The following is a 288,358-nucleotide window of genomic DNA, read 5'->3' as shown; positions in this document are numbered from 1 at the left end:
GGAACACTTGGTAACCTCCCGTCTCACTCTGCAGCCCACTATGTGACTTGTGTGTGTGTGTTGTGTGCATGCCTGTGTGCATATGTGTGTGTGGGCACGCACGTGTGAGTACCTTCTACGTGACTAGACCTCCTTAGAGAGACAATTTCTGTTCAAGGTCGGACAAGGTCTCAGGCGGTTCTACCCCCCCCCCCCCCCCCCACCCCCGTGAGCTCTCTCACACGCACACACACTTGCCCAGACCTTGACCTGTCGGACACTGTGTACTGTATGTGTGTAACCTGACCACAGTCACTCGGTGGAGGAGTAGAAGGAGGGAGGGAGTGGAGAAGGCTGTGAGAACAGAAGAAGAGAGTGGTTTAGAGTCTGACCTGTTAACCAGAGGCTCGTGAGAGGCAGTAAGTACCCAGTAAACATGTCCACATTGGCAAAATGTGGGGACATTGCAGGCTAAAATATTGGACCCATGTAGGCTGCCCACATTGGGCCGATACGCCTTTGCTATTTAATAGGAATGTATTTATTTATAATTTATTTAATTCAATGCATGAATTCCATAATTTTCAAGCCTGAAAGGTATTTATTGAAAGAGATACAGTGTATCAGAAATACAACCAACAAGTTGTTACTATCATACATATAATTTCTACAAGAGAAACTGTGTGGGCTACCCTGTATTGGGTTTGGTGTGGGCTAGCCCGTGTCGGTCTGGTGTGGGCTTGATGTGGGCTAGCCCGTGTCGGTCTGGTGTGGGCTTGATGTGGGCTCGCCCGTGTCGGTCTGGTGTGGGTTTGGTGTGGGCTAGCCCGTGTCGGTCTGGTGTGGGCTTGATGTGGGCTCACCCATGCCCACCTTTCCCACCAAATACCAACATTGGGCCAATGGGGTCAAGTTTTCTGGGTAAAGCCTGAGTTGGGAGGACTACGCAGACAGTGTGAGTAGAGGAAGAGAGGTGGTAAGTAGTTTCTGAGTGAGTGTGGTTGTTATTGGTTTGTGAAAGTGGATGTTGCTCTGTGTCAGAGCATCTCAATGCTCTACTTGTCTCTGCTTATCACCACTAATTAAAACATCTAAATTCCTCTGGTCAAAGCTCTGGGCTGAGGGAGTGTGTGTTAGAGAGAGAGAGAGTGTGTGGGAGCGGTCGGAGGCGATGTAGCAGGTTGGAGGATATCATCCACTTAGCTGGCCTTCTATGGACAGGAGGCTTTACAAATATTCACCCTGGCTTGGCCTGGCCTGCCCTGCCAAAAGGCAGCTGGCTAAATATCCAAATCCACTCATTTGAAGGTGTGTCCACATACTTTTGTATATATAGTATACGAAAGAACACACACACTCCCCTGAGTCATAGTGTGAGCCTCTGTTTTGGGAACCCAAGTTTCGGGTCAGTGTCATTCACAGCTCACACCTGTGGAGGGGGCCGGTGACACACACACACACACACACACACAAACACACACCGCCCCCCGGACACACGTTCCTTGAAAAGCTACTCCTGATCCTGAACCCCCCCACACACACACACACACACACACACACACACACATAGCATGTCCAAGACAAGGGAACATACTGTAGATGTTTCTGTGAAAGTATCTCTCCTGAAGGACATGGGTTTGATAAGTGTAGCCATGAGTTTCTTTTTAAGTTGAGTTGAGAAATATTTATTTGTATGTCCAAGCAAAGTGCCATATTTACACATGTTGCCCCTGTTTTTACCATACATATACAACACATAGTGTAAGTAAACAAATAAGTATATAATATTAGAAATATTAGATAACGTAGATGTGAGGGCGGGAGGAAGGTCCAGGTTGAAGCTTGGTTTTAGAGGTTTCTACTTTGATAAAATACCACTGGGTTTTGAACCAAGATCAACTGCACAACTCGGGCTCTTTTAGATCTGCGACAAGGGGTTGTTGTTAGCGTTGTTATCAGACTCGGGAAAGTTTGTCTGTCCAAAATAGTGCATCTTGTCGAGTGTCTATCTAGCTGAAGAAACTTACTTCCTCATAATCTAATGGACTCCACTCAAACACTATAGTCCTTCTAGTGATCATAAAAAACCCTGATTTCTCCTTCCCCTGGGTGGTCTCATCTATCAGACTGCCTTTACTAATCCTCACTATGACCCCTCCCAATGCTTTAGAACACACACACACACAGAGAGAGAGAGAGAGAGAGAAAGAGAGAGAGGGGGGGGGGAGAGGGGAAAATTTTTGAATTTCAGAATGACATGAAATCAAAACAAGTTAATTTAAGAGGGACTGCAAACATTTCAGAAAGGTCAAGGGAGAATTCAATCAAAGCCGTATTTAGGGAAATGTTCCTGGGTCAAAAAGTTATTTCTGTATGAAGTACAGTCAATTTTCCTGGGTAAAATCTAAAAGATTATTATTGTTACCTAACAGCATATAATAAAATCCCACAGCTGACACCAATGTAATATAAGAGGAAATCATGTATCATGAGTAATCATTCAATGAACCATCCATTTTTATATGAAATATGAGAGAAAACCCTCGTCTTTGGGGGAAAATGTGGTTGTCTGTGATGGATACAACACACCCAGAGGGGAGGAGATCTCTTATGGTTTTACTGTAAATGTTTACATTCCTACATGCTCTGATGCTATCAGCTAATAGTTTCTGGAACACAGCAGAGCAGTCCTCTGAGTGGGAATATTGGCCGTGTGTGTGTGTGTGTGTGTGTGTCTGTGTGTGCGTGTGTCTATGTGTGCATTTGTGTGTGGAGCACTAATGCGGCTGGGGAGACAGGGTCCGGGGAAGCAGCTCTGTCTTTTAAACAGAGGTATTAACCATGACCCATCTACTTCCTGAGTCCTGACCCAAGTCTGCCCTGGGACAACACATTAACGCCTGCACACACACTTACACACACTCCCCCCACCCCACCCTTTCACCTTTAAACACCCCCCCCCCCACCCTTTTCACCTTTAAACACACACACTTCCCCCCACCCATTTCACCTTTAAATACACAAACACATTCCCCCCTCCACCATTTTCACCAATAAACACACACACCTCCCCCCACCCCACCCCTTTCACCTTTAAACACACACACACACACACACACTCCCCCCACACCACCCTTTTCACCTTTTAACACACACACTCCACCTTCAGTAGGCCTAGTTAAATATCTTTGGATAGATTGATGTTGTTCCATCCTCACCCAGCATCTGTGGGAGGTTTGTAATGGAAATATCCTTTGACAGTCAGTGCTTACAGTTGTTGTATAGTTGTTTTTTTATTTCACCTTTATTTAACCAGGTAGGCCAGTTGAAAACAAGTTCTCATTTACAACTGCAACCTGGCCAAGATAAAGCAAAGCAGTGTAGCACAAACAACACAGAGTTGCACATGGAATAAACAAACGTACAATCAATAACACAATAGAAAAATCTGCAAATGTAGTCAGATTAGGGCAGTAAGGCAATAAATTGGCCATAGTGGTGAAATAATGACAATTTAGCAATTGAACACTGGAGTGATAGATGTGCAGATGATGAATGTGCAAGTAGAGATACCAGGGTGCAAAGGAGCAAAAAATAAAAAATAACAATATGGGGATGAGGTAGTTGAGTGGGCTGTTTTCAGATGGGTTGTGTACAGGTGCAATGATTGTTAAGCTACTCAGACAGCTGATGCTTAAAGTTAGTGAGGGAGATATAAGACAGATTGTGAACAGTGTGCGATCTCTGAGCCCAGCTCTTGCAAAGCGTTGTAGTGTAGCAGAGACTGCAGACGGTGTGTGTGTCTGTGTGTTTGTGTCTGCACACATGTCCATACATGTGTGTTTGTGTATGTGCAGTGGCACCATACACTCCAAAAACCTAAGGGAGCACAAAGTACGTGAGGATGGCTGGGAGGTTGTAAATTGAAAAAATTCAAACATCTGAAACAGATTTTTCCTGCCATCTAGAGCCATAATCATTATTCTTAATTCTATATAAAACATGAATATTTTTCTGCATATCTAAGCATACCTCTTGAGCTGACTGTATCCTCCTGACTGGTGGTTCTTTTTTTAAAGAAACTAAATATGCTTCTATGCATCTCTGCTAAAATCTGGGTAAAAGATTGAAAGGACTTTTATTCAGTATATTTAGTGATTGCTTGTGTTTCTAAAGTCTACCAACCTTGCCAGCAGGCTTGTCAGCTAAGATATACTAAACAAAAATATAAATGCAACATGCAACAATTTCAAATATTTTACTGAGTAACAGTTCATGTAAGGAAATCAGTCAATTAAAATACATTCATTAGGCCCTATTCTATGGATTTCACATGACTGGGTAGGGGTGCAGCCATGGGTGGGCCTGGGAGGGCATAGCCAGGCCCAACCAATCAGAATTAGTTTTTATCCACAAAAGGGTTTTATTACAGACAGAAATCCTCCTCAGCATCCCCCCAACCCCCTCAGATGATCCCACAGTTGAAGAAGACAGATGTGGAGGTCCTGGGCTGGCGTGGTTAAACGTGGTCTGAGGTTGTGAGGCCGGTTGGATGTATTGCCAAATTTTCTAAAATTATGTTGGAGGCAGCTTATGGTAGACAAATTAACATTAAAATTAACATTAAATTATCATGCAACAGCTCTTGTGGGCATTCTTGCAGTCAGCATGCTAAAACTGCACATTTTAAAATGGCCTTTTATTGTCCCCAGCACAAGGTGCACCTGTGTAATAATCATGCTGTTAAATCAGCTTCTTGATATGCCAACATTTCTGTGATTTCTTTTATTTCAGCTCATGAAATATGGGACCAACACTTTACATGTTGTGTTTCTATTCTTGTTCAGTGTAGTTAGACAAGCTTGCTAACTTGATTGAGAGTAGGGATGTCACAAATTGAAAAAAAATCTTACTGTTTAAACAGCCATTTCCATAGTGAGCTAGCAAGGGATGGAGAGAGAGGGGAGGGGCACAGTATAGGCAGGTCGGATGCCACGCAGACCGTCAGAACTGTGCACTAGGCCTATCTATTGGCAATCAAAAGCTGTATCTCGCAATTTCTTGGCTGGCAATGTCTCGCAATTTTGGTAATGCAGGGCCTATCATCAATCAATAGGCTAGGATAATCTACACACACAACAGACCGAAGACTGAACACACACTCTCATCATTAACGAAGAGAAAGAGTAGGCAAGCCAGCACGAGAGAGATCAAGGAGGGTGCAGGCAGATTGAAACATACCCCTCTGTCTTAATAATCTGTATCTAGCAATTTTTTTGTCTTGCATGCCTTGCCAATTTTCCAAAATAGCCTAAAATGTGTCTTCCTCTCTGGATGAGACTGGGAAACTATCCAGGCAAGCTGAAGCCAATCTTCCTAAAATTGCTAGGTGGCCAGTAGTATTACAGAGAGACAACAACAACAACCACAAAAAAATGTAATACATTTCCTATGTGCATGACACCTCTGTGTGTGTGCGCGTACGTGTATGCATGTGTATGTGCTGACTGGGTGAGTGTTTCATTGTATCTATGTCTCACCCTCAGTACATTCCACCCTGCTGAGAGCTGAGCTACTGTAGCAAACTCCTAAGACAACAAATGATGTGTTTCCAATACAGATGAGAAATCTAGCAATTCATTCATTAATTCTGTTAAGTACAGGTACATTGCCTGTCCCGACGTGGTGTTAAAACAGGTAGAAATCTCTCCCCAACATTGACTTTGTTTTTAGTCCCATTTTCTTCACACCAAAACAAATCCAGTCTATTCTCCAAACACGCTTTCTTCACACTGAGTTTTTTCCCCCTCTGTCAGTCTGTCTCTGCCCTCCCTCTCGCTACACCCCCCATCCTCTCTATTTCTCTACTCACCCTTCTCCCACTCATCTCTATCACTCCACTGGGCACAGACATCCAATCAACGTCTATTCCACGTTGGTTCAACTTAATTTAATTTAAATGAAGTGGAAACAAAGTTGATTCAACCACTGTGTGCATAGTGGGTCCTCTCTTTCTCTCTCTCGCTCACTCGCTCTCTATCTGTTTTACGAGCCTCTTCACGTCAAACAGCAGGGAAGCGTGAAGGCGATACTTGGCTCTCGCTCTCAAACTGAATGTTTACATACTTGTGCATTATATATGTATAGATAAACACAAACGTTAGCTTGCTGACCCAGGCCTTCTCTCACCTAACCACTACCAAAAGAGGCTGAAGGGTCTAGATATGCAGGCTTTTGATCCAATGTCCAACCAGCACTAACACACCTGTTTCAGTAATAAACTAATCATGGTCTTCAGTTGGGATTTGGGACCATGACCATGCTGTCAATTATGTAATGATGTAATGATAACTCTAATCACCCAAGTGTTCTGTTGTCACATGAATGTAACCACCCTGTAAATGTCAATAGATGTCACTTGATGATGGTCCATTAATCACAAGGTGTCTCTCCTCCCCAGAACCATGTATGTACAATACCAGCTACACGTGATGGTAAATCTGTTCTGAAAGAGATGAATGAGGCTTGGGCAGCTGCCAGTGTCATGCCCAAGGTGAGAGTGACTCTGTCTTACAAACAGGTTGGAGGCCTAGTGGGTGTGTAGCATATAGGTAGGAAGACAGGGTGATGGAGATTTTCACTACAGCTGCAATACAACTACTACCGATAATGCATTGGAATACTTCAAGTAATGATGAATACTTGATTTGTGTTGTTAGGGAGAAGAACTCACCTTATCCAAAAGTACTGAGGTTTCACCTACCTAAGGGATGCCACGGCAGCCATTTTCTGCCCAAACTCTCCCGACGCATCAGTTAAGAGAGAAGTGAATCATTTTTCATGTCAATTAGCAGACATAGCATGAGGCGTGAGAAGCACTCTACAACCTGACTTACCTGGGTAACTGCCAACTCAGGAAATCGCATCTGTGCTTTTTTTTTTAAAGCAGACCTCTAGATGTGCATTGAAACCACAATAATTTAGCCTACAGAGAATGCACTCATTATTATTTGACTATGTAGAATGCACACAACATTACTAAGTTCCCATCTTAAAGTAGGCCTAATGTTGCTTTGAGCATTCCTCATTCCATGTTCTATATCCCATTTGCCACTTAACTCCATCCAATATACATATTTATATTTAGTTAAACTGCAGTAGCTAACCCCTCGACACAGCCTGGTCTCATAGACTAGACATAGCATAGAAAATGTAAATCCGGGACACTCAAATTAGTGATGTGTTACGTTTAGTATGGTTGCGTAAGACCAGGAACAGAAACGGAACTTGGAAAGAAAGTGATCCATACTGTACTAAATCTTTGCCTGTGTGTGCTACCTTCCCCTCCCCATCCGAAGCATAGGCTACTGTACTAACATTACAAGCTTGATTCAGAAGAAAGGGAGAAAGATGTTTAATTAGCTAGAGAATGGATTAGCGTGTTCAATGCTAGTTAAGGATACTATAGGCCTAGTTATCACGTTATCACGTTCCATGTAAGACGTGTGTAAAGTTCTGGTGCCGCTCTGCACACACAAGCTTGTTAGCTAGCTAGCTCAAAGGACATTCAAATTTCCTCCATAGAAGCCACTCCTCCTTAGTATAATTCTGTGGACCTAATTCATATAATGCATGTCATAACAAGATGCCCAGTGCTTCAAGCCTCCTTCACAACATCCCCCCCCCCCACCCGCACAATTTCAGTTGATTTCACAGGTTGAAAATTGAACAGAAAGGAACAATATAAACCAGTACTTTAGGCATATAACACAAACATCTAGCAACCCAGAGGTTGGGTATCTTTGAATCTCATCATGGGCAACCTTTGCATTTTAGCTAATTAGCAATTTTGCAACTAATTACTACTTTTTTGCTACTTTCAACTACTTAAGATATTAGCTAACCCTTCCCCTAACCCTAACCCTAACCTTAACCCTTTAACCTAACTCCTAATCCCAGCCTTAACCCAAACCTTAACCCCTAACTCTAACCCCAAGCCTATCTAACATTAGCCAACTTTAGTCACAATTATTTGGAATTCATAGCATATGTTATGCAAATTTGTAACATATTGTATGAATTGCAATTTGTAATTTATCATATGAATTGTAATTTGTAACATATTATATTAAATGGATGATGGACATCCACAAACGAACACATACCATACGAAAGGTAACATATCCTACTAATTGCAGCGTCCTGGATCGACCTTTACTATGTCACGTCTACCACTGAGTCCAGGTTGCTCAGCAGGGCCTATTACAGTGAGATGAGGGTTTAGTCTGTACAGTCTTTTCAGCAAAGCATGATTAATGTGGATCTCTCCTGAGCAGCAGGGCTGTGTGGTGCAACACCGACACGCTCTATTGAAGCTATCTGACTCATGCAGCTGGGCCTAGAGCAGGGAATTTACAACAGCAGTAAACACACATTCATACCTGTAATACACTGAGTGTACAAAACATTAAGGACTCCTGCTCTTTCCATGACATAGACTGACCAGGTGAATCCAGGTGAAAGCTATGAATCTATTATTGAAGTCACTTGTTAAATCCACTTCAATCAGTGTAGATGAAGGGGAGGAGACAGGTTGAAGAAAGATTTTCAAGTCTTGATACAATTTAGACAATGATTGTTTATGTGTGCCATTCAGAGGGTGAATGGGAAAGACAAAATATTTAAGTGCCTTTGAACGAGCGGTTTGGTAGTAGGTGCCAAGCACACCAGTTTGTGTCAAGGTGTTCTTAATGTTTTGTAAGCTCAGTGTATGTAAGAGTATATGGTATGGGGTGCCATTTGTAACATTTAACAGCACCCCATAATATAGCCCCAACTTCCAAAATGATCAAGTATCAACACAAGTCAGTGAAGTCTACACTTTCGGATCATTTTTTGTTATTCTTTTTACCTCAACTCATGCATCTGAAGAGACAGCGGATTCAGAACAAGAGTTAACAAGCTAGGCTACAAACACAGCAGACAAAACTCCACAGAGTAAGATATACATTTTATGATAATTTAGTGGAATAGATACAGTGCCACCAGAAAGTATTTACACCCCTAGACTTTTACTGACTTTTAATAGATTTTGTTGTGTTTTAGCCTGAATTTAAAATGGATGAAATTGAGATGTTGTGTCAATAGCCTACACACAATACTCAGTAACATATACACGGAATTATGCTTTTAGACATTTTGAATTAAAACATTTATAAAAAAATGTCCATCTGAAATGTTAGCAAGTCACATAATAATAAATCCTGTTTGCAATAAGGCACTAAAGTAATACTGAAAAAGATGTGGCAAAGAAATTAACTTTATGTCCTGAAAACAAAGCATTAATTTTGGAGCAAATCCAACACAACACATCACTGAATATCACTCTTCATTTTTTCAAGCATGCTGGTGGCTGCATCATGTTACGGATATGCTTGTCATCGGCAAGGACTTTTTCAAGATAAATAGAAACGGAATAGAGCTAGGCATAGGCAAAATCCTATAGGAAACCCTGATTCAGTCTGATTTCTAACAGACACTGGGAGACAAATGGACCTTTCAGCAGGACAATAACCTAGTTACAGTTTTGACTTAAATCGGCTTGAAAATCTATGGCATGACTTGAAAATGGCCGTCTAGCAATGATCAACAAACAACTTGACAGAGCTTGAAGAATTGTAATAATAATGTGCAAACATTGTACAATCCAGGTGTGGAAAGCTCAGAGACACCCAGAAAGATGCAAAGGTGTAATCGCTGCCAAAGTTGATTCTAAAGTGTTGACTCAGGGGGTTGAATACTTACATAATGAAGTTATATTAGTGTTTTATTTGTAAAAAAATTGTTTTACAAATGTTAGAATTTTTCTTCCACTTTGACATTACAGAGTATTTTGTGTAGATCTTGACAAAAAAAAGGACAAATCCATTTAAATTCCACCTACAAAATGTGAAAAAAGTCAAGGGTTGTGAATACTTTCTGAAAGCACTGTACACGTTTTAGGTATAAGTTCATGTAGTGCACGTTTTAATTCGTGGGGAACACACTTTTTAAAATTTTGTGTACATCATGTGTTTTTATTATATGTGTAGGCAGCACTACACTACACATTTGCAAGTCGTGTACACATGTTTGTATTTTGTGAACATTACACGTTTTTGATTATACACTTTCATCCAGGTTTCAGGTCAGGATTAAAGTTTAAATGAGTAACTTAAATTATACTTTTTAATATGTATTTTAATTCAAATGATTATGATTGTATTACGATTTGTTTGTTATACATGTATTATCAATAGGGAAATGTATGATTAGCCTATATGAATTACAGGTCTACTATTAATATGATATTGATTTAGGCCTACCATTCAACCACGGTCACTATTTATGGTCCTTAATGACAATACTATCCGAGATCTGTTTGGAAAATCACTTAAAACCCTGTGGAGAAGGTAGGCGACATTTGCACACTTTAATAACCACAAAACAAATCAGGGTCGTGTCAGCAGCACGTATTTAGTTAGATTCATTGTGATTTTTGGCTCAACATTATGAAAGCGTGAAAGTGTCTAGAATGCAAATATAATAAATATAAACTGGCCAAACTAGCCTATCCTCCTCTATGATAACACACTACATACGCCGAAACACACATAATGCATACACATGCATACTCCCTCTACTCCCTATATCAAGGCTAGTCATGTTATTTTCTACTCCCTATATCAAGGCTAGTCATGTTATTTTCTACTCCCTATATCAAGGCTAGTCATGTTATTTTCTACTCCCTATATCAAGGCTAGTCATGTTATTTTCTACTCCCTATATCAAGGCTAGTCACGTTATTTTCTACTCCCTATATCAAGGCTAGTCATGTTATTTTCTACTCCCTATATCAAGGCTAGTCATGTTATTTTCTACTCCCTATATCAAGGCTAGTCATGTTATTTTCTACTCCCTATATCAAGGCTAGTCATGTTATTTTCTACTCCCTATATCAAGGCTAGTCATGTCATTTTTACTCGTTATTCACTGTGTATTTATCCCTCGTGTCACTATTTCAATTTTGTATTTTATTTTTTATATTATCTTTAACTGGGGGCGGCAGGGTAGCTTAGTGGTTAGAGCGTGTGCACGTTCAAACCCCCGAGCTGACAAGGTACAAATCTGTCGTTCTGCCCCTGAACAGGCAGTACACCCACTGTTCCTAGGCCGTCATTGAAAATAAGAATTTGTCCTTATTTTAGTAAAATAAAGGTAAAATATATAAACAACTTTGGATTCGAAGTAAGCATTTCACTCTTAGTCCGTGCACAAAAACTCAAAACTGGACAGTTTTATCTCAATCTCTTCATTCAAAGACTCAATAATGGACACTTACTGACAGTTGGGGCTGCGTTGCGTGATGTAGCGGACTAGTAACCAAAAGGTTGCAAAATCGAGCTGACAAGGTATAAATCTGTCGTTCTTCCCCTGAACAAGATTCAGGAACACCGTTCCTAGGCCGTCATTGAAAAGAAGAATTTGTTCTTAACTGACTTGCCTAGTTAAATAAAGGTAAAATGTATTGTTGTCTGTGCCCAATAATGTTAGTACCATGTTTTGTGCTGCTACCATGTTGTTGTCGTGTTGTGTTGTTACCATGCTGTTGTCATGTGTTGCTGCCTTGCTATGTTGTTGTCTTATAGGTCTCTCTTTATGTTGTGTTGTCTCTCTTGTCGTGATGTGTGTTTTGTCCTATATATATTTTTTGATCCCAGCCCTCAGCCCCGCAGGAGGCCTTTTGCCTTTTGGTAGGCCATCATTGTAAATAAGAAGTTGTTCTTAATAACTGACTTGCCTAGTTAAATAAAGGTTAAATAATAAAAATACAAATAGTCTACACCTGTTGTCTACGAAACATGTGACAAATAACATGTGATTTGATTTTATACCTTTGCATTCTAAGCCTCATATTCAATTTTAAAATTGGGTTGTTTTTAAACCTATAATTTTTAGATTTTAGAATGTCGGTGATTCAATTTAGTTACTTGTAGTCTTCAAGAGCTCGACCATGGGCGAATAATAACGATGTTCAAACGCATTACGTCCTCATTGGTGCAACGTCTTTTCATCGTCATGTTGTGTAAGTTTTCTGTCCACATATTGTGGGTTCAACTTCTAACTGGCAGCTAAATGCAGAAACAATGCAGATATTATTGGTACTTATATTGTGTCTGTCATGATGAAATTCGTTATCAATCCTTAAGAATGTTTGGAAAAAATCCCACAATATGAAATCCATATATTTGTTTTTTCCTCTTACGAATTTAATAATTTAATGAAGATGGATGTTGGCTTAATTTGGAGAATAACAATCCTTAGTTTACCTAGTATTTCAATTCTATTTGTGTTGTATCAATGTTTTAACGAATCTATTGCATATATGCGATCGACTAATGTGAAAAGTTATTAGACCTATTAAGTTCAAGGCTTAGATCGAGAAGTCTATCAAAGGTTTATGAAAATGTTAGAAATTTAAATTTAGTTTATTTCGATTTAGCACTTGATATTAGCCTACATTGTTTCATGATCATAAGTTAACCTATATTCCTCATGTAGCCTCGTGGTTATATCGTTGGGCCAGTAACGAAATGTTGCTTGATCAAATCCCTGAGCTGACAAGGTAAAAATCTGTCCTTCTACCTCTGAGCAAGGCAGTTAACCTACAGTGTGTCGTAGATGTCGATTATGGCAGCCCCCGCACCTCTCTGATTTAGAGGGGTTCGGTTAAATGCGGAAGACACAGTTGAATGTACCCCTTCCCTGTTTTATAATGAGTTATCAACTTTGTGTGTGTGTTAACAATGTCATTAGGATAATGATGACTCCCAACTAGTTTTTAAGCTTTATTTAGTTATTAGTTGGCTATACAATTAAACTCGATGCACATTCCTGCGTAATAATTCCAATATTGTTATCTAGGCTACTACATCTTGCTGTGTCCATCAATGTTGTCAGTGTAATGTCTATAGGCCCATTTGCCTTGCAGGTATACAGTATCAAAAAGCTCCCTGTGCTTTGAAATGACCTCACTCTCCAATAGAGAATAAAGAAAGTATTTAGCTACACATAGAAGCATGTAGAAATGTCGTCTGGTTATCCAGTGTCTTTTTCATCTTTTAGTAAGTCCATAAAGTTAATGAATGCCTTAAGGAATTGTAGCAACACCATTGTGTCAATGCATCCCCCCACAAAGCGCATTGCTAGAGATTCCTGTCTGGAAGCAGTACATGTAGGGGTTGTATCCATATTGGTAGGCCGGATATAGTGGCAGAGCAGGCGGACGATGCAGCTCGTCCCCTCGGTACTGTCTCTGATCGTCTCGAACCAGGATCTTCACCGCCACTTTCTTAGCCAGTGTGGCTGGTGTAGAGGAACTACAAGCGGCAATTTCGGCCGCCATCTGCCGCCGTTTGGTCTTATATCTCCGGTTCTGGAACCAGATTTTCACCTGGGTTTCCGTGAGCTTCAGGGCGCCCGCTAAGTTCGCCCGTTCGGGACCGGACAGGTAGCGCTGCAAGTTAAACCGACGCTCTAGCTCGTAGACCTGCGCGTGGGTGAAGGCCGCACGGGAGCGCTTCTTGTTACCAGATATGGATGGGCCCACGGTGCTGTAACTACTCTCCCTCTCATTCTCCTCTTCCATCCTCTGTTTGTCCTGATAGATACTGGGTTGTTTGTTGTTTATGTCTGTATTGGAAGAAAGAGAAAAGTAAAAGCTCTTGTGGTTACTTGGCAAACAGGCGACCTCTTCATTTTTCAAATAGCAACAACGTAGGCTAGCCAGTCTTTATCTCTCCAGGACACCGCGTTTCCACAAAATGTCTTTCAAGTGAAGGTGATTGCAAGTACTTACATATATGTTTATTACTCAATAAATTAGGCTACAAGTTCAAAGCCAGTAAGTAGGGTTATAATTGTACTCTTAGGCCTATATATATATTGGCCATATACCACAAACCCCCGAGGTGACTTATTGCTATTATAAACTGCTTACCAACACAATTGGAACAGTACAAAGTCATGTTTTGTCACACCCGTGGAATACGGCTTTCAGCCAATCCGCATTAAGGGCTCGAACCACACAGTTTATAATTGCATTTAGATTCATGGTCGATATAAATAATATTCTAGAGAGTCAGAGGGCGAAGTACCTTTTTTGCATGCCATGTGTTCCGCCTCCTCCCCAGTGGACTCTTCACTACCGAACTCGAACGTAGGATTCCTGGTGTCTCCCAAACCAGGAGAGGAACTAATACTTCCTTGGTGGATGTGTTTCATCTCCATCTCATCCCCTTTGTGCTCGTCACTGCAATCCGAAGTGGATGAACCGGGGCCCCTCAAGCTCCCATCCCTGCTCTCGGTTTGCCGGTGCTGGCTGATGGAGGCCAGCTTTAACGTGCATAGTTCTGTCAGATTCCGTGAAGTTGGAATGTTGTCTCGCGCGTCACGTCCGCGGGTGAGGATGTCCTTGATGGAGAAAGAGGAGCAGTCCAGCGCCATGATAACATTTACGCAAAACCAATGTTTTATCACAACCGAAGTTTTGTTAGGCTACTCTCTTCCCGCTCTCTAAAGTCGTGCGACCCCCATCCAAGAGACCCCTCAAAAGTCTAAAATGTACTGGTATTGATTGGGTTGTCAGTTGCTCTTCTCTCTCGATCTTCTCCGGAGATTATTTAATTGCGGTGAAACAGCCTCTGGTCTAATCAACAGCCGAGGTGTCATTGGATGTAATGTCTGCTCTACAACTCTCACTACTGCCATTGAAGCCTGCGCTGATTGGCTGTCTGGCCTAGTTATCCCCGCCCCAGACCGTCTTGCCCTGTTCGTCTATCCCTCCAGCGCGTGACTTTATTTGAGGACGGAGAGATACATTTGATAAACTTGCGTCATTTGAAGACAAGGAGGAAAAGCCTGCAGTGATTGTATAAGTGTTATGGGCTATGAGGGATGGAGGTAGCACAAATTCAGACCTTTTAAACGTATGTTTCAGTTTGACATCAGTTGTTATATGAATGAGGACAAAGTAGTGACCGTCAACAGTTATGGGAAAGGTCTGCAGTTGGGGTGATTTTGTTGAGGGCAATTTGTGATGGGCTATTGGCTCTGCAAGATCTAAGAATATTGTACTTGTGTAGCCTACTCTTATCTGGTTTTAATGTGTTATGAAGGATCAATAACAATGGATTTGGAGACCGTCGTGCGCTATAGCCTCACCGCCTCAGGCCTAATAAGCTATCCACACTATAGGAATTGTATAGGCCTATGCATTTCAATATTAGCCTACATTAAATTTAGTAAAGAGGGTGACATTAAAACAGGGAGCTGGCATATAGTATTTTGTTTATAATTTTTGTACACAAATGTGTACTGCGCCCCTCTGTCCATTTGGTTGTAACTAGTATCAAATAGTTACTTTCATGTGTTTTTTATTTTTCTCATGATTACATTTTTTTATAGTCTTAATCACCTTTCCTGTGCTTTTGCCTTGATAAGGATTTGAAGCTAAAATAATGCCTAAAATGGCCTAAAGAGTAGCCTATGCATGTCCCATGGATCAAATGCTGCAAAACTTTCAGCGAAATGACTGTTCAATCAAAGTACTATTTAAAGATTACTTGTGTACAAAACGGATCATATGTCGGGTAAATGTAATTGACCTATATATTTTTTATTTAACTAGGCAAGTCAGTTCAGAACAAATTCTTATTTTCAATGACGGCCTAGGAACAGTGGGTTAACTGCCTGTTCAGGGGCAGAACGACGCTCTAACTCGTCCAACGCTCTAACCACGAGGCTACCCTGCCGCCTCAGGGTAGGTCAGTGTTTGTAAAGTGAGTGAAGCCTGATTACCCTCGTGATTTTCGCAGGTGTGGCATTTCCTGTATTTGTAGAAAGGATGGGCAGAACATTTAGGCCTTAGTAACGTTTGTTATCAGAGGATCTTGCGATATATAACTGTATTAAGAAGACTTTTGTCTGCAGATTGTTTACAGATAGTAGACCTAACAACAACATAGCTTAGTTATGGTCAAGTGAAGAAAGGAATTGAGAAACCAATGAGCACCTCAATTAGCTTGCGATTTTAGAAAAATGTGAAGGTGAATTGTAAAGTGACTGCCATTGATTTTGAACAGGGGTGTCAAACTCATTCCAAGAAGGGCCGAGTTTCAAATCAAATCAAATCAAAACACATTTTATTTGTCACATGCGCAGAATACAACAGGTTCTGTGAAATGCTTACTTACAAGCCCTTACTTAACCAACAATGCTGTTTTAAGAAAATAAAATGTTAAGAAAGTATTTACTAAAATAAACTGAAGTAAAAAAATATATAAAAATAACAAATACTTAACCCCTTCTACCCCCAAACCATAAGACTCCTGAACAGCTAATCAAATGGCTACCCAGACTATTTAGATTGTCCCATTTTTACGCTGCTACTACTCTCTGTTTATTATCTATGCATAGTCACTTTACCTCTACCTACATGTACATATTACTTGTGTCCTCGCACATTGACTCTGTATCGGAATCCCCTCGCTACTGTTATTTTATTGTTGCTCTTTGAGAAGCCTTTCGGAATTAAACTTGGCACACGGACTTAAACTTTGACCTCCTCCCTATTGGCTGTCTCATCGTTGTCGGTGATCAGGCCTACCACTGTTGTGTCATCTGTAAACTCAATGATGGTGTTGGAGTTGTGCTTGGCCATATAGTCATGAGTGAACAGGGAGTACAGGAGGGGATTGAGCACGCACCCCGAGGGGCCCCTGTGTTGAGGATCAGTGTGGTAGATGTGTTGTTCCCTACCCTTATCGCCTGGGGGCAGCCCATCAGGAAGTCCAGGATCCAATTGCAGAGGGAGGTGTTTAGTACCAGGGTTCTTAGCTTAGTGATGAGCTTTGAGGGCACTATGGTGTTGAACGCTGAGCTGTAGTCAATGAAAAGCACACAGGTGTTCCTTTTGTCCAGGTGGGAAAGGGCAGTGTGGAGTGCAATAGAGATTGCATCATCTGTGGCTCTGTTGCGGCGGTATGCAAATTGGAGTTGGTCAAGGGTTTCTGTGATAATGGTGTTGATGTGAGCCATGACCACCCATTCAAAGCACTTCATGGCTACAGTCATGAGGGCCACAGGTCTGTAGTCATTTAGGCAGTTTACCTTGGTGTTCTTGGGCACAGGGACTATGTTGGTCTGCTTGAAACATGTTGGTATTACAGACTCAGACAGGGAGAGGTTTAAAATGTCAGTGAAGACACTTGCCAGTTGGTCAGCGCATGCTTTGAGTACACATCCTGGTAATCCATCTGGCCCTGCGGCCTTGTGAATGTTGACCTGTCTAAAGCTCTTACTCACATCGGCTACAGAGAGCGTGATCACACAGTCGTCCTGAACAGTTGATGATCTCATACATGCTTCAATATTGCTTGCATCGAAGCGAGCATAGAAGTGATTTAGCTAGTCTGGTAGGCTCGTGTCACTGGGCAGCTCTCGGTTGTGCTTCCCTTTGTAGTCTGTAATAGTTTGCAAGCCCTGACACATCCGACAAGTGTCGGAGCCAGTGTAGTACAATTCAATCTTAGTCCTGTATTGACGCATTGCCTGTTTGATGGTTCGTCGGGGGGCATAGCGGGATTTCTTATAATCATATCAAATCAAATTTTATTAGTCACCTGTGCCAAATACAACAGTTTTAGACCTTACAGTGAAATGCTTACTTACGAGCCCCTAACCAACAGTGCAGTTAAATATATATATATGGATAAGAATAAGAGATAAAAGTATCAAGTAATTAAAGAGCAGCAGTAAAAAATAACAATATATACAGAGGGGTGCCGGTACAGAGTCAATGTGCGGGGGCACCGGTTAGTTGAGGTAGTGTGTACATGTAGGCTGAGTTAACTAAAGTAACTATCTATAGAGGACAACAGAGAGTGGCAGTGGTGTGGAGAGGGGGGGAGGCAATGCAAATAGTCTGGGTAGCCATATGACTAGATGTTCAGGAGTCTTATGGCTTGTGGGTAGAAGCTGTTTGCAATGTTGTAGCAGAGAGAACAGTCTATGACTAAGGTGGCTGGAGTCTTTAGGGCCTTCCTCTGACACCGCCTGGTGTAGAGATCCTGGATGGCAGGCAGCTTAGCCCCAGTGATGTACTAGGCTTTACGCACTACCCTCTGTAGTGCCTTGAGGTCGGAGGCCAAGCAATTGCCATACCAGGCAGTGATGCAACCAGTCAGGATGCTCTCGATGGTGCAGCTGTAGAACCTTTTGGGGATCTGAGGACCCATGCCAAATATTTTCAGTCTCCTGAGGGGGAATGAGTATTGTTGTGTCCTCTTCACAACATTCATGGTGTGCTTGAACCATGTCAGTTTGTTGGTGATGTGGATACCAAGGAACTCAAAGCTCTCAACCTGTAGTCCACAATCATCTCCTTTGTCTTGATCACATTGATGGAGAGGTTGTTGTCCTGGCACCACACGGCCAGGTTTCTGACCTCCTCCCTATAAGCTTTCTCGTTGTTGTCGGTGATCAGGCCTACCACTGTTGTGTCATCGGCAAATTTAATGATGGTGTTGGAGTCGTGCCTGGCCGTGCAGTCATGAGTGAACAGGGAGTACAGTCGTCTGGGATTAGAGTCCCGCTCCTTGAAAGCGGCAGCTCTACCCTTTAGCTCAGTGCAGATGTTGCCTGTAATCCATGGTTTCTGGTTGGGGTATGTACGTACGGTCACTCTGGGGATGACGTCATCGATGCACTTATTGATGAAGCCAGTGACTGATGTGGTGTACTCCTCAATGCCATCTGCGGGTTTTTGTTTTTTCCTTCCAATTAAGACCTAGACAATCAGGCAAGGGATGTTCCTTACTAATTGGTGACCTTAATTAATCGATCAAGTACAAGGGTGGAGTTAAAACCCGCAGACACTCGGCCCTCCTTGAAATGAGTTTGACAGGTGATTTAGAAGCTAGAACATTTCAGCAACAGAAAGAACATCATCATCCATCTTACAGCAGCTCTTCTGGCAACCACGGCAAACTGATTTGGAAAAGGGAAGACTCAGAGGATCTTTGCCCTGGAATATAATAGCCTACATTCTTGAAGTAATCCGCTCACCTTCATTTAACTTGCTGTCAATGTTAGTTAGTTAATGAGTAAGTAGCGCCGCCCTGTGGTAGTAATGATTACCAACTCAGTAAAATGGCTCAGTCATAACATGGGTTTGAGAGAGTATGGAAATACAGCCCTGCGCCTTGAAGAGTGGTTCCAACACCACAATAGAACAATAGAGCAATATAACAATAGAACACCTTCACAATAGAACAATAATAATCTGAATATGATCGAGCCAACCCTGCAATCAGGATCTTAAATGAAAAGGTGTCCTGGTGACATAATTAGGGTTACCTATATATCCTCTAAATACAATCATTGTTGGAAACTGTTTACATAAGACGTCACTACACATTATTTTAATAATGTTTCATGTTTGATAATGCGTTCATTGAGACATTCCATTGTTTGTACTTTCTTGGAATTTTTTTGGTCCTACATTTTCAGTTGTATATATTTTTTTGTGATTGGATTTTTCTGTCATTAGCCTAGTCTCGAGTGCCCTTTTACGCAATAGAGCTTTTAAAAAAAGCTCAATAACCTACTTTAAAATAGTCTACCTAAATACACACATTAACTTTATGCGCAGCAACTCGCAGTCCCCCTCCGCACGCACACACACCTCCCTTTCACACCTAACTTTCTGTCTCTCTGTCCATATTGGGCAACTTTCGAGCCTACCTTTCATTTATGAGATGATGTGACGATGTGATGACAGGTGAGTGTTCTTGCTCCTTGGTTGCGTTTTGTTTTCGTCCCCTGACTAAACAGATAGGTCTCTCTTTCTCTCTGCTCTGACGACAGAGAACACACAGCCCTAAGGTGTCAAAACATGTCTGGAGAAGAAGTCATGGAAATTCTGTTAAGCAAACCTACAGGTGTTCATGGTAGCCTATATTACAGGATCTTTGTAGGCTAGTTATTGTAGGCTTATATGCATAACGACGAATTACTTTTTTCAGCATCATCACAATCTCCTAAAATACTGTATGATTCACATTTACACAGAAGCATAGATATTGCAAACATATAGCATACATAGGACTATATAACAGCCTAGACATGTTTATATATGCCTCTCCTCTTTCCATCCGGGGATCCGGAGCACATCTCTGTCATTCCCCAACCGCTCTGACAGCTGCTGCTGCTCGGGTGGACCAGGATGAGAGAGTAATGTGGGCTATCAATATTTAAGTTCCTCCGCTAGGCCTATAGCTGTCTATAGGTCTACTCTATATTTGACCTTTGTTCTCTGTAACACTGGGACACTGTTATAGGAAACTCTGTTAACGCCGTGCGCCATTTGGATGAGCAGTCTTTGACAGCAATAGATAGCAATCACGGCTGTGGCACTTACTCTCTCCACACACACACACGTGCACGCACACACACGGTGACACACACACACATACACACACCGCGTCCTCAGGCATCGCCTTCCTGTCGCCATCTCTATTTACTCTTGCGTCTCTCTGCCACTTACCCTGACACAGGTATCCTCTACCGGCAGTGCACTAGCCAGGGGAAGCGGCCTATCACTGGAGACAAACACTGTTTACCTTTCTATTAATCTCCATTAATGGCGTCTTCGTATCGGATCAGTCCTGTTTAGGCCTATATAGAGAGGCAGGCCGTTTGTTTAAAACGGTTAGCTGTCTCTAATGAGCGGCAGTGATATGGATACCTAGAGATCAAAGTTATATGAATTCCTCCTTTGTAAACCTAAACTATGCCACTCTCTCGTCCCATTGAACATCATCCTTTATTTGGAGACTGTGAGGAAGACCATCCCACTGGGCACAGACATCAATTTAATGTCTTATCCACATTGGTTCAACGTAATTTCGTTGAAATAACATTGATTCAACCAGTGTGTGCCCAGTTGGATGTTTCCCATGTTATAGGTGGGAAGTTGGATGGAAGTTACCATGAGAACACAGTGACATTTCCTCAAAGGCAAGAGTAGTGGAAAAACCCAACTATGCAATCAGTGTTTCTGATTGGTTTAGGCCTTCATCCAATGACAAATCGAATTAAGGCAAATCAGTCGAATTTCAGTTTCACAGGTTAAAGGCCTGGTGCAGTCATATATTTCCACACTATGAGGTTGGAATAATACTGTGAAATTGTGAAAAATATCATAATGCCCTTTTTAGTGTAAGAGTGGCAGGTTAGCCTAGTGGTTAGAGTGTTGGACTAGTAACCGAAAGGTTGCAAGTTCAAATCCCCTAGCTAACATGGTACAAATCTGTCGTTCTGCCCCTGAACAGGAAGTTAACCCACTGTTCCTAGGTCGTCATTGAAAATAAGAATTTGTTCTTAACTGATTTGCCTAGTAAAATAAAGGTTAAAAAAAAAAGACCGCCTGAAATGTCAGCTTGTTTTGGGTGGGAGGGAGTTTTGGCAGTCGGTAAATTCATTAATAGACCAATAACAATGAGAGTTCCAAACCTTTTTGCTAATAACAGGTAGCTTTCAGTTTTCCTCTCCCCACTCATACCATTCCTAGACCATCAAGATTGTTCAAGACTGACATCGAAATTCGACATCTATGATGTCCTGAGGGAAATGCCTTCAAAACCGGACAATAGAGGCAACAGCCCATGAGTCATCCCATGTGTGGCTCCATGACTCTGGATCAGAATGTTGTGTGTTCGATCCCAGTCGTGGACACTATTTTTTTTAAACCTATCCCAAACCTTAACCCTTACCTTAACCATTTGCATTGAGTGAGTTCCTTAACTTAACCTTGGACTTCGAAACTTGACATTTGGAGAAATTGAATAATATTGAGCAGTAGGGAAAACAAAAGGACATCGACATTTTACGTTTGGAGCAACTTCGACATTTTACGTTTGTAGAATGTGGATGAACGTCTTATTCTGCAGTGAAACTGTGAGAGCTTGTCTCCACATGGTTTAAATTATGAATTAGATTTCACCTCCTTCCTATAAGCCACATTTAGACTGTTATAAAAGAACACCCACCATATCAGACTTTGCATATTGTTTATTAGCTGGCCCCACAAATTTATGAATGAATGTGCTTGATGTCCTTTGTTGTGGGATATCTAATGAATTGATATGAGGTATTCAGGTGAGCGGACACCTGGGATGGTTGATTCGTGAGTTGCCTTTGGTGCCCGCTCCCATACCATATAATTATGTATTTCTTTGTGACTCATTTGTGTACAGGTAGACCAGAAAAGCCACATCCCTGATTTGCAGATGAGTGACAACCCTAATTAGAAGCACCCCCCACCCCCCAAATGAAATGCTAATTAGCTGCTAATGTGGCTATCATACAGAACTACAAATGCCACGATGATCTGGAGGAGACTGCCGAATCGAGGCAAAGTTAAGAATCTCTGGATTAACTATCTAATGTTAGCTAAATGTAGTAATGAATAAATTGGCTAAATGTCTTTAGATGTACAATTCTGTGAACTGTCTTGATCAAGTTTTAAATTGACACAATACCTGTTAGCAAAGATGTCCGCTAGAAATAATGTGCAGGAACTTTCAGGGATTTGTAGTTTTACATAGTTTCTAATTTAATACTAACTACTATTTTCAAATCTGAGCGTAAATAGAACCGACTATGTTGATAAAAGTCACGAGAGAGATTTACTTGGTTAACAAATCGTCATGACAGGGTAAGCCTACAAGAAACACTGCCCTTGTTAGAAGTGATTCTTAAAACCCCTATGGGAAAAATGAATGTTGGATAAACGACAGGAACCATTTCCCTGTTTTACCGCGAGGTTTTATGGGTATTAAGATACCTCCACTGTGGGGCTCTATACTAGGCCATTAATAAGAGATCAGTTCAGCATAGTATGCTAGCCTAGAGTGTCTTTGTGGGCCCTCCGTGGGTGCGCGATCAGACCATTATAGCGCATTGTCTGGATAACGTCTCTAGCCTAAATTCTCAATTTTCCATTCTGTCTGAGTTCTGGCTCTTGTCTGTGTCTGTCTGTGTTTCTGGCCTACTCTGCTATATTTGCCTCTCTCTTCAGCTCTTCCAAAGCGACGGCTGGAAAACGGCCTTCCATGGCGAACAGTATGCTGGAACCATATCTCAAACATTTATTTTTGGAATAGCCTAACATAGCATAACATGAAGACAATCAATTTGCTTTAATCGTTATGTATTTTTGGTGATATTTTCTTACGTTTAGTTGTATCTTTAGATTACAAATAATCAGCATAAGCGTCGTTCTGGAAAATAAATGTGAAACTGAATGCAAAACAGAGACCAAAAGCCCTTGATGTGCGGGGCGCTTCTGGAGAACGTGTACAAAACCAAACCAATGGCCAATAATGAGAACATATAGTATCAGGAAGTAGGCTAGGCCTAGCCTACGGTTTCAACCACTGTCAGTCAAAGCATTTTAAAAACGCCATGAATAAATCCGAAATTTGTAGAAACACAACACACCTTTTCTAAATGGGATTGAAGGAACTTGACCAGACACCTAAAGTTTCATAAGGTGTAAAATCACATTCTCTCTCTCTCTCTCTCTCTCTCTCTCTCTCTCTCTCTCTCTCTCTCACACACACACACAAACACATTTCCGCCGCATTCGAAACTATTTTCGAAACTACGATGGAGAGTGCAAAAGATACCACAGTTGCATTTTCCCTCTGAATATATAATCAACATATGCCTTCATTTTGATACCAAAATGTTTCACTTTATTTCTCAATAAATGCTTATTTTCCTCAGCAACAAAACATAATCAGCAGGATAAGGATACATCTCAAATTAACAAAACAAAAAAAGTCTTCAGAAAACAAAATCCTCATTGATTTTGTATCTTTTATTTGGGGATGTCCTGGTATGATGTAGAATGTTTTCACTGGTAACGCCCCCTTTGCCATTTGTAGTAGGCTACATGTAAAGTCATATTTTTTTAAGTAAAGCGCTCAGATATAATCGTTGCTAATGTTTGCCAGCATAGGCCAATCCCAAATTGCGCTTGGGGATTTAAGCAGTATACAATGCTGTCACAGTATATATATATATCCAACAGTGACTTTGGAATAGTCCAACTTTTAAAAACACGTTTTTGCCGTTGATGATGAAACATCTAATCTCTTTGTACAAAATGTGTCTCAATATGACGACTTTCAACGATAAATCCTTATTGTGCTGCAAGGGACACATAAAGGTTTTTACTTATCCCAAAATACTGTAAGTTAGTTATCAACTTCATCAACGCTTGATCAACAAAGCAAATGTTATTCAACTGGAGATCAACACATTCAGCTACCAGGCCCGAATGCCCTGCAGAGTTCCTTGGCAGGCTGTTCCCTGTGGTGTTTGGGCCTGAGATTGCGACACGCCCAGGTTCCCAAGACCCATATTCATAAAGGCGTTAGCAGTAGTGTTGGGCGCTAGAGCAGGCAGGCTAGAGTACGTGCATGAGTAAGTGTTAGTATACACCGGGTTATTGTAAACCGGGTAGCCATTATAACTATAGGGGCTGGCCGCTCCAACAGTGTAGGACGTATTATAGTTCTGAGATCCAGCCAGGCAGGGCTTCCCATCACGCACCAGCACCGGGACTGCCACTCTCCTAGGCGGGGGATTATGGTGTGGGTGTCCGGCCATCTCTAGGGTCTTGTCCTGCCGCTGCCGTTTACACTTATACCTCCTGTTCTGGAACCAGATTTTGACCTGTGTGGAGGTCAGTTTCAGAGTGTTGGCCAGGTGTTCCCTCTCCGGGGCGGATAGGTAACGCTGCTGCTTGAAACGCCGCTCGAGCTCGAACACCTGCGCCTGGGAAAAGAGTACCCGTGGTTTCCGCCGGGCCCTTTGCTGTTTTGGGGGTTTCTCCAAGTCCGAGTGCACCTGTGTGGACTCCTCGCAGTCCCTCACTCCTATTAGGCCACAAGATTCTCCAGAAAGAGAGGGGAGAGAGATTTTAGTCATATTTGACGACATATTTATAAATTATTTCATTCTATACAAAATAGCTATTCTAATCCTGGAGGTCCATAGTTAGGCTACTGATGTTTTTCAAAAGTAATCTCGAGTCTTTACTAATCAATGACACAAATATAAATTTAGCCTATCAGAGAAAATTAAATCAGATAGTCCTTCCTGTGATTTGTTGTTCAAATGTTGTTGTTTTAGTGTAGTCCCTAGCTTGAAACCAGTTTTACTTCAAATATATGTATTCATTTTAATGGGAACTTTGATGGGGGTGGGGGCCACAAGAAATCTGAACTCATCATAAATAGCGGCAGTGGCTCGCGGGTCTGCATACTCACATCCATACCCGCCACACATGTAGTCAGAGCCGGCCCTAGCCTTTTGGGGGCCCTAAGTTAAATGTAGTTAGGATGGAGATAAATGTTTTCAGTTTATAATATGATATCTGAGTGAGAGTAGCTAACAAAATCAATGGGGGCCCCGGGTTGGTAATTCAACCATGATAGCTGGCTACACTAAAAAAAAAATGGGGGGGGGGGGGTCTGCGGGTCTACAAAACAGCCTCGTGCCATCACTTTCCCACCCCTGGTCTAAATAGGGTGATATATGCAGAAGTCGCTTTTTGGTAGATCACTATGTAGACAATCAAAATCAGTCTACCCATACTCAGGTGATGTTTATTTTAATGAATTAAGGTCTTATCTACAATTTTATGATGAAACAACTTGATCATTTATTATTCAGGGGTTGCTAAAATCCCCCCAAAACAACCTCAGACCCCTACTTTTGCTAAAGCTTGGCTTTCAGTGTTGGTGGGACACTTTAGAAAAATATGAACTGGGATACTATTTTCTCATTAGAAATACATTAATGATCCACTTCACCTCACACTTGTTATGAACTCACCAATAAGCCTTTGTACAGGCTTGTAGATAACATACTCTCTGTTTTTATACAATAACATTTTATTGAACCCTTTCCATGCCCCTAGAACATTGATTTTGGGACATTCCAAGCTCTTCGTGAAAATCTAACTAAAGACGTCGGAACAGCTCTTACCGGATCCTGAAACACCTCAACTATCCCCAAATTCTGTCCCCTTTCATAAAGTGAGCCTCTTTTCTATCCTCCCTTTCGTACAGAATTGTGTTTCCTTTCTTTTATTTCCCTCTAATGCCTTCCACTGTCATCCAATGCTGTTTTCTCAGGGGGTGCTGCACCCGCAGCACTCCTACTTCCTGCAACTCTGTTTACATGAATGGTTATTAAAAAGCTAGATCGTTGAATTATAATTGACAGAACGACAGCCTTATCATTCTAGCTCAAGGTTTCATATGTATGGGATTTTTTCATGCGTTTCAACGGGTCACACTGTCTAAGAAACCTGACCACACACACTGCAATGAAATCACACTTAACAAAACCATTTAGCAAAAAAACAATGACATTTGTTGTGATTGGGTTGCAAAATTACCATAGTACAGTTCCCTCAAACACAAATGTCCCAATACACTTGAAGTCCCACTAATATTCTTTATCCCCTTACACTTGTGTGTATAAGGTAGTAGTTTTGGAATTGTTAGTTAGATTACTTGTTGGTTATTACTGCATTGTCGGAACTTAGAGGCACAAGCATTTCGCTAAACTCGCATTAACATCTGCTAACCATGTGTATGTGACAACTAAATTTGATTTGATTTGATTTAATGCTGACATCAACCGAAAGAGTAAATGCATTAAATAATTAGGGTATATGCAAAGTATAGGCCTAAATAAAGCATTTGGCCCAATATTACCTGTAATTTCTAAAAAAGGAAATAAATTGCGTGGAACAACATTTCTATCTTATCTAAAGGTTAATTTCAGTGCAGTAGGTACATTTATCTGAAAAACAACATGGCTCTTGAAATTATTTCTGAAAACGAAGGATGTTGGATTGCTCATATTTTTTATATGGCGATTCAGCCATGCACAATTTGTCAAAATGCTGTCGTTTGGAGCGTTTTCTTCTCCAAACCTATTTATTTACAGGTGAACCCTCTATGTAGATGACAAATAAAATAAAGCTATCGCTTTCTATAAAAGGCGCTAATATTGTAATCGTTTAACTGAAGTAGTCTCTTGTTAAATGGAAGAAGAAAATATATATATAAGTATGGGTGTATTATCATATAATTGGATTTAATTAATGAGCTTGATAATCTAGAATACTGAAATCATAATAGAGTTAGAATAATATAATATAATACTTTCTTTTAAAATCAAATGGTTAGGATACTATGTATGCTGGTAAACAATCGCTGACTTACTGGTGTCTATGTCCTCCTGCTCAACTTCCAGGCTGGTGTCGGCTGAGTGTCCCTGTAGCCCCGGGGAAGTGAATATCTCTCCGGCAAGACCCGTCTCCATCAGCCGCTCCTGCACGGTCAGACTACCCAGGTAGGACATCCCCGCCTCTCTCTCCAAGAGCCCGGGGCTGGGACTGTCCCTGTTTCTGCCAGCCAGCATACAAGACGGGGGCGACTGGAGGGCGAAGTGGTGCTGCTGCGACACCGGGTGAGAGCAGTCAGGCGGCGGCCCAAGGTGTGAGGCGAGCCGCTGCTGCTGGGACTGCTGCTGAAGCTCCAGCTTCAGTATGTCTTTGACTGAGAACGGCGTGGTGGAGGCAGAAATAACAGGGCTAGGAAGCATTATTATCATCGGCACCTATTCGTTCACATGAAGTAGGAATTATAGTCCCTTGGTGAAGTGGCTCATCCGAGCATAAAGAACTCCTCAAGCAGGTGTTTGGATAGACGGTTTTTAAGAGTAAACGGATCCAAAAGGGGGTCTATTCGTCTCTTTGAAGAAGAATAAAGAAACCCTCTACAGTAGCCTGAATGATTGCTGAGCCTTGCTTGTTGTTTGTTCATGGAGCTATGCAAAAGAGGACTGGTTTATTTCGTGAGGTGACAGCTCCCGTCTCTTTGCCCTGCGCTCTCTGCCTCGCCTACGGTGTCTGTTTAGCTTGTTGGGGAATTTGGTGAGATGCAGTTTCTGTTTTGTTGGAGGACTCAAGGCGGGCGCTTCTTTTCCTCCCTGTGACGTCACGAGATAATGGGATGGGTGACTGCAAGGAGCGAGGGCGCAAGCTCTTCTATGTATTTAGAGTTTAGAGAAGATTATCAAGTAACAACTATTGAAATGTTGTATTATGTTACATTAAATGAATACATCTTTATTTCAATTGGAAATGTAAAAAGAAGTAGGCCTAGGCTAGAATAATTTGAATGTGGTATCAGCCCTCAGAGCGTCTGCATGCAGTTTCTGTACAGGTAGGAGACCGGTTTTCATCATATATCCGTTCATGATTTGCATATAGCTTAGTTCACATTGAATAGTGTAAAAATGGAGTAGCAACCGACTGAAACTATAATGAACTCAACATAGTTGTAGCTTTCCTCATTATACAAATGGAAGAAGAAAAAGCATGTGTCTTTCATGTAGAGGGGGAGATTGAGTCAGTGTGTGTGGAGGCCTGCACGGATGAGACTGTTTCTTTTTGGCTGGTTTAATAGGCTAAGAAAACATGCTGATAAGCAGCATAGAGAGGAATACTGATGTTAATGACACATTATCTGTTGCTATCAGTGTAGTTTCCGATTTAAGCACACTCTCTCTCTCTCTCGATCTCTCTAGGCTACTCTCCCTATCATCACACACACTTAGATAACCCAAATCTTATTTTCCTGTTTCCACAAACCGCGGATAAGATAATGGGGGGGGGGGGGGGGGGGGTTATAACAGAATTATAGGCTACCGATTGCTTTACTGTATTACTAATTGATAGGCTACACTATACAGTGTACATTTGTAACCTAATCACTTACTTCTACAGACATTTCAAGTGCATTTGTATATTTACAGTGTGTGAAATATATTTTTTTTACCGGTCAATAACTAAATACAATGAATATAGGCGTACCTAGTATTTGGTAAGAGTATAAAATAACAACAACACGTTTAAAAAAAAACACCAAAACGAATACATTTCCCCCATACATTTATTAAACGAACGAACAAAAACTTACAAGGGAATCCTTGAAAAACATAAAATACAACATTATCATATTCATTCACACACATTTTCGTTGACATTGCATATCGATATTTCTGTCTTAGAATTGTGTTGAAAATATGATAAATCATAGCACATAGCTTTTATTTATATTAGACTACATTGAAACAATATCCAAACTATAATAATTGGCATAGGTCTAATGATTTATACTAATATTAGGACTACAATTATAGGCATTTACTTAAGCTATTATTTGTTAGTCTGTCCTCGCATGCTTGTGTGAATAATTCATTTATCGTTCGAATTGATGAAGTCAAACATATAGTAAAGCTCCGAAAGACTTATTGGCTAATCTAATAATCACTTACACATTTTGATGTAGCTATCCTATATAATGTGACCAGGTACAAGTGGTCTACAGCCAACGAATAACTCTAAATAGCTAGATATGTTCTGAATACATGGCTTAAATATTTGTTTTGAATACATATTTTTTGCCTAGTTGATTGGTTTACAGCTAAAAGTTAAACACGCCACGCATTATGTAGCTGCAGACTCATTTAACTGATGTTTTCACAAAGCAAAGAGAAATAGGGTGAGAATAACGTGTATGTGGACAGGATCCAGACCTGCCAGTTTCTCACTCTAGTACTATCCACTGTGTCTACTGGCTCCTCTCGCCGAGGACAGACAGGAAACAGAGCACACATCGGGTCTTGCACTGCGACTATTTGTGTTGAGATGTTTTATAACTTTGCAATATTATTTACTTTTCTGAATGCCTTGCCCCTCTCCTTTAGTCCATATATGTTTTAGTCCTAGGAAGACAGATGCATGAAAGGGGTCTAAACTATACAACACTCATCAACATTTCAAAATGAGAACCAAGCATGGACGATGATTCAATAGTGGAACGAACACACACACACACACACACACACACACACACACACACACACACACACACACACACACACACACACACACACACACACACACACACACACACACACACACACACACACACACACACACACACACACACACACACACACACACACACCACAGCTAAGGGACATCCTTTTGTATTAAATATATTTATTTTCAGATATATGGACCATCGTCTGCAAGCAAACGTTATCTCAAATCCAGAGGGATAATCAGAGATGTTGTAATGTTACACCTCTACTCTCCTCAAGTCGCCTGTCTACAGTGGCCCAGGACAGGCGCCAGGGACAAAAGCCTCGGTAGCGCCTAAACCGTGCAGAGAGAATGAAAGGGGGAGAGAAAGACAATACATAATCTCATCCGCTCGCCATCAGCAGAGTGCTGTTTAGATTGGAGGAGCGTCTACCCCGGCTTCTCAAGATGGATGTCTTTAAAACGGCCAATTTGAGAGATGGAGAGCGGGAAGAGGGGAAGAGAGGACGAGGAGGGAGAGGGGGAGTAGTGTGAGAGAGGGAGTGTAGGGAGAGGGCTATAAACACAATTCGTGCACTTGTGTTTTCCAAAACAAAGTCATCCATTACGGTTTGCGTTGCTTGTATTGGTTTAAGATGTGGTTACACCGCTATGAAAATGTGGAGCAATCTGAAACAGACTTTGTTTATGGCTATTTTATCCTAGGGACACAGATAATTTACACATGTATTTAGGTGGAATTTATTGACTAGACCGGGTGAGCCAAAGGTTTACTCCCGTTGGTTTATTTACAATAGTAATGGGCTACACTCTTAGAAAAAAAGGTTCCAAAAGGGTTCTTCTTTTTGGGTTCCAGGTACACTTTTGGGTTCCATGTAGGATCCTCTGTTGAAAAGGTTCTATATGGAACCCAAAATAGTTCTTCAAAGAGTTCTCCTATTTAGCCAAATAACAATTTAAGATTCTACTGAACAAAAATAAAAATGCAACATGTGAAGTGTCTGCTTTGCCAAGATAATCCGTCCACTTGACAGGTGTGGCATATCAAGAATCAAACTAAACAGCATGATCATTACACGTGTGCCTTGTACTGGGGACAATAAAAAGCCACTCTAAAATGTGCAGTTTTGTCACACAACTCAATGCCACAGATGTCTCAAGGTTTGAGGGAGCGTGCAATTGTCATGCTGACTGCAGGAATATCCACTTCCACCTCCAGTGTCGTATTAGAGAATTTGGCGGTACGTCCAACCGGCCTCACAACCGCATGTAACCACGCCAGCCCAGGACCTCCACATCCAACTACTTTACCTGTGTGGTCATCTGAGACCAGACACCCGGTCAGCTAATGAAACTGAGGAGTATTTCTGTCTGTAATAAAGCCTTTTTGTGGGGGAAAACTCATTCTGATTGGCTGGTCCTTGCTCCCCAGTGAGTGGGCCAGTCTCCCAATTGGGTGGTCTATGCCCTCCCAGGCCCATTCATGGCTGCACCCCTGCCCAGTCATATGAAATCCATAGATTAGGGCCTAATGAATGTATTTGAATTCACTGATTGCCTTATATGAACTGTAACTCAGTAAAATCGTGGAAATTGTTGCATGTTGCGTTTATATATTTTTTGCTAAGTACCTTATATTCTACGAATGTGCTTGATTTTTACAAGCCCCGGTTAAATAATGTTTGAAATAATATTTGTGAATTGTTATGGCAGAGTTAATGTCGAGGCTTTGCCTTTCCCCAGGCATAAATGCAGGCAGGTCACCCACGAAATATGACATTTGAATTAATAATGTCTAATTCTGCTGTGAAACTGAATTGAGACCGTGAGCGCTTGTTGCCTAAATGAGCGCTGACTGACGGCATGTGTTCCATAGTAGACATGGTTGCTATAGATAGGCCAATTTCTAATCCATCATGAGATTATCTCACCACCACTGACATCAGGATCCGAGGGGACATGCTTTTTGACTGTAAAGGAGGTGACTTTCTGATAAATGGTTTTAGGTTGATGTCTCTATATGCTACCAATCCATATTATTATTTGAATAATCAAATAGACCTAGCATAATAGTGACACAAATATTAATTTTCATAGGTCAGGGCAAAAACTAGTCCTCCTTTCTATATTGTTATTTTTAAAAATATATGTTTTTTTTACCCCCCTTTTTCTCCCCAATTTCGTGGTATCCAATAGTTAGTAGTTTCTGTCTTATCTCATCACTACAACTCCCATACGGGCTCGGGAAAGACGAAGGTCGAGAGCCATGCGTCCCCTGAAACACAACCCAACCAAGCCGCACTGCTTCTTAACACAGCGTGCATCCAACCTGGAAGCCAGCCGCACCAATGTGTCAGAGGAAACACCATACACCTAGCAACCTGGTCAGCGAGCACTGCGCCCGGCCCGCCACAGGAGTCGCTAGTTGCCGAAGAGACAAGGATATCCCTACCGGCCAAACCCTCCCTAACCCAGACGACGCTAGGCCAATTGTGTGTCGCCCCATGGACCTCCCGGTCGCGGCCGGCTGTGACAGAGCCTAGGCTCGTTCCTTTCTATATTGTGCTATTTTTTTGGCTAGCATAATTATACTATTTTCGATGTCCTTCTATCAAGTTTTGTCGAGTTGTTGTTTATGTCTGTTAACCCTCATACTACCGACTGGTGTATTTTGACCCCAGAGGCATATTTTTGTAACATAACCCAAAGGTGGGTAATACAATTCTTCAAATTGTTAATGACTTTGTCAGTCAACTTGTTCTTAACAAAAATAAACCATTGTTTAGTGTTTTTGCATCAATATTGATTTATCGTAATTTTGACCCCAAATGATCCGTACCACCAGAGGGTGGAGGACCTGCATAAGAGATTTTGACCAGATAGACAGTTTGCCAAAATATAGCACCCCATGTACTCGCCTAAGATTGTACCTTACTTTTCAATACCACAAATCATATGACTGTAGTTTTGTGCATAAAAAAATCTGTCAATAGTATAAAAACTCTGCCAATGGTGTGTATACTTCATAGAACTGCAACACAGAATTCAGCCCACACTCTGAATCTACATAGAGAGAAGTATCGGTGTTTATACCATGGCATTGTTGAATACTTCTTTCTGATTGGCTTGAAGGGCATTCTAGGCCGTACATTATTTCCCTTTATGAACTATGTGGTTGGAACCCTGAATGCTGATTGATTGGCTGACAGCTGTGGTATATTTAAGCAATAAGGCTCGAAGGGCTGTGGTATATGGCCAATATAACACGGCTAAGGGCTGTTCATTGCACAACGCAACGCGGAGTGCCTGGATACAGCCCTTAGCCGTGGTATATTAGCCATATACCACAAAGCCCTGAGGTGCCTTATTGCTATTATAAACTGGTTACCAACCTAATTAGAGCAATACAAAAACATGCTTTGTCATACCCATGGTATAAGGTCTGATACACCACAGCTGTCAGCCAATCAGCATTCAGGGCTTGAATTACCCAATTTATAATTAAGCAATAAGGCACCTTGCTAATGGTGTTACGAACACTGCAGATTGCAGTCGCACAGTACCACACGATAAAGTGAATAAAAATCCTCCGGGGTTTGTGGTATATGGCCAATATACCATGGCTAAGGGCTGTAATACAGGCACTCAGACACAATGCAGAGTGCCTGGACACAGCCCTTAGCCATAGTATATTGGCCATATATCACAAACCCTGAGGATCCTTATTGCTATTATAAACTGGTTACCAAGTAATTAGAGCAGTAAATCTAAACATTTTGTTATACCCATGGTATAGGTCTAATATATCATGGCTTTCAGCCAATCAGAATTCAGGGCTCAAACCACTGTTTATAACAGATCTTATACCACACGTATGACAAAACATGCCTTATTTATTGCTTAAATAATGCATGGTTTATCAGAATGGTAGAATTCAATTGCTATAGTTCATTCTTACATGCTCTATGTTTGAGCTGCTTTTGAAAGCCAAAGTCGAATTGAAAACATTATTGGCAATGTTAAATTGGATTATCATAATAGCAAGCTAGGACTGATGTTTTGGTTAGCTTAGCTAGCAAGTCTATTTGTTTGGTTACCAAGGCAACTACTGTAGCTATCTAGTAAACTTGCTAGCTACTCAGTGGATGTTGGACACATTTCTATCTGAAGATTGACACATTTCGAGTGCCAAATGTGTTCAATTATAGCCATAGTATAAAGGGATAATCAACTCGGGGCTCTATGCGTTTTCTGGAAAATAATGCAGCTCTGTGGAAGTTTAGTGCAAATCTAAAAAGAAATATTTATTTGATTCCAGGTTTCTCTGGAGACATAATATTAAATTACACTTATAAGCAGTTGTATAGGAAAGGAAAGGGTGAGTATGCCTACATAAGTTGCTCCATCACTGCAGATGATCTGCTTATCTGGTCAAAATTCCTGATTGAGCCCCCTCAACCCATAGCACAATAAAAAAAGACCTTACATGCTTAGTTGCAGTCAAAACAGCTCATAAAAGTATGTAAGTGGTATGAATACTAAAAAAAAAAAAAGTAGCTACACTCTAAACGTAGGCCTACACATATTGGTGTGTATTCTCAGAAAAATAGGTAGGCTACACTACAGGAAATGTTATATAGCCTAAATACCAGTATTCCTATATATCCTCCAATAGTATATATATGTGCAACTAGTTATGTTATTTGGGTGGCTATAACATTTGGTTTGAAGTCATTTTGAGGATTTGAGAATGCTTTTTAAAGCATCCTGCCAGCTAGGCCCTACCACTCCCATTGTTTCACTAGCAGCAATGCTAATCCTGGCAATAGGGTAAGTAAAATAAAACGAACTAAGGCGTATTCTTGGTCATTGTCTCTCGGGATCAATGTGGATGAATCACTTTTTGTCAATACAATTAAGTACGCTATATTTCAAATGTTGGTGTACCGCCCATTAAATTACAGTAGTTTTTATCACCTACATAGGGGGATAGTCTAGTGGTTAGAGCATTGGACTAGTAAGCGAAAGGTTGCAAGTTCAAATCCCCGAGCTGACAAGGGACAAATCTGTCATTCTGCCCCTGAACCGACAGTTAACCCACTGTGCCTAGGCTGTCATTGAAAATAAGAATTTGTTCTTAACTGACTTGACTAGTTAAAAAAAAAAATATATATAAATAAATTAGGCCTATTTACTTAATAACAAAAAAATATATATTATTCTATAATTAAATTATGGTGAATCAGTAGGCCTACTTTTAGTACTTATGTCGATTGTACTTTGTAAAAAAGCTGCAGATTAATCATGGGACAAATGTATATTTTAATTTGACAGAATATGCAAATTACTGAAAAAAAATAATACTTGTGCAAATATTTTATTTCAGATAACCTTATTTACAAGCCTAGTGATGTTTGATAAGAATGAAGTTGCTATTTTGCTATGATTGTTGCTTTTCCCAATAGTTTCTGATTGGTGTCAAAACTACCCCGTTGGTAATGCATGTATGTAAAATATGTTGATAGTATGAGGGTTAAAAGCAATTATCGTGTCAATCAGAGCAGGCTCGCGGCGGTTGTTCTCTCTGGTCAGCGAAGCGTCAAGGATCACTGATGCACCTTGCTAATGGTGTTACGAGCACTGTAGTTGCAGTCGCACAGTCCACACACACACACGCGCGCTGCATGACGAGACACCGCAAGATAAAGAAAGAAAATATATATCAAAATAGGTTTACAGCATTAGAGAAAACCACAAATAATTACGCTGACGTAATTACATTAATAAAATATAGAGTTACATGTAGACCAATTGAAGGTTAAATGAAGCGCAAGTCATCCCGCATGGCCATATTCGAAATCTTAGCTCCTGTTCTCTCTGACATGAGAAGGCTAACACGTACACATACGCCGCATGGCGAGATACTGGAGGATAAAATAAAAACAAAAATACAGCAACATAGGCCTAAAGCATTAGAGAAAGCACCACAGCTAATGCAACGTTTCATCAATATTTAATCCAATAAACACGCCCTTCCATTGTAATTATCTAGACTACTTTTCAGCTTACAGCTGCCCTGTGAAAACAACCACGGGGATGAATAGGGTTTTAACAACAGCATTCAGCATGATAACATACTTAATACAAATCTATATTTCGACACAGGCTATGGGCTATCATTGGCACAATGACTCCACAACATACATCGACATTTTTTTTTTTTTTTTGTATTCTTATTTTTTTATGCCAGTATGACTCGGTTCACCGTGTGCTTAATCGTAACGCCTCAACGGTCATCATGATTTTTGGACATCGCCTAAATCTGTCAAAGAAAACAGATGAAAACATGTATAAACTATGAACTAAGACTTTTACACACTGGCCACTTAGGGGCCGTTTTCACCCCTCTGCTTAGTTCTTCGCCTACCCAGAGATAATGGAATGGCTGTTAACGTTATCAATGGTATTCGCGTGCCACTGTCAGCTCTGCTGCAACCCCGAGCTCTTGTTTACCCTGTTTCTGATCTCTAACAAACCCCAGGACCACCATAGTGTCCAGGAGGCGCGGCTTGCGGTGGATGTGACACTGACACACCGATACAACATCTCCGTCATGATTAGGACAGGTGTCATGCTAGGAGGTCAGGGCGAGACACAGCTGAGAGATAAAGACATAGGTAGGGATGGACCTCAAACCCAAGGCTTCGAATTTCTCAATCTTCAACCCAAGACCCACTTCAAGGACATGCATTCTTCTTCGATGTTTATCCAAATTAAGCACAGGGGCTGTAAACAGTGCAAATACATTTATTTATAGTGTAGCTAGTGGGCCTAGTTCACATCTACTCACATGTGACTCAAATAGGTGTGTCTCACTCCAGTCGCCATAAGATAATTACGCTGAGATAATTACATTGATAAAATATAGAGTTAATATGTAGCACAATTGAAGGTATGATGAAGCGCTATCACGCCTGGCCATATTCGACATCTTAGCTCCTGGTACAACACAACACCTGGTCTCTCTGACATGAGAAGGCTAACACATACACACAAGCAGCACTGCATGGCGCAATACTGGAGGATAAAGTTATTTGAACAAATCCAGCAACATAGGTCTAAATCATTAGAGAAAGCACCGCAGCTAATGCAACGTTTCATCTATATTTAATCCAATAAACACGCCCTTCCATTGTAATTATCTCGGCTACTTTTCAGCTTTCAGCTGCCCTGTGAAAACAACCACGGGGATGAATAGGATTTTAACAACAGCATTCAGCCTGATAACATACTTAATAAAAATCTATATTTATGCAGAGTCTATCATTGGCATAATGACTCCATAATATAAATGGAAATAAAACACACAAAAAAATAGTATTATGATTTTTTTTACAGACAGGCTATAATTGACAGTAATGACTCGGTTCATCACGTGCTAATGGTAGCGCCTCAATGGTCATCATGATTTTAGGACAGCCTAAATCTGTCAAGGAAAACAGACTAAGACATTTATAAACTATAAACGTATACATTTACACATTGGCCACATAGGGGGCATTTTCACACCCCTGCTTAGTTCTTAGGCTACACAGAGATAATGGAATGTATGTTAACGTTATCAGTAGTCCTCGCGTGCCACAGTCAGCCCTGCCGCATTACCAAGCTTAGCACTGTGTTTATGGGGCGGAAGAGCCTGTTTCCGGTCTCTAACAAAACCCAGGACCCGCCATAGTAGTCTAGTAGGCCCGGCCTGCGGTGGATGTGACACTGACATGCTGATACAACATCTCCATCCTGATTAGGACAGGTAAGGTCATGCTGGGAGATAAGGGCAAGACAGAGCTGAGATATAAAGGCATAGGCCTTTAGGGATGGACCTAAAGCCCAAGCCTTCAAAGACAGACAGGATCATCAGCAGAATAATTCATCTTAGATGTTAATCCAAATTAAGCACAGGAGCTGTAAAAAAAATAAAACAAAGTCTAAATGAACATATCACATTGGGGAGCAGCAAACAGTGCAAAGACATTTATTTAATTTTAGTGTAGCTAGTGGGCCTAGTTCACATCAACTCACAGATGACTCAAGTAGGTGTGGCTCACTCTCCATAAGATAATTACACTGACATAATTACCTTAATAAAATATAGAGTTACATGTAGCCAAACTGAAGGTATGATGAAATGCCCGTCATCCCACCTGGCCATATTCAACATCTTAGCTCCAGTTCTCTTTGACATGAGAAGGCTACTACGGGCACACACACACACACACAAAACACACGTACGAACATACTATCCTGTAGAGACAGTCTTTCTGTCTGACAGGGCCGTAGGTAGCCTAGCAGTTCAGTGCATTGAACCAGTAACAGAAAGGTCACTGGTTTGAATCCCTGAGCCGACTAGTTGAAAAACCTGTTGATGTGCCCTTGAGCAAGGCACTAACCATAATTGCTCTTGTAAATTGCTCTGGGTGAGAGTGTCTGCCAAATACCTGTAATGTAAAATGTAGGCCTGTAGTGTAGATCTCTCTCTGCGCTAAGGGTTTGAGAGTACAGTACTGGAGAGTTGATAGTTACTTCATTAAGATAATAGATCATCTAAAGAGGATGTCCATGGGAAAGTGTTCCACAATCTCTTACAGAGAGAGTATCAGCTGTGATGTTTAAGATGGAATTCACCCAATAAATGACTGGGAGTTTATATATATATAAACATATACATATATATATATATATATATATGTGTATTTATTTATTTTGATAGCTTACAGTTTAATTTGCTGTCAGTCAGCACCTCTATACTAAATAATTATCTCTGGGTGTGCGCCAGCTCATACTTTTTATTAGATGGAAGTAGTGCCATAAGTGTGATTTGTTTTCCCAGCAGAAGGTGTTAAGAGCTTTAGAGGGATGGATTGTGGGATTGATGAGGGTGGAGAGTTGTCTGGGATGGAGGTCTTAACAGGTCTGTAAAATGCATTACACCTCTGGAAAGTAGCTATCAAATATCAAATTAATTGGTAAATGTTCCCAAAATGTCCCTCAAAATATGTTTCTTATTAAAGCACAATAATCCAATTGTATGTAGTGCAAATGTGGGCATTGATAATTGGACATATATCAGAAAATGTATCTTCTCCTTATCCCTGACCGACCTTGTAGGGAGTTCCTAAGCAATTTGCCTTGGCATCAGCACATTGAATAAGCAGGCCAGAAACCAGACTGTATATCTGTCAGGGGCGAGACCCTTCCAGTCCCCTTCCAAGGTCCCGGAAGCTGTGTGTTATCAGCAGGGTGTGTGAGAGGGGCTGAACACTGGGTAAAAGGCCCATGCCATTGTGCCTCTGCCTGGGCCAGCATGACGGATGGCCTCCTCCTCTCTGGAGGAAAGGACAAGGCCGGAGGGTAGCTTAGGCCCAGAGTTGCAGTGCAACCCAGCGCTCGTCCACACTGCTGGGTCACGCTAATGAGTGGTTCAACCGTTCTCTAATGGTGGGTATAGTGTGGACCCACTGGTAGATTGGGAATTAGTGGCTATATGTTGTAGATTGGTGGCAATACACTAGAAATACAGGTAGAAATAACGCTGTCATTATTTGGTGTGTAAGAAGAAAGGTCATGTCATAGGTGAAGTTTACAAACCACAGCAGGAACAGCAACAGGGGTATTGGGGGCAGAGGTCGGTCTGTGAACCAGAGAAGGATGTAAGGTCAGGCTAGTCTGTGTCTCCAGACACACCACCACCCCCGGATCCATACCCAGACCCCTGCCCCCCTGCCCCCTGCCCCTGTGGGACTCATAACTCAGGCAGCTGTATTCTCCAGGCAGCCTTGGTCCGGGCAGGTGTGTGTTTGTATATATGACCCACTACCAGGGGATGTAAGGCCTGTACGGCTGTGATCTACAACACTGGTAATGAGTCATGTTCAGAGTCTCTGTGTGGGGTTAGGGTGGGATGTGGAAAGCAGCAGTATAGGAAGAAACATGCAACTTAAATATGCTTATCCTCTCCACTACCTCCCACGCTAGGAAATAGACATATAGAAACTGTAGTGGAAAAACTCAGTAGAATGGGGTTGTCTTCCCTGGGTACCTTAAGATAAATGCACTAACTGTAAGTCGCTCTGGATAAGAGTATCTGCTAAATCAAGGATTCCCAAACTAAATCAAGGCCCCCCCCACCCCCCACACACAGCTGATTCGGATAATCAAAGCTTGCTGATGAGTTGGTTATTTGAATCAGCTGTGTAGTAATTGGGCAAAAAGCAAAACGTGCACCTGGGGGCCCAGTACCGAGTTTGGAAAACCCTGTTAAATGACTAAAATGTAAATGTAAAATCTTGTGCATAGGATGTGCGGGCAGAGGTTACCAGTCTTTGGCCTGCTGCTGCTATGTTTCTGTCTCAATAAAACATCTGTCTGGACAGCCATGTTGGAACAAAAACAAAAGGTTGAGTTGAGTTCATCTGGCCACAGGCATGTAGGACAGTTTACAGAATTGGTTACATACAAACACAGTTGTCATGAACCACACGTTTTGTTCTTCTATCCTTGTGGGGACCTAAAATTAATTTCCATTCAAAATCCAATTTTTCCTAGCCCTTAACCCTAATCTTAACCCTAACCCTAACCTTTACCCTTACCCTTACCCTAACCCTTACCCACTCTAACCCTAACCCCAACCATAACCAAAACCCAAAACCTAACTGCTAACCCTAACCACGTACCTCACCCTAAATCTAACCCTAAATTTAACCCCTAAGCCTAAAATAGCCGTTTTACACTTCTCATAATTTTAGTTGGGTTACTATTCTTGTGAGGACTTTTGGTACTCACAAGTATGTAAACGTGTCCACACACACACACACACACACACACACACACACACACACACACACACACACACACACACACACACACACACACACACACACACACACACACACACACACACACACACACACACACACACACACACACACACACACACACACTAAAAATCTTCTTGAACTGGAAGAGAAGCACGCTCTTCTCTCTGACTCTGCTTTTACATTTCCTCTGTGCATTTCCTTAGAGCAACGTAGTGGCGTTGACATCATTGTTCATTGTTTAAAATTGATCCAGTTGAATTATGAGCCGTTTGGAGCGAAAGGATTAATTGAAGACCATGGTTAAGGGTCCAATATTAACGGGTGTTTGTTTTTTCTTTTCATAGAGACGTACAACCAAAGGGTGGACGTAGAAACGCAGACGTGAGCCTACCACTTCCTCCTATTGTGTTACAGAGCTACATATTTATACTGAGCTCTGGTCTGGTCAGTCAGAGTCGGGTAAACACTGCATCAATCAATTGCTGTAGAACTGAATTTAGTAGGAATGTATGTTCACGCCTTCTGCTTTCTCACTTGTGGAGGTCTGGGCTAGTGTGACCGACTGGGTTCAAACCCAGGTCTCCTGCATTCCACGAGACTATGTTCACTTGTTGAGCTAAAGTCTAGGCATTAGATCAGAGTGCTATATGTCTTCAGGTCTCATACAAGGGTCTTTGTTGGAGAGAGAAAAAAAGAGAAAGAAAAAGAGAGACAGGGAGAGGAGTGAGGGAGAGAAAGAGAGGCTTGCGGCCAACATTACTGTATGTGACATTGAATATCCCTCTCAAAGCCATTCCCACCACTCAAGTATTAACGTACATGTAAACTTATGTAAATCACTGTCATCTGTGGTTTGAAAGTATAGCAACAATGTGGTAGGCTTGCCAGTATCACGTCCATATATTCCAATACACAAGCATCCCCTGGTTTATATTTGCATTGCAAATAACATTAAATGGACTGTTGGAAATGTTTGAGGTGATGTCTGTGATATCTCAGGTGTGGAAGGTGTGGTTTCTCAGTTTGCATGCCAAGCCTGCATATACCTTTGATCAATTGCCTTGGAAGAGAAAACACGTCTGGCTACTGCATGCACGCAACATGTCACTAAACAAACACACACACACACACACACACACACACACACACACACACACACACACACACACACACACACACACACACACACACACACACACACACACACACACACACACACACACACACACACACACACACACACACACACACACTCACACCACTGAGGCATGTCTGGCTACTGCATACACGCACCATCAGTCGGGGTCGCTGCATACAGGGAAGCAGGGAGGTCCGTGTGCCTCTGTTGTTGGTGTGTCTGGTCCCTTGTTACAGAATTGATGACACTGTCTCAGGAAAACAAACAGCGCGGGGAGCTGAAAGACTGTCACTCAACACAAATCACTGACCCACAGACACACAGGGCAACACAACATGTGAGCTACGCCAGAAGGTCTTCTCTGGAATGCAGCCGTGTGTGTGTGTGTGTTTGTGTGTGTGTGTGTGTGTGTGTGTGTGTGTACATTCTCGTGTTTGTATTTGATACCCATGTGGACTGTGGCTGTGTGTGTTTGTGCACACACACACTCACACACACATACACTGTCAGTCCTTCTCCCTGGCCCTCTCAGTCATCTCTAGGCCCCAGGCATGAGGCCTGCTCTACTCTGCTCTGCTCAGGGTGCTTAAATCCTATAATTGCTGGCCTGACAGTGACAGGTAATACACACACTGATACCTGGTCTCACCTGGTCGGAAGTAATGAAAACATCTACTGCCTGAGCGAGGGAGAGGTGGGGAGAGAGGAGAGGGGGTGACCCTGGCCTTCAAAAAGCCCGACCCTCTTCTGGCAGGCCCACTGGGGTTACCCTGCACCTGGCCCGGGTAGTAAGGGGAAAATCATAGAGGTCCCATACCCTAGAAACGTTTTTGAGTTAGATTTTGCCTTTCATTAGTGCTCCAACCAACTGCATTGAGATAATCTAGTGTGCTAAGTAAACTGAAGTACATTTCCTTATACAATGAGTTGGTTGGTATGCAGTCAGACCAGCCTCTCAGATACCTTTAACAAAACGACAGTACACTGGAAATAAAATGTTACTTTAGGACAACCACTACCAGCGGACACAGAGTGTTGAAGTGTTGAAGAATGACACATGGTGGATATTCTATTGAGGACTGAGAAATGTTCAATTTTAATCCAGGAGACGAGAGGGATGAAAGAGCAGAAGTGGCCTTCATTTATCAACCACTTCACCTCAGGGAGACGGACAGACAGCTGAGGGAGAGAGTACACAAACACGTACATAGGTACGTAAGCACATACACAGACCCACACACAGAGTCACAAACAAACATATCCATGCATGCATGCACACATGCACACACACACACACACACACACACGCACACGCACACGCACACGCACACGCGCACACACATAAAATATTGCTTTGAAAAGACAGGTATGTTATTGTTATCATCGATAAACCCTGTTTGGTTAGGATTAAAATCTGCATTCACATGTCTGCATTCAAACAGAGTTGACACAGGGATTATAAGCCTGTCAGTGGGGCCATGCCAGAAAGGTGTCATCACTATTAAGGTCTACTACAGTAGCTTACCTGGACTTGATGCTAGTAGTTCAGTCTAAACATGGTAGGTAGCCTACTTGGTCGAATGAGGAATATATTTTTTCTCGTCAGTTGAAGAAGTTGCCCTTAATCTCCCTGAGGAGGATGAGTTGGCCAGTCAGCGGTCTAGAGGAGGATGAGCTGGCCAATCAGCGGTCTGCGAGCGTTCATATTTTTAATGACAGGTATATGTTCACATCGTTCTATTGTTGGGGTACGCCCACACCATTCCAACACACAAAAGCTGCTTTTTAACATACTTAATTAGCATTTGGAATTTCATATTCTAAGTAATTATAGGTCATATTTCATAAAAATCTGGAGACACTGGGAAGTTTCTTTAACACTGATCTATGGTCAGTTTAGGGTTCCCTAATGTATGATGTCCCTGGGACAATATATAGGATGAGGGGAGGGTGATCTCTGGTCAAGTTCTATACAGGGCAGAAATTATGGTGGATCACGAATAACAAGCTTAGGGTGCCACCTTGTGGTTAGATAGAAAAGTGACTTCAAAAAAATTGGGGTGTCAATATAAAACATGTATAGATCGTAACAGTGAATCTCTTTGATTGAAATACAAATGATGACATTTATTCAGTTGCCTGTTAAGAGAATAGACAATCAGGTAACTAAAGTGTAGAGATGTGGAGATTTTAACAAGAGGGTAGGCATAGTTTTAGATCCATAGTAAAGTTGTTTCAGTGTTATAGGCAGAATGCTTAACTATGGATGTTATGAGGCTTTGGAAACACTGCAAAACTATTGGTATGTAATAACATTTAGGCTATTTATTTTTGCAGGGAAATCCCAATGCCTCACAACAACGCCGCTCTTTTTTTATTTTTTATTTTACCTTTATTTAACCAGGCAAGTCAGTTAAGAACACATTCTTATTTTCAATAACGGCCTGGGAACAGTGGGTTAACTGCCTGTTCAGGGGCAGAACGACAGATTTGTACCTTGTCAGCTCGGGGGTTTGAACTCACAACCTTCCGGTTACTAGTCCAACACTCTAACCACTAGGCTACCCTGCCGCCCCCTTTCATATTCAGCGACCGAGATTTGCATAGTAATTTGTCAATCTCCAATGGAGGCTAGTCATTGGCGCCAGCTGTCAACTACGTCACAATATTGCACCCCTTGACCCCGTTCAATCGTTGCTAGGATTGGCTAATTTTTGGGTCAACTGCTTGCTTTCGATTTCTATTGGTGAAATCTTTCACACCCATTCTCCATTCATTCTCCATTGGCCAAATCCACGTTTTCCACTAGATGGCAAAGCTACAAAGTCAAAATTGGCAATGTCGTAAAAATTATAACAAAAATTATATATTTGGATATCATTTAGGGTTAGGGTTAGGCAATTGTTATCAGTGTGGTTAGGGTTAATGTTAGGTTTAGGTTTCAAATCAAATTGTATTGAGAAGAGAAATTGTAGAAATAGGCGGGGTTTATGACTTTGTAGCTGTGCTAACGAGGGACGACCTCAAATCCATCCAAATTGAAGGTGAAAGTATTTTCCTATCTCGTCCTGTAGCACTTTACACAGCGGTTTGTGCCCGGTTGTTTAACGCTTTGTCTAACACCCCTCCTTGGTAATAGTCATCATTATGTCGTTATTCGGAGAGGTTCCCCAAGCCACCCCAGTGGCTGTATTCAAGCTGTCGAATGATTTTAAAGAGGACGCGAACCCCAAGAAGGTGAACCTCGGAGTTGGAGGTAAGAGATGATGATGATGCGTCAATCGCTGGGATGAAGTAAGCAAAGCTAGCTAACATTTGGATCACAGAGTTCCACTGCGATAACAATGCACCTGCTGCCTGTCCGATTTCCTGCACCATTAATAATCGCATAGTTCATTTACTAGCGAACCGTTCAACCGTGGCTAACTAGCCAGCTAACGTTAGCAGCTAACTTAGTGTTTATTTTTAAATTTAATTTAATCTTTATTTAACTAGGCAAGTCAATTAAGAATAAATTATTATTTACAATGATGGTTTAGTATACCATAGCTAATCCCCTTATAACTAGTCCATCATCTGAAATGTTGTGTTGCAGGGCCCTGTTTGAAAACTGGGTAACACTTTACTTGACACCCAGTGTCATAAGACGGTCATAACTATGTCGTAACAGCTGACATAACTTGTCATAACATGTCACAATATGCTCATAACACTGTCATTGCATATATATATATATATATATATATATATATATATATATATATATATATATATATATATATATTAAGCAACACCTGGTGTGACCTATTGCGTTATTTTATGGCTGGTTATGACACCTACATCAGAGTGTCAAAACCTACATTTATTCAAATGAGTGTTTTCCCTGCCAAGAAGTTTCCTTTCATTTGAACATCTGTCACTTAGATCCTTTGTTTTTGTTGTAATAAATTCTTTACAGTCATGTTTTTTTCATCGTATTTTAATTAACTTGTAGAAAATACATTTAATGACACTGCCATGAAGCATTATGACCATCCTGTGTCACTTTACTTGGACTAAGAAAATACACTTTATAAAACGGTCAAGAAGCATTATGACCATCAGAATCATATAAGCCAGGTAGGCCTATAATGTACATGCCCTTAAGTCAGTCATCAGTCAAAAAGGGTCATCAGTCAAAAAGAGGATGTCTTGTCCTGCTCCTGAAATCTGCTCCTGGATTCATCCCAGTCGTCATCAGCAGAGCATTGAGGTAGGCGCATGTCTGACATCAATGTTTGCGCAATTGCAATGATACTTTAACATGGTCATTTTTTATTTTTTTTTACATAACAGAATCATACTGTTGACACAAGCTGGGGTCTAATGGAATGCTTTGCCTTGCGTGGTAGGTTTTAGGTTTGGACACTTATGTAGGTGTCATAACCAGCCATAAAAGTATGCAATATATGTCACAACAAGTCTAAATCTATGTCATGACAGTGTTATGACCATATTATAACAGGTTATGGCAAGTTATGTCAGCTTTTATGACATATTATGACATGTTTGACATGTTTCCCTCAATGTTGTGACAGACTGGATCTGTTCTATGTGTTGAAACCTTTTCACCTAACCAATCAATCAGGATAGCATGATGTCCTTGGCTTTCCGTGCTGATTGTTCAGGATCCGTAGATAGCCTAGCAAGGCCTATATAACCTGTCGTTGGCAGTCATCCAAAGAAGTGGCTCTGTCACTGCAGTAAGGAGGACTGGAACAGACTGGAACATGCCGGTAGTTGTAGCTGGAGATCAATGAGTCATGGTCATATCACTGTAAGTTAAGATAAATTGACTGTAATCATGAAGTAATTCACTCCCATTCACTCTCTCTACGATCCTCCTATGAGAGACTGTAGACAGAATAGACCCTGTCCCTCCCCTTTCTTATTGTCACACAACCCAAATGTCCATGTAGTCACACAGTGCAGTGCACTCACACATTACCATTCTTCTGACTGGATCTTTGTATGGAGTGTTGTTATTATTATTTAACACTGCAGCGCAAAGGCTGAAATCTCCATGTGTAATCTGTGACTGCTTGCTTGGCCTCTCAGGACTAAAGGATTTGCATTGCGCTACATTTGAGCAGAGTTACGCCAGAGAACTGGCCAAAGCTCTGTTGTTGTCACATGGTGTTAAACCCTCTATTAACAATTCATAAGAGATGGAAAAACGGTGGTGGATTAGGGTCCTTTTGGAACACTTTACAGTTATTTCAGAAAGTATTCATACCCCTTGACTTTTTCCACATTTAGTTGTGTTACAGCCTGAATTTAAAATGGCTTACATTTACATTGTTTTGTTACTGGCTTATACACAATGCCCTGTAACGGTTGTCGATGGTGGAAGAAGGTGAGGACCAAGGTGCAGCGTGGTATGTGTCCATATCTTTTAACAAAGAACTTGAACACTGAACAAAAACAATAAACCAACAACCGAAAACAGTTCTGGGTGGTGCAGACACACAACAGAAAACAGAAAACATTCACCCAACAAAACACAATAGAAAACAGGCTACCTAAATATGGTTCTCAATCAGGGACAATGATTGACAGCTGCCTCTGATTGAGAACCATACCAGGCCAAACACAGAAATAGCAAATCATAGAAATAGGAACATAGACAACCCACCCAACTCACGCCCTGACCATACTAAAACAAAGACATAATAAAAGAACTAAGGTCAGAACGTGACATGCCCCATAATGTCAAAGTAGAATCATCTTTTTAGAGATTAATTAAAAATGAAAAGCTGAAATGTCTTGAGTCAATAAGTATTCAACCCCTTTGTTATGGCATTCCTAAATACGTTCAGAAGTAAAAGGTTGCTTAACAAGTCAAATAATAGTTTGCATGGACTCACTCTGTGTGCAATAACAGTGTTTACCTCATCTCGGTACCACGCACATATAATTATCTGTACGGTCTCTCAGTCGAGCAGTGAATTTCAAGCACAGATTCAACCACAAAGACCAGGGAGTTTTTCCAATGCCTCGCAAAGAAGAGCACCTATTGATAGATGGATAAAAACAAACAAAAAAACAGACATTGAATATCCCTTTGAGCATGGTGAAGTTATTAATTACTCTTTGGATGGTGTATCAATACACCCAGTCACTACAAAGATACAGGCTTCATCCTAACTCAGTTGCCAGAGGGGAATAAACCGCTTCGGTAATTTCACCATGAGGCCAATGGGGACTTTAAAAACAGTTAGAGTTTAATGGCTGTGATAGGAGAATACGGAGGATGGATCAACAACATTGTAGTTACTCAACAATACTAAGCTAATTGACAGAGTGAAAAGAAGGAAGCCTATACAGAATATAAATATTCCAAAACATGCATCCTTTTTGCAACAAGGCACTAAAGTAATACTGCAAAAAATGTGGCAAGGCAATTCATCTTTTGTACTGAATACAAAGTGTTTTGTGGTTTCGATTCCCGCTGTGGCCACACATATGTAAAATGTATGCACTCATGAGTGTAGGACACTTAAAAAGTGTCTGCTAAATGGCATATACTATTATTATTATTATTATTATTATTATTATTATTATTATTATTATTATTATTATTATTATTATGTATGGGGGAAATCCAATAGAACACATTACTTAGTACCACTCTCCATATTTTCAAGCATAGTGGTGGCTGCATCATGTTATGGGTATGCTTGTAATCATTAAGGACTGGGCTTTTCAGCATAAAAAATAAAGGAAATGTGTAAGGTTCTGTATTTATTTTCTTAGTCAACCTTGTGTTCTGTTTCATTATGTTATTGAACGTAGCCCTGTTTCTTTGTGTTCTTGAACGTAGCTCTGTCTTTCATTTTTGTTCATTGATTTCACCTGTGTTAGTTACTCACCTGGTCTCATCAGCTCCTTATTTAGTTCAGTTCATTCTGTTTGTGCCTTTGTGAGGTATTGTTCGTTTTTACTCTACTAAGCCTTTTCCTAGCTTGTTTGTGAGAACCAGTTATAGCCTTCAGTCTTAGTTTTGATTCACTTGCGTGTTTGCCTACCTGTGTATGACCATTGCCTGCCTGTGACCACGATTCCTGCCTTCTGTGAAGGTGAATTAAACACCTGCTGCGTGTGAATCTACACCTTTTTCTCCCTGAGTATTCATTACAAAATGGAGCTAAGCACGGTCAAAATCCTATAGGAAAATCTGTTTCAGTCTGCTTTCCACCAGACACTGGGAGATGAATTCAGCTTTCAGCAGGACAATAACCTTAAACACAAGTACTGTATACACTGGAGTTGCTTACCAAAAAGACAGTGAATGTTGTTGAGTGGTCGATTTAACAGTTTTGACTTGAATCTGCTTGAAAATAAATCTATGGCAAGACCTGAAAATGGTTGTCCAGCAATAATCAACAACCATTTGAAGAATTTAGAAAATAATGATAGGCAAATGTTGCACGATCCAGGTGTGGAAAGCTCTTAGAGACTTACCCAGAAAGACTCACAGCTGTAATCACTGCCAAATGTGACTTTAACATGTATTGACTCAGGGTGTTGAATCTAATCAAGATATATTAGTGTTTTATTTTTCATACATTTTTTTTATGTTAGAATTATTCTTCCACTTTGACATTACATAGTGTTTTGGCTAGATCATTGACAAAAAAATAACAATTAAAACATTTTTAATCCCACTTTGTAACACAACAAAATGTGGAAAAAGTCCAGGGGTGTGAATACTTTCTGAAGGCCCTGTAAATGTATGCCTCAATGCCTTACCTGAAGTAATCGCTAACATGATTGGATGGGTGTAAGCAAGCATTCCACTACATGTAATGTTTTATATATATTTAACTAGGCAAGTCAGTTAAAAACTAATTCTTATTTACAATGACAGCCATAGCTTTGACCAATCCAATCATATCAATGAGGAATACTTGAAAGGAGGAAAGGATGGATGTTGTTGGATCAGTGCCTAAACTAGCTCTTGAGAACCCAAGGGGGTATACCCATTTACAAACAGAAATGGTATCAGAATGTGAATTTTGAACTTTTGTTGCATACATATCCAGATGATGCTGCATACTATTTTGTGCAACGACGCTGTCAGAATGCTCAAAGTGTAAACCTGCTGTATGGTGACACTGCGTTTGCTCTTTCCCCTCCCCCTGCTCTCTCTGCAGTGCAGGTCAGAACCGTTTGAATTTCCCTGATTAGCACAGGTCAGGCCTACTGCCCAGTAATTCCTTCCTGTAGTAGACTAACATTAGACTGGTACTGTGGTCAGCTGGCTGAAAATAACTGACATATGTACATATGCTACACCATGTGTTTACATGCTCATAGAGCAGATAGACCCATGTCCCTTCTTTTGAACTTCAGTCACAAATTCTACAGTTAGTCGGGCTCTTTTAGAAAGTGGATGTGGAAGTATGTTTTCAGACAGTTTACAGACTATAATAGTTGAGTAGGTAAGAGTCTGTAGACAGGAGTGCCCTCTCCCCTTTAGCTCAACAACACTGTTTACTCTGATTCAGTAACTTACTAGTTTGGCTTTCTTATCAGTGATGTCTGACTGGAATTTAGACAGCAGAGAAAAGTGCACAGCCGCAGTCCTTGACATTCATCAGGTTCTAGCCTGATCCGTTAAAACTATAAAAAAACAAACCTTAGCAGAGTTCACCACCACCCACTTAAAAAGAAATACTTCAGTGTACTATAGAATACTAAAGTACTTACTATAGAATTCTGTTGTAAACTGTAGGTATAACACGTCTATTTCTATTGGCACAAGCACTGTTCATGAAACAAACTGTTCACACCCCTCTGGTTGGTAGAGAGAAAATTTAACAGTTTTAAAGCTTATTTCCTGCAATTCCGTACATTTTGCCATGGGATGGAGGCTTTATTTTGCCATTTTAACCCAATGAGTCCTACCATCGTGCCGTTGTGATTTAGGACCTCTAACCCCTTTTAAACATTGTGTGTTTATCTATTTATTTTGCATCCGTTGGGTACCAACCATTAGTCGGTGTGGTTAACAGGGGCTGAGCTAGAGCAATGTTTGTGAGACAAGGCTCTCGAAGGGGCCCAGGGCTGGGTCTTTTTACAAAATCATCTGTAGAGTCAGAATGGTTTGAGCTACAAAGCGATCTATGAAAATCTAAGACTCTCACAAACTTGCACATGTAACATGTTTTGCTCTACAACACTCACAAGCTATACAAGAGTCGTTAAAATGTAAGGGGTTCTTGTACTTAGCATAATAATACTGTAATAAGCTCACAGTTGCTGTCACAAACTCCAAACTCCACACAATTGTCACAGACTAGTTGGACATACATTTCCCACTGACCAAACAATTTCTGTACTTACTGCATTTATATAGATACATTTCTATCAGGTTGTTGCTTTGCAGGATCATATTTTGTTGTTGTTGACGTTTGTCAATAAAACTCATGAATCTAACTGTTTATGTGAAATTATTTTGTGTTCTACTTGTAGCCCTGGTTGTCCGGAAAAGAACATGGCTGGACATGCAGATAAATGAACGTTTGTCATGGGGTGCAGAGAAAGTGTTGCAGTTTTAAAGCTAATTCCTTATGTGTTCATGTGATATTTGAGTGACTAAAAAAACGTTAGCTGACATGGGTTAGTTGTTCTGGACATTTCTGACAAATTATAAATACAGTTGAAGTCGGACGTTTACGTACACTTAGGTTGGAGTCATTAAAACTTGTTTTTCAACCACTCCACAAATTTCTTGTTAACAAACTATAGTTTAGGCAAGTCAGTTAGGACATCTACTTTGTGCATGACACAAGTAATGTTTCCAGCAATTGTTTACAGACAGATTATTTCACTTATCATTCACTGTATCACAATTCCAGTGGGTCAGAATACATACACTAAGTTGACTGTGCCTTGAAACAGCTTGGAAAATTTCAGAAAATAATACCATGGCGTTACAAGCTTCTGATAGGCGAATTGACATAATTGGAGTCAATTGAAGGTGTACCTTTGGATGTATTTCAAGGCCTACCTTCAAACTCAGTGCCTCTTCGCTTGACATCATGGGAATTGAAAAGAAATCAGCCAAGACCTCAGAAAAACAATTGTAGACCTCCACAAGTCTGGTTCATCCTTGGGAGCAATTTCCAAATGCCTGAAGGTACCATGTTCATCTGTACAAACAATAGTACGCAAGTATAAACACCTTGGGACCACGCAGCCGTCATATCGCTCAGGAAGGAGACACATTCTGTCTCCTAGAGATTAACTTACTTTAGTGCAAAAAGTGGAAAACAATCCAATAACAACAGCAAAGGACCTTGTGAAGGTGCTGGAGGAAACAGGTACACAAGTATCTATATCCACAGTAAAACGAATCCTATAGCGACATAACCTGAATGGCCGCTCAGCAAGGAAGAAGCCACTGCTCCAAAACTGCCATGAAAAATCCAGACTACGGTTTGCAACTGCACATGGGGACAAGTATCATACTTTTTGGAGAAATGTCCTCCGGGTCTGATGAAATAAAAATAGAACTGTTTGGCCATAATGACCATCGTTATGTTTGGAGGAAAAGGGGGAGGCTTGCAAGCTGAAGAACACCATCCCAATTGTGAAGCACTGGGGTAGCAGCATCATGTTGTGGGGGTGCTTTGCTGCAGGAGGGACTGGTGCACTTCACAAAATAGATGGCATCATGAGGATGGAAAATTATAAGGACATATTGAAGCAACATCTCAATACATCAGTCAGGAAGTTACAGCTTGGTTGCAAATGGGTCTTCCAAATGGACAATGACCCCAAGCATACTTCCAAAGTTGTGGCAATATGGCTTAAGGACAACAAAGTCAAAGTATGGGAGTGGCCATCACAAAGCCCTGACCTCAATCGTATAGAACATTTGTGGGCAGATCTGAAAAAGCGTGTGTGAGCAAGGAGGCCTACAAACCTGACTTAGTTACATCAGCTCTGTCAGGAGGAATGGGCCAAAATTCACCCAACTTATTGTGGGAAGCTTGTGGAAGGCTACCCGAAGTGTTTGACCCAAGTTAAACAATTTAAATGCAATGCTACTGTCACGCCTTGGTCTTAGTATTTTGTGTTTTAGTTAATTAGTTGGTCAGGCCAGGGTGTGACATGGGTTTATGTTTGTTGTATTTCTTAGTGGGGTTTTTTAGTTATTGGGATTGTGGCTGATTAGGGGTGTGTGTTGCATAGGTTTGGCTGCCTGAGGCGGTTCTCAATCAGAGTCAGGTGATTCTCGTTGTCTCTGATTGGGAACCGTATTTAGGTAGCCTGGGTTTCACTTTGTATTTCGTGGGTGACTGTTCCTGTCTCTGTGTTAGTGTTCACCAGACAGGCTGTATAGGTTTTTTCACGTTCCGTTTGTTGTTTTTTGTATTTATAAGTTATTTCGTGTATCGTCATTTGTTCCATTAAAAACACGAGTAACCAACACGCTGCATTTCGGTCCGACTCTCTTTCGACAAACGAAGAACGTCGTTACAGCTACCAAATAATAATTGAGTGTATGTGAACTTCTGACCCACTGGGAATGTGATGAAAGAAATAAAAGCTGAAATAAATCATTCTCTCTACTATTATTCTGACATTTCACATTCTTAAAATAAAGTGATGACCCTAACTGACCTAAAACAGGGAATTTTTACTAGTATTAAATGTCAGGATTTGCGAAAAACTGAGTTTTTAAATGTACTTGGCTGAGGTGTATGTAAACTTCCGACTTCCGACTCTCTAAGGTCTGCAATGACTGACATGACTTGAGGAAAACTGCTGATGCACTACCCAATGAAATTGCACCTTGAGCATTCTACTATTGCAACTTTCAGTAGTAAGTTGAAAGCCAGACTGAGTTCCGACCCTTTGCACCCCCACAGTTTGGGAATTACTGCTGTAGGATACTATAAAGTGCATTCAGAAAGTATACTGTGCACTCAGACCCCTTTACTTTTTTCACATTTTGTTACGTTACAGTGGCTTGCGAAAGTATTCACCCCCCATGGCATTTTTCCTAATTTGTTGCCTTACAACCTGGAATTGAAATTTATTTTGGGGGGGTTTGTATCATTTGATTTACACAACATGCCTAACACTTTGAAGATGCAAACCATTTTTTATTGTGAAACAAACAAGAAATAAGACAAAAAAATGGAAAACTTGAGCGTGCATAATTATTCACCCCCCAAAATCAATACTTTGTAGAGCCACCTTTTGCAGCAATTACAGTTGCAAGTCTCTTGGGGTATGTCTATAAGCTTGACACATCTAGTGATAGGTGAGAATTGTCTGTTAATTGAATGATTAGAATATTCCGCCCTGAAACATATAATTGTATGGAATTGATTAGAATGTATAAAGTCATAATCAATAAACGTGTATCAATAAATGTGTAGTCCTAGTCAGAATTAGGGTAAAGACAATATGTCTATGGTATTTTAAACACAGACTGTCTGAGCTTGGTGCCGACCTGACTAGAGATTTGGGAGAGAACGGGGAGTACGTCTCAAGGACAAAATCACCATCTCTGTCGGCTGGGGAGTGAGACAGACAGTGTGTGCGGAGCAGGACATGTGTGTGAGTCTGTTTGTGTGTGTGCGTATGGCTGTGTGAATGTGTGGGCGTGAGAAGTCAGTATAAAATTAATTGTTTTGTATTCTTGACTTCAGAACGTTCCGTGAATAAACCTTTTTGACTATTTAGCTGGGCCTCCGTCTGTTTCATTCGACCAGGATCATACAAATTCTGGTTTACAGACAGAGTAATATAATTAAATTGGGTGATGTACCTGGAGAACATAATTCTGTTTCATCTAGCCACTGGGATTTTTGTCCATTTTTCAAGGCAAAACTGCTCCAGCTCCTTCAAATGGGGTGGGTTCCGCTGGTGTATAGCAATCTTTAAGTCATACCACAGATTCTCAATTGCATTGAGGTCTGGGCTTTGACTAGGCCATTACAAGACATTTTAATGTTTCCCCTTAAATCAAATCAAATCAAATCAAATCAAATTTATTTATATAGCCCTTCGTACATCAGCTGATATCTCAAAGTGCTGTACAGAAACCCAGCCTAAAACCCCAAACAGCAAGCAATGCAGGTGTAGAAGCACGGTGGCTAGGAAAAACTCCCTAGAAAAGCCAAAACCTAGGAAGAAACCTAGAGAGGAACCAGGCTATGTGGGGTGGCCAGTCCTCTTCTGGCTGTGCCGGGTAGAGATTATAACAGAACATGGCCAAGATGTTCAAATGTTCATAAATGACCAGCATGGTCGAATAATAATAAGGCAGAACAGTTGAAACTGGAGCAGCAGCACGGCCAGGTGGACTGGGGACAGCAAGGAGTCATCATGTCAAGTAGTCCTGGGGCATGGTCCTAGGGCTCAGGTCAGTTGAAACTGGAGCAGCAGCACGGCCAGGTGGACTGGGGACAGCAAGGAGTCATCATGTCAGGTAGTCCTGGGGCATGGTCCTAGGGCTCAGGTCCTCCGAGAGAGAGAAGGAGAGAATTAGAGAACGCACACTTAGATTCACACAGGACACCGAATTGGACAGGAGAAGTACTCCAGATATAACAAACTAACCCCAGCCCCCCGACACATAAACTACTGCAGCATAAATACTGGAGGCTGAGACAGGAGGGGTCAGGAGACACTGTGGCCCCACCCGAGGACACTCCCGGACAGGGCCAAACAGGAAGGATATAACCCCACCCACTTTGCCAAAGCACAGCCCCCACACCACTGGAGGGATATCTTCAACCACCAACTTACCATCCTGAGACAAAGCTGAGTATAGCCCGCAAAGATCTCCGCCACGGCACAACCCAAGGGGGGGCGCCAACCCAGACAGGATGACCACATCAGTGAATCAACCCACTCAGGTGACGCACCCCCTCCAGGGACGGCATGAGAGAGCCCCAGCAAGCCAGTGACTCAGCCCCTGTAATAGGGTTAGAGGCAGAGAATCCCAGTGGAAAGAGGGGAACCGGCCAGGCAGAGACAGCAAGGGTGGTTCGTTGCTCCAGAGCCTTTCCGTTCACCTTCCCACTCCTGGGCCAGACTACACTCAATCATATGACCCACTGAAGAGATGAGTCTTCAGTAAAGACTTAAAGGTTGAGACCGAGTTTGCGTCTCTGACATGGGTAGGCAGACCGTTCCATAAAAATGGAGCTCTATAGGAGAAAGCCCTGCCTCCAGCTGTTTGCTTAGAAATTCTAGGGACAATTAGGAGGCCTGCGTCTTGTGACCGTAGCGTACGTGTAGGTATGTACGGCAGGACCAAATCAGAGAGATAGGTAGGAGCAAGCCCATGCAATGCTTTGTAGGTTAGCAGTAAAACCTTGAAATCAGCCCTTGCTTTGACAGGAAGCCAGTGTAGGGAGGCTAGCACTGGAGTAATATGATCAAATTTTTTGGTTCTAGTCAGGATTCTAGCAGCCGTATTTAGCACTAACTCGAGTGTTAAACCACTCGAGTGTTGCTTTAGCAGTATGCTTAGGGTCATTGTGCTGCTGGAATGTGAACCTCTGTCCCAGTCTCAAATCTCTGGAAGACTGAAACCAGTTTACCTCAAGAATTTCCCTATATTTAGCGCCATCCATCATTCCTTCAATTCTGACCAGTTTCCCAGTGCCTGCCGATGAAAAACATCCCCACAGCATGATGCTGCTGTCACGAACCGGCTCAAAGCCCGTAACAAAAGGGAGACAACTTGGAGATAAGGAGTAACAAAACATATTTATTAAATAAAGTAAACTAAGTACAATATACAATGGTGTGTAATCAGTAATCAGTAGTGTAATTGAGTGTTTTGCATGCATGAATGTGATAATGCAGGGTGGTGAAAGGTGCCAAAGCAAACAACCAAAAGGCCACCAAGATACACAACCAAATCTGTAAAGGTGTCTGCATGGAGAGAGTCTCCTCCATGAATGGGGAAGTCGTGTATTTATCCTGGGACACACTGGGCCCAGGTGTTTCCCATGTTGCTGACGACCCTCACAACTCCACCCACCGGCATCCTAATAAGGAAACAAGAACAAAGAGAGAATACGGCAGACAGCGTGGGAGGGTCGTCACACTGCCACCACCATGCTTCACTGTGGGGGATGGTGTTCTTGGGGTGATGAGAGGTGTTGGGTGTGCACCAGACATAGTGTTTTCCTTGATGGTCAAAAAGCTCAATTTTAGTCTCATCTGACCAGAGTACCTTCTCCAATATGTTTGGGTAGTCTCCCACATACCTTTTGGCAAACACCAAATGTGTTTGCCTATTTTCTTCTTTAAGCAATGGCTTTTTTCTGGCCACTCTTCCTGTCACGATCGTCGTATTGAGGAGACCAAAGCGCAGCGTGATGTGAATACATCTTTTTAATGAAAGACGATAAACACGAAGTACACTAACCAAACAAACAAACTAACAAGGCGAACGTGACTGCTAAAGAAACACTGTGCTAACAAGCAACATAACATTGACAATAACCTACGAAATACCCAAAGAAGATGGATGCCTAAATATGGTTCCCAATCGACTACAACGATAACCAGCTGCCTCTAATTGAGAACCAATCTAGGCAACCATAGACATACATATACACCTAGATGGTAAACAACCCCATAAACCTACAAAAAACCCTAGACAATACAAAAACACATACATCACCCATGTCACACCCTGACCTAACCAAAATATATAAAGAAAACAAAGAATACTCAGGTCAGGGCGTGACACGTCCTTAAAGCCCAGCTCTCTGGAGTGTATGGCTTAAAGGGGTCCTATGGACAGATACTCCAATCTCCACCGTGGAGCTTTGCAGCTCCTTCAGGGTCATCTTTGGTCTCTTTGTTGCCTCTGATTAATGCCCTCATTGAGTTTGAGTTTATTTATTTTTATTTTTACAGGGACAGTGCACATTAATCAACGTTTCAGTAAAAGTGCCGGTTTTAGCCAGCCGGCTAATTTTCAACCGCAGTCCCTGGGCAGGTTATTAAAAACAATTACAATATAGACAATAGCAACATAGAACAAGCAAGACATAGCAACATAGGACAAGCAAGACGTAGCATACAGACAGAGCAACATAGAGCAAAAAGCAGCAAGACAAGAACCATTGCCTGGTTCTTGAGTGTTGGTGGGCGGCCCTCTCTTGGAAGGTTTGTTGTGGTGCCGTATTCTTTCCATTTTTTAATAATGGATTTAATGGTGTTCCTTGGAATGTTCAAAGTTTCGGGTATTTCTTTATAACCCAACCCTGATCTGTACTTCCACAATTTTGTCCCTGACCTGTTTGAAGAGCTCCTTGGTCTTCATGGTGCCGCTTGTTTGGTGGTGCCCCTTGTTTAGTGGGGTTGCAGACTCTGGGGCCTTTCAGAGCAGGTGTATATATACTGAGATCATGTGACAGATCATGTGACACGTAAATTGCACACAGGTGGACATTATTTGACTAATTATGTGACTTCTGAGGGTAACTGGTTGCACCAGATCTTATTTAGGGGCTTCGTAGCAAGTTATTTGTTTCATTTCACTTCACCAATTTGGACTATTTTGTGTATGTCCATTACATAAATCTAAATAAAAATACATTTAAATTACAGGTTGTAATGCAACAAAATAGGAAAAACGCCAATGGGGATGAATACTTTTGCGAAGCACTGTACAGCCTTATTCTAAAATGTATTAAATAAGCAATGTTCATCATCAATCTACACACAATACCCAATAATGACAAAGCAAAAACAGATTTCTAGGACTTTTTTGCAAATGTATTAAAAATAACTAAAACAGATATACCTTATTTACACAGGTATTTCTCCAGTAGGTTTCCTCAAGGACAAAGCCTGCACTTTGATGTCAAAGATAATAAAATAAAAAAGCTATAGTAAATACTACAGTAATGTCTGCAAAAACAACAGTATACTACAGTCTGTTAAAACACTATATGAAATACCATAGTATACCGTCTAAATACTGTGGTAAACTGAAAATACTACAGTAAAGACTGCGAAAACACTACAGTGAACACTATAATATTTATACCATAGTATACTATAGTATTTTTTCATGTGGATGAGACATACGGTACGCCTAATTACATATTAGTCTACTTGGATCTTGCAGAGCAGTAAAGCTTCTAGTGTAGTAGAGCGCAGGTGAGAGTGTTTGTGACATTTCCATCTGAGTTTGATCTCTCCTCAGGTTGTCAGTGTTCATTGTTCATTGGCACCTTCCCCTCTTGAGTGGGTTGCTCACCAAGGTAGTAATGCCAGCTGGAGAGAGAGCCATAGGGCCAGAATTGGGCTACTGCAACATTTGCACCGTAAAACAAACTTAACCTGTAAAACTGTCTCTTCCCTCCAGCCTACAGGACAGATGAGGGCCAGCCCTGGGTGCTGCCCGTGGTTAAGAAGGTGGAGAAGATCATCGTAGCGGACAACAGTCTGAACCATGAGTACCTGGCCATTCTGGGTCTGCCTGAGTTTAGGTCCTCTGCATCCAAGATCGCCCTGGGAGAAGACAGCCCTGCCATCCAGGAGAACAGGGTAGGGTAGTTTTTGAAGTGTGATTGTGTTAGGGGAGTTGTGTTGCGTGCATGATTATGCAGATATTGAGCTGAATTTAAAGGAATGTATTTAAATTTGTACTGGTGCGCTACATTGCTCCGAAGTAGTTATCAAGTCACTTATTTAGTGTGTATCAGCCACCACCTTCTCTCTCCCTCTGTCTATCTCTCCCTCTCTCTCTCTACTGTCTCTCTCTCTCGGTCACCCTCTCTCGCTCTCCCTCACCCCCTATCTCTCTCTCATGCTCGCTTCCTGTCTCTCTCTGTCAGGTGGGAGCGGTGCAGTGTCTGGGGGGTACAGGTGCTCTGAAGATGGGGGCAGAGTTTCTCAGGCGCTGGTACAACGGGAATGACAACACAAAAACACCTGTCTATGTCTCAGCGCCTACCTGGGGTACACACACACACACACACACGCACACGCACACATGCACACATGCACACAGGAACGACAACACTTAAACACCTGTTTACATCTCTGCTCGTACGGCTGATTCAGGGCTGTATGAATGTCCTCAAATAAGATATAAACTTTTCATTGTTATTGTTATCTTATACTATACCTTATACTGCTAAATTGTCCTCTTAATAGTTCATTAATAGGTGACTATATACATTGCCTTGGGAAAGTATTCAGACCCCTTGACCTTTTTCCACATTTTGTACCGTTACTGCCTTATTCTAAAATTGATATATATTTTTTCCTCTCATCAATCTGCACACAATACCCCATAATGACAAAGCAAAAACAGTTTAAAATTATTATTTTTTGCTAATTTATTAAAAATACTAGACTGAAATATCACATTTACATAAGTATTCAGACCCTTTACTCTGTACTTTTTGAAGTACCTTTGGCAGCGATTACAGCATCAAGCTTGGCACACCTGTATTTGGGGAGTTTCTCCCATTCTTCTCTGCATATCCTCTCAAGCTCTGTCAGGTTGAATGGGGACTCTTTTTTTTTTATAACATTTTTATTTAATCTTTAACTAGGCAAGTCAGTTAAGAACAAATTCTTATTTACAATGCTGGTCTACCCCGGCCAAACCCGGACGACACTGGGCCAATTGTGCGTCGCCCTATGGGATTCCCAATCACAGCCGGTTGTGATACAGCCTGGAATCAAACCAGAGTCTGTAGTGATGCCTCTAGCACTGAGATGTAGTGCCTCAGACCGTTGCGCCACTCGGGAGACCCTGCCATTCGGGAGCATTGCTGCACAGCTATTTTCAGGTCTCTCCAGAGATGTTCGATCGGGTTCAAGTCCGGGCTCTGGCTGGGCCACTCAAGGACATTTAGAGACTTGTCCCGAGGCCACTCCTGCATCATTGTCTTGGCTGTGTGATTAGGGTTGTTGTCCTGTTGGAAGTTCAACCTTTACCCCAGTCTGAGGTCTTGAGCGCTCTGGAGCAGGTTTTCATCAAGGATCTATCTGTACTTTGCTCTGTTCATCAGCCCCTGCTGCTTAAAAACATCGCCACAGCATGATGCTGCCACCACCATGCTTCACCCTTAGTGATGGTGCCAGGTTTCCTCCAGGCGTGACACTTGTTATTCAGGCCAAATAGTTCAATCTTGGTTTCATCAGACCAGAGCATCTTGTTTCTCATGGTCTAAGAGTCTTTAGGTGCCTTTTGGCAAACTCCAAGTGGCCTGTCATATGCCTTTTACTGAGGAGTGGCTTCCATCTGGCCACTCTACCATAAAGGCCTGATTGATGGAGTGCTGCAGAGATGGTTGTTCTTTTGGAAGGTTCTCCCATCTCCACAGAGGAACTCTAGAGCTCTGTCAGAGTGACCATCGGGTTCTTGGTCACCTCCCTGACCAAGGCCCTTCTCCCCCAGATTACTCAATTTGGCCGGGCGGCCAGCTCTAGGAAGAGTCTTGTTGGTTCCAAACTTCTCCCATTTAAGAATGACGGAGGCCACTGTGTTCTTGTGGACCTTCAATGCGGGACATTATATAGACTGGTGTGTGCCTTTCCAAATCATATCCAATCAGTTGAATTTACCACGGGTGGACCCCAATCAAGTTGTAGAAACATGTCAAGGAGGATCAATGGAACAGGATCCACCTGAGCTCAATTTCGAGTCTCATAACAAAGGTTCAGAATACTTATGTAAATAAGGTATTTCTGTTTTTTATTTTTCAATAAACCTGTTTTGCTTTGTCATTATGGGGTATTGTGTGTAGATTACTGAGAAGTTTTGTTATTTAATCAATTTTACAATAAGGCTGTAACGTAACAAAATGTGGAAAAAGTCAAGGGGTCTGAATACTTTCCAAAGGCACTGTAGGTGATTAAGTCCAGCATGTTACTTTTTAACATGCTGGACTTAGTTACAAAGATTATGTCAGCTAATGTTGTCAGCTAATGTTGTCAGCTAATGTTAGGCCTCAAAAGACACATGAAGCATTCAAAGAAAGACTCCTCTTTCGAGAAAAGTGTTGTGAAACCTCTACTGTTTGTTTCTAGAGAACCACAACGCTGTGTTTGCCAACGCCGGGTTCGAGGACATCCGTCCCTATAAGTACTGGGACGCAGAGAAGCGGGGTCTGGATCTGGACGGTTTCCTAGGCGACCTGGAGGTGAGACGCTGACCTCTGAACTGGTGGTGTTGACATGGAGACCAGACCGCCTCCCGAACTCTGAGTTTACCTCACAATAGTGAATATTGAATATCTTAACTGGTCATGTCAACGTAGATAGTAAATTAGCTTTTTCCACATGGTTGAAAAGAGGATAGGTTTGGCTTTCTAACGATACCAACTTGGTGCATCAACTCCCAGTACACAATATGTTATTTGTCTGTCCTGTAGTCTAACATTGACCTTTGACCCCTGTCCCAGAGTGCACCAAAGCACTCCATCTTTGTTTTGCACGCGTGCGCCCACAATCCCACCGGCACAGACCCTACACACGTAGAGTGGATGCAGGTGGCTGAGGTCATGAAGGTAAGACTGTGTGTGTGTGTGTGTGTGTGTGTGTGTGTGTGTGTGTGTGTGTGTGTGTGTGTGTGTGTGTGTGTGCGTGCGTGCGTGTGTGTGTGTGTGTGTGTGTACCCACGTTTTACTATAATTGTGAGTACCAGAAGTCCTCACAGGAATAGCAAACCACCTTAAAAGGCTATTAGTAAAAATACTGTTTTATGGGTTAGGGTTAGGTTTAGTGTTAGAGGTTAATGAAAATAGGATTTTGAATGGAATCAATTGTTGGTCCCCCCCAAAAAATAGTAAGACATAGCTGTGTGTGTGTGTACATGCCCAGCGTTATGTAACAAAAAAAAATATTATACATTTTAAAATATATATATATATATTTTTTCTGTAGGTTTTAATATTTCTCCTTTTTTGTTTTCTCTCTCCCCAGAGGAGGAAGCTGTTTGTGTTCTTTGACTCAGCGTACCAGGGCTTTGCATCAGGCTGTCTGGATAAGGATGCCTGGGCCGTGCGCTACTTTGTAACGCAGGGTTTCGAGATGTTCTGTGCCCAGTCCTTCTCCAAGAACTTTGGCCTCTACAGTGAGACACACACTCACACACACACACACACCAGTGTTGATTTCGTCAACAATAACTATGAAGAAAAATACTCGTCAACTACTTATTTTTCCTGACTTCAAAAATGACGACAACGAGACGAGATGCCCTGGAAAAAACTAAAACTTACAAATTACTTTTAATTTTAGTCAATGGAAGTGTGACGAGATGAGAATTCCACGAGACTAATGGACATAAAATTTGCCATAAAGCTCCTTTTCATCTGTTTTGTTCAACCCTAAGCGTGCAGAATGAACTCTCAGGCAGTCACTTCAGTCACTCGTCAGTCTTCTGAACTGATGCGAAGCCAGGACACTTCACTTAACTAGGCTAATATCAGCTAGAAACAATCAAGTTTACTCTCTCCTACTTTCATGTAGACTGTTTTCCCATGTGCACTGTTATTTATTCATTCGTGTTGCTGCTCTCTCGCCACAGTACTCAAATGCGAGTTGCGGTTGCTATTTTCCTATGGGGAAAACAAATGCTATTTGTTGAATATTAGGATTGCAGTAATACTTCTGGCATTTTTGGAAAGCTCAAATTCTCCCCCTTTCAAGAAAACCATTGTTATTTAACCCTCTTGACGGTTACGATGGGGATAAAATCTAAAAGCTGTTGAGAAGCCTTTTGGTCCTAGACTTGGCGCTCCGGTACAGCTTGCCATGTGGTAGTAGAGAGAACACTATATGACTGGGTTGGCTGGAGTCTTTGACAATTTTTAGGGCCTTCCTTTGACACCGCCTGGTGTAGAGATCCTGGATGGCAGGCAGCTTAGCCCCAGTGATGTACTGTGCCGTACGCACTACCCTCTGTAGTGCCTTGCTGTCGGAGGCTGAGCAGTTGCCATACCAGGCAGTGATGCAACCAGTCAGGATGCTCTCGATGTTGCAGCTGTAGAACCTTTTGAGGATCTGAGGACCTATGACAAATCTTTTTAGTTTCCTGAGGGGGAATAGGCTTTGTCGTGCCCTCTTCACGACTGTCTTGATGTGTTTGGACCATTCTAGTTTGTTGGTGATGTGGACACCAAGGAACTTTAAACTCTCAACCTGCTCCCCTGCAGCCCGTCAATGAGAATGGGGGCGTGCTTGTTTCTCCATTTGCTGTAGTACACAATCATCTCCTTGGTCTTACATTTACATTTACATTTAAGTCATTTAGCAGACGCTCTTATCCAGAGCGACTTACAAATTGGTGAATTCACCTTCTGACATCAGTGGAACAGCCACTTTACAATAGTGCATCTATATTAGGATTGCAGTAGAGGGATAGGTTGTTATTCTGGCACCACCCGGCCAGGTCTCTGACCTCCTCCCTATAGGTTGTCTCGTCGTTGATCAGGCCTACCACTGTTGTGTTGTCTGCAAAATTAATGATGGTGTTGGAGTTGTGCCTGGCCACGCAGTCATGGGTGAACAGGAAGCACAGGAGGGGACTGAGCACGCACCCCTGAGGGGCTCCAGGGTTGAAGATCAGCGTGGCAGATGTGTTGCTACCTACCCTCACCACCTGTGGGCGGCCCGTCAGGAAGTCCAGGTGTTTAGTCCCAGGATCCTTAGCTTAGTGATGAGCTTTGAGGGTACTATGGTGTTGAACGCTGAGCTGTAGTCAATGAACAGCATTCTCACGTAGGTGTTCCTTTTGTCCAGGTGGGAAAGGGCGGTGTGGAGTGCAATACAGATTGCATCATCTAGGGATCTGTTTGGGCGGTATGCAAATTGGAGTGGGTTTTGGGTTTCTGGGATAATGGTGTTGATGTGAGCCATTACCAGCCTTTCAAAGCACTTCATGGCTACGGACGTGAGTTCTATGGGTCTGTAGTCATTTAGGCAGGTTGCCTTAGTGTTCTTGGGCACAGGGACTATGGTGGTCTGCTTGAAACAGGTTGGTATTACCGACTCAATCAGGGACATTGAAAATGTCAGTGAAGACACCTGCCATTTGGTCAGCACATGCCCGGAGCACACATCCTGGTAATCTGTCTGGCCCTGCGGCCTTGTGAATGTTGACCTGTTTAAAGTTCTTACTCACCTCGGCTACGGAGAGCGTGATCACACAGTCGTCCGGAACAGCTGATGCTCTCATGCATGCCTCAGTTTGCTTGCCTCGAAGCGAGCATAGAAGTGATTTAGCTAGTCTGGTAGGCTTGTGTCACTGGGCAGCTCTCGGCTTTGCTTCCCTTTGTAGACTGTAATAGTTTGCAAGCCCTGACACAAGACGAGTGTTGGAGCCGATGTAGTACAATCTTAGTTCTGTATTGGCGCTTTGCCTGTTTGATGGTTCGATTGTTCTTAACTGACTGAGTTAAATAAAGGTTAAGTACAAAATAAATAAAAAATATGTGACTAAAATGGCTGTGACTAAAATAGTCCCGACTTTTAGTCGACTGATAATAACTAAAACTAACGGATGAAAGGACAAAAATTTGACTTCGACTAAAAAGGTATTTTAAGACTAAAACTACATCTAAAATTGCTGCCAAGATTAACACACATGCACTCACACACACACTGTAAGATGCATTGAAACATATGAAACCAATCTATGTATTCTTACTCCCACCTTTCACACATAACACGCACACACACATTTCAAATGTAATATATGTACATAATGCAATCTGTAAACTGCAGGGAACCCTAAAAAAAGTTTCTGTGTGCTGGCAGATGAGCGTGTGGGGAACCTGACTATTGTAGCTCGTGATTCTGACAACCTGAAGAGAGTTCTATCTCAGATGGAGAAAATTGTCAGGGTAACCTGGTCCAACCCTCCCTCCCAGGGTGCAAGGCTGGTCGCCATCACACTCAACACACCTGAACTCTTCGCTGAATGGTGGGTACACACACACACAGACATTACAAAAGTAGTGTATGCACGTCCAACAATTAAACATGAGTGGTCAAAACGTAGATCTATATCCTCCCTTCCTCCCCCTCTCTGTCTGTCTAACCCTATTTCTCTGTCTAACCCTGTCTCTCCATCTAACACTGTCTCTCCATCTAACCCTGTCTCTCCGTCTAACCCTGTCTCTCCATCTAACCCTGTCTCTCCATCTAACCCTGTCTCTCCATCTAACCCTGTCTCTCTGTCTAACCCTGTCTCTCTGTCTAACCCTGTTTCTCTGTCTAACCCTGTGTCTCCGTCTAACCCTGTCTCTCTGTCTAACCCTGTTTCTCTGTCTAACCCTGTGTCTCCGTCTAACCCTGTCTCTCTGTCTAACCCTGTTTCTCTGTCTAACCCTGTCTCTCCATCTAACACTGTCTCTCCGTCTAACCCTGTTTCTCTGTCTAACCCTGTCTCTCCATCTAACACTGTCTCTCCATCTAACCCTGTCTCTCCGTCTAACCCTGTCTCTCCATCTAACCCTGTCTCTCCATCTAACCCTGTCTCTCCATCTAACCCTGTCTCTCCATCTAACCCTGTCTCTCCATCTAACCCTGTCTTTCTGTCTAACCCTGTCTCTCTGTCTAACCCTGTTTCTCTGTCTAACCCTGTGTCTCCGTCTAACCCTGTCTCTCCGTCTAACTCTGTCTCTCCGTCTAACCCTGTCTCTCCATCTAACCCTGTCTCTCCGTCTAACTCTGTCTCTCCGTCTAACTCTGTCTCTCCGTCTAACTCTGTCTCTCCGTCTAACCCTGTCTCTCCATCTAACCCTGTCTCTCCATCTAACCCTGTCTCTCCATCTAACCCTGTCTCTCCATCTAACACTGTCTCTCCGTCTAACCATGTCCCTCCGTCTAACCCTGTCTCTGTTTAACCCTGTCTCTCTGTCTAACCCTGTCTCTCTGTCTAACCCTGTCTCTCTCTCTCTCTCGGTCTCCCTGTCTCTCTGTTGTAGGAAGGATAATGTGAAGACCATGGCAGACCGTGTGTTGTTGATGAGGGCTTCACTCCAGGCTAAACTGCAGGCTCTGGAAACCCCAGGAACTTGGGACCACATCACACAGCAGATCGGCATGTTCAGCTTCACTGGCCTCAACCGTAAGCACACAGACATACACACACAAATGAATGCAAACAAATGCATACCTCTCTTTTCCTCTCTAGTCTTAAACACACACATACACTACCCACCCAGTTATTTTTTGCTTCACCAGTCCGCTGAGCACATCCTCATTACTGTTTGTGTGAAGTAACTTCCTGGATAAACATTAAACTCCCCTGTGCTGTGCTGTCTTCCGTAGAGCTTCAAAAAGCTGTTAGAACCAGGAAACAGCTTCCCAGCATAGAGAGCACTGACGCTAAGGCTCAATGATGCCTTAACTGAATGGGGGGGGGGGGGGGGGGGGTAGTTCTACTCAGTTTACACATGTACACAGCTCACTGGCACAGAAATATCCTCTCTTCTTTAACTCTCCTTTCACACCGATAGTATATTGTACGTTCTGAAAATATAATATTTGTGATGTCATACCTTTTAATATTTTCTCTCCCTCTCTCTGTTCAGCTAAACAAGTGGAGTACATGATCAAGGAGAGGAGTATCTACCTAATGGCCAGTGGTCGTATCAACATGTGTGGTCTGACCACTAAGAACATCGACTATGTGGCTGAGTCTATCCACGAGACTGTTGTCAACGTCCAGTAGAAGACTACACTACCCACAACCACCAGCACTCCCTCCTGCCCCCCACCAGCTGTGTTTGTGTGTGTGTGTGTATAATGTATTGGACCAAACATACATAATAAGCCCCATTCCCAACTCCCAGCACACTAGCTTATGCTGGGCCTATAATGTCACTTGTTGTCTATAGATACATTGTATTTGAACACTTAAATGAATGCACAGGCAGCGTAAAGGCTAAAGAGAAGTGTTCATGATTTGTCTGTGTGTCTCTGTGTGGGTATCATCCCTGTGTGTCATCACTGCTGCTTGCAGTAGAGTGTGGAGTGATTTCATTTGTTCTGTTTTTGTTCAGTAGTGTTGAAGTCCTGTTTACTGATTAAGCACTGTGTGTCAGGGCATTTTAGCTGCTGTGTGGTTCCACACTAAGCACTAGCTGGCTGTGTCTTAATACTCTGAAATGGCTTCCTTTCCTCATCTCCTTCATTACAACTGATGTTCCTTCAACCTATCGTGTCCAGCCAGATCAGTGATCATGGAGGGAAGGACACAAGGAAAGGAGATATGGAAAATAAGCTATATTGTTTAAACTATTGAGACACAGCCCAAGTTTTCTGGATGTATTAGGACTAGCTCCCGCAGTGCTGGTGATGGTGATCTTCCATTGCTTATTAATATTATTAACATTACCTTATGATTAGTATTGTTTGGGTCATTGAATTGCGGTGGGATGTGGGACTGGCATTTTGAAACAAATGTACCTCATTTGTATTTATTTTGTATTTTTTGCAATAGTAACGTTTTGGGCGACCTGACCAAATTCACGTTGAATTGTGAGTTATAGATTTGGAATTCTCATTGAAAGCAAGTCTAAGAAGCGGTAGATCTGTTCTATGTGCACTATTTCTATGCTTCCCATTCTTAAGTTTCGTTTTTGCATCTTTTACTTTGGGTTTTGTACACCAGCTTCAAACAGCTGAACATAAAATATATTTGGTTATGAAAAAAATATTTCAAAGCGGTTTAGATGGTACAATGATTCTCTACACTACACTATACCTGCTTGTTTTGTCACAAAACTGAAATTAGGCAAACTATTAGAACGCTAGCAAACAGGAAATGACGGAACGATTTCTGCAAATTGCACCTTTAAATGTATTTGGGTACTATAAGGCACATTCCCTTGTCTGTTTGACCTCATAGGAGTTGTTTGTGTCCACTTGAAGGAGAACCGAAATATGAACTGTGACCAAGTAATCAGTACTTGACTTGAAAGCATACAACAAGTACTGGAGTGAAAAACAATTAATTGACCAAATCAGTCATGCACTAAATGTACGTCGAAGAGATGTAGCTATGTAATAAGGATGCTAATATTGAACTTGAACTATGGACGTTATATTTACAATCATGTTTATTTTGGCCCAAGATGACGAAGTGAAAATGATGTATCAGTATCAGTACTTAAACTGTGTAGCTCTCTGTTGAATTTCACGTTCGAAGTCCTGGCTTGCATTCAATAGGGACAAACAGGACTGTTCTCCATCAGAGAGCAACAATCCCTGTTATTTTTGTTTCAACATTTGAATGAAGGATCTGCTCAATGTGAATGTCCAATCAGTCTATTCCGAAGCGGTCGCTGTCTGTAGTTATTATCATTATCAGTGTCTGACATCTCAGTGGTATACGTGTATTGTTCAAAATTGCACAAATCAAATGCACTAACAGATGCTGTGAATACCTATGTATCTCAAGGGGGTATGACTCAAATCCTTTAATAAATGTCTGCACACCACAATATAATGCCAGTTCTTTCCATCGGAGTGCCAGGATGCAAAATATATTTTGTTTGTGCAAGCTGTCTCTTTGGTGTATGTTTCTCATGACATTGGGGATCAGTGCAGAAAGCCAAGAACACTATCAATACACAAATGGAATTCAGAACAACAAGTCAGATATGAATCTGTTAGAATCTTTTTATTGAGGATTTCATTGTTTTTAATACATTGGGAGGTCTGATATCCTGAAAACCATAATATTCAGAAGATCATGTTTTAAACTGTTAAAACATTACTAAATTCGCACATTCCGGGAAAAAAATTAAGAAAATGTCCCCTTACATATCCTCCTGTCCCTTATAATCTATATAAAAGCTATCACTATCCACTGTATCTCTGTCACCCTCACCAAATGTGTTCTCTGAGAGCATGAGGCTGAGAGAGTGCTTGGTTTCTTAGTTCTTTGATTTCAACAGCTCAGCTACTGTATTTGTCAGGTCATAAGGGATCCTGTGTGTGTGTGTGTGTGTGTGTGTGTGTGTGTGTGTGTGTGTGTGTGTGTGTGTGTGTGTGTGTGTGTGTGTGTGTGTGTGTGTGTGTGTGTGTGTGTGTGTGTGTGTGTGTGTGTGTGTGTGTGTGTGCGGGGGTCCTTCTGTAAAGCAGTTCAGTACTGAATGCGTGTGCTTTTGCATGCGTCAAGGAAGGCAGTGGCTTGACGTCAGACTGCGTCACGTCTCCTCCCACTTTCCCTTCTGTCCCTCTCCTTTCCTCTCTACTGCTCTCTTTCACTACCTTTCATCTTCCCTCCCACTCACCCTCTCTATGCTCTCAGTAAATCAGTTATCTGTCAGTATTGTGCAATATAGAGCAACTCAATCGAAGTCCAGTCTAATAGCAGTAGGGAATAGTGATGGTCTCAGGCAGGTTCTAGGGAATTATTATTGCTACAGATGAATAGGACAGAGCCCATTGTCTGACCACCTATATAATAAAGGGCACTATAAAATGTAATCTCTCTCTGTACATCTCTAATTCTAACGATGAACCCCTGTGTACATTGGTATACATTCCTATAAAACAGTATATATCTTTTAATCGGTGCCTGGCTGACTTTACAGGGGTGTCTGTCCTTGAGCATGTTACACTGTCCTGATACTCTGTGCAGATGTCACCTAATATTACACTCAGGTATCTCATGCTTATGTATTGCTTATCAGTTTTCTATACACTACAACCAACCTCCCATCAAACTACATCTCCACGTCAGCCTGGTCTTTCATAATCACAGGTTTGCGTCATGCTCCTGTCTACATCAAGCTGAGTACCTAGCCCAAGGCATTGTCCTTAAATAGGAATATATTCTACTGGGAAAGCAGTAAGCAGTGCCCTCCATACACCCATCTCCTGTGTCTCTGTATAAACCAAACACCCCTAGCCTCCAGGCTCCTGTATCTGCAGCCTCTCATCCCAGAAGCTTAGCCACCAGCCCCCTGTGTTCCTATGCCCTTGCGTGTCCCTGGAGGGGTCTCTTCAAAGAGAATAGTTAACCTGTTGTGTTTGCATCTGTAGTAATAGCATGCATGTGGGAGTAACACTTTATTTCATCATGGGGCTATACACAGATAGGGTGTTACAACTGTTACCTACTGCAATGTCACACTTATGGTGACTGCTTTATGTCATGGTGATATGGAGATGGCACATTTAGTGTGTGTGTGTGTGTGTGTGTATCTATAATATGATGATAAAGGAAATTATATGGCAGGCAGGAGTTGTTCTAGGTACATGCTGTTAAAACAACCTATTCATTACAGATGACCAATTAATCACCATATTATTATACATCATTTTGTTTGTGCATCTTTTACATTGGGTTTTGTACACCAGCTTCAAACAGCTGAACATGAAATATATTTGGTTATGGAAAAAATATCTCAAAGCGGTTTCGATGGTACAATGATTCTCTACAGTATACCTGCTTGTTTTGTCACAAACTGAAATTACTCAAACTATTAGAACGTTAGCAACCAAGAAATGGCTGAACAATTGCTGTTAAAACAACCTATTCATTACAGGTTACCAATTAATCACCATATTACAAATCAAATGATCAAATATTATCCAATCATCATAAATATGTCAAATCATCATATTATCTAATCATAATAAAATACCTGTTCAAATCTAGGTAACATGCAACCTACATTTTTGGGATTGTGAATATTGCATATCCCTTCTTTATGCTGGCAGGTATGTTAGTTATTATATGGCTTTTTAAAATCTGGTAAAAAGTCAATTGACTTCAATGTGTGTGTGTGTGTGTGGTGTGTGCGTGCGCGTGCGTGTGTGTGTGTGTGTGTGTGTGTGTGTGTGGTGTTTTTGCTTGAGACAAGACTGTTTGTGCATTAAAAAAATCCTCCGGTTGCCACATGGGTCAAAGAAATGACAGACTCCTTTAAATCAGCATAAAGTCCCTGTGGTTGTAGACATTGTGCTTGTTCTCATGGCTGGTGTGTGTTGGCTGTTTCTTCCTTATGTGTCATCAGAACACTGGCAGTGTGGATGGCATTTATATGGCAGGACTCCTATCAACAACAGTTGATTGACTGATATAAGTACTCTATTCTATGATAAGGACAGTTCCCTGTGCAGAAAGCACTTGGTAATAAGAAATTATCATCTGATGGTAGAAGACAGAAATTGTTGTCTTCTTGGTTGAGCAATAAAAACGATTTAGAAGATGGCTCAGATCTAGACTTGCTATTTCCCTCTTATTTTTCTCTTCATTTAGTTTATTCTTCTTCTTCCTCTTCAGACTCCACTAGCACAGTGTAGATGGGTGGCTGAAAGGTAACTCAACAGAAACATACAGTAAAGTTCATTAAAGTCATAATATTTCCGTAGTCTGTTACCCAGCCAGCCTGGAAACACAACGTTGAATTTCATTGAATTCTACATCGGGCATAAATGAGCGTTTGGTTCGGGAAGGTTTCCTCTCACGACCTCTTCAAGCCAGAATGTTGAATAAAATTATATTTTAACTTTACGCTTGTCAATGTCGTCGGTCCTTTTGCAGGTGGGAATGTGAGTCAATATATCTTCAGAAAAGTATAATTACATAAACTTTGTGTTGCTAGTGCGTTCAGATTTCTTACGGTTGGGTCTGGGGAGTGGACAGAGGGTATCCAGGGGGGGGGGGGGTTGGGTCTGGGGAGTGGACAGAGGGTATACAGGGGTAGGGTTGGGTCTGGGGAGTGGACAGAGGGTATCTAGGGGTAGGGTTGGGTCTGGGGAGTGGACAGAGGGTATCTAGGGTTAGGGTTGGGTCTGGGGAGTGGACAGAGGGTATCTAGGGTTAGGGTTGGGTCTGGGGAGTGGACAGAGGGTATATAAGGTTAGGGTTGGGTCTGGGGAGGGGACAGAGGGTATCTAGGGTTAGGGTTGGGTCTGGGGAGTGGACAGAGGGTATATAAGGTTATGGTTGGGTCTGGGGAGTGGACAGAGGGTATATAGGGTTAGGGTTGGGTCTTGGGAGTGGACAGAGGGTATATAGGGTTAGGGTTGGGTCTGGGGAGTGGACAGAGGGTATACAGGGTTAGGGTTGGGTCTGGGGAGTGGACAGAGGGTATACAGGGGTAGGGTTGGGTCTGGGGAGTGGACAGAGGGTATATAGGGTTAGGGTTGGGTCTGGGGAGTGGACAGAGGGTATCTAGGGTTAGGGTTGGGTCTGGGGAGGGGACAGAGGGTATATAGGGTTAGGGTTGGGTCTGGGGAGTGGACAGAGGGTATACAGGGGTAGGGTTGGGTCTTGGGAGTGGACAGAGGGTATCTAGGGTTAGGGTTGGGTCTGGGGAGGGGACAGAGGGTATCTAGGGTTAGGGTTGGGTCTGGGGAGTGGACAGAGGGTATCTAGGGTTAGGATTGGGCCTGGGGAGGGGACAGAGGGTATCTAGGGTTAGGGTTGGGTCTGGGGAGGGGACAGAGGGTATCCAGGGGGGGGGGGGGTTGGGTCTGGGGAGTGGACAGAGGGTATCTAGGGTTAGGGTTGGGTCTGGGGAGTGGACAGAGGGTATATAGGGTTAGGGTTGGGTCTGGGGAGGGGACAGAGGGTATCCAGGGGGGTTGGGTCTGGGGAGTGGACAGAGGGTATCTAGGGTTAGGGTTGGGTCTTGGGAGTGGACAGAGGGTATATAGGGTTAGGGTTGGGTCTGGGGAGGGGACAGAGGGTATCTAGGGTTAGGGTTGGGTCTGGGGAGTGGACAGAGGGTATCTAGGGTTAGGATTGGGCCTGGGGAGGGGACAGAGGGTATCCAGGGGGGGGTTGGGTCTGGGGAGTGGACAGAGGGTATCCGGGGGGGGGGGGTTGGGTCTGGGGAGTGGACAGAGGGTATCTAGGGTTAGGGTTGGGTCTGGGGAGTGGACAGAGGGTATATAGGGTTAGGGTTGGGTCTGGGGAGTGGGGGAGTGGACAGAGGGTATCTAGGGTTAGGGTTGGGTCTGGGGAGGGGACAGAGGGTATATAGGGTTAGGGTTGGGTCTGGGGAGTGGACAGAGGGTATCTAGGGTTAGGGTTGGGTCTGGGGAGTGGGGGAGTGGACAGAGGGTATCTAGGGTTAGGGTTGGGTCTGGGGAGGGGACAGAGGGTATATAGGGTTAGGGTTGGGTCTGGGGAGTGGACAGAGGGTATCTAGGGTTAGGGTTGGGTCTGGGGAGTGGACAGAGGGTATCTAGGGTTAGGGTTGGGTCTGGGGAGGGGACAGAGGGTATCTAGGGTTAGGATTGGGTCTGGGGAGTGGACAGAGGGTATCTAGGGTTAGGGTTGGGTCTGGGGAGTGGACAGAGGGTATATAGGGTTAGGGTTGGGTCTGGGGAGTGGGGGAGTGGACAGAGGGTATCTAGGGTTAGGGTTGGGTCTGGGGGGTGGGGACAGAGGGTATATAGGGTTAGGGTTGGGTCTGGGGAGTGGACAGAGGGTATCTAGGGTTAGGGTTGGGTCTGGGGAGGGGACAGAGGGTATCTAGGGTTAGGATTGGGTCTGGGGAGTGGACAGAGGGTATCTAGGGTTAGGGTTGGGTCTGGGGAGGGGACAGAGGGTATCTAGGGGGGTTGGGTCTGGGGAGTGGACAGAGGGTATCTAGGGTTAGGGTTGGGTCTGGGGAGTGGACAGAGGGTATCCAGGGGGGGGGGGGGTTGGGTCTGGGGAGTGGACAGAGGGTATCCGGGGGGGGGGGGGGTTTGGGTCTGGGGAGTGGACAGAGGGTATCTAGGGTTAGGGTTGGGTCTGGGGAGTGGACAGAGGGTATCCAGGGGGGGGTTGGGTCTGGGGAGTGGACAGAGGGTATCCAGGGGGGTTGGGTCTGGGGAGTGGACAGAGGGTATCCAGGGGGGTTGGGTCTGGGGAGTGGACAGAGGGTATCCGGGGGGGGGGGGGGGTTGGGTCTGGGGAGTGGACCGTTCAGAGAGAGATCTTGAGGTTCTCGACATCTATTGACAAGTACTAGAGTCTGGTCCATACCAAAACTCTAACCCAGTTCCCAGTGGGAAGTGAGAGAGAAACAGAGCCAGTCTATTCCCTATCTTTCTCTATGTTAGGTCTTCCCTGCTGTCTCTACCTGGCATTGTGCTAGGTGGTCACCGATGGCTGTTCCAAACCTTCCTCCACACTCTTCTCCCCATCCCGGGACTTTTTCCTCTTCTTGTTACCTGGAAGGATAGGAAACCGTGTCAAGTTCAAGTTTCAACTTCAAGTTTTACGATTAGTCGTATGTACAGGATACATACGGTGTACACCGTCCAATCAAATGCTTACTTGCAGGTTCCTTCTCAACAATGCAACAACAATAATAAATAATACAAGATAAGAACACAAACATATACAAACAATCTCTGCATATGACAAATAACCTTTTAATTTACAATTTAAACATAGAATAGCAGTTGGGCAGAATTAGAAGAAGAATGAATACTGATCTATGGTCAAATGTAGAATGTGGGGAGGAAAAGCTGATCTTAGATCAATCACTCACTCAGTTTACGTAGCAGCTTCTTCCCCAGTGTCTCCTCTGAACCAGATAGAGAACAGATGATATCTAACTCCACAGGAACAGCATCTAGGTGGGAGAGTGAGAGGATGAGACTGAATGAGAGCGAAAGTGGGCAAGGGATTAAAAGAGTTGGCAAGAGAGAGTGTGAGGGTGAGAGAGAGCGAGAGAGCGGGAGGGGTAGTAGAGAAATGAGAAGAGCTGCAACCTGCAAGACTATAAATAAATACTATTAATTATGCAAACCATGGCCAAGGCACTGTTCTTGGCAATGTTTCCATGGGAGGATTTTTTTACTTCACTAGACTTGTGAGGACTAAATGATGTTACCACTCATGAATATACCAGCTATAACAGCTCACAACTCTCTCCTTTCTCCCCTCACCGATCCCTTCTTGGCTTTCCAGCTGGTCTTCCGGAATTTCTACCAGCTGGTCTTCTGGGCGTTCAATTAACCGGTTTTCCGGACAGTCTTCCAGCCTGTCTTTCATACGGCCTTCGGGCCTGTCTTCCAGACGGTCTTCTGGGTGGTCTTCCTTTCTATCTTCCGGGAGGTCTTCCTTTCTATCTTCCGAGAGGTCTTCCGGTCTCTCCTCTAGTGGCTCCTCTGGGTGGCCTTCCTGACGGTGTTTTTGTAGGTCCTCTTGGATGTAGGGTATGTCATCCATCCGTAGAAACACTGAATCACTGGGACTCCTCTGTCCGTCTGACTTACTGCCTGTAGAGGGAGACAGAGTACCATGGTGACAATCGGGACAGAGGCTGCACCTCAATGAGGTGGTAGCCCCTTTTCAGTCTCAAAATCTCCCTTCTGTACATAAAAGTGTGGATCCGAAAGAACCAGATCCATGTCCCATTATCTGCAAAGTGAGGTATTGAGAACCAGGGAGGGGCTAGTCAGCACATGTCTGCATCATGATCAATTCCACCCCTTGGTTTAACTCAACAACCATGAGGACAGACCACTGATTTAAAGACAGAGACCATAGGCTTAGGAGAGCAGGTTAGAGGTTCATACATGCATACTCACAAGCATTATGAGATAAACCAAACCTGATTGGTTTCAGGGCTTACATGATTTTTCAGATACCATCTGGCCTGTACTGTCTGGCATGTCACTCTATGGTGTGTGTGTTCAACTGAAGCAAGAGTCTATTTCAGATGAATATCCCTTTGGAAGTAAATACTGACAAATGATCAACAAAATGTAGCTATTTATGCCTCAAACTCTGTCTATTTTAGCCTTCTAATCACATCTATTCTGTGTGTCTGACAGAATGAAGATGGGGAAAAAACATATCAAAGACTCTTCAACACCGTCTGTTTGCCACGGTGGTTATGTAACACAAGCACTCCACTTACGGACGATGCGGTTTCTCTCATTGAGCTGGGAGGTGAGTGGTCCATTGTTGTCCTCTGTGTGTGTGTGTTGTTCCAGGACGGGTCGGAGGTATGTGTATGTGTGTGTCAGGGGCAGGGCGATGCTGTGAGAGCGGGTCTCAGGGATGGTGGGTCTCCCGTCGGGATCAGGGGTCTGGGGTACACTGTCCATAAGACTGGCTGTTAGAGCATTCTGGTAGTGGTTCCTTGAGATCTAGCAAAGAATAACACACACACGCAAATACTGTATCAACACAAAGTCATCAACACACACCGCAAATACTGTATCAACACAGAATCATCAACACACACCGCAAATACAGTATCAACACAGAATCTCTCTCAGAATGACATTCTTGATCCAAATCAGTCAGGTTTCAAGACTAGTCATTCAACTGAGACTGCTCTTCTCTGTATCACGGAGGCGCTCCACACTGCTAAAGTTAACTCTCTCTCCTCTGCTCTCATCCTTCTAGACCTATCGGCTGCCTTCGAAACTGTGAACCATCAGATCCTCCTCTCCACCCTCTCCGAGTTGGGCATCTCCGGCGCGGCCCATGCTTGGATTGCGTCCTACCTGACAGGTCGCTCCTACTAGGTGGCGTGGCGAGAATCTGTCTCCTCACCACGCGCTCTCACCACTGGTGTCCCCCAGGGCTTTGTTCTAGGCCCTCTCCTATTCTCGCTATACACCAAGTCACTTGGCTCTGTCATAACCTCACATGGTCTCTCCTATCATTGCTATGCAGACGACACACAATTAATCTTCTCCTTTCCCCCTTCTGATGACCAGGTGGCGAATCGCATCTCTGCATGTCTGGCAGACATATCAGTGTGGATGACGGATCACCACCTCAAGCTGAACCTCGGCAAGACGGAGCTGCTCTTCCTCCCGGGGAAGGACTGCCCGTTCCATGATCTCGCCATCACGGTTGACAACTCCATTGTGTCCTCCTCCCAGAGCGCTAAGAACCTTGGCGTGATCCTGGACAACACCCTGTCGTTCTCAACTAACATCAAGGCGGTGGCCCGTTCCTGTAGGTTCATGCTCTACAACATCCGCAGAGTACGACCCTGCCTCACACAGGAAGCGGCGCAGGTCCTAATCCAGGCACTTGTCATCTCCCGTCTGGATTACTGCAACTCGCTGTTGGCTGGGCTCCCTGCCTGTGCCATTAAACCCCTACAACTCATCCAGAACGCCGCAGCCCGTCTGGTGTTCAACCTTCCCAAGTTCTCTCACGTCACCCCGCTCCTCCGCTCTCTCCACTGGCTTCCAGTTGAAGCTCGCATCCGCTACAAGACCAAGGTGGTTGCCTACGGAGCTGTGAGGGGAACGGCACCGCAGTACCTCCAGGCTCTGATCAGGCCCTACACCCAAACAAGGGCACTGCGTTCATCCACCTCTGGCCTGCTCGCCTCCCTACCACTGAGGAAGTACAGTTCCCGCTCAGCCCAGTCAAAACTGTTCGCTGCTCTGGCCCCCCAATGGTGGAACAAACTCCCTCACGACGCCAGGACAGCGGAGTCAATCACCACCTTCCGGAGACACCTGAAACCCCACCTCTTTAAGGAATACCAAGGATAGGATAAAGTAATCCTTCTCATCCCCCCCCCTTAAATGATTTAGATGCACTATTGTAAAGTGGCTGTTCCACTGGATGTCATAAGGTGAATTCACCAATTGTAAGTCGCTCTGGATAAGAGCGTCTGCCAAATGACTTAAATGTAAATGTAAATGTAAATGAATCATCAACACACACAGAAAATACAGTATCAACACGAAATCATCAACACACACAGAAAATACAGTATCGACACAAATTCATCAACACACACCGCTAATATAGTATCAACACAAAATCATCAACACACACAGAAAATACAATATCAACACAAAATCATCAACACACACCGCTAATACAGTATCAACACAAACTCATCAACACACACAGAAAATACAGTATCAACACAGAATCATCAACACACAAAGAAAATACAGTATCAACACAAAATCATCAACACACACCGCTAATACAGTATCAACACAAAATCATCAACACACACAGAAAATACAGTATCAACACAGAATCATCAACACACAAAGAAAATACAGTATCAACACAAAATCATCAACAAACACGGCAAATACACATGCACGCCACACGCACACACATGCATGCCACACGCACACACATGCACCGATGCACACACACCACCAAGCTGTTTCTCTATGTAAACGTAAAAGTTACAGAGTGTGTGTGCTAGCAACCTTCTTCCTGGAACTATATTAATGACCTTGGGGGATATGAGAGAGTGTGTATTTAGGATGTACATCCATCACTTTAAGTCTAAATTATTCATACTGAAAATGGAGCTCATTTATCACCAATGATTAAAGCTAAGACAGACAGATGAAAAGGAAAAAGAGGGAGGGAGGGAAGGAAGGAGAGAGAGAGAAGGATGGAGGGAGAGGGAGAGAGGATGTGTCTGTGTTCAGTCAAAATAAGTGGGATTAAGACATTTCAAAGGGAAATGGAAATTAGTAGCGGTATGGGATCTGGGTAGTTAGGAGTTTAGGGGTATTTTAAATGTGTGTGTATGTGTGTGTGGGTGTATACCTTTATAATCTGTAGGTCAGTGAGTTGTCTGACAGAGAAGTCAGGTAGGTAGACTCCTCCCCCTCCTATACTCAGCTGACTCACACTGCCTCCTGATAGGACAGACTCTGACTGGTTCAACCCACTGCTACCAGAACCAAACCTGTTGACTGGAGATGAGTTTGATTAGATTCTGTCTCTGTTTCTGATTATTATTTTGGATAAAAAAAATGCTCCAGACCACACTTGAGTCTCTAAAACTCTAAAACTAAATTATAAATAACTGCCCTTTTTCTGGCCCACCCATAGATTTTTACTTGGGTTGGGTAGATTACTTTCTAAATGTAATCTGTTACAGTTACTAGTTACCTATACAACATTTTTATCAGTAACGTAACTTTTGGATTACCCAAACTCAGTAACGTAATCTGACTATTTTCCCCTTAAAATGCATTACAACAAGACAAAAATTATCTATCAAACACATTTGTTGTGTCATCATAGTGGTCTCTGACTTGTGGTCAGACTCGCTTAGGTGGATACTTGAACTTGCCATTTTTCAATGCTTAATTGAATGTCATTGAGAAAAACAGAAAGGTGTCATAATTATTTTTTCTTCTTGCAAATATCCTTTCAGAAGTAATCCAGGAAGTAATCATCTAGTTTTTCAGAAGTATCTGTAACCTCATTACAGTATTGTTTCTGGTAACATACGGAACTGATTACAGCTACATTTTTTTGTAGTCAGATAACATGTAACTGATTCCATGTAAACAGTTATTCCCCAACCCTGATTTTGACAAATAAATCAGTCCCCCAAAAATTTCAAAATCCCGATATGACCCAATAACCAAAAAATGCTGCCCACCCCTGACATACACACACACACACACAAACGCTCGCTCACGTGCACGTCACTGGGCTGGTCCTCTTGTGCCTGCTTATCAGTGTGTTATATCACACAGGTCAGGACATGTCTTTCCACTAAACAATTTTCTTTAAACAGCTTTAATTGCTGGAGTTACATAGTTTCCACTGCAGCTTCTCCCACAGATTCAAAAGAAAATGAATAGTGGATTTTGCACACACATACAGTGCCTTTAGAAAGTATTCACAGCCCTTTACTTTTTCCACACTAATATATTTTGATTAGATAAATATTCAACCCTCTGAGTCAATACATGTTAGAATCACCTTTGGCAGTGATTACAGCTGTGAGTCTCTTCTGGGTAAATCTCTAAGAGCTTTGCACTGGATTGTACAATATTTGCACCTTATTTTTTTTTAATTCCTCAAGTATGGTGGTGGCTGCATCATGTCATGAGTATGCTTGTCATCGGCAAGGACTAGGGAGTTTTTTTTAGGATAAAAATAAACATAATGTCTAGACAGCCATTTTCAAGTCTTGCCATAGATTTGCCACTCAGGAACATACAATGTTGTCTTGGTAAGCAACTTCAGTGTATATTTGGCTTTGTGTTAGGTTATTGTCCTGCTGAAAGGTGGATTTGTCTCCCCGTGTCTGTTGGAGAGCAGACTGAACCAGATTTTCCTCTAAGAAAGACGCCTGTATCTTTGTAGTGACTGGGTGTATTGATGCAAATTCTTACTCCTTTAGGCTTGCCATAACAAAGAGGCTGAATACTTATTGACTGTTCCCTCAATTGTTTTTGTAGGTTACTGTGGCTATTTGATCGTAATGTACAGTGCATTCGGGAAGTATTCAGACATCTTCATTTTTTCTACATTTTGTTACGTTACAGCCTAATTGACAAAGCAAAAATAGGTTTTTAGACATTTTTACAATTTTTCTTTTTTTAAACTTCTGAAATATAACATTTACATTTACATTTTCAGACCCTTTACTCTTTGTTGAAGCACCTTTGGCAGTGATTACAGCCTCGAGTCTTCTTGGGTATGACGCTACAAGCTTGGCACGCATGTATTTGGGGAGTTCCTCCCATTCTGCTCTGCATATCCTCTCAAGATCTGTCAGGTTGGATGGGGAGCATCACTGCACTGTTATTTTCAGAGATGTTCGATCGGGTTAAAATCCGGGCTCTGGCCACTCAAGGACATTCAGAAACGTGTCCCGAAGCCAGGCCTGCATTGCCACTCCTCTGTTGTCTTGGCTGTGTGCTTAGGGTTATTCTCCTATTGGAGGGTGAATCTTCGCCCCCAGTCTGAGGTCCTGAGTGCTCTGGAGCAGGTTCACATCAAGGATCTCTCTGTACTTTGCTTCGTTCATCTTTCACCCGATCCTGACTAGTCTCCCAGTCCCTGCCACTGAAAAACCTCTCGCTGCATGATGCTGCCACCACCATGCTTCACCGTAGGGATGGTTTTGGCCAGGTGATGAGTGGTGCCTGGTTTACTCCAGATGTGACACTTGGCATTCAGGCCAAAGAGTTCAAACTTGGTTTCATCAGACCAGAGAATCTTGTTTCTCATGGTCTGGGAGTCCTTTAGATGCCTTATGGCAAACTCCAAGTGGGCTGTCATGTCACTTTTACTGAGGAGTGGCTTCCGTCTGGCCGCTCAACCATAAAGACCTGAGTGGTGGAGTGCTGCAGAGATGGTTGTCCTTCTGGAAGGTTCTCCCATCTCCAACAGAGGAACTCTGGAGCTCTGTCTGAGTGACCATCGGGTTCTTGGTCACCTCCCTGACCAAGGCCCTTCTCCCCTGATTGCTCAGTCTGGTCGGATGTCCAGCTCTAGGAAGAGTGTTGGTAGTTTCAAACTTCTTCCATTTAAGAATGATGGAGGCCACTGTGTTCTTGGGGGACCTTCAATGCTGCAGAAATGTTTTGATACACTTCCCCAGATCAAACAATTCCTTCAACCTCATGGCTTGGTTTTTGCTCTGGCATGCACTGTCAACTGTGGGACCTTATATAGACAGATGTGTGCCTTTCCAAATCATGTCCATTTAGTTGAATTTACCACAGCTGGAATCCAATCAAGTTGTAGAAACATATCAATGGATGATCAATGGAAACAGGATGCACCTGAGCTGAATTTCGAGTCTCATAGTAAAGGTCTGAATACTTATATGAATAAGGTATTTTTAATAAATTTGCTAACATTTCTGGAAAACTGTTTTTGCTTCGTCATTTTGGGATATTGTGTGTAGATTGATAAGGAAAAAATGTAATTGAATCAATTTGAATCAAAGGCTGTAACGTAACAAAATGTGGAAAAAGTGAACGGGTCTGAAAACTTTCCGAATGCACTGTAGGCCTACCAGAGTGGCCTACCATCAACAGAAATGGAGAAAATGCATCCCATAACATTTTAACAAGGAACTAGCTGTTCTATCATCCAGCCTACAGTAGTAGCCAATGTGTCGTGTTCAATGTAGGCCTACATTCCATGAGACTTTGAAAAAAAAACATGTAGTGCTTGACATTAACCTGTTTATCCACTTGTCCTTCAGACAAGGAGGTGACTGAAAATCTTGTTGTGTTGTTTGATGCAAGAAACCACTTTACTTTGATCTCAAAACAAGGGCATCTATTCACGACCGCTCATGCTGTAAACACAGTCCAGTTCGAAGTAAATGGGGCGGCAGGGTAGCCTAGTGGTTAGAGCATTGGACTAGTAATCGCAAGTTCAAACCCCGAGCTGATAAGGTACAAATCTGTCGTTCTGCCCCTGAACAGGCAGTTAACCCACTGTTCCTAGGCCGTCATTGCAAATAAGAATTTGTTCTTAACTGACTTGCCTAGTAAAATAAAGGTTAAAAAAATAAAATAAAAAATGGTGCATATCCATATATGGCAATGGTCTATTTGCATATCGGCCTACTGCAGGTCTGATTATTTTTGCCGCACCGGTCTGTGTAGAATATGGGCTGAGTAGTGCGTGTCAATGTGTTCTGCCTACAATAAAATATTTTACATAGTTCGTTTTGTTTCGGTATGCTGCATTGAAAGTGGCTAATATTGCGTTGATTCAATCACAATTGCCACAGTAAAGGGAAATATTGACAGTGTTAACAGGGAAAACTCTAGAACAGTGGTCACCAACCTTTTCTGAATCAAGATCAATGCAAGCCGAGATCTACCGCTCAGATGTTTTTTTAACATGACTTAAAAAACATAAGCCTATGCAACAATTAAAAACAGTATTGTAGCAATGAGGTTTGTGCAGTAAGCTATAGGCCCAATACATTACCACCGCATATCGGCTTTGCTTGAACTGCACTGCCAATACATTGTTGTTCGGGACATTTAAAAAATATATATATTTAGGTAGGCTATATGATCACACTGGTAATAGATCTGTTGTTGTATTACCAGTGAAGCACAACTGAGTGGGCATACATTTAAATAATTTGCTTTTTATTTTACTGGGCTGATAATGCCTGCATCTGATGGTCAGTCTCAGCGAAGGGGAGAGCAGCAGACTGAGGGTCTGTCTCTCAACATCCCTCCGCTCTCCCTTTCCTCCACTGACACTGACCAAAAAGGACCTCATCTCCCAGCTGATGACGAAACTCGATTTGCACCACATTATTTCTGCCTCATGCACAAATTCATGTTGTTACTCCTATGAACAGAGAAAGTGAAATATTCCTTGATAATAATAACAACAACGCAAGCCTATAGATACACTTTCCTACTCATACATTACTGCTGCAGTGCTTGTTGTAGCGCTGAGTGGAAATAGGAAGAAAACACATTTTATGGCTTATAAAAGTGTTGAACACAGTGTTGACAGTGCTGAGTAAGAACGTATCTTTGCTGTATTCGTTGACAGTCTCTCTCTCTAGTCATGGTTTTAAACGTTTTGAAATCTCACAGTATCTACTTCACTGTAGCTTTCTTGTATGCCTGCTACCTTACTGCAGACACGTTAATCTGAGCTGTCCGATTGGCCAGCGGTAGGCCTATAGTGCACTTGATTTGCTCTTTGGGCCTGCTGGGAAGGCAGAGTTTGTACCTTCAGACACATGAAATGTTTCAAAATGGCAACAGTTCACCCAAGACTTTATCGTTGTTTTTTTAACAGAAATATTTGGCGATTGACTAGAAATTCCTTGGAGATCGACGAGTCATTCGCGATTGACAGGTTGGTGGCCTCTGGTCTAGAAAGTTGAGTGAAGTTCAATCTCGTCTTTCTCTCTGTGGGCTGATGTTTCTGCGCGGCAGTCCCACCGCAGGCACACAGTTCAATCTCGTCTTTCTCTCTGTGGGCTGATGTTTCTGCGTGGCAGTCCCACCGCACGCACACAGTTCAATCTCGTCTTTCTCTCTGTGGGCTGATGTTTCTGCGCGGCAGTCCCACCGCAGGCACACAGTTCAATCTCGTCTTTCTCTCTGTGGGCTGATGTTTCTGCGCGGCAGTCCCACCGCACGCACACAGTTCAATCTCGTCTTTCTCTCTGTGGGCTGATGTTTCTGCGCGGCAGTCCCACCGCACGCACGCAGTTCAATCTCGTCTTTCTCTCTGTGGGCTGATGTTTCTGCGTGGCAGTCCCACCGCACGCACGCAGTTCAATCTCGTCTTTCTCTCTGTGGGCTGATGTTTCCTCGTGGCAGTCCCACCGCACGCACGCAGTTCAATCTCGTCTTTCTCTCTGTGGGCTGATGTTTCTGCGCGGCAGTCCCACCGCAGGCACACAGTTCAATCTCGTCTTTCTCTCTGTGGGCTGATGTTTCTGCGTGGCAGTCCCACCGCACGCACACAGTTCAATCTCGTCTTTCTCTCTGTGGGCTGATGTTTCTGCGCGGCAGTCCCACCGCACGCACGCAGTTCAATCTCGTCTTTCTCTCTGTGGGCTGATGTTTCTGCGCGGCAGTCCCACCGCAGGCACGCAGTTCAATCTCGTCTTTCTCTCTGTGGGCTGATGTTTCTGCGCGGCAGTCCCACCGCACGCACACAGTTCAATCTCGTCTTTCTCTCTGTGGGCTGATGTTTCTGCGCAGCAGTCCCACCGCACGCACACAGTTCAATCTCGTCTTTCTCTCTGTGGGCTGATGTTTCTGCGCAGCAGTCCCACCGCAGGCACACAGTTCAATCTCGTCTTTCTCTCTGTGGGCTGATGTTTCTGCGCGGCAGTCCCACCGCACGCACACAGTTCAATCTCGTCTTTCTCTCTGTGGGCTGATGTTTCTGCGCGGCAGTCCCACCGCACGCACACAGTTCAATCTCGTCTTTCTCTCTGTGGGCTGATGTTTCTGCGCGGCAGTCCCACCGCACGCACACAGTTCAATCTCGTCTTTCTCTCTGTGGGCTGATGTTTCTGCGCAGCAGTCCCACCGCAGGCACACAGTTCAATCTCGTCTTTCTCTCTGTGGGCTGATGTTTCTGCGCGGCAGTCCCACCGCACGCACACAGTTCAATCTCGTCTTTCTCTCTGTGGGCTGATGTTTCTGCGCGGCAGTCCCACCGCAGGCACACAGTTCAATCTCGTCTTTCTCTCTGTGGGCTGATGTTTCCTCGTGGCAGTCCCACCGCACGCACACAGTTCAATCTCGTCTTTCTCTCTGTGGGCTGATGTTTCCTCGTGGCAGTCCCACCGCATGCACACAGTTCAATCTCGTCTTTCTCTCTGTGAGCTGATGTTTCTGCGCGGCAGTCCCACCGCATGCACACAGTTCAATCTCGTCTTTCTCTCTGTGGGCTGATGTTTCTGCGCGGCAGTCCCACCGCAGGCACACAGTTCAATCTCGTCTTTCTCTCTGTGGGCTGATGTTTCTGCGCGGCAGTCCCACCGCACGCACACAGTTCAATCTCGTCTTTCTCTCTGTGGGCTGATGTTTCTGCGCGGCAGTCCCACCGCAGGCACACAGTTCAATCTCGTCTTTCTCTCTGTGGGCTGATGTTTCTGCGCGGCAGTCCCACCGCACGCACACAGTTCAATCTCGTCTTTCTCTCTGTGGGCTGATGTTTCTGCGTGGCAGTCCCACCGCAGGCACACAGTTCAATCTCGTCTTTCTCTCTGTGGGCTGATGTTTCTGCGCGGCAGTCCCACCGCAGGCACACAGTTCAATCTCGTCTTTCTCTCTGTGGGCTGATGTTTCTGCGCAGCAGTCCCACCGCAGGCACACAGTTCAATCTCGTCTTTCTCTCTGTGGGCTGATGTTTCTGCGCGGCAGTCCCACCGCACGCACACAGTTCAATCTCGTCTTTCTCTCTGTGGGCTGATGTTTCTGCGCGGCAGTCCCACCGCAGGCACACAGTTCAATCTCGTCTTTCTCTCTGTGGGCTGATGTTTCTGCGCGGCAGTCCCACCGCATGCACACAGTTCAATCTCGTCTTTCTCTCTGTGGGCTGATGTTTCTGCGTGGCAGTCCCACCGCATGCACACAGTTCAGAGGGAACATTGCCAAGACATTTCAACTTTTCATATTTCATTAATTTGTAAAAAGGTCTAAAAGCATAATTCCTCTTTGACATTATCGGGTATTGTGTGTAGGCCAGTGACAGAAAATCTCAATCGAATCCATTTTAAATTCAGGCTGTGTGGAATGTGGAAAAGGGTGAAGACTTTCTGAATGCACTGTAACATAGAAAAGCAGTGTAGCATTTAGAACAGGGAAAGCTGGGGTAAGAATGTATTTTTTTGAGTACAATACATCCTCTTCATCACCATCATCATCATCATTATCATCAACAACATCATAATCACTAACACCCGTTAATATCCCATTGTGTGTTGTTGGGGCCTTGGGTTATTTACCTATAGGTAGTGGTGGTATGAGGGCTGGCATGCCATAATAGGAGAAAGCTCCGTTGTCAAAACGAAGAGCCTCCTTACCAATCTCCACCTCCACTTTACCCTGCAATGACATAACACACAGACTACTAAACACCAAAGTTTCCATAACTTTTAAAAATAACCAGTCATTTTCCAACCCTAGCTGTGTATCTGTAGAACCAGGACAGTGTAGTGTCAATGTCTATGGTGTGTATATGTAGATCCAGAACAGTGTAGTATCAGTGTCTATGGTGTGTATCTGTAGATCCAGAACAGTGTAGTATCAGTGTCTATGGTGTGTATCTGTAGATCCAGAACAGTGTAGTATCAGTGTCTATGGTGTGTATATGTAGATCCAGAACAGTGTAGTATCAGTGTCTATGGTGTGTATCTGTAAAACCAGGACAGTGTAGTATCAGTGTCTATGGTGTGTATCTGTAGAACCAGGACAGTGTAGTATCAGTGTCTATGGTGTGTATCTGTAGATCCAGAACAGTGTAGTGTCAGTGTCTATAGTATGTATCTGTAGATCCAGAACAGTGTAGTATCAGTGTCTATGGTGTGTATATGTAGATCCAGAACAGTGTAGTATCAGTGTCTATGGTGTGCAGTCCTGGGTTCAAATACTATTTCAAATATCTCAATTACTTTCACATACATTCAAAGTAAGTATTCAGATATCTATTTGAGAATGGTATTTGAAATACACTACCGTTCAAAAGTTTGGGGTCACTTAGAAATGTCCTTGTTCTTGACAGAAAAGGTCATTCTTTGCCCAATAAAATAACATCAAAATGATCAGAAATACATTGTTAATGTTGTAAAATACTCTTGTAGCTGGAAACGGCAGATTTTTTATGGAATATCTACATTGGCGTACAGAGGCCCATTGTCAGCAACCATCACTCCTGTGTTCCAATGACACGTTGTGTTAGCTAATCCAAGTTTATCATTTCAAAAGGCTAATTGATCATTAGAAAACCCTTTTTGCAATTATGTTAGCACAGCTGAAAACTGTTGCCCTGATTAAAGAAGCAATAAAACTGGCCTCCTTTTTGATGTTTTTCTTCTTTTTGATGATTTTGTTCTTTTCTGGCCTTCAATTTGATGTTATTTTAATGGACTAAAAATGTGCTTTTCTTTCCAAAACAAGGACATTTCTAAGTGACCCCAAACTTTTGAACAGTAGTGTAAATATTAGAAAATATGCTCAAATACTCCAGTTAACTATTTGTATTTAATTTTATGTAATTTTAATAACAATTAAATACTCATAAAAGTACTTGTTTTGGGCTGTGTATTTGATCATACTAGAACCAGGACAGTGTAGTATTAGTGTGTATGGCATGTACCTGTACAACAAGGACAGTGTAATATCAGTGTCTATGGTGTGTACCTGTAGAACCAGGACAAAATAGTCGACAGGTTTGTTCCTCATATACAGGAAGTGCTGTGGTGCTTGTTTGTTCTTTCTGTCAAACTTTAGTTCCTGAACGACACTGGGGTGTTTGATCAGACGAAGGAGAATCTTCTCTGAGAGATGACATGGACTGAAGGGCTCCACTTCTAGAAAGAGAGAAAGAAAGAAAGAAAAAGAAAGAAAAGAAAGAAAGAAAGAGTGGGTGAATAGAAAAAATGGTAACACGTGAGTGCACGCACAGATGCACGTACACACACACAAACACATCCCTCCACACAGAGGTCCTACCTGTGGCCAGGAAGCGGTGTGTAGCAAGCAGCAGTTGAGGAGACATCTTCACCTTCATTTCGTTCTCTGTCAGGTTAAAGATGGAGAAGTCGTGTTGCTTCCTCTCATGGTGTGACACGCGTCTCTTAGTCCTCTTATCAACTAGGGAACCATTAAGCAATTAACCAATTAACCATCCATCAATCAATTACATTTTTTATTTGTTACTTACACAGTTATTTATCACAGGACACAAACATATTTTTTAGTGTTCCAGAAACATCTGATGAAAACATATACACCCCCAACTCACTAATCTGACTAATCCCTCATCTGGGGAGTTTGATGAATAGCCTTAGATTGGACTGGTAATATGATGTTCAGATTGTGTTAAATAGTAAGGCTTCAGTATGAACAGCTGGTGTTATACTGAGGCCTGCGGTGCAGTCCCTGAGATTAGCTGCACTGTGCTATGTTTAACATACACACACGCACAAGCACACACACACACACACACAGCATTGTGATGATTGGTCTAATGTACGAATGAAGTCCGGTGTCCGATACACACAGTGTTGTGATGACTGGTCTAATGTACGAATGAAGTCCGGTGTCCGTTACACACAGTGTTGTGATGACTGGTCTAATGTACGAATGAAGTCCGGTGTCCGATACACACAGCGTTGTGATGACTGGTCTAATGTACGAATGAAGTCCGGTGTCCGATACACACAGTGTTGTGATGACTGGTCTAATGTACGAATGAAGTCCGGTGTCCGACACACACAGTGTTGTGATGACTGGTCTAATGTACGAATGAAGTCCGGTGTCCGATACACACAGTGTTGTGATGACTGGTCTAATGTACGAATGAAGTCCGGTGTCCGTTACACACAGTGTTGTGATGACTGGTCTAATGTACGAATGAAGTCCGGTGTCCGTTACACACAGTGTTGTGATGACTGGTCTAATGTACGAATGAAGTCCGGTGTCCGTTACACACAGTGTTGTGATGACTGGTCTAATGTACGAATGAAGTCCGGTGTCCGTTACACACAGTGTTGTGATGACTGGTCTAATGTACGAATGAAGTCCGGTGTCCAATTTACGCAGCTATTAGCATGTGCATATTTTATATTTTTGCATTGGTAATCTGCCCAAGGGTTTTTTTCCAACAGGCCCCTCCGTCGTGACGTCCCCTGAAGGCCCATCTGCTAGCCTGCTAGCTGCGGCCCGCTAGCTGTCTAGAGCATATTGGACTGTTAGCTGAATAGATCAATCGGCCAATTTCTTGGGCCACTATACCCATTTTGCCAATTGGACTTGGTCCCCTACATTTACATTTACATTTAAGTCATTTAGCGACTTACAAATTGGTGAATTCACCTTCTGACATCAGTGGAACAGCCACTTTACAATAGTGCATCTAAATCATTTAAGGGGGGGGTGAGAAGGATTGCTTTATCCTATCCTAGGTATTCCTTGAAGAGGTGGGGTTTCAGGTGTCTCCGGAAGGTGGTGATTGTCCCCTCTGATACTCGGAACCCTACTAATCCATCACGACTGGTCTATCGACGTCACCGCACACGGAGGCTAAAACATACTTTCCTCTGTCGTGACGTCCCTCTAAGGCCCTTCTGCTAGCTTGCTAGCTGTCTGAATCGCCATGTCTCCAGCCAGCCCAACCACGCACTGGACTCCTATGATCACTCGGCTACGCACGCTTCTCCCTAATATCAATATGCCTTGTCCATTACTGTCCTGGTTAGTGATTATTGTCTAATTTCACTGTCGAGCCTCTAGCCCTGCGTGCCTCAAGCGACCCGTCTCGACAACATCCGGGGAAATTGCAGGAGGGCAGAAATCGTAATATTAAACATTCATGAAAATACAAGTGTCATACATCACTTAAAAGATAAACTTCTTGTTAATCCAGCCGCATTGTCAGATCTAAAAAAGGCTTTACTGTGAAAGCACACCATGCGATTATCTGAGGACAGCGACACGCATACAAAAGCATTAAAAACATTTTCCAACCAAGCAGATGCATCGCGAAAGTCAGAAATAGCGATAAAATAAATCCCTTACCTTTGAAGATCTTCATCTGGTTGCAATCACAGGGGTCCCCTGTTACATATCAAATGGTCCTTTTGTTCGATAAAGTCCTTCTTTATATCCCCAAAAAAGTATGTTTATTTGGCGAGCTTCATTCAATAGTCCACCAGTTTCCCCTCGTTCAAAATGCATACAAAATTAATCCCAAACGTTACCAATAAACTTGGTCCAAACATGTCAAGCAGCATTCCTGATCAATCCTCAGGTACCCCAATATGTAAATAAATTATAACATTTAAGACAGAAAATAGTATATTCAATACCAGAGATAAATAACCAAGTGCGCGCCCTCACCGGAGCGCGTCACAATCATTTTCTAACCAAGCAGATGCATCACGAAAGTCAGAAATAGTGATACAATAAAATGCTTACCTTTGAAGATCTTCATCTTTTTGCAATCCCAAATGTCCCAGTTACACAATGAATGGTCGTTTTGTTCGATAAAGTCCTTCTTTATATCCCAAAAAGGTTTGTTTATTTGGTGCGTTTGATTCAGAAATACACCAGTTCCAACTCGCCCAACATGCCTACAAAGGAAGGTAAACAGTAACCTGTAAACTTTGTTCAAACATTTCAAACAACATTTCTAATCCAACCTCAGGTACCCTAATATGTCAATAATCAATAACATTTTAGACAGAATAACCAGTTTCCAATACCGGAGAAAAACAACGAGGAGCGCGCAGTAATTCACATGCACCAAAAGACTAGAGTCCATCTGAGTGACACTTAGAAAGAATACGACTACTTCTTCATGTTTAAAAAAAAAACATTGAACAATTTCTAAAGTCCGTTGATGTCTAGTGGAACCATAGGAACTGCAATCTGGGTCCTAATAATTCAGCTTTCCCATAGCAATGCATTGGAAATTCGAATGACCTCAAAAAATAATTTTCCTGGATGGATTGTCCTCGGGGTTTCGCCTGCCAAATTAGTTCTGTTATACTCACATACATTATTTTAACAGTTTTAGAAACCTTAGTGTTTTCTATCCAATACTACCATGCATACACATATCCTAGCTTCTGTGCCTGAGTAACAGGCAGTTTACTTTGGGCACCTCAGTCATCCAAACTTCCAAATACTGCCCCATCCCTAAAAAGTTAACCAACCATTTAATTCCACCTCCCACATATGCGGTGACATCACCTGGTTTAAACGTCTCTAGAGACAATATCTCTCCCATCATTACTCAATACCTAGGTTTACCTACAATGTATTCACATCCTACCATACCTTTGTCTGTACATTATGCCTTGAATCTACTCTATTGCGCCCAGAAACCTGCTCCTTTTACTCTCTGTTCTGAACGTACTCGACGACCAGTTCTTATAGTCTATAGCCGTACCCTTATCCTACTCCTCCTCTGTTCCTCTAGCGGTGTAGAGGTTAATCCAGGCCCTGCAGTGCCTAGCTCCACTCCTATTCCCCAGGTGCTCTCATTTGTTGACTTCTGTAACCGTAAAGCCTTGGTGTCATGCATGTTAAAATTAGAAGCCATCCTCCCTAAGTTTGTTTTATTCACTGCTTTAGCACACTCTGCCCACCCATATGTCTTAGCCTTGTCTGAATCCTGGCTTCGGAAGACCACCAAAACACCTGAAGTTTCCATCCCTAACTATAACATTTCCCGACAAGATAAAACTGCCAAAGGGGGCGATGTTGCAATCTACTGCAGAAATAGCCTGCAGAGTTCTGTCTTACTATCCAGGTCTGTACCCAAACAATTCGAGCTTCTACTTTTAAAATCCACCTTTCCAGAAACAAGTCTCTCACCATTGCCGCTTGCTATAGACCACCCTCTGCCCTCAGCTGTGCCCTGGACACCATATCTGATTGATTGCCCCCCATCTATCTTCAGAGCTTGTGGTGCTAGGTGACCTAAACTGGGACATGCTTAACATCCCGGCCATCCTACAGTCTAAGTTTGATGCCCTCAATCACACACAAATGATCAATGAACCCACCAGATACAACCCCAAATCCGTAAACAAGGGCACCCTCATAGATATCATCCTAACCAACTTGCCCTCCAAATACACCTCTTGCTGTTTTCAACCCAGATCCCAGCGATCACTGCCTCATTACCTACATCCGTAATGGGTCAGCGGTCAAATGACCACCCCTCATCACTGTCAAACGCTCCCTAAAACACTTCAGTGAGCAGGCCTTTCTTATCGACCTGGCCCGGGTATCCAGGAAGGATATTGACCTCATCCCGTCAGTAGAGGATGCCTAGATATTCTTTAAAAGTGCCTTTCTCACCATCTTAAATAAGCATGCCCCATTCAAAAAAATTAGAACCAGGAACAGATATAGCCCTTGGTTTTCTCCAGACCTGACTGCCCTAGAGCAGCACAAAAACATCCTGTGGCGTTCTGCATTAGTATCGAAAGCCCCCATGATATGCAACTTTTCAGGGAAGTTAGGAACCAATATGCACAGGCAGTTAGGAAAGCTAAGGCTAGCTTTTTAAAGCAGAAATTTGCATCCTGTAGCACAAACTCAAAAATGTTCTGGGACACTGTAAAGTCCATGGAGAATAAGAGCACCTCCTCCCAGCTGACCACTGCACTGAGGCTAGGAAACACTGTCACCACCGATAAATCCACTATAATTGATAATTTCAATAAGCATTTTTCTACAGCTGGCCATGCCTTCCACCTGGCTACCCCTACCCCGGTCAACAGCCCTGCAACCTCCTACAGCAACTCGCCCAAGCCTCCCCCATTTCTCCTTCACCCAAATCCAAATAGCTGATGTTCTGAAATTGCTGTAAAATCTGGACCCCTACAAATCAGCCGGGCTAGACAATCTGGACTCTCTCTTCCTAAAATGATCTGCCTAAATTGTTGCAACCCCAATTACTAGCCTGTTCAACCTCTCTTCCGTATTGTCTGAGATTTCCAAAGATTGGAAAGCTTTCGTGGTCATCCCCCTCTTCAAAGGGGAAGACACTCTAGACCCAAACTGCTATATCTATCCTACCCTGCCTTTCTAAGGCATTTGAAAGCCAAGTTAACAAACAGATTACCAACCATTTCGAATCCCACCGTCCCTTCTCTGCTATGCAATCTAGTTTCAGAGCTGGTTATGGGTGCACCTCAGCCACGCTCAAGGTCATAAAGGACATCATAACTGCCATCGATAAGAGACATTACTGTGCAGACGTATTCATCGACCTGGCCAATGCTTTCGACTCTGTCAATCACCACACTCATATCGGCAGACTCAGCAGCCTTGGCTTCTCAAATGATTGCCTTGCCTGGTTCACCAACTACTTCTCTGATAGAGTTCAGTGTGTCAAATCGGAGGGCCTGTTGTCCGCACCCCTGGCAGTCTCTATGGGGGTGCCACAGGGTTCAATTCTCGGGCCGACTCTCTTCTCTGTATACATCAATGATGTCGCTCTTTCTGCTGATGATTCTCTGATCCACCTCTACGCAGACGACACCATTCTGTATACCTCTGGCCCTTCTTTGGACACTGTGTTATTAACTAACCTCCAGATGAGCTTCAATGCCATACAACTCTCCTTCCGTAGCCTCCAACTGCTCTTAAATGCAAGTAAAACTAAATGCATGCTCTTCAACCGATCGCTGCCCGCACCTGCCCTCCCGTCCAGCATCACTACTCTGGACAGTTCTGACTTAGAATATGTGGACAACTACACATACCTAGGTTTCTGCTTAGACTTTAAACTCTCCTTCCAGGCTCACATTAAGCATCTCCAATCCAAAATTAAATCTAGAATAGGCTTCCTATTTCGTAACAAAGCATCCTTCACTCATGCTGCCAAACATACCCTCGTAAAACTAACCATCCTACCGATCCTCAACTTCGGCGATGTCATTTACAAAATAGCCTCCAACACTCTACTCAACAAATTGGATGTAGTCTATCACAGTGCCATCCGTTTTGTCACCAAAGCCCCATATACTACCCAGCACTGAGAGCTGTATCCTCTCGTTGACTAGCCCTTGATTCATACTCGTTGCAAACCCACTGGCTCCAGGTCATCTACAAGTCTCTGCTAGGTAAAGCCCCGCCTTATCTCAGCTCACTGGTCATCATAGCAGCACCCACCCGTAGCACGCGCTCCAGCAGATATATCTCATTGGTCACCCCCAAAGCCAACACTTCCTTTGGCCGCCTTCCCTTCCAGTTCTCTGCTGCCAATGACTGGAACGAACTGCAAAAATCACTAGAGACTCATATCTCCCTCACTAACTTTAAGCACCAGCCGTCAGAGCAGCTCACAGATCGCTGCACCTGTACATAGCCCATCTGTAAATAGCCCATCCAACTACCTCATCCCCATACTGTATTTATTTATTTATCTTGCTCCTTTGCACCCCAGTATCTCTATTTGCATATTCATATTCTGCACATCTACCATTCCAATGTTTAATTGCTATATTGTAATGACTTTGCCACCATGGCCTATTTATTGCCTTACCTCTCTTATCCTACCTCATTTGCACTCACTGTATATAGACTTTTGTGCTGTATTGTTGATTGTATGTTTGTTTATTCTGTGTAACTCTGTGTTGTTGTATGTGTCTAACTGCTTTGCTTTATCTTGACCAGGTCGCAGTTGTAAATGAGAACTTGTTCTCTACTATCCTACATGGTTAAATAAAGGTGAAATAAACAAATGTGAAACAAATTGGTGTGACATAACATTTTGATTTTATTGGTCCAAGTGACCCATCATTATTTTCTCAGGAAATGGGGAGGAGCTTGGTCAGGAAGTCCGGATACAGGTCACAGATACTCAACCCTAACACACACACACACACACACACACACACACACACACACACACACACACACACACACACACACACACACACACACACACACACACACACACACACACTCTCTCTCTACTCTTTTTACCCCTCTCTTCCTCTCTCTCTTACCATGGGAGCCTACTTTATACAGTTAACAGTCTCCTTGCAATTAAACATGTAACAGGTTTGAAACGTCAATGATGTTCCCAAAAAGGGTTAGGGAAGTCTGTTATTATGCACACAGTGTTTACCCCATTGGTGCTTGTATCTTACATGGAAGAAATGTGCAATATTTGATAATACAGCATAATGAAAAATAAACAATGTACAGTGCAAGGACAATGAGCAACACAATTCACCATGAAATGCATTTGCCAGTCCAATACTGTAGCCGGTAAAACAATAGGCTCTTTTGATGAGGTCACTAGGTATAAATACAGTATCTCGCTTTCTCTCGCTTTCTCTCCCCGCTCCCTCTCTCGCTCTCTCTTTCTTTGTCTCGCTCTCATTGTCTCTCTCACTCACACACACACTGGAGAGAGAGCATTAAGCCCCAATTAACCCAGTGGTAATTATCTATAGGATAAGTTCATTACTTCTGATTAATTATGCATCAGATCAGGTGATGGGAGCAGCAGGAAGGGATATCAGTGGGATAAATAGCATAGATGGAGACAGGAACAGGGAAACCGAGAGAGAGTTTTTAAATTGTACATACTGAAGAGGTCTGTCTCGTCCACAATCTCAGACTTGATGATTTCTTCGATAACATCCTCCAAAGTAACGATTCCCAGGACCTCGTAGAATGGATCTCCCTCCCCTTCACTATTCACCCTGTGGACTATAGCCAGATGGGATTTACCTAGGAGAGAGAGGAGAAGGAGAGAGAGAGAGGAAGGCAAAGGAGGGGAAGGGGGAAAGGATGGTGGAGGGAGGGAGAAAGAAAGAAAGAAAGAAAGAAAGGGAGGGAGGGAGGGAGGGAGGGAGGGAGGGAGGGAGGGAGGGAGGGAGGGAGGGAGGGAGGGAGGGAGGGAGGGAGGGAGGGAGAGAGAGAGAGAGAGAGGGAGGGAGGGAGGGAGGGAGGGAGGGAGGGAGGGAGGGAGGGAGGGAGGGAAAGAGAGAGAGAGAGGGAGAGAGAGAGAGCGAGAGAGGTTAAAGAAACGGATAGTAGGATCTATTTGTGGTGAGTCTGGAAATCCTTCTGTCATTAAAGCAGATAAAAAATCAACACAACGCCAATCAGGAGACTCTTACAGTAGCCGTTAAGCCAGAGATTGATGCCCTCCCCTGCTGATATGAGTCAGTCATACAGTACATACTGTAGATAAGTCATATATTTATGTTATTATTACTGAGAACTGGCCAGATCCCAAATGAAATTACCCTCAGCGGTGTGTGTGCGTGTGTGTGCGCGCGCGCGTGTGTGTGTGTGTGTGTGTGTGTGTGTGTGTGTGTGTGTGTTTCTGTGTGTGTGTGTGTCAGTGGGCAGGGGTGATTAATAGAGACATTTTGACAGTCAGGAAAACTTGGTGGTTACATAAACACATCCTGAGATTACGTAACCAGTCTGAGGAAGCCTGGTTCTGACGAGTAGACTCACTAGCCATACTGCTGCTTGGCAACTCCAGGCACACACATGCCCACACACCTACACTCACACACACACCCACAAACATAAACACACAAAGATGCATGTTTTTAAACTCTCATACATATGCATGAATGAACTGCATGCACACAGACATAGCATGAACGCATGCCCACACAGCATCATGAAGCCTCCTACTGCATATCAAACCTTTTGAGATTGGAACTCTACTCCATATTGAGTCTAACTCTTGTTCAACTATCAAATCCTCTTAGTTTGAGGATTTAAAAAAAACTGTCCACTATGAAAGGCACTGACTTTGCTAGCATCTTACATAACAATTTACAAGTACACTGCCTTGTGTGTCAGTCCAATACAACAACAGAGACGCTGTGGTTTATTTCCATGGCTTGTGAACGATTTAGTCACTGTGGCATTTCATGTAAGACTTCCCACCTCCCTCCTAACCCTATTGCCTTCCCGAAACAGCCTCCATCACAGCTGCAGAGAGGGGAGGAGATGAAGAGCAAAGGAAAGGAGGGGAAGAGCAAAGGAAAGGAGGGGAAGAGGTAAAGGTTGGAACTGAATTTTTTATGGTGCCACAGCCAGGTTACCAATAGCACATACACACACACACACACACACACACACACACACACACACACACACACACACACACACTTCCTGACCGCTACACACTTCTGCCTCTCCCCAGTGATGGCCTGCTGACATGAGGATTAGAAGTGAAGGTCGGATTCAGCAGGGTTCTCTCATTACTCTCATCCTCTCCCCCTCACATGGATATGTAATTTAACATTTGATAGTCAGTTAGCTCCTATAAAATGTCATGATTCTGCAGGACCAACTGCTTTGAATGGTTCTATTGTTCAATCAAAACTTGTGTCTGTTTTTTGAGGGGTATGAGAAACATAACAATATACCATTACTAACAATATATATGAACAATATATGCTCTCCTCAGACATTCCTACCGACAAAAGGACATCCCTGTCAGTGAACTGATTCTCTGGCAACCACAGCATGAATCCACCCGAAGGGGCAACCCAGATATCATGCATGTGGACCAGTTTAAATGTGACACCGGACTGAGGGAGGAGGAGGAGACTGTGTCTGCGATGGAATCCCAACTTTTCCTTCTGGTGCCACTAGATAACCAGATGATGTTAAATGTGAGTTGAAAATGTGAATGTTACTTTTAATCACACCACAAAACAAATGTTGATTGAATAAGGCCCTCTCATCCAACTCATTTCCCCAAGTCATCCTTCTCATCATTAAACCCTTCATTCTGAATAAATCAGATTACCATCTCTGAGCCCTCATGGACAAACCAACCCTGACAATCTGAATAGCATCTGAGTGAAGCCCTAGTCCTGTTACATAATCTCTCAGCCTAGTGGACACTGCCGTCTCTGTCCCAAAGCCTCCAGTTTGATTCCTGCCAACAGTCAGAGCACATCAAATCTATTCTACTTCTGTGTATTATGCAACACACACGAGAAACATTATGTCTGTTCATTTCACCCACTCAAAAATCCACTTTTTTGCCTAACGAAGTACTGAGTGTGCACCCACACAAACACAGTTTTGTATTGTTATTCTTGTGGGGACCAAATAATTTATTCCCATCCAAAATCCTATTTTCCCTAATCTTTTTTTATTGACCTTTATTTAACTAGGCAAGTCAGTTAAGAACAAATTCTTAATTTCAATGACGGCCTAGGAACAGTGGGTTAACTGCCTTGTTCAGGGGCAGAAGGATAGATCTTCACCTTGTCAGCTTGGGGATTTGATCTTGCAACCTTTCAGGTTACTAGTCCAACGCTCTAACCACTAGGCTACATGCCACTACCTGCCGCCAACCTTAACCCCAAACCCCTGACCCTAAAACTATACCTAACCCTAAACCCTAAACCTAACCATAACCCTAATTGTAACCATAACCCTTACCCCTAAGCCAGAAATAGCATTTTTCCTCGAGGGGACCGGAAAAATGTCCCTACTTGTCTGAATTTTACTTTTTTTACTAAAAGACACACACCTACCTAGCCTCCTGGCTGACGGCTGAATGATTTATACTCTGGTTGTCATGGGAATCAGAAAAGCCTCCAGCTCCCTTTGACATTCTTACATGGATGGAAACACAAAGGACCGTTTACTGTCAATTTGTCACTTCTCTTCAGACTGCAGCACTTCATTCCTGTTCTACTCTGGGATGTAGCGCTTCACTGGGCTGTTTCATTCCTGTTCTACTCTGGGATGTAGCGCTTCACTGGGCTGTTTCATTCCTGTTCTACTCTGGGATGTAGCGCTTCACTGGGCTGTTTCATTCCTGTTCTACTCTGGGATGTAGCGCTTCACTGGGCTGTTTCATTCCTGTTCTACTCTGGGATGTAGCGCTTCACTGGGCTGTTTCATTCCTGTTCTACTCTGGGATGTAGCGCTTCACTGGGCTGTTTCATTCCTGTTCTACTCTGGGATGTAGCGCTTCACTGGGCTGTTTCATTCCTGTTCTACTCTGGGATGTAGCGCTTCACTGGGCTCTTTCATTCCTGTTCTACTCTGGGATGTAGCGCTTCACTGGGCTGTTTCATTCCTGTTCTACTCTGGGATGTAGCGCTTCACTGGGCTGTTTCATTCCTGTTCTACTCTGGGATGTAGCGCTTCACTGGGCTGTTTCATTCCTGTTCTACTCTGGGATGTAGCGCTTCACTGGGCTCTTTCAACTCAATGCCATTCTACGGATTCCTGAGACGGGAGATAAACACAGGTTACCATAAGGAAAACAGGACATTTGTATCATAATCATTGGCATAATCATTGTATAATCTAGAACCAAATCAGCTAAAGCAATCACAAGACTATAATTAGCATAATCTGTAAAACATATAGATAACCTTGCTCCTCTCTCTAAGCTGTCCCAGTTCATTCCTGGGTAGCTTCAAGGAAGTTGTTGCTTTTATGGATTATAGATACGGCTTAAAACTCTTCCCTGACATACAGTAGCCCAGCGTTTCCCAAACTTGGGCCTGGGGACCCCAACGGGTGCACATTTTGTTTTTTGCCCTAACACTACACAGCTGATTCAAATCATTAACTCATCATCAAGCTCTGATTATTTGAATCAGCTGTGTGGTGTTAGGGCAAAAAAACAAAATGTGCCCCCGTTGGGGTCCCCAGGACTGAGTTGAGAAGACCTTGCAGTAGCCTATACCAATTACCTCCACTTGAACCTGCTGAGCACTTATCATCTTATATGACGGACTCTTCAAAGCATCCATGGATTTAAATACACCCTGGATCCTCTGGTTTTCAGGAAGAGGGAAGTGGTGTGATGGAATGTGTAAGGGTTAACTTGAACACTCTCATGGCACTTAGCTACAGTATACACAACTTCTTGTCAAACGAGCACAGCACCTGCTGAACAATATAATATTTGTTTTATCATAGATCATGTGCAACATGGTAGAGGTTCCTGAATTGCAGTAATCATGTGATTTGAACTTGTGAGCTCGTTGGTTCATGTGCTCTGATGGTTGCAGGTATATCTCTGGAGATTGCACCTCCATCTCTTTCCAAAAATGGTGGTGCATTTCCTATAATATTTAACTCTTTATATGTTACCTTATTCTGCATACATTTTGTTTTTCATCTCTACAACAGTGTACACCTAACTCTATTACCTCTCTTGAACTCCTCCAGCATCACATCCAGTTTGGTATCGCTGAACACACAGTGCATGGGGTGTTTGTAGAACTGGGTGATGGTCTTCAGCGGGGTGCAGTCATCAGGGTCCACAAACGCCAGGTCTTTGACGAACAGGATGTCAACGATGTTGGACCTGTCGTTCTCATAGACCGGGATCCGGGTGAACCCGCTCTGCATGATGTCAGACATCGTACAGAAGTCTAGAACAGCATCCGAGGAGAGCATGTAACAGTCCGCCAGCGGAGTGTGAACAACTTCTACGTTCTTGGTGCGCAACTCCAGAGCGCCCTGGATGATGTTGAGTTCTTCTTTGACCAGATCGTGGTAGGGGTCTGTGACGCGCAGCATGGCAACCAGTTTCTCTCTGGTGTAGAAGTTACTGATCTCCTGGTGGAGCATGATGTCTAGGAGTTTGGAGACGGGGTAGGAGATGGGGAAGGAGACCAGCATTAGAAGCCGGGTGGCCCAGATGGTTTTGGAGGCGATGGCGAGGCTGTGTCTGGACGCCACAGAGTGAGGCAGGATCTCTCCTATAAAGAATATACCGAAAGTGCAGGTAGCAAGGGAGGTGGGAGTCATCCCTATAATCTGGCACATCCACACTACAAAACAGGTGTTGGTCAGCACATTGCCCAGCACCACAGTACACAGGATGTAGTTGCCATGTTTACGCACAGATTCGATCTTGTGCGCATATTTTTGTTCCTTCTCGGTGCCGCTGTTTTGGAGGACCCGGAGCTCAACGGGATCCAGGGCGAGCATGCTGATGTTCAGCCCACTGCAGAGCGCAGAGAGCCCCAGTAGCATCACCGACACCCCCAACTGGAGCCACACGTCCGCTTGCGGGGGTCGCTCCACCACGGCTAGCCAGAAGTCTCTGGTGGTGAAATGTTCCCACTTCACCCCATCAAACGCGCAAATGGAGTAGTATTTTATCCGCTCATCTTTGCGCAGGTCTTTGGCGAGCAGCTCCACTATGGAATCAGAATCAAATAACACAAAGGTCCTCATCAGAGAAAATAAAAACGCACAATAACACAAGACACTTTTTTTAAAACGTTCGACGATTTAACAACGATAAAAACATGTGACTATAAACGAACCTAGAACAGAGTTGTGGCTGGATGCAGACCTGAAGGAACCCAGGAGTTCGATGTCAGAACTCCGCGCATGCTCGTCCACGCACGGGTTCCGTTTGGAATGGACCTAAACACAAATTAACATTTTAACACGATATATACGAATTTAATTTAAACATATGTCATATATAGCGTTATGGGTAAATGGTCAATACACTAAATAAACTGACCATGTTCTCCCCCTCTCCTCTCTCTCGCTCTCCTCCTGGCTCCTCTATGAAGGCGATCCATGGTGCGGCAGCTGCACCCTCTGGTCTCCCGCTCCCAGAGCGGTTCTGGGCTCTCTGTGTAACCGGGGATGCTGCATAGTAAACCCGCAGCATGAACCGCGTCCCCTCGGTCGCCTGGAGCAGCCCGTCTTGCACAGACAGTTCACCGGCTTTAGTGTTCTCTGGGCGTACACCAAGCAATCCCTTCGCCGGAGCTGGGAGAAAGAATATGATGATGAGAAGGATAGAGAAGTTAAACAACAGCAGGCTGCAGGAATGAAGTGCGGTGCGGTGTGTTGAGGATGAAGCTGCTGCAGCATCAGCAGCCATCATGCTGAATGAGCTGCAGAGGGACGTCGGCGATGGTTGGGTCACGTGGTTAGGGTTTTTACGCTGGCTCTTGGAATCGGCATAGCATCTGGAGAGCCACACTTGGAGCAGAGAGAAGAGAGAGGGGGCCGAGAGAGAGAACGGGCATGTGTGCAGCACAATGACGTAATGTCATGTTGAGTGCCACTACCGTCTAAAAATAGCAGGCAGGATATGCCCTATCATCAGCCACTTCCCTGCAGGGAGCGACTGTCTGTCTGTCGCTCTCTGCAGAGATCGCAATCGTTGCCTACTGACAGACCCTTTCATGCTGTGTGTGTGTGTGTGTGTGTGTGTGTGTGTGTGTGTGTGTGTGTGTGTGTGTGTGTGTGTGTGTGTGTGTGTGTGTGTGTGTGTGTGTGTGTGTGTGTGTTCATTTTGTAGGCCTACTCAAAGGCCTTCATCACAGTTTTTCTCTCTCAAGCTATTTTTTCACAATCAGCATCATCATAATCATCAAAATCATCCTCATCATTGTCACCGTCATAATTATCATCATAATCTTTGTAAACAGCAGCATCGTCATCATCACATTGGGTTAAACTGCAGTCGATTTTTCTAGAACGTGTTATACAGTATTCCACCAGATGGCAGTGCTGACTCCCCTTTCCCATTTCAGCACCAGCTCTGGAGTCAAGTTTTACTAGAGCCTCTTCAACTCAACAAGTTGTTCGTTTACCCTCCTAGTGTGAGTAATTTGATTTAATTTCACATGATATGGTCATTAAACGGATTTAATTAGCACAGTAATAACAGCAGGGTTGTATTTTAAAGCCAATAATATGTTATTACAACGAGTCAATGTTTTGGGCCTGAGTCAGCAATGATTTATAATTTGCAAATGATTTATAATTAATAGCCTAACAATTATTATTTCGAAATTATTTAGAATTTTCAATCACATTTGGCATACGAACAATTAGCCTACAAACGACAATGTCTTACTTGTAGCGACTAATTCAATTTAAAATATCATGTTTTTACATTTTGGAATCGGAGCCTACATGTTAGTGTAAGCCATAAAACGAGAAATGTAAACAGATAAGACAGTTTAGCAAAGCACACCATTACATTGGTTTAATAATCAGATAAATAAAGAGGAAACGATAATACACAGCGACTTGGCTGCTCCTTTGTCTAGTGGTAGGCTGACTTCTCTGCCTCTGCAACTTTCACACGTCGTCAATATTCGGAAGAGCGATCGTGAACCCTGCGTCGTAAAACCGTGACCCTTTCATCGCCTGTTCAAGACAGTTACAATCCTGGTAGTGGTGTGTCAATAAATAGCTTTATCCACCCCCATTCGCCCACGCTGTCTCTCTCTACACCTATGCTCCAAATCACATGTATGTGCCTGTCAAGGCAAAGTTTTTTTAAATATATTTGATTTTGAAAGTATAATCGAAGTCAGATCCCACTGGACACAGACGTCAATTCAACTTATATTCCACGTTGGTTCAACGTAATTTCGTTGATTTAAATAGAAAATAACAAACCATATAGCCACAAAGCTGAAAATAAATCATGTTATTGTAGGGTATGTGACTAAATTATGTAGGCCTAGTATTATTGATATTTTAAATCATGTTCAACTGATAAAGCTCAATACATTTCAAGAAAATGTGTTTCCAATGTAATGCATTTGCCCTCGGCTATTATTGCTTCACTAACGAAATTGCTGTTACATTTTCGACCCTGTTGATTTGTTGCATTTTCCAATAGGCTACCATAGAGGCCTGTTTTATTGCGTTGTAGTTCAGGGGTCTCGTGTGAAAACTTGGGACAAAGATAGAATGTGTTTTTGAAAAAAAGAGAGTTTAAATCTGATTGTTATCGTTATAATCCTGAGAAGTTAAAAGCTAACTAACGTGTAGGTTATGCAAATCTGGACATATTTAGATCAAATATAGAGATAGACATGTATTTCAACCAGATGTAGGCCTATCTTTAAACGCTATGCCATACAGGCTATATCCACCACCCCGTTATATAAAGCCATATAACCACACCTAAAGGAATAATAGGAAAAAGCTATTGTTTTGTTTAGCTCCGGAGATAAGATGTGTTCGTTAGTCTGCCTTAGAGGTAGGCCTATCTGTTGCACGTTTCTCTTTTTTTCCCCAAGTAAATGACTATTATTCGTTTATATTACAAAATGATTTGTCTATTAGGCCATGTTTTTTTTGTTTTTATAATTGTCATTATTATTAGTCTATTATAGTACTATTATGGTTGTGTTCAGTTTGACTTTATTTTTCAGAGTTGATACAATATGTCTACCCTTTTCTTCGATAAACGGGGTCGAAAAGTTATAGTCATAATATTTAACATTTAAGTTATTATTTTGTCAACACCTTCCGAAAGTACTTATTCAGTCAACGATACCCACACACACTTTCGATAGTTTATGCCAGTGGCAAAAATAGCTTAAATTAACACGATAAAAGGTGACATGAGAAAACATTCGACATTGCGGAATGTGCTGAAAGAACCAAACGAGTGTTGGCTAGCCTACATTATTTTCCAAGTCGGAAGGAATTTCATAATCGGCTAATTTTCTTTGCAATGATTGGAAATACGATAAAGTCAAGCTCAACTTGAGAAATGCAAGCCAATCTGTACTATTTTGGTGGCGGGTTCCCTAATTTCACTCACAGAGTTCACATGGACAACATTCACGCACAAACATCTTCTACGAATTTTCTATCCTATGAACACAACTTTAATGTTATTGAATTGTGATAATGTGCTAACCTATTTGTTCTCAACACCAATTGTTTGATTTTACAATTTAGTAATTTAGCAGACGCTATTATCCAGAGCGAATTCCATCAGCAAACAGGGTTGTGCCGAGCTCAAATGCACATCGACAGATTTTTCACCAATTCGGCTCGGGCATTCGAACCAGCGACCTTTCAGTTACTGGCCCACTGCTCTTAATAACCGCTCGGCTACCTAGTGTAGCCTATAACACAGTTGTAGTTATCTAATGTAAAGTATGTATATTATATTTAATTTAGTTGGAATTCCTGGAAATCTCACAGACTGTAGCTTTACTCTTCCATCTCTCTGAGCATCGAGTATCAGAACAATGTTGTTTTTTAACTAAATGCATTCAGTCTCCATATCGTTCAAAGAGTGGGCACTAAATTACTGTAATTTTTCTCTTAATGTTCTATTTAACATTTTGGTAACATTTCATAGGGAAAATCTAACCTTTATGGAAATCACATGCTATGTATTCCCATCAATCCCAAACACTTCACACAATATGTCTTCGACATCTCAAAACTGACATCAAAAGACTCCAAATGACGTGTACAGTATATCTGCCATAAACATGCAGTAAAAGAGCGTAACTTGATGAGGGATGTTGGTCCGTTGCCATAGGACTGCTACAGCCGCAGCGGGACATATCAAAGACTCATCTCTTCTCCTGGCGGAGTGAGGGGTCAACCGAAGATCCCACTGTGATATGGAGAGAGTTATATAGGAGTTAGAGAAGGTTGGAGAGATTAATATATAGAGAGGTATGAGGTTGGAGAGGGTGAAAAGGAGTCAGAGGTTTGCTCCCCGCTATTAGACGTGAATATTAGGAATAGATAGACAGTGTTCTGCCTTAGGACCATGAGGGGTGCGTGTCTGATTCTTCCTCACATAGCAATGGACAGTTGATAAAGCTTTCTCATGAGAGATGAATAACAATAACTGGCTCGTTTATTTGCAATGTCCTGTCAGCCGCAGGCTGTGTCAGGCATGTCCTGTCCATGTTTGCGTCTTCATATTTCCTTTGTTCCTTTCATCCAGGCCTCACGCACTTTCCAGAATGAATATCGAGCTTTCCAAAAGTTGTTTGAATGGTTTAACTAACGTTGGAGCGTAAAACATGAAGTTGGTTGCAGCGGTCACTAATTCAAATAGATAATAGAACCTCTAAACATTTTCAAACGTGTATTGATTTTGACTGTAACAGGAGGGATTACACAAATGTTTTGGGATATCTTCCCACTCCCAGTGCATCATGCACTTTCTGCACGGTAGATCAAGGGTAGTATATTGTCAGCGACCTCAGACGACCAGAGTTATCAAACAGTAAGGCGGTGTGCTCATGAGGCTGAGACGAGCCACGCCGAGGTGAGGTGAAGTTGTTGGGATAACCACCATAACAACGACCCACCCCGTCGGTCAATGCCTTTCTCTACTTGCAAGTGGGACCACGCTGTGTGTAGGCCCTCTGATCAAAGAACATCTGGAGAGAGACTTTATATAAAGCTTTTATAGGTATGTTAAATATGTTGGCTGTAGAATTCTAAATTCGTTTTGAATATGTTTTTGGTAGCTGAGCTAGGCTGTGATTGGCAAAGTTGGCAAAGTTTGATGCAGTCACTGGTTAAACTGTAGAAAACATATTAGCACAGATCAAACTGTGAGAAAACATTAGCCTTGTGATCGCATGTGTTCTTAAATAGCCTAGTTAAATAGGCTACTTGTGCGTAAAATATATTTTACCGCATAGCCTAACTAGCTATTTACTCTCCTTTTCTTGTAGGCATACTTATCTAGGACCGTACACCAAGAAATGCCCTGTTCGATAACAGCGTCTAAAAACCGTTCCATTCAAAAGTATAGAAAAAACACCAATAGGCCTACTCTGATATTTCATTTATTTACGTTGACGTTTACTTGTTTTACTTGGACTAAACATTTTCGTTTTATGCAGGCTTACTTAACATATTAATGTGGCTTAGTTAGGAATGTGCGTTTTTTTGTCTTCTTTGATGGATTGTATTGGGGTTCTTAGTTCCCCAACGAACGAAATATACATTTGTTTAAAAATGCATAATTATGTCTTTATGAAAACCATCTTGACACTGTAGAGATGCATCCAACTTTCATGTATAAGAGATTTGTGTTTCACAGATAATTAGCAAATATAAAACGTTCATATTTTTAGATGACCCTGCAATTGTAATCTAAGCAACACAAATCTTCGCTATTTCCGAGATAACAAATTCGAGTAGTTCCTTAGCCTAAATATTTATAGTAGTTCTCTTTTTGAATACACGGTTTGCACAACGCTTGTTTTTAATCATTCCATTGGTTAACATGATTTGTTTGTATTGTTTTGTTCGAGAGGGACAAATACACGACAGTTTCATACACAATTCATTGCATCAGACAAATTGCTTTTCAGATTTACATGAAAATGTATGTTTTGTGGCAGTCACCAGCGTGCGTAATTCCTTTTACATTGTGCATTGGAGACAACTCGCTAAGTGCGCATATTCTATATCTTATATAAGATATTCTATATCTTAATACATTTTGAGTCATGTGTCTATGTAAAAGTATAGCATCTTATTTTTCTAAAGGATCCCTTTCCTAATTTTACAAGTCATAAAAGCAAGAAAAGTCGGACTTGTTGAGCTCTGCTATGCGGACGTGTCCTAGCATACTGATAAATAGATCGCCCTGATCATTGTTTTCTCTCCTACACATCAGGGGTTAAGTATGAACCCTCATACCTCAGAGAAGAACCACCACTGAGTCCTGAAGAGGGGCGGTGCTGCCTCCTCTCCTCCCCCAGGCTCCTGGCCCTCTCTAGCGGGGAGGCTGGCCCGGGGCGTGCGCTCCCCTCTCCAGCTCCCAAAAACACGGAGGGGCGGGGGGAGACGGACAGACAGAAAGGAGCAGATATCTTCGCTCAAAGGAATAGGAAGAGTGCATTCAGACTACAAGGTATTGCTATAGCTTCTCTCACGTTCCCTCAAACAGCAGAGCACGGTCTTGTTTTTAGGCGCAGTGTTCCATCTGTGGTGCCAAGCCAGGAAGATGCCCAATCCGGCGACTTGCCCCTTCCCAGGCTCCCGGCTGTGGCTGGTATCCGTTGCTCTGATGGTGCAGTCGGTGATCTCCTCTTCTTCGACCTACCAGAGACCTGCACCCGGCGGCGGGGGGAAGAGAACGGGGTTCATGGAGAGGACGCTCATTTTGCTGGACGTCAACACCCGCAGTCCGGTTCAAGTTCTAAATGACAACTTCCTCTCTTTACAGTTGGATCCGTCGATTATAAAGGACGGATGGCTGGACTTTCTGAGGTAGATTACTTTCCCACTCTGTCTGCTTATCGACTTCATGGTCGTCGTTATTCTAATGTTTGGATCAAATGCATTGTTTTTGGTTTATAGGTCTTATAGGATTTAGTTATCTAGACGAATGGTTCTTTGACAATATTATGATGTCGGGAATCATTCAACCATGTCATAAAGTCGGTTTATGCCGATTTGTGCATTGCATTTGTTTAGGTGACATTAGATATGGGGTAAACAAGCCCGTATGGAAATATGGAGTGTCCTAAAGATTGGAGTGTAGGCCTAACTTCATAATTACGTCGTCGAGCTTTACCAATTGGTGTGCATACTAGTAACCTATTTTCTAATTTCAGTTGAGACACATTTTGACACATGCTGCGTCATTCTCGTGTGGCATGCATGCATCAGTTTACACAGTATGTAGCCTTATTCAGAGACATCTCTTTAACATAGCGGTGTTAATAATAGGTCTACATATATAATGCCACTGTCTTAATCGTGTCAATGTTTCTGTGTTCTACACAATGCTAATATGAAACGAAGAGAGAGGGGAACGAGAATGACAGGGAAAGAGGTGATATGAGCTCATCATATATAGTTAATGTTGCATGTTGGGTACGGAAGGGAATAGTTTACATTGGTAGAAGTATGCCTACATGGCGCACACGAGGCTCTTTGAAGAATTTCCGTAAACATAGGTTTCTTATTTCCAGTGAAACATCCACTGTTATTGTTTGGGAGGAGAGAAAGGGGGTCGTGGCATTTTACAAGTTATATAGAGTATCAGGGTTTACTACTCGATATCGACATGTTTGTAATAATGAAAAACAGTCGGAATGGCTACTCAAATATTATTGAAGCCACAGCATGTATCGCCCTGGAAGTAAACAATGTCAGCTTCCAATCAGCTTCGGCTATTGTGCAAAGTTCCCAGATGTAACTTTTACCAGTCAGTGGAGAAGTTTGAGGTCAGGATTTTAGCAAAAATGTAATTCTGGGTTAACTAGATGAAAAGTGTTATTCCCATATGAACGCGTTAAATCATATGGATCTATATAAATTCAGTTGTTGCTGTATATTCATCCTTCAGCAAGTAAATGTTGTCTGGATCAATTTTGTGATAATAACAATAATAATAATAATGATACTAATCATCACAATAATATAATAATATACCTAATGTTCATAATATTCATAATAACAATAACACACTATGTGATCAAACAATGAACCTTCTAACAATACTGACAAGTTATTTTGCTTTACTTTGGTTCATACTTTTCACCAACTTCCTAAATGTAGGTGGGCTATTCACTCACAATTTCAATGCTAATTTTCTGAAATGTTTTTCCAATATTTATTTTCTTAAACTGTACTGCCAAGTTCATATAAACCGTTATTTGAATAAACATTTAAACCATGCCTACTGTAAACGTTGCTGATCGTCAGATCTGATAACCCAGCGTTCAAGCACACTAAGGCCATACTATAGGATAAATTCGTTTTTGTGGTAGGTCGGTGGATTTTAGAGACATAAATAGGCAATTATTATAATACAAAGCTAGGCGATTTAACTACCACAATTGTGTATAATTGTCATAAAAATGGCACTTTATTCAAGTCTGCAAGAATCGGTTAAAATGATCACAACATGGCCTATATTCTGCCTACAAAAACAGCACAATATGGTAAGTGCTAATCCCATAACATATAATTGAACACAACATTTTAAAGCTACTGTGCAATTTCCAGTCATTTCAATTAATGGGAAACATTTCCTTAATTTTGAAGAACGTGACTTATAAATATACCTACTACAAAACTGTCCTTTTGCTCCATGGTTTTGGTCAAAGGAGACCTTGTAAACAAATAATGTCTAGCTTTAAATCAAGTTTAAAAAGTAGGCTATTGTTGCTCTCATGGAATGCCATTCCTTTACTACAGAAAGCATGTGCTATTGGCATGTGATGTATTAGTTTGCTCCATTGTTTTGTTGGTGGTCCACTCTTGATGATATGCACAAATTACAGTGTGGCTTGGGTTGAAAAGTATAATATTTCTGTTGTTTATTCTGTGTCCAGTCTGGTAACACAACAGTAGAGTGGAATACTTAACCCCAAACTAGTTTTCTAAACTACAACTGTGGGAGTTATTATTGCTAGCTGGCTAACAGCAGCACTGAGAGGGTCATAAACGGCCTGTTGTAATGGAAAAGCTGTCATGTCCTATAATACTATCATGTAAATACTAGTAGGGTTCACTAGCTTTTCTCTCAAGTGAAACCAATAAGTGAGAGTGATAGTAAAAAGTGTTTCGAAAGCCCAGTCTGGAAAGCTTTGACAGTAATCTGGTAACACTGTAGTGTAGAACATGTTTGTATTATTCTGGGCATGCTAGTCTCACCATCATAAAATGTTTCCCTGTGATATCTACAAAAAAAACCACTAAAACCTACTCTCTGTATGAATTAAATTGGCTCCATGTCTAGTTTTCTTTTGTTGAATCTGAATGCACAGGGCTATCAAGAAATATCACATTTAAATCAAGTTGTCATTGTTTTATGACTTGAGTTTTTTGTCTTGTGTAAGTAGTGCTCAGCCTCTGTTGAGTAGTCTATGTCACTAGTGCTGGATATTGCAATGACATACCCACTACAGGAATTATTTTCAACATTAACGTCAATCGTTTCTTCTCGGAGTTGTGTATGTATGTACATGATCTGAAATCAATGATGGTCATGTTGTGTTTTTCACGCAGCTTGTTTGGACACGGAGCCTAATTGATTAAAAAATATTGTTTAATCAATATTTCAGATGTATTTGTGCACCGTATTCTTATCAGATCTCTGTCTCCATGTATAGTTCCAAGCGTTTGGTAACCCTAGCCCGAGGTCTGTCCCCAGCCTATCTGAGGTTCGGAGGAAAGAGAACCGACTTCCTCCACTTCCACAACCTGAAGAACCTTGCCAAGTTCAGAGGCCCCGGCCCAGATTACTACCTAAAAAACTATGAAGATGGTGAGTTAGACATTATGGATTTGATTATTCATTTACTCAAATGTTAAACACACATTTTGTATATTTATTTATTGTGTTGTATTCCCAATTTGATTATAAAATGTATTGAGATGTTTAAATGTACTTTAGGTACAGTTGAAATCGTCTATGTCCATGTTCATTGGTAGGCCTATAGTCTTATTCTGTAGCAATTAATTTTAATTCAATCAAGCTTTATTAGCATGAAAGGAACAATCCAATATTGCCAGAAGTGGTAAGCAATGAAACTACATGACCCGTTCTTGGTCTCTGTGTCAATGCTCAGACATAGTGCGTAGTGACATCGCCCTGGACAAGCAGAGGGGCTGTAAGCTGGCCAACCACCCTGACATGATGCTGGAGCTGCAAAGAGAGAAGGCAGCTCAGATGCAGCTTGTCCTCCTCAAAGAACAGCTCTCCAACCTCTACAGCAACATCACAATAACAGGTAGGAGATCACACACACATGCACGCAGGCACGCACACACACACACACACACACACACACACACACACACACACACACACACACACACACACACACACACACACACACACACACACACACACACACACACACACACACACACACACACACACACACAAAAACTCTCTGTTTGGGTACTCAATCTTGCCAGAGCACAGGGATGTAAATCATCACCCCTCAGCTTTACTAATGTAAATTGTAGAGAAGAGATCGAGGAATGGAGGGATGAGGAGATGGAAGGATGGATGTAGAGGAAGCGAGGAGGCAGAGAGTACTGGCATTTCTGAATGAAAGGTTCAACTGAACCTGACTGTGGAGGGGTAGCTGGACTGTGTGTATATGTTTGTATGTGTGCATGTATGACTTGCTGAGTCCCAGTGACTGTCCCTGACTTCCCAGGGTGGTAACTGAGAACCGTAAGGGTTTGGTTAGCAGTAGGCTGTGTCAGGATGTCTTTATGTTACAGTATTTTGCTTGGTATTTATTAGAAATGATGTGGTAGCAATTAATACTTTGTAGTACTTAAATACCAGTTGTGGTACGAAATGGCATGTAATGATATGATGTAATGATAATGTAATGATGGTTAATTTAAAACATATAGATGCTGCTGTAATAGTTTGGTCATTGTGCTGTAATTACAATTTTACTGCTATAATTTCCAGTAAAATACAGAGTAAACAGCAGTCTATCAAAACAAACCGTAACCCCAGAGTTTCTAACTTTTAAAATGTGTGGATCATATCAACTTACAAAGTTGAAGAGAGGAGAGATGAGGATGGAATTTCAGTCATCGGAGCTACAATGGCAACTACAGCTGCTTGTGATTTATTAGAAGAACAAAATGACGGTTTGTGTTTGTGTGTGTGTGTGTGTGTGTGTGTGTGTGTGTGTTAAACCTCCCATGTTAGAAATGCCTGTTCTAGATCTGTCTTGAGCAACACACACTGCAACTAAGGAGATATTCATATGAAGAAATAACATGAACACTGAGGGATTATTCCCCAAATATTTATGCCTACAGAACTGATGCTATGACAGAACATTCCACCAGCTTCACTCAAGACTTCAGTGATATTAATGTGTATTTAATAAATATTCATATTATCCAAAGGGAATCTGCTAGAATTTGTCTTTTGTCGAATGCATTGTTCATTAATGCACAGGAGAGTGGTGTTGCATTATTCCGTTTTTAATGTACTGTAGTATAAAAGGTATTTCCGACACATTTGTACATTGATAGATTTTCATTGACCGGGATACCGTGTGTGTGTGTGTGTGTGTGTGTGTGTGTGTGTGTGTGTGTGTGTGTGTGTGTGTGTGTGTGTGTGTGTGTGTGTGTGTGTGTGTGTGAGAACTGTATGTAAGTCTGCGTATCATCAGCTGTGTGATTTCAACGGGCCTCTGGTGCACTAGTCAAAACATGGCCTGACTGCGCCTATCTTCAAGCACTGAAGAGACACATTGAGGAGAACCATTTGTTCATGTTTAGGTGCAGAGGAGTTTCAGTTCACAAGTTCAGGAGTCACACTGTGTATCACCCTGTACTTTCTCTGTTGTAGTCTGGTATCTTATCATGAGATAGTTCTATGATATGGATTATCAATATATTCTGGTGCACGTCCACTTCAAGGCTTCGAAGTTGTCTTTGCTGTTCTCCCCTGTCACCCTACACTTTGTCTGGGGAGGGATTAGGTCCCAGGGTTTTTCTTTGTTATGGGGTCCTCGGACCCTTGTTAAAGTCAATGGCATGAACTTTACCCAGTACCAGGACATTTAAGCCAAAACCTGGATGTCTCTGCCAGGAGTTTGAAACTTGGCCGCAAGTGTATCTTCCAGCAAGACAATAAACCCAAGCACACATAAAAATCCACAAAGAAATATTTAATTGACCACAAAATCAAAAGTTTGCAATGGCCATCTCAGTGTCCGGAGTTGAACCACATTGAAAACCTCTGGTTTGAATTGAAGAGGGCAGTCCATACAAAAAGGCTCACAAGGGGAGGGTGCTGGAGTATAAAAATAAATAAAATAAGTATATTACCCCCTTTTTTGTGATATCCAATTACGATCTTGTCTCATCTCTGCAACTCCCCAACAAAGGTTGAGTCATGTGTCCTCCAAAACATGACCCACCTAACCGCTCTTCTTAACACCCACCTGCTTAACCTGGAAGCCAGCTGCACCAATGTGTCAGAGGAAACACAGTTCAATTGACGACGAGATCAACCTGCAGGCGCCCAGCCCACCGCAAGGAGTCGCTAGAGAGCGATCAGACATGTAAAGCCCCCCTTGCCAAACCCTCCCCTAACATGGACGATTCTGGGCCAATTGTGCGCCACCCTATGGATCCGGGTCTGTAGTGATGCCTCAAGTACTGTGATGCAGTGCTTTAGACAGCTGTTCCACTCAGGAGGCCTGGGTACTGAAGTATTGAAATCAGGGGATCCAATCATTTTGACCCCTATCTTTTTTAGATTTTTTTAAATGATTGTTTATAAACAAAATCTCTTTTTCTGAGCAGTTATATTAGTATAAAATACAAATAAATAAAAATGTAAGCATATATTATAGCTCAGTGTTTGTATAATTTATTTGTACAGGTTTTCTTTGCTCATCTTTATTAAGGGATCCAATAATTCTGGACCCCACTATATATCTATGTTAAAGAAGTCCTCCTCTTCAGTCTAGCCTGTGTGTGCTGAGATGTGGCTTACAGTACATTATGATTTTTGGAGAATGCTGTTTAAAGGTCAAGTGCAGTCAAAAACATGTTTTTCCCTGTGTTTATATATTGCCACACTATGTGGTTGGAACAACACTGTGAAATTGTGCAAATTATCATAATGCCCTTTTAATGTAAGAGATGTTTGAAAAGACCCCCTGAAATTTCAACCTGTTTTGGTAGGATGGAGTTTTGGCCTTCCAAACCTCTCTGCCAATAACAGCTAATTTTCAGTTTTCCCCTTCCCAGTCAGTCCTATCAAAGTTCTTGCTTGAGAAATTGCTCTTGATAAGAAGCTATTTTTGTTTATTTTTTACCATTTGAATTGAAAACAATCACAATATGGTACTTAATTGTTACTCAGAAATGATTTGATATTGAGATAAAAACGTCTGCATTGGTCTTTTAAGTGGGGAGGTGGGTAGCCTAGTGGTTAGAGCATTGGACTTGTTACTGAAAGGTTGCAAGATGAAATCGCTGAGCAGACAAGGTAAAAATATGTTGTTCTGCCCCTGAACAAGGCAGTTTACCTACTGTTCCTAGGCCGTCATTAAGAATTTTTGGCCTCCCGGGTGGCACAGTTGTCTAGGGCACTGCATCGCAGAGACTCTGGGTTTGCGCTCAGGCTCTGTCGCAGTCGGCCGTGACCAGGAGGTCTATGGGGCGATGCACAATTGGCCTAGCGTCTGGGTTAGGGAGGGTTTGGCCAGTAGGGATATCCTTGTCTCATCACGTGATGCACAGTGTTTCCTCCCACACATTGGTGTGGCTGGCATGGATGTGCACTGTGTTAAGAAGCAGTGCGGCTTGGTTAGGTTGTGTTTCGGAGGACAAATGGCCTTCCTCTCTCACCTGTACTGGAGGTGTAGCGATGAGGCAAGACTAACAATTGGATACCATGAAAAGGGGGTAAAAATAAATACATTAAAAATAAGAATTTGTTCTTAGTAGTTAAATAAAGGTTACATTTTTTTTTTGACCTGTAGTGTTCCAAGTTAATTACTGTATATATGAATGGACAAAGCCATTGATCATATGACACCATTCATGCCTATGTGAAGACTTGATAGGGCATTTGAAGCACAGGAAGTTGGTTAGATTGACACCGGTGAGTCAATCAAATACCGCATCTGCCTATGTTGTGCTTATGCATCTGTGGTGAGCTAGAGCGGTGTTTGTCAGATTATGAGACATTCCAAAAATGGTTCTCACAATAACGTCTGAATGGTTTGACCTCTATGAAAAGGGGTGATTCTCATGAGCACGGTGGGGCTCTCTGTTTTGCTCTACGGCCCCCACAAGTGTCACGGGCAGTGGTGGTTGTAGTTTGTATTTGCGAACACCCCCTTTAACACAAATAAATAATCATAACATTTAAAACTATATAAATATAAAAATATATGCTATATAAATATAAAAATATATATAAGAAGTAACAAAGACCAAATAGAAATAAATTTGTGTTGATTTGGCACTCGAGCATCAATACATTACCCATCTCCCAACACTGTCAACCAAGAGTCAAGACTAAACCAATTCACCTCGGTGCTGTGCAAACTGGTTTTATATTATTCTTAACGATTTCGCACAAACCAGAAAAAAATGCAACAACATGTCTGTGAAACTATATTTTCACAGTATTATGAATGAATTGTGGTTTATTTGGTAGCAATTCGTAGTGTGACTGATTTTACTAATTTCATTAGTACTGTACCAAGTTAGAGGTGCGCTATTTGACAGATTCCCCCGCTCCCCCTACCTCGGGTTTCCAATGGGGAGACCTGAGGTCAACCTCCCCCCGCTCGTACTTCTGAGTGGGAGAACTTCCCAGGCAGTAGCCTTTCTAGCTCACAAACTAGAATCAGGGCGCCAACTCCAACAAGGTTAATTGACCCACAGTCCCACACGGTGACATGATATCATTGTTGTGACATGCAAATGACTGATAGAAAACTGATTGCGCAAATGTCATCATTCTGCATTTTTCTATCAGGTTCCCCGTGCCGCCCCAGGCGGCTGCCCATGTCGCCTATACCTAAATCCGCCACTGGTCATGGGACTCGCTGTGAAAGTAACCAGTACCGGCCTTAAAAAATGAATGAAACTGTGAAGGTAGATTTGTGTAGTTTTGTGCCTACCCCCAAAAAGGGGTTAAATATGTGTAAAAAAAAAAACGACAAATATTTCCTGAGCTTTCTTATATCTCCTAGATATAGGACAGACACTTCAAAACCATATTTCTTATGATTTATTGTTCCACTCTTTTTTGCCATTTTGAATGTGTTATTCAATGCATTTCTTCTGGGCTATAGTAGTAAAGGCCAAATTTGATATTTTATCAAATAATAGTTTTATGTATATATATTTATACTTAAAGTGGTCCTAAAATTCACAATTAAATAGCTAAATGGTCCATCATATGACCATCTTAAAACAATTCCATATGTCAGCTTAGAACCCTCATGGTTAGCCTGTCAATATAGTGTTTTATTGGGGAGGGTAACAGGGGAGGTGTTTAAACAAGGTCTGGTAATAATCAGCCTAACCCTTAAGTGTGTGTGTGTGTGTGAGAGAGAGAGAGAGAGAGTGTGTGTGTGTGTGTGTGTAGGCAGGTGGTGGACTTAAAGTCCCTTTAACAGCCCCTTCATCCTTTTCCACTCTACAGTCTGACCTCTTACCTTGGCTTGTTAGAGCTATCAGTAATAACACACACACACACACACACACACACACACACACACACACACACACACACACACACACACACACACACACACACACACACACACACACACACACACACACACACACACACACACACACACACACACACACACATATACACACACACACAGCCCCCTGCACTGTGAAAACATACCAGCTAAGACAAGACGAGGTCAAGGTCACCCCTCGTCTCCCCCTTATTCCCCCCTGGTCTGCCCCTTAGTTTCTCCTGGAAGTAAACCAAGACCTAACTGCCTCAGACAGAACAGACCCTCTCATCTCACCCCTAACCTCCTGTCTCATCCTTCCCCCTTGAAGCTCATCCCCCTACTCTCAGCCACTTTTATGTCCCAGCTTTCTTTCAATTTTTATCTTTATCTCAGTTAGTCTCTGTTCTTCACTCATCTCTCTCTCTCTCTCTCTCTCTCTCTCTCTCTCTCTCTCTCTCTCTCTCTCTAGTAAAATAAATAAAACATGTTGTGCCACGTACACCGAAGAGGTGCAGTGAAATATGTTGTTTTGCAGGGTCAGCCATAGTAGTACAGCGCCCCTGGAGCAAATGTGGGTTAAGTGCCTTGCTCAAGGGAAAATCGACATATTTTTCACCTTGTCAACTTAGGTATTCAAACCAGCAACCTTTTGCTTACTTGTCCAACACTCTAACCACTAGGGTAGCTGTCACCCCAAAAAAAGACCATGATCCTGCATGCATAACATCACCTCAGTGGCTTGCGACATGACTCTCCTTCCCATGATTAAAACCTCTTAAGTATCGAACCCTTTTTTTCAATTTTTGCCTAAAATTACATACACAAATCTAATTGCCTGTAGCTCAGGCCCTGAAGCAAGGATATGCATCTTCTTGATACCATTTGAAAGGAAACACTTTTAATAAGTTTGTGGAAATGTGAAATTAATGTAGGAGAATATAACACATTAGATCTGGTAAAAGATAATACAAATACTAAAACATTCTTTTTTTTGTACCATCATCTTTGAAATGCAAGAGTAAGGTCATAATGTATTATTCCAAACCAGGTGCAATTTAGATTTTGGCCACTAAATGGCAGCAGTGTATGTGCAAAGTTTTAGACTGATCCAATGAACCATTGCATATTTGTTCAAAATGTTGTATCAAGACTGCCCAACTGTACCTAATTGGTTTATTAATAAAGATCATAATTGTGCACACTCCTTAAACAATAGCATGGCATTCTTTCACTGTAATAGCTACTGTAAATTGGACAGTGCAGTTAGATTAACAATAATTTAAGCTTTCTGCCCATATCAGATATGTCTATGTCCTGGGAATTGTTTTTGTTACTTACAACCTCATGCTAATCACATTAGCCTACGTTAGCTCAACTGTCCCACGGGGAAGGTGGTGGTGGGGGGGGGGTTCTCGATCCCATAGTGGTTAAGACCTTTCTCTCCTGTGGGGAGACATGCAATTGAGTATCTAGACCCCTCAAACTCAACTCTGGACCTCAAAGCCAGTTCCACTGTATTTTTTTCATTGTTCCCCTCTAATTAGGGACTGATTTAGACTAGGGACACCAGGTTTGTGAAGTTAATTATCAGGTCGAACAGAAAACCATCAGGCTCCGGATCTCATATGGTAGGAGTTGAGTACCCCTGATCTAGACCCTCATGGAATAGACTTATCATCTACTCACTGCATTTAATTTCTTCTGCCCACTGTGTAGTTTCTCTTTTCTCTGCTTTGTCTTTATTCTCCCTCTCTTCCTCCCTCTCCTGAATCCTGTTCATCCTCCCCTGTTCATTTCACCTCCTTGGCCTGTTTAGTTGTTACTGGCCTCTGACGATGCTTAGAATTCTCTAGTAACAGTATGTTATATGATTTAACTGTACCTTTACTTTAGCTTGATATAGGATTTTTATACAGCTTTTACAGCTAAGTATTTCCTGTCGTGCACCACCCCCCCCTCCCTCTGTGACGACAAATAGCAGGACATTTGAGAGAAGTTTGGGGGCGTGCTCCTTTCCTCCCCAACTTAACTTACACAGCCCCCCCCCCCCCCCTCTCACCCCCTGTTGACAGCAGTAACTACTTGACTTTTCTTCAGCTACTTTGAGCTCCTTCACACTCGTTAAGGGCACCTTAGAGGAACATTTTGTGAAAATCACAGTTGACATTCTCCAGACGAAATTCCACCCTGCTAATCCAACTGTGTGTGTGTGTGTTTACTGCAGCCAGTGAAACTTGAGAAATGCTCATCTCTTTGTGCCTTTAAGAACTCAATCACAGACATTTTCTCAGACACCTGTACTTGTTACCCAATCTAATTGTGTCATTCATGGTCATTCTCACTGACATTAACTTGTTACTCTGCCGAATCACGTCATTCATGGACAATTTCACAGACACTAACCTATATAAAAAAATAACATGTCAAATGTGTGTGTGTGTGTGTGTGTGTGCTTGCACTGTAATAAATGTCTTTATATTTACACAGCAGAAATATTACATTTAGCTATGGGAATTATATATTACAGTAAGGCGGAGGTGTGGACTCGAGTCACATGACTTGGACTCGAGTCAGACTTAAGTCACAAATATGATGACTTGCAACACGACTTTGACTTTAACACCTGACTCGTGACTTAACTTGAACTTGAGCCTTTTGACTCAAACTGACTTGATACCCTCCCCAAGCCCAAATATAAACAATTATGCCATTAAAAAAAGTGTTCAGCACATCAACTCTTCATTTAACGGATTATAGTTTGATTTGGACAGCAGCCAATCAAATTGTGCCAGCTGAGAAAAAGTTGCGCAACGAGTTGCAACTTGCAAAACATGCGGGAAGAAAATGACAGACGGAGGCGCAACAACTTCCAACTGTGTTCGACATTTGAAGCTGCACAAAGAACAGTAAGTCGTGGCTAATAGAGCCGACGGCTATATCATTCATAACTTTGCTAGTGTAGCATGTAGGCTAACGTCACGTTAAATCAATGAACCTCCACACAGTCAGTCAGTGCGGGAACGTGATCATTGCACCCAAGATTGAGCTACAACTGGCTAGGCAGCTTACTGTAACCACACACAGAGAGGGTGTGTGTGTGTGTGTGTGTGTGTGTGTGTGTGTGTGTGTGTGTGTGTGTGTGTGTGTGTGTGTGTGTGTGTGTGTTAAGGTTGGGCGATTGTACACAAGCCTATATCGCCCGATTGTGCCCCATGGCGATCCTCGATAGTCGATCGCTATTGGGGGGGGGGGGGGGTCTTTCTCATGGTTACCGATGTATTTCCATGTAAATATAAAGTTTATTTGGAAAGTAATACATATATATTTTTTTAAATCATTCATGATTTGCATGAATGTAATATACTAACTATTACTCTTGTTAAGAATATGAAATGGTATTACATTTGGTGAAGAGCACATTATGACTTGCTTAGGACTCGAAACTCCAAGTTTAGGACTTGAGACTTGCTGGTCTTGACTCGCTGTAACGGCTTCTAGAAGTAGAGGGTGGAGGAGTCAGGCGCAGAGAGCAGGGTAGTTCAAAGATGTGGATCTTTTATTTCCAAAAACAGAGAGAAGGTCACACCACACACACAAGGGCGCATAAAGACCCAGTCCAACAAACAGAACGAAACTGTTCGGAAAAATGGAATCCACAAAATACACACACACCAATAACAGAAAAACCAGCCTGCACAAAAGCCGGCAGGCCTACCGGGTTTAAATAGCCCAAACCCAAACCTGAACAAGAAACAGGTGCAACTAATCAGACAACACTAAATGAAACAGAAAAGGGGATCGGTGGCAGCTAGTAGGTCGGCGACCGCCGAGCGCCGCCCGAACAGGAAGAGGCACCATCTTTGGCGGGATTCATGACACTTGGACTTGCCTGTCTTGACTTGGGACTTGAGTGCTAAGACTTGAGACTTACTTGTGACTTGTAAAACAATGACTTGATCCCACCTCTGCAGTAAAGAACAATGCATCATGGGAGTTCAGTGCACAGTTAACCATTCCTGAAATTTTACAATCTGATTTTACAATAAAGTGATGTATTAATGTTTTGCTGTATATTTACTGGTTGAGTTGCCATGTCCTCTTGGTTTGTTTTGCCCTGTAGTCACTGCCAATTTGGAAGCCTTTGTTAAGGCCTCTAGGAGTGCAAGTTATACAAAACACCAAATATTCATCAATATGCTGTAATATATAATTACAGTACCTAGTAGCAAAACGTCTCTCACCAATCCCATGTAATTACATTCAAATACTACATTAAAATACTGTTAAATACAAACCTCATCTCCCCTCAATGATTCAATCATTAATTACAATTACAGTAGAATTAACTTTTTTACTGTCCTGTAATAATAAATAAATTGACTGGCATCTGTGCTGCCAGGAATTTACTGTACAAATTATAGGAATTTCTTTACAGAGAGTCCCCCCCTTGCTTTCTCTCCAGATGCTCCCTTCGTCGGTCCTTTCCTCTTGGGGTGCGGTGACCTTTTGCCATGCTCAGTGTTGTCCTAGCTGTCTATATTCTGACGCCACTTAGTAACGTGCAGTCAAAATATAGACAGCTAGGAGACTTACTAACTATTTTTAGTCGACACCTTTGGTTTCAGATGCTTAAACCTGTGACCCTGAAGCAGCTTAAGTTCCAAGGCTATGTCCGCTTCCATGTCTTAGGAGTTGACTAAGGTCAATATTGGTGTAAAATAATAATGGTGGGATAGTGTTTCTAAAGTCTTGTTACTGTAGGGAAAGAGAGATTTTTTGGCAACTCGTTATGTGTGTATTTTTGGACAGCTTCCCATCACACACTGCAGAGGTGATGGATGGATATGGTCGAACATGCAAGCGTGAGTGAAAAGCAAACATACCGAATGCAACGTGTGTGTGTGTGTGTGTGTGTGTGTGTGTGTGTGTGTGTGTGTGTGTGTGTGTGTGTGTGTGTGTGTGTGTGTGTGTGTGTGTGTGTGTGTGTGTGTGTGTGTGATACAGATGTTAGTATCTGTCTTGTACACTATATACAGCGCATTTGGAAAGTATTCAGACCCATTGACTTTTTCCATATTTGTTTACGTTACAGCCTTATTCTAAAATGTATACAATTATTTTTTCCCCTCATTAATTTACACACAACACCCCATAATGTGCCTTTGGAGCCACAGGCGCTTGAGGTGATTCAATGAGCAGGAACTGCACAGGCATTGTGATTGCCTGACACTCTCAGTTTAATGGGAAACGTAGTGTGGGTGACTCTGACAAGAAATCAAATCAAGTCAAATGTTATTTGTCACATGCGCCGAATTCAACAGACTTACAAGCCCTTAACCAACAATCCTTATGTTAAGAAAAAAAACTGTTAAGTAAAAATTAGATAAGTAAAAAAATAAAAATAGAAAATAAAAGTAACAAATAATTAAACAGCAGCAGTAAAATACCAAGCGAGGCTGTATACATGAGGTACCGGTTCAGAGTCAATGTTGAGGTAATATGTACATGTAGGTAGAGTTAAAGTGACTATGCATAGATTATAGTAGCAGCGTAAAAGAGAGATCTGGGTATCCCTTTGATTAGCTGTTCAGGAGTCTAATGGCTTGGGGTAGAAGCTGTTAAGAAGCCTTTTGGATCTCAACTTGGCAATCTGGTACTGCTTGTCCTGCGGTAGCAGAGAGAACAGTCTATGACTAGGGTGGCTGGAGTCTTTGAGGTCCTCTAAGGTCCTGGATGGCAGGAAGCTTGGCCCCAGTGATGTACTGGGCCGTACACACTTCCCTTTGTAGTGCCGAGCAGTTGCCATACCAGGCAGTGATGCTCTCGATGGTGCAGCTGTAGAACCTTTTGAGGATCTGAGGACACATGCCAAATCTTTTCAGTCTCCTGAGGGGGATAGGCTTTTTCGTGCCCTCTTCACAACTGTCTTGATGTGTTTGGACCATGATAATTTATTGGTGGTGTGGACACCAAGGAACATGAAGCTCTCAACCTGTTCCACTACAGCGCCGTCGATGAGAATGAGGGCATACTCTGTCCACCTTTTCCTGTAGTCCAAAATCATCTCCTTTGTCTTGACCAGGTCTCTGACCTCCTCCCTATAGGCTGTCTCATCGTTGTCAGTGATCAGGCCTACCACTGTTGTGTTATCTGCAAACTTAATGATGGTGTTGGAATCGTGCCTGGCCATGCAGTCATGAGCAAACAGGGAGTACAGGAGGGGACTGAGCATGCACCCTTGAGGGGCCCCAGTGTTGAGGATTAGTGTGGCAGATGTGTTGTTCCCTACCCTTACCACCTGGGGGTGGCCTGTCAGGAAGTCCAGGATCCAGTGTCAGAGGGAGGTGTTTAGTCCCAGGGTCCTTAGCTTAGTGATGAGCTTTGAGGGCACTATGGTGTTGAACACTGAGCTGTAGTCAATGAATGGCATTCTCACATAGGTGTTCCTTTTGTCCAGGTGGGAAAGGGCGGTGTTGAGTGCAATAGAGATTGCGTCATCTGTGGATCTGATGGGGGGGGGGGGGTATGCAAAATGGAGTGGGTCAAGTGTTTCTGAGATAATGGTGTTTATGTGAGCCATGACCAGCCTTTCAAAGCACTTCATGGCTACAGACGTGAGTGTTATGAGTCAGTAGTCATTTAGGCAGGTTACCTTAGAGTTCTTCGGCACAGGGATTGTGGGGGTCTGCTTGAAACATGTTGGTATTACAGACTTAGTCAGGGACAGGTTGAAAATGTCAGTGACGACACTTGTCAGTTGGTCAGCGCATGCTCGGGGTACACATCCTGGTAATCCGTCTGGCCCAATAGGGCACCTATCCATCTCTCTGACATCCATGGGAATGGAGAGGTGTTGTATGGGGATTCCGAGCTCCGACACCAGGGCAGCGTCCATAAAGCTCTCGTCGGCACCAGCGTCAATGAGCACCCGGAGAGATTTGGACCCCACAACAGGATAGCATGGAGAAGGATATGAGAAATGGAAGATGAGAACCTACAATGAATAACTACACTGTTTATATTCTGCCAAATTACCAGTCACCTTGCCATGGTTAAATGCAGTGGTTCACGCTTTCAGTTTTGTGCGAATGCTACCGTCTATCCACGGTTTCTGGTTAGGGTAGGTTTTAATAGTCACAGTGGGTACTACATCTCCTAAACTCTTCCTTATAAACTCAGTCACCGTATCCGTCTATGCATCTAGATTATTTCCGCAAGCTACCCAGAAAATATCCCAGTGATCAAAACAATAATGAAGCGTGGATTCCGATTGGTCAGACCAGCGTTGAATAGTTCAAAGCACGGGTACTTCCTATTTGAGTTTCTGCCTATGGGATGGGAAGCGCACGCGTGTGTGTGTGCGCGTGTGCGTTCATGTGTGTCTATAGAACTCACACACAGCCAGTTCCCCAGATTCTGTCACATTTGATGATCTTTGTAGACATGTACAGTTCCATCAGATATTCTCTTTGATAAGTGTGCTTCAGAACCAATCATGCATATCAGGTGATTGGACAAGTCTGAAATACTATCAACAAACAGTTTACTGTTGCTAATCACAGCAGAATTAATATGTGATTGGTATTACAGTACTACACGTATTAGACAGTAGGTCGTAGTATAAACAGTATGCATCCTGGTATAAAAATGTGATTGGTATTACAGTACTACACGTATTAGACAATAGGTCGTAGTATAAACAGTATGCATCCTGGTATAAAAATGTGATTGGTATTACAGTACTACACGTATTAGACAGTAGGTCCTAGTATAAACAGTATGCATCCTGGTATAAAAATGTGATTCGTAGTACAGTAGGCTAATAATGTTGCAAGGCAGAGTGTGTGTGTATGTGTGGATGGGTGTACGTCTGTGTGTGCAATCACGTGTAGACAGAAACACGGAAACAGAGAGAGGAATTCTCACATCTGTGAACTGCTTGAAAATGTTGTAATCAAAACGAGTTGGCACTGCGCACGTCAGAAAGGAACCATTCGGATTTTTTCCTCTCCACGTGAAAGTCGAAACATCTTGTGTTCCAGTTTGAAGCTTCAGCATGCTGTTTTCTTCTCTCCCTTTGTCCTACCATCCCTCCATTCTGCATCCGTTGTGAGATTGTTTCTTTTATCACACATTGTTTTACAAACTGTTTTAACTTTTCACTGTGACAATGTAATCTAAGTATTTTGTCAACAGTTTTTCCTCAGCGTATTGAAAATGACATTGGTGGTACACAGCTAAAAGAGTTATGCAATGCATCTGACTGCAACATTTCTCCAAAGCTCTCTCTAAGTCCCCAATCTAGAGTATGAACATCTTGGGCAGGCCCTTGGCTTTTCTTTGGACATGGAAACACAAAAGTCTAAGACATTAGGCCAAGCACTAGTGTTAATTCCTGCAGTGGAGAAGGTCCATGCCAGTCCAGCATGGGTGTGTCTGTGTGTTTGTGTGTGTGTGTGTCTGTGTCTGTGTCTGTGGTTTAAAGGAACAGTGGTTTCTAAGGATGATTTGGTTTTTGGAACACTGAGTTTCAGTTTGGTTTGAACTACTTTTTGGTGGTTTTACCAAAACCAGATTGCTATTCAAGATATGGAGAATAGAGAGTGAGAAACATGGGGGAAAAAAGCAAGAGAGACACATAGAGACACACAGAGACAGACAGGCTTGTTCCCTAACACATCGATTATAGCATTGCTCTGGACTGTGCTGACCACTCTGTCTCCCATTTCATGTACCAAAATGCTGCCGTTGGCGAGGACATTCTCACCTTTACTGTTAAGGCGAGGCTGCAAGTTCTACCAACAAAACATAATCTAGCACTCTGGTACCCTGCAAACCATGTTGTATTCTTCATGAATCAAATGTAATGTAGTCCTTTGTCCATGTTGTGAATGGATGCTTTTCATACAAGGATTTGTACATTGCTAGACATGACCCCCTTGTTGACCTGATAGCCAGCGAAGTGAGACAAGTGGTCTTACTAACAGCACACATGCATAAACATTCTTGTGTAAGGGGAAGCTGGTTTGATGTTGATGATGATGTGTTTTCCTGTGTGTCAAATACACCAGATATTGTTGTTGTGGGGAGGCCAGGGGGAGTTGCTCATTTTGTAAATGGGTTGCTAATTTGATGGCTACATGGAGCCGAACTTTGCAGAAATTTAAGTATCAGCCCCTCGTGGCACCCTTGGACAGCCTCGGGCGTAGGTGCAAGCTGGTGGCGCTGATATTCGGCAGTCGGGGCCACGTACACAGGCTTGCAGTGCGTGGCCTCCAGATTGCGGGCTGTCAAAAACTAGGGCAAACCAATTGGCTAGGTACTGCTCTGTTTCAGCTGTCGTGGGCAGCCTGGCTGTTTTGGAGAAGGATGTGCTTTCTGTAACCTTGAGTGCCATGCATACAGGGATCTTTGAAATGGCTGGATATTTTTTTTTGTGTGTGTGTGTGTGTGTGTGTGTGTGCGTGCGGTGGTTTCAAAGTCCAGTAGTGTCTAAGGATAATTGTTTATTTGGTTTTGGAAAACTGAGTTTCAGTTTAGTTTGGACTACTTCCGGGTGGTTTTACCAAAACCAGATTCAGATCCCTATTCAAGACATGGAGATTAGAGTGCGAGAAACATGTGTAAAAAGAGCGAGAGACACATAGATAGACAGAGACAGACAGGCTTGTACCGTAACACATCGATTATAACATTTCTAGGGGAATAGCCAGAGGTGGATCTTGGAGTGAACCGACTCTAACAAAATAGAAATGAGAGTTCAGATCTCACTTGTGATTTAATCTATTCAACACCATGACCTCAGGGCTTAGACAGAAAGATAGGTATGTATTCTCACAGAGTAAGCAGGTTTACCCTTATACATTATGGTTACGTGATTACCAAGGCTTTGCTGCTACAGTATGCTGCAGTTGAATGAATACATATCCGAGCCTGGCCAAGATGTACTGTAAATTCAGCTTTAGCAGGACTTTTGATAGTCTGCTTTCTCCCATTTCTCTCTCCACATGTGTCTAAACACAAAGATATGCAAGCACACACACACGCACACACACAAAGACGCGTACACACACATACACACTTTGTGTTTCTATTTGGTTTAAGTGGACAATATACCAAAGTGTTTATCACAAGCGGACTGAACATATAATTCCATGTGTTCACAATATGCCCCAGTCATTTTATTAGCCTCATGCATGTGAGATGTTTGACATTTTTTTAAAGACCCCTTTCTCTCTTTTACTTCCAGAAGGATTCCAGGAAACATACTTTTGTTTCATTTCATGAACAGTTTTTTTTTTTATCCACTAAGCCGGCATTTATATTTGACAAGCATGTGGCAGGAATGAACAGCTCCCAGTCAAAGAGCACCATGTCAATCGATAAAATGTGTTACTGAATTCCAGATATAAGCTTTACTAGCCATTCAGTCTCAGTAATGATTTAGTTACTTGAATCAAATGAGCATCTGTTTAGATACATCTTAAAGGCAGGGGCGTATTTAGTGATTTGGAGGCCAGTCTGTGGGATTTATAGTAAAGACATGTAACTTAACTGTAAAAAAAATGATTACCTTTTAATGTGCAATGACAGTAATCAGTAATCTGATTGTCAAACAAATCACTTAAAAAATTGGTTTCCTTCGCACCTTCACCCAAAATAATTCCAGCATCCGAACTGTTCTCTGTGCACCCGCAAACGTTTCTTGAATTTGCAAGTTGCTGTAACTATCTCACCAGAGAAAGCATCCGAGTGAGAGAAACAGCACCCCTCTGTCTTACTACATGTAGCCAATGTATCTGATGCTGTCAGGCCATAAATAGTATGACATTCAATAATATTTTTGGCCAAACAGCATCATGGCACTCAAGGTTACAGAAAGCACATCCTTCCTGCAGTGTATGTGGACGCCCCTTCCAATTAATGGATTATTTTATTTCAGCCACAGCCATTGCTGACAGGTACAGTGGGGCAAAAAAGTATTTAATCAGCCACCAATTGTGCAAGTTCTCCCACTTAAAAAGATGAGAGAGGCCTGTAATTGTAGGTACACTTCAACTATGACAGACAAAATGAGAAAAAAAAAATCCAGAACATCACATTGTAGGATTTTTAATGAATTTATTTGCAAATTATGGTGGAAAACAAGTATTTGGTCACCTACAAACAAGCAAGATTTCTGGCTCTCACAGACCTGTAACTTCTTAGTTAAGAGGCTCCTCTGTCCTCCACTCGTTGCCTGTATTAATGGTACCCGTTTGAACTTGTTATCAGTATAAAAGACACTTGTCCACAACCTCAAACAGTCACACTCCAAACTCCACTATGGCCAAGACCAAAGAGCTGTCAAAGGACACCAGAAACAAAATTGTAGACCTGCACCAGGCTGGGAAGACTGAATCTGCAATAGGTAAGCAGCTTGGTTTTAATAAATCAATTGTGGGAGCAATTATTAAGAAATGGAAGACATACAAGACCACTGATATTCTCCTTCGATCATGCTTTGGGGCTGTTTTTCTGCAAAGGGACCAGGACAACTGATCCGTGTAAAGGAAAGAATGAATGGGGCAATGTATCGTGAGATTTTGAGTGAAAACCTCCTTCCATCAGCTAGGGCATTGAAGATGAAACATGGCTGGGTCTTTCAGCATGACAATGATCCCAAACACACTGCCCGGGCAACGAAGGAGTGGCTTCGTAAGAAGCATTTCAAGGTCCTGGAGTGGCCAAGGCAGTCTCCAGATCTCAACCCCATAGAACATCTTTGGAGGGAGTTGAAAGTCCGTGTTGCCCAGCAACAGCCCCAAAACATCACTGCTCTAGAGGAGATCTGCATGGAGGAATGGGCCAAAATACCAGCAACAGTGTGTGAAAACCTTGTGAAGACTTACAGAAAACGTTTGACCTCTGTCATTGTCAACAAAGGGTATATAACAAAGTATTGAGATAAACTTTTGTTATTGACCAAATACTTATTTTCCACCATAATTTGCAAACAAATTCATTAAAAATCCTACAATGTGATTTTCTCGATTTTTTTTCTCATTTTGTCTGTCATAGTTGAAGTGTACCTATGATGAAAATTACAGGCCTCTCTCATATTTTTGAGTGGGAGAACTTGCACAATTGGTGGCTGACTAAATACTTTTTTGCCCCACTGTAGATAAAATCGGGCACACAGCCATGCGATCTCCATAGACAAGCATTGGCAGTAGAATGACCTTACTGAAGGGCTCAGTGACTTTCAACGGGGCACTGTCATATGATGCCACCTTTCCAACAAGTCAAATTTCTTCCCTGCTAGAGCTTCCCTGGTCAACTGTAAGTGCTGTTATTGTGAAGTGGAAACATCTAGGAACAACAACAGCTCAGCCGTGAAGTGGTAGGCCACACAAACTCCCAGAATGTGACCGCTGCATGCTGAAGCGCATAGCGTGTAACAATCGCCTGTCCTTGATTGCAACACTCACTGGCGAGTTCGAAACTGACTCTGGAAGCAATGTCCACACAAGAACTGTTCGTCAGGAGCTTCATGAAATGGGTTTCCATGGCCGAGCAGCCATACACAAGCCTAAGATCACCATGCACAATGCCAAGTGTCGACAGGAGTGATGAATCACACTTCACCATCAGATTTGTCTGACGGACAAATCTGGGTTTGGCAGATACCAGGAGTACGCCACCTGCTCCAATGCATTGTGCCAACTTTAATGTTTGGTCGAGAAGGAATAATGACCTGGGGCTGTTTTTCATGGTTCGGGCTTGGCCCCTTCGTTGCAGTGAAGGGAAATGTTAACACTACAGTATACAATGACATTCTAGGCGATTCTGTGCCTCCAACTTTGTGGCAATAGTTTGGGAAAGGCCCTTTCTTGTTTCAGCATGACAATGCCCCCGTGCACAAAGTGAGGTCCATACAGAAATCGTTTGTTGAGATCAGTGTGAACTTGACTGGCCTGCACAAAGCCCTGATCTCAATTCCATTGAACACCTTTGAGATGAATTGGAACGCTGACTGCGAGCCAGGCCTAATCGCCCAGCATCAGTGCCCGACTTCACTAATGCTCTTGTGGCTGAATGGAAGCAAGTCCCCGCAGAAATGTTCCAACATCCAGTGGAAAGCCTTCCCAGAACAGTGGAGGCTGTTATAGCAGCAACTGGGGGTCCAACTCCATATTAATGCCCATGATTTTGGAATGAGATGTTCGACGAGCAGGTGTCCACAAACCTTTGGTCTTTTGTGCAGGCTGGTTTTTCTTTATTTTACTATTAACTACATTGTAGAATAATAGTGAAGACATCAAAACTATGAAATAACACATATGGAGTCATGTAATAACCAAAAAAGTGTTAAAGTAATCACAATATATTTTACATTTGAGATTCTTCAAAGTAGCCACCCTTTGCCTTGATGACAGCTTTGCACACTCTTGACATTCTCTCAGGCAGCTTCATGAGGTAGTCACCTGCTTGCAGTTAGCCACTGATTCCTTCCAAACCACTCATTGTTGAATTTGCGATTTCCAACTTGTTGTGTAATGTTTATGTCCAATGGCTGACGAGCCCTGTTAAAATGGCCAGCTTCAGTTAGCTGATTCTAGCCATCCTTTATGGTTAGCTCGAGTTGTGCAGCTTGTCTCCTATTCAGAGGATCCCCACATAGTTAATGTCAGTTCTCACTGGACATGATTCTCAGTTATGTGAACCATGGTCAGATGTGTGTGTGATGTGGTCAGATGTGTGTTTGATGTGTGAATGTGGACATCTTCTTCCATTAAACTCCCCCTAACCTGGACATCCGCCTCATCCTTGTTCTGACGGGACATTCTGTAGTTGCTGCTACTGCCTTAAGCCAGCACCTAAAATTTCTTGTTACATTCATTGTCCTTTGATTCTTTACAACCCTACCCCTATTTTTCATGGTCCTTCGAGCCGGATTGAGTAACTGTTACAGATGATGCCAGTTAACAGAGAAGATTCTCCACAAGATATGGACCGTCCACGCTGACCAGCTCACCTGCCACAATATCTCAACAATTACAGCTATAGCTACGAGTCAAGGCACATCCACATACCACTCCTACAAGGGAGAGGGTTAGAGGGTTTTCTTGAGCACTTGAGACAGGATATATAGCAATCAAATTGTTTTTTTCCCCCATCAACAACTCAACACCAGTCCATTGCACCACCAGGATGATTAGCAGAATAAAGGACAGAGCCTTAGCCTTTTCATTGGTTGCTAATTCACCGGGTTCCCACATCAGGCTGACCTCGACCAGAAATCGCCACGATCAGAGTCAAACCTCAACCAGAGATCCTCAGGATCAGCGTCGAACCTTGACCAGGGATCACAGACATCAGCGTCGACCTGAGGGTGGATCACCAGTGACAACAGGAAATGTCTCACTGCATTCACACAACCAGTGTGAAGCTCATCATGAGCTCATTGAATCAGTCCGGAAGATGGAAAGTTCCTACAGTCCACACGACCGCCGTCGCCAGTCCTTACCTGATGGACACTGCCAGTTGTCACCTGACCGTCTCAGCCAGTCTTTCAACAGTTCTCTCTTCTTACAACTGAAAGACGTCTTAGAGGGGGAGAACAGAGACCTGCTCCACCAAGCTGCCCAAGAAGTTGATGACGTCAACTCAGAGATTGTCATGCAACAGATACAGTGGCTTGCGAAAGTATTCACCACCCTTGGTATTTTTCCTATTTTGTTGCCTTACACCCCGGAATTAAAATGGATTTTGGGGGGGGGGTTATCATTTGATTTACACAACATGCCTACCACTTTCAAGATGCAAAATATATTTATTGTGAAACAAACAAGAAGTAAGACAAAAAAAACAGAAAACATGAGCGTGCATAACTATTCACCCCCCCCCCAAAGTCAATACTTTGCAGAGCCACCTTTTGCAGCAATTACAGCTGCAAGTCTCTTTGATAAGCTTGGCATATCTAGCCACTGGGATTTTTGCCCATTCTTCAAGGCAAAACTGCTCCAGCTCATACCACAGATTCTCAATTGGATTGAGGTCTGGGCTATGACTAGGCTATTCCAAGATATTTAAATGTTTCCCCTTAAACCACTCAAGTGTTGCTTTAGCAGTATAATTATCGTCACTGTGCTGCTGGAAGGTTAACCTCCATCCCACTCTCAAATCTCTGGAAGACTGAAACAGTTTTCCCTCAAGAATTTCCCTATATTTAGCACCATCGATCATTCCTTCAATTCTGACCAGTTTCCTAGTCCCTGCCGATGAAAAACATCCCCACAGCATGATGCAGCCTCCACCATGATTCACTGTGGGGATGGTGTTCTCGGGGTGATGAGAGGTGTTGGGTTTGCGGCAGACATAGCGTTTTCCTTGATGGCCAAAAAGCTCAATTTCAGTCTCATCTGACCAGATTACCTTCTTCCAAATGTTTGGGGAGTCTCCCACATGCCTTTTGGCGTACACCAAACGTGTTTGCTTATTTGTTTCTTTTAGCAATGGCTTTTTCTGGCCACTCTTACGTAAAGCCCAGCTCTGTGGAATGTACGGCTTAAAGTGGTCCTGTGGATGGATACTCCAATCTCCGCTGTGGAGCTTTGCAGCTCCTTCAGGGTCATCTTTGATCTCTTTGTTGCCTCTCTGTTCAATGCCCTCCTTGCCTGGTCCGTGAGTTTTGGTGGGCGGCCCTCTCTTGGCAGGTTTGTTGTGGTGCCATATTCTTTCCATTTTTTAATAATGGATTTAATGGTACTCCATGGGATATACAAAGTTTGGAATATTTTTTTATAATTCATCCCTGATCTGTACTTTTCCACAACTTTGTCCCTGACCTGTCTGAAGAGCTCATTGGTCTTCATTGTGCTGCTTGCTTGGTGGTGCCCCTTGCTTAGTGGTGTTGCAGTCTCTGGGGCCTTTCAGAGCAGATGTATATATACTGAGATCATGTGACACTTAGATTGCACACAGGTGGACTTTAGTGAACTAATTGTGTGACTTCTGAAGGTAATTGGTTGCACCAGATCTTATTTGGAGGTGAATACATATGAACGCACCACTTTTCCGTTTTAATATATGTAAAAAAAATTAAACAAGTAATATTTTTTATTTCACTTCACCAATTTGGACTATGTTGTGTATGTCCATTACACGAAATCCAAATAAAAATCAATTTAAATTACAGGTTGTAATTCAACAAAATAGGAAAAACGCCAAGTGGGTGAATACTTTTGCAAGGCACTGTACTACACCAGATGTGCCAGAATGAGGTTCCATGGTGCCAGCGTGACCAGCTCATTGATGCCAGAAGTCCGAAGATGCTCGAGAAGCAGCACCGTTCTACATCAGCTTCAACAGCCCCGGTCTCAAATCCAACCCCGGCTGTGGAGTTCCTCACAGCAGTGCTACAGCTTTCTCCAGGGCCAGAGGACCTACCATAGCTCACACTGGCGGAAGCACCCTACCACCGTGCTCCATCCAACCCCAGCCGTGCAGATCCAGCCTGTTCCAACAATGGAGCGCAAGTTAGTACACCGGGTTCTGCCATGGAGCTTCAGCTCGCCACTCCCACAGCTGTGTTTCAACCAGCTCCTGTCGTAGAGTGTCAACTGGTTTCCACTGCTGTGCCATCTCCAGTGACAGAGGAACTGCCGACCCCTATTCTTGACCCAAGATGTATCCTACCCTCCTTCCTTTTTTTGAGCAGGAAGACCTACAGCCTTCTTCAGGGATGGAGGAGACACCAGAGTTAACCCTGAGGGAGAACCATACTCATACTCCTTCTGACACCTCTGGATGTCAGTTGGTCCATAATGCGGAAGCCCTGTCTGTAGCTGCTGATAGGCACCATGTCCAGCCCTGCACTCAGACCTCTCCTGTCCCTGTCTGGTCCCCGTGGGGAACCCTCCCGACTGAGGTGTTCAGGGTCCTGTTGTAGGAGACACCACAGCTTCTGCCCTACTAGGTCTTCAGTCTATAGCCCCAGTAGGTCCAGGGTATCTTAGCCCTGTGTTCCCCGATTCCCTAGTGGCTTCATAGTTTCCCACTATGCTGGGTCCCCAGTTTCCTATCCCAGTAGGCCCAGAGCTTTCTGTCCTGATGGATCTAACATCCCCTAGCTCACAGTCTGTAGCCCAGTCAGGCCCTAAAGCACTAGCTCTGTCTGTCCCCAAGTCAACAGCTCTGAACACTCAGTTAGTTTCTCCTGGACCCTGGGTCCAGCTTTCTCCCACCTTTGGGTCTTTTTCTCCCTCTTTTCAGGTGTGCAGTTCTCTCCTGTTCTGAGATCTCCGCCTGTTACTGCTGTGGGGATACAGCTGATCTCAGCTCCGGTCCCAGAGCCCTCTCCTGAATGGGCTATCAACCAGATTACATTTTCTACGTATTCCCCAAGGTGTCTACAACATTGTGACGTAGTTTTATGCCTTTATGCCTTTATAGAATACCCGTAAGTGGCTACATTGTGTAAGTGGTCACCTGATGGTTCTCAGAGTGATTCTCGTGTAAAATACAGAGGTATTTTTCCAATCGGTCCTACTGAAAAACCAATTGGATATATTACCAAATAGATATTTGAAAAACACCTTGAGGATTGATTACAAACAACGTTTACCATGTTTCTGTCGATATTATGGAGTTAATTTGGAATATTTTTCGGCGTTGTCGTGACTGCAATTTCCGGTCGATTTCTCAGCCAAACGTGAAGAACAAACGGAGCTATTTCGCCTAAAAAAATATATATTTGGGGAAAAAAGGAACATTGGCTATCTACCTGGGAGTCTCGTGAGTGAAAACATCCGAAGCTCATCAAAGGTAAACGATTTAATTTGATTGCTTTTCTGATTTTCGTGACCAAGTTACCTGCTGCTAGCTGGACATAATGCTATGCTAGGCTATCCATAAACTTACACAAATGCTTGTCTTGCTTTGGCTGTAAAGCATATTTTGAAAATCTGAGATGACAGGGTAATTAACAAAAGGCTAAGCTGTGTCTCAATATATTTCACTTGTGATTTTCATGAATAGGAATATTTCTAGTAATATTTATGTTTGTTGCGTTATGCTAATTATTGTCAGTCGATGATTACGCTCCCGGACCCGGGATGGGGTGTCGAACCTTGACCAGGGATCACAGAGATCAGCGTTGACCTAAGATTTCTTGTTACATTCATGTTCCTTCGATTCTCTACAACCCTACCCCTATTTTTAAAGCACCGAAACGTTTTATTTATAATTTCTCTTCATTATTTCTCTTCATATGACAAAGATTAAAAAGGATTTGCCAGTCGATTGTCGACTTGACTCAAAATGATGACTGCTAGCTAAGATTTTGAAAGTATGATGTTGACATGATCAGTACAATCAAAGCTTATGTATATATATAACATTATTTGACATAATTTTATCTGTGTCCAATGACCTTGAGCCTTCTTGGATTGGCACTTCTAATGTAACTCTATGGCAGCACCCTAGGGGCTAGAATTTTAGAGCTCTACCCTTAGACTTGGATGTGATGTAGTGTCCCCACGAGTGACAGAACACTGAGCCAATCATGGTGTATAATCGTCGTATTTTCTGCTGGCTTGCCCCACCACCACAGAAATCACTGAGCTAGGCTGAAACACCTGCATTTTGGAGTTGACTTACTCAAGAAAACAAAAACGAGACCATGTTTGTATACAGCTTTATGAACTCCATGATATATATATATATATATTTACATTGTTTGCAAACTGATATGTGACACGTATTAATGCCAAATTAACATACAAAACAGGCAAGCCTGCTAAAAATGTGCCCTGAATGCTGGGTCACCACTGCTGCTATTAGCCCATAGAAACACATTTAAAACTTCTTCGGGATCAATGTCCCTTCCATGGGACGGTTGAGCTAATGTAGGCTAATGTGATTAGCATGAGGTTGTAAGTAACAAGAACATTTCCCAGGACATAGACATATCTGATATGGGCAGAAAGCTTAAATTCTTGTTAATCTAACTGCACTGTCCAATTTACAGTAGCTATTGCAGTGAAATACTACCATGCTATTGTTTGAGGAGAGTGCACAATTTGGAACATAAAAAGTTATAAATAAACATATTAGGCATATTTGGGCAGTCTTGATACACAATTTTGAACAGAAATACAATGGTTCATTGGATCAGTCTAAAACGGTGCACATACACTACTGCCATCTAGTGGCCAAAATGTATATTGCACCTGGGATGGAATAATACATCATGACCTTTCTCTTGCATTTCAAAGATGATGGTACAAAAAAAATTCAAAATAACATTTTTCTTTGTATTTTCTTTTACCAGATCTATTATGTTATATTCTCCTACTTTCTTTTCACATTTCCACAAACTTCAAAGTGTTTCCTTTCAAATGGTACCAAGAATATGCATATCCTTGCTTCAGGGCTTGAATGACAGGCAGTTAGATTTGAGTATGTCATTTTAGGCTAATTTAATTTTTAAAGGGGTGGATCCTTAATAGGTTCATACATGGATTCATACATGGAAAAGCATATAGTCAAAAAGGAAATCAAAAGGAAGTATGTTTTGAAGTGTCTGTCCTAAATCTGAGAGATATAAGAAAGCATTTCTTGGCCCAATACCGGGTTACCTTGACATGGTGTGGAGGTTGTAGAGCAAACAAAGAACACCACGCTTTAGTAAGAGTCTGATCTTTCCGTGGAGGGGTAATATTAGTGTGTAGAAAACCAACACTACATATGCTTTTGTAGGAAGACCGAATTTTGGGATGTCTCCTGGTCTGACAAACACCTCTGTAGTTCGGCCATCTTCCAACACAGACGCGGAAGATTTTGATGGATATATTTTTTTCTGTATTAATTATGCCTCGAGTAGAACATGAGGAGGCCTTAAGTGGAGATACATTTAAAAAATGATGCCCAACTCATGTGGCCCCTTGATGATGTGAGGCCTGAGGCAAATGCCTCTTCTGCCTAATTTGAAGTCTGTCAGTGCTTAAGACTGTGTAGGGGTGAGTGTGTGTGTGTGCGTGTGTGTGTCCTGAGGGTAAACATGCACCCTGCATTAGGACCAGAAACATTTTATAATGTGATCCTCAGCCTGCCAGCCTGTTATTTATGAGCCAGTCTTGAACACCATGATTGAAATAACCTCAATTAACTCTACTGTTAATAATGAGAGGCCTGTGCATAGGAGTGGTAGTGGACTGGTGTGGAGAGTGTATTTGGGCTGGGGTGGGGTAAAGACAGTAAGTAGAGAGACCTGGGTCTACGGGATATGGTAGTGTAGTGGAATGTGTTTTAGGGCTGGGGTGGGGTAAAGACAGTAAGTAGAGAGACCTGGGTCTACGGGATATGGTAGTGTAGTGGAATGTGTTATAGGGCTGGGGTGGGGTAAAGACAGTAAGTAGAGAGACCTGGGTCTACGGGATATGGTAGTGTAGTGGAATGTGTTATAGGGCTGGGGTGGGGTAAAGACAGTAAGTAGAGAGACCTGGGTCTACAGGATATGGTAGTGTAGTGGAATGTGTTATAGGGCTGGGGTGGGGTAAAGACAGTAAGTAGAGAGACCTGGGTCTACGGGATATGGTAGTGTAGTGGAATGTGTTTTAGGGCTGGGGTGGGGTAAAGACAGTAAGTAGGGAGACCTGGGTCTACAGGATATGGTAGTGTAGTGGAATGTGTTATAGGGCTGGGGTGGGGTAAAGACAGTAAGTAGGGAGACCTGGGTCTACAGGATATGGTAGTGTAGTGGAATGTGTTATAGGGCTGGGGTGGGGTAAAGACAGTAAGTAGAGAGACCTGGGTCTACAGGATATGGTAGTGTAGTGGAATGTGTTATAGGGCTGGGGTGGGGTAAAGACAGTAAGTAGGGAGACCTGGGTCTACGGGATATGGTAGTGTAGTGGAATGTGTTTTAGGGCTGGGGTGGGGTAAAGACAGTAAGTAGGGAGACCTGGGTCTACAGGATATGGTAGTGTAGTGGAATGTGTTATAGGGCTGGGGTGGGGTAAAGACAGTAAGTAGGGAGACCTGGGTCTACAGGATATGGTAGTGTAGTGGAATGTGTTATAGGGCTGGGGTGGGGTAAAGACAGTAAGTAGAGAGACCTGGGTCTACGGGATATGGTAGTGTAGTGGAATGTGTTTTAGGGCTGGGGTGGGGTAAAGACAGTAAGTAGGGAGACCTGGGTCTATGGGATATGGTAGTGTAGTGGAATGTGTTATAGGGCTGGGGTGGGGTAAAGACAGTAAGTAGAGAGACCTGGGTCTACAGGATCTGGTAGTGTAGTGGAATGTGTTATAGGGCTGGGGTGGGGTAAAGACAGTAAGTAGGGAGACCTGGGTCTACGGGATATTGTAGTGTAGTGGAATGTGTTATAGGGCTGGGGTGGGGTAAAGACAGTAAGTAGGGAGACCTGGGTCTACGGGATATGGTAGTGTAGTGGAATGTGTTTTAGGGCTGGGGTGGGGTAAAGACAGTAAGTAGGGAGACCTGGGTCTACAGGATCTGGTAGTGTAGTGGAATGTGTTATCGGGCTGGGGTGGAGTAAAGACAGTAAGTAGGGAGACCTGGGTCTACAGGATATGGTAGTGTAGTGGAATGTGTTTTAGGGCTGGGGTGGGGTAAAGACAGTAAGTAGGGAGACCTGGGTCTACAGGATATGGTAGTGTAGTGGAATGTGTTATAGGGCTGGGGTGGGGTAAAGACAGTAAGTAGGGAGACCTGGGTCTATGGGATATGGTAGTGTAGTGGAATGTGTTATAGGGCTGGGGTGGGGTAAAGACAGTAAGTAGAGAGACCTGGGTCTACAGGATATGGTAGTGTAGTGGAATGTGTTATAGGGCTGGGGTGGCCTAAAGACAGTAAGTAGGGAGACCTGGGTCTACGGGATATGGTAGTGTAGTGGAATGTGTTATAGGGCTGGGGTGGCCTAAAGACAGTAAGTAGGGAGACCTGGGTCTACGGGATATGGTAGTGTAGTGGAATGTGTTATAGGGCTGGGGTGGGGTAAAGACAGTAAGTAGAGAGACCTGGGTCTACAGGATATGGTAGTGTAGTGGAAGGTGTTATAGGGCTGGGGTGGCCTAAAGACAGTAAGTAGGGAGACCTGGGTCTACGGGATATGGTAGTGTAGTGGAATGTGTTATAGGGCTGGGGTGGGGTAAAGACAGTAAGTAGAGAGACCTGGGTCTACGGGATATGGTAGTGTAGTGGAATGTGTTTTAGGGCTGGGGTGGGGTAAAGGCAGTAAGTAGGGAGACCTGGGTCTACAGGATATGGTAGTGTAGTGGAATGTGTTATAGGGCTGGGGTGGGGTAAAGACAGTAAGTTGGGAGACCTGGGTCTACGGGATATGGTAGTGTAGTGGAATGTGTTATAGGGCTGGGGTGGGGTAAAGACAGTAAGTAGGGAGACCTGGGTCTATGGGATATGGTAGTGTAGTGGAATGTGTTATAGGGCTGGGGTGGGGTAAAGACAGTAAGTAGGGAGACCTGGGTCTACGGGATATGGTAGTGTAGTGGAATGTGTTATAGGGCTGGGGTGGGGTAAAGACAGTAAGTAGGGAGACCTGGGTCTACAGGATATGGTAGTGTAGTGGAATGTGTTATAGGGCTGGGGTGGGGTAAAGACAGTAAGTAGAGAGACCTGGGTCTACAGGATATGGTAGTGTAGTGGAATGTGTTATAGGGCTGGGGTGGGGTAAAGACTGTAAGTAGGGAGACCTGGGTCAACGGGATATGGTAGTGTAGTGGAATGTGTTATAGGGCTGGGGTGGGGTAAAGACAGTAAGTAGGGAGACCTGGGTCTACAGGATATGGTAGTGTAGTGGAATGTGTTATAGGGCTGGGGTGGGGTAAAGACAGTAAGTAGAGAGACCTGGGTCTACAGGATATGGTAGTGTAGTGGAATGTGTTATAGGGCTGGGGTGGGGTAAAGACAGTAAGTAGGGAGACCGGGGTCTACGGGATATGGTAGTGTAGTGGAATGTGTTTTAGGGCTGGGGTGGGGTAAAGACAGTAAGTAGGGAGACCTGGGTCTACGGGATATGGTAGTGTAGTGGAATGTGTTTTAGGGCTGGGGTGGGGTAAAGACAGTAAGTAGGGAGACCTGGGTCTACAGGATATGGTAGTGTAGTGGAATGTGTTATAGGGCTGGGGTGGGGTAAAGACAGTAAGTAGAGAGACCTGGGTCTACAGGATATGGTAGTGTAGTGGAATGTGTTATAGGGCTGGGGTGGGGTAAAGACAGTAAGTAGAGAGACCTGGGTCTACGGGATATGGTAGTGTAGTGGAATGTGTTTTAGGGCTGGGGTGGGGTAAAGACAGTAAGTAGAGAGACCTGGGTCTACGGGATATGGTAGTGTAGTGGAATGTGTTTTAGGGCTGGGGTGGGGTAAAGACAGTAAGTAGAGAGACCTGGGTCTACGGGATATGGTAGTGTAGTGGAATGTGTTTTAGGGCTGGGGTGGGGTAAAGACAGTAAGTAGAGAGACCTGGGTCTACGGGATATGGTAGTGTAGTGGAATGTGTTATAGGGCTGGGGTGGGGTAAAGACAGTAAGTAGGGAGACCTGGGTCTACAGGATATGGTAGTGTAGTGGAATGTGTTTTAGGGCTGGGGTGGGGTAAAGACAGTAAGTAGGGAGACCTGGGTCTATGGGATATGGTAGTGTAGTGGAATGTGTTATAGGGCTGGGGTGGGGTAAAGACAGTAAGTAGAGAGACCTGGGTCTACAGGATCTGGTAGTGTAGTGGAATGTGTTATAGGGCTGGGGTGGGGTAAAGACAGTAAGTAGGGAGACCTGGGTCTACGGGATATTGTAGTGTAGTGGAATGTGTTATAGGGCTGGGGTGGGGTAAAGACAGTAAGTAGGGAGACCTGGGTCTACGGGATATGGTAGTGTAGTGGAATGTGTTTTAGGGCTGGGGTGGGGTAAAGACAGTAAGTAGGGAGACCTGGGTCTACAGGATCTGGTAGTGTAGTGGAATGTGTTATAGGGCTGGGGTGGAGTAAAGACAGTAAGTAGGGAGACCTGGGTCTACAGGATATGGTAGTGTAGTGGAATGTGTTTTAGGGCTGGGGTGGGGTAAAGACAGTAAGTAGGGAGACCTGGGTCTACAGGATATGGTAGTGTAGTGGAATGTGTTATAGGGCTGGGGTGGGGTAAAGACAGTAAGTAGGGAGACCTGGGTCTATGGGATATGGTAGTGTAGTGGAATGTGTTATAGGGCTGGGGTGGGGTAAAGACAGTAAGTAGAGAGACCTGGGTCTACAGGATATGGTAGTGTAGTGGAATGTGTTATAGGGCTGGGGTGGCCTAAAGACAGTAAGTAGGGAGACCTGGGTCTACGGGATATGGTAGTGTAGTGGAATGTGTTATAGGGCTGGGGTGGCCTAAAGACAGTAAGTAGGGAGACCTGGGTCTACGGGATATGGTAGTGTAGTGGAATGTGTTATAGGGCTGGGGTGGGGTAAAGACAGTAAGTAGAGAGACCTGGGTCTACAGGATATGGTAGTGTAGTGGAAGGTGTTATAGGGCTGGGGTGGCCTAAAGACAGTAAGTAGGGAGACCTGGGTCTACGGGATATGGTAGTGTAGTGGAATGTGTTATAGGGCTGGGGTGGGGTAAAGACAGTAAGTAGAGAGACCTGGGTCTACGGGATATGGTAGTGTAGTGGAATGTGTTTTAGGGCTGGGGTGGGGTAAAGACAGTAAGTAGGGAGACCTGGGTCTACAGGATATGGTAGTGTAGTGGAATGTGTTATAGGGCTGGGGTGGGGTAAAGACAGTAAGTTGGGAGACCTGGGTCTACGGGATATGGTAGTGTAGTGGAATGTGTTATAGGGCTGGGGTGGGGTAAAGACAGTAAGTAGGGAGACCTGGGTCTATGGGATATGGTAGTGTAGTGGAATGTGTTATAGGGCTGGGGTGGGGTAAAGACTGTAAGTAGGGAGACCTGGGTCAACGGGATATGGTAGTGTAGTGGAATGTGTTATAGGGCTGGGGTGGGGTAAAGACAGTAAGTAGGGAGACCTGGGTCTACAGGATATGGTAGTGTAGTGGAATGTGTTATAGGGCTGGGGTGGGGTAAAGACAGTAAGTAGAGAGACCTGGGTCTACAGGATATGGTAGTGTAGTGGAATGTGTTATAGGGCTGGGGTGGGGTAAAGACAGTAAGTAGGGAGACCGGGGTCTACGGGATATGGTAGTGTAGTGGAATGTGTTTTAGGGCTGGGGTGGGGTAAAGACAGTAAGTAGGGAGACCTGGGTCTACGGGATATGGTAGTGTAGTGGAATGTGTTTTAGGGCTGGGGTGGGGTAAAGACAGTAAGTAGGGAGACCTGGGTCTACAGGATATGGTAGTGTAGTGGAATGTGTTATAGGGCTGGGGTGGGGTAAAGACAGTAAGTAGGGAGACCGGGGTCTACGGGATATGGTAGTGTAGTGGAATGTGTTTTAGGGCTGGGGTGGGGTAAAGACAGTAAGTAGAGAGACCTGGGTCTACGGGATATGGTAGTGTAGTGGAATGTGTTATAGGGCTGGGGTGGGGTAAAGACAGTAAGTAGAGAGACCTGGGTCTACGGGATATGGTAGTGTAGTGGAATGTGTTTTAGGGCTGGGGTGGGGTAAAGACAGTAAGTAGAGAGACCTGGGTCTACGGGATATGGTAGTGTAGTGGAATGTGTTTTAGGGCTGGGGTGGGGTAAAGACAGTAAGTAGAGAGACCTGGGTCTACGGGATATGGTAGTGTAGTGGAATGTGTTTTAGGGCTGGGGTGGGGTAAAGACAGTAAGTAGAGAGACCTGGGTCTACGGGATATGGTAGTGTAGTGGAATGTGTTATAGGGCTGGGGTGGGGTAAAGACAGTAAGTAGGGAGACCTGGGTCTACAGGATATGGTAGTGTAGTGGAATGTGTTTTAGGGCTGGGGTGGGGTAAAGACAGTAAGTAGGGAGACCTGGGTCTACGGTATATGGTAGTGTAGTGGAATGTGTTTTAGGGCTGGGGTGGGGTAAAGACAGTAAGTAGGGAGACCGGGGTCTACGGGATATGGTAGTGTAGTGGAATGTGTTTTAGGGCTGGGGTGGGGTAAAGACAGTAAGTAGAGAGACCTGGGTCTACGGGATATGGTAGTGTAGTGGAATGTGTTTTAGGGCTGGGGTGGCCTAAAGACAGTAAGTAGGGAGACCTGGGTCTACGGGATATGGTAGTGTAGTGGAATGTGTTTTAGGGCTGGGGTGGCCTAAAGACAGTAAGTAGGGAGACCTGGGTCTACGGGATATAGTAGTGTAGTACAATGTGTTTTAGGGCTGGGGTGGGGTAAAGACAGTAAGTAGGGAGACCTGGGTCTACAGGATATGGTAGTGTAGTGGAATGTGTTTTAGGGCTGGGGTGGGGTAAAGACAGTAAGTAGGGAGACCTGGGTCTACGGGATATGGTAGTGTAGTGGAATGTGTTTTAGGGCTGGGGTGGGGTAAAGACAGTAAGTAGGGAGACCTGGGTCTACAGGATATGGTAGTGTAGTGGAATGTGTTTTAGGGCTGGGGTGGGGTAAAGACAGTAAGTAGGGAGACCTGGGTCTACAGGATATGGTAGTGTAGTGGAATGTGTTTTAGGCTGGGGTGGGGTAAAGACAGTAAGTAGGGAGACCTGGGTCTACAGGATATGGTAGTGTAGTGGAATGTGTTATAGGGCTGGGGTGGGGTAAAGACAGTAAGTAGGGAGACCTGGGTCTACAGGATATGGTAGTGTAGTGGAATGTGTTTTAGGGCTGGGGTGGCCTAAAGACAGTAAGTAGGGAGACCTGGGTCTACGGGATATGGTAGTGTAGTGGAATGTGTTATAGGGCTGGGGTGGCCTAAAGACAGTAAGTAGGGAGACCTGGGTCTACGGGATATGGTAGTGTAGTGGAATGTGTTTTAGGGCTGGGGTGGGGTAAAGACAGTAAGTAGGGAGACCTGGGTCTACAGGATATGGTAGTGTAGTGGAATGTGTTATAGGGCTGGGGTGGGGTAAAGACAGTAAGTAGGGAGACCTGGGTCTACAGGATATGGTAGTGTAGTGGAATGTGTTATAGGGCTGGGGTGGGGTAAAGACAGTAAGTAGAGAGACCTGGGTCTACAGGATATGGTAGTGTAGTGGAATGTGTTTTAGGGCTGGGGTGGGGTAAAGACAGTAAGTAGGGAGACCGGGGTCTACGGGATATGGTAGTGTAGTGGAATGTGTTTTAGGGCTGGGGTGGGGTAAAGACAGTAAGTAGGGAGACCTGGGTCTACAGGATATGGTAGTGTAGTGGAATGTGTTATAGGGCTGGGGTGGGGTAAAGACAGTAAGTAGGGAGACCTGGGTCTACAGGATATGGTAGTGTAGTGGAATGTGTTTTAGGGCTGGGGTGGGGTAAAGACAGTAAGTAGGGAGACCTGGGTCTACAGGATATGGTAGTGTAGTGGAATGTGTTATAGGGCTGGGGTGGGGTAAAGACAGTAAGTAGGGAGACCGGGGTCTACGGGATATGGTAGTGTAGTGGAATGTGTTATAGGGCTGGGGTGGGGTAAAGACAGTAAGTAGGGAGACCTGGGTCTACGGGATATGGTAGTGTAGTGGAATGTGTTATAGGGCTGGGGTGGGGTAAAGACAGTAAGTAGGGAGACCTGGGTCTATGGGATATAGTAGTGTAGTGGAATGTATTTAAGGGCTGGGGTGTATAACAGAAAGGTGGAGTATGGAAGGAAAGGGACAGGGGTAGGGAAGGTGTAGTCGTAGGCACATAAAGTACATAGAGGATAAGAGGGATCAAAGATGGCGCCGAAAAACATGGCTGACTTTTTACATTCTCCCAACCAATTGTGCTATTTGGTTAAAAAAAGTGTTTTGTTTTAACTTATTGTGTACATAATGTTGCTGCAACCGTCTCTTATGACCTTAAAGGACGTCTGGACATCAGAAAAGCGTTACTCACCGCGGACTGGAAGAAACTTTTTCCTTTAAATACTCAGACAAGAAGGATATCCTGCTTTCACTGGAACAGCGCCAGATCCACGCATTTTGCGTGAAGAAAAGACGCCGGAAAACGGGCCACAGATCGGGCAACCTTCTTAGAATCCGAAGGCAAGCGAGTAAACTCCCACTGCCTTCCATTCTTGTTGCTAACTTGCAATCATTGGTTATTAAAATTGATGACCTATGATTAAGACTTTCCTACCAATGGGACATTAAAAACTGTAACATCTTATGTTTCACCGAGACGTGGCTGAACAAAGATAGTGACAATATAGAGCTAGTTGGATTTTCCATGCACCGGCTGAACAGAGATGCTACCGCTGGTAAGACGAGGGGTGCGGGTGTGTGTATTTTTGTCAATAACAGCTGGTGTGCATGACGTGGATGCTACACTACAGGACTGTTATGCTAGCACAGACTGGAATATGTTCCCGGGATTCATCCAATGGCATTGAGGAATACACAACCTCAGTCATCGGCTTCATCAATAAGTGCATCGATGATGACGTCCCCACAGTGACTGTACGTACATATCCCAACCAGAAGCCATGGATTACAGGCAACATCTGCATCAAGCTAAAGGCTAGAGCTGCCGCTTTCAAGGAGCGGAAGACTAATTCCGGATGCTTTTAACAAATCCGGCTATGCCCTCAGACGAACCATCAAACAAGCAAAGCGTCAATACAGGATTAGGATTGAATCCTACTACACCGACTCTGACGCTCGTCGGATGATGCAGGGCTCGAAAACTATTACGGACTACAAAGGGAAACCCAGACGCAAGCTGACCAGTGACACGAGCCTACCAGACGAGCTAAATGCCATTTATGATCGATTCGAGGCAAGAAACACTGAAGCATGCACGAGAGCACCACTTGCTCTGGATGACTGTGAGATAACGCCCTTGGTAGTCGATGTGAACAAAACCTTTAAACAGGTCAACATTCACAAAGCCGCTGAGCCAGACGGATTACCAGGATGTGTACTCAAAGCCTGCGCCGACCAACTGTCAAGTGTCTTCACTGACATTTTCAACCTCTCCCTGACCGAATCTGTAATACCTACATGTTTCAAGCAGACCACCTATAGTCCCTGTGCCAAAGGAAGCGAAGGTAACCTGCCTGAACGATTACTGCCCCGTGGCACTCACGTCAGTAGCAAAGAAGTACTTTGAAAGACTGGTCATGGCTCACATCAACAGTATCCTTCCGGACACCCTATACCCACTCCAATTCGCATACCGCCTAAACAGATCCACAGATGACGCAATCTCAATCGCACTCAACACTGCCCTTTCTCACCTGGACGAAAGGAACACCTATGTTAGAATGCTGTTCATTAACTACAGCTCAGTGTTCAACACCATAGTACCCACGAAGCTCATCACTAAGCTAAGGACTCTGGGACTTAACACCTCTCTCTGCAACTGGATCCTGGACTTCCTGACGGGCCGCCCCCAGGTGGTAAGAGTAGGCAACAACACGTGTGTCACACTGTTCCTTAACAATGGGGCCCCTCCGGGGTGTGTACTTAGACCCCTCCTATATTCCCTGTTCACCCTTTGCTTATGACACAACTGTGGTCGGCCTGATCACAGACAACGATGAGGTGTCCTATAGAGAAGAGGTCAGAGAACTGGCAGTGTGGTGCCAGGACAACAAACTCTCCCTCAATGTGATCAAGACAAAGGAGCTGATCGTGGACTACAGGAAAAGGCAGGCTGAACAGGGCCCCATTAACATCAACTGGGCTGTAGTGGAGCAGGTCGAGAATTTCAAGTTCCTTGGTGTCCACATCACCAACGAACTATCATGGTCGAAACATACCAAGACAGTCGTGAAGAGGGAACAACAAAACCTTTTCCCCCTCAGGAGACTGAAAATGTTTGGCATGGGTCCACAGATCCTCAAAAAGGTTCTACAGCTGCACCATCGAGAGCATCCTGACTGGTTGCATCACTGCCTGGTATGGCAATTGCTCAACATCTGACCGTAAGGTGCTACAGAGGGTAGTGCGAACGGCCCAGTACATCACTGGGGCCAAGCTACCTGCCATCCAGGACCTATATAATAGGCCGTGTCAGAGGAAAGCCCATATAATTGTCAAAGACTCCAATCACCCAAGACTCCTGTCACTCCCTTTTGTATACTGCTGCTACTCGTTGTTTGTTTGTTACCTGTGCATAGTCACTTCGCCCCCACCCACATGTTCAGATTACCTCAACTAGCCTGTACCCCCACGCGCTGACTCGGTACCGGTGCCCCCTGTATATAGCCTCGTTATTGTTATTCTTATTGTGTTACTTTTAATTATTACTTTTTATTGGACTCTACATGGTAAGTATTTTCTTCTTCTTGAACTGCACTCACTGTTGGTTAAGGGCTTGTAAGTAAGTATTTCACGTAAAGTCTACACACGGCGCATGTGACAAATAAAGTTTGATCTGATTAGAGGAAGTGATAGGACAAGGTGAGAGGACAGGGGGGACCCGACAGGCTAAGTAGTGGCTTTCATGGAGGGGATTTGAACCTGTCTGTTCAGTTCTCCACCACAGGCCTTCACATTGACCCTCAGAGAAGTGGGTTTCTCTGCCATGTTTCGAACAGATACTGTATATTACCCTTTGTATCAAAATATTTTGACAAAGTTATGACTAACGCGTGTGGTTTTGATATGAGCTCATTCTATTTTAACTCATTAACTTGTACAGGCAACGGTCCCTCTTCAAGCCACAACTTCGCTATATTTCCCTCCAAACGAAACAATGTTCTTGTATTAGACCAGGAAAACAACATAATGTTGCTTAATCTTCTTTGGTATCAATAAAAGCATCGAGACACACAAGTGTGCAACTTTTATTTTACTTACATCATCCAGCCATTGAGCCTCTCTTTAAAATGGTCTGGGTTTCCCTCTGGTCTAAGAGCTCATTTATTTTACACTCTGCAACTGCTGTCTGCCGGCACTGCCAGCAAACGTTCACACTCAACCCAAAGGAGACATCAAACTCAGTGGGTCTCCTCCTGGCAAAGGCCAATATATTAAATCTGCCCACCAAAAATGTGTGTTTTTTCAGTTTGGCTAGTCAGGGCCTCGGACACCTGTGAAGCTGCAGTGTTATTTCATTTGGATTCTCTCTGTCTGTCTCCCTCTCTCTTCGTCTTCTTCTGTGGTTGTTGGGATTTTTCCGTCTTGTCAGTGGTTGTCCATCACGCCAGGACTTCCCACTGAGCCGGCGGTCTGAGGATGGAGGGATGTGAGAGAGAAACAGAGAGAGAGTGAGTGAGAGAGAGATTGAGTAAGAGAGAGGGAGAGAGAGAGATCAAAAGAGATAACGAGGATGAGTGGGGCTTAGGAGAGAGAGAGAATTCAGACCTGAAAACCCATTTAGAGGAACCTAAACCCTTGTCCTTTGAAACATATGGGATGTTCGCCTGGCAGCGTGCCCATCCACAAACCCAACGATTCAGCCAAGCAGTATGGGTCCTCATCCTTGACTCACAGAGACCTCAGATGAACCATGTTTCCATCTGTCAATGCTAATGGTTGACGCAATGTCCAATGCTAATGGTTGACATTAGGGTTGCCTGGTATGGCAATCTTTATTTTTTTAACTAGGTAAGTCCCGTAGCACTCACTTCTGTCATCATGAAGTGCTTTGAGAGACTAGTCAAGAACCATATCACCTCCACCCTAGACCCACTCCAATTTGCTTACTGCCCAAATAGGTCCACAGACGATGCAATCTCAACCACACTGCACACTGCCCTAACCCATCTGGACAAGAGGAATACCTAGGTGAGAATGCTGTTCATCGACTACAGCTCGGCATTCAACACCATAGTACCCTCCAAGCTCGTCATCAAGCTCGAGACCCTGGGTCTCGACCCCGCCCTGTGCAACTGGGTACTGGACTTCCTGACGGGCCGCCCCCAGGTGGTGAGGGTAGGTAACAACATCTCCTCCCCGCTGATCCTCAACACTGGGGCCCCACAAGGGTGCGTTCTGAGCCCTCTCCTGTACTCCCTGTTCACCCACGACTGCTTGGCCACGCACGCCTCCAACTCAATCATCAAGTTTGCGGACGACACAACAGTGGTAGGCTTGATTACCAACAACGACGAGATGGCCTACAGGGAGGAGGTGAGGGCCCTCGGAGTGTGGTGTCAGGAAAATAACCTCACACTCAACGTCAACAAAACTAAGGAGATGATTGTGGACTTCAGGAAACAGCAGAGGGAACACCCCCCTATCCACATCGATGGAACAGTAGTGGAGAGAGTAGGAAGTTTTAAGTTCCTCGGCATACACATCACAGATAAACTGAATTGGTCCACTCACACAGACATCATCGTGAAGAAGGCGCAGCAGCGCCTCTTCAACCTCGGGAGGCTGAAGAAATTCAGCTTGTCACCAAAAGCACTCACAAACTTCTACAGATGCACAATCGGGAGCATCCTGGCGGGCTGTATCACCGCCTGGTACGGCAACTGCTCCGCCCTCAACCCTCAAACGTAAGGCTCTCCAGAGGGTAGTGAGGTCTGCACAACGCATCACCGGGGGCAAACTACCTGCCCTCCAGGACACCTACACCACCCGATGTTACAGGAAGGCCATAAAGATCATCAAGGACATCTACCACCCGAGCCACTGCCTGTTCACCCCGCTATCATCCAGAAGGCGAGGTCAGTACAGGTGCATCAAAGCTGGGACCGAGAGACTGAAAAACAGCTTCTATCTCAAGGCCATCAGACTGTTAAACAGCCACCACTAACATTGAGTGGCATTGAGTGGCTGCTGCCAACACACTGACACTGACTCAACTCCAGCCACTTTAATAATGGGAATTGATGGGAAATTATGTAAATATATCACTAGCCACTTTAAACAATGCTACCTTATATAATGTTACTTACCCTACATTATTCATCTCATATGCATACGTATATACTGTACTCTATATCATCGACTGCATCCTCATGTAATACATGTATCACTAGCCACTTTAACTATGCCACTTTGTTTACATACTCATCTCATATGTATATACTGTACTCGATACCATCTACTGTATCTTGCCTATGCTGCTCTGTACCATCACTCATTCATATATCCTTATGTACATATTCTTTATCCCCTTACACTGTGTATAAGACAGTAGTTTAGGAATTGTTAGTTAGATTACTTGTTGGTTATTACTGCATTGTCGGAACTAGAAGCACAAGCATTTCGCTACACTCGCATTAACATCTGCTAACCATGTGTATGTGACAAATAACATTTGATTTGATTTGATTTGAAGTCGGTTAAGAACAAATTCTTATTTACAATGACGGCCTACCAAAAGGCAAAAGGCCTCCTGAGGGGACTGGAATTTGTTTTTAAATAGGGCAAAACACACATCACACCAAGAGAGATACCACAACACTACGCATACCTAGACAACAACATAGCATGGCAGGAACACATGATAGCCAACTTGGTAGCAACACAACAAGGTAGCATGGTAGCAGCACAAAACATGGTACAAACATTATTGGGCACAGACAACAGCACAAAGGCAAGAAGGTAGAGACAAAAATACATCACACGAAGCATCCACAAATGTCAGTAAGAGTGTCAATGATTGAGTTTTTTAATGAAGAGATTGAGATAAAACTGTTGAGTTATAGTGTTTTTTGCAGCTCGTTCCAGTGGCTAGCTGCAGTGAAACTGAAAAGGAGATGTGTGTGCTTTGGAGACCTTTAACAGAATGTGACTGGCAGAATGGCTGTTATATGTGGAGGATGAGGGCTGCAGTAGGTATCTCAGATAGGGGAGAGTGAGTCCTGAGAGGATTTTATAAAGGTCCAGTGGTTTGACACACACATCTAAATCAACAGGATTGAGAACAACCTCAGCGACGACCTCATCAGGTACAAAGGTGAAGCAAGAGAGTCCGAGAGAGCCGCCTGCTAGTCCTCATTATCATTGTCTTTTCCCATCAACATCATGCCTGTGATCTAAACTCATTTATCTTTCTCCGCTTGCCAGGCTCAACCTTATCTCCTGTTTATTTCTAGAGAGCTCCGTCCGACTCTGTCTCTGCTCTGTGTGACCAGCTGGCTCCCTATTGAGTACTAAACTGTGTTAAAACTGGCACCAACATCCTCTCCTAAAGGCCAAGCCTGAAGCAACAACCATCCCAACAATTGAGCAGTGAGGACTCACTCACAGAGTTCCTGGAAATGTCTGCTGTGTTGCGCAGGTCTACTGACAGGAGAAATGACACTTCTCACCACAAATGTCACAAGGCGGCCATTGTGTGCTTTAACCAAGAATGCATAGAGATAGTAACGTAATGTTACCAGACAGTATCACAGACAAACAAGTGAATATTCCCATGAATCTTATAACAGTCTGTTTTGTGTCTTTGTAGAATATTTTTTAGATTCCCATCAGCTCTGGTGTTTAGAGTCCGTTGGGAATGGCGTGGACTGTTGTTGTTTTGTTTACTTTGGTTGTTTTCAACCGCAAGACTACCGGCCAGGGCACAGTTGGCACCCGGGTTATAAACTCCACTTGCTGTAATGAGAGACAGGCACAGTTTAATTTGTGTTTTCTGGTCAAAGACGACAGAGCTTGGAAGAACAATAAATTAGATTCATCCCTCTTTAGAAGTTTATAGGCTCATTAGTAGAGTAGAGCAGAATTAGTGTTAGATGTGACCAAATTGTTTTCCTTACAATTTTTCAATTGTCGTTTTTCTCCCTGCTAATGACTTGTTTCTGTCTGTCGATGGCTGTGAGTAGATTTGTTTGTTCCTTTCTTGGATGCTGTTAGGCCACCAGGCTCAAAATAGCCTACATTCAACATGGCACAAGATTCTGCTTATTTCTTTATCGCTTATCTTATGTTGCAATTGGCTTTATTTCTTAGAAGGTGGTTAACTTAATCATGTTTTCAGGTATAGTACTATGTAATATACATTTCAGCAGTCTACAAATTTGGTTTTATTTCTTAGAAGTTGGTTAACTTAATTGTGTTGTCACACCCTGATCTGTTTTACCTGTCCTTGCGATTGTCTCCACCCCCTCCAGGTGTCGCTTATGATCCCCAGTGTATATATCCCTGTGTTTCCTGTCTCTCTGTGCCAGTTAGTCTTGTTTGCCAAGTCAACCAGCGGTTTTCCTTGCTCCTATTTTTTCCCCAGTCTCTTTTGGTTCTAGTCCTCCTGGTTTTGACCCTTGCCTGTCCTGACTCCGAACCCGCCTGCCTGACTACTCTGTCTGTTCTATCTTCAAGCCTGCCTATCCCCTTGCACTGTTGGGACTCGGATCTGGTTACTGAACCCCTGCCTGGCCTGACCTCGAGACTGCCCTTCGTCTGGTACTGTTTGGACTCTGACCCGGTTTATGAACTCTCGCCTGTCCCCGCCTACCTTTTGTCTACCCCTTAGATTAATAAATATCGGAGCTCAACCATCTGCTTCCTGTATCTGCATTTGGGTCTCGCCTAGTGTCCTTTTTTGTGTATTCAGCTATAGTACGACATAATATATAATTATTAGTATCATGAGCCCTTTTTAAATCATGATTAAATCCACAACATTGAACAAAAAATATTAGTCCATAATTAACAGAAAATATTGAGCACATCTTCCTTTTATCACGGCTGTCACTAATCCTGTTGCGTCTAGAAACATTGATGTTGTAAAATTCAATTTGCTTCGGGGTTAAGTTTAGTATTAGGGTTAGGGGAAGAGTTAGCTAACATGCTAAGTAGTTGTAAAGTAGCAATAGAGTTGTAAGCAGTTGCAAATTTGCTAAAAAGCTAAAATACTAAAGTTATCAATGATGAGATTCAAACATGCAACCTTTGGGTTGCTAAACGTTCATGATATATGCCCACCAATCCACCCGTACTAACCACTCTCCTTAGATTTTTTTAACCTTAAGTAACTTTATATTTTACGTAACCATACCAAACGTAACATATCATGCCCCTTTTGATTGTCCTGGTTTTACGTTTACTATGTTACGTCTAGTCCAGGTATTCCCAAACTGGGGTATGCGTACCCCCCGCAATGACGTCGGGGGTACGGCAAATAAAAATGTCATTCACATTTTAAAATATATATTTTTTTAATCACATTTTCAAACAGTACATTTATATTTTCCAACGGGACTATACATTTGGGGGAGTTTGTTTTTGCCTGAGTAGCCTTGTTTCACTACCAAAAATAAAATGAAACCATCTAGTGTTCAGCGAAATAACAACACAATGTCAATACAGGTTGTAGTCAAATGATTAACATCCAATTACAGGAACCGTTGCTCTCAGGAAACCTTCACTCCTGCACAAACAAAGCCATGACAGGGAGACATAGTGGAGTGGTAACGCGCGTGCAAGCAGTTTCTCCCAAAGCCATTTGGGTCACTGCAGCATCCACTGAGAGGCTCTTGCTGCCAAGGGAATGCCTGACAGCTTGAAAGACGTTTTGGACACTACAGTGAAAATGGTTTTGTTATCTTAACTTTGTTAAAGCAAGGCCCCTGAACTCTCATGTATTTTCTGCACTATGCAATGATGTGGGCAGCGACCATGTAACACTTTTACAACATACAGAAGTGCGCTGGTTATTAAGGGGCAAAGTATTGACATGTTTTTTAAAATTGATTGACGAGCTTAAAGATTCCTTTACTGACCATAATTTTCACTTGTCTGACCGCCTGCATGATGACGAGTTTCTCACACGACTGGCCTAGCTGGGTGATGTTTTTTCTCGCCTGAATGATCTGAATCTATGATTACAGAGACACTAAAATAAAGTTTTATATGTAAGATGGTTAAATAAACAGCAAAATGATTGATTAATACTATATTATTATTTGTGCCCTGGTCCTATAAGAGCTCTTTGTTACTTCCCACGAGCCGGGTTGTGACGAAAACTTACACTCATTTTTATGTTAAATACATGTATCGTATAGTGTGTGTGTGGCAGGCTTACAATGATGGCAAAAAACAAAATTTGAGAGTGTGCTGACCCCCATGCTAGAGGGGGTATGCAGCTGGAGGTTGAACTTTGAAGGGGTACGGGACTATAAAAAGTTTTGGAACCACTGCGTTTACAACATGTGAGAATTAGTAATGCAAGATATTTAAACATTATTAAAGTGACATTATTAAAAGTGACTAGTGTTCTATTCATTAAAGTGGCCAACGATTTCAAGTCTGTGTATGTAGGCAGCTGCCTCTCTGTGCTAGAGATGGCTATTTAGGTGGTCTTGAGATAGAAGCTGTTTTTCAGTCTCTCAGTCCCAGCTGTGATGTACCTGTACTGACCTCACCTTCTGGATGATAGCACGGGCTAGCCAACACCAAGCCTAAACCAGCCCAACACGGCAAGCCTGCACCAGCCTAGCACAGTCTAGCCCACACCAAGCCCACATCAGCCCAACACCGGCCAGCCCAACACAGGCTAGCTCACACCAAGCCCACATCAGCCCAACACGGGCTAGGTGTGGGCAGCTCCGTGTTGGGCTGATGTGGCTGGCCCGTGTTGGGCTTGGTGTGGGCTGGCCTGTGTTGGGCTTGGTGTGGGCTGGCCCGTGTTGGGCTTGGTGTGGGCTGGCCCATGTTGGGCTCCACTGTAGGGGCCAATGTGGAGCCGATGAGCAATGATGCATTGGCCGAATTTGGGCAGCCTACGTGGCCAGTATTTTAGGCTGTATTGGGCCCACTTTGTGATATTATGGGTGTGTTTTCTGGGATATACCAGCCCAACACGGGCTAGCCTACACCAAGCCCAAAATGGGCCAGCCCACACCAAGCTCAGCACGGGCTACTGACACCAAGCCCAGCACAAGCTAGCCCACACCAAGCGGTGGGCTAGCCCATGTTGGGCTTAGTGTGGGTTGGCCCGTGTTGGCCTGATGTGTGCTTGTTGTGGTCTAGACTGTGTTGGGGTTGGTGTGGGCTGAACCGTGTTGGGTTTGGTGTGGGCTGGCCCTTGTTGGGCTGATATGTGCTTGGTGTGGTCTAGACTGTGTTGGGCTGGTGCCTGCTTGCCCATGTTGGGCTGGTGCGGGCTGGCCCATGTTGGAATGGTGTGGGTTGGTCCGTGTTGGGCTGATGTGGGCTGGCCCATGTTGGGCTGGTGTGGGCTGGCCCGTGTTGGGCTGGTGTGGGCTGGCCCGTGTTGGGCTTGGTGTGGGCTGGACCGTGTTGAGCTTGGTGTGGGCAGCTCCATGTTGGGCTGATGTGGGCTGGCCTGTGTTGGACTGGTGCAGGCTTTCCCGTGTTGGTCTGGTGTGGGCTGGCCCGTGTTGGGCTGGTGTGGGCTTGCCTGTGTTGGGCTGATGTGGGCTGGCCTGTGTTGGGCTTGGTGTGGGCTGGCCCATGTTGGGCTTGGTGTGGGCTGGCCCGTGTTGTTCTGATGTGAGCTGGCTCCACTTTAGGGGCCAATGTGGAGCCGATGAGCAAAGATGCATTGGCCCAATTTGGGCAGCCTACATGTGGCCAGTATTTTAGGCTGTATTTGTCCCACTTTGTGCCATTGTGGCTAGCCTACACCAAGCCCAAAATGGGCCAGCCCACAACAAGCTCAGCACGGGCTAGCTGACACCAAGCCCAGCACAAGCTAGCCCACACCAAGCGGTGGTTGGGCTTGGTGTGGGCTGGCCCGTGTTGGCCTGATGTGTGCGTGTTGTGGTCTAGACTGTGTTGGGCTGGTGTATGCTTTCCCGTGTTAGGCTGCTGCGGTCTGGCCCATTTTGGACTGGTGTGGGTTGGCCCATGTTGGGCTGATGTGGGCTGGCCCATGTTGGGCTGGTGTGGGCTGGCCCATTTTGGGCTGGTGTGGGCTGGACTGTGTTGGGCTGGTGTGGGCTGGCATGTGTTGGGCTTGGTGTGGGCTGGCATGTGTTGGGCTTGGTGTGGGCTGGCCTGTGCTGGGTTTGGTGTGGGCTGGCATGTGTTGGACTTGGTGTGGGCTGGACCATGTTGGGTTTGGTGTGGGCTGGCATGTGTTGGGCTTGGTGTGGGCTGGCCCGTGTTGGGTTTGGTGTGGGCTGGCATGTGTTGGGCTTGGTATGGGCTGGCCCGTGTTGGGTTTGGTGTGGGCTGGCATGTGTTGGGCTTGGTGTGGGCTGGACCATGTTGGGCTGAGATGGGCTGGCTCCACTTTGGGGGCCCATTTGGAACCAATGAGCAAAAATGCATTAACCCAATGTGGGCAGCCTACATGAGGCCAATATTTAGGCTGAATAAACTGTGTGAGTTAACTGAAAGTTGCTTTGAATAAAATTGTCAGAATTACCATATCATTATTGGCTTATCTGGTCCTTGCTAAAGTATTGTTGAGATCTTGGCTGCCCCAGCTTGGCTGCCTGAGTTCAGCTATTTGTGAAGCTCTCTTCCTTCTGACCTCCATTAGCTCCATAACTACCAGCCTCCTTGAACCATTTTAGCCCCAGAACAACCACCTGCAGGATAGAACCAGGCCAGGACCTGTAACACCAAACAGCAGTCTGCCAATACTGCATTCTAAGTAAAAGAAAACAAAGTCCAAAAGAGTTAAGCCCAATGCTAAAGGTCTACTACCTAGTATACTGTAGACTCATCCATCATATCAGAAGAGAACACATAAATCTGGGTTGAACTTCTGTTTTTTCGATCTATTTTATTCCAGATTTATGACCAAGGTACAAAAGGGAATGTTTTTGTCAACTGTTTGCAAGGTAAAATCAGGTTATAGAAGTATACTGTTGTATATTGTAGGCGTGCCATTTCTTTGTGTGTACAGAGGATGGCAAATGCAAATAATGTGCCTAGAAGTGACCCTGGATCCAGACATGCCTTGTCTGAGGGAGACAGACTGGAATCTGAGACAGAGCCCTTTCAGCCTAGCCAAGCTCAGCAGGAGCACTAGAACATTAGACTGATGTTTGGATGGCCAGCATCTTGGGAAGGTATTTTTTGAGGAGGTGAATGTTTGGAAAAAATCCCCTCTTCTCTTCTTTTTCTCAGAAAACATCTGGTAGAAATATGGGTCGCCAGGCCAACCCAGCTCTGTTCACGGCCTTGTCATAAAGGGTTGCAATGGAAACCCAAACGATACTGATGAATATCGTGACCTGTGATTGGCCAAGGCGCGCCACCCCCTGTAGTTATTGGCCAATGAGTTGGCGGGATGTTTCTCTCTCCATCTGTACTGCACTGTGTGTAGGGACCTTGAGAAGTTTTGGACTGGAGGTGATTGTGTAACACTATGGCAGCGATCTTCACACGTTACTAAACAATAATTACTGATTAAACATCTGAAATGCGGATGTTGCTTTGCTAACCCTCCAACCCTTAACTTTTCCCTGGTAATAAGCTTGAATTTAAAGAAGCTAAAATAATGACTGTGGATATTTCTCTTGAGTGGGAGATAATTTGTTTCTTTAGTTTTATCTATTTGCTCCAAAGAAAACATGTGATAGACAACGATACATACAGTGAGGGAAAAAAGTATTTGATCCCCTGCTGATTTTGTACGTTTGCCCACTGACAAAGAAATGATCAGTCTATAATTTTAATGGTAGGTTTATTTGAACAGTGAGAGACAGAATAACAACAACAAAAATCCAGAAAAACTCATGTCAAAAATGTTAGATATTGATTTTGCATTTTAATGAGGGAAATAAGTATTTGACCCCTCTGCAAAACATGACTTAGTACTTGGTGGCAAAACCCTTGTTGGTAATCACAGAGGTCATACTTTCTTGTAGTTGGCCACCAGGTTTGCACACATCTCAGGAGGGATTTTGTCCAACTCCTCTTTGCAGATCTTCTCAATTCGAACCTTCAGCTTCCTCCACAGATTTTCTATGGGATTAAGGTCTGGAGACCGGCTTGGCCACTCCAGGACCTTAATGTGCTTCTTCTTGAACCACTCCTTTGTTGCCTTGGCCATGTGTTTTGGGTCATTGTCATGCTGGAATACCCATCCACGACCCATTTTCAATGCCCTGGCTGAGGGAAGGAGGTTCTCACCCTAGATTTGACGGTACATGGCCCCGTCCATCACCCTTTGATGCGGTGAGGTTGTCCTGTCCCCTTAGCAGAAAAACACCCCCAAAGCATAATGTTTCCACCTCCATGTTTGACGGTGGGGATGGTGTTCTTGGGGTCATAGGCAGCATTCCTCCTCCTCCTCCAAACACAGCGAGTTGATTTGATGCAAAAGAGCTCCATTTTGGTCTTATCTGACCACAACACTTTCACTTAGTTGTCCTCCGGAATCATTCAGATGTTCATTGGCAAACTTCAGACGGGCATGTATATGTGCTTTCTTGAGCAGGGGGACCTTGCGGGCACTGCAGGATTTCAGTCCTTCATGGCGTAGTGTGTTACCAATTGTTTTCTTGGTGACCATGGTCCCAGCTGCCTTGAGATCATTGACAAGATCCTCCTATGTAGTTCTGGGCTGATTCCTCACCGTTCTCATGATCATTGCAACTCCACAAGGTGAGCTCTCGCATGGAGCCCCAGGCCGAGGGAGATTGACAGTTCTTTTGTGTTTCTTCCATTTGCGAATAATCGCACCAACTGTTGTCACCTTCTCACCAAGTTGCTTGGCGATGGTCTTGCCCATTCCAGCCTTGTGTAGGTCTACAATCTTGTCCCTGATATCCTTGGAGATCTTTTTGGTCTTGTCCATGGTGGAGAGTTTGGAATCTGATTGATTGATTGCTTCTGTGGACAGGTGTCTTTTATACAGGTAACAAACTGAGATTAGGAGCACTCCCTTTAAGAGTGTGCTCCTAATCTCAGCTCGTTACCTGTATAAAAGACACATTAGAGCCAGAAATCGTTCTGATTGAGAGGGGGTCCAATACTTATTTCCCTCATTAAAATGCAAATTTATAAGAAAATTGACATTCGGTTTTCTGGATTTTTGTTGTTGTTATTCTTTCTCTCACTGTTCAAATAAACCTACCATTAAAATTATAGACTGATCATTTGTTTGTCAGTGGCAAATATACAAAATCAGCAGGGGATCAAATACTTTTTTGACTCACTGTATATATATATATACAGTGCCTTGCGAAAGTATTCGGCCCCCTTGAACTTTGCGACCTTTTGCCACATTTCAGGCTTCAAACATAAAGATATAAAACTGTATTTTCTTGTGAAGAATCAACAACAAGTGGGACACAATCATGAAGTGGAACGACATTTATTGGATATTTCAAACTTTTTTAACAAATCAAAAACTGAAAAATTGGGCGTGCAAAATTATTCAGCCACCTTAAGTTAATACTTTGTAGCGTCACCTTTTGCTGCGATTACAGCTGTAAGTCACTTGGGGTATGTCTCTATCAGTTTTGCACATCGAGAGACTGACATTTTTTCCCATTCCTCCTTGCAAAACAGCTCGAGCTCAGTGAGGTTGGATGGAGAGCATTTGTGAACAGCAGTTTTCAGTTCTTTCCACAGATTCTCGATTGGATTCAGGTCTGGACTTTGACTTGGCCATTCTAACACCTGGATATGTTTATTTTTGAACCATTCCATTGTAGAATTTGCTTTATGTTTTGGATCATTGTCTTGTTGGAAGACAAATCTCCGTCCCAGTCTCAGGTCTTTTGCAGACTCCATCAGGTTTTCTTCCAGAATGGTCCTGTATTTGGCTCCATCCATCTTCCCATCAATTTTAACCATCTTCCCTGTCCCTGCTGAAGAAAAGCAGGCCCAGACCATGATGCTGCCACCAACGTGTTTGACAGTGGGGATGGTGTGGTCAGGGTGATGAGCTGTGTTGCTTTTACGCCAAACATAACGTTTTGCATTGTTGCCAAAAAGTTCAATTTTGGTTTCATCTGACCAGAGCACCTTCTTCCACATGTTTGGTGTGTCTCGCAGGTGGCTTGTGGCAAACTTTAAACGACACTTTTTATGGATATCTTTAAGAAATGGCTTTCTTCTTGCCACTCTTCCATAAAGGCCAGATTTGTGCAATATACGACTGATTGTTGTCCTATGGACAGAGTCTCCCACCTCAGCTGTAGATCTCTGCAGTTCATCCAGAGTGATCATGGGCCTCTTGACTGCATCTCTGATCAGTCTTCTCCTTGTATGAGCTGAAAGTTTAGAGGGACGGCCAGGTCTTGGTAGATTTGCAGTGGTCTGATACTCCTTCCATTTCAATATTATCGCTTGCACAGTGCTCCTTGGGATGTTTAAAGCTTGGGAAATCTTTTTGTATCCAAATCCGGCTTTAAACTTCTTCACAACAGTATCTCGGACCTGCCTGGTGTGTTCCTTGTTCATGATGCTCTCTGTGCTTTTAACGGACCACTGAGACTATCACAGTGCAGGTGCATTTATACGGAAACTTGATTACACACAGGTGGATTGGATTTATCATTATTTCATTTAGGTCAACATTGGATCATTCAGAGATCCTCACTGAACTTCTTGAGAGAGTTTGCTGCACTGAAAGTAAAGGGGCTGAATAATTTTGCACGCCCAATTTTTCAGTTTTTGATTTGTTAAAAAAGTTTGAAATATCCAATAAATGTCGTTCCACTTCATGATTGTGTCCCACTTGTTGTTGATTCTTCACAAAAAAATCCAGTTTTATATCTTTATGTTTGAAGCCTGAAATGTGGCAAAAGGTAGCAAAGTTCAAGGGGGCCGAATATTTTCGCAAGGCACTGCATATATATATATAAATCTTCTTTTTTAGTTGGAAGCCCAAAGGCTTATATGAAAATGACACCACAAAATACTATATACATTGCATAAGTACAAAAATAACATAGCATTGTTAAAATAGATAACAAAACCTAATAATTATAAATATATTAATTAATTAATTAATCAGTAATCATGAAAAAATATATATACATTTGTTTTGTTTAAATGTGTGTGTGCATGTGAGTGTGTGAGAGTTAGGCTATATGGAGGAGAATACTGAGTAGTTTGGTTCATCAGGGTGACCCCCAGTCATCGTAGAGGAGATTACTGAGTAATTTGGTTCATCCGGCTGACCCCCAGTCTTCATGGAGGAGATTACTGAGTGGTTTGGTTCATCAGGCTGACCCCCAGTGTTTGCTTGAAGTTATTGATGGACATTGATGTAGAGTATGGTACCTCTGTACCTGATAGAGAATTTACTATGTGAGGTGCGGCAGTTGGGAGGGTAAAGGTTATCACAGTGTTTTGTGTTATATAGATGGATTTCAGAATTAACATGGAAGAATCCATTGAAGGGTTTATGTAAAATGTCTGGGAGGTAAAATCAAAATCCGCCAGTTTAAGTGAGAGATATGTTCTTGGCATGAGCTACGTCTCAATCAACCACATCCACCTATATTGGCCTTCCTCATTTGCGGTGGAAGATGACTGAGCTGCAGTGGTGTTTGTCAGACCATGAGACATCCCGAAAATGGTCTTCTCATGAAAGCGTCAGTAGCGTCCGTGTGTGTATTTAGGCAGCCACCCACACCTCACTGATTCAGAGGGATTGGGTTAAATACGGAAGACACATTTCAGTTGAAGGCATTTAGTTGTACAACTGACTAGGTATCCCCCTAGGTAGGTAGTGTCATGATGTTGGCCTGGGGGTAGGTGTATGACAGTCATAAATACCTCTTCCCCCCTTTTTCCTCTCTCTACCCTACTGATGTTACATTTGCAAACCCCTTGATTAATATAGAGATTCTGGGAACATCAGAAGGTGGGGGGAAATGAACAATATTCTGGTAATCCGACCAATTTAACATATGTGGTGGTACTTAATGAATATTACGTCAGTTCGGTTGTCATCTGAGACATTCTCATCAATGATAAGATGACATAAACTCTACAGTGGAAAGGCTACACATCAGAGTTATCAGATTCACATGGAATTGTTGTTCAATTTAAATGTTTGAATATGAAAGTATTCGTGATGGGATGAAATGTGATTTTAGCTTCTAAAATGTGAGATTTGGGTTTTCATAAGACATGGCTCTGCTCAATCAGTGGCCCGCCCCTGTGGGACATGGGCTATGAAGGGACATGGGCTATAAAACCTTTCAAACACACCCTCCTCTCCCTTCCTATATAAGGCCTTGATGACAATATAACCTCCTGTTCCGAGGATGTAGGACGACGGTCCGATGTCAGAATGGTTCAAATAATAACTACAGAATGAAGCCAACATCAGCGTGAGCTTTGGTTACGAATGATATGAACTTTGAACTCTTAATCACTACAGAAGTGAAACCTCCTAGCCGCAACAGCAGATGCAAACTAGGGTTAGGAAGGAACAGACAGAGTATCCTGTCTATCACACAAGGACGTTACTACAACGTATTCAATTGACCATTAGAGACATTCTTCAAAGGACTCGGTTGGGCAACACGACCTTCCATCTCCCACCAACCTACCAAAGCGCGGCTCAGAGAAATTTTTTATTGCATTTTCCTTTTCCAAATGGGTTGTCACTTAGAATGCATCAGATACTGTATTTATGATAACACAGCTTTGGCCTTTGTTCCTCAGTCTTCCCACTCCTTCACTCAAACCCAGCCCCTTTTCTTTTGTGTAACAATCTGTCATATATGTTCCGCCCGCTACGGACGTTTTCCTTTATGATGTAATTTGTAATCAAGTTATGATTTAATTATGTGTATGTGTAATTCTGTGTGATTAGTAAGGTATTTAGTAAATAAATGATTAAACCCAATTTTGTATTGCTGTTTCAAATTGTTAGCCAGTGTTCGTGCAGATAACCAAGAATTTACAACTTTCAGATGAGACTGAATGAAGATGACGATTAATATTGACTGCTATTGATGTAAAATATTACTAGGTCTTTAAGAGTTTATTCGGAAGACAACAGCTCTATAAATATTATTTTGTGGTGCCCGATTCTCTAGTTAATTACATTTACATGATTAGCTCAATCAGGTAATATTAATTACGGAGAAATTATTTTATAGAATAGCATGTCATATCACTTAATCCGGCATAGCCAAAGACACGACAATAGGTAGGTAGGTAGGTAGGTAGGTACAGATGTGTGACATTTTTAATTCATGTAGTTCAGTCCTTGACAAATAATGTTCTATACTATGGGTTATGTCATGTTTCATGTGGATCCCAGGAAGAGAAGCTGAGGATTTTGCAGCGGCTAATGGGGATCCTAATAAATTAAGTTTTTCACTGTCTTTTTGGCCATTTATGAATGTGTTATTTAATGCGTACCTAAAATTCAATATCAAATAGCTAAATTATCCATGGTATGACCATCTCAAACCAATTCCATATGTTTGCTTAGTAGAACCCCCCCCCCACACACACACACAATAGCTTAGAATTGTAGAGGATTTAATTGTGTGTTTTGCATGACCTAGTTTGGGGGTGGTTTGCTATGTTTTCACGGTTTTACTGAGTTTTGGTGTTTTTCAGTTATACAGTGCATTCGAAAAGTATACAGATCCCTTGACTTTTTCCACATTTTGTTACGTGAGAGACTTAAACATTTTGTTACAACTCATTTTAAAATGTATTAAATAGCTTTCCCCCCCCCTATAATCTACACACAATACCCTCATCATGACCCCCATTATTTTTTTGCAAATGTAATACAAATATAAACGGAAATATTACATTTACATAAATATTCAAACCGTTTAGTCAGTACTTTTTGAAACACCTTTGGCAGCGATTGCAGCCTCGAGTCTTCTTGGGTATGACACTACAAGCTTGGCACACCTGTATTTGGGGAGTTCCTCCCATTCCTGTCTGCAGATCCTCTCAACCTCTGTCATGTTGGATGAGGAGGGTTGATGCACAGTTATTTTCAGGTCTCTCCAGAGATGTTTGATCGGGTTCAAGTCCAGGCTCTGGCTGGGCCACTCAAGGACATTCAGAGACTTGTCCCGAAGCCACTCCTGCGTTGTCTTGGCTGTGTGCTTAGGGTCATTTTCCTGATGGAATGTGAACCTTCACCCCAGTCTGAGGCCGTAAGAGCTCTGGAGCAGGTTTTCATCAAGGATCTCTTTATACTTTGTTCTGTTCATTTTTCCCTCAATCCTGACTAGTCTCCCAGTCCCTGCCACTGAAAAATATCCCCACAGCATGATGCTGCCCCCACCATCCTTCACCATAGGGATGGTGCCAGGTTTCCTCCAGACGTGACGCTTGGCATTCAGGCCAAAGAGTTCAATCTTGGTTTCATCAGACCAGAGAATCTTGTTTATCATGGTCTGAGAGTCTTTAGCTGCCTTTTAGCTGCTGTCATGTGCCTTTTACTGATTAGTGGCTTCCGTCTGGTCATTACTATAAAGGCCTGATTGGTGGAGTGCTGCAGAGAGGGTTGTCCTTATGGAACATTCTCCCATCTCCACAGAGGAACTCTAGTGCTTGGTCACCTCCCTGACCATGGCCTTTCTCCCCCGATTGCTCAGATCGGCCGGGCATCTAGCTCTAGGAAGAGTCTTGGTGGTTCCAAACTTCTTCCATTTAAGAATGATGGAGGCCACTGTGTTCTTGTGGACCTTAAAAGCTGCAGGCATTTTTTGGTACACTTCCCCAGATCTGTGCCTCGACCCAATTCTGTCTCGGAACTCCGAGACAATTCCTTCGACCTCATGGCTTAGTTTTTGCTCTGACATGCATTGTCAACTGTGGGAACTTATACAGACAGGTGTGTGCCTTTCCAAATCATGTCCAATCAATTGAATTTACCACAGGTGGACTCCAATAAAGTTGTAGAAACATCTCAAGGAGGATCAATGGAAACATGATGCACCTGAGCTACATTTCCAGTCTCATAGCAAAAGGTCCGAATACTTATGTAAATATGGTATTTCTGTTTCAAATAAGGCTGTAACGTAAAAAATGTGGAGAAAATCAAGAGGCCTGAATACATTCTGAAGGCACTGTATGTGTTTGTTGTTTTTTATTTCTGCTGTTTTCCTGAGCTCCCATGTGAAGAGCTTCAGGTATTATATGGAGGTTTTCTTCAGGTGAAACTCTTTGATGCGCTGGTGTAAAAAGCCTCTGGGTGATTCTCCTGCTGGACCTCTCCTTGACTGCTCCTTTACAATTACTGAGCAATCACAGACATGTGTATAGTGGGAGAGAGGTGTTTGTTAGGGGCTAGAGATAATCGGATAAGTGTTTGAGGCTTTAAGAGGAGGCTCTTTGAAGGCGTCAGTGTGACTAATTTGTGTTAGTAAAACTGTCAGGTGTGGTCATCTCACTGTCACCTCTGATTCTAGCCCCTGGTGTCCCAGGTTGTGATGTGTAAATTCCACTGTGTGATTATGGTCTACTTTCAGCGCGAATTTCTCCATCAAGCAGTTTTTTAGTCCATGAGTAGACTTAGTCAAGCCAGGAAATCATCTCCTTTTACATACAGTTAAACTCCTGCAAATCCTGAGACCAAGGACTTCCACATAGACAATGACTACCTGCATCTCCCGAAACACTATGGACTTGAGACCCTTTCATTTGCCACGATCGCTATTTTTTTTTTAGTATGACTGTTACTGATGTTGCCAGACACCCCAGTGTAGTTAAAACGGTTGAATAAAAAAAGAATGCCATATCATCTGGTCTTTGAGGACAAATTTCAGACAAATGCAACATTTTAAGATAATCTTTGTAATGTCATGATATTGGCTTCTTCACACATAGACAGATAGACCCAACGCCTAGCCTGATGTTGAGCAACCAACAACAAAGGAACACTTTGTTTTTCTCATGAGAGAATATGTTCGATACATGTTTGTTTCTGTCCCAGACAAAAAGAGCAAGGTCATTAGTACCTTCAGGTGTCGTTTTTCCATAAACACTCACACACACACACACGCACACACGCACGCACACACGCACGCACACACGCACACACACACACACACACCAGAAACGGAGGAAGAGGCCACACACTAGTCTACTTGAAGCAAATCCACAGACATGGAAACAAACACACAGCTCTGTCTGGCTTGGCTGAATTGAAAACAGGTGCCCACGTAGCTTACATTCTTTTATCCAAAATACACAAGTGGTTTGACCTACCAGGTTTGAAGACCACAGAGAGTCTGTACAATAAATAGCAGAGTGATTCCATTGGAAAGGCCTACCTGTGTGGTAGTGACAGATGTTGAGATAAATGTAAGTAGAGTGAGATGTCAACATTAGTATTAAGTTGTTGATAGATGGAAAACTCTAGGTTCTGTCTTTAATGGATCCTTATTGAATTCCGTGGCTCAGCTCAGCTGCAAGGTCCTTTACTGCAATACCTTTCCTCACAAACAGAAAGGACTTCAGCTTTATGTACTGAGTGCGGTAACCGTTCGGACTTGTCAAGGTCGTCCATAATAGGTTTTATTTTGACTCATATAGCTAACTGATGACTTAGAGCAGCTGTCAAATCAATCCAATCAAATGTTATTTGTCACATGCTTCGTAAACAACAGGTGTAGACTAAGAGTGAAATGCTTACTTACGGGTCCTTTACCAACAATGGAGAGTTAAAGATAAAACATAAATATATAGAAATAGTGGCACAAGGAATTAATACACAGTGAATAATGAATAACACCAAAGTGTAAAAATAACATGGTTATATATAGGGAGTATCAGTACCGAGTCGATGTGCAGGGGTACAAGGTCATTGAGGCAGCTATGCCATTCATTGACTTATTGACTTATTTCAGCAATTTGAGTTTTCATCATCCTCTGTGGCATCTTCAGGCCTGGTGCCTTGCGGTTGACGTACCAAGCCGTGATTCAGTCACTCAAGATGCTCTCAATGGTGAAGCTGTAGAACTTTTTGAGGATCTGAGGGACCATGCCAAATCTTTTCAGCCTCCTGAGGGAGAAGAGGTGCTGTCGTGCCCTCTTCACAACTTTGTGGTTGTGTCTGTTAATCCCTTAGTAATGTGGACACTGAGGAACTTGAAGCTCTCGACCCGCTCCACTACAGTCCCATCGATGTGGATGGGGGCGTGCTCGCCCCTCCGTTTCCTGTAGTCCACCATCAGTTCCTTTGTCTTGTTGATGTCAAGGGAGAGGTTGTAGTCCTGGCACCACACTGCTAGGTCTCTGACTTCCTCCCTATAGGCTGGCTCGTTGTCATCGGTTATCAGTCCTACCACCGTTGTGTCATCAGGTGTTGGAGTTGTGCGCAGCCACGCAGTTGTGGGTGAACAGGAAGTACAGGAAGGGACAAAGCACACACCCCTGTGGTTCCTCTGTGTTGATAGTCAGCATGGAGGATGTGTTGTTGCCTACCCTCACCACCTGGGGTTGCCCACCAGGAACCAGTTGCAGAGGGAGTTGATCAGTCCCAGGGTCCTGAGCTTGATGATGAGCTTGGAGGGGACTATGGCATTGAATGCTGTGCTGTAAACAATGAACAGCATTCTTACATAACTATTCCTTTTGTCCAGGTGGATGAAGTGCAATAGAGATTGCGTCATCTTTGGATCTGTTGGTGCGGTATGCGAATTGAAGTAGGTCCAGGGTGTCTGGGATGATAGTGTTGATGTAAGCCGGGACCAGCCATTCAAAGCATTTCATGGCTATAAAGTGCTACGGGGCGATATACTTCTTGGGTTCGGGGATTATTTCTGTCTGCTTGAAACAAGTTGGTATTACAGACCTGGTCAGGGATTGGTTGAAAATGTCAGTGAAGACACTTGCTAGCTGATCAGAACATGCTCTGAGTATATGTCCTGGTATTCTGTCTGGCACCGCGGCCTTGAGAATGTTAACCTGTTTAAAGGTCTTACTCACATCAGCTTTGGAGAGTGTTTGTCACAACAGCTGGTGCTCTCATTCATGGTTCAGTGTTGCTTGCCTCAAAGTGAGCATAAAAGACATTAAGCTTGTCTGGTAAGCTCTCGTCATTGGGCAGCTCGCGGCTGGGTTTCTCTTTGTAATCCATGATAGTTTGCAAGCCCTGCCACATCTGTCGATTGCCAGAGGCAGCATAGTAGGTTTTGAGTCCTGTATTGATACTTTGGATGTTTGATGGCTCGTCAGAGGTCTTTGCTTTCCCCACTGTATTCTTATGTGCTCTGTCAGGCTGCAGTTATTGTAAGCTACTGTTGGAATTGGTGTATGTGTGTGTGCAATTGTGAGTGAATTTGTGTGAAAGAATTAAATTATGAATTCATGTAATGGTCACTGTCTTCTCTCCAACCTCTTTTTGCGGGATAATGTTCAACCATATTGAAGTTTAAGAATGCTTGTCTTTTCCCCAGTCAGCTGTAACCAACTAGCATCAACACACACACACACACACACACACACACACACACACACACACACACACACACACACACACACACACACACACACACACACACACACACACACACACACACACACACACACACACAACACACAACACAACACACATTATTCCTCTAACGTAATTTGGCTGCAAAATCCAGGCTTTGGAAAGTCATATTGAAATCATAAAGAAATGTAAAAAATGTTTCCAATTAATTTCTCTAAACAGTCGTCTCTCCTGTCTGCAGCGGTTCCTCAAGGGCTGAGGTTTGATCTGGGCTTAAAATGAACCAGAACCCTCTGCTCAAGGCTGTGTGTGTATATGTGTGCTCGCGTGTGTGCACGTGTGTGTATTTTTTGGGGGGTCAGAACATCCAGCTTGACATGTTTGCCTGGTGGGAAATCACTGTGTTTCTGGATGAAATAAGAAACAGAGGCACACAGAGAACAGACAAAACTCAGTCTGATGACTTTTCATGGGGGAGGAGATAGAATGACCAGCAGGATTCGAAAGAGAGAGGGAGACAGAGAGTAAGAAAGAAACTGCACAGTATGTTTGTGATGGTGAAAGAGGGTGTATGATAGAGAGAGAGGGAGACAGAGAGGGAGACAGAGAGAGAGAGAGAGAGAGAGAGAGAGAGAGAGAGAGAGAGAGAGAGAGAGAGAGAGAGAGAGAGAGAGAGAGGGAGACAGAGAGAGGGAGACAGAGAGAGGGAGACAGAGAGAGGGAGACAGAGAGAGGGAGACAGAGAGAGGGAGACAGAAGAGGGAGACAGAGAGAAGGAGACAGAGAGAGGGAGACAGAGAGAGGGAGACAGAGAGAGAGGGAGACAGAGAGAGAGGGAGACAGAGAGAGAGGGAGACAGAGAGAGAGAGACAGAGAGAGGGAGACAGAGAGAGGGAGACAGAGAGAGAGGGAGACAGAGAGAGAGGGAGACAGAGAGAGAGAAAGAGTAAGTGTGAGAGAATCCTTGCTGAATGCCCTGTTTTCGCTGCATACTGTGCATTAGGAAAGTATTCAGTCCTTGACTTTTTCCACATTTTGTTACTTTACAGCCTTATTCTAAAATGTATTAAATAAAATAATGTTCTCATCATTCAACAAACAATAGCCCATAATGACAAGTGAAAAGAGTTTTTTTATGTTTGCAAATGTATTTAAAAAAACAACAGAAATGCCCTATTTATGTAAGTGTTCAGACCCTTTGCTATGAGACTCGAAATTGAACTCAGGTGCATCATGTTTCCATTGATCATCCTTGAGATGTTCCACCTGTGGTAAATTCAATTGATTTGACATGATTTGGAAAGGCACATACCTGCCTATATAAGGTCCCACAGTTGACAGTGCATGCCAGAGCAAAAACCAAGCCATGAGGTCAAAGGAATTGTCCGTAGAGCTCCGAGACAGGATTGTGTCGAGGCACAGACCTGGGGAAGGGTACCAAAAAATGCCTGCAGCTTTTAAGGTCCACAAGAACACAGTGGCCTCCATCATTCTTAATTTGAAGAAGTTTGGAACCACCAAGACTCTTCCTAGAGCTGTCCACCTGGCCAAACTAAGTAATCGGGGAGAAGGGCCTTGGTCAGGGAGGTGACCAAGAACCCAATGGTCACACTGAAAGAGTTCCAGCGTTCATCTGTGGAGATGGGAGAACCTTCCAGAAGGACAACCCTTTCTCCAGCACTCCACCAATCAGGCCTTTATGGTAGAGTGGCCAGATGGAAGCCACTCTTCAGTAAAATGCACATGAAAGCCTGTCTGCTAAATGACTTTAATGTAATGTAAATGTAAATACCAAAAGGCACCAAAAGACTCTCAAACCATGAGAAACAAGATTTGCTGGTCTGATGAAATCAAGATTGAACTATTTGGCCTGAATGCCAAGCGTCATGTCTGGAGGAAACCTGGCACCATCCCTACAGTAAAGCATGGTGGTGGCAGCATCATGCTGTGGGGATGTTTTTCAGCAGTAGGGACTGGGAAACTAGTCAGGATCGCGGCAAAGAACGGAGCAAAGTATAGAGAGATCCTTGATGAAAACCTGGTCCAGAGCGCTCAGGACCTCAGACTGGAGTGAAGGTACACAAGCACAAAGCCAAGACAATGCAGGAGTAGCTTCGGGACAAGTCTCTGAATGTCCTTGAGTGGCCCAGCCAAAGCCCGGACGAGAACCCGATCGAACATCTCTGGAGCGACCTGAAAATAGCTGTTCAGCGACACTCCCCATCCAACCTGGCAGAGTTTGAGAGGATCTGCAGAGAAGAATGGGAGGAACTCACCAAATACAGGTGTGCCAAGCTTGTAGCTTCATACCCAAGAAGACTCGAGGCTGCAATCGTTGCCAAAGGTGCTTCAAAAAAGTGCTGAGTAAAGGGTCTGAATACTGATGCAAATGTAATATTTCATTTAAAAAAATGATACATTTGCAAAAATGTCTAAAAACATTTTTTTGCTTTTCATTATGGGGTATTGTGTGTAAATTGATGAGGGGGGGAACTATTTAATACATTTTAGAATGAGCCTATAACATAGCAAAATGTGTAAACAGTCATGTAGTCTGAATACTTTCCGAATACACTGTAGCTGTTGTAATTGGTGCTATTAGGCTGTTGTGAAGTGTGTGTGTGTGTGTAGTGACTGTAGCAGCTATTGAACAGGTGGTAAATACAAGAGGTCTTCTGTCCAAGCCAACGTCACCACTCCTATAGTTCAGTTCAAACTCATCTGGTCCAATAACCCTATTCCACTATTACATGACTGTGTAAATAACACACTGCATTGTTTGTTAGATAGGTAGAAAAGAGGCAAGGGCTCAACAAACAAACTGAAAGTGTGGATTGCAGTTTCACATTGTTTGCATACTGTTGTAAATCAGGTAGTATTGCAAGTATCACTTTAACTGTAGAAAGTGAACGGCATACATTTATGTTGTTTGTATGTCCCTGGTTTCATTGACACATCTCCCACTACTGAATCATTACAATGCTTCATCACTGAACCATGCCGTAAACTGTCTCTACTGGGCTTCTCTGGCCAAGCTACTATTGAACAGTGAGTGTTAAGGCTTCAGTTCGACTGGAGCCTAGGCGAACTAAGCTAGTGTGCTTGCATGCTGCCTTAAAATGACCTTCGCTTGAAAAGCGAGAAGTAGTCAGAATTAATCTAAGATAATTCATTTTGACGTTTTTGCCGAGGAGTCGTGCAATTTTACATATAAGATGTTTGGTGCAGTATAATTCAATGACAACATTCGCACGAAATCGAGTAATCTCTCGTTGAATGACAGCAAAGACTTTATTGATCAATCACCAACGAAGGGGCACATACTTCAGCGACCGACTACGGCTTGCCTCCAGAAAAAAATGTTGTGTGCCCGAGCAGCTGAAAAAACCTACCGAAGTCTAAAACTAACAAAAACGTCACGAAATGTCGTCATAATATATGCACAAACTCTTCCCAACTGTTTTGGCTGGAAAGCATGTGGCGCCTTTAGTCCATTCTAATGACACAACACATTTTTCAGGTTCAATTTCTCTTGTTTGGGATAATCTCTATACTCCTTGTAGTAGCTATGGCTGCCAGAATAGAGGAATTGCAGACTTGCGAGGCACTCACTCAAGACAGTGTGTGTGTGTGTGTGTGTGTGTGTGTGTGTGTGTGTGTGTGTGTGTGTGTGTGTGTGTGTGTGTGTGTGTGTGTGTGTGTGTGTGTGTGTGTGTGTGTGTGTGTGTGTGTGTATAACTTTAGAATTGAGGCATGGCACCAGACGATGCTCCAGACCTCTGTACTCCATGGTGCTGCTACACTACATGACCAAAAGTATGTTGACAGCTGCTCATTCCAAAATCATGGGCATTAATATGGATTTGGTCCTCCGGTTTGCTGCTTTAACAGCCTTTGCTCTGCTGGGAAGGCTTTCCACTAGATGTAGGAACATTGCTGCAGGGGACTTGCAAAATCGTTCAGCCACAAGAGCATTGGTGAGGTCGGGCACTGATGTAGAGCGATTAGGCCTGGTTCGCAGTCGGCATTTCAATTAACTCCAAAGGTGTTGAGGTCAGGGCTCTGTGCAGGACAGTCAAGCTCTTCCACGCTAATCTTGACCAACCATTTCTGTATGGACCTCGCTTTGTGCACGCACGGGTGCACTGTCATGCTGAAACAGGAAAGGGCCTCCCAAAAACTGTTGCTACAAAGGTGGAAGCACAGAATCATCTAGAATGTCATTGTTGACTGTGGCGTTAAGATTTCCCTTCCCTGGAATTAAGGAGCCTAGCACGAACCATGAAAAACAGCCCTAGACCATTATTCCTCCTCAACCAATCTTTACAATTGGCAACACTCATTGGGGCAGGTAGTGTCCTCCTGGCATCCGCCAAACCCAGATTCATCCGTGGACTGCCAGATGGTGAAAAAGCGCTTCCACTGCTCCAGGGTCCAATAGGTTTTCATGGCCGAGCAGCCGCACACAAGCCTAACATCAACATGCACAATGCCAAGCTTTACACCACCCCAGCTGACACTTGGCATTGTGCATGTTGATCTTAGGCTTGTGTGCGGCTGGTCGGCCATGAAAACCCATTTCATGAAGCGCCCGACAAAAAGTTATTGTGCTGACGTTGCTACCAGAGGTAGTTTGGATCTCGATAGTGCGTGTTGCAACTAAGGACAAATGATTTTTACACGCTAAGCAGTTCAGCACTCCGCGGTCCCGTTCTGTGAGCTAGTGTGGCCTACCAATTTGCAGCTGAGCCGTTGTTGCTCCTAGATGTTTCCACTTCACAATAACAGCACTTACAGTTGACCGGAGCAGCTCTAGCAGGGCATAAGGGCATGGCAGGTATCCTAGTCGTTAAGGTTTTGGGCCAGTAACCGAAAGGTTCCCGAGCTGACAAGGTAAAAATCTGTCGTTCTGCCCCTGAACAAGCGAGTTAACCCACTGCTCCTAGGCTGTCATGGTAAATACGAATTTGTTCTAAACTGACTTGCCTAGTTAAATAATGTTAAAAATTAAGATAAATAAACAATTTGATTAACTGACTTGTTAGACAGGTGGAATCCTATAACGGTGCCACGTTGAAAGTCACTGAGCTCTTCAGTAAGGCCATTCTACTGTTGATGTTTGTCTATGGAGATTGCATGGCTGTGTGCTTAATTTTATACACCTGGCTGAAATAGTGGCTGAAATAGACAAATTCACTCATTTGAAGAGGTGTCCACATACCTTTGTATACAGTACCAATCAAAAGTTTGGACACACCCACTCATTCAAGGACTTTTCTTTATTTTTACAATGTCTACATTGTAGAATAATAGTGAAGACATCAAAACTATAACACATATGGAATCATGTAGTAACCAAAACAGTGTTAAACAAATCAAAATATATTTTATATTTGAGATTCTTCAAAGTAGCCACCCTTTGCCTTGATGACAGCCTTTCACACTCTTGGCATTCTCTCAGTTTGCTTTTCCAACAGTCTTGAAGGAGTTCCCACATATGCTGAGCACTTGTTGATTGCTTTTCCTTGACTCTGCGGTCCAACTAATCCCAAACCATCTCAGTTGGGTTGAGGTTGAGTGATTGTGGAGGCCAGGTCATCTGATGCAGCACTCCATTACTCTCCTTCTTGGTCAAATATCCCTTACACAGCCTGGAGGTGTGTTGGGTCATTGTCCTGTTGAAAAACAAATTATAGTCCCACTAAGCGCAAACCAGATGGGACGGCGTATTGCTGCAGAATGCTGTGGTAGCCATGCTGTTTCAGTGTGCCTTGAATTCTAAATAAATCCCAGACATTGTCACCAGCACAGCACAAACTGGGTCTGTGCCTTCGGCTTTTTGGGTTGCATTTACTTCAGTCATTTAGCATACTACTTACTGTACAAAATATAATTGAATAGAAACCCAATGGAATATAATATAATATAGTTGAATAGAAACACAGTGGAATATAACATAATATAATTGAATAGAAATACAATGGAATATAATATAATATAATTGAATAGAAGCACAATGGAATATAATATAATATAGTTGAATGGAAACACAGTGGAATATAACATAATATAATTGAATAGAAACACAGTGGAATATAACATAATATAATTGAATAGAAACACAATGGAATATAATATAATATATTTGAATGGAAACACAATGGAATATAATTGAATAGAAACACAGTGTAATATAATAGAATAGATTCACATGGCTAACTAAATGATATGTAAAAAGCACAACGTATACATCTGTGTGACAGCTAGAGGTCATTGTTATCTGAAGTTGCTGCATTGACAAAATGGCTGCATTATTCATCCCCCATATTGTATCGTTTAATTCAGGGCTTCGGTTCTGAATTTGAATCTTTAGAAGCTAATAAATGTGCTAGCCTTAACAAAGCATTGAGCTGTCATATGTTGACAAATTATATTGACAGAGAGAGAATTCCTTACATCAGTTCTCGCCAAGTCCTGGATTGATATTTGGAATAATGCTTTTAGCAGGGATAGTCTGGGGAATATGAGCAGCGCTCGGAGCTGTAGTATGTGTGTTTTTGTGTGTTTGTGCATGTGCGTGTGTATGTGTGTGTCTGCAAAATGATGAAACACTCGCAGGAACTACTGAAATCCTTTAGGGAGTAACATCAGAGGTTTCCAGAAACAATAGCTGCTGGTTTCCAGAGACCCTGAATCTCTAATGTACCATTTATCTCAATAAGTCTGGATTGATTATTGATTGTTAAACTTGGTCCCACTTTAAACAAAATACAACTTATTAAGGCTTTACATAGTACACATAAAGTCTTCTTAATCACAATAGAAATGCTTCACAAATCATCTATAAACTAATGTCATACTGTATAAATGGTATAAAGTGTGACATAACAGCTCCCTATGTAGGGTGCATTGTGTGTGTGTGTGTGTTGCGTGTGTGTGTGTGCTTCAAAGACTCCATCTCGGCAGGGGACTCTAATGAGAATATAAATCAGTCTTTCTGGATCTGGACCGAGGAGGGAGAAACGATGAGACCCCCTTTAGGGACTTCACATGCACACACACACTGACATTTCACATGTCAAGGGCATTACTTCACCATGTGTGGACAGACCTATGTCATTTTACACATATAAAACACAGCCCCTTGAACCATATCGAGTTCATAAATATCTTTAGAGAAAGTTTCTTTCTGGACTTTTCAGTCATGATTTATTTTATTGTCATATCTGCTCAGCAGGCTGCCGTTCAGCTATGCCCTTCACCTGGTCTTCATCAGCAGGCTGGGATATCCATCAGGACACGTCACCCCACACACACACACACACACACACACACACACACACACACACACACACACACACACACACACACACACACACACACACACACACACACACACCCTGTACTGTAGTTTAGATGAAGAGTAAGGCTCAGATTGACGGGGTTAGGTAAGGTGGACTGTAGTACTGTAGTTTAGATGAAGAGTAAGGCTCAGATTGACGGGGTTAGGTAAGGTGGACTGTAGTACTGTAGTTTAGATGATGAGTCAGGCTCAGATTGACGGGGTTAGGTAAGGTGGACTGTAGTACTGTAGTTTAGATGAAGAGTAAGGCTCAGATTGACGGGGTTAGGTAAGGTGGACTGTAGTACTGTAGTTTAGATGAAGAGTAAGGCTCAGATTGACGGGGTTAGGTAAGGTGGACTGTAGTACTGTAGTTTAGATGAAGAGTAAGGCTCAGATTGACGGGGTTAGGTAAGGTGGACTGTAGTACTGTAGTTTAGATGAAGAGTAAGGCTCAGATTGACGGGGTTAGGTAAGGTGGACTGTAGTACTGTAGTTTAGATGAAGAGTAAGGCTCAGATTGACGGGGTTAGGTAAGGTGGACTGTAGTACTGTAGTTTAGATGAAGAGTAAGGCTCAGATTGACGGGGTTAGGTAAGGTGGACTGTAGTACTGTAGTTTAGATGAAGAGTAAGGCTCAGATTGACGGGGTTAGGTAAGGTGGACTGTAGTACTGTAGTTTAGATGAAGAGTAAGGCTCAGATTGACGGGGTTAGGTAAGGTGGACTGTAGTACTGTAGTTTAGATGAAGAGTAAGGCTCAGATTGACGGGGTTAGGTAAGGTGGACTGTAGTACTGTAGTTTAGATGAAGAGTAAGGCTCAGATTGACGGGGTTAGGTAAGGTGGACTGTAGTACTGTAGTTTAGATGAAGAGTAAGGCTCAGATTGACGGGGTTAGGTAAGGTGGACTGTAGTACTGTAGTTTAGATGATGAGTCAGGCTCAGATTAAAGAGGTTAAAGGTTAGAACTAGGAACAGGTGTGTTTCGATAAATCAAAATTAATCTAGCCATCTAATGTGGAGTTCCCACCACCACTGATCCTATTGTAGGAGGTGTTAGGTCCAGATGTTAGACAGGGCACAGTTTTTCTAGCTAGTTGTACCTAGCATACTGGAAAAGAAATGTCCCATATCTGTTTTCAATGTTTATAAATAATTATTTGTAATAAAGTTAGCCCGGCCACAATATGATTGACAGTTACCTCAAATATTTTGAAAAGAAACAAAGTTACAACTGCGTCTGGTTTGCTCCCAGCCAGGTCTTTAGACAAACTGTACAACTTTGCCGAGTGTGCTGGTCTGCATCTGGTCCTTGGGCTCAACGCCCAGCAGAGAAACCCTGACTCCTCCTGGAACTCCTCCTCAGCACTCAGCCTCCTCAAATACAGCGCCGGGAAGAAATACAACATCTCCTGGGAACTGGGCAACGGTCAGTATCTATACAACATTATATACTATATATTATATCATTTATGCTATTTAAAACAGTAGAATTATAAAACATTAGGTAACACTGTACTTGAAGTGTATACACAACGCATCCCGAACACCTTTATTAAACCATTTCTAACACCTTTATAAAACTATTTCTAACACCTTTATGAAACTATTTCTAACACCTTTATGAAACCATTTCTAACACCTGTATGAGTGTAGCAGTATTGCCCATAAAAAATATATGTATTTATCCATTCTACACTGACATTTTTATTTTCACAGGCACAGTACCAAAACCCAAAGTATTATCCTAGAAATACATTTTTGACTTAAGTTGGCAGAGAACATGCTGTAGGTCTAACATGACATTTACAATTGGTGCACCAGGGCTTATTTTGAAAAAGAAGTCATGATTGAACAGAAGCCATTCAGAGAGTGAAGAAAGAGTAGAGAGAGAGTGTGTAGAGGGAAAGAGTGTAGAGAGAGAGAGAGAGAGAGAGAGGAGAGAGAGAGAGAGAGAGAGAGAGGGGGGGGGGGTATTTCGGGATGCTCAAGTATGGAGTGGTTTGGTAACAGCTGATTACTTGCTCAGTGGTGCATCGTTGACCCGAGAACACCTGCCAATATGACAGACACAAGCAGTATGGCCAGCAGGGGGGAACTATAGGGGTCTGTGTTTTTATTTTGGGGGGAAATTAAGCCTCCTTCTGGCAGAGACCATCAACACAGATGGAGAAAGAGAGAGAGAAAGAGAGGGATAGAAAGAGGGAGGTGGGGGACGTCCCTGTTATCTTGGTCCATTATCCAGGCAAGTCCTTCCTCCAGCAGCATTACAATAATGACAATTGAGTTAACGCTCACTTACTGGGCACTGAGAGAAACATATGTTGGACATTGCCTCTCTCTCTCTCTCTCTCTCTCTCTCTCTCTCTCTCACACACACACACACACACACACACACACACACACACACACACACACACACACACACACACACACACACACACACACACACACACACTCTCACACTCTCTCTCCACAACACTCTGGGTGTCTTCTTTAACAGTGCTTGTGTTGGACAGCGTTTGAATTGACACACTCTGTGTCTTTCTGTATTACTGTGTACATAGGGTTCCATTCATTGACAACATAAAAATGTCAGTACTGCCCAAGTTGTGTTTAGCAGCAGACTGAGCTAGAGGGGGTCTGTGACGTTATGGTGTTGAAGTGTTTCTACTGTTCACTTATGGAGCAAAGATCCTCCCCCAAGGTGGAAAACTATCTGACCAAGTCAAGCTCTCCAGAAACACGATTTAACTGGGTAAATAAGCTGGTAGAATGTATTGAAGAAATTAACCTGAATGAAGATCGAAGTAAATGTCTATTTGTTTTAAAGATTGCCATTTGCACTCCATCTTTCACCAGAGTGGAATGGTTGCTGTGAAATGGTGGATCATACTGTTTATATCACTTTCCTGACCTTTAATTTCATCCCTCTCTCCATCTCTCCCCAGAGCCTAATGGCTACCGTAGTATGATGGGTCAGACAGTGAACAGTACCCAGCTAGCCCAGGACTACACCCTGCTGAGAACGTTACTGCAGTCTGTACGCTACTATAGCCGAGCACACCTCTTGGGCCCGAACGCTGGACGACCACGCAAAAACGCCATTCTGCTGCTCGATGGGTGAGTCGCTTCACTGACACTGTTGTCACTGTATGGCAACACTACAAGGTCCTGAACTATTGTATGGAGTTATCTTTTGGAAATGTGATTTAAGCAACACACACACACACACACACACACACACACACACACACACACACACACACACACACACACACACACACACACACACACACACACACACACACACACACACACACACACACACACACACACACACACACACACACACACACACACACACAGGCCCAGTGTTTATGTAGAAGCCTACAGTCTGATGGTCCCAGGCCTTGGTATAGTTAAATAGGCTGTCAGCTGTATGGAGTGTCAGTGGATTGATAAGGTGGCCAAGCGATGTCCCACCTGTCCCCTCGCTCTCTCTTCTCTCCTCTCTCCTCTCTCTTCTCTCTCACAGACCAGATCATCTTTGTCTAGTCCTCTTATACACATTTCCACCCCTCTATCTTAGACACACCATTGGGACTTGCCAAAAGTAGTGGATTTGTTAGGTTAATTGTTGGATTTGTTATATGTTAAATGGTGGATTTTTTCCACTCCAAAAATATGTATTTGGCAGAGCAGCATTTTTTTGCATAGCTCTAGGATGCTAATGTACACTGTACAAAATATGAATGCAAAGTGTTGGTCCCATGTTTCATGATCTGATATAAAATATCTCAGAAATGTTCCATACACACAAAAAGCTTATTTCTCTCAAAGTTTGTGCAGACATTTGTTAACATCCCTGTTTGTGAGCATTTCTCCTTTGCCAAGACAATCCATCCACCTGACAAGTGTGGCATACCAAGAAGATGATTCAAGATAATCCATCCATCTGACAAGTGTGGCATACCAAGAAGATGATTCAAGATAATCCATCCACCTGACAAGTGTGGCATACCAAGAGGATGATTCAAGATAATCCATCCACCTGACAAGTGTGGCATACCAAGAGGATGATTCAAGATAATCCATCCATCTGACAAGTGTGGCATACCAAGAGGATGATTCAAGATAATCCATCCACCTGACAAGTGTGGCATACCAAGAGGATGATTCAAGATAATCCATCCATCTGACAAGTGTGGCATACCAAGAAGATGATTCAAGATAATCCATCCATCTGACAAGTGTGGCATACCAAGAAGATGATTCAAGATAATCCATCCACCTGACAAGTGTGGCATACCAAGAAGATGATTCAAGATAATCCATCCATCTGACAAGTGTGGCATACCAAGAAGATGATTCAAGATAATCCATCCATCTGACAAGTGTGGCATACCAAGAAGATGATTCAAGATAATCCATCCACCTGACAAGTGTGGCATACCAAGAAGATGATTCAAGATAATCCATCCATCTGACAAGTGTGGCATACCAAGAAGATGATTCAAGATAATCCATCCACCTGACAAGTGTGGCATACCAAGAAGATGATTCAAGATAATCCATCCACCTGACAAGTGTGGCATACCAAGAAGATGATTCAAGATAATCCATCCATCTGACAAGTGTGGCATACCAAGAAGATGATTCAAGATAATCCATCCACCTGACAAGTGTGGCATACCAAGAAGATGATTCAAGATAATCCATCCATCTGACAAGTGTGGCATACCAAGAAGATGATTCAAGATAATCCATCCACCTGACAAGTGTGGCATACCAAGAAGATGATTCAAGATAATCCATCCACCTGACAAGTGTGGCATACCAAGAAGATGATTCAAGATAATCCATCCACCTGACAAGTGTGGCATACCAAGAAGATGATTCAAGATAATCCATCCATCTGACAAGTGTGGCATACCAAGAAGATGATTCAAGATAATCCATCCACCTGACAAGTGTGGCATACCAAGAAGATGATTCAAGATAATCCATCCATCTGACAAGTGTGGCATACCAAGAAGATGATTCAAGATAATCCATCCACCTGACAAGTGTGGCATACCAAGAAGATGATTCAAGATAATCCATCCACCTGACAAGTGTGGCATACCAAGAAGATGATTCAAGATAATCCATCCATCTGACAAGTGTGGCATACCAAGAAGATGATTCAAGATAATCCATCCACCTGACAAGTGTGGCATACCAAGAAGATGATTCAAGATAATCCATCCACCTGACAAGTGTGGCATACCAAGAAGATGATTCAAGATAATCCATCCATCTGACAAGTGTGGCATACCAAGAAGATGATTCAAGATAATCCATCCACCTGACAAGTGTGGCATACCAAGAAGATGATTCAAGATAATCCATCCACCTGACAAGTGTGGCATACCAAGAAGATGATTCAAGATAATCCATCCACCTGACAAGTGTGGCATACCAAGAAGATGATTCAAGATAATCCATCCACCTGACAAGTGTGGCATACCAAGAAGATGATTCAAGATAATCCATCCATCTGACAAGTGTGGCATACCAAGAAGATGATTCAAGATAATCCATCCACCTGACAAGTGTGGCATACCAAGAAGATGATTCAAGATAATCCATCCACCTGACAAGTGTGGCATACCAAGAAGATGATTCAAGATAATCCATCCACCTGACAAGTGTGGCATACCAAGAAGATGATTCAAGATAATCCATCCATCTGACAAGTGTGGCATACCAAGAAGATGATTCAAGATAATCCATCCACCTGACAAGTGTGGCATACCAAGAAGATGATTCAAGATAATCCATCCATCTGACAAGTGTGGCATACCAAGAAGATGATTCAAGATAATCCATCCACCTGACAAGTGTGGCATACCAAGAGGATGATTCAACAGTATGATTATTATACAGGTGCACCTTATACTGGGACAGTACAAGGCCATTCTAAAATGATCCGTTTTGTCACACAACTCAATGCCACAGATGTCTCAAGGTTTGAAGGAGCGTGATTTGACAATCTGACTGCAGAAAGGTTCACGAGAGCTGTTGCCAGAGAATTTAATGGAAATGTCTCTACCATAAACCGCCTCCAACATTTTTTTAGAGAATATGGCAGTACATCCAACCAGTGGCGAGTGGTTTGCTGACGTTAATGTTATGTACTGAGTGCCCCATGGTGGCGGTGGGGTTATGGTATGGGAAGGCATAAGCTACAGACAACGAACACAATTGTATTTTATCGATGGCAATATGAATGCACAGAGATGCTACAGACAACGAACACAATTGCGTTTTATCGATGGCAATATGAATACCGTCACGAGATCCTGAGGCCCATTGTCGTGCCATTCATCCACCTCCATCACCTAATGTTTTAGCATGATAGTGCATGGCCTTCTGTCACAAGGATTTGAAAAACAATTCCTGGAAGCTGAGAATGTCCCAGTTCTTCCTTGACCTGCATTCTCACCAGACATGTCACCCATTGTGTCACGGCTCTTGTCGTAATGAGGATCGGACCAAAACGCAGCGTGGCACGTGTTCATGATTCTTTATTAACCAAAACACTTGAACAAAATAACAAAGTGAAAAAAACTAAACAGTTCTGTAAGGTGCATAAACTATACAGATAACAACTACCCACAAAACACAGGTGGGAAAATGGCTGCCTAAGTATGATTCCCACGATAGACAGCTGCCAACGATAGACAGCTGCCTCTGATTGGGAACCACACTCGGCCAAAAACAAAGAAATAGAAAACATAGAAATACAGAAACTAGAATGCCCACCCTAGTCACACCCTGGCCTAACCAAAATAGAGAATAAAGGCCTATCTATGGGCAGGGAGTGACGCATTGAGCAGGTTTGGAATGCTCTGAATCGACGTGTATGACAGGGTGTTCCAGTTCCCGCCAATATCCAGCAACTTCGCACAGCCATTGAAGAGGAGTGGGATAAACATTCCACAGGCCGCAATCAACAGCTTGATCAATTCTATGTGGAGGAGATATGTCGCGCTGCAAATGGTGGTCACACCAGATACTGACTGGTTTTCTGATCCACACCCCTACCTTTTTTAAAAGATATCTGTGACCAACAGATGCATACCTGAATTCCCAGTCATGACAAATCCATAGATTAAAGCCTAATTTATTTATTTATATTGACTGATTTCCTTATATGAACAGGAACTCAGTAAAATCTTTGAAATTGATGCGTTTTATTTTTGTTCAGTATAATAAAGGCTGCTAAAAATAGATATGCCTGACTTCAATGTTTTGGCTAGACCTTTTTCTGTAGGTACACAGCAATAGTTATAACATTTACGTTAGCAATACTTACTACTATACAACTCTTACTTACTATAGCTGAGCTGATGAGTTGGATTTAGAGAGTCTTTGTGAATTACGAGGCAGGTCCTCCTCTAACTCCTCCTCTAACTCCTCCTCTCTGTTCTCCTCCTTTCCCTCCACCGGTCTTTCCCCTGGTTTGACCGAGCGGTCTTTCCCCTGGTTTGACCGAGCGGTCTTTCCCCTGGTTTGACCGACCGGTCTTTCCCCTGGTTTGACCGACCGGTCTTTCCCCTGGTTTGACCGACCGGTCTTTCCCCTGGTTTGACCGAGCGGTCTTTCCCCTGGTTTGACCGACCGGTCTTTCCCCTGGGTTGACCGACCGGTCTTTCCCCTGGTTTGACCGACCGGTCTTTCCCCTGGTTTGACCGACCGGTCTTTCCCCTGGTTTGACCAGTTTTTCCCCTGGTTTGACCGAGCGGTCTTTCCCCTGGTTTGACCGAGCGGTCTTTCCCCTGGTTTGACCGACCGGTCTTTCCCCTGGTTTGACCGACCGGTCTTTCCCCTGGTTTGACCGACCGGTCTTTCCCCTGGTTTGACTTTGTCTCACGGTCATAGCCTCTGTCTCAGGTGTGTGTGCATGTGTGTGTGTGTGTGTGTGTGTGTCTGCCACAGTTGTCTGCTTAAGAAAACAAAGGCCAAATGGACGGAGGTAACATCAGTGTCAGTTAAAAGATGTAACCAAGACTAAACATCTTTAACTGGTGAGAGTGCCTTTCTGACAAGCTGTTTAGACAGAAGAGTCTGGACATGTCAGAAAGACTCTCAGACCCAAATAAGGAGAATTTCAGGTTGAGACTACCCGGTCCTCATGTCTTGTTTCTCACGTGTCTTTTTGGCTTTAACAGTTAGAAATACACACACTCACTGAATCACACACGTGCACACACATACACACACATTGACAACCTGGTCAAGAAGCCAAGACATATGAAACTAATCAAAAGTCTGTGTTTTATTCCGAAATGAAGTACTGGTATCTCAGTGATGCTGTAAACTGAATCTCTTGTGGTTTTATCCCCAGGTTCATGAAGAACGCTGGTTCTGTTGTGGATGCTGTAACGTGGCAACAGTAGGTATTTTACCCCTTTTTCTATCCTATATCTGCATACCTGTATCACTTAGCTTCATACACACATTCCCTATAGAATAATCATCATCATCATAATAACAATAAACAAGTTCTCATTCATAAAACCTCTTCAAATTTGTAAAGTAGAATAAAAATGGTTTCCAGTCAAACTGTTTCCAGGGAGAAATATTTTGAAGGCTTTTATAAAAAAATACAAGCTATAGTGAGAACCAGCTGCTGAAAGAATGGCATGGTTTAAGTTTGGTATTTTCCCTCACACTCTCTCTCCTCTGCTTTCCTCCCCATTCTGACTTGTGGTGTCGTTCTTGAAGTGACTGAGCGGCTAAAGACATGTCTGGCTGTTGTTGTGGTTTGTAATGGTCATTGTTTCACAGGCAGGCAAGAGGAACTGTGGTTGACATTCTGAGAGAGCAAAAAAATTGCATCGCTGTCAGAACGAAGTAAAATAGTCTCTGCAGTAGTTTCAAAATAAGGGAATATTGCTGTTTCGTGCCAAAGTATTCACATATTTGTCTCATTAACACGCGCACACGCATGCACACACACACACACGCACACACACACACACACACACCACACTGCTAGAGACGGGTCTCGTTAAGGCCAAGGTCAGGCTAATTAAGGGATTGGGAAGAGGAAGGTTTAGCACCACCCACACTGGCAAAGTCAAACCATATGCTTACACACACACACACACACACATACACACACATGTCCTTCCAATTACCCTCTTTACACAACAGGACTAGGTTTTATGCTAGCCAGACTGCGTGACAGACAGGCTGACCTCTATAAACCAACTTTTAACCAATAAAAGCTCTGAAAAGGTGCCACTTTGACCAACAGTGAAATACACTTGCATGATGACTAACCTTGCCTAAGATCTGAAGACATGCTATGTGAATGATTCGGTTTTTCTATAGAGAGAAAGTTGCACCAATCCATCCATAATGGCAGCACTTCCTCTAGATGGTACATATTAGAATTGTGCTGAACAACTTGGTTTAGTTATACAGTTATACATATTGGAGTCATTTAGCATGGAACAGCATGTTACATGTTAGGAACACAAAACAGGTGTTACACATGCTAGAGTGTATCTGTGACCAGACAGTTCACCATGCCTGTTGTCTCCCTCGGTCTGGCATTCTGGGGGGGAGCTCAGGTAAGAGGGTTAGGGATGATTAGTGTAGCACTAAGCGTCCACACCTCTTACACACAGACAAGCACGCATGCAGGCATGCACACACACACACACACACACACACACACACACACACACACACACACACACACACACACACACACACACACACACACACACACACACACACACACACACACACACACACACAAATATACAACAGGTATATCTTCCCAAGCTGACGCTAACATATACCTCCCTACAGTACATGTTTTCAATGTTCTCTTTCTCCTGTACTGCCAGAACTTCCCCTGTCACTTCCCTACTGTTGTCTTCATCCTCATAGTGTGGTTGTGTTCTCTTTCAATTATTTGTTTTGATATCTCACATGAGCGTGATTCACCAGAATCTCATCATCTCAAAGAACCAATCACATATGTCTGTCGGGTACAGACAGGTCGAGAGGCAAATGATGTGAGCAGCTCCCCTCATCATAACCTCTCTTCCTCACAAACAGTCATTCTCTTAGCTCTCCTCAGCATGACTTGATCCATTTTCCAAGTTCATCTGTTCACAGGTGTGCTGTGAGGTTACTCCACCGAGTGCAGGTTTTTCTTCGCTTGTCTTCTGTGTTGGGTGACTTTATCCCCTCCCCCCCAGTTTGTGTCCAGTACCCATAATGCTCATATACTTGGATAGAACGAAAGCTTTGCACAAGAGCGACTAGCTCTTTGTGTGTTTTGTGAGAGACGCCTCTCTCGTCAATGGTTATCACGGATTGTGGAAGCTATTATATTGGCCTATAAAAGCAAGGGGTTACAGCCTCCGGATGGCCTGAGGGCTCACTCCACCAGGGGTATGACTACTTCTTGGGCACTGTTCGAGGGCATCTCCTTGCATACTTTTATGATGTTCTACCGGCTAGACGTCATTGCGTCTTCTTTGGCGTATACTGTCCTCAGTGTCGGGGCCTCTGAGGGTTGATACGTTGAGACTAACTGGCTTCAGAGAGCATTCTGTGATACGGGAGTTGGCCATATCCCTCATGTGAGATCGAAACTAACAACTGAAAGAGAACTTAAGGTTATTTGCGTAGCCTCGGCTCTCTGATATTATGAGTGAGATGTCTCACCGCATTCAAATAAAATAACAGTTTATTGGTCGCGTACACAGTTTAGCAGATGTTATAGCAGTGATCATGCTTATGTTACTAGCTCCTAACAATGCTGTAAAATGTCCAAAAACTACACAAATAATAATAAAAAACAAGAAATCTTGAAATGGCAGAAAGAATCTAATTAACAACCCAAATAGCACTACACCATTCCCTACTAGCAAGAACTTGAGGAAGTTCGGCATGCTCAAGAATGATCAGAGGGTGGGCGAGTGGGGGGTTGAGGGGAGGGGCTCACCTTATTCGCCCCTCGACTTGCCTGTTTCCGACAGACGTGTGGGATTGGTTCTTCGAGCTTCTGAGACTCTTGTCAATCCCCTTCATGTGAGATATCTCACTTATAATATCAGAGAACCGAGGGTTACGCAAGTAACACGTTTTGGCTTAGCGGGAGTATTGCTCCATGAATAGAGACATAGAGACCATGTAGTCAGAAGACTGAACACTCAGCAAGAGGACTGATGTTTTTTACAGCTACAGTATATGGAGAAAGTAGAGAAAATAGAGATAGCAGTGGGAGGAAGAAAAAGCAAAGACTCCACACTTTATTCACTGTCCCGCCGGACTCGTAAATCCTGAGGTCCCATTCCCCTGGAGGGACACATTTTATTCATTGGTGGAGCTTAGACCCTCACAAACACTCACACTCACACATACACACGAGCGCACCCTTTGTCTCTTGTCTCCCTTTCGCTATCACTCTCCTTCTTTCTCTCTCACTTGTCTCCTTTTTCTCTCTCTCTGATCCCTCCCTGCCTTCCTCCAATTCTTGTCACTTTCTCGCTCTTCCCTCTGACATCTTAATACTCGTCTCAGACTAAATCTGGTATTTATCTACATCTCAACCATTCCACAAGTCAGAGAGAGAACCATTGTAGAGGGGAGAAAGAGGAAGAATGTGAGATGAGAAAGAGAAGGAGAGAGATTGAAATTTAGCAAGAGAGAAAAGACAGAGTAGTACAGTATATAGATACAGCCAGAGAGAGAGAGAGAGAGAGAGAGAGAGAGAGAGAGAGAGAGAGAGAGAGGCTACTGCTGTGAGGAAAGGTGATTCATCATTGTCTTGGTAAAGAATGTAATTCCAAATAGAGGATACGTTCTGTTCTCTACAGATGTGTTCACGCTTTAATTTTTCCCATAGGTAGAGGAGCAGTCAGATCAGCAGACAGCTTCCCTACAAAACTACTGTGTACTATGTATTTTTGTCTGACAAAGTTGGCCACACATAAATGGTATCATTTGGTAGCGCTTTACCAGTTTTGGTAACCCTTGATGGTAACAGATTTGATAGTTTTCCTACAATTAGGTCCCACTTTAAAAAACAAGAATTTATAAAGGCTTTATATAGAATACATAAAGTCTTCATTAGTACAAAATAGATACTTCACAAATAACTTCCTCTATGTACAGTACATGGTAACACTTTACTTGAAGGGGGCATACATACTTTCATACAAGGCATTCATCACACCTTTATGCGTGTTGCCGTATCATGCATAACAAACTTTACAATACATTCATTCTTCATAATTCATAAGAAGTTTTCAAAATGAAATTCCCTTGAAATACTGTTGAGAGTTAGAATAGTAGAATACACAAGGTGCAATTTAGAAATTTGGTTGTGCATCAGTAGTCTTTTTCTCTTGACAGTCATTTAGCCCATGTCAGCTAAACATTTGAATCGTGGTCGAATTACCAATCGGGGTCTCACTCAGATATTACCAATCGGGGTCTCACTCAGATATTACCAATCGGGGGCTCACTCAGATATCACATTAAAAATGGCAAACATTTCTCTCCACTGATTGGCAAAATGTGTCAAATTCAAGGAAATTTGCTGTAAAACTGCACATTTTTGCTCCCGGCCCCATGGCAAAATGTGTGGAAAAGCAGCAAACTTCAAAACTACAAAATGTTCTTTGTGGCCCACATCAAAGTTGCCCATTTGTGCTGTAAGACATCCGTGCTCTAATACACTATTCACGGAACTGGCTAGGAGCAGCACATTTAGTTACTGTGTGCACAGAGTGTTTTGTATCCTCTCTCTTTCAGTGCTGCAGGATGCCACTGGGTAAACAGCCCTTGGAATTATCAATAGTATCTTCACCCTCCAATTATGTTCAAAAGCCTATACGCAGTAGATGTTCTGTGTCAATTTGACCCCGTATCCATTAATAAGTACAGAACATACAGTAAGAAGGTGGAACTGAAGCAAACAGAGGACCTGGTCTACAGTGAGTCCTGGCCTGGAGCACAAATCGTAAATGTCATGTTAGGCCTGCAGCATGTTCTCTGCCAACTTAAGCCAGAAATATGTGTTCCTACGATAATACTTTGGGGGTTGGGTACTGTGCCTGTGAAAATACACATTTCTAAATAAATGTACATATAAAGATATATTTCTGTGTTACTGTTAACTTTTCGTTCTGAAATGACAATTTACATATTTTGAAAACTCCTTATAAATGATATTGAAAAAATGTGTTATGAAGGTTGTTATAACTGATACTGCGAGGTGTTACGACTGGTTTCATAAAGGTGTTGTGAATGTCTTTTTTATACCCCCTTCAAGTAGAGTGTTGTCGGCAGCACTGTGTCAATTCCCCAAAAAAGGGTTACATGATGACATTATTGATAATAGCCTAAACCTACCTGAATTCAATGGAAACCCATACCACGTTAATGGCACTCATGAACTGTAAATAGTGATTGCTTTAGATCAGGTACTTCCAAAAATACTTTGATAATAATTAGTATATTAGTACATATAATTTATCTATATTAAACACCGTATACATTATCTTATGAATCTTTATTCTGGATGGCAGGGTAGCCTAGTGGTTAGAGCGTTGGATTAGTAACTGAAAGGTTGCAAGCTCAAATCCCCAAGCTGACAAGGTAAAAATGTGCCATTCTGCCCCTGAACAAGACAGTTAACCCAGTGTTCCTAGGCCGTCATTGAAAATAAGAATTTGTTCTTAACTGACTTGCCTAATTTAATAATTGTTAAATTAAAGAGGAACTGAACCCCCCAAAATGATCTGGTTTAAAACGGCCTGTGGCATTGGTAGTAGTCATATACAGTGGGATTAATGATGAAGATGAGCAAAATTGTCTGTATAAAATAAAGAATTCAAGTACTGAGCTTTATTGTATATTATTTTACGCTAATACAATTGCGCAGAGAAAGAGATTTTGTTTTACTAGTAATACCTTTTTTCTCTCTAAAAGATAGGTGAGTGGCAATCATGTTTAACCCTAAGTCACCTTGCGAGAATAATGGCATTGAGACTTTTTCTAAAAATGTTTTCTGAGATTGAATGACACATTGGGAGGAATCTTAGACCATTCCTTCATAGAAAATCTTTCCAAATCCTTGATTACAGTCTGCTGGTAGAGGCAACCAAGTTTTGGGCTAAAATGTCCTAGTACTGGGTAAAATCCATGATGCCGTTGACCTTAACAACTCTGTACAGTGTCCCGAGAGGCACATAGGTTGAGATCTGTGGTGACACAGATTTCCTCTCACATAGCAGGGTCATCTGTGCATTGACTTTCCATATTGTCCAGCAGCTTCACTTGATAAGCCGTAACTAAGGTGGACATGTTAGGTGCTCTGACCGAATGGGCTGCATATTATGTACATTTTATGACAAATGAACCAAAGCATCCCTCTTGTTGGGGAGGGTGGTGTTAACCAACAGGGATGCACTGCGTGAGGGATTAAGGTAGTTAACCGTTAGCCAGAGGAGGCTCCCCCGGAGGGGCCTTATGGAAACTGGAGACTCGTCTATGCATGTTCAGGGTAGGGGAACAATTAGGGGTTAGTCTACCAGAAAAATGCTTTTCCCAGGACCATTTTGCCTCCTTTAGGCAAGCCACAACTGTCGGAATGCTAGGTTTGGTCAGGGCTGTTTGCAGTTGGAGTCTCCTCCACTGGTACAAATGGTCCGGTGGGACCGGTGGGACATTGAGCGTGTAATCCTGGATGGGATCAGCAACCTCGTCACCGGCTGTGCCCTTGGCGGTGCACCTGGGGACGGGTGCAGGTGTTTGGGAGGGAGGAAGTGGGGACTCAATTTCTCCATCTTGGGCTCAAAGTTGGAGAGGCTGCTATTAGCATGAGCCTCATAATCTTCTATCTCCCCCTCTCCCGAGATCGTGTCTTCGCTAAATAAGGGAAGAGAGTCAAGGTTGTCAATCACCTCCGCCCAGATGTGTACAGATGAGCGCTTGTCGCCTACCCTGGGGGGTACAGACGTGGCTTGGAGTGGGGGGTACCCGGAGCAAGAGCATTTTTTTGTCTCCTTCTCTGGCTAACCTTAAACAGTGTGCTGCAGTGCAGACAAGACTCTGGGTAGTCGACTGCCTCTCAAGCATGCTTGTTTCCAAAACAGGCAAAGCAGAAAGGATGGGAGTCTTTCTCTGAGATGCAAGAGCCGCAGGGGCAGATATGGGAGCTCGTGCCTGGCTTGGGTCATCCTGGCAAGGGGAGGTGGTAACCATGACTCTAAGTGGGCTACAAGCCTGTCGTAAATTTCACTCAGTAACCCGGAGAGCACAGCAAGGTGGAGCTCTACAGGTTAGAGGGCTCACAAGACCGCAAAACCGGAAGGTAGGACCGGTCAGCCTAGCCAGTAAAGGTGCTGGTGAGCTAGGTGAGAGAAGAATACTACCGTGCAGGTAGAGAGAGCTAGCGAAGGAGCTAGTTCTAGTCATGTGCTTCACCAATGCGTAGCCAGCTAGTCCTGGCATTTAGCTTGCTAGCATTCACCTCAAGTGTTAGTATCCACATCGATGGAACAGTAGTGGAGAGAGTAGCAAGTTTTAAGTTCCTTGGCATACACATCACAGACAAACTGAATTGGTCCACTCACACAGACAGCATCGTGAAGAAGGCGCAGCAGCGCCTCTTCAACCTCAGGAGGCTGAAAAAATTTGGCTTGTCACCAAAAGCAAACTTCTACAGATGCACAATCGAGAGCATCCTGGCGGGCTGTATCACCGCCTGGTACGGCAACTGCTCCGCCCTCAACCGTAAGGCTCTCCAGAGGGTAGTGAGGTCTGCACAACGCATCACCGGGGGCAAACTACCTGCCCTCCAGGACACCTACACCACCCGATGTTACAGGAAGGCCATAAAGATCATCAAGGACATCAACCACCCGAGCCACTGCCTGTTCACCCCGCTATCATCCAGAAGGCGAGGTCAGTACAGGTGCATCAAAGCTGGGACCGAGAGACTGAAAAACAGCTTCTATCTCAAGGCCATCAGACTGTTAAACAGCCACCACTAACATTGAGTGGCATTGAGTGGCTGCTGCCAACACACTGACACTGACTCAACTCCAGCCACTTTAATAATGGGAATTGATGGGAAATGATGTAAATATATCACTAGCCACTTTAAACAATGCTACCTTATATAATGTTACTTACCCTACATTATTCATCTCATATGCATACGTATATACTGTACTCTATATCATCGACTGCATCCTTATGTAATACATGTATCACTAGCCACTTTAACTATGCCACTTTGTTTACATACTCATCTCATATGTATATACTGTACTCGATACCATCTACTGTATCTTGCCTATGCTGCTCTGTACCATCACTCATTCATATATCCTTATGTACATATTCTTTATCCCCTTACACTGTGTATAAGACAGTAGTTTAGGAATTGTTAGTTAGATTACTTGTTGGTTATTACTGCATTGTCGGAACTAGAAGCACAAGCATTTCGCTACACTCGCATTAACATCTGCTAACCATGTGTATGTGACAAATAAAATTTGATTTGATTTAGTAGCCTAGCTTTAGCAAGCACACTGCTTGCTGAAGAGAATGTACATTCTTTGTTAGCTAGCTACGTTAGCTTAGGGTGTGGCTAACCAAATCACAAAAGTCTCTTTCCTTTCTTCCACTGTGGTGGGAATAAGTAACAGGAAGGTACATGGGCTGGTAGAGTGAGATGGATTCTACCCATAGTGAGAAACCAAACAACATGTAAATAGAATTTGTGTGAATAACTATCTAAATACTGTAGTGTTGAAGGGCCGGTATGGGGCACCCTTCCCTCTGATCTTAAGATCAAATCCCAATGCCCCAGGGCAGTGATGGGGACATTGCCTTGCATAGGGTGCCATTTATCAGATGGGACATTAAACAGGTGTCCTGACTCTCTGTGGTCACATGTCAATCCCATGGCACTTATTGTAAGAGTAGGGGTGTTAACTCCAGTGCCCTGGCTAAATTCCCAACCTGGCCCCATTTCCATCATGGCCACCAAATCATCCTCCTCCTTCCTAATTACCATATTTATTTGTATATTTTATTTAACCTTTATTTAACAAGGCAATTCCGTTAAGAACAAATTCTTATTGACAATGACAGTCTACCAAAAGGCAAAAGGCCTCCTGTGAGGACGGGGGCTGGGATTACAAATATACATTTCGGACAAGACACACATCACGACAAGAGAGACCTAAGACAACAACACAGCATGGTAGCAACACAACATGACAACAACATGGTAGCAACACAACATGGCAGCAGCACAACATGGTAGCAGCACAAAACATGGTACAAACATTATTGGGCACAGACAACAGCACAAATGCAAGAAGGTAGAGACAACAATATATCTTGCGAAGCAGCCACAACTGTCAGTAAGAGATGGAGATAACTCCAGCTTGAGTGCTTTTGTCATTTGTTCCAGTCGCAAGCTGCAGGGAACTGAAAAGAGGAGCGACACAGGGATGTGTGTGCTTTGGGGACCTTTAACAGAATATGACTGGCAGAATGGCTGTTGTATGTGGAGGATGCGGGCTGCAGTAGGTTGCTCAGATATGGGGGAGTGAGGCCTAAGAGAGTTTTATGCAATGGGTATTCAGAGATGACCAGTATATAGAGTGCAGTGACGTGTCCTATGAAGAGCATTGGTGGCTAATCTGATGGCCGAATGGTAAAGAACATCAAGCCGCACAAAAGCACCCTTACCTGCTGATCTTTGAATTACATCTCCGTAGTCTAGCATGGGTAGGTTGGTCATCTGAAACAGGATTAGTTTGGCAGCTGGGTTGAAAGAGGAACGATTACGATAGAGGAAACCAAGTCTAGATTTAACTGTATCCTGCAGCTTTGATATGTGATGTGACTACCTCAAGCTCTAAACCCTCAGTGGTAGTAATCACACCGGTGGGGAGAGGGGCATTCTTCTTACCAAAACACATAACCTTTGTTTTGGAGGTGAGTATAAGACTGTATCATCTGCATGTAAATGGATGAGAGAGCTTCCTACTGCCTCAGCTATGTTGTTGATGTAAATTGAGAAGAGCGTGGGGCCTAGGATCGATCCTTGGGGTACTCCCTTGGTGAGAGGCAGTGGCTGAGACTACAGATGTTCTGACTATACACTGCACTCTTGGAGAGAGGTAGTTAGCGAACCAGGCCAAAGACCCCTCAGAGACATCAAAATGGTTTTCTGTGTATTACCCAAGTGGGTGCTACAAATTGGTAGTGGATGAGGTGAGTTTCCCTAACTTACAGTGCTTTGAGTACCTGGAAAGGCGCTATATAAAAAAACAATCAATATATTGGGGGAGCACCCGAGTGGAGCAGCGGTCTAAGGCACTGCATCTCAGTGCTTGAGACATCACTACAGGCACCCTGGTTCAAATCCAGGCTGTATCACATCCTGACAGTCCCATAGGGCAGCGCACAATTGGCCCAGCATCGTTTGGGTTTGGCTGGGGTAGGCCGTCATTGTAAATAAGAATGTGTTCTTAACTGACTTGCCTAGATAAATAAAGGTTACATTAAAATATTAAAATATACAGTGCCTTGCGAAAGTATTCGGCCCCCTTGAACTTTGCCACATTTCAGGCTTCAACCATAAAGATATAAAACTGTATTTCTTTTGTGAAGAATCAACAACAAGTGGGACACAATCATGAAGTGGAACGACATTTATTGGATATTTCAAACTTTTTTAACAAATCAAAAACTGAAAAATTGGGCGTGCAAAATTATTCAGCCCCTTTACTTTCAGTGCAGCAAACTCTCTCCAGAAGTTCAGTGAGGATCTCTGAATGATCCAATGTTGACCTAAATGACTAATGATGATAAATACAATCCACCTGTGTGTAATCAAGTCTCCGTATAAATGCACCTGCACTGTGATAGCCTCAGAGGTCCATTAAAAGCGCAGAGAGCATCATGAAGAACAAGGAACACACCAGGCAGGTCAGAGATACTGTTGTGAAGAATTTTAAAGCCGGATTTGGATACAAAAAAGATTTCCCAAGCTTTAAACATCCCAAGGAGCACTGTGCAAGCGATAATATTGAAATGGAAGGAGTATCAGACCACTGCAAATCTACCAAGACCTGGCCGTCCCTCTAAACTTTCAGCTCATACAAGGAGAAGACTGATCAGAGATGCAGCCAAGAGGCCCATGATCACTCTGGATGGACTGCAGAGATCTACAGCTGAGGTGGGAGACTCTGTCCATAGGACAACAATCAGTCGTATATTGCACAAATCTGGCCTTTATGGAAGAGTGGCAAGAAGAAAGCCATTTCTTAAAGATATCCATAAAAAGTGTCATTTAAAGTTTGCCACAAGCCACCTGGGAGACACACCAAACATGTGGAAGAAGGTGCTCTGGTCAGATGAAACCAAAATGGAACTTTTTGGCAACAATGCAAAACGTTATGTTTGGCGTAAAAGCAACACAGCTCATAACCCTGAACACACCATCCCCACTGTCAAACATGGTGGTGGCAGCATCATGGTTTGGGCCTGCTTTTCTTCAGCAGGGACAGGGAAGATGGTTAAAATTGATGGGAAGATGGATGGAGCCAAATACAGGACCATTCTGGAAGAAAACCTGCAAAAGACCTGAGACTGGGACGGAGATTTGTCTTCCAACAAGACAATGATCCAAAACATAAAGCAAAATCTACAATGGAATGGTTCAAAAATAAACATATCCAGGTGTTAGAATGGCCAAGTCAAAGTCCAGACCTGAATCCAATCGAGAATCTGTGGAAAGAACTGAAAACTGCTGTTCACAAATGCTCTCCATCCAACCTCACTGAGCTCGAGCTGTTTTGCAAGGAGGAATGGGAAAAGTTTTCAGTCTCTCGATGTGCAAAACTGATAGAGACATACCCCAAGCGACTTACAGCTGTAATCGCAGCAAAAGGTGGCGCTACAAAGTATTAACTTAAGGGGGCTGAATAATTTTGCACGCCCAATTTTTCAATTTTTGATTTGTTAAAAAAGTTTGAAATATCCAATAAATGTCGTTCCACTTCATGATTGTGTCCCACTTGTTGTTGATTCTTCACAAAAAAATACAGTTTTATATCTTTATGTTTGAAGCCTGAAATGTGGCAAAAGGTCGCAAAGTTCAAGGGGGCCAAATACTTTCGCAAGGCACTGTATATATACTGTATATATAGCTTACTAACGTTTACAAATATAGGTCATATATGCTAATATTAAATAATGATTATTAATTGGTGAACATACTATTTCTAAATGGTTTATTACTGGACTTTCTTATGAAGCGTTAGTAATGGTTTCAGTTTGTGTGTACCGTAGCCTTTTTTCTCATGCAAACTCTAAGTGTAAAGTGTAGTGAGAGCATTTGGCGTCAGATTATAACCAGTTAATGATATTAGTGTTAAAAAAAAAACACAGAGTTTTAAATCAACACTATAAGTGTTGAGTCTGTGTACCCATATAGACACTAGAACAGTTGTAAATTAACACACTACTTAGTGTAAATCTATATTCAAAGATTTCCCAGAGTGCCTTGCCTTTCGAGCAAATTGTAGAGTTACCACACATGAGTGATGTGTATGAGTTTCATGCCCCTGTCCTAGGGTAAAACTATAACATTTTTGCTTAGTCCACAAGATTGAAAATGAATGTGACAACCATGTCTCTGTCACTAACAAATTCAGTCATGGGTGGTAAATTCTACAATTTACCTGAAAGGCAAGGCACCATGGAAAATATTTGAATAAGGTTTTACACTAAGTAGTGTGTTAATTTAACACTGTTCCAGTGTCTATATGGGTCCACAGACAACACTTTCAATGTTAATTTAGTTTTTTTAACACTGGAGAATTTGCTGTGTGCATTTATCAGAAGTTGCTTGTATTCTGTTCTAAAGTGTCTGTGTGTCTTGTTGTTCTGTCTGTAGCTACTACATGGATGGCAGAGTGACCAAAGTAGAGGACTTTCTGAAGACGCGCCTGCTGGACACCCTGACCGAACAGATCACCAAAGTACTCAAGGTGAGAGAAAGGGAAGTGTTGACACAAGGTCTCAGGAAAGGTCAGTCATTATGTGAGTAGGCTTCACCAAATCACCTCCGTTACACGTGTCTCTTCCCAACCCCTGCCCCAGTGCTCTCCAATCCCACTGCCTTGTCCCTCCATAGGCCTACCTCTGTAAGGGCACAGTTCCCAGTTCAGTTTTTTGGATCTCAACTCTCAGATCTGGAACAGTAACTTCCCTCAGTGAGAAGAAAAGGCCATAAGAACCGATCTGTCATGCTCACAATTAAGTAACAATTGCTACCGACCTATAGTCACAGTCTCTGAGCCGATAGAAAATACCCAATTATTGTCTATTGTAAAAGAGAGGACCCACCAAAGCACATTAAAAACAACCATAGAACAATGTGTGCTGCCCTATTGTGTTTGTGAGTTTGTGTGTGTGCGCAGGCGTGTATGCAAGCGTGTTTGTGCTGTACTGTACGTGCTTGTGCGTTTCCCTATTTGCTGTCCAGTAGTAATGGTTTGCAGCCATGCTAGGAGAGAGATTCTCTGGAAGCTGTTTAGAGCAGAGAGAATAGGTCTTCCGGACAGAGATCCAGGTGTGTGGGTGTGTAGAGGTAGTATAAATGTATGTGCGTATTATGTGTGAGTGAAAAAATGATGGAGTGAGTGTTTAGTTTTTTATTAACTAGACAAGTGTGTGTGTGTGTGTGTGTGTGTGTGTGTGTGTGTGTGTGTGTGTGTGTGTGTGTGTGTGTGTGTGTGTGTGTGTGTGTGTGTGTGTGTGTCAATGTGTTAGTGTGTCTAGGGCCCTGTGAATGTGGATAGAGACAAACACTGAAATAAAAGGTCAATAAAGATACAGGGTAAACTCGGTCCATGTAGCTATTTGTTAGCTATTTATCATTTACATTGCTTGGGGATCGAAGCTGTTCAAGAGCCTGTTGTTGTCAGACTTGATGCACCGATACCTCTTGCCCTGTGGCAGCAGAGAAAATAATCTTGGGTGGTTGGGGTCTTTTCACACCGCCTGATATAGAGGTCCTGGATGGCAGGGAGCTCAGCCCCAGTAATGTACTGGGCTGTCCCCACAACACTTTGTAGAGCCATGTGATTGAGAACGGTGCTATTGCCATACCAACCAGTGATACAACCAGTCAATATGCTCTCAGTAGTACAGCTGTAGAACCTTTTGAGGATTTGATTGCCCATGCCAAACTTCTTCAATCTCCTGAGGGGGAAGAGGCACTGTCACTCTTTCTTCACGACTGTACGTGTGTGTTTGGACCATTTTAAGTCTTTAGTGATTTGGACACAGAGGAACTTGAAGCTGTCTACCTGCTCCACTGCTGCCCCATCGATGTGGATCTGCTCCTTGGTCTTACTCTGGCACCACACTGTCAGGTCACTGACCTCTCTGTAGGCTGACTCATCGTTGCCGGTGATCAGGCCTACCACCATCATGTTGTCAGTGAACTTGATAATGGTGTTGGAGTCGTGCACACAGTCGTGGGTGAACAGTGAGTACAGGAGGGGACTAAGCGGACACCCCTGTGGGGCCCCTGTGTTAAGGGTCAGGAAGTCCAGGATCCAGTTGCAGAGGGAGGTGTTCAGACCCAGAGTCCTAAGCTTGGTGACAAGCTTGGAGGGGATAATGGTGTTGAAGGCTGAGCTGTAGTCAATGAACAGCATTCTAAGAGAGAGAGAACAAAGGCATTTAATCCCATTTATAACATTTGAAGGTGTAACCTTCCAACCCAAAACCAACCACAATTGACCAATCAAACGATACCAAGTTTACAGTAACCTAAACACTCCCAGGTCCAATCTCCACAGGTTGTCACATAATCTAAAGGCTTGTGTGGGGGATCAGACCAATGTAAATAAGACAGAACTCCTGAGAAGACAATAAAACACTTTGCATAATAGAGTAATTCAGAGTTCACCCTGTACAGAAACAAGTAACCACAGAGACCATCTGTCCATATAGTTAGCATCAGTGGGGTCACAGCCAAGGTCTGCCATAATCAACCGCGACCCTGGAACAATCAGGGTTAAGTGTCTTGCTCAAGGGCGCATCAACAGATTTGTCACCTTGTCAGCTCAGGGATTCAAACTAGCGACCTTACGGTTATTGGCCCAGTGCTCTAACCTTTAGCCTACCTGCAGCCCCTTTCTCTTTCTTTCTCTGATCTGATCCCCTATTTTTCTGTTGTCTGTTCTCCCCCCTCTCTCTTGCCCCCTCTCTTTCCTCTGTCCCCTCTGTTTCCTCTCTCTCTCTCTCTCTCTCTCTCTCTCTCTCTTTCTTCTTTCCCCACTCTCTCTCTTTCTCAGGTAGTGAATAGCCATGCACCTGGTAAGAAGGTGTGGTTAGGGGGAGTAGGTCCAGCGTGGGCTGGAGGAACCAATAACCTCTCTGATACCTATGCTGCTGGCTTTCTGTAAGTACAATCAACCTATACATCAATCAATCAACCTATCATCGCACTTAGGCATTATTCTCACTGTGTGTGTGTGTGTGTGTGTGTGTGTGTGTGTGTGTGTGTGTGTGTGTGTGTGTGTGTGTGTGTGTGTGTGTGTGTGTGTGTGTGTGTGTGTGTGTGTGTGTGTGTGTGTGTGTGTGTGTGTGTATTTCAGGTGGCTGAACACTCTGGGCATGGCAGCGGTGCAGGGGATTGATGTTGTCCTGCGACACTCGTTCTTTGACTATGGATACACACACCTCGTAGACCAGCACTTTAACCCACTACCGGTGAGTTTCACACTCTGCTTTATCATAAAAGTTCAATAAAGGTCAAATGAAAACAAATAAAATAAAAATCATCATGAAAGCAGTACTGGACAAATCATTCCTTTCTACTCTCACTGGATAACAAGGGAACGTTCATTGGAGCTATTGCTACTCTTAGTCCATTTTATGGTGTGGCTTTACTGTAGACTCATCTCAGTCCTCTGTGGTACCTAGCGTTCTTTCCCGTGGGAGCTATTAGGCCAGATGAAAGGCGTTTAGTGGTGTTGACTGGCTGGACGCGAGGGCGAATCACTGTGTAACCCTAGCCCTTTGTCAGTGACCAGGATGGTGTCACGACTCTCCCCTTCCCCCCATCACAAAATGTGTGCCCCTCTGTGTGCAGCACTGGGCTGGAGACAGATCTGCAACCTGAGCTGTAGGTAGGCAAAGGGCTGGTCCTGGTTCCCACCACTGCCCTCTGCTGTTGGGATTGGACTATGCTGCATCAGGGGTACAAGACTATGCTCAGGGCAAGCATTACACCCAAATAATCGTTTGCCAGATGATACAGTAAGTTGATTAGTTGAATTAAGGGTTTTAGTGCCAAGTTAGAACAAAAGCCTGCACCCTATTGGTCACCAGGACCAGGACTGGAGGAGTATTCACTTATTTAGGGGAAATTGAAGAGGGCGGCCAGAGATCGAGATAGAGACATCCAAGACTCTTTGATCCAGACAGAGAGTCAGTTCTACAATGCTACTGCGGTGCCATGTTCATAAAAATGATTTATCAGCATCTGGTGGATGCCAAAAGAAGATGTGGAGAACTTCTTACTTTATTTAGCTGCTGCAGGGATGGGTGGTGTTTATTAGGGAGACCGCTCCAAAACTAGCAGACAATTATTTTCCCTCCTGTTCCATTCTCTGTTTCTGGGAAGAATGCCCCCCGCTAGGATCATAATGCTTTTATTGTGGCTGGGCGTTGGACTGCTCTGCCAGTCTACCTGCTGGGGGGAACCACTACAGGCCAGGGCTGTCCGCAGGCCCCAGAGATGCATTCACCTGCCAACCACATGTCCCTTTCCATCTCTCTGAACACTCATTGGACACCGTTCTGACAATTGACCCAGTCAAACCTAGGACTCACTTTATCCGCTCTCCCCTCAACACCCACCACTACTAATCCTCTCCTCCATGGTCTAGGTCCAGTAGTTGTAGTGGGTCTACCTACTCCTTCTCCCTAACCTTTCTCCGTCATTCTGTTTTCCTCTCCTGAACTCACTCTCCCTCAGTCTATTTTTGACCTAGCACATGTGAAGAAGTTTGGGATGTGACATCAGCTTAGTGTGTTAGCCTGCTTCCTGGGTGGTTTGTCTGTTAACAGATATGAGCCTTCCTCTGCTCTCCCTCTTTATAGGCCTCTCTTTTCATCCTTTTTTAGCTCTCTCACCCTCCTTCGTTCTCTCATTACTTTTCCAATCTTCTACGAGACCCCATCATCTCTCTCTCTCTCTCTCTCTCTTTCTCCATTGTTGTATACACCCCTGGGTTTCTGATACATTCTAGGCTTTGTCTCTCACTATAACAGTAAAATGTTAAGTGGCTATAGTTATGCAATCCCAGTTCATGTCATGACACAACACTGTAGCTGCCAAAGAGTGTGTTAACTGTGTGTTTATTCCTATCCACACAACATTCTTATTTACTCTGTCTAGGATTCCAGTGTTTAAGGACACAGAGGGCTGTTGAAATAAATGCTTCTCTGGTTTTCTGTGTTCTATGGTTGTTAAAATGGTGTTTTTGTGTTACTGTTTACTGCATGTTTTCATATTTATTTTTTATATGTGCCCCTAATTAAAACAGACTGCACATTGTTAACCCCTCTCCTAATACAGTCACTGTAATTAAAAACATTAATCTTACCCTCTCTTATTCAGTTAGTGTAATTAGAAGCATTAAATCACTAATGGGCAAGGCCCTGTACTGATACAGCCTAATGGTTAACCTTACACTTTTATCTGTAAAGGCTGTTGTTAACAAGCTTTCAGTCACACAGTCTGGCTCTCATTTAGCCTGCACTCCCTCCTCTTCTCCTGGCCTACTGCCCTTTCTTCCTCCTTCCATCTTTCCCTCCCTCGAGGGCCGGTGTTATGGGTGGGACTTAGGGGGCCTGGCCTACCATACCTCCTTGCCCTCCCTCCTCTTCTCCTGGTCTACTGCCCTACTGCCCATGTATCTGATGCTGTCTGGCCAAGAAGAGTATGGCATGTCATGTCATATTATTTTGGGCCAGACAGCATCAGATACATGGGCTTCATATAGTAAGACAGAGGAGCGCTGTCAGATGCTTACACAGATGCTTTTCTCCGGTGAGGTAGTTTCAGCCATTTGCTAATTTATGGAAAGTTAGCGGGTAAACAGTGCACTGTTCGGCTGCTGGAATTATTTTGGACAAATGTGCAAAGGTAACCTACCTTTTAAAGTGATTTATTTGACAATCAGATGAAAACATGACAGTTAAATTACGTCTTTACTATAAAACCGATTAAAACAATTTTACCATAGGAGGTTCCGTGAAAAAATAGTGCCACCCCCTATGGAAATCAAATGCCCATCCAACTGATTGGTTCCTGCACCTGCCCTGCCTCCTTCCTCACTAGGTAGATGCTGCAGATTCTCCCCTCTCTATTGACTGCAATGTTTCAAACACAAGTTCTTCGCCATCCAGTTCTTTCTCACTACTATATGTTATTTACCCATGAAAGTGGCTACTACCGGTATGCTATATCTAAACTGATATCTTTAAACTACCAGATTCTCACCGTGGACTATCTACAGTACTATCCGTCCCTGGGTATATTTTCTCCCTGATTCTCTCCCTGCTCTTCAGATGTCTAACTGGGCACATCCTGTAGGCAACTCATTGACATCTCCATCTCTCTCAGTTAGTACATCAGGCACACAGATCAGCCTGGTTAAATCTGATCATTAAACACAGCTCTGACTGATCAGACAGAGAAAGACTACTGTGGAGGTCATGAAGTTTCACTGATCTGATGGTTTTTCTCTCTTGGAGCCCAGGTTAGGCAAACCAACATATGTATATCTATAGACTCATAGAATATAAGATTTGATAAAAGATCAACAATACAGGTCTTGTATTGTTGCATAATGAAGCTCAACGTTTTTAAATAAATAAGAAATCCATCAAATATTGACTGAATTATAGCACATATATAATTGTATAATGACAGACAAAAAGTCAATGTAATCCATTTGTTTAGGTGGGAATTCATGTTTAAACTTTGTCGAATATATATATATATATATATATATATATATATATACACACACACACACACACATACACACACACACACACACACACACACACACACACCCAGGCACATACACATTTTATATATAAGACCCATGCTACCATATATAAACCATATATGGCCTATTTATGTGTTTTGTTATTATATTGATAGAATAATAATATTTGAAAATAACAATTTGCATATACACTTGAGTATAGTTAAATATATTTGCATGAAATGACCCTCTATCCAACCAGCGTCGTTATACAGTCAGAAAGTATTCAGCCCCTTTAACTTTTTCTACATTTTGTGACGTTACAGCCTTATTCTAAAACTGCTTAAATAGTTTGTTTTCCCTCATCAATCAACACACAATACTCCACTCTGTCAAAGTGACCATCGGGTTTTTGGTCTCCTCCCTGACCAAGGCCCTTCCCCCCCCGATTGCTCAGTTTGACAGGGCGGCCAGAACAAGGAAGAGTCTTGGTGGTTCCAAACTTCTTCCATTTAATAATGATGGAGGCCACTGTGTTCTTGGGGACCTTCAATGCTGTACACATTTTGTTGTACTCTTCCCCAGCTCTGTGCCTCGACAAAATCCTGTCTCGGAGCTCTGCAGACAATTTCTTCGACCTCATGGCTTGGTTTTTACTCTGACATGCACTGTCAACAGTGGGACCTTATATAGACAGATGTGTGCCTTTCCAAATCATGTCCAATCAATTGAATTTACCATAAGTAGAAGGAGAAACATCTCAAGAATGGTCAATGGAAACTGGATGGACCTGAGCTCAATTTCAAATTTCATAGCAAAGGGTCAGAATAAGGTATTTTTATGTCTAAAAAATTGTTTTTACATTGTCTTTATGGGGTATTGTGTGTAGATTGATGAGTAAAAAAAATAAAAAATCCATAACGTGGAAAAAGAGAAGGGGTCAGAATACTTTCCGAATGCACTGTTGAAGTGGGAAGTTTACATCCACCTTAGCCAAATACATTTCAACTCAGTTTTTCACAATTCCTGACATTTAATCCAAGTAAAAATTCACTCTTTTAGGTCAGTTAGGATCACCACTTTATTTTAAAACTTTTGAAATGTCAGAATAATAAAAGAGAGAATGATTTATTTCACATTTTATTTCCTTCATCACATTCCCAGTGGGTCAGAAGTTTACATACACTCAATTAGTATTTGGTAGCATTGTCTTTAAATTGTTTAACTTGGGTCAAACGTTTCGGGTAGCCTTCCACAAGCTTCCCACAATTATTTGGGGAAATGTTGACCCATTCCTCCTGACAGAGCTGGTGTAACTGAGTCAGATGTGTAGGCCTCCTGGCTCACACACGCTTTTTCAGTTCTGCCCACACATTTCTATGGGATTGAGGTCAGGGCTTTGTGATTGCCACGCCAATACCTTGACTTTGTTGTCCTTAAGCCATTTTGCCACAACTGGAACTATGCTTGGGGTCATTGTCCATTTGGAATACCCATTTGTGACCAAGCTTTAACTTCCTGACTGATGTCTTGAGATGGTTCTTCAATATATCCACATAATATTCATTCCTCATGTGCCATCTATTTTGTGAAGTGCACCAGTCCCTCCTGCAGGCAGCAAAGCACCCCCACAACATGATGCTGCCACCCTCGTGCTTCACGGTTGTGATGGTGTTCTTCAGCTTGCAAGCATCCCCCTTTTTACTCCAAACATAACGATGGTCATTATGGCCAAACAGTTATATTGTTCTTTCATCAGACCAGAGGACATTTATCTAAAAGGTATGATCTTTGTCCCCATGTGCAGTTGCAAACCGGTACCTCCAATTGACTCAAATTATGTCAATTAGCTTATCAGAAGCTTCTAAAGCCATGACATAATTTTCTGGAATTTTCCAAGCTGTGTAAAGGCACAGTCAACTTAGTGTATGTAAACTTCTGACCCACTAGAATTGTGATACAGTGAATTATAAGTGAAATAATCTGTCTGTAAACAATTGTTGGAGCAATTACTTGTGTCATGCAAAGTGGATGTTCTAACCGACTTGCCAAAACTATAGTTTGATAACAAGAATTTTGTGGAATGGTTGAAAAATGGGTTTTAATGATTTTACCTAAGTGTATGTAAACGTCCGACTTCAACTGTATATTATATAATGCCATTTAGCAGAAACTTTTATCCAAAGCGACTTACAGTCATGGTGCATAAATTTGACATATGGGTGGTCCCGGGAATCGAACACACTACCCTGACGTTAAAAGTACCATGCGCTACCAACGGAGTTATAAAGCATCACCCCAATCTCACAGTCTGCTGTAGCTTTCATCAAATCCTCTTGCATATTAAACATTAGGTGTAGACTATGTTTAAGAACAATGATAGCTCCCTGTTTTATAATCTAAACGTGCTGCTCTTGAATTGACCAATGCACAAAAAAATGAGATTTGTGAGATTTGGCTTTTTAACGTTACAAAAAAAGAGCACCCACCTGTGCAAAGATTGCGATCATTAAATCAGCAGGAAAATGTGTTTTGTACCAGCAAGAGATGGAATGTGCATTAGTTTTCTTCTTAAATAAATCTATCCAGCAACATTTATGTGACAAATTAATTTACAACCCATAAAAACAGGGAAGAATTGGCTGGAAAGAGTAGAAATCCTGAGGTGGGCAGGGCACTTTGCTAATGTAAGTTTCTAACGTAGCCAGACACCGTGTAAAAGGAGAATAATATAATTTCCGCAATGTTTGATATTATCTGTCCATCTTGCAAGAGAAAGGCACTCATGTAACCACAGTGTACGCTCCAAGGCTTTCACCCGAAGAACTGCTCTTTGTTTTACCTCAGAATCTACAGATTTCTTCATAATATTAGTGTCTGCTCTATTCCCAGCTGCCGATAGCCCTGTCTATAGCCCAGATTGTACACTTCTGTTCTGTACTCTTACTGTACTCTGGGCTTTCCCGATGGCGGAGTAGCAAATTAAGTTAAAGCTTGGCCTGGTGGGGGAAAAAAGCCTTAAATGTTGCCATATGCAGGATTGCATGGGAACTTCCTGACACACACATGTTGTTCAGAACCTCTGGTGAGGTGTTGATTTTGGGGAGTTTGCGGAGAAGAAAAGAGGACAGGGGCAGCATAAGGGAGAGAGAGAGGACAGGAGAGAAGAGAAGAGGGGCAGCACAGGGGAGAGAGCGAGGACAGGAGAGAAGAGAAGAGATGAGGAGAGGAGAAGGGCATCACAGGGGGGAGAGAGAGGACAGGAGAGAAGAGAAGAGGAGAGGGGCAGCACAGGGGAGAGAGAGAGGACAGGAGAGAAGAGAAGAGGAGAGGGGCAGTACAGGGGAGAGAGAGAGGACAGGAGAGAAGAGAAGAGAAGAGGAGAAGGGCATGAAAATAGAGCGAGAGAGAGGGGCAGGACAGAGGAAAAAGCAGGGAATAGATGGAGAGAGGAGACAGGAGACAGGAGAGAGAGAGAGAGAGAGGTGGAGGGGGGGCAGGACAGAGAACAGAGGAGAGAAGATGGGTAGGGAAGGACAGGGGAGAGAGGAGAGAAGAGGATAGGGGCAGGACAGTGGAGAGAAGATGAGTGGGGCAGGATAAGGGAGAGATAGAGACTGCAGAGAAGATGGGCAGGATAGGAGAGAGAGATATCAGAGAAGAGAGGGGCAGGACATGGCAGAGTGGAGAGGGTCAGAAGAGAGAGAGCAGAGAGCTGAGGAGCGGGGCAGAAGAGGGGGGAGAGAGAGAGAGAGAGAGAGAGTGGAGAGGGGCAGAATAGGAGAGAGAGATATCAGGGAAGAGAGGGGCAGGACATGGCAGAGTGGAGAGGGTCAGAAGAGAGAGAGCAGAGAGCTGAGGAGCGGGGCAGAAGAGGGGGGAGAGAGAGAGTGGAGAGGGGCAGAATAGGAGAGAGAGATATCAGGGAAGAGAGGGGCAGGACATGGCAGAGTGGAGAGGGTCAGAAGAGAGAGAGCAGAGAGCTGAGGAGCGGGGCAGAAGAGGGGAGAGAGAGAGAGAGTGGAGAGGGGCAGAATAGGAGAGAGATATATCAGGGAAGAGAGGGGCAGGACATGGCAGAGTGGAGAGGGGCAGAAGAGAGAGAGCAGAGAGCTGAAGAGCGGGGCAGAAGAGGGGAGAGAGAGAGAGAGAGTGGAGAGGGGCAGAATAGGAGAGAGAGATATCAGGGAAGAGAGGGGCAGGACAGGGGAAGAAAGCAGAGAAAAGAAAATGGAAGAGGGGCAGGACAGAGGAGAGGAGAGGAGAGGAGAGGAGAGGAGAGGAGAGGAGAGGAGAGGAGAGGGGCAGGACAGGACAGAGAGAGAGAGAGGGGGGGAGAGGAGGGGAGAGGTGCAGTACAGGAGATAGAGGTGAGGAGAGAGGGCTATGAGAGGGGAGATGGGCAGGACAGGAGAGAGAGAGGAGAGGGGGGTAGGGGAGAGGGGAGTATGTATTATATTGTCTCTTTCAATAAAGACTGAAGCATCTGGTATCCAGCTTCTACCTCTGGTCTTGTCGACCATGGTGGCTGAAACAGGAGTAGACACCCGTACGACCTTTCTGCTTTTCCCAAATGTTTTTTTCCTCCAGATAATTGAGGTGAATAGTGATATGTGTGACTTACATTGAATTGGACACTTGTAAACCCGAAGGAGCTCACATCCAGTAGATTCACTCAACACACTCTCTGTGGTATCTTAAGTTTTGTTTATGTTTTATACAACTGTTATCAGACATGGTGGAGTGTTTTAGCACCTCTGCACCTCTAGAGCCCCCTGTTCTGACATACTGCACGACTATTTAGCCAGACCTTATATCGGTGTTGACAAGTCAATGGACTCAATGGAACAGTATGGGAATGTGAACCCACTCACTAAAGGATATGTTAACCCACTCACTAAAGGATATGTTAACCCACTCACTAAAGGATATGTTAACCCACTCACTAAAGGATATGTTAACCCACTCACTAAAGGATATGTTAACCCACTCACTAAAGGATATGTTAACCCACACACTAAAGGATATGTTAACCCACTCACTAAAGGGTATGTTAACCCACTCACTAAAGGATATGTTAACCCACTCACTAAAGGATATGTTAACCCACTCACTAAATGATATGTTAACCCACTCACTAAAGGGTATGTTAACCCACTCACTAAAGGATATGTTAACCCACTCACTAAAGGATATGTTAACCCACTCACTAAAGGATATGTTAACCCACTCACTAAAGGATATGTTAACCCACTCACTAAAGGATATGTTAACCCACTCACTAAAGGATATGTTAACCCACTCACTAAAGGATATGTTAACCCACACACTAAAGGGTATGTTAACCCACTCACTAAAGGATATGTTAACCCACTCACTAAAGGATATGTTAACCCACTCACTAAAGGATATGTTAACCCACTCACTAAAGGATATGTTAACCCACTCAGCTAACGCATGCCCTTCTCATGTCTGTGTCCACGCAGCATCATTGTGGGAGCTCATGCCTACTTTGCTCCCTGACTATGCATACTGTGTGTGGTTTTTCACTGTGTAACAGGTGTCCCCTCCCTGTGTCTGTGTGTCTGTGTGTCTGTGTGTCTGTGTGTCTGTCTGTCTGTCTGTCTGTCTGTCTGTCTGTCTGTGTGTGTGTGTGTTCCAGGACTACTGGTTGTCCCTGGTGTTCAAGCGTCTGGTCGGTCCCAGGGTGTTGGCAGTGCGGGTAGCAGGCTTGCAGAGGAAACCACGACCAGGGAGGGTTATACGAGACAAACTACGGATCTACGCACATTGTACCAGCTTCCACAAGTAAAAACTACAGCCATATACAGTACACTATACCAGCTTCAAAAAGTACCACTTTGTCAGTACAATTTTGGCCTAAGGACAAGAATTAGCTGGGTGGCTAAAAAGCAATCACAGCTTCGACTTCTATAGTTTGTTGTCCCATCTTCCTTCCCTTGGTGTTAGTATGGGTGTCTCCCATACTATAAACATTTCAACAACAAAAAATAAATAATAATCTTTTTTATTTTTTTTATTGTTGTACATAATAAAATCACCAGGAAGTCAGCTCCAAGTGATTTTAATTTAAGAAATTTGTTCCCAAGAATTCCCACGCATAATAGAGAGACACGTGATCGTATTCAAATGTAAGCAAGGTTTAAAATGATTGTATTTTAGTCAAACATTATATCTGTTTGGACTTCTTGTGGTCAATTTGCAGTCTACATATTATTTGTAATTAAGTTCCGGCCCCCTGAACAGCCGGAAAAAATCGTCCCGTGGCTGAATCCATAAATAAGCCACTCTAGCCATACTAAATGACATCAATAACCCAGTCTTCCACAATTCTACCTAGTCTGCCTGTAACTACAGCTCATAAATAACCGTTGTCCAGGCACCTCAGTCTTTCAGAGGCCAGGCCATAAAACTTAACAGGTATCACTTATCAGGCGTGTGGGGGACTGTTCTCTTCGTGAAAGCGGCGGTGACAGGTGTGCCGGTCCTTTATCCCGGTTGGAGGGGGTTTTGGGGGGAGGGGGAGGGGTAGGTACAATAGGGACGTCTGTGCCAGACTAGATAAAGAGCAGCACCGTCCCCTGTGCCCCCTGTTCAAGGTTATCATTTAACCCAGCCGTATGAGATGTGTATCAGGTCAGCAGAGCTTTCAGCACCAGGCTAGACTTAATGCCCTCTGTCCCACCTACGCACACAGCTCAGTTACAACTGTTCACCCTACTCCACACACTACACTATCTCTATGCAATAACTATAATGTTATTTGGAAAGCATTCAGAACTGTTGACTTTTTCCACATTTTGTTACGTAACAGCCTTGTTTTAAAATTGATTTAAAAATGTCTCATCAATCTATACACACCTGTATTTGGGGAGTTTCTCCCATTCCTCTCTGTAGATCCTCTCAAGCTCTATCAGGCTAGATGAGGAGCGTTGCTGCATAGCTATTTTCAGGTCTCTCAAGAGATGTTCGATCGGGTTCAAGTCCAGGCTCTGGCTGGGCCACTCAAGGACATTCAGAGACTTGTCCCGAAGCCACTCCTGCATTGTCTTGGCTGTGTGCTTAGGGTCATTGTCTTGTTGGAAGGTGAACCTTCGCCCCAGTCTGAGGTCCTGATCGCTCTGGAGCAGGTTTTCATTAAGGATCTCTCTGTACTTTGCTCCGTTCTTTGCCTCGATCCTGAGTAGGCCCTCTGCTGAAAAACATCCTCACAGCATGATGCTGCCACCACCATGCTTCACCACTGTAGGGATGGTGCCATGTTTCCTCCAGACGTGACGCTTGGCATTCAGGCCAAAGAGTTTAATCTTGGTCTGAGAGTCTTTAGGTGCATTTTGGCAAACTCTTTTACTGAGGAGTGGCTTCTGTCTGGCCACTCTACCATAAAGGCCTGGTTGGTGGAGTGCCATAGAGATGGTTGCCCTTCTGGAACATTCTCCCATCTCCACATAGGAACTCTAGAGCTCTGTCAGAGTGACCGTCGGGTTCTTGGTCACCTCCCTGACCAAGGCCTGTCTCCACCGATTGCTCAGTTTGTCCAGGCGGCCAGCTCTTGGAAGATATTTGGTGGTTCCAAACTTCTTCCATTTAAGAATGATGGAGGCCACTGTGTTCTTGGGGATCTTCAATGCTGCAGAAATCTGGAAAAAGGATGCACCTGAGCTCAATGTTGAGTCTCATAGCAAAAGGGCTGAATACTTAAATTAGGTACATCAACACCATCATCCCAGAAACCCTAGACCCACTCCAATTTGCATACCATCCCAACAGATCCACAGATGACGCAATCTCTATTGCACTCCACATTGCCCTTTCCCACCTGGATGAAAGGAACACCTATGTGAGAATGCTATTCATTGCCTACAGCTCAGCGTTCAACACCATAGTGCCCTCAAAGCTCATCACTAAGCTAAGGACCCTGGTACTAAACACCTCCCTCTGCAATTGGTTCCTGGACTTCCTGATGGGCTGCCCCCAGGCGATAAGGGTAGGTAACAACACACCTGCCACGCTGATCTTCAACACAGGGGACCCTCAGGGGTGCATGCTCAGTCCCCTCCTGTACTCGCTGTTCACTCATGACTATATGGCCGAGCATGCCCCCATTCTCATCGACGGGGCTGCAGTGGAGCAGGTTGTGAGCTTCAAGTTCCTTGGTGTCCACATCACCAACAAACTATCATGGTCCGAGCACACGAAGACATCCGTGAAGAGGGTCCTCAGATCCTCAAAAGGTTCTACAGCTGCACCATCGAGAACATCCTGACTGGTTGCATCACTGGCTGGTATGGCAACTGCTCGGCCTCCGACCGCAAGGCACTACAGAGGTTAGTGCAAACGGTCCAGTACATCACTGGGGCCAAGCTTCCTGCCATCCAGGGACTGTATACCAGGCAGTGTCAGAGGAAAGCCCTAAAAATTGTCAAAGACTCCAGCCACCCTAGTCAAAGGCTGTTCTCTCAGCAAGCGGTACCGGAGTGCTAAGTCTATGTCCAAGAGGCTCCTACACAGCTGCTACCCCCAAGCCATAAGACTTCGGAACATCTAATCAAATGGCCACCCAGACTATTTGCATTGACCCCTCCTTTTTTTACACCGCTGCTACTCTCTGTTGTTATTATCTATACATAGTCACTTCAATAACTCTACCTACATGTACACATTACCTCAAATAACCGGTGCCCCCACACATTGACCCCCTGTATATAGTATCGCTATTGTTATTTTACTGCTGCTCTTTAATTACTTGTTACTTTTATTTCTAATTCTTATCCGTATTTTTTTTAAACTGCATTGTTGGTTCGGGGCTCATAAGTAAGCATTTCACTGTAAGGCACATGTGACTAATAAAATGTTTTTTTATTTGTAATAAATTTGCAAACATTTCTAAAAACTTTTTTCTAAGGTTGTAACATACCATTCTGAAGGCACTGTATATATTGTATATACAATTAACACATATAAGGGAGTATCAGTCTTCCGTCTTTACTGGTGAACATTTTCTTTGATCTCTGTCCCCTGCTCCAAGCAATTGGATTTGTCTATAGTCGTCTATTCTATCATAGTTACAGGTTTGGCGCAAAGAGTACTCTCTAGAGACCGTATCTACTGACACAGATATAGATATACCTCACATCTGATCTGCAACCGATGGTGTAGCCTGTTGACAGATCTGCAGATATATGAAATGGTTGTCATCAAGTGCTTTCCATCTGGCACCTGGAAGGATAGGACGGTGACTATCGCCTCTTCTGATGGGAGTCTGTAGCCCCTAGCAAGGGACTGATATCTGGATCTCAACATCGATCCTCTTTACTATGTTGGCGGTTTCATTACTATTTTGCTATCAAGGGTATTGTATTATTCTATCCGGGTAGCCAGTTAGCGGTTTCCAGCCTTCCAGACATTTAGCGGTTAACATGGTCTGTTTTACTCTGAACCGATGCTCCAACATCAAACAACGGGAAGGATTGTTTACGTTCCTGCTTCTAATGCCTCAGAACCTCATCATTTTGGAAATCCTGGACTGTCTTTATCCCTCTCTCCAGCTCTCTGTCTAATCTACGGGTATCTATCCCTCCAACTCTCTCTGTCTGATCCAACCCAGCCCTGAGCAATGTTTGGCATAAGGCATAAGGCTCCAATAGTTAAGCAGAAGAAACTCTCCAGGCCTGACCGATTACACTGTCTGACACGAAGACAGACAGACAGACACTGGTTTCTGTATACAGACGTGACCAACCTTGGTTCTGTTCTCTGTCAACAGAGTGTTTGTTTGAATTTATTCAAGTCACTTGAATAGGATCTCTGTGTGTCTGCTTAGTGTTTCTTTGATGTACGATGAGATGTAGAGACAAAGAGTGAACAATAACCAGAAGCCGTGAGAGAGACAGATGGAGAGAGAGATGGAGAGTGAGACAGATGGAGAGAGAGATGGAGACTGAGACCGATGGAGAGACAGAGATGGAGAGTGAGACCGGTGGAGAGAGAGCTGGAGATAGAGAGATGGAGACAGAGATATATATATATATATATGGAGAGTGTGACAGATGGAGAGAGAGATGGAGAGAGAGATGGAGAGGGAGAGAGAGATGGAGAGTGAGGCAGATGGAGAGAGAGATGGAGAGTGAGACAGGTGGAGAGAGAGATGGAGGGAGAGAGAGATGGAGAGTGATACAGATGGCGAGAGAGATGGAGACAGAGATGAGAGATGGAGAGTGAGACCGGTGGAGAGAGAGATGGAGAGAGAGAGAGTGAAACTGGTGGAGAGAGAGAGATGGAGACAGATATATATATATGGAGAGAGAGATGGAGAGTGTGACAGATGGAGAGAAAGATGGAGAGGGAGATGGAGACAGATATATATATATATATATATATATACATATATATATATATATATATATATATATATATATATATATACAGTGTATATGGAGAGAGAGATGGAGAGTGTGACAGATGGAGAGAGAGATGGAGAGTGAGACTGATGGAGAGAGAGCTGGAGAGTGAGACTGATGGAGAGAGAGCTGGAGAGAGAGACCGATGGAGAGTGAGACAGATGGAGAGAGATGGAGAGAGAGAGAAGGAGAGAGATACAGAAGGAGAGAGATGGAGAGAGAGAGGAGAGAGAGACAGAAGGAGAGAGATGGAGAGAGAGAGAGAAGGAGAGAGATAGAGAGATTGATGATCAGAGAGGGATCGCTAGTCATCCTGTCTGACAAAGCCCAACACTGACCCTGAACAATGTGGTCCTCGGAAACATATATCAAAGCACACAGACACCCAGAAACATATGGTATCACCACACACACACAGACACCCAGAAACATATGGTATCACCACACACACACAGACACCCAGCAACATATGGTATCACCACACAGACACCCAGAAACATATGGTATCACCACACAGACACAGACACCCAGAAACATATGGTATCACCACACACACACAGACACCCAGAAACATATGGTATCACCACACAGACACCCAGAAACATATGGTATCACCACACAGACACCCAGAAACATATGGTATCACCACACAGACACCCAGAAACATATGGTATAACCACACACAGACACCCAGAAACATAAGGTATCACCACACAGACACCCAGAAACATATGGTATCCCCACACACAGACACCCAGAAACATATGGTATCACCACACAGACACCCAGAAACATATGGTATCACCACACAGACACCCAGAAACATATGGTATCACCACACAGACACCCAGAAACATATGGTATTACCACACAGACACCCAGAAACATATGGTATCGCCACACAGACACACAGAAACATATGGTACCACCACACAGACACCCAGAAACATATGGTATCACCACACAGACACCCAGAAACATATGGTATCACCACACAGACACCCGGAGTCATATGGTATCACCACACAGACACAGACACCCAGAAACATATGGTATCACCACACAGACACCCAGCAACATATGGTATCACCACACAGACATCCAGAAACATATGGTATCACCACACAGACACAGACGCCCAGAAACATATGGTATCACCACAAACAGACACCCAGAGTCATATGGTATCACCACACAGACACAGACACCCAGAAAGATATGGTATCACCACACATACAGACACCCAGAAACATATGGTATCACCACACAGACACAGACACCCAGAAACATATTGTATCACCACACACACAGACACCCAGAAACATATGGTATCACCACACAGACACAGACACCAAGAAACATATTGTATCACCAAACACACACAGACACCCAGAAACATATGGTATCACCACACAGACACAGACACCCAGAGTCATATGGTATCACCACACAGACACAGACACCCAGAAACATTTGGTATCACCACACAGACACCCAGAAACATATGGTATCACCACACAGACACCCAGAAACATATGGTATCACCACACACAGACACCCAGAAACATATGGTATCACCACACAGACACCCAGAAACATATGGTATCACCACACACAGACACCCAGAAACATATGGTATCCCCACACACAGACACCCAGAAACATATGGTATCACCACACAGACACCCAGAAACATATGGTATCACCACACAGACACAGACACCCAGAAACATATGGTATCACCACACAGACACCCAGAAACATATGGTATCACCACACAGACACAGACACCCAGAAACATATGATATCACCACACACAGACACCCAGAAACATATGGAATCACCACACACACACAGACACCCAGAAACATATGGTATCACCACACAGACACAGACACCCAGAAACATATGGTATCACCGAACACACACACACAGACACCCAGAAACATTTGGTATCACCACACAGACACAGACACCCAGAGTCATATGGTATCACCACATAGACACAGACTCCCAGAATCATATGGTATCACCACACAGAAACCCAGAAACATATGGTATCACCACACACAGACACCCAGAAACATATGGTATCACCACACAGACACCCAGAAACATATGGTATCACCACACAGACACCCAGAAACATATGGTATCACCACACAGACACCCAGAAACATATGGTATCACCACACAGACACCCAGAAACATATGGTATCACCACACAGACACCCAGAAACATATGGTATCTCCACACAGACACCCAGAAACATATGGTATCACCACACAGACACCCAGAAACATATGGTACCACCACACAGACACCCAGAAACATATGGTATCACCACACAGACACCCAGAAACATATGGTATCACCACACACAGACACCCAGAAACATATGGTATCACCACACAGACACCCAGAAACATGTGGTATCACCACACAGACACCCAGAAACATATGGTATAACCACACACAAACAGACACCCAGAAACATATGGTATCACCACACAGACACAGACACCCAGAAACATATGATATCACCACACACAGACACCCAGAAACATATGGAATCACCACACACACACAGACACCCAGAAACATATGGTATCACCACACAGACACAGACACCCAGAAACATATGGTATCACCACACACACACACAGACACCCAGAAACATTTGGTATCACCACACAGACACAGACACCCAGAGTCATATGGTATCACCACACACACACAGACACCCAGAAACATATGGTATCACCACACACACACACAGACACCCAGAAACATTTGGTATCACCACACAGACACACACACCCAGAGTCATATGGTATCACCACACACACACAGACACCCAGAAACATATGGTATCACCACAAAGACACCCAGAAACATATGGTATCACCACACAGACACAGACACCCAGAAACATATGGTATAACCACACACACACAGACACCCAGAAACATATGGTATCACCACACACACACAGACACCCAGAAACATATGGTATCACCACACAGACACCCAGAAACATATGGTATCACCACACAGACACAGACACCCAGAAACATATGGTATCACCACACACACAGACACCCAGAGTCATATGTTATCACCACACAGACACAGACACCCAGAAACATATGGTATCACCACACAGACACCCAGAAACATATGGTATCACCACACAGACACCCAGAAACATATGGTATCACCACACAGACACCCAGAAACATATGGTATCACCACACAGACACCCAGAAACATAAGGTATCACCACACAGACTCCCAGAAACATATGGTATCACCACACACAGACACCCAGAAACATATGGTATCCCCACACACAGACACCCAGAAACATATGGTATCACCACACAGACACCCAGAAACATATGGTATCACCACACAGACACAGACACCCAGAAACATATGGTATCACCACACAGACACCCAGAAACATATGGTATCACCACACAGACACAGACACCCAGAAACATATGATATCACCACACACAGACACCCAGAAACATATGGAATCACCACACACACACAGACACCCAGAAACATATGGTATCACCACACAGACACAGACACCCAGAAACATATGGTATCACCGCACACACACACACAGACACCCAGAAACATTTGGTATCACCACACAGACACAGACACCCAGAGTTATATGGTATCACCACATAGACACAGGCTCCCAGAATCATATGGTATCACCACACAGAAACCCAGAAACATATGGTATCACCACACACAGACACCCAGAAACATATGGTATCACCACACAGACACCCAGAAACATTTGGTATCACCACACAGACACCCAGAAACATATGGTATCACCACACAGACACCCAGAAACATATGGTATCACCACACAGACACCCAGAAACATATGGTATCACCACACAGACACCCAGAAACATATGGTATCACCACACAGACACCCAGAAACATATGGTATCACCACACAGACACCCAGAAACATATGGTACCACCACACAGACACCCAGAAACATATGGTATCACCACACAGACACCCAGAAACATATGGTATCACCACACACAGACACACAGAAACATATGGTATCACCACACAGACACCCAGAAACATGTGGTATCACCACACAGACACCCAGAAACATATGGTATAACCACACACAAACAGACACCCAGAAACATATGGTATCACCACACAGACACCCTGAAACATATGGTACCACCACACAGACACCCAGAAACATATGGTATCACCACACAGACACAGACACCCAGAAACGTATGATATCACCACACACAGACACCCAGAAACATATGGAATCACCACACACACAGACACCCAGAAACATATGGTATCACCACACAGACACAGACACCCAGAAACATATGGTATCACCACACACACACACAGACACCCAGAAACATTTGGTATCACCACACAGACACAGACACCCAGAGTCATATGGTATCACCACACAGACACAGACACCCGGAGTCATATGGTATCACCACACAGACACAGACACCCAGAAACATATGGTATCACCACACACACACACAGACACCCAGAAACATTTGGTATCACCACACAGACACAGACACCCAGAGTCATATGGTATCACCACACACACACAGACACCCAGAAACATATGGTATCACCACACACACACACAGACACCCAGAAACATTTGGTATCACCACACAGACACACACACCCAGAGTCATATGGTATCACCACACACACACAGACACCCAGAAACATATGGTATCACCACAAAGACACCCAGAAACATATGGTATCACCACACAGACACAGACACCCAGAAACATATGGTATCACCACACACACACAGACACCCAGAAACATATGGTATCACCACACAGACACCCAGAAACATATGGTATCACCACACAGACACAGACACCCAGAAACATATGGTATCACCACACACACAGACACCCAGAGTCATATGTTATCACCACACAGACACAGACACCCAGAAACATATGGTATCACCACACAGACACCCAGAAACATATGGTATCACCACACAGACACCCAGAAACATATGGTATCACCACACAGACACCCAGAAACATATGGTATCACCACACAGACACCCAGAAACATAAGGTATCACCACACAGACTCCCAGAAACATATGGTATCACCACACACAGACACCCAGAAACATATGGTATCCCCACACACAGACACCCAGAAACATATGGTATCACCACACAGACACCCAGAAACATATGGTATCACCACACAGACACAGACACCCAGAAACATATGGTATCACCACACAGACACCCAGAAACATATGGTATCACCACACAGACACAGACACCCAGAAACATATGATATCACCACACACAGACACCCAGAAACATATGGAATCACCACACACACACAGACACCCAGAAACATATGGTATCACCACACAGACACAGACACCCAGAAACATATGGTATCACCGCACACACACACACAGACTCCCAGAAACATTTGGTATCACCACACAGACACAGACACCCAGAGTTATATGGTATCACCACATAGACACAGACTCCCAGAATCATATGGTATCACCACACAGAAACCCAGAAACATATGGTATCACCACACACAGACACCCAGAAACATATGGTATCACCACACAGACACCCAGAAACATTTGGTATCACCACACAGACACCCAGAAACATATGGTATCACCACACAGACACCCAGAAACATATGGTATCACCACACAGACACCCAGAAACATATGGTATCACCACACAGACACCCAGAAACATATGGTATCACCACACAGACACCCAGAAACATATGGTATCACCACACAGACACCCAGAAACATATGGTACCACCACACAGACACCCAGAAACATATGGTATCACCACACAGACACCCAGAAACATATGGTATCACCACACACAGACACACAGAAACATATGGTATCACCACACAGACACCCAGAAACATGTGGTATCACCACACAGACACCCAGAAACATATGGTATAACCACACACAAACAGACACCCAGAAACATATGGTATCACCACACAGACACCCTGAAACATATGGTACCACCACACAGACACCCAGAAACATATGGTATCACCACACAGACACAGACACCCAGAAACGTATGATATCACCACACACAGACACCCAGAAACATATGGAATCACCACACACACAGACACCCAGAAACATATGGTATCACCACACAGACACAGACACCCAGAAACATATGGTATCACCACACACACACACAGACACCCAGAAACATTTGGTATCACCACACAGACACAGACACCCAGAGTCATATGGTATCACCACACAGACACAGACACCCGGAGTCATATGGTATCACCACACAGACACAGACACCCAGAAACATATGGTATCACCACACACACACACACAGACACCCAGAAACATTTGGTATCACCACACAGACACAGACACCCAGAGTCATATGGTATCACCACACACACACAGACACCCAGAAACATATGGTATCACCACAAAGACACCCAGAAACATATGGTATCACCACAAAGACACCCAGAAACATATGGTATCACCACACAGACACAGACACCCATAAACATATGGTATAACCACACACACACAGACAACCAGAAACATATGGTATCACCACACACACACAGACACCCAGAAACATATGGTATCACCACACAGACACCCAGAAACATATGGTATCACCACACAGACACAGACACCCAGAAACATATGGTATCACCACACACACAGACACCCAGAGTCATATGTTATCACCACACAGACACAGACACCCAGAAACATATGGTATCACCACACAGACACCCAGAAACATATGGTATCACCACACAGACACCCAGAAACATATGGTATCACCACACAGACACCCAGAAACATATGGTATCACCACACAGACACCCAGAAACATATGGTATCACCACACAGACACCCAGAAACATATGGTATCACCACACAGACTCCCAGAAACATATGGTATCACCACACAGACACCCAGAAACATATGGTATCACCACACACAGACACCCAGAAACATATGGTATCACCACACAGACACCCAGAAACATATGGTATCCCCACACACAGACACCCAGAAACATATGGTATCACCACACAGACACCCAGAAACATATGGTATCACCACACAGACACCCAGAAACATATGGTATCACCACACAGACACCCAGAAACATATGGTATCACCACACAGACACAGACACCCAGAGTCATATGGTATCACCACACAGACACAGACACCCAGAATCATATGGTATCACCACACAGACACCCAGAAACATATGGTATCACCACACACAGACACCCAGAAACATATGGTATCACCACACAGACACCCAGAAACATATGGTATCACCACACAGACACCCAGAAACATATGGTATCACCACACAGACACCCAGAAACATATGGTATCACCACACAGACACCCAGAAACATATGGTATCACCACACAGACACCCAGAAACATATGGTATCACCACACAGACACAGACACCCAGAAACATATGGTATCACCACACAGACACCCAGAAACATATGGTATAACCACACACAGACACCCAGAAACATAAGGTATCACCACACAGACACCCAGAAACATATGGTATCCCCACACACAGACACCCAGAAACATATGGTATCACCACACAGACACCCAGAAACATATGGTATCACCACACAGACACCCAGAAACATATGGTATCGCCACACAGACACACAGAAACATATGGTACCACCACACAGACACCCAGAAACATATGGTATCACCACACAGACACCCAGAAACATATGGTATCACCACACAGACACCCAGAAACATATGGTATCACCACACAGACACAGACACCCAGAAACATATGGTATCACCACACAGACACCCAGAAACATATGGTATCACCACACAGACACCCAGAAACATATGGTATCACCACACAGACACCCAGAAACATATGATATCACCACACAGACACAGACACCCAGAGTCATATGGTATCACCACACAGACACAGACACCCAGAATCATATGGTATCACCACACAGACACCCAGAAACATATGGTATCACCACACACAGACACCCAGAAACATATGGTATCACCACACAGACACCCAGAAACATATGGTATCACCACACAGACACCCAGAAACATATGGTATCACCACACAGACACCCAGAAACATATGGTATCACCACACAGACACCCAGAAACATATGGTATCACCACACAGACACCCAGAAACATATGGTATCACCACACAGACACAGACACCCAGAAACATATGGTATCACCACACAGACACCCAGAAACATATGGTATAACCACACACAGACACCCAGAAACATAAGGTATCACCACACAGACACCCAGAAACATATGGTATCCCCACACACAGACACCCAGAAACATATGGTATCACCACACAGACACCCAGAAACATATGGTATCACCACACAGACACCCAGAAACATATGGTATCACCACACAGACACCCAGAAACATATGGTATTACCACACAGACACCCAGAAACATATGGTATCGCCACACAGACACACAGAAACATATGGTACCACCACACAGACACCCAGAAACATATGGTATCACCACACAGACACCCAGAAACATATGGTATCACCACACAGACACCCAGAAACATATGGTATCACCACACAGACACAGACACCCAGAAACATATGGTATCACCACACACACACACACAGACACCCAGAAACATTTGGTATCACCACACAGACACAGACACCCAGAGTCATATGGTATCACCACACAGACACAGACACCCGGAGTCATATGGTATCACCACACAGACACAGACACCCAGAAACATATGGTATCACCACACACACACACACAGACACCCAGAAACATTTGGTATCACCACACAGACACAGACACCCAGAGTCATATGGTATCACCACACACACACAGACACCCAGAAACATATGGTATCACCACAAAGACACCCAGAAACATATGGTATCACCACACAGACACAGACACCCAGAAACATATGGTATAACCACACACACACAGACAACCAGAAACATATGGTATCACCACACACACACAGACACCCAGAAACATATGGTATCACCACACAGACACCCAGAAACATATGGTATCACCACACAGACACAGACACCCAGAAACATATGGTATCACCACACACACAGACACCCAGAGTCATATGTTATCACCACACAGACACAGACACCCAGAAACATATGGTATCACCACACAGACACCCAGAAACATATGGTATCACCACACAGACACCCAGAAACATATGGTATCACCACACAGACACCCAGAAACATATGGTATCACCACACAGACACCCAGAAACATATGGTATCACCACACAGACACCCAGAAACATATGGTATCACCACACAGACTCCCAGAAACATATGGTATCACCACACAGACACCCAGAAACATATGGTATCACCACACACAGACACCCAGAAACATATGGTATCACCACACAGACACCCAGAAACATATGGTATCCCCACACACAGACACCCAGAAACATATGGTATCACCACACAGACACCCAGAAACATATGGTATCACCACACAGACACCCAGAAACATATGGTATCACCACACAGACACCCAGAAACATATGGTATCACCACACAGACACAGACACCCAGAGTCATATGGTATCACCACACAGACACAGACACCCAGAATCATATGGTATCACCACACAGACACCCAGAAACATATGGTATCACCACACACAGACACCCAGAAACATATGGTATCACCACACAGACACCCAGAAACATATGGTATCACCACACAGACACCCAGAAACATATGGTATCACCACACAGACACCCAGAAACATATGGTATCACCACACAGACACCCAGAAACATATGGTATCACCACACAGACACCCAGAAACATATGGTATCACCACACAGACACCCAGAAACATATGGTATCACCACACAGACACAGACACCCAGAAACATATGGTATCACCACACAGACACCCAGAAACATATGGTATAACCACACACAGACACCCAGAAACATAAGGTATCACCACACAGACACCCAGAAACATATGGTATCCCCACACACAGACACCCAGAAACATATGGTATCACCACACAGACACCCAGAAACATATGGTATCACCACACAGACACCCAGAAACATATGGTATCACCACACAGACACCCAGAAACATATGGTATTACCACACAGACACCCAGAAACATATGGTATCGCCACACAGACACACAGAAACATATGGTACCACCACACAGACACCCAGAAACATATGGTATCACCACACAGACACCCAGAAACATATGGTATCACCACACAGACACCCAGAAACATATGGTATCACCACACAGACACCCGGAGTCATATGGTATCACCACACAGACACAGACACCCAGAAACATATGGTATCACTACACAGACACCCAGCAACATATGGTATCACCACACAGACATCCAGAAACATATGGTATCACCACACAGACACAGACGCCCAGAAACATATGGTATCACCACAAACAGACACCCAGAGTCATATGGTATCACCACACAGACACAGACACCCAGAAAGATATGGTATCACCACACACACAGACACCCAGAAACATATGGTATCACCACACAGACACAGACACCAAGAAACATATTGTATCACCACACACACAGACACCCAGAAACATATGGTATCACCACACAGACACAGACACCAAGAAACATATTGTATCACCAAACACACACAGACACCCAGAAACATATGGTATCACCACACAGACACAGACACCCAGAGTCATATGGTATCACCACACAGACACAGACACCCAGAAACATTTGGTATCACCACACAGACACCCAGAAACATATGGTATCACCACACAGACACCCAGAAACATATGGTATCACCACACACAGACACCCAGAAACATATGGTATCACCACACAGACACCCAGAAACATATGGTATCACCACACACAGACACCCAGAAACATATGGTATCCCCACACACAGACACCCAGAAACATATGGTATCACCACACAGACACCAAGAAACATATGGTATCACCACACAGACACCCAGAAACATATGGTATCACCACACAGACACAGACACCCAGAAACATATGATATCACCACACACAGACACCCAGAAACATATGGAATCACCACACACACACAGACACCCAGAAACATATGGTATCACCACACAGACACAGACACCCAGAAACATATGGTATCACCGCACACAGACACAGACACCCAGAAACATTTGGTATCACCACACAGACACAGACACCCAGAGTCATATGGTATCACCACATAGACACAGACTCCCAGAATCATATGGTATCACCACACAGAAACCCAGAAACATATGGTATCACCACACACAGACACCCAGAAACATATGGTATCACCACACAGACACCCAGAAACATTTGGTATCACCACACAGACACCCAGAAACATATGGTATCACCACACAGACACCCAGAAACATATGGTATCACCACACAGACACCCAGAAACATATGGTATCACCACACAGACACCCAGAAACATATGGTATCACCACACAGACACCCAGAAACATATGGTATCACCACACAGACACCCAGAAACATATGGTACCACCACACAGACACCCAGAAACATATGATATCACCACACAGACACCCAGAAACATATGGTATCACCACACACAGACACCCAGAAACATATGGTATCACCACACAGACACCCAGAAACATGTGGTATCACCACACAGACACCCAGAAACATATGGTATAACCACACACAAACAGACACCCAGAAACATATGGTATCACCACACAGACACCCTGAAACATATGGTACCACCACACAGACACCCAGAAACATATGGTATCACCACACAGACACAGACACCCAGAAACATATGATATCACCACACACAGACACCCAGAAACATATGGAATCACCACACACACACAGACACCCAGAAACATATGTTATCACCACACAGACACAGACACCCAGAAACATATGGTATCACCACACACACACAGACACCCAGAGTCATATGGTATCACCACACAGACACAGACACCCGGAGTCATATGGTATCACCACACAGACACAGACACCCAGAAACGTATGGTATCACCACACACACACACAGACACCCAGAAACATTTGGTATCACCACACAGACACAGAAACCCAGAGTCATATGGTATCACCACACACACACAGACTCCCAGAAACATATGGTATCACCACAAAGACACCCAGAAACATATGGTATCACCACACAGACACCCAGAAACATATGGTATCACCACACAGACACAGACACCCAGAAACATATGGTATCACCACACACACACAGACACCCAGAAACATATGGTATCACCACACAGACACCCAGAAACATATGGTATCACCACACAGACACAGACACCCAGAAACATATGGTATCACCACACACACACAGACACCCAGAAACATATGGTATCACCACACATACACAGACACCCAGAGTCATATGGTATCACCACACAGACACAGACACCCGGAGTCATATGGTATCACCACACAGACACAGACACCCAGAAACATATGGTATCACCACACACACACACAGACACCCAGAAACATTTGGTATCACCACACAGACACAGAAACCCAGAGTCATATGGTATCACCACACACACACAGACACCCAGAAACATATGGTATCACCACACAGACACCCAGAAACATATGGTATCACCACACAGACACCCAGAAACATATGGTATCACCACACAGACACAGACACCCAGAAACATATGGTATCACCACACACACACAGACACCCAGAAACATATGGTATCACCACACAGACACCCAGAAACATATGGTATCACCACACAGACACAGACACCCAGAAACATATGGTATCACCACACACACACAGACACCCAGAAACATATGGTATCACCACACATACACAGACACCCAGAGTCATATGGTATCACCACACAGACACAGACACCCAGAAACATATGGTATCACCACACAGACACCCAGAAACATATGGTATCACCACACAGACACCCAGAAACTTATGGTATCACCAAACACAGACACCCAACAACATATGGTATCACCACACACAGACACCCAGAAACATATGGTATCACCACACAGACACCCAGAGACATATGGTATCACCACACACAGACACCCAGAAACATATGGTATCACCACACACAGACACCCAGAAACATATGGTATCACCACACAGACACCCAGAAACATATGGTATCACCACACAGACACAGACACCCAGAAACATATGGTATCACCACACACACACAGACACCCAGAAACATATGGTATCACCACACATACACAGACACCCAGAGTCATATGGTATCACCACACAGACACAGACACCCAGAAACATATGGTATCACCACACAGACACCCAGAAACATATGGTATCACCACACAGACACCCAGAAACTTATGGTATCACCAAACACAGACACCCAACAACATATGGTATCACCACACACAGACACCCAGAAACATATGGTATCACCACACAGACACCCAGAGACATATGGTATCACCACACACAGACACCCAGAAACATATGGTATCACCACACAGACACCCAGAAACATATGGTATCACCACACAGACACCCAGAAACATATGGTACCACTCCAGTTGTGTTGATCCTCCCTTCACATTAGACGGTTATTAAATGTTATCATGTTTGCCTTATCTTTCTCTTGTAGATATTTACCTTTGGCTGAAGTCCTGTCCCCAGCACTCTGTTGCAGAGACTGGGACTCATGCTGTATTGTCTGTCCCACACTTTCACACTCTCCAATTGACCCTGAATGTGATGTGAGTAGGGACTTCTGATCATATCAAAACATCTCAGATCCCTTCAACCTGGGCATATTTGACAGTATTATGAAGTGTACTGTTATCTAGAAACAAGGCCAAGAGGGCAATTACATCAAATACGGTTTAAAAGGACAATCTGCAGTTGCTACATCCATTTCTGGACTTAGAAATTAGTGATATGTACCTATTGATTGTTGAAGAATACAGTATAACTTGTAAATGAATGATATGTACCTATTGTTTGTTGAATAATACAGTATAAGTTATAAATACATCATAAGCTTAGTTCAACTGTCGTACCCCATCACAACCCAAAACATAACCTTGTTTTACTCCAATGTTTGTAAACAAAGTCAATGTAAACAAACACTATATAGCCTCAAAACATTGTTAAAACTCTCATTTTGATAGCAGGGATGACCATTCCTTGCCTCCACAGCTCTGTCTCTGAAAGGGATTGCACTTCTTCAGGACCATCCCTCAGCTTTTTACCTGAACAGGAGCAAGGAGAACGCTTTGTTATTGTTTCAACTTCTGATTGCCGCTTTAATATAAATGTACATACAAATAGATAACAGGTTTAGGATTCTAATGAAGAGATGAACTAGATTACATTGCGTTAATGGAATGCTTGGAACACGTTCAGATTGACCCGTCTTCTTCAACTCTTTTGCTCCTGTTATTAAATTGGCGGGTGGCAGCATTGTTCCATCCCTGACATACCAGGTAACCATTTCAAAGGCTTTCCTCTGTCTTTAAAAGGACTCTTCTCCTAGTTAGTTATTGAAGGTTCTGTTGTGCTCGGCAGAGGATGACACTATAAAGGCCCTTACAGATCTCGCTAGAGATAGTGAGAAAAAGGTAGTGAGAGAGCAACAAAAGGTCTAGTCAAGGAACTTCCTCTCTGTCTGTCTCTCTGTCTCTGCAGTGTGTGTGTGTGTGTGTGTGTGTGTGTGTGTGTGTGTGTGTGTGTGTGTGTGTGTGTGTGTGTGTGTGTGTGTGTGTGTGTGTGTGTGTGTGTGTGTGAAAAAGAAGACCATGAAAACCAATATTTGTGTTTATCTTTACTCGCTTTAAATTTAGAATACTTCTCTTCTATTCCTTCCAGTCGTAACTACGTGAGAGGATCCATAACGATCTATATCATCAACCTGCATCGGTCGAGGAAGAAAATCAAGCTGGCGGGAACCTTACGTAACATGACTGTCCATCAGTACCTGGTACAGCCCTATGGGACAGACGGACTTCACGCCAGGTCTGTAGCAGTCCTCTGGGCACAGACGTCAATTCAATGTCTATTCCACATTGGTTCAACATATTTTCATTGAACTGACATGGAAACAACGTTGATTTAACCAGTGTGTGCCCAGTGGGAGGGGTCTGACATTCTCACACACACACACACACACACACACACACACACACACACACACACACACACACACACACACACACACACACACACACACACACACACACACACACACACACACACACACACACACACACACACACACACACTAAACTGACAAGTCCAACTTACAGGAGAGAGACAGAGACCTAGGTTACCATAACAAAGCTGTCCGTCTTGCTAACAGTCATCTCTATGGGAAAAAGGGTGGGGGATTCTCCTTCAATCGGGAGGATTTGGGATCTCTATCAGTGAACCATGTGGCTCTACTAAATAAAGCACAACTTTAAAGGCTCAATCCTCCATAAACCCTTTATAAGGCCTAGACTTTATTTGCCTTATCCATTATTATTATTATCATCATTAAATAGCCTGTCTAAAAGAGTCTTGTTAAACTACTTAGAATTGCAGGAAATTGGTGTCAAAACAACGTAATTTTCCTAGATCCCTCAAATTAAACACATTTAAAAAGAAAAATACTTTTTGAGGTTGGGAAAAAAGGTTGGAAACCCCTGCTAGGTCAAGAAGATCATCAAGGAACTCAACCACCCGATCCACGGCCTGTTTCACCCCACTATCATCTAACAGCCTTTCTTAAAGTATGGGTCGCGACCCAAGGTGGGTTGCAGACCTGTTAATAGTGAGTCACGAGGTGTCAGAGCACATTTATAATTACTTAATTAATTACTGGAATTGATTTTGGCCAAGTGCAACAGCACTCTCTGTTCACTGCGCTGTCTCTGCTCAGCAGCGGTGTCTCTGCTCAGCAGCGGTGTCTCTGCTCATCAGCGGTGTCTCTGCTCAGCAGCGGTGTCTCTGTTCACTGCGCTGTCTCTGCTCATCAGCGGTGTCTCTGCTCATCAGCGGTGTCTCTGCTCATCAGCGGTGTCTCTGCTCATCAGCGGTGTCTCTGCTCAGCAGCGGTGTCTCTGTTCAGCAGCGGTGTCTCTGCTCAGCAGCGGTGTCTCTGTTCAGCAGCGGTGTCTCTGCTCAGCAGCGGTGTCTCTGCTCAGCAGCGGTGTCTCTGCTCAGTTTGGCAGCTGTATGAGAGGGAGGTGCCCGTGTACTTTGCGGGTCAACAGATCTTTTTTTGGGGCCGTTTTCTGCGACCCACACGCAGCAGTGCTGTTGTTCAGCAGCAGATGACGCTCTGTCAGTCACTGGCTTGTAATTCCCACTCCCCATCACTCACCACTGTCATCGAATGGACAAGCTAGCCACAAGTTCTGACTGAGTTCACTTGTCATTAAACGAAAAGTAAGTTGTAATTGTATAATAGGGGAGTACTACTCATAGTAGTCGATGTGAGTTTCTCGTTCAAACAATACCCTGGCCTTGTACACAGCTAATAGCTAACATTAGCCAAAGCAAGCTATCTAGCTAATAGTGCAACCCTAGTAACAGTACAGATGAAGATGGTGGAATTTTTTAAAATCTGAACTGGAATACACTGATAGACGCCTGATGCTTTTTTATGCTGAGAAACTGACTGAGAAAGCAGTAGATGTTCTGGTCTAGTTTGGCACCACATACCTGTGCGAGTCAGGGTTCTCAACTGTCAAAAACTGAGCCCAGAATAGACCTGCTTGTTGAAAACTTCAACCAGTCGCACACCTCTCATTAGGACTGTGTGTGTGTGTTTTTTATGGTCCACATCTGTTTGATGTGATCAATCAGTTTATTTATTCAGTGATTTATTGTATTCATTGCTTGGGTCCCAGGAAAACACAGAATGTCTCATTGGGGTCCCAGGCTGAAACGGTTTAAGAACCCCTGATCTAGAAGACAGAGACAGTACAGGTGCATCAAAGCTGGAACCGAGAGACTGAAAAACAGCTTCTATCTCAAGGCCATCAGACTGTTAATCAGTCACCACTAGCCGGCCTCCGCCCAGTACCCTGCCCTGAACTTTAGTCAATGTTGCTAGCCGGCTAACACCCGGTACTCTACCCTGACTGCTGCCCTATGGACATAGTCATTGAACACTGGTCACTTTAATAATGTTTACATGCTGTTTTACCCACTTTATATGTACAGTGGGTTCAGACCCATTGACTTTTTCCACATTTCGTTACATTACAGCCTTATTCTAAAATGTATTAAATCCTTTCTTTCCTCATCTATCTACACACAATAACCCATAATGGGGAAAAAAACATGTTTTTAAATATCACATTTACATAAGTATTCAGACCCTTTACTCAGCACTTTGTTGAAGCAGCTATGGCAGTGATTACAGCATTGATTCTTCTTGGGTATGAGGCTACAAGCTTGGCACACCTGTATTTGGGGAGTTACTCCCATTTTTCTCTGCAGATCTTCTTAAGCGCTGTCAGGATGGATGGGGAGTGTTGCTGCACAGATATTTTCAGGTCTCTCCAGAGATGTTTGATCGGGTTCAAGTCCAGGTTCTGGCTGGGCCACTCAAGGCCATTCAGAGACTTGTCCCAAAGCCACTCCTGCATTGTCTTGGATCTGTGCTTAGAGTCATTGTCCTATTGGAAGGTGAACCTTTACCCCAGTCTGAGGTCCTGGGGGCTCTGGAGCAGGTTTTCATCAAGGATCTCTCTGTACTTTGCTCCATTCATCTTTGCCGCGATCCTGAGTCTCCCAGTCCCTGCTGCTGAAAATGCTGCAATGCTTCAATGCTGCAGAAATATTTTGGTACCCTTACCCAGGTCTGTGGCTCGACACAATCCTGTCTCGGAGCTCTACGGACAATTCCTTCGACCTCATGGCTTAGTGTTTGCTCTGACATGCACTGTCAACTGTGGAACTTTATGTAGACAGGTGTGTGCCTTTCCAAATGATGTCCAATCAATTATATTTACCAAAGGTGGACTCCAAACAATTTGTAGACACATGTCAAGGATGATCAATGGAAACAAGATGCACCTGAGCTCAATTTCGAGTCTCATAGCAAAGGGGCTTGGTAAGGTATTTCAGTTTTTTAAATTATTTTATACATTTGCAAAAATGTTTTGGCTTTGTCATAACGGATTAATGTGTGTAAAACGAGAAAATGTCAATCAATTGTAGAATGAGGCTGTAATGTAACAAAATGTGGACGCAACCAATAACATTTGATTTGATTTTGATTTGATACAGTCTATTGGATGATAAAAAGACAAGCGTTCAAACCTCCGTGGTTGAGAATTGGCCATAAAATTCGATTAGCATAATAGCTTTGTCATGGTTTATTGAAATTGATAAGGCCTTGATAAGAAACATCTGCTGGTACCAGAGGCCTTCCCAGAGGGGATGTTCTGGTCTGATCTCGTCTGCTCCCCCAGAGCTCTCTGGGCAGATTAGCTGTTCTATTCGTTCCAGTGGCCCTACACTCCATTCACCCCTTTTTCCCCTCTTCTTTTGCGCTATTACTGGCAGAAGCCCCATCCCCCTGTTCCATATCAGTGGCACTGCTACACTCCTTCTGTCCACATTCACCCCTTTTCTCTTGCTTCCTTTCTCTCTCCATTCCTGGCATCGATTACTCTTGATTATCTCTACACATTCATCCTTCTTTTCCTCTCTCCTCTCCATGTCTATCCCTGTAATGCCTCCAGTCCCTATCAGTAGCTCTGTTGCACTTGCTCTCCACATTCACCTCTTATTCTCCCCTCTCCGTCCCTTCAGCTGTCTGTCTGGCAGTAATCCATCCTTCTCTCGGCCTCTCCAGTCTAAGCTCAGACTGTTATTCAGATACAAGGCTGATCCTCCAATAACAGCCTAATGAGTGAGTTTGTGTGTGTGCGTGCGTGGGTGTGCTGTAATAACAGATGTTTTATGATGAGGATGTGTGAGTGGTGTTACAGGGGATTATAGTGGTGCCTAATAGAACCGTAAGCAGTGGCTCTGTTCTAGACTCTAACTGCTGTTCTAGCTGCTCCCACTGACCACAGACAGGGCATTGGAGACTTTTATTCATGTTTGAGCAGCTCCAGATGTCTATAAACATGACTAGAACTCAACAGCCGGGCCCTATAGACTGTATATATGCCGCTCTGACCAAACGAAATAGATACGTGCTTTTCAATCTCTAGATTTTCCAATACAAAGTGAAATGAACAAGTGAAATGTTACAAAAGTTCAAGGATTATTTGAAATTGAGGCTAACCAGTTGTGGGAAAGAATGTAATCCATCGAATGCCCCAAAATGACCTTTCGTTTTCCTTTTCATATTGGTCTCATTAAATCTCGTAAATCAGCCAATGTGGCGCTCTCTGGTTTCCATGGAAATATCTAGTTCTCCTTTCCTATTTGGAGCCTATGTTCTCAATTAGGTCCTCTCAGTCCTAGATCACAGTGTAATTCCATCCTTTCTTATTTTGTATTGCTTTATTTAGACAGTGTGAAACAATTGTGGTGACAGGGCAGGAGGAGAGAGAGTAGGGACGAGGCCACAGTGCTGTGATGTGTGCCTGTAGTGATACCACACACAGTCAACACTGCTGTTCTTTTATATGCTATCATTTAACCGTGCAACCATGACACAAACCATTTCATATTTGTAAATACAGTCATACTTGACATAGCACATTCATAATCTATACGGTCAATCCTATTGTGTACATGTCAGTTTATTACTTTGCACACTACCTTCTAATTACTTGATATTTTTATTTGACTTTTTTTATTGTTTATATTGATTATTGTACTGCAATGTTGAGGGAGCTAGCATGCAAGCATTTCACTGCACCTTTTATGCATGCTGTTGGCTGTGTACATGACTAATCCGATTTGTCCTCACTTTTTTCCATGGAATATGGAAGGACTGTTGTCAAATAACATTGCAGTGAATTCAAGGGGCAGTCCGAACTGGACTGTAATCCGGGGCTCTACGATTGTTACTGTAGTCTAACAGTGTTGGAGTGAATGTTAGGTAAAACTTGTTGACTTAAAGAAAAAGGTCTATTCAGGGTCTTGAGTGTACAGTAGGTTGATGTGAGTGTACAGTAGGTTGATGTGAGCGTACAGTAGGTTGATGTGAGCGTACAGTAGGTTGATGTGAGCGTACAGTAGGTTGATGTGAATGTACAGTAGGTTGATGTGAGCGTACAGTAGGTTGATGTGAGCGTACAGTAGGTTGATGTGAGCGTATAGTAGGTTGATGTGAGCGTACAGTAGGTTGAAGTGAGCGTATAGTAGGTTGATGCATGATGTAGGTATATTTGAGTTTGCTGGATTTAGATAGCTAGGTTGATGTGAGCGTACAGTAGGTTGATGTGAATGTACAGTAGGTTGATGTGAGCGTACAGTAGGTTGATGTGAGCGTACAGTAGGTTGATGTGAATGTACAGTAGGTTGATGTGAGCGTACAGTAGGTTGATGTGAGCGTACAGTAGGTTGATGTGAGCGTATAGTAGGTTGATGTGAGCGTACAGTAGGTTGAAGTGAGCGTATAGTAGGTTGATGCATGATGTAGGTATATTTGAGTTTGCTGGATTTAGATAGCTACAGGTTGTCTGGGTCTCAGCACTATGCATACTGCACATAGTGTACTGCTCAGTACTGTCGGCCATGTTTCTTTTGGGAGAAAATCAGTAGTGCTGCCTCCCCTTCCTGGAGGATTTAGCTTTTCCACTCATACACACACACACACACACACACACACACACACACACACACACACACACACACACACACACACACACACACACACACACACACACACACACACACACACACACACACACACACACACACACACATATATATCCAGGAGCTGCTAAAGGACCAACATATGGAACCATTAGAGGAGTTTAATGTAATTTACATTCTCCCCCTTTCTCTCTGTTCTCTCTATTTATCTCTCATTCCACTTCCCTGCTCCCCAGGGCCTTGAACTAGCTAACATAAATCCTGTGATGAAGGTGTTAGTTAAGATCCACATCGGGGTTCTGAGGTCTGCTGTGTGACACACACTATCACACCGTGTCAAGGGAGAGAGAAAGTGAGAGAGAGGGGTTGGGAGAGAGAGGGGTTGGGAGAACAGACACCATTGCAAATACAACCCATATTTATTTATTTTCCCTATTTGCACATTGTTACAACACTGTATATAGACATAATATGACATTTGAAATGTCTTTATTCTTTTGGAACTTTTGTGTAATGTTTACTGTTAATTTTTTATTGTTTATTTCACTTTTGTTTATTATCTATTTCACTGACAACGTAATCATGCATTTCCCATGCCGATAAAGCCCCTTGAATTTAATTGAGAGATAGAGAGCGACATAGAGAGAGAGAGGGGGGTGATAGATAGAGAGAGACACACACAGAGAGAGAGAGAGAGAGAGAGAGACGGGGGAGAGAGAGACGGGGGAGAGAGAGACGGGGGGAGAGAGAGAGCGAGAGAGAGAGTGTAGAGGGAAAGAGCGGAGAGAGAGAGTAGAGAGAGAAAGAGAGAGAGAGAGACAGAGAGAGACAGAGAGAAAGAGAGGGGGAGAGAGAGAGAGAGAGAGAGAGGGGGAGAGAGAGAGAGAGGGGGAGAGAGAGAGAGAGGGGGAGAGAGAGAGAGAAAGAGACAGAGAGAGAGAAAGAGAGAGAAACAGAGAGAGAGAGAGAGAGACGGAGAGACAGAGAGACAGAGAGAGCGAGAGAGAGAACGAGAGAAAGAGAGAAAGAGAGAGAGAAAGAGAGAAAGAGAGAGATGGGGGGAGAGAGAGAGAGATGGGGGAAAGAGAGAGAGTGTTCAGTCTTTAAATCCCTGTGGAGGTGGAGGTGTGAGTGTTCAGAGTGATGGAAGAGTTCTGTACGGCGATAGGGTGCATGTAAGGGTGTACTTACTACCTTTATTAGACTAACAGTTCTGTTGTTCAGAACAACAACATAGTTGTCTGATGACTCCAACGGAACGTCTCCCAATTAGATGTTGCCAGAGCCACATATTTAGATTAATATATGACTCTGAGTGTTGTTTTTCCCCTGAGAAAATGTTACAAAATTGTCTTCATAATTTTTCCTTATTTATAATCGTGTAATTCATTTTCTATTTCGCTGTGTTTATCGTCGTTTTGGCATGGAAGTTAAAACCTCATTGCATTGGATTCATTAGGCTTTCACTTTCAGTTAGCTAGTGGACCGCTGACTTAGTACAGGCCTCCTCTCTCAGATGACGGGACAGGAAAACGTCTATGGGAATCTGGCACTCGTAAAAATACAACATTGAAAAATGTGCCTAAGTTATTGTGTTTCTGAAGACTTATGTTTGTGTTATTTCGTAGGACTATTTGTTTATGAGCATCCAGTCTAATCCCCAGTCCCAAAGTGGTTGAAATTCTTCTCAGTGCTCTCTGTGGCAGAGTTCAATGAGTTTGTAATACGTTCCATGCCAGTTATTTGTATTGGACTAGGAATTTACCCATGGGAGTGCAGATCAATTCATGAATTGCCTGGTATTGAGAAAGAACAAACCCCAACCTAGCTACTCTTCCATCTAGATCAGAAGGATCACATCTGTCACAAAACCTGCTCTTGTGTCAAGAAGCTGCAATGATGTGACTGTAGCGCCCTCTAGTCTTCAGAGGACTGTAAGTACAGCCTCAGAATGACTCCTTCCCTACCAGTCTAGCTTTGGGCAGAAGTTAAACCCTCTCTCCTCTCCCACCCTTCCCTCTCTCTGTCTTCTCTCTCATATCCATGTCCTCTCTCTCCCCCCTCCCTCCTATCTCATTCCACTCTCTTCATCTCTCTAACTCCACTCTCCTTTCTTCCTCCAGGTCAGTCCAGTTGAACGGAGAAAGGTTGTTGATGGTGGACAATGAGACATTTCCGGAGTTGAAGCCTCGGACGCTGCGGGCGGGAAGGACAATAGCCATGCCCCCTATGACCATCGGCTTCTACGTCATCAAGAACATCAACGCTTACGCCTGCCGCAAATAATACTCAACACACTCCTCCTCACCCTTCACCCCGAAATCTTTCACTCTCCCCCCAAACTCCTCAACCCCAAGCCCTCATCCCTCACCCCCTAGCCCTCATCCCTCCTCACCCCTCACCACTCACACCATTTCCTAATACCGGACAACCTCCTCACCCCTCACCACCCCCACCATTTCCTAATACCGGACCACCTCCTCACCCCTCACCACCCCCACCATTTCCTAATACCGGACCACCTCCTCACCCCTCACTACCCCCACCATTTCCTAATACCGGACCACCTCCTCACCCCTCACCACTCACACCATTTCCTAATACCGGACCACCTCCTCACCCCTCACTACCCCCACCATTTCCTAATACCGGACCACCTCCTCACCCCTCACTACCCCCACCATTTCCTAATACCGGACCACCTCCTCACCCCTCACCACTCACACCATTTCCTAATACCGGACCACCTCCTCATCCCTCACCACCTACACCATTTCCTAATACCGGACCACCTCCTCACCCCTCACCACCCCCACCATTTCCTAATACCGGACCACCTCCTCACCCCTCACCACCCCCACCATTTCCTAATACCGGACCACCTCCTCACCCCTCACCACTCCCACCATTTCCTAATACCGGACCACCTCCTCACCCCTCACTACCCCCACCATTTCCTAATACCGGACCACCTCACCCCTCACCACCCCCACCTCCTCACCCCTCACCACTCCCACCATTTCCTAATACCGGACCACCTCCTCACCCCTCACTACCCCCACCATTTCCTAATACCGGACCACCTCCTCACCCCTCACCACCCCCACCATTTCCTAATACCGGACCACCTCCTCACCCCTCACCACTCCCACCATTTCCTAATACCGGACCACCTCCTCACCCCTCACCACTCACACCATTTCCTAATACCGGACCACCTCCTCACCCCTCACTACCCCCACCATTTCCTAATACCGGACCACCTCCTCACCCCTCACCACCCCCACCATTTCCTAATACCGGACCACCTCCTCACCCCTTACTACCCCCACCATTTCCTAATACCGGACCACCTCCTCACCCCTCACCACTCCCACCATTTCCTAATACCGGACCACCTCCTCACCCCTCACCACTCCCACCATTTCCTAATACCGGACCACCTCCTCACCCCTCAACACTCCCACCATTTCCTAATACCGGACCACTTCCTCACCCCTCACTCCACTTCTCCTTACTTCCTAGCCCTCCTCACCCCTCGCTCCACTTCTCCTTACTTCCTAGCCCTCATCCCTCCTCACCCCTCGCTCCACTTCTCCTTACTTCCTAGCCCTCATCCCTCCTCACCCCTCGCTCCACTTCTCCTTACTTCCTAGCCCTCATCCCTCCTCACCCCTTGCTCCACTTCTCCTTACTTCCTAGCCCTCATCCCTCCTCACCCCTCGCTCCACTTCTCCTTACTTCCTAGCCCTTACTTTCTACCTTCTGGTTCGTTATCACTATTCCCTAGTCCCTGGTCTGACTCTGAAAGGCTTGCTCTTTGTCCAAAACAAGGGTTGCACTGAATACCTTTCAATCGCTCTCTACACCAACTCCCCATGTGTTGTGAGATGGACAGTGATTATTCTACTATGTGATTTTGTATTGTTTTGTAAAAAGGTTATTGAGTTTTGTTATGACAGTACTTCTATGTCAGAAGGTTGTATCATCCTCCAACAAGACTTCTCTTCCATGTCTTTGATCATCAGATCTACTAACGGTCACTCAGCTTTGTATCTGCCAGCAACTCTTATTGTTTCCCCCGCAAACTCCTTTCAACTCTCTGTTGTTGATACTCACAAACTCCTGGCAGACGGTTAGACAGAAAGAAGAGAAAACATGGAGAAAACACAACCAGTCAACCGCAGGGCATGTGTTAGCTCCAACAGCCATGTCTGCTGTCTGATTGAATTATCTGTGTGTGTGTGTGTGTGTGTGTGTGTGTGTGTGTGTGTGTGTGTGTGTGTGTGTGTGTGTGTGTGTGTGTGTGTGTGTGTGTGTGTGTGTGTGTGTGTGTGTGTGTGTGTGTGTGTGTGTGTGTGTGTGTGTATTCCTGCGTGAGTGTGTGTGAATACCCCTGCTGATGAGCCTGTCCTTGTCTACCATGTCCATCAGGGAAAATATTTTATCTTGCTTTCTGAAACAGCTCGGCTTACATCTATAACTAAACGGTTCACTGGTAATTGGGAATCTCTTTGTGGTATGTCTGTTGTCTGAATGACAGTTTAAGGCAGCGATGCACATCCAGGGCTGGGGAGTAACTGTTTACATGTAATCTGATTTATTATTTTTTTATTAATGTATTCAGTTACATTACCAGCAAAGATATTGTAATCAGATTACAGATACATTTGAAAAACTAGATGATTACTTATTGGATTACTTTTAAATTCAGGAAGGTTGTTTGTGGAAAAAAATGTATTGACACCTTTCTGTTTTGTCAATGACATAAAAAAAAGGCTCAAGTTTAAGTTTGTTCCATCGTAGCAATTCTGACCACAAGTCAGAGACCACTATGAAGACACACCAAGGGGGAAGTAATCCAAAGTAACTGAAAGTAATCAGATTACACTACTGAGTTTGGGTAATCCAAAAGTAACGTTACTGATTACAATTTTGGACAGGTAACTAGTAACTGTAACAGATTACATTTAAGAAAGTAACCTACCCAACCCTGTCACAGCAGAGTATCCATCTTCAGACAGAGTCGGGTTACTGGTTACTGGTCGGGTCACTGGTTTAATGTTCATTTTTCTGTAATACGAAACAACAAACATTGCATTTACAGTATTTCTCTCTAGCAGCACAGAACGGGGTCAATATGAACATACAGTCTGCAACTGAAAACTTCTTGTCACTCAACCTCCCATTCATATTTCAGAAGCATACTCATCACTACACGTCTAGTCCAATGTACAGTCATATTATGCTGCTAGCTTTTATTATTAAATACTTATTAAAAGGGCAATTCCATCACTTTTCAACCTCATTTTCATTATTCACAGCACAAAACATCGGTCTACATACTTGAAAACGGTACATTTCTACGTTTTGTAGAACAAGTTCTACCCGATGACATCATTAAAAGCAAAAACATTTTACAAACAGTGTCAAACACTATGAGATTTGTGGTGACATGGGGAGGAAGAAAATACCCTCCCTCTGGCTAGAAACTCGTTGGAGGTTTAGATGTTGGTGTTTTTACTTTTAATCCGACAAGTATTTTTTAGGACCTTTCTTATTTTATTAGCTACAGATCATAGAAACTCACATATGTAGACACTGGTTGGGGACTGGAGATAATGAATATAATGTTGAAAAGTGGCGGAATTATCCTTTAAGTTTGGATTGTTTTGTACAGAATTCCCAAGCCGGTGTATCATCATCCTATTTGAATATGTAATGTATATAAAAGTGTGTTAATTACAGAAGATGCGTGCTTGAAGTGTTTACTTACATATCATTGTAATTTAAATCTAATGTATATTTGTATGTAATAATTTTTTATGTTGAGGAAGCAAAATTGAACTCGATGGTACCTTTTGGGTAAGACTGAAACAGAACCCTAAGTCAAATTGAAAATGACGGTACAGTAAATGGTATGTAACTATTCTCCAGTGTATGTATAGGGTTGGGAGAGGTAGATCTTATCATTTTTTATGTGTGTTAAATAGTAATAAGCATATTTTCCCTCCTCTGAATGTGTTTCATAGTTCATGTAGAGTTGTTCATATTTCCTTTTTTTTAAATAGCATTATTTTATTGTGTTAAGTGTGCAATTGAGCATTATTTTTTGGAGAAGAAAATATATACAGCGATAATAAAATATTTACAATAACTTTGATTTCCATTGTGATTCTGCTTTACTTTTGTTTGGGGATTTTGTTGATCTAACAAACCACACATGCAGTAGATTTATGTGCAAATTCCTATTTGGAAAATCCCACAGTAGCTACTGTAAGCTACTATAGGCAAAGTAGATCTCGTTAGCACATATAGTACTGTCTCACGCGCAGCTACTGTATGGCTAAAACTATGTGAAAGCAGATTTGTCTACGTCAATAGTATTACGGAATAAATAGCATTAAAATGCCATAGAATTCAATTAACATTCCATCCTCTCTGCAAGGTTACTGAGTGTAAATGATTGTGGAGAAAAGAGAGAGGATAGACGAAAAGAGGAAGACGGGATATACAGGACCACATGTTAGTGAGTCAAAAGTGAGAGGATGAAAGTACCGAAAGGTAACAGTAGGAAGCAATCAGAACGCACATCCCTGGAGACACACACACACACACACAGACACGCAGACACACACACACACACACACACACACACACACACACACACACACACACACACACACACACACACACACACACACACACACACACACACACACACACACACACACACACACACACTTTATTTTTCTTTTCTTTCTTGTCTTTCTTTCTTTCTATCCATTCCAGCCGGTGAATCAACTAACGTATCCTCAAAGAGTGCCGCCCATATCTCCAGTCCCCACGCTGGAGATCTCACAAAGAGAGCCAGGGGACACACACACAGAAACACACACTCACACACACAAAGCCCCCAGCAGATTTGGGGGCAGCTGGAATCAGGCTTTGCTGTGTTGTGGAGAGGGAGAGTCCTGTCCTGTCAGAGAGAGGTGGAGGGTCAGTGGTTGATGGGAAACATTCGCAAGGCTAGGCTCGGCCCGACCAAGCTGGGTCAGGGTAAGTCCCCAATGCTTCAGAACCAGGTAAATTCAGTGTTTCACTACACTGGTCCTTGCCAGAGAGGAAGAGGCCAAGTGAGAAGTTTTGATCCGCCCCAAAATCTGTCCACAAAAATAAGCCCACAGTCACATGGAGTTCAATGAGAGAATGTCGAATTTGGTCAACAAAAAATGTCATCGATAATTTTCTACATGATTCTTATTTGATCAAATATAAGTTTAGTAATCAAATCAAATGTATTTGTCACATACACATGGTTAGCAGATGTTAATGCGAGTGTAGCGAAATGCTTGTGCTTCTAGTTCCGACAATGCAGTAATAACCAACGAGTAATCTAACCTAACAATTCCAAAACTATTACCTTAACCATACAAGTGTAAAGGGATAAAGAATATGTACATAAAGATATGAATGAGTGACGGTACAGAACGGCATAGGCAAGATGCAGTAGATGGTATCGAGTATAGTATATACAGTGGGGCAAAAATGTATTTAGTCAGCCACCAATTGTGCAAGTTCTCCCACTTAAAAAGATGAGAGGCCTGTAATTTTCATCATAGGTACACTTCAACTATGACAGACAAAATGAGAAAAAAAATCCAGAAAATCACATTGTAGGATTTTTAATGAATTTATTTGCAAATTATGGTGGAAAATAAGTTTTTGGTCCATACCAAAAGTTTATCTCAATACTTTGGAATATAGCCTTTGTTGGCAATGACAGAGGTCAAACGTTTTCTGTAAGTCTTCACAAGGTTTTCACACACTGTTGCTGGTATTTTGGCCCATTCCTCCATGCAGATCTCCTCTAGAGCAGTGATGTTTTGGGGCTGTTGCTGGACCACACGGACTTTCAACTCCCTCCAAAGACTTTCTATGGGGTTGAGATCTGGAGACTGGCTAGGCCACTCCAGGACCTTGAAATGCTTCTTACAAAGCCACTCCTTCGTTGCCCGGGCAGTTGCACGGGCGGTGTATTTTGGATCATTGTCATGATGAAAGACCCAGCCACGTTTCATCTTCAATGCCCTTGCTGATGGAAGGAGGTTTTCACTCAAAATCTCACGATACATGGCCCCATTCATTCTTTCCTGTACACGGATCAGTCGTCCTGGTCCCTTTGCAGAAAAACAGCCCCAAAGCAGCCCCAATGTTTCCACCCCCATGCTTCACAGTAGGTATGGTGTTCTTTGGATGCAACTCAGCATTCTTTGTCCTCCAAACACGACAAGTTGAGTTTTTACCAAAAAGTTATATTTTGGTTTCATCTGACCATATGACATTCTCCCAATCTTCTTCTGGATCATCCAAATGCTCTCTAGCAAACTTCAGACGGGCCTGGACATGTACTGGCTTAAGCAGGGGGACACGTCTGGCACTGCAGGATTTGAGTCCCTGGCGGCGTAGTGTGTTACTGATGGTAGGCTTTGTTACTTTGGTCCCAGCTCTCTGCAGGGCATTCACTAAGTCCCCCCGTGTGGTTCTGGGATTTTTGCTCACTGTTCTTGTGATCATTTTGACCCCACGGGGTGAGATCTTGCGTGGAGCCAAAGATCGAGGGAGATTATCAGTGGTCTTGTATGTCTTCCATTTTCTAATAATTGCTCCCACAGTTGATTTCTTCAAACCAAGCTGCTTACCTATTGCAGATTCAGTCTTCCTAGCCTGGTGCAGGTCTACAATTTTGTTTCTGGTGTCCTTTGACAGCTCTTTGGTCTTGGCCATAGTGGAGATTGGAGTGTGACTGTTTGAGGTTGTAGACAGGTGTCTTTTATACTGATAACAAGTTCAAACAGGTGCCATTAATACAGGTAACGAGTGGAGGACAGAGGAGCCTCTTAAAGAAGAAGTTACAGGTCTGTGAGAGCCAGAAATCTTGCTTGTTTGTAGGTGACCAAATACTTATTTTCCACCATAATTTGCAAATAAATTCATTAAAAATCCTACAATGTGATTTTCTGGATTTTTTTTCTCATTTTGTCTGTCATAGTTGAAGTGTACCTATGATGAAAATTACAGGCCTCTCTCATCTTTTTAAGTTGGAGAACCTGCACAATTGGTGGCTGACTAAATACTTTTTTGCCCCACTGTACATATGAGATGAGTAATGTAGGGTATGTAAACAAGGTGGCATAGTTAAAGTGGCTAGTGATACATGTATTACATAAAGATGCAGTAGATGATATAGAGTACAGTATATACATATACATATGAGATGAGTAATGTAGGGTATGTAAACATTATATTACGTAGCATTGTTTAAAGTGGCTAGTGATATATTTTACATCAATTTCCATCAATTTCTAAATGGTTAGATTGTTATGAATGTACTGATATAAGGTGACGCACATGGCATTTTGGTAAATTTACATCAGAATTGTGCCTGTTTTGATAGAGATAGATAGAGGACGTTTAGCATGGATGAGGGCTCCCACCATTTTAAAGTAGTCAACTGGGTGGGGATTCCTATAAGTTGGGCGCAATCAGCCGATGACGAAGAAGAAAATTGACTACTTTAAAAGGGTTATAGCCTCAATGGTGCTGCCCATGCTGTTGCCCATGCTGTTCCAGATGTTATAATGACACAGATATGAAAATGAGTCCCTTATCTATGGCTTGTTTTTCACATGCATATCTGCCCTCTCATTGGCCACATTTGAGTCATTTAGCAGGCACTCTTATCCAGAGCAACTTACAGAAGCAATTAGGGTTAAGTGCCTTGCTCTAAAGCACATCAACAGATTTCTGTTCACCTTGTTGGGTCAGGGATTTGAACCAGCAACTTTGTGGTAACCGGCCCAACACTCTAACTGCTAGGTCTCATCTGACCTCACCTCGTCCTGCCTGCCTTCCGTCTTTGAGGACATGTATTTCCATTGCTAGAGCTGTCACTTGACGATCTTGTCAATATAATAGACCATATTTGTCCTTGCACGTTTTTGTTCCAGTCCTATACCAGCACACATGATATAACTACTCAACTAATTATCAAGGCCTTGAGAGGAGAGGAGAGGGTTTGTATGGGCTGCGGGGGGCTAGCAGCGGGCCATAAACCAGACACAGTACTGTTGAGAGTTTACGCTGCTGTGAAACAAATATGATGTCTATTATATTTTCTTTTAGGTGCCGAGGTCTACCCAGGGAAGCCTGTCAGAGCCAGCCTTGAGTACAACAGTATGTGGTGTTCAAACACTTGTTGAACAGTGTACTTTTATGTTGGATATTTAGAAATTGTGACAATGTGTTGGCAGTCCTTCAAGAGTCATGAACCTAATCACTGAATTTGCGTTATGTACAGAATTGTGACTTCATATAAATATCACAGACCTGTTCAGAAATTATCCTGAAGAACCCAGTCTCCATCCCACATATGGTTCATCTTAAAAGGGCCAAACTGGTTTACTTTTAAACAGAGTACCAGACTCAGTCACACTTGGTTAATTTAGCCAGTGGTCCTGGTAAGAGAAAGCAGGGTTCTGTCTCTCTCTCTTTGTGCATGTTTTGGTCTGAAGGCAACAGTATATGTATCCACAATCAGCCCTTAAATCATCAAAGCACTTCACTCACCTTAAGGACCCTTTATTTGTGCAAAATTAAGTGAACCACACACACAAGCAAGAATATGCACACATGCACAAATGTACACACACACACACATACACCCACACACACAAAGGAGAGAGAAAAGCACACTGATCCACACACTGATCTCCAGAAACACGTTCAAAGTGAAAACTGGACTGGAGTTTCTCAGGAAAACAACATCAGAGAGATTTCACAGTTCATTTGATTACAACTCCCAAGACCTGATCCTCATGATGTAGTCTGTCACACATACAGGGATGAACTGACACAAACAACTGTGTCTGCCAAACACATACACATATGTTTATGCCAAGAACTTGGCTTTTTAGAGTTCAACACTTTGTATTTCTCATGGCTGAATTCATTGAATAAAAGAATGAAGTGCACAAAGGAAACAGTGCTAAACAGAAAAGACTTCACAGAGTAAGAAGCGTTGTCTGTAGAGTGCTGAAGTGAACGTTAAACCTCGAGCTCATGGACGGACGTAAGTGTTTATGTGTTGCCCTTCCATCCAACCCATACTTCTGAACTGACGCTCTGACCATTTAGCAGAATCTTATCCAGTGCTCTCATCAGGAAATTCTGGGAAACTTTTGTTTGGACAGCTCAGCTTCTTCTAAACCAGTACTTTGTGATAAAGACCTCTGTGCACCGTTTCTTTTGACCCAATCTGATGGTGGCGCGGTTTAGGACACTACACAGTTGTTCTGGATACCTTTGTTCTGGATACCGTTGTTCTAGATACCTTTGCGTGACAGCGACTCTTTAACAGAGGTAGCTGTTACCATACCCTGGCTAACTCTGTTTATACGCTGTGATCCATTTAAGAACACACACACAAATATGTGCGCATGTGCACGTGCACACACACACACACACACACACTGTTTATACTCTGTGATCCATTTTGAAACATTGAAGGATTTCTGCAGGCCCTTTGCTATGTTTACTCTGTGTATACAGTAGTCAGCTTAAAAAAAACTTCCATGAACGTCCAGCCGCTGGAAACTGATTGTACAGATTAGTAGCTAGACCCAGAAACATGAATGGTCTGCCAGAAGCCAAACTCAGACTATTCAGAGTATTCTAGAATGTCCCCACAGGCGCAGATTTGTTCTGCCCATTAATTTATAACCTTTTAAGATCCTTTTTTAAGGAAAAAGGAACATTCCAAAATTCCACAAGATCTCCATTTGTGTGTGTGTGCGGGTGCGTGTGCGTGTGCGTGTGTGTGTGTGCGTGTGTGTGTGCGTGTGTGTGTGTTTCTTTTTACTTTGCTCAAAGATAGTTGCATAATCAGGGTTAAATTTGTATAACTCTGAACATCCTTTCTAATAATAATGATGTGCCTGTCATGACAATGAAACAAATGATTCTGCTCAATATGTAGGCGAGGCTACTTATCTCATGTGATACAATAATGTAGGCCCTATGAATCTCACAAGGAAGTAGGTGAATGACACATGAAATCTCTCTCCATGCACACACGTATGTACACACACATGCACACACACACACACCACAGACACACAACACCATAATACATTCAATGAATACCAGATCATTACAACTGTGTCAGAATCATGCGCTTTGGTCTAGTCTTCAGCACATGACTTTAACTCACCTAATTATCTACCCCCAATGAAAGGATTACCCTTAAAAAAATGTTTTTTAAAGGATTATCCTTTCACCGTCTGGGAACCAACGTCAAAAACTAATCACTGATCTCTAGTCAGTTTTCTTTTACCTTCGCCGTTTCTAAGAGAACGCATCAGGAGGGAAAACTGATCATAGACCTGCGTTTAATTTAGAGTCATATATCTAGGAGGAGTTTAGCTTCCGCTGTTAAAGCGCTGTTGGTGTCACATGATTCGGCTCGAAGTTTCACCACGGAAGCTGAGTTGAGAAATGTTGCGATAGAGTTTCAAAGTATGATCGTTTATAATCGGGAAGCTAAGGGTTTCGAACGAAGAGGTACATTTGAACAACATCTGATTAAACTGGTGGAAATCACGGAGGGGTAAATATGATGCATAACTGATAGGCCACAGGTAGATTACTTTGTGTAACATGTTATTATTATAGCCTACTGATGGGTGCAAGAATATCGTAATAGAAATGAATTGTGTAAAACATATATTTGTCACGTTGAATACGCCTATAGAATAGGCTAATGTCAGCTATGTGCATGACATATTTATAATGTTATTGTATGAGCGTTAGAAGGCAAACGTCGAAGTCCCATATGGGTACACGCTATATTTTACGTTGCGCTATCCCTGTGATGGTTTGGGGTCCCAACTGTCAGCCATGCGTTGGTGATTACTGAAGACAATCCGCATAGTCTGGATGTTTGACTCGTGTTGCATGATAGAGTTTGGCAAGGCTTGGTGCTCTTCTTATTTCTCATGCTTTTCATCATATGACCACTCTACAAATACATTTATCAGAGAATTAATTCAATTATGAGTCCAGTAGAAAATTGTAAGTGGTTTGACCTCTTCATGAATTCCACATACATTGTTGATATGAGAATAACTTATGTTATTCCCTCATACCATCTATGTAAGTAGAACCAGTTATACAAACACTGTTATTCTGTTTTCCAAGATAATACAAAGGATTAATCACAAATGTGGTAACTCTATTATAAATCTATCTTTGCATGAAGGCTAATTTCTATCCAATTGCAGTGTAATGTTGTTCAGTGGTTTCCTGTAATATGGCAAAAAATGAGCTTCTTACGAATCATTTGCTTAGCCTATTTAAGGGCTGTGTGTAGGGCAAAGAACGTTCCAAACTGGAAGCTTACTGTGACTTGCCTAGTTAAATGAAAAATAAAACAAAACCTGCATATTCTGCAGATGACAACAGTGCTGGTATGGTTGGTTGCTACAGATAAGATCCCACTATGAAGTGTCTGCTGATAGCCAGCGAGAGCGCTGAGGTCCTCTTCTATTGGACAGACCCAGAGTTTGAACTCAACATCCAGGAGCAGTATGGCGCGTCACAGGAAGAGGGGGAGAAGGTAAGACGGGAGCGGGCGAGGGATACAGGATGGTTCAAGTCGTCTTGTCTATTACATAAATATAGAAGCAATGATAGCATATTGCATATATGGATTAACCCAAATATCCCCAGTGACCTCATTCATATCACGTTTCTGTGACTTGCTGAACTCTCTGGTCTGTCCGACAAGGGTTGTAGACATGTTGGCTGGTTCATGTAGTACCATAATCCCTCATGGTCATTCCAGATTGGGGTTATGAGGAGAGATTCCGCTGAAGGATATGGTTGAGTGGTTGAGTGTCTCTTTCCATCCCTCCCAGCCACCAGCATTTGAGGACAGCATCAACACTCTGTTTGCCCCCATCATCATCTCCTGCAGTACCATGGTGGACAGACTGGGAGACAGCTATACATCCTTTAGTACTGAGAACAACCACACCTATGTGCTCCATCAGGTAACACACACACACACACACACAGGAAACTAATGTTGCGTCATGACACAAAACACTTCAACAGATACAGGGCAATTTGTGAGAGAACAAATTGCCCTGATGCTTGTTTCTATACCAAAGTATATATTTTTACGATTGTTCTATACATCAGTTGGGGTCTCAATAAGAATCAATATGATGTCTCAAACTTAGCATGAAAGTGCATTCTTGTAACTATGTGGGCTTACAGTGGGGAGAACAAGTATTTGATACACTGATGATTTTGCAGGTTTTCCTACTTACAAAGAATGTAGAGGTCTGTAATTTTTTAATCATAGATACACTTCAACTGTGAGAGACAGAATCTAAAATCCAGAAAATCACATTGTATGATTAAGTAATTCATTTGCATTTTATTGCATGACATAAGTATTTGATACATTAGAAAATCAGAACCTAATATTTGGTATAGAAACCTTTGTTTGCAATTACAGAGATCATACGTTTCCTGTAGTTCTTGACCAGGTTTGCACACACAGCAGCAGGTATTTTGGCCCACTCCTCCATACAGACCTTCTCCAGATTTTGGGGCTGTCGCTGGGCAATACGGACTTTCAGCTCCCTCCAAAGATTTTCTATTTGGTTCAGGTCTGGAGACTGGCTAGGCCAGTCCAGGACCTTGAGATGCTTCTTACGGAGCCACTCCTTAGTTGCCCTGGCTGTGTGTTTCAGGTTGTTGTCATGCTGGAAGACCCAGCCACGACCCATATTCAATGCTCTTACTGAGGGAAGGAGGTTGTTGGCCAAGATCTCGCTATACATGGCCCCATCTATCCTCCCCTCAATACAGTGCAGTCTTCCTGTCCCCTTAGTAGAAAAGCATCCCCAAAGAATGATGTTTCCACCTCCATGCTTCACGGTTGGGATGGTGTTCTTGGGGTTGTACTCATCCTTCTTCTTCCTCCAAACACGGCGAGTGGAGTTTAGACCAAAAAGCAATATTTTTGTCTCATCAGACCACATGACCTTCTCCCATCCCTCCTCTGGATCATCCAGATGGTCATTGGCAAACTTCAGATGGGCCTGGACATGCGCTGGCTTGAGCAGGGGGACCTTGCGTGAGCTGCAGGATTTTAATCCATGACGGCGTAGTGTGTTACTAATTGTTTTCTTTGAGACTGTGGTCCCAGCTCTCTTCAGGTCATTGACCAGGTCCTGCCGTGTAGTTCTGGGCTGATCCCTCACCTTCCTCATGATCATTGATGACCCACGAGGTGAGATCTTGCATGGCGCCCCAGACCGAGGGTGATTGACCGTCATCTTGAACTTATTCCATTTTCTAATTATTGTGCCAACAGTTGTTGCCTTCTCACCAAGCTGCTTGCCTATTGTCCTGTAGCCCATCCCAGCCTTGTGCAGGTCTACAATTTTATCCCTGATGTCCTTACACAGCTCTCTGGTCTTGGCCATTGTGGAGAGGTTGGAGTCTGTTTGATTGAGTGTGTGGACAGGTGCAGTTAATACAGGTAATGAGTGGAGAACAGGAGGCCTTCTTAAAGAAAAACTAACAGGTCTGTGAGAGCCGGAATTCTTACTGGTTGGTAGGTGATCAAATACTTATGTCATGCAATAAAATGCAAATTAATTACTTAAAAATCATACAATGTGATTTTCTGGATTTATGTTTTAGATTCAGTCTCTCACAGTTGAAGTGTACCTATGATAAAAATTACAGACCTCTACATGCTTTGTAAGTAGGAAAATCTGCAAAATCAGCAGTGTATCAAACACTTGTTCTCCCCACTGTATATAGTCAAAATATTTGCCTTGGGATAAGTTGAGCCAATGGTTGAGCCCATAGCAAGTTGGGTAAATTGAAGTGTTTTCTTCCCAGGCGTTGGGATATGAGGTAACAACAGGGCCTGGCCTATGTTACAAGTGTTTTAAAAAGGTCAAAGTGTTTGTTAGGTGTTACGCCTGTGTTACAATATGATTAAAATACAAAATTAATTGGGTTTGGGAAATGAACCATTAACATGGTTTTAAAAAGGTAGTGGTAATATTTTATTCAGTACAGAAATGTGTAGGTGGCTTAATTCACCCTGTCCAGCAACTCAACTTACCCCATACCCATGGTAAATTGTACTATTTAATGAAGCTGTCAGTTGAGGACTTGTGAGGTGTCTGTTTCTCAAACTGGACACGCTAATGTACTTGTCCTCTTGCTCAGTTGTGCACCGGGGCCTCCCACTCCTCTTTCTATTCTGGTTAGAGCTGTTCTGTGAAGGGAGTAGTACGCAGCATTGTATGAGATCTTCAGTTTCTTGACAATTTCTCACATGGAATAGACTTAATTTCTCAGAAGAAGAATAGACTAAGTTTCAAAAGAAAGTTATTATTTTCAGGCCATTTTGAGCCTGTAATCGAACCCACAAATGTTGATTCTCCAGATATTCAACTAGTCTAAAGAAGGTTAGTTTTATTGCTTCTTTAATCAGAACAACAGCACAGCTGAAAACTAACATAATTGCAAAAGGGTTTTCTAATGGTCAATTAGCCTTTTACAATTATTAACTTGGACACAACATGCCATTGCAACACAGGAGGGATGGTTACTAATAATGGGCCTCTGTATGCCTATGTAGATATTCCATTACAAATCAGCCGTTTCCAGCTGCAATAGTCATTTACAACATTAACAATGTCTACACTGTATTTTTGATCAATTTTATGTTATTTTAATGGACAAAAAATATGCTTTTCTTTCAAAAACAAGGACATTTCTATGACCCCAAACTTTTGAACGGTAGTGTATGTAGCTAAAGAATCTTTGTTAGAAAGAATACTATATTTCCCTTGACAGAGTGATGCTGAATGTAAAAAAAAACAAAAATCTGAACTTACACCACTCTCCCCTACAACTCATTTGAGCGCATAAGCCACTCAATTACAGTTCCTCTATTGTGCTGTAGTAAAAGTGAAAGCCTGCTGTTCAGTAAAGCTTCACATCATGTGAGCCTGCCTGAACCTCGCAGTAGTCATGGGATCAGACGGTGTGGCTCTGTAAATGGGTTACGATGACGTGGCCAATAGCCAACAGCAGTTCCTATCAGACCAAATGACTATCTTTTCTGCTTCTTGCCCCTACGCCTTCCGATGTTCACGGATCTCAAAGGACTAGATGGTTGTTAGCCATGTGAGTCTTCCAACAAACTAAGAGGAGCATCCTCCATATTCCTTACACCAATCCAAGCCACTCAGTTGTGTTAATAAAGAGCTTGGGACGTGTAGTACATCACTGTGTGTGAATGGGAACTGATTAGGGGTGATTGAGTTATTGATTATTTGATTGATGGAAGTATTGACTGATTGAGATGTTGATTGACAGTTTGAGGAGTGTCTGTACATCGCTGTGAACGGAGACAGAGAAGAGGGTGAGGAGGATCTGAAGAGGAAGATTTACGTGATGAAGAAGATGATTGAGGTCCTCTTCGGCATGGTTACCCTCAGCAGCACCCTGATCAGGAAAGAGTATGACATGACTCTTACCTTATGAAGTTCATTAGAGCTGTGTTTGTGTGTGACAGATGGACTTGTGTCCTAATGGGCTTTGTGGTTTCTCTCCAGGCTGCGTCCTCAGGACACAGAGCAGAGGACCAATCTATGGAAATATCTACAGAACCTCCTGGAGACCTACAGCCGCCTCCAAGAGCAGGACCAGAGCTTTTTAGTAGAGGTACTGTAGAATTAAGCAATAGGGCCAGATGGGGTGTGGTATATGACCAATATGCCACAGCTAAGGGATGTTCTTAGTCACGACGCACTGCGGAGTGCCTGGATACAGCCCTTAGCTGTGGTATATTAAATTCACAATCTGACCCTCAAACCATCACGGTCACCTAATAATCCCCAGTTTACAATTGGCTCATTCATCCCCCTCCTCTCCCCTGAAACTATTCCCCAGGTCGTTGCTGCAAATGAGAACGTGTTCTCAGTCAACTTACTTGGTAAAATAACGGATAAATAAACTAAATATATTGGCTATACACCACAAACCCCTGAGGTGCCTTGTTGCTATTATAAACTCGTTACCAACGTGATTAGAGCAGTAAAAGTAAATGTTTTGTCATACCTGTAGTATACGTCTCTCATACCATGGCTGTCAGCCAATCAGCATTCAGGCCTCGAACCAAACAGTTTATAATGTGGAGGAAATTGTACTGTAAACTGTACTATACTCACTCTTCTTCCCAATGTGGAAATGTAGTTTTGACCTACACGACAACATACAGTACCAGTCAAAAGTTTGGACACACCACATTCAAGGGTTTCTCTTTATTTTTTACTATTTTCTACATTGTAGAATAATAGTGAAGGTGTCAACACTATGAAAAAACACATATGGAATCCTGTAGTAACCAAAAAAGGGTTAAACAAATCAAAATATATTATGTTTGAGATTCTTCAAAGTAGCCACCCACTGCCTTGATGACATCTTTGCACACTCTTGGAATTCAGACAAAAGGACAGATTTCCACTGGTCTCATGTCCATTTCTCGTGTTTGTTGGCCCAAGCAAGTCTCTTCCTCTTATTGGTGTCCTTTAGGAGTGGTTTCTTTACAGCAATTCGACCATGAAGGCCTGATTCACGCAGTCTCCTCTGAACAGTTGATGTTGAGATGTGTCTGTTACTTGAACTCTGTAGCATTTATTTGGGCTGCAATTTCTGAGGCTGGTAACTCTAATGAACTTATCCTCTGCAGCAGAGGTAACTCTGGGTCTTCCTTTCCTGTAGTGGTCCTCATGAGAGCCAGTTTCATCATAGCGCTTGATGGCTTTTGCGACTAAGCTTGAAGAAACTTAAAACGTTCTTGAAATGTTCAGGATTGACTGACCTTCATGTCTTAAAGTAATGATGGACTGTTGTTTCTCTTTGCTTATTTGAGCTGTTCTTGCCATAATATGGACTTGGTCTTTTACCAAATAGGGCTATCTTCTGTATACCACCCCTACCTGGTCACAACAACTGATTGGCTCAAATGCATTAAAAAGGAAAGAAATTCCACAAATTAACAAGGCACACCTGTTAATTGAAAGCATTCTAGGTGACTACCTCATGAAGCTGGTTGAGAGAATTCCAAGTGTGTACAAAGCTGTCATCAAGGCAAGGGGTGGCTACATTGAAGAATCTCAAATATAAAATATATTTTGATTTGTTTAACACTTTTTGGTTACTACATGACTCCATATGTGTTATTTCATAGTTTTGATGTCTTCACTATTATTCTACAATGTGGAAAATAGTAAAAATAAAGACAAACCCTTGAATGAGTAGGTGTGTCAACTTTTGACTGGTACTGTATATACAACGTATGTCTCTGTCTCCCTCCATCAGGCAGTAGAGAGGTTGATCCATCCTACTCTATGTGAACAGTGTATAGAGTTTCTGGAGCGTCGCTTGGTGCAGCAGATCAACAGTAGTGTGGAGAGAGCAGGAGAGGAGGTCCTCCATGCATTCATACTGGTGCACACCAAACTACTAGCCTTCTATTCCAGGTTACTGTCCATTACTATTAAGACCAAACTACTAGCCTTCTATTCCAGGTTACTGTCCATTACTATTAAGACCAAACTACTAGCCTTCTATTCCAGGTTACTGTCCATTACTATTAAGACCAAACTACTAGCCTTCTATTCCAGGTTACTGTCCATTACTATTAAGACCAAACTACTAGCCTTCTATTCCAGGTTACTGTCCATTACTATTAAGACCAAACTACTAGCCTTCTATTCCAGGTTACTGTCCATTACTATTAAGACCAAACTACTAGCCTTCTATTCCAGGTTACTGTCCATTACTATTAAGACCAAACTACTAGCCTTCTATTCCAGGTTACTGTCCATTACTATTAAGACCAAACTACTAGCCTTCTATTCCAGGTTACTGTCCATTACTATTAAGACCAAACTACTAGCCTTCTATTCCAGGTTACTGTCCATTACTATTAAGACCAAACTACTAGCCTTCTATTCCAGGTTACTGTCCATTACTATTAAGACCAAACTACTAGCCTTCTATTCCAGGTTACTGTCCATTACTATTAAGACCAAACTACTAGCCTTCTATTCCAGGTTACTGTCCATTACTATTAAGACCAAACTACTAGCTTTCTACACAAGGTTGACGGGCCACTGTAACGTCACTTTTTCACATAATAAAGAGCATTTTCACATAATATGACATTGCAAATCACGTACAGAGGGAGGTGCCTCTGAATCAGGGTTGGGGTCAAATCAGGAAATTAACTAAAATTCCAATTCAGTTGCATTCATTTTCAATGCTTTCTCAATAAACTGAAAAGGTGGAGCTATTTAAAAAAAAATACATTTCTGAATTTTAAATTCAAATCACTTCCTGAATTGAGTGACTTGAATTGACCCCCAATCCTGCTCTGAGTACCTGTCTATCCAACCCTCTCCTCTCCCCCACAGTCGTAACGCTAGTACCCTCACCTCGTCTGACCTGCTGGCTCTTATCGTCATGGTGCAGAACATGTATCCTAGCAACATCGACCTGGAGGATACTGCCCCCGAGGTAGGAGCACTGAGAGTGAAAGAAGAAGAATATCATACTCTGCCTGAATGCTTCGGAAGTTTAATAACTGTGTCGTGTGTGTGTGCAGGATGTGGAGAACACCTCAGCCCCAGATATATTCTACACTCCAGAGCCTTCTCCTACTAATAGGGACTCTGGGACTGACAGGGACTCTGTTAATTCAGGTAGGTGTCTGTGCCGTGCTCTGTCATTTTTGCCTATGTGGCTCGGTGCAGTGATATGCTTTACTTCCACTGCCTTTGTTTCAACTCACTAACCCTCTGCTCGCTCTCTTTGCAGGCAGGCATGAGGAGAGCAGGCATGAGGAGAGCAGGCATGAGGAGAGCAGTCATGAAGAGAGCTGTCATGAAGAGAGCTGTCATGAAGAGAGCTGTCATGTGGGGAGCGGTACTCCTGTGTTCCAGTTTTTGGATCCAGACATTCAGGTGAGCTTGGGGGGAGGGGTGTACAGTCATGGCCAAAAGTTTTGAGAATGACACAAATATTAGTTTTCACAAAATCTGCTGCCTCAGTGTCTTTGGATATTTTTTGTCAGATGTTACTATGGAATACTGAAGTATAATTACAAGCATTTCATAAGTATCAAAGGCTTTTATTGACAATTACATGAAGTTGATGCAAAGTCAATATTTGCAGTGTTGACCCTTCTTTTTCAAGACCTCTGTAATCCGCCCTGGCATGCTGTCAATTAACTTCTGGACCACATCCTGACTGATGGCAGCCCATTCTTGCATAATCAATGCTTGGAGTTTGTCAGAATTTGTGGGTTTTTGTTTGTCCACCAGCAGTCCAATCCCTGTACCTTTTGCAGTCCAATCCCTGTACCTTTCACCTTGTCTTCTCCGGACAAGCTTTTTTCCGGATGCCCCAAACAATCGTAATGGGGATTCATCAGAGAAAATGACTTTACCCCAGTCCTCAGCAGTCCAATCCCTGTACCATTTGCAGAATATCAGTTTGTCTCTGATGTTTTTCCTGGAGAGAAGTGGCTTCTTTGCTGCCCTTCTTGACACCAGGACATCCTCCAAAAGTATTCGCATCACTGTGCGTGCATATGGACTCACACCTGCCTGCTGCCATTGCTGAGCAAGCTCTGTACTGTTGGTGCCCCAATCCCGCAGCTGAATCAACATTAGGAGACAGTCCTGGCGCTTGCTGGACTTTCTTGGGCGCCCTGAAGCCTTCTTCACAACAATTGAACTGCTCACCTTGAAGTTCTTGATGATCCGATTAAATGGTTGATTTAGGTGCAATCTTACTGCCAGCAATATCCTTGCCTGTGAAGCCCTTTTTGTGCAAAGCAATGATGACGGCACATGTTTCCTTGCAGGTAACCATGATTGACAGAAGAACAATGATTCCAAGCACCACCCTCCTTTTTGAAACTTCCAGTCTGTTATTTGAGCTCAATCAGCATGACAGAGTGATCTCCAGTCTTATCCTCGTCAACACTCACACCTATGTTAATGAGAGAATCACTGACATGTCAGCTGGTCATTTTGTGGCAGGACTGAAATGCAGTGGAAATGTTTTTTGGGGATTCAGTTAATTTGCATGACAAAGAGGGACTTTGCAAATAATTGCAATTCATCTGATCACTCTTCATAACATTCTGGAGTATATGCAAATTGCCATCATACAAACTGAGGCAGCAGACTTTATGAAAATGTATATTTGGAGCATTCTCAAAACTTTTGGCCACGACTGTATACTATGACGCAAGTTAGATATACTCAGGATTTTCTAAAGCTGGTCAGCTTCAGTTAGATGAACATTCCAAGGCTTCATCCATGTTACGAACGTAGATGTTGATCTTGAAAATGATATGTAACAACGCCCTGAGCGTATTGGATGAAACACCAATACAAATCTAACAGCACAAAAAAATAGATAAGCAATTTCCTCGTGGGTGATTTTACATTATAGGATAGACATTTGTTGTGATATAGTGCTTTCTAGCTGTGGCGTATGTAGGGAAGCCAAACTCAACAACAAGTCAAAATCATTCATCTTGGGGCAACAGGGGGAGCAGGGTTGCAAAATGCAACCATATAATTTTATAAAATTGTCTTCTTTTTTTTCAATTAACAAATTATCCCATGTATTATGATAATTATGATTATGATGTATTATGATAATTATCTGGTAAAAAAAAGTGGAGGTGCATAAACATAAGTATAAGTATGCACCTCCTATTTTAATTTGCTCCATGGCTCAGGTGCCCAAATGGACGTTGAGACTTGTGAAGAGGAAGAACATTTCAGGAGTTTCTGAGTAATAAACATGCCATTTATTTATTTATTTATTTATTTATTTTATTTCACCTTTATTTCACCTTTAACCAGGTAGGCTAGTTGAGAACAAGTTCTGATTTGCAACTGCGACCTGGCCAAGATTAAGCAAAGCAATTCGACACATACAACAACACAGTTACACATGGAATGAACAAAACATACAGTCAATAATACAGTAGAACAAAAGAAAACAAAAAGTCTATATACAGTGAGTGCAAATGAGGTAAGTTAAGGAAATAAATAGGCCATGGTGGCGAAGTAATTACAATATAGCAATTAAACACTGGAATGGTAGATTGGCAGAAGATGAATGTGCAGGTAGAGATACTGGGGTGCAAAGGAGCTAAATAAATAAATAAATACCAATATGGGGATGAGGTAGGTAGGTAGATGGGCTGTTTACAGATGGGCTATGTACAGGTGCAGTGATCTGTAAGCTGCTCTGACAGCTGGTGCTTAAAGCTAGTGAGGGAGATGTGAGTCTCCAGCTTCAGAGATTTTTGCAATTCGTTCCAGTCACGGGCGAGCAGAGAACTATAAGGAAAGACGACCAAAGGAGGAATTGGCTTTGGGGGTGACCAGTGAGATATATCTGCTGGAACGCGTGCTACGAGTGGGTGCTGCTCGGGTGACCAGTGTGCTCAGATAAGGCAGGGCTTTACCTAGCAGAGACTTATAGATAACCTGTAGCCAGTGGATTGGGTGGTAACATTCAAATAAAACCCAGCCCTGAAAAGTATTTATTTGCATGTCATCTCATTGGGGAAACGCACAGCACACATTTTCGCACACTGTTCACACTGCTATGCTTTATCTTGGCCAGGTCGCAGTTGCAAATGAGAACTTGTTCTCAACTAGCCTACCTGGTTAAATAAAGGTGAAATAAAATAAAAAATAAAAATTCAACCGATTTCCGGAGCCAAGATTGCGTCGCTGTGAGAGGGATTGTTTTCTCGCTTGTCCAAGCAACTGAGGGTTAGGTGGTTAACAGTCTAATATTGGCTATCAATGTAGCAAGAAACTAACTATAACTTATTTTAGCTACATGTGGCAAGTTTAGAGTTTGTGTCAAGTTGAATGCGAAGAACACGACAGGAAAACAAGAAAATATGGAATATCCAAGCTTCACAGAAGACTGCAGGCATGCTAGCTAGCTACGGATGAGAGCCAGAGCAGCATGGATACACAAGATGTCGCTAGCTCAAGCAAGAGAAAGAACAGGACGGACCAGGAAGATATCATTGCAACCTCTTTATCTCTGACCCCAATTAAAAATCCACAGGAGAAAAAAGTGAAAGAGGACAATTCCATGTCTGAACTTTTCTCTGCAATCCAGACCCTGACTACTAAACAAGACGCTACGTTCTCCAAAATGTCCATCATAGAGCGGGCTACTGGAGAAACATCAAAGAAGATTGATAATTTGTCAGAGACTGTCCGTCAGCTTCACACAGTTGTGAACGGGAACAAGGACAATATAACGTTCCTAGAGAACGAGCTGAAGAAACTGCAATCCCCAAATAATGAGCTGTGTGAGAATGTAGCTGAACTTCAACGGTACTCTTGCAGGTGGGATCTGAAAATCCAAGGTGTAAAAGATGTAGAGGGAGAGGACATTAGGGAAGCAGTCATTAATATCCTGGGAAAGGTGGCTCCGTGCATCAAAGACAAGCTAAGAAACGTGATCGACGTGGTTCATCGACTTGGGAAACGAAAATCTGATGGACCCCCTCGCAATGTCATCCTGTGCTTCACTATACGCCACTACAGGGACATCATCTGGAAAATGGCCAAGGGGAACACATTTCTGGACGAGAAGAAGCTCTGCATCAAAGAGGCTCTGATCCCGCAGACTGCCAGGGAGAAACTGTGGCCAATTATACAGAAAGTACGACAAGAGGGAAAGAAGGCTGGGTTCTAGGGAACATGCGTTCACCGAAGGAAGAAAGATTACTGGCTAGCTCTGACATTAACCACACTTGAACTGTGAGTACTGCCAAGAGTACATTTACTGTACTGCCACGAGTAAATTTACAGTTCGAACTCCAATTTATGAACACTTGCCAACCCAAAAAAGTAAAGGGATTTGTTTTACTGTTAACCACCGCTAACTCAACTGAGTGTCGTTTTCTGTCCGATTAACCCTCTCAATGTTTACTGTTTGTTTTATTGTTCACATTACTACATCTGTCTAGTTTGTCTCTCTTTATTTTTTAATGCAGGAGTTTTTTTTTCAACTATCTCAATATCGTTAGCCTGAATGCTAGGGGTTTGAGATATCTTACAAAAAGAAAGCCTAATTTTTATATTGTAAACGCAGTAATCCAAATTTAGTTTTTCTTCAGGAAACTCATTTGTGTAAAGTGACTTGAAATTTTGGAAGACATGGCCTATTTCAGTCATGGCCTATTTCAGTCATGGCCTATTTCAGTCATGGCCTATTTCAGTCATGGATCTAACCATTCTGCTGGTGTTTGACGCTTATCCACAAGTTTAAAGGCAACATCTAGAATCCACATCTTCACAGGATGGCAGATGGGTCATAGTAACGGTTAAACTTGACAATGCTATTTTCATCATCTGTATTGTAACTCACATGCTCCAAATAAGACCCTTTTAGCCCTACTTACCAGACAATTACAGGATTTATGCAACAATTACTCTTCTACTTTTCTAATTCTCTCATGAGATTTTAACGAAACACCTGATGACTCTGCTGATCATGTTTAATCCTAGAATGAGTCAAAGCTCTCAAAATAACAATATCATTACAACATTATGCAAGGATCTCTCTGTTGATGATGCCTGGTGTTTTTCCAACCCGGATGCAAAGGGTTATACCTGGACCGACTATGTCACGGAAATCTAGATTAGATTTATTCCTAATTTCCCCCTTTTTGTTACAGTATGTTATAGATGTAGATCATCATTTGGTTTGGTCATGATTAATTTCTCTGAATTTACAAGCTACTAAAAATTCTAAAGGTATTCGCGGATATTGGAAATTAAACAACACACTTCTTAAAGAGCCTATTTTTATTGGAAACATCAAATCGTTAGCCAAACATATTTCTGTAAGAAAAGACTTGGGTCATGGAAGTAGATGGAATTCTATAATATAAAGTCAGAGGAGCCAGTAAATGTGCCAAAGAGCTGAAGAACCTTTTGGAAACAAAGATTTGATGAGCAAGCTTGACCGTTTTTATGAAAGATAATCTATCTCCAGAAGAAGAGTTTGTATTTAATCTTTATAACTAAGAATTCAAACAGCTTTACACAGATCTGGCAAATTGTGCTTTTGTCAGATCAAGAGCTAAATGCATTGAAGAGGGGGAAAGAAACACCAGTAATTTCTTTTACATTTGAAAAGAGAAACAACAATAATGGCACTCAACATGAATGATGTACTATGTAAAGATCCCATTACAATATCAACATTTGTCAATTCCTTATATGAAAACCTTTACAACTCACAATTTCAGGAAGATGGTTGTGAAAGCTTAAATTTACCCATTCAGAGTTATGGCCCTGTAATTGAGGATGATTTCCACTCAGATTGCAATTCACCTGTTTCAATCAAAGAAATTAGAGAGGCTCTGATTCAATGAAAAAAGGGAAATCACCTGGCGCTGATGGCCTGTCAGTTGAATTCTATAGACAGCTTTGGAAGTTACTGGAAGACCCCATTGTTTATATGGTTTAAGATTGCATCGAAAATGGTGAAACGGTCTCCACTATGAAAAGGCCTTATTTCACTGATTCCGAAGACCCTTCTCTCATTGACAATTGGAGACACAATTACTTTATTAAATATTGATTACAAATTGATTGCTCTGGTTTATGCCAAAATATTAAAGAAAGGAATTACATACCACTATAAATGAGACTCAATGTTCGTCACAACCTCCAACAATCGTTTAGTCTTGCACCTTTTAGATTATTTAGATGCAATTGATTCAGATGGTGTTTTATTTTTGTACTTCTGTAAAGCCTTTGACACAATTGAACATACATTTTTCTTTCGGCCTCTTATACTTTTTGGTTTCGGTGAAAATTGTATCAAAGTCATTCGCATGTTTTACAAAGATATAAATAGTTCTGTGATACTAAACCTTAATTCTGTACATCCAAAAGATTCATTATCAACAGAAGTGTATAACAGGGATGCCTAATTTTGCCCTTTTTATTCATTTTGGTAGTGTAACTTCTATTTCTAGATATTCTGAATATTGCATATCTGCATGGTTTATCCCTTTTTAACAGAGAAATCTGAATTTACCAACTGGCTGACGATACTACTCTCTCTTTTTCTCTTTTATAAACAAAGACCAGGTTGCCCATGCCCTTACTGCGATCACTGCATTCTCTATTGCATCTGGATTAAAACTGAACATTTCTAAATGTGAAATGTTTACATGACTGAGGATAATGAAATGTTCCTGTAAAGGACTGTTAAATATTTAGGAATATATCTATCAAAAAGACACTTATCAAACAACAACATTTATCTCCTAAAATTAAGAAAACCAAGAAAATAGTTAATAATTTGCTACAAAGGGATCTTTCTATACTTGGGAGAATGCTTCTGTCCAGGGCATAGAGACTGTCTTGCTTTGTGTACCCCCTCATCATCTTTTATTTGTAAAGCGATCAACAAGACCTTTCTTGACTTCATCTAGAAAAATAAGTCTCAAACAAAAAAAAAGTCAGTCCTTTTCAAATAAAATAACTGAAGGAGATCTGGAAGTATTGGATTATAAATTACACTTTCAAGATCAATTGGTTGAAAATATGTCAATACAGAATCAATTTGGCTTTTGCCGACTGGTTGAGTACCGGTACACACTAACGTTACTAAGTGTGCTATTTTTCAAATGTTGCCCTACCGGAGTTACACAGTAATAGAGTCACTGCTATTAGCTTCACGACTGACATTTGGGTCAGCGAAATCAGCCCCATGAGCCTGCTGAGTCTCACAGCACAGTGAGTCGTCAAGGATTTCGTACTGAGGAAAGTCGTATTTCATGCTCATGAATGTGCTGATTATCATATCGCTGCTGCCATTTCAATGGCTTTTGAGATATGTTTGAAACTTGGAAACATGAACACCCTACTAGCTCCATTCGAACAACTGACTTGAGAAATAAACTCATCAACTGCGCCTGCAGCAGACGTGATACCATCTGTCATGGCCTTGAAATGTTTGAAAAATGGCCCCGTAGAAGAAGCCAGACGTTTTACGTGTCCCCCACCGATTGTTTAAAAAAAAAAAAAAAGTTTATTTGCATTGTTTGTGACTTAGTATTTTACTTATTTTGTACATAATGTTTCCGCTACCATCTCTTATGACCAGAAAATAACTTCTGGACATCAGGACTGCGATTACTCACCAAGGACTGGCAGAATCCTTTTTTTCCTTTTAACGAGTCTGACGAGCCCGACGCGAACAATATACTGCTTTTTTGGGAACAGACCCAGATATCCGTGATTTGCGTGAAGAGGAGGTGGAGAAAGAGGCCAGAGGGCGGGCTGCCTCCTGAGAATTAGTAGGCGATCAAATAAAACTCCACTTCCTTCCATTCTGCTAGCAAACGTGCAATATTTGGAGGATAAAATCAATGATCTACGCACAAGATTAAACTACCAACGGGACAGTCAAAACTGTAATATCTTATGCTTCACGGAGTCATGGCTGAACGACGACACTATCACCAGTGACGAGATCAATAAACAAAGTGGTCAGATGAAGCAGATGCTAAGCTAAAGGACTGTTTTGCTAGCACAGACTGGAATGGGTTCCGGAATTCCTCCAATGGCATTGAGCAGTACATCACAGTTATTGGCTTCATCAATAAGTGCATCGATGACATTCCAGTCTGAGCTAAAAGCTAGAGCTGCCGCTTTCAAGGAGCGGGACTTTAACCCGGAAACTTATAAGAAATCCCGCTATGCCCTCCGACGAATCATCAAACAGGCAAAGTGTCAATACAGGACTAAGATCGAATCGTACTACACCGGCTCTGACGCTCATCAGATGTGGCAGGGCTTGCAAACCATTACAGACTACAAAGGGAAGCACAGCCAAGAGCTGCCCAGTGACACAAGCCTACCAGACAAGCTAAACTACTTCTATGCTCGCTTTGAGGCAAATAACACTGAAACATGCATGAGAGCACGAGCTCCAGGAAGACACTGTGATCACGCTCTCCGCAGCCAATGTAAGTAAGACCTTTTAGACAGGTCAACATTCACAAGGCCGCAGGGCCAGATGGATTACCAGGACGTGTACTGCGTGCATGCGCTGACCAACTGGCAAGTGTCTTCACTGACATTTTCAACCTCTCCCTGTCTGAGTCTGTAATACCAACATGTTTCAAGCAGACCACCATAGTCCCAGTACCCAAGAACACAGGGCAATCTGCCTAAATGACTACCGACCCGTACCACTCACGTCTGTAGCCATGAAGTGCTTTTAAAGGCCGGTCATGTCTCACATCACCACCATTATCCCAGAAACCCTAGACCCACTCCAATTTGCATACCACCCCCAATAGATCCACAGATGATGCAATCTCTATTGCACTCCACTCTGTTCTTTTCCACATAGACAAAAGGAACACCTATGTGAGAATGCTATTCATTGACTACAGCTCAGCGTTCAACACCATTGTGCCCTCAAAGCTCATCAATAAGCCAAGGATCCTGGGACTAAACACCTCCCTCTGCAGCTTGATCCTGGACTTCCTGACAGGCCATACCCAGGTGGTAAAGGTCGGTAACAACACATCCGCCACACTGATCCTCAACACAGGGGCCCTTTCTCCCTTCAATGAAGCTGCCAGTTGAAGACTTGTGAGGAGTCTTTCTCAAACTCGACACTCTAATGTACATGTCCTCTTGCTCAGTTGTGCACCGGGGCCTCCCACTCCTCTTTCTATTCTGGTTAGAGCTGTTCTGTGAAGGGAGTAGTAGTCAGCGTTGTACGAGATCTTCAGTTTCTTGGCAATATCTCACATGGAATAGCCTTCATTTTCCCCGAACAAGAATAGACTGACGAGTTCAGAAGAAAGTTCTGTTTCTAGCCATTTTGAGCCTGTAATCAAAATCACAAATTCTGATGCTCCAAATACTCAACTAGTCTAAAAAAGGCCCGTTTTATTGCTTCTTTAATCAGCACAACCATTTTCAGCTGTGCTAACATAATTGCAAAAGGGTGTTCTAATGATCAATTAGCTAATTCAAGTTTGTCATTTTAAAAAGGCTAACACAACATGCCATTGGAACACAGGAGTGATGGTTGCTAATAATGGGCCTCTGTATGCCTAGGTATATATTCCATAAAAAAACAGCTGTTTCCAGCACAATTGTAATTTACGACATTAACAATGTCTACGCTGTATTTCTGATCAATTTGATGTTATTTTAAAGGGCAAAATAAATGTGCTTTTCTTTCAAGAACAAGGACATTTTTAAGTGACCGATAACTTTTGAACGGCAGTGTGTATATATATATGTGTGTGTAGATAGATCTATCTATCTATCTATCTACAATTTGTGTATGTATTTTCTTGTTTAAACCTGTGTTTTGTTTGATGTAAGTTGTTGATAATTTTGTATTATGAAATATAATAGTGAAGAAAATTGACACGGATTTCCATGAAGTTAGCCCTGAGTTAGCCTGCCCCTGATCAAGCTAGTTCTGAAGGATTCGTTGCCACATTAATGTACCTGGCTAAAAGGTGAGCCACTTTTGTGACACCGGTTATCCCGAGTTAACCTCAGAGTTGATGAAAGTTACCTCGCTATTTCCTCAAACCAGATATGTAGTATAGGGCCAAACCATTAGGACAAAATGGCAACACGGCATTACTGCACCAAAAAGGGCTGGATCCTAACTAGAGAAATGCATGTACCTTAGACTTTCTCATAAATCATACATCATTTAAATTAGACAGACCTTGGAGGGTCATTTTATTTTTTTGATCTGTTTGAAACTTGCTCTTGCTCAAAGCCCGTGGATTTGCATGTTCTTTAGAATCTATATAGTGTAACTTCTCATGAGATTAAATTAATGTAAATAACATCCTGTCTTCAGATGGCAGAGGACAGTCTCCAGACCCTGGAAGCGCCTCCCCCTGACCCCTCAAACCCTAGCAGAGTCTTCCTAGAGGTCACGCTGAAGGAGGGCTGCTATCCCATGATGCCTCACTCCATGTACTGTCTGCCACTCTGGCCGGGCATCACTCTGGTGCTGCTCACTAAGGTCTGTATACACACACACACACACACACACACGCATATATACACAGACAGACACACACATTCAAAGAGAAAGAGTAAGCAAATCATGCAAATCTCACAACTGTGGGTGTTATTTTAGATCAGACCAGAAGATGACAGTAACTTGTCACTGAGATAAGACTGCTCTCTCTATCTCTCGCTCGCTCCTTCTCCCCCCCCCCCCCCTTCTCTCTCTGTAGATACCTAACAGTAACCTGGCCATGTCAGTCTATGTGTTCCTGGAGGCATTTGCTAAGTTGGAGAAGCGTCTGAGTGAAGGTCTGGAGGGGTCAGCGGCCCGTGGCCAGACGTCCATACAGGACCTCCGCAACAAACTGGACAAGTTCATTAGGGCATTGGGAACCTCAGACATACAGGTGGGTGTAATGTATGAAGTCCTAGCTGTATATAGAAGCATTTTTTCATTGAAAAGCATTTGATATGCTGCCAGTGACAGATTTAAAACCTAATTTCAGTTTATGTGACAAAACAAGCAAGTATTGCGTAGAGAATCATTGTACCATCTTAACCTCTGAAATATATTTTCCATAACCCAAAATATTGTATTTTCAGCTGTTTGAAGCTGGTGTACAAAACTGGAAGTAAGACGCAGAAACTAAACTTAAGAACGGGAAGCATAGAAATAGCACACATAGAACATATCTACTGTCTTAAACTTGCTTTCATTGAGAATGACAGATCTATAACACACAATTCTATGGTCGGGTCGCCCAAAATGTTACATAAAAACATTGCTAAAGTATTTATAACACATCTGCTGGTCTCCTCTCTTTCAGACGTCCCAGCTACAGAGTGTGTGGACAGAGTTTAAAAGCCGGGCATTCACCAGAGGAGGACCTGGCTTCAGCAAGGAGTAAGTGTTTTGTCTACTGCCACCTGCTCTGTATGTCCCAATCCCATGTCGACCCATAGCCCCTGCTCCCTATGTTCTACTGTAGATCTGGAGGATTAGATACAGTATGTATATGTGTGGGTCTATCTATATATATATATATATATATATATATATATATATATATATATATATATATATTACATATTATATACTATATATTACATATTTTATATATATATATATATTACATATTTTATATATATATATATATATATATATATATATATATATATATATATAATTTTTTTTTTTATTTTTTTTTTTTTTTTTATTATTGTTAGATATTACTTTTTTGTTGGAGCTAGAAAATACAAGCATTTTTCTGCTCTTGCCATAACATCTGAAAATCTGTGCACGCAACCATCAAACTTTGATTTGATTTGCCATGGGTCCATTTAGCATTTGGGAAGATGTGTATCATTATGTTATCTCTGAACTCTGTCCCTAGCCTGGTCCCCTGGTGTCGTACTATGAAGAGCCAGCTGTGTGGAGTCTACCGACAATGTTTCATCACAGAGAACACAGTTGGAGGAGGGAATCCACAGCGTCTATCACCCAGTCTACAGGACAGAGCTCTCACCATGGTGCAGTATGTATAAGGCCCAGGACTAGCTAATAGTATTTCTCTCAATAGCAACCAACCAGTGCTGTATGTATTGTGTAAAGGCCTGTAGGACAGAGCTCTCACCATGGTGCAGTACGTATAAGGCCCAGGACTAGCTAATAGTATTTCTCTCAATAGCAACCAACCAGTGCTGTATGTATTGTGTAAAGGCCTGTAGGACAGAGCTCTCACCATGGTGCAGTACGTATAAGGCCCAGGACGAGCTAATAGTATTTCTCTCAATAGCAACCAACCAGTGCTGTATGTATTGTGTAAAGGCCTGTAGGACAGAGCTCTGGATACCTGTACAGGTGAAGATTCTATTCTTATCTTCTCTATTCTCTCCCTCCTCTTGTCCTTCCTCTATCCCTTTCCTTTCACCCCCCCCCCCTCTCTCAGGGAGAAGTTGATGGATTGGAAAGACTTCCTGTTGGTGAAGAGTAAGAGAAACATCACCATGGTGTCATATCCTGCCTCACATCAACCCCGCCCTCTGGAGACATGTTAGAAATCTCAAATGGCCCCTTATTTCCTATGCTTGTGCTCCTAATATTAAGAGGTTAGATGTAGGGTTGGTGTGTTAAAGAGAAGGGCTAGCCTATACAAAGTCTTTAGAAGAGGTAGCATTTGACCAAAACACCCAGTTGTTCTCCAAGAGGGTTGGCCACTCCTGATCTTGACTAACCGGGAGCAATAAGTAAATTATTGTAGAAACTCCCATTGTCAGGTTAAATCTCCAACGGTTTCAGTGCAGACCCCATGTTTCCCCATTTCCAGAGCATTTTGAAAGGATTAGGAGCTGATAGCTATCCATGAGGTATGTTGTGCCCTGGTGTGTCACAGACAGTTTTTATTTATATATTGGATGAAATGTCTACTGTATGTCACTGAAGGGGTAGAATGTAATCATGCAGCTCGTTGAAATCGAACCAAATGCTGCTACTGTACAGTAGTTTGACCAGGTTGGACAGATATCTCTAGACAAGAGATTGTCAAGTGTATTTACTCCAGATGATGTTACGTACCCAGAGAAGTTACTGTAGTGTTGTGGTATTAGGCTTTGTGTTGTACTGTATCTGTGTGTTGTGGGGTGTATTGACCTTAACACAGCAGATATTACATACCTTGAGGAGTTCCCGGGCCTGATCCATTTCATCTACGTCGACCGCACCGCTGGTCAGATGATCGCTCCATCTCTCAACATCACGGACCGCGCAACCTCTGAGCTAGGAAAGGGGCCACTGGCTCACTTCATAAAGGGCAAGGTTAGACTGTACCATCTACACTGGTTCTAGAGGGTTGTCTAAGAGTTATCCACTAGTTTGGGATTGTCATCAACTAAAGTAGGCTCTCAATGCATATGGGAAATCAAAAGTTGCCTCTGTAAAGCTGGTTTGATATTTTTAGTAAATGGATTTCACTGATGATTTCTCGGTCTCTCTCTGTCTGTATATCTCTGTTTCTCTCCCTCTCTGTATCTCTCGCTCTCTTTCTTCTTTTCTTCTCGGTCTCTCTGTAGGTTTGGGGCCTGGTTAATACATCGAGGATTTACCTACAGAAGGGTTATTCCACTGTCACTCTGAGAGATGGAGACTACTTCTTCTGCTACTTCCTCTGGTTCGAAAACGAAACGGTAAATTACCTCAATGTTGTGTATATCAAGCTGGATTTTTCCATTGGAATGTTCTGGAACGTCATTGTTTGTATGACCCTTGACCTCTGTCACCTGACCAATCAGGGCTACAAGCTGGAAGTAAAGGACCTGCCAATCCTGCCCAATGACTCTGCCCCCATCGGAATGCTGGCCTGGGACTACTACAGGTGAGGAGGAGGAGGAGGAGGAGGAGGAGGTGCTCTGTGGGTGTGTGTATGTATGTATAATGCATTCTCTAGTATTTATGGCTGTATTACAGGAGTGTGTGTGTCTGCTCCTGTTCCCCTCCACAGGAAACTGTTGCGCTATTACAGTAAGAGCCACCAGGGGGAGGTGGTGAAGTGTTATGAGCTGCTGACAGTCCATCTTGGAGTCATCCCAACAGAGTACATACTACAACACTGTAGTCAATTAGCACGCAAACTCTGGGAGCCCTCACGTATACCCCTACTGTAGGAGACACACACACATAGATCACTGATTGTATAAAACATTATGTACACCTGCTCTTTCTATGACATTAACTGACCAGGTGAAAGGTATATCTTATTGATGTCACTTGTTAAATCCACTTCAATCAGTGCAGATAAAGGAGAGGAGACAGGTTAAAGAATCATTTTTAAGCGTTGAGACAATTGAGACATTGGTTGTGTATGTGTGCCATTCAGATAGTTAATGGGCAAGACAAAAAGTGCCTTTGAACAGGGTATGTCAGTAAGTAGGTGCCAGGGGCACCGGTTTGTGTCAAGAACTGCAACGCTGCTGGGTTTTTCACACTCAACAGTTTCCCGTGTGTATCAAGAATGGTCCACCACCCAAAGGACATCCAGCCAACTTGACACAACTGTGAGAAGCATTGGAGTCTAAATGGGCCAGCATCCCTGTGGAACGCTTTCAACACCTTGTAGAGTCCATTCCACCGACGAATTAAGGCTGTTCTGAGGGGAAAGAGGAGGGGGATTCAACTCAATATTAGGAAGGTGTTCTTAATGTTTTGTACATTCAGTGTATACACACACCATTACCACGGTAATACACACACAAACACCAGGGAAGGCTGGTGGGAGGTGCTATGGCTGATGATTGCAATGGCTAAAAGGGAATAAATGGAAACCACATGTTGGTGACTCCGATCCATTAATTCCATTCCAGATATTACAATGAGCCTGTCCTCCTATAGCTCCTCCCACCAGCCTCCACTGACACACACACACATCCGTGACCATGAAACATGGTGCTACACATTCAACCCTGCTGAAACGTGTGGGCATCAGTGCCAATAAAGGATGTTTACAGGTGACAGTTTGTCCAACAATAACAGTGCGTATTCTATATTCCAAATCATCCTGTTCTACGATCTGCAAGTCACTGGAATGACATAGCCAAGTGATTGACCTTTAGCACTGATAAATACTGTTTGACTAGCACTTGTCCTGCTGCTTTTATGATAAAATACGTCATCGTTGTCATCACTGGCTTTTCTCTGAAACCTCAAATACTTTATCCTTTCATGTTTTTGTTTTGTTTTTGTTTTTTGAATAGATTGTGAACCTATGTGTTACCTAGTGGATAATGACAAGTTCAAACTGCTTTGAGAATTTTCAGTGATAGCAGATATTGCATTTATAATATAATCTGTTTTTCTTTTCTTTTTGTAAATGTTTATATTGTCTTGTATTTCACCATGTATTGAATTCAGTCAATTATTGTATTTTTTTTCTTCTTCATTTCTCACCGGCAGTTAATTTTCTGTAATGTTTCTGCTAACAATTAAAATGGGTGTTATAGTGATGACATGGCAGTGCAATGAAAATATGAACAAGTAACTCACACAGCTGAGTGTGATACCAGGTGCATGGAGCAAACAATATACGTATTAAATATAAGAAAAAGCTCCAGCACACTGGTAATATTGATGCTTTCAAAAATGGTATGGATCTATTTATCCACTTTGTTTTGAGACACTGGTAAATAGATCCATTGAAATGTTGGAAGCATCAAGATTACCAGTGTGCTAGAGTTTTTTTTTTTTTTTGAATGCAATAAAAAAAACCACTTCTCCTTGTTTCTTTGCTTTAAACCCAGTTGAGCTGACAGACGTTTTGCACTGTTTCGCTATTGTTTTCATCTTCAATCTAGCAAGAGGGCAATATTTTATTAATGTAGTAGTGCCCCCCCCCCCAGAAAGTTAGGACCTTTGGCTTTCACCTGGAATTGTTTATTTATGCCTGGGAAAGAAAAAGCCTTTTCAACCCATAAGATCTAGTACACAATAGAAGTATACTAAAACATTTACACATATGATGGTATGATTAAAAATAATCAAATGTGTGAATTAAGCCTTTTCATACTTTATAAAATGTCCATATATAGTTAGAATCTATTTCATCTATTTCACCTTCTTCATTACTTTACCAAGCATATGATTTTAGTTATAGTCAAAATGTGTTACATTTGTGAACATCTAAATCAACATTTGGGCCATTTTAACAGCATGCCTCTCTGCTATAGGGGATAAGGGCTATGTAAAGGGCTTTATTTATTTATTTTTGCTGAGCATATGAAATGTCTGCTGCCTCCAACCTAAAACAAATGTTTGACTTCCACACAAAATTACTTCTTTACTTGGACAATGTCGAAGTCCTCTGTCGAATAAACGTGTATTTGCCTCCCTCTGGTTGTCGGTTGTATCACAACCGGCCGTGATTTGGAGTCCCATAGGGCGGAGTTGGCCGGGGTATACCGTCATTGTAAATAAGAATTTGTTCTTAACAGACTTGCCTAGTTAAATAAAGGTTAAATACAAAAATAATGCGACCTACACACTTCTTTAAACCTAAAATAAGGAAGGTCTGGATGGCTGTCTTCTGACTTCTAAAACGGTGGGAAATCAATAAAATAAGTCATGTTAAGGTACATATTTTTTAAAGTAATTCTAGTGCCTGATTTTGGGGAGCTTTAATTATCCATTTGAGCATGGTAAAGTTATTAATAAGGTATTGGTTGGTATATCAATACACCCAATCACTAGAAAGATAAATGTCCTTCTTAACAGTTGATGGAAAGGAAGGAAATTGTTCAGAAATTTCACCATGAGGCTAATGGTGATTTTAAAACAGTTACAGAGTTTAATGGCTGTGATAGGATAAAACTGAGGGTGGATCATCAACATTGTACTTACTCCACAATACTAACCTAACTGACAGAGTGGAAGAAGGAAGACTACACATCCTTAAATTATTCCAAAACATACATCCTGTTTGCAACAAGGTACTAAAGTAATACTGCAAAAAAATGTGGCAAAGGAATTCCGTTTTTGTCCTGAATAGAAAATGTTATGTTTGGTGAAAATCCAACACAAACACATCCCTGAGTACCACTCTCCATATTTTCAAGAATGTTGATGGCTGCATTTTGTTATGGGTATGATTGTCATCGGCAAGGACTAGGGTGTTTTTCTGGATTTAAAAAAATGAAATTGAGGTAAGCACAGGTAAAATCCCTGAGGAAAACCTGATTCAATTTGCTTTCCACCAGACCCTGGGAGACAAATTCACCTTTCAGCAGCAGGACTATAACCCATATCACAATGCCAAATCTGAGCGGCCTAGTTACAGTTTTGACTTACATCTGCTTGAAAATCTATAGCAAGACTTGAAAATAGCTGTCTAACTGATCAACAACCATATTGACAGAGCTTGAGGAATTATTTAAGAGAAATTGGCAAATATTGCACAATCAAGGTGTGTCAAGCTTCTAGAAACCAAATGCATGCTTTTCAACCGTTCGCTGCCTGCACCCGCACGCCCGACTAGCATCACCACCCTGGATGGTTCCGACCTAGAATATGTGGACATCTATAAGTACCTAGGTGTCTGGCTAGACTGTAAACTCTCCTTCCAGACTCATATCAAACATCTCCAATCTAAAATCAAATCTAGAGTCGGCTTTCTATTCAGCAACAAAGCCTCCTTCACTCACGCCGCCAAACTTACCCTAGTAAAACTGACTATCCTACTGATCCTCGACTTTGGCGATGTCATCTACAAAATAGCTTCCAATACTCTACTCAGCAAACTGGATGCAGTTTATCACAGTGGCATCCGTTTGTTACTAAAGCACCTTAAACCACCCACCACTGCGACCTGTATGCTCTAGTCGGCTGGCCCTCGCTACATATTCGTCGCCAGAACCACTGGCTCCAGGTCATCTACAAGTCCATGCTAGGTAAAGCTCTGCCTTATCTCAGTTCACTGGTCACGATGGCAACACCCACCCGTAGCACACACTTCACTGATCATCCCTAAAGCCAACACCTCATTTGGCCGCCTTTCGTTCCAGTTCTCTGCTGCCTGTGACTGGAACGAATTGCAAAAATCGCTGAAGTTGGAGACTTTTATCTCCCTCACCAACTTCAAACATCTGCTATCTGAGCAGCACATAGTCTATCGGTAAATAGCCCACCCAATTTTACCTACCTCATCCCCATAGTGTTTATATTTATTTACTTTTTTGCTCTTTTGCATACCAATATCTCTACCTGTACATGACCATCTGATCATTTATCACTCGTGTTAATCTGCAAAATTGTAATTATTCGCCTACCTCCTCATGCCTTTTGCACACAATGTATATATACTCTCTTTTTTTCTACTTTGTTATTGACTTGTTCATTGTTTACTCCATGTGTAACTCTGTTGTCTGTTCACACTGCTATGCTTTATCTTGGCCAGGTCGCAGTTGCAAATGAGAACTTGTTCTCAACTAGCCTACCTGGTTAAATAAAGGTTAAATAAAAAATAAAATAAATAAGCCAAAAAGACAGCTGTAATCACTTCTTCTTTTAACATGTATTGATGGGGGTGAATACTTATCTTAACAAGATATATTTGTTTTTTGTTTTTCATAAATACATCATGTTAGTATTATTCATCCACTTTGTCAGAGTATTTTGTCTAGATCGTTGACAAAGAATAAACATTTATTTTTAGCCCGACTTTGCAACACAATAAAATATGAAAAAATCCTGTTAACCTAGCTACATATTATTATATATAATATAGTATAGTTTTGAAAGTGGAAGTTGTATTCTTGTTACCAAGTTGTGGGTTTTGTGACTTTTTGTAGGCATGTTGCCTATACCTAAATCCGCCACTGCTCGCAGGAGTTACTTTTTGGTCTAACCTCCACTCACCGTGTTTGGAGGAAGAAGAAGGATGAATACAACCCCAAGAACACCATCCCAACCGTGAAGCATGGAGGTGGAAACATCATTCTTTGGGGATGCTTTTCTGCAAAGCGGACAAGACAACTGCACCGTATTGAGGGGATGATGGATGGGGCCATGTATCGCGAGATCTTGGCCAACAACCTCCTTCCCTCAGTAAGAGCATTGAAGATGGGTCGTGGCTGGGTCTTCCAGCATGACAACGACCCGAAACACACAGCCAGGGCAACTAAGGAGTGGTTCCGTAAGAAGCATCTCAAGGTCTTGGAGTGGCCTAGCCAGTCTCCAGACCTGAACCAAATAGAAAATCTTTGGAGGGAGCTGAAAGTCGGTATTGCCCAGCGACAGCCCCAAAACCTGAAGGACCTGGAGAAGTTCTGTATGGAGGAGTGGGCCAAAATCCCTGCTGCAGTGTGTGCAAACCTGGTCAAGAACTACAGGAAATGTATGATCTCTGTAATTGCAAACAAAGGTTTCTATACCAAATATTAAGTTCTGCTTTTCTGATGTATCAAATACTTATTGCATGCAATAAAATGCAAATTAATTACTTAAAAATCAAACAATGGGATTTTCTGGATTTTTGTTTTAGATTCCGTATCTCACAGTTGAAGTGTACCTATGATAAAAAATTACAGACCTCTACATGCTTTGTAAGTAGGAAAACCCGCAAAATTGGCAGTGTATCAAATACTTGTTCTCCCCACTGTATGTTTGTTCTTGATGAATAAATTCAATGAAAACATTGTTGTTTCTCTGTAATTTTACATTTTAGTCATTTAGTAGACGTTTTATCCAGAGCGACGTACAGTTAGTGCATTCATCTTAAGATAGCTAGGTGAGACAACCATATCTCAGTCATAGTAAATACATGTTTCCTCAATAAAGTAGCTATCAGCAAAGTCAGAGCTGGTAAGTGGGGAAAACGTTAAGTGCAAGTGTTAGTTCAAGAAATGATTACTTTTCAATTTTTTTGTAGTAGGTTCCCATTCTCCCAATTTTAACACAAGTTAGAGTAGTTTGGTCTAACTATCTTAGCTGGCATGCCTGCTGGCAAGGTTGCTAGACTTCAGAAAAGCAATTACTAAATATTTTATATTTTACCCAGATTTTAGCAGAGATGCAGAGAAGTATATTTCGTTGATTTAAAAATAAAAATATACCACCAGTCAGGAGGATACAGACAGCAAAAGAATTATGCTTAGATATGCAGAAAATGTTAACATTGTCCAACTTCCAGAGGAGGCTGTGGGACGGGGGTGCACAGAAAGCTGTATAGTGTAAACAACATTTGTAACATACAAACATTTTTGTTTCAGACCGTTAAATCTACACATATTTGTGTGAAGGTGTATCCGTAAAGTACGGTATGCAGCACCGGTCCCTGATTGGTTGTTTCACGGTATGAGACTGACAGGTATTTACAAGGTATCACTTGACGTACTTATAAATAATGTAATCCTCCAAAACAGTGTGTTCACAGGCCTGGAGTCTTGAGGCCTTGTAAAACGGAAGCTACTAGGGCTGACACTGAGGCAGTGTGCACAACTAAGAGCTTGTGGAATGAATGCACCTTGTGCTCATGACTCTGGATCAGGGTTTGTATCTGTGCACGCAATTGTGTGTGTATGTAGGTGGGGTGTTGAGGGGTCATGTGTTGCCATGGCAGCCAGCACAGGGTATACACCACAAACACACACAGTAGTAGTCCTTTCTACTAGGGTTTCACATTGCCCCTCGGTGTGGCTGGCATTCCAATCAGGAAGTATAAGACCACTTGGACCTCCACAACATGGCTGGTAACCAACCGGTCCCCTGAGCAGACAAACTGACATTTAGACAGAGAATCTGTTTACTATTCAGCTTTTCTACCTGTTAGAACGGTTAGATATAGATTGGAAGTGAGGATTGTAAAGTTGTTTCAACCACAGGTTGTGTTCCTGTTGTTTTGTTTTGTTTTCATTTCAACCCAGAACGGACACCCCAGTTTGTAGGAGGATGTGCAGTGGCCTACCAATGAGAAAAAAAATGAATCGACCTCAAGAAATCTGAGGGAAGTGACATTTTGTATTTATTTAGCATGTTTTAAATTCTAAAATAATTATTTTATTTAATAGGTAACTTGCAATTGCCTTTTTATAAACAACAATGGAGTATTTAAAAATAACATTCCTTGCCCCAGGACACTTCAACGGGTGACTCTCCAGGAAAATAAATAAAAAGAACCACTCTATTAACATGGCACGTGGGACACTTTCCTGCGAGGCGATATATGACTGTGTGACTACATGTGACTCATTGACTGTATACAAAGCCATCAATGACGTCACACCATTCATTCTTCTGTGAAGACTCAATGGCACCTTTGAAGGTCAGGAAGTCAGTTTTAGCTTGCTAATATGGCATGTCAAGGGGGAGATTCTCAAGACATAACATGCGTAGTTTGAGCTACTCCAGGAAGTGACTTTGCAGGTTTCGACCAGGGCAAAACGACTGCCCCTGCTCATTAAGTATCTCAAGTTGAAGGCCGCTGGTACTGCAGGCTGCTGGTAGCAACAAAGTTATCCTTATAACTTCTTCTGTGTGCGATTTCAAAATAATTGGTTAAAGGACTTACATCTGGTGTAATATAATTATTGGTACCATGATTGTCTTCCAAATTTTTTTACACAAATATTGACCATTCACTATAGTGGGGAAACCTGATTTCTGAAATCTACAGCCTGCAGTTGTAACGGGGTGAGTGACTGGTTGCTGGGAAGTCAGGCGCAGGAGAGCAGAGATGGGTGATAACAGGAGAACTTTAATATACACCCTGGCCCAAAGGCACAGGCGAGGCAACACAAAGCACAACCACGGTAACATGAACCAGATTAAACAAAACAAAGGTTTGAAACAAACCTAGCACAAGCCAGCCTGTAGCGTAACACCCTACACAAAAAACAATTCCACACACAGACATGGTGGAAACAGAGGGTAATATACATTTAGTCTGAGGAGGGAATGTGAACCAGGTGTGCGGGAAAACAAGACAAATGGAAAATGAAAGGTTTATTTTATTTAACCAGGTAGGCAAGTTGAGAACAAGTTCTCATTTACAATTGCGACCTGGCCAAGATAAAGCAAAGCAGTTCGACACATACAACGACACAGAGTTACACATGGAGTAAAACAAACATATAGTCAATAATACAGTAGAAACAAGTCTATATATACAATGTGAGCAAATGAGGTGAGATAAGGGAGGTAAAGGCAAAAAAAAGGCCATGGTGGCAAAGTGAATACAATAAAGCAAGTAAAACACTGGAATGGTAGATTTGCAGTGGAAGAATGTGCAAAGTAGAAATAAAAATAATGGGGTGCAAAGGAGAAAAATAAATAAATAAATAAAATAAATACAGTAGGGAAAGAGGTAGTTGTTTGGGCTAAATTATAGGTGGGCTATGTACAGGTGCAGTAATCTGTGAGCTGCTCTGACAGTTGGTGCTTAAAGCTAGTGAGGGAGATAAGTGTTTCCAGTTTCAGAGATTTTTGTAGTTCGTTCCAGTCATTGGCAGCAGAGAACTGGAAGGAGAGGCGGCCAAAGAAAGAATTGGTTTTGGAGGTGACTAGAGAGATATACCTGCTGGAGCGTGTGCTACAGGTGGGAGATGCTATGGTGACCAGCGAGCTGAGATAAGAGGGGACTTTACCTAGCAGGGTCTTGTAGATGACATGGAGCCAGTGGGTTTGGCGACGAGTATGAAGCAAGGACATAAGGAAGTGGATGGCTGCAAACTTTCTACTTTTAAACTCGGACAAAACAGAGATGCTTGTTCTGGGTCCCAAGAAACAAAGAGATCTTCTGTTGAATCTGACAATTAATATTAATGGTTGTACAGTCGTCTCAAATAAAACTGTGAAGGACCTCGGCGTTACTCTGGACCCTGATCTCTCTTTTGAAGAACATATCAAGACCATTTCAAGGACAGCTTTTTCCATCTACGTAACGTTGCAAAAATCAGAAACTTTCTGTCCAAAAATGATGCAGAAAAATTAATCCATGCTTTTGTCACTTCTAGGTTAGACTACTGCAAATGCTCTACTTTCCGGCTACCCAGATAAAGCACTAAATAAACTTCAGTTAGTGCTAAATACGGCTGCTAGAATCCTGACTAGAACCAAAAAATTTGATCATATTACTCCAGTGCTAGCCTCTCTACACTGGCTTCCTGTCAAAGCAAGGGCTGATTTCAAGGTTTTACTGCTAACCTACAAAGCGTTACATGGGCTTGCTCCTACCTATCTCTCTGATTTGGTCCTGCCGTACAGACCTACACATATGCTACGGTCACAAGACGTAGGCCTCCTAATTGTCCCTAGAATTTCTAAGCAAACAGCTGGAGGCAGGGCTTTCTCCTATAGAGCTCCATTTTTATGTAACGGTCTGCCTACCCATGTCAGAGACGCAAACTCGGTCTCAACCTTTAAGTCTTTACTGAAGACTCATCTCTTCAGTGAGTCATATGATTGAGTGTAGTCTGGCCCAGGAGTGGGAAGGTGAATGGAAGGCTCTGGAGCAACGAACTGCCCTTGCAGTCTCTGCCTGGCCGGTTCCCCTCTTTCCACTGGGATTCTCTGCATCTAACCCTATTACAGGGGCTGAGTCACTGGCCTACTGTGGCTCTCTCATGCCGTCCCTGGAAGGGGTGCGTCACCTGAGTGGGTTGATTCACTGATGTGGTCATCCTGTCTGGGTTGGCGCCCCCCCTTGGAATGTGCCGTGGCGGAGATCTTTGTGGGCTATACTCAGCCTTGTCTCAGGATGGTAAGTTGGTGGTTGAAGATATCCCTCTAGTGGGGTGGGGGCTGTGCTTTGGTAAAGTGGGTGGAGTTATATCCTTCCTGTTTGGCCCTGTCTGGGGGTGTCCTCAGATGGGACCACAGTGTCTCCTGACCCCTCCTGTCTCAGCCTCCAGTATTTATGCTGCAGTATCTTATATTATATCTGGAGTACTACTCCTGTCCTATTCGGTGTCCTGTGTGAATCTAAGTGTGCGTTCTCTAATTCTCTCCTTCTCTCTTTCTTTCTCTCTCTCGGAGGACCTGAGCCCTAGGACCATGCCCCTGGACTCCCTGACATGATGACTCCTTGCTGTCCCCAGTCCACCTGGCCGTGCTGCTGCTCCAGTTTCAACTGTTCTGCCTTATTATTATTCGACCATGCTGGTCATTTATGAACATTTGAACATCTTGGCCATGTTCTGTTATAATCTCCACCCGGCACAGCCAGAAGAGGACTGGCCACCCCACATATGCTCTCTCTAATTCTCTCTTTCTTTCTCTTTCTTGGAGGACCTGAGCCCTAGGACCATGCCCCAGGACTACCTGACATGATGACTCCTTGCTGTCCCCAGTCCACCTGACCGTGCTGCTGCTCCAGTTTCAACTGTTCTGCCTTATTATTATTCGACCATGCTGGTCATTTATGAACATTTGAACATCTTGGCCATGTTCTGTTATAATCTCCACCCGGCACAGCCAGAAGAGGACTGGCCACCCCACATAGCCTGGTTCCTCTCTCAGTTTCTTCCTAGGTTTTGGCCTTTCTAGGGAGTTTTTCCTAGCCACCGTGCTTCTACACCTGCATTGCTTGCTGTTTGGAGTTTTAGGCTGGGTTTTTGTACAGCACTTTGAGATATCAGCTGATGTACGAAGGGCTATATAAATAAATTTGATTTGATTTGAGGGCCAGCCAACGAGAGCGTACAGGTCGCAATGGTGGGTAGTATATGGGGCTTTGGTGACAAAACTGATTGCACTGTGATAGACTGCATCCAATTTGTTGAGTAGGGTATTGGAGGCTATTTTGTAAATGACATTGTCGAAGTCGAGGATTGGTAGGATGGTCAGTTTTACAAGGGTATGTTTGGCAGCATGAGTGAAGGATGCTTTGTTGCGAAATAGGAAGCCAATTCTAGATTTAACTTTGGATTGGAGATGTTTGATGTGGGTCTGGAAGGAGAGTTTACAGTGTAACCAGACACCTAGGTATGTGTAGTTGTCCACGTATTCTAAGTCAGAGCTGTCCAGAGTAGTGATGTTGGACAGGCGGGCAGGTGCAGGCAGCGATCGGTTGAAGAGCATGCATTTAGTTTTACTTGTATTTAAGAGCAATTGGATAGCCACGGAAGGAGAGTTGTATGGCATTGAAGCTTGCCTGGAGGGTTGTTAACACAGTGTCCAAAGAAGGGCCAGAAGTATACAGAATGGTGTCGTCTGCGTAGAGGTGGATCAGAGACTCACCAGCAGCAAGAGCGACATCATTGATGTATACAGAGAAGAGAGTCGGTCCAAGAATTGAACCCTGTGGCACCCCCATAGAGACTGCCAGAGGTCCGGACAGCAGACCCTCCGATTTGACACACTGAACTCTATCAGAGAAGTAGTTGGTGAGCCAGGCGAGGCAATCATTTGAGAAACCAAGGCTGTCGAGTCTGCCGATGAGGATGTGGTGATTGACAGAGTCGAAAGCCTTGACCAGATCAATGAATATGGCTGCACAGTAATGTTTCTTATCGATGGCGGGTAAGATATCGTTTAGGACCTTGAGCGTGGCTGAGATGCACCCATGACCAGCTCTGAAACCAGATTGCATAGCAGAGAAGGTATGGTGAGATTCGAAATGGTCGGTAATCTGTTTGTTGACTTGGCTTTCGAAGACCTTAGAAAGGCATGGTAAGATAGATATAGGTCTGTAGCAGTTTGGGTCAAGAGTGCCCCCCCCCTTTGAAGAGGGGGATGACCGCAGCTGCTTTCCAATCTTAGGGGTGGCAACAATTTCGGCAGTTAATTTTAGAAAGAAAGGGTCCCGATTGTCTAGCTCGGCTGATTTGTAGGGGTCCAGATTTTGCAGCTCTTTCAGAACATCAGCTGACTAGATTTGGGAGAAGGAGAAATGGGGATGGCTTGGGCGAGTTGCTGTGGGGGGTGCAGTGCTGTTGACCGGGGTAGGAGTAGCCAGGTTGAAAGCATGGCCAGCCGTAGAAAAATGCTTATTGAAATTCTCAATTATGGTGGATTTATCAGTGGTAACTGTGTTTCCTATCTTCAGTGCAGTGGGCAGCTGGGAGGAGGTGTTCTTATTCTCCATGGACTTTACAGTGTCCCAGAACTTTTTTGAGTTAGTGTTGCAGGATGCAAATTTCTGCTTGAAAAAGCTAGCCTTGGCTTTTCTAACTGCCTGTGTATAATGGTTTCTCGCTTCCCTGAACAGCTGCATATCACGGGGGCTGTTCGATGCTAATGCAGAACGCCATAGGATGTTTTTGTGTTGGTTCAGGGCAGTCAGGTCTGGGGAGAACCAAGGGCTATATCTGTTCCTGGTTCTACATTTCTTGAATGGAGCATGCTTATTTAAGATGGTTAGGAAGGCATTTAAAAAAAATACTCAGGCATCCTCTACTGACGGGATGAAATAAATATCCTTCCAGGATACCCCGGCCAGGTCGATTAGAAGGGCCTGCTCACTGAAGTGTTGCAGGGAGCGTTTGACAGTGATGAGTGGAGGTCGTTTGACCACTGACCCATTACGGATGCAGGCAATGAGGCAGTGATTGCTGAGATCTTGGTTGAAGAAAGCATAGATGTATTTAGAGGGCAAGTTGGTTAGGATGATATCTATGAGGGTGCCCGTGTTTAAGGATTTGGGGAGGTACCTGGTAGGTTCATTGATCATTTGTGTGAGATTGAGGGCAACAAGCTTAGATTGTAGGATGGCTGGGGTGTTGAGCATGTTCCAGTTTAGGTCGCCTAGCAGCACTAGCTCTGAAGATAGATGACATATTCACATATTGTGTCCAGAGCACAGCTGGGCTTGGAAAAATGGTCCACAACGACCAGGATCGTGGTGTTACCCTGTGAGGGAGGAAGATCGGTGAGGAAATCAACCGACAGATGCGACCATGGCCGTTGTGGAACGGGTAAGGTGTGTAGCTTACCTCTGGGCAGGTGCCTAGGAGCCTTACACTGGGCGCACACCGAGCAGGAGGAAACATAAACCCTCATGTCCTTTGTCAAGGTGGGCCACCGGTACTTCCCACTCAGACAGCGCACCGTCCGACTGATGCCTGGATGACCAGAGGAGGGTGACGTGTTGGCCCAGTAGATCAACCGGTCACGGCCACCAGGCAGGAAGCCGGGAGTATGGCGGTAGGATCCATGGGCCGCTCCTCTGTGTCATACAACCAGGACAGTGCGTCTGCCTTAACATTCTGGGAACCTGGTCTGAAAGAAAGGGTGAAAACAAAACGGGTAAAAAACATGGCCCACCTTGCCTGACGAGGAATCAGTCTCCTCGCTGCCCCGATGTGCTCCAGGTTGTGGTCGTCAGTCCAGATGAGAAAAAGGTGTTGAGCCCCCTCAAGCCAATGTCTCCCACGCCTTCAAAGCCTTAACCACAGCCAACAGCTTCCGGTCCCACACATCATAGTTTCGCTCTGCCGGGCTGAGCTTCTTCGAGAAGAAGGCACAGTGGCGGAGCTTCGGTGGCATTTCCGAGCGCTGAGAGAGCACAGCTCCTATCCCAGCCTCGGACGCATCCACCTCCACCGTGAACGCCAAAAAGGGATCCGGATGCGCCAGCACGGGAGCCGAGGTAAACAGAGCCCTTAGGTGACCAAAAGCCCTGTCCGCCTCAGCCAACCACTGCAAACATACCGGTCCCCCCTTCAGCAGTGAGGTAATGGGAGCCGCTACCTGACCAAAACCTCCGGTAGTAATTAACAAACCCTAAAAAACTCTGCACCTTGTTGGGGAATAATCAGAATTAGTTGGTAACAGAGGTAAGATGTTTTATATTCATTATATGTTTGTAAGTTACTTCTCATCAGAATGTTGTTTTTGAATAATACTGTGACGGGGTTAAAGTATCTGTTCTATGTCAAGACTAAGTTGCTTGGGCCGGAGAGAGGAGAGAGGTCAAGCGTGTATCTCTTGGCTCCACAATGTCTGTGTGCCAGTCAGTGTGTCTCTGTGATCTTGTCAAGATAGGATGGATTTGATATATGCCTGTTGATATGGAGGATTGGTTTATGGTTCTGAGTTTGAGAAAGGAGACAAAGCTGAACAATGAATTATGCCGATGCTGTCTTATCCTGTGTGTGTCTTTGCTATAAAGGATCTCAGTTGAAATGTGGAGGGGACTCTCAGAGAATTCATTGTTAGACACTGAATTGATCTGAGAGTCACAGGGTTGTGATAGAGCTCATATAATTAAAGATGGACTTTGATAACTAACTCTGACTTGTGTGTGGTTTGCTCTCATGATTTGGTAAATAGAGGAAATTTCCACGACAACCTCCTTTACCGTGGTGGGAGTCGGCCAATTACGCACCACTGAAATGCGGTCACTCTCCATCTCCACCCCTGAGGTGGAAATGCGGTATCCTAGGAATGAGAAAGACTGCTGGAAGAACAGGCATTTCTCGGCCTTGACATACAGGTCTTGCTCCAACAGTCGACCAAGCACCCTGTGCACCATAGACACATGCTCGGCGCATGCAGCAGAGTATATCAGAATGTCATCGATATCACCACTACACCCTGCCTGTGCAGGTCCCTGAAAATCTCGTCCACAATGGCTTGAAAGACTGACGGAGTATTCATAAACCCGTACGGCATGATGAGGTACTCATAATGCCCTGAGGTGGTACTGAACGCTGTCTTCCAATCGTCTTCTTCCCGGATACGCACCAGGTCGTAAGTGCTCCTGAGATCTAATTTTGTGAAGAAGTGCGCCCCATGCATTGACTCAATCATTGTGGCTATGAGAGGTAGCGGGTAACTGTACTTCACAATGATCTGGTTAAGGGCTCGATTGTCAATACACAGGCGCAGACTTCGCTCCTTCTTTTTCACAAAAAGAAACTCGAGGAGGTGGGTGAAGTGGAGGACCGAATGTACCCCTGACGCAGAGATTCGGAGACATATGTCTCCATAGCCGTCTCGTGACTCCTGGGAAGTGCGGCGTCTACCTGAAGATTTATCGCACAATCCCCCCGTCGATGGGGTGGTAATTGAGTCACCTTCTTAGAGAAGGCGAGAGCCAAATCGGAATATTGGGGGTAATGCGCATGCTGGAGACCTGGTCTAGACTTTCCACCGTAGTAGCACCAATGGTACCCCAAACACCTCCCCGAGCACTCTCGCGTCCACCCCGCGAGAGCCCTCCGTTACTATGAAACAGTGGGGTCATGACAGTCTAACCAGGGAAGGCCTAGCACCACGGGAAACGCAGGAGAGTCAATTAGGAAGAGACTGTTTCTCTCCCTGTGACCCCCCTGCGTCACCATGACCAAAGGAGTGGTGGCCTCCCTGATAAAGCCAGATCCTAATGTTCGACTGTCCAACGCGTGAACTGGAAAGGGCCTAACCACTGGATTAATGGGGATCCCTAAACTATGGGCGAATACTCTGTCGATAAAATTCCCAGCCACGCCTGAATCGAAGAGCCCCTTATGCTGGGAATGAGGGGAAAACTCAGGAAAGTTGGCTTGCAAAAACAGGTGGGCAACAGAGGGCTCTGGGTGAGAATGGTGCAAGCTCACCTGGGATGACGCTACCAGAGCGCTCTGCCTGCTGCCTCGAACCCGAGAGGAACCAACCCGACATCGACCAGCAGTGTGACCTCTGCGTCCACAGATGGTGCACATGAAGGCCCCCCCTCAGGCCTCCCTGAGCGCAGCACCCACAGCTCCATAGGCACCAGAGCAGTGGTGCTAGGAGATGGAACCGACAGAGCCGCGTCTGAACGTCCGTGGGTGACCAGCAGGTTATCCAGCTGGATGGACAGGTCCACCAGCTGGTCAAAGGTGAGGGTTGTATCCCTGCAGGCCAACTCCCGATGGACATCCTCATGCAAGCTGCAGCGATAGTGGTTGATCAGGGCCCTGTCGTTCCATCCCGCCCCGGTGGCCAGGGTCCGGAAGTCCAGGGTGAACTCCTGGGCGCTCCTTGTCCCCTGCCTCAGGTGGAAGAGACGTGAACTCCTCAAAGTGGTCCAGCGCCGCATCTCCTTCTACCCACTCCAGGGCTTTCCCCGAGAGGCACGAGACGAGGGCGGACACCCTCTCATGTCCCGAAGGAGCCGGTATGTATCTGGACGGTTCCCAGATACAGGTCCAGCTGCAGCAGAAACCCTGGCAGCGTTCCGCCATCCCATCAAACTTCCTGGGAAGGGCGAGACAAATCCCACTGGGACCGGGTGCAGGGGAGGCGAGTAGTGGAGACCCCCGTTGTGCAGGTGGGGGTGCTGGAGGGACTCCCTGTCTCTCCCAGCGGTCCATAGTCTGACGACGTAGTCCATGACAGCGCCGAGATGGTGAAGCATCACCACGTGCTCCCGGACGCGCTCCTCTACCCCCACAACGGGTGCACCCTCTCCTGCTGACTCCATTGATCAGGTGTGGAATTCTGTAACGGGGTGAGTGACTGGTTGCTGGGAAGTCAGGCGCAGGAGAGCAGAGATGGGTGATAACCGGAGAACCTTAATATACACCCTGGCCCAAAGGCACAGGCGAGGCAGCATAAAGCACAACCACGGTAACATGAACCGGATAAAACAAAACAAACAAACCTAAATTTGAAACAAACCTAGTGCAAGCCAACCTGTAGCGTAACACCCTACACAAAACCAATTCCACACACAGACATGGGGGAAACAGAGGGTAATATACATTTAGTCTGAGAAGGGAATGTGAACCAGGTGTGCGGGAAAACAAGACAAAACAAATGGAAAATGAAAGGTGGAGCGGCGAAGGCTAGAAGACCGGTGATGTCGCCTGCCGAACGCCACCCGAACAAGGAGAGGGACCGACTTCGGCGGATGTCATGACAGCAGTACACGGGTCGGACTTGAACTCATGGTTTCAATTAGAGGGGGCAGTCGTTCTCACCTGGTGTGATACCTACAGCTATCTGAGGTGTCTAAATCCTTGTTCACACGGGCAGTTTAAAGTGACTAAAATAAAATAAAAATCCCATATCTGATTTGAATCTGATCTTTGTTGTGCAGTCTGAAAAGCAAAAAACCACATTGATTCGGATATTGTCAAATACAGATTTAAACCACATTCATAGGTGATTTTAAATCAGATACACATCTGATTCCTGCACATGCAACTTGTGTCTGAATGGTCAAAGCAGATTTATTTTAGACTGTTATTTGGCATATCCTGTCACTTGCTTGCTACTCTGTTGACAGTTTGACAAGAACATATGGTATCTCAGTGTGTTAGCAAGCTGAACAGCTAGCTAGCTTGTTGACCGTTGTGGCTAGCCAAAAAGGACTCGTTTTGAAAGTTGGTTAATCTTATCATTTGACACTTTAAACATGTACTTACACTATGATTTTGAACATTCAAAGCAACTGGAAAACATACATGGTAGGCATTGTTGTCACCGTAGCTTGCTAAACAGCAACTTCTGAGTGAGAGGAAGCACAAGCACCACCACCATCAGCCTACACCCGTCATTACTATGACAACTAGCGTAGCCATGTCAGCAAATGACTACTGTCTGAACCATAGATATACAACATGGGTCTGAACACAAAAAAATCAAATTTGGTCACTTGTTTGGACAGTATGTATTCCAAAACGGATTTGAAAAACAAAACTGATTTGACCATTAAAGCCTGTCGTATGAACCAACCCGCTGGTCACATTGGTTCAACGTAATTTCATTGAAGTGACATGGAAACAACGATGATTCAACCAGTGTTTGCCCAGTAGGAAGCTTAAGAACCACTCTGCTGCTTTTCTGAACAGTTTACAGCTTGCTAACCTGTTTATCAGCCTGACCTCTGACCTATAGCACCCTATGTAGGCTACCACTAGCACAATCATGGACTAAAGGAGCTTAACATTACTCCTTATAGCCCAAGGATGTTCTTTAAACATGTTCTGTTTAAAGTCTAATTGGCTCTGGAAGTCAAAACAGCCAAATAAATTCTCAAATGGTGCTGGTGGGAATAGCAGCCATTTTACATCCCCTGACCGATTGTGCTATTTTCTCGGGCTGATCTGAACTTTTTTTCTACAGAATGTTTGAGTCGGAGGTGAAGGACATACTGCTCATCCCAGACCAGGCCCAACACCCAAAGGAGGCGTCATTATAGAGGCGGGCATGCGAGATACCTGACGAGACTACATCGGCGAGTGGATAAACCGCCTCTACCTTCTGTTCTATTGGTGAACATGCAATCCCTAGAGAATAAACTGGACGGGCTCCGTTTGAGACTTCTATTAACGTGATCTGAAGAACTATGTTTTTCAGAGTCGTGGCTAAACAAGGACATGGACATTGGATAAAGTGTTTTGCCCGCGCTGCAGACTGCTGTATCGGTCTAATACAGGACTATTAAAGTCCCAGTGCACTACTTTTGTGAAAAAATGATCAGTTTCTCTGGTTTTACTATTTATAGGTATGCATTTGGGTAAAATGTTTAATTTTTTTTAT

The 288,358-nt window shown here is 43.2% G+C and overlaps 6 protein-coding genes across 9 annotated transcripts; 3 read left to right on the top strand and 3 right to left on the bottom strand.

Annotated features, from left to right (window-relative positions):
• Positions 1–12,842: 12,842 nt before the first annotated feature.
• Positions 12,843–14,735, bottom strand: LOC135511606 (homeobox protein koza-like). The gene is made up of 2 exons (XM_064933092.1): positions 14,175–14,735; positions 12,843–13,710 (listed from the first exon to the last, which is right to left on the bottom strand). Exons 1-2 carry the CDS (start codon positions 14,521–14,523, stop codon positions 13,196–13,198), a joined length of 864 nt encoding a protein of 287 aa, XP_064789164.1. The 5' UTR covers positions 14,524–14,735; the 3' UTR covers positions 12,843–13,195.
• Positions 14,736–23,820: 9,085 nt separating this feature from the next.
• Positions 23,821–28,092, bottom strand: LOC135511605 (homeobox protein Nkx-2.5-like). Its single transcript, XM_064933090.1, has 2 exons — positions 27,390–28,092; positions 23,821–25,043 (listed from the first exon to the last, which is right to left on the bottom strand). The coding sequence occupies exons 1-2, from the start codon at positions 27,778–27,780 to the stop codon at positions 24,412–24,414; spliced, it is 1,023 nt and encodes a 340-aa protein (XP_064789162.1). The 5' UTR covers positions 27,781–28,092; the 3' UTR covers positions 23,821–24,411.
• Positions 28,093–45,100: 17,008 nt separating this feature from the next.
• Positions 45,101–69,653, top strand: LOC135512163 (aspartate aminotransferase, cytoplasmic-like). Its single transcript, XM_064933885.1, has 9 exons — positions 45,101–45,329; positions 59,478–59,659; positions 59,950–60,073; positions 62,159–62,271; positions 62,533–62,637; positions 63,053–63,203; positions 65,891–66,056; positions 67,063–67,205; positions 67,672–69,653. The coding sequence occupies exons 1-9, from the start codon at positions 45,221–45,223 to the stop codon at positions 67,809–67,811; spliced, it is 1,233 nt and encodes a 410-aa protein (XP_064789957.1). The 5' UTR covers positions 45,101–45,220; the 3' UTR covers positions 67,812–69,653.
• A 91-nt stretch (positions 69,654–69,744) lies between these two features.
• On the bottom strand, positions 69,745–103,327 carry LOC135511384 (metal transporter CNNM4-like). Its single transcript, XM_064932915.1, has 14 exons — positions 103,314–103,327; positions 102,516–102,972; positions 102,310–102,412; positions 101,182–102,180; positions 96,608–96,751; positions 89,000–89,140; positions 88,688–88,857; positions 87,274–87,373; positions 79,608–79,756; positions 76,969–77,200; positions 75,992–76,324; positions 75,592–75,675; positions 75,178–75,268; positions 69,745–72,419 (listed from the first exon to the last, which is right to left on the bottom strand). Exons 1-13 carry the CDS (start codon positions 103,325–103,327, stop codon positions 75,189–75,191), a joined length of 3,006 nt encoding a protein of 1,001 aa, XP_064788987.1. The 3' UTR covers positions 69,745–72,419; positions 75,178–75,188.
• Positions 103,328–108,670: 5,343 nt separating this feature from the next.
• Positions 108,671–237,852, top strand: hpse2 (heparanase 2). Its single transcript, XM_064933089.1, has 12 exons — positions 108,671–109,021; positions 111,877–112,031; positions 112,336–112,497; positions 177,840–178,013; positions 179,536–179,707; positions 184,980–185,027; positions 197,595–197,688; positions 200,008–200,114; positions 200,311–200,425; positions 209,381–209,526; positions 229,277–229,423; positions 237,304–237,852. The coding sequence occupies exons 1-12, from the start codon at positions 108,756–108,758 to the stop codon at positions 237,464–237,466; spliced, it is 1,749 nt and encodes a 582-aa protein (XP_064789161.1). The 5' UTR covers positions 108,671–108,755; the 3' UTR covers positions 237,467–237,852.
• A 9,846-nt stretch (positions 237,853–247,698) lies between these two features.
• hps1 (HPS1 biogenesis of lysosomal organelles complex 3 subunit 1) lies at positions 247,699–271,426 on the top strand. 4 transcript variants are annotated; one of them, XM_064933882.1, is made up of 18 exons: positions 247,699–247,847; positions 248,726–248,855; positions 249,157–249,291; positions 252,659–252,801; positions 252,898–253,006; positions 254,666–254,826; positions 255,763–255,865; positions 255,954–256,050; positions 256,166–256,311; positions 266,276–266,443; positions 266,661–266,837; positions 267,258–267,334; positions 267,825–267,965; positions 268,380–268,448; positions 269,104–269,245; positions 269,500–269,613; positions 269,719–269,801; positions 269,928–271,426. In XM_064933882.1, exons 2-18 carry the CDS (start codon positions 248,739–248,741, stop codon positions 270,088–270,090), a joined length of 2,145 nt encoding a protein of 714 aa, XP_064789954.1. In that variant the 5' UTR covers positions 247,699–247,847; positions 248,726–248,738; the 3' UTR covers positions 270,091–271,426. The 4 variants fall into 4 exon arrangements, with proteins under 4 accessions (XP_064789954.1, XP_064789953.1, XP_064789956.1 ...); XM_064933881.1 differs by having other exon boundaries at positions 248,692–248,855; XM_064933884.1 differs by having other exon boundaries at positions 247,699–247,878.
• Positions 271,427–288,358: the final 16,932 nt, after the last annotated feature.

The sequence above is a fragment of the Oncorhynchus masou genome, chromosome 24, assembly GCF_036934945.1.
Source record: "Oncorhynchus masou masou isolate Uvic2021 chromosome 24, UVic_Omas_1.1, whole genome shotgun sequence".
NCBI classification, from domain to species: domain Eukaryota; kingdom Metazoa; phylum Chordata; class Actinopteri; order Salmoniformes; family Salmonidae; genus Oncorhynchus; species Oncorhynchus masou.
The sequence above is the reverse complement of the archived record's forward strand: the minus strand, read 5'-3'. Positions and strand labels throughout refer to the sequence as shown.

What these genes read in the sequence shown, in the direction of transcription:
- hpse2 (XM_064933089.1), top strand. Translation starts at nt 108,756, where the DNA reads ATGCCCAATCCGGCGACTTGCCCCTTCCCAGGCTCCCGGCTGTGGCTG. An exon ending in CAGCAACATCACAATAACAG is followed by an intron (nt 112,498 to 177,839) that starts GTAGGAGATCAC and finishes GTTTGCTCCCAG; the next exon opens with CCAGGTCTTTAGACAAACTG. An exon ending in AGATCACCAAAGTACTCAAG is followed by an intron (nt 197,689 to 200,007) that starts GTGAGAGAAAGG and finishes TCTCTTTCTCAG; the next exon opens with GTAGTGAATAGCCATGCACC.
- LOC135511605 (XM_064933090.1), bottom strand. Translation starts at nt 27,780, where the DNA reads ATGATAATAATGCTTCCTAGCCCTGTTATTTCTGCCTCCACCACGCCG. An exon ending in GCAGGAGGACATAGACACCA is followed by an intron (nt 25,044 to 27,389) that starts GTAAGTCAGCGA and finishes CTCTTTCTGGAG; the next exon opens with AATCTTGTGGCCTAATAGGA.
- hps1 (XM_064933882.1), top strand. Translation starts at nt 248,739, where the DNA reads ATGAAGTGTCTGCTGATAGCCAGCGAGAGCGCTGAGGTCCTCTTCTAT. An exon ending in AGCACCCTGATCAGGAAAGA is followed by an intron (nt 252,802 to 252,897) that starts GTATGACATGAC and finishes GTTTCTCTCCAG; the next exon opens with GCTGCGTCCTCAGGACACAG. An exon ending in AGAGCTCTCACCATGGTGCA is followed by an intron (nt 267,966 to 268,379) that starts GTATGTATAAGG and finishes CCCCTCTCTCAG; the next exon opens with GGAGAAGTTGATGGATTGGA.
- LOC135512163 (XM_064933885.1), top strand. Translation starts at nt 45,221, where the DNA reads ATGTCGTTATTCGGAGAGGTTCCCCAAGCCACCCCAGTGGCTGTATTC. An exon ending in TGTCTCAGCGCCTACCTGGG is followed by an intron (nt 60,074 to 62,158) that starts GTACACACACAC and finishes GTTTGTTTCTAG; the next exon opens with AGAACCACAACGCTGTGTTT. An exon ending in CAGCTTCACTGGCCTCAACC is followed by an intron (nt 67,206 to 67,671) that starts GTAAGCACACAG and finishes CTCTCTGTTCAG; the next exon opens with CTAAACAAGTGGAGTACATG.
- LOC135511606 (XM_064933092.1), bottom strand. Translation starts at nt 14,523, where the DNA reads ATGGCGCTGGACTGCTCCTCTTTCTCCATCAAGGACATCCTCACCCGC. An exon ending in ACACATGGCATGCAAAAAAG is followed by an intron (nt 13,711 to 14,174) that starts GTACTTCGCCCT and finishes CTTCCAATACAG; the next exon opens with ACATAAACAACAAACAACCC.
- LOC135511384 (XM_064932915.1), bottom strand. An exon ending in GAGGAGAGGGGGAGAACATG is followed by an intron (nt 102,413 to 102,515) that starts GTCAGTTTATTT and finishes ATTTGTGTTTAG; the next exon opens with GTCCATTCCAAACGGAACCC. An exon ending in CATACCACCACTACCTATAG is followed by an intron (nt 79,757 to 87,273) that starts GTAAATAACCCA and finishes ACTCATCTCCAG; the next exon opens with TCAACAGGTTTGGTTCTGGT.